At 35.7% G+C, this 288,358-nt stretch overlaps 2 protein-coding genes and 3 pseudogenes across 3 annotated transcripts; 4 read left to right on the top strand and 1 right to left on the bottom strand.

Annotated features, from left to right (window-relative positions):
- The first annotated feature begins 64,595 nt into the window (after positions 1–64,595).
- LOC149576084 (polyadenylate-binding protein-interacting protein 7-like) lies at positions 64,596–71,603 on the top strand (annotated as a pseudogene).
- A 730-nt stretch (positions 71,604–72,333) lies between these two features.
- LOC149576083 (uncharacterized) lies at positions 72,334–74,535 on the top strand (annotated as a pseudogene).
- Positions 74,536–77,015: 2,480 nt separating this feature from the next.
- LOC149576081 (peroxisome biogenesis protein 19-1-like) lies at positions 77,016–181,071 on the bottom strand. Of its 2 annotated transcripts, none has more exons than XM_089816270.1 (5): positions 180,715–181,061; positions 180,530–180,575; positions 180,154–180,424; positions 178,573–178,892; positions 77,016–77,481 (listed from the first exon to the last, which is right to left on the bottom strand). In XM_089816270.1, exons 1-5 carry the CDS (start codon positions 180,752–180,754, stop codon positions 77,382–77,384), a joined length of 777 nt encoding a protein of 258 aa, XP_089672396.1. In that variant the 5' UTR covers positions 180,755–181,061; the 3' UTR covers positions 77,016–77,381. The 2 variants fall into 2 exon arrangements, with proteins under 2 accessions (XP_089672396.1, XP_089672398.1); XM_089816272.1 differs by lacking the exon at positions 77,016–77,481 and adding an exon at positions 80,376–80,817 and having other exon boundaries at positions 180,715–181,071.
- On the top strand, positions 168,408–175,403 carry LOC149576082 (uncharacterized). Its single transcript, XM_089814769.1, has 6 exons — positions 168,408–168,552; positions 172,760–172,912; positions 172,972–173,340; positions 173,676–173,882; positions 174,018–174,507; positions 175,334–175,403. Exons 1-6 carry the CDS (start codon positions 168,408–168,410, stop codon positions 175,401–175,403), a joined length of 1,434 nt encoding a protein of 477 aa, XP_089670895.1.
- An 87,933-nt stretch (positions 181,072–269,004) lies between the features above and the next one.
- Positions 269,005–270,847, top strand: LOC149576080 (uncharacterized; annotated as a pseudogene).
- Positions 270,848–288,358: the final 17,511 nt, after the last annotated feature.

Raw genomic sequence — 288,358 nt, 5'->3', positions numbered from 1 at the left:
GAAAAATAGCAATATCATGCTTTGAATGTAAAGAAAGTTATCCCTTATCTATATTCCTAAATCCCTATTTAAAGGAGAGAGAAAATTAAACAACAAAAACATAATGAATTGCAAAATCATTTTTTTCTTATAAGCCTTAAGAAAATTTTAAGATAGTTAATTTTCTTCATAAACCACCTCAAAAGGCTTGAAAAAAGGTGGTTGTGTAGTGTGAAAAATGATCAATTAGTAATTTACTTCACTAGTTAATAATATAAGTTGACAGTTATTTTTCTAGTGGATGTATCCCATATTGGGTGAAAGATGTTAATTTTTTACCTTCTCATTTATACATTATCTTAATACTGGTTATTGCTTAAATCTATTTAAAAGCTAAAAAAAATTCACAAGACGGACACATTCTAAATGCATAGTGAGTGGTTTAGTAAGAGGATGAAGGAGACACTCCATGGTTTGACAAAAAAAGAGTGAACCTCCTAAGCTCATAACTTGCTTGACACCAAATCTTAATTATTAGAAGAAACAAGAAACAATAAAAAAACCTTGGCACAATAGAAAATCTCAATGTTACCAGAAAATAGGAACCTCAAAGAATCCATCACCAATTGATGAAGATCTAGTAGAGAAGGCCATAGACTAGTAAATCTATACACCAACCCACAATATGTGTAGAAATCCACATTATGGACACAAACTACAATATGGGAGGTCTTGGCACAAGCAAGAGGTCAGGGTATCCCCTTAGAAGAAAGAGTTACAACAAATCTAGAAACAAGAGAAAAGATACATCGCCAAGATCAAGAGGCTTTGTAGGAGGGGACCTCGACATTCACGATATTAGTAAACCTTAGTAAAAGCTTTCCTAGAAGAGTGCCCATTGAGAATAGGTGTAGAAGCACTAGAAATAGAAATCATCACCTCAACAAAAATCATTTTCCAAATAGTAGCACCAATGGAAAATTTTGGAACATGAACACCTTCAAAAGCCCCACTCCTGCACCAAGAGGTGGAATAGACAACCCAATTGATCCAACATAGTTTACAAGTGACACCCACATGAGTGTTAGCACCCAACAAAAAAGTCCTAGACCAAGAACAAAAAACCCATCAGGCTTGGAAAGCTTTGTTCAGGTAGATGATTTCAAATTAGAAGAACAAGAGATGAAAATAGCCATTAAGTGCTATGATACAAAAGATTTCATAAATGATTTATTGTTAAACTTGTTATTAAATTTAGATAGTTAAAATGTAAAATCTAAGATAAATGTGTATATTATTATCCGTTGTGAACTCCTGAACTATTGTTTGTTATATATCTAAAAAAATTATTAAAGATAAAAATGGTTTTTGAAGGGACTTGAAACCTTTTACAAAATGGTCACATAATATATAACATAAAAGCTCTCAACAAGGAACAAAACTAGACTAAGACGATGGTTTTTCCAACAAGCTCCATAACCTAAAACAATTGTTGCATAAAAAACCAACATGTAACCAAGAGCTTCAAGAAACAAACAAGAAAAAATCTAGCCCCAACACCCACAAATAGAAACCATTAAATATTCACCTTTATCCCTACCCTTGTGGTAACAAAGGGTCATATCAATTTAGCGAGTAGACATCTTGGATTTTTCTTTTTCACAATAGGCCCTCCCTCTTCCATCTTAGCAGTGCATCCTCCAAGGCAACAAATCTAGCATCTAAATCCCAACACCTTGAGAACAACTAGCAACACCCACCAAAAAACAAAAAAGGGCTAACAACAACCTGAGTGATAGGGCTTTCAATATTCGAAGAGATAGCAACAATATTGATCTCAACAATACAACCCCCAACAATGACCCTATCACAAGAAACATCATAGTCCAATGTTTAAACCCTACTTCCCTTCGAAGACTTGATAAGGGTTTGAGGAGGCAATTCCTTTAAAACATCCATGTCAACCAAGTTACAAGAAATTCCGATGTGATAAATGTCATAAGAATCATTATCAACCATAAGAAAAACCCCTAAAGCTTCACCCACTTCCTTAAGAAGATAGTCCACCCATAGATGAAGGAAGGAGATAAGGAAGATGAACTCAAACATGCATCTTATTAAACTTTTGAAAGGATAGGTTGAAATCTAAGTGTCATGGCATAATCATTAATAAAAAAACTTTCTCTCCAACTTAGAAAATAATGATGATATAGAATATTATTTTTGTCATCAACAATATTAAATTTTGCACTTTAAAACCCATAGGGAATATATGATTTGTATAAGAGAGAAGAGTCTCATTGATGAGAAATTCAACCATGTAACCAAGAGAGGCTAGGCTAGAAACCCCTAAACTGACAAATTAAAGCATGAGATGATGAAATAGAAACATTGTGGTCTTATCTCCTCCATCTCTCCATCCAGATTACTGACAATATGCTTAGAAACTAGAATAGTATCAGCCACCCTCCTAGGCCTCCTAGAAACCTTACCAAGAGGTGTAGGACAAGAAACATCTAGAGCAGCTGAACCAACAATAGCTTGCCACCATTGTGAGACAAAAGTTGAGCAAGAGAAGAGTAATGATAGCCATAGGGGAAGATACATTGTCTCGACTCAAAGGAGTAGAAGGAACATGCATACCCAAAGATATAGTCACAGAAGCCTAACACCCAACACTAGAACCTTCTTCAGTAGGCAAGGAGGATACACCAATACCAAGAGGGGAGGAAACTGATGTAGGAGCATCCAGAGGTATAAGGGCACTCCTGTGTCACCCAAAAAATGTACTTAGACTTAGTTTTTTTTTCATGTGTTTTCATTTTTGGATACCCATTTGGGTCAAATAAAGGTTCCAACTCTCACAATTCCACTATCAGTGTGTTAGAAAATTCTGAAAAAATAGGAGCATGTAGTTGGGCCATTATTTTGGTAAACTAGAAGGTGTGAATTGGCCAGATTAATGTAATCGTGATTTAGAGCATTCCAGAAAAAGAATCAGGTCAATAGGCCCCATGGTTTGAAATTTATTGCAGTTTTTCGAGTTTTGGAGACCTCCTAAGAATGCTTCAAAGTCAGGTTAGGGGCATTAAATGACCTCAAAAAGGGCTAAAAAATGGGGGATGAGTGAAGCTGGTCCATAGGGCTATAGAGCACTTCGAGAGCTTTCCAAAAATGTAAACGATTCATCAATCGGATCTACGGTTCAAAAGTTATGCCTCTCAGAAGTTTGGTTACCATTTTTGGATTCTTCTAGATTTGCACCGACATCTACCGCAGCTTCCAGAACCTTCTATTTGGTCAGTGGATGCCTACTAGCACTTTCAAGAATGTACTCCTAGTCCTTAACCCTCCGGGGTCTATTTAAGGAGATTTCTGGCATTGTAAAAGGCAGTTCGGAGTGGAGTTTGAGAGGAGGTACTAAAAGGAGAAATTATCTCCAAATTTATGCTATTGTAAGCCCTTAGGGCATGTTTTGAATTTTATTTTCTCTGTACTATTGTACTAGCTTATTTTTAAGTTAATACAATTTCCCCTTTTTTGTTGTATCCATTTTGTGCTTCTGTTGTGTCCCCATCAAGTGGTATCAGAGCTGGTTTTCTTGAGTGTCTAGACAGAGCGCCGACTGTGAGGTAGTTTGCACCAGGACTGTGTGGTTGTGGGTTCGAGTTAGAAAATGCCTCCATGAAGAGAGCATGGCAGAAGGGCCAAAGCTATTAATCTTGAGGAGGTTAGAGCCCTCCAAAGGCAGGTACAAGCATTGCAAGAGGAGCTCCGTAGAGGAGCAAATGTTGCCGTTGGTGACGACAGTGAGGATGACAATGAAGAAGAAGTTATGGGACCAAAAGGGGAATTTGACAGGGAAGTTCTAAATCATGCAGAGGAAAGGCTTTTTAGGGCCATTACTAAGTTTGGGAAAAGACCCACAATTGAAGTGGGTGTATTTTCAAGAAATCTGAAACCAGATGAGTTGATCGATTGGATAAATGAACTGGAAGAATACTTTGAGTATGAGGATATTAGGAACCCAGATAGGTTTAAGTTTGCAAAGGCCAAACTGAAAGGCCATGCCAAAATCTAGTGGCAAGAGGTTCAATTGGAAAGAAACAGAAGAGGAAAAGAGAAGATCACAACATGGGATCGCATGGTGGACAAATTGAAGAAGCAGTTCATTCCTATGGACTATGAGCCTGATTTGTTTAAGAAGATGCATGGGTTAAAGCATGCAGGAAGATCAGTCCAAGAATATACAGAGGAATTTTACCGACTCTTGATTAGAGCGAGGAATGCAAAAGCAAATAAGGAGAAGGTTGTTTGTTATATCAGTGGGTTGCGACCTAGCATCCAGGAGGAATTAAGCTTGGTAAGAATGACCAACGTTGAAGAGGCATACCAATTTTCCCTATGAGTTGAAGAGAAGTTGAATAAAAGGTTTGAAGGAAGACAAAGCGGGCACGGTCAAAGAGGAAGGGGAAGCGGTAGATCATCTGGAGGCTGCAATGAAACCCAAAAGAAAAATGAAGATGTGGGTACTAGCAGGAACTAGAGGAATGAGGGTTTCAACCGTTCCCATGATCAAGACTTTGGAAATCAAAGAGGAAGAGGTAGAGGACATGGACAAGGAAGAGGAGGCTTCCGTGGTACCTATTTCCATTGCAATGAACAAGGTCATCATGCCTTTGAATGCCCTCAATGACAAGGAAGGACAAATAGGAGAGCTGAGGGCCAAGCTAGGGTTATTCATGTGGATGAGGATGTGCAATCATCACATTCAGAGGATGCAGAAAGAGGAGAGACCTTGGTAAATGAAAGAGTCCTACTAAGTGGTGAGATTGAACTAGGACAATAGAGGAGTTTGTTTCATACCAGATGCAAGTGTGAGGATAAATATTGTGACGTGATCATTGATGGTGGTAGCACTGATAACTTGGTATCAAAAGAGATGGTCTCTAAGCTGAAACTTGGGAGGGAGAAACATCCCCAGCCCTATTGGATTGCTTGGGTAAAAGATGATCATAAAGTCTGGGTAAGTGAACAATGTTTAGTGAAATTCAAAATTGGGAGTTACCATGATGAAGTTCTTTGTGATGTTATTTCGATGGATGTTTTCCATCTATTGTTGGGTAGACCATGGCAGTTTGATAAACATGCAGTACATGATGGACATGCAAACACATACTCTCTGACAAAGGATGGAGTTTGCCACAAATTGAAGCCCATGAAAAAGGAAGGTGAAAAGGTATGTAGCAGTGCTAGAATTTATCTTGTTGATGAAATGAAGTTTTTAGATGGCATGAAACATCAGCATATGTGCTATGCTTTGATTCCTAGGAAAGATAAAGAAGGTAGTAGTGAAATGCCACTTGAAGTTTTAGATTTACTAGGGGAGTTTGGAGATATTATCTCTGATAATGTTCCAGATAGATTGCCACCAGTAAGGCAAATCAGTCATCAGATAGATTTGATTCGAGGAGCTAGTTTTCCTAACAAGGCTACTCACAGGATGACTCCTACTGAAATAAAGGAGCTAAATAGATAGGTTCAGGAGCTTTTGAGGAAGGGCTTGATTCGAGAGAGCCTGAGTCCATTTGCAGTACCTGTAGTACTCACACCAAAGAAGGCTGGAGAGTGGAGGATGTGTACAGATTCTTGAGCTATAAATAGGATAACCATCAAGTACCGGTTTCCTTTGCCAAGGATGGATGATCTTATGGACTGCTTGAGTGGAGCTTAGTACTTCACAAAGATAGATCTTAAGAGTGGTTATCATCAAATATGGATTCGAGAAGGAGATGAGTGGAAAATAGCCTTCAAGACCAAGGAGGGTCTTTATGAGTGGTTAGTCATGCCCTTTGGATTGACGAATGCCCCAATCACCTTCATGCGGCTCATGAATGAGGTACTTAAGAAGTTCTTGAAGAAAAAATTATTGTCTATTTGGATGATATTTTAATTTATAGAAAGACTTTGGAAGAATATTTATTACATATTTGTAGTGTCCTTGAAAGGCTAAGGGAAGAGAAACTATTAATTAATCTAAAGAAGTGTATCTTTGCAAAAAGGGAGTTAGTCTATTTGGGGTTTGTTATATCACCTGAAGGTCTCAAAATGGATCCAGAGAAGGTAAAAGCCATCTTGGAATGGCCTACTTCAAGGACTGCTACTGAGGTAAGATCATTTCATGGTCTGGTTAGTTTTTACAGGAAGTTTATTAAGAATTTCAGTGGCATATGTGCACCCCTAATTGATACAATAAGAGGGGATAGAAAAGAGTTCAAATGGACTGCGGCAGCTGCGAGAAGTTTTGAATTGCTGAAGAAGAAGGTAACAAAACAACCTATGTTGGCACTTCTAGATTTTAGAAAGGTTTTCCAGGTGGATTATGATGCCATTGGCAGCGCTATTGGGGCTGTATTAAGCCAAGAAGGTAAGCCTATTGCATATTTTAGTGAAAAATTGAATGATGCAAAGAAGAATTATTCTGTTTATGATCAAGAGTTATATGCAATAGTTCAGGCCTTAAAGAAATGGAGGCATTATCTATTGCCAAAGGAATTTGTTTTGTATACTGATCATCAGGCATTACAGTACCTAAATAGCCAAGGTAAATTGAATCAGAGGCATATGAAGTGCGTAGAGTTCTTGCAGAGCTATACATTTGTGTTGAAGCATAGAAGTGGAAAATCTAACAGGGTTGCAGATGCACTAAGTAGGAGATAGTTGTTGCTTAAAGTAATGCAAGTTGAAGTAGTTGGGTTTGATGAACTCAAGAAATTGTACCCCGAGGATCCTGATTTTGCTGAAGCATGGAAAGCTTGTAAAGAGCCTATTGCTGTAGCTAGAACCAAGTGGTTAGACTATTTGATTCAGGATGGCATGTTGTTCAAGGGTAGTCAATTGTGCATTCCAAGGAGTTCCATGAGGGAAAATCTGATTAAGGAGAAACACAGTGGAGGGATGGCAAGACATTTTGGTCGAGATAAGACCATTGCCATTATTAGAGAACATTATTTTTGGCCTCAAATTTCACAAGATGTGAAGAAGTTTGTACAGAGTTGCCAGGTTTGTCAAGTTGCCAAGGGGTTTAGTCACAATACTGGCCTATATCAGCCATTGCCTATTCTATCAAGGCCATGGGAGGACATAAGTATGGATTTTGTTCTTGGATTGCCAAGGACACAAAGGGGTAACGACTCAGTATTCGTGGTGGTTGATAGGTTCTCCAAAATGGCACATTTCATTCCATGCCACAAAACTCATGATGTTGTTCATATTGTAGACTTGTTTTTCAAAGAGGTGGTAAGACTACATGGTCTTCCAAGGAGTATAGTTTCTGATAGAGATACTAAATTTGTGGGATATTTCTAGAGGACATTGTGGAAAAAGTTGAGAACAGACTTGAAATTCAGTTCCACGCATCACCCACAAACTGACGACCAAACAGAAGTGGTAAACAGAAGTCTGGGCAATTTGCTGAGATGTTTAGTTCGGGATAAGCCCAAGGGATGGGATTTGATTCTACCACAGGAAGAGTTTTCTTATAATAACTCTGTAAATAGGAGTACTGGAAAATCACCATTCCAAATTGTATATGGGAGTAGCCCAAGGACTGCACTAGAGCTAAGAAAGATAGAACAAGGGGAGAGGACAAGTGCTAAAGCTAAGGAATTTGCTGAACATATCAAGCATCTACATGAGGAGGTTTAGGCACACATTACCAAGATGAATCAAGAGTATAAAGCTAGGGCTGATCAAAGGAGAAGACATAAGGAATTCCAAGTAGGGGATCTAGTCATGGTGCACTTACGAAAAGAAAGATTTCCAGCCAGTACTTACAACAAGCTGAAAATGAAGAAATTTGGCCCCTGCAAAATTTTGAAGAAACATGGCTCAAGAAATGCATATGAGGTGGAGCTGCCAGATGATATTCACATTTCTCCCATTTTCAACATTGTAGATTTAACAGAGTATCATGATGATGGTGCAAATGAGGAGCTGGTGTTGGAGCCATATCCAATTCCTGTTTCTAAGAAGGAGGAGATAGAAGACATTCTAGATCATCGTGTGGGTAGGAGTACCAAAAACAGGCAGTATGAAGAGTATTTGGTCAAATGGAAAGGATGACCGATCGAGGACTCAACTTGGATTTCAGCAGCTGAGGTTTTCCATTTGAGATTTCCTCTACCATTCATAAAGTGATAGGGTCACTTTTCAATCTACCCTGGGTGTCTAATGCAGGAGCATCTAGAGATATAAGGGCAATCCTGTGTCACCGAAAAAAATGTACTTAGACTTAGTTTCTGTTTTATGTGTTTTCATTTTTGGATACCCATTTGGGTCAAATAAAGGTTCCAACTCTCACAGTTTCACTATCAGTGTGTTAGAAAATCCCAAAAAAATAGGAGCATGTAATTGGGCCATCATTTTGGTAAACTAGAAGGTGTGAATTGGCCAAATGAATGTAATCATGATTTAGAGCATTACAGAAAAAGAATCAGGTCAATTGGTCCCACGGTTTGAAAGTTATTGCAATTTTTTGAGTTTTGGAGACCTCCTAAGAATGCTTCAAAGTCAGGTTAGGGGCATTAAATGACCTCAAAAAGGGCCAAAAATGGGGGACAAGCAAAGCTGGTCCACAGGGCTAAAGAGTGCTTGGAGAGCTTTCCAAAAATGTAAATGATTCGTCAATCAGAGCTACGGTTCAAAAGTTATGTCTCCCGAAAGTTCGGTTACCATTTCTAGATTCTTCTAGATTTGCGCCGATTTCTACCGTAGCTTCCGAAACCTTCTATTTGGTCAGTGGATGCCTACTAGCACTTTCTAGAATGTACTCCTAGTCCTTAACCCTTCGGGGTCTATTTAAGGAGATTTATGGCATTGTAAAAGGCAATTCAAAGTGGAGTTGGAGAGGAGGTACTGAAAGGAGAAATTATCTCTAGATTTATGCTATTGTAAGCCCTTAGGGCATGCTTTGAAGTTTATTTTCTTTGTGCTATTGTACTAGCTTATATTTTAGTTAATACAATTTCCCCTTTTTTGTTGTGTCCCAATCAAGTGGTATCAGAGCTAGTTTTCCTGAGTGTGTAGACAGAGCGTCGACTGTGAGGCAGTTTGCACCAGGACTGTGTGGTTGTGGCTTCGAGTTAGAAGATGCCTCCACGAAGAGAGCATGGCAGAAGGGCCAAAGCTATTAATCCTGAGGAGGTTAGAGCCCTCCAAAGGCAGGTACAAGAATTCCAAGAGGAGCTCCATAGAGGAGCAAATGTTGCCGTTGGTGACGACAATGACGATGACAATGAAGAAGTTATGGGACTAGAAGGGGAATTTGACAGGGAAGTTCTAAATCATGTAGAGGAAAGGCTTTTTAGGGCCATTACTAAGTTTGGGAAAAGACCCACAATTGAAGTGGGTGTATTTTCAAGAAATCTGAAACCAGATGAGTTGATCGATTGGATAAATGAACTGGAAGAACACTTTGAGTATGAGGATATCAGGGACCTAGATAGGGTTAAGTTTGCAAAGGCCAAACTGAAAGCCCATGCCAAAATCTAGTGGCAAGAGGTTCAATTGGAAAGAAATAGAAGAGGAAAGGAGAAGATCACAAGATGGGATCACATGGTTGACAAATTGAAGAAGCAGTTCATTCCTGTAGACTATGAGCTTGATTTGTTTAAGAAGATGCATGGGTTAAAGCATGCAGGAAGATCAGTCCAAGAATATACAGAGGAATTTTATCGACTCTTGATTACAGCGGGGCATGCAGAAGCAAATAAGGAGAAGGTTGCTTGTTATATCAGTGAGTTGCGACCTAGCATCCAGGAGGAATTAAGTCTAGTAAGAATGACCAGTGTTGAAGAGGCATACCAATTTTCCCTACGAGTTGAAGAGAAGCTGAATAAAAGGTTTGAAGGAAGACAAAGAGGGCACAGTCAAGGAGGAAGGGGAAGCGGTAGATCATCTAGAGGCCGCAATGAAACCCAAAAGAAAAATGAAGATGTCGGTACTAGCAGGAACCAGAGGAATGAGGGTTTCAATCGTTCCCATGATCAAGACTTTAGAAATCAAAGTGGAAGAGGTAGAGGACATGGACAAGGAAGAGGAGGCTTCCGTGGTACCTATTTCCATTGCAATGAAGAAGGTCATCGTGCCTTTGAATGCCCTCAACGACAAGGAAGGACAGATACGAGAGCTGAGGGCCAAGCTAGGGTTGCTCATGTGGATGAGGATGTGCAATCATCACATTCAGAGGATGCAGAAAGAGGAGAGACCTTGGTAAATGAAAGAGTCCTACTAAGTGGTGAGATTGAACCAGGACAATGGAGGAGTTTGTTTTGTACCAGATGCAAGTGTGAGAATAAATGTTGTGACGTGATCATTGATAGTGGTAGCACTGATAACTTGGTATTAGAAGAGATGGTCTCTAACCTTAAACTCAAGAGGGAGAAACATCCCCAACCCTATCCAATTTCTTGGGTAAAAGATGATCATAAGGTCCTGGTAAGTGAACAATGTTTAGTGAAATTCAAAATTGGGAGCTACCATGATGAAGTTCTTTGTGATGTTATTTTGATGGATGTTTGCCATCTATTGTTGGGTAGACCATGGCAGTTTGATAGACATGCAGTACATGATGGACATGCAAAAACATACTCTCTAACAAAGGATGGAGTTCGCCAAAAATTGAAGCCCATGAAAAGGGAAGGTGAAAAGGTATGTAGCAGTGCTAGGATTTTTCTTGTTGATGAAAGGACATTTTTAGATGGCATGAAACATCAGCATATGTGCTATGCTTTGATTCCTAGGAAAGATAAAGAAGGTAGTAGTGAAATGCCACTTGAAGTTTCAGATTTACTAGGGGAGTTTGGAGATATTATCTCTGATAATGTTCCAGATGGATTGCCACCAGTAAGGCAAATCAGTCATCAGATAGATCTAATTTCAGGAGCTAGTTTGCCTAACAAGGCTGCTCACAAGATGACTCCTACTGAAACAAAGGAGCTAAATAGACAGGTTCAGGAGCTATTGAGGAAGGGCTTGATTTGAGAGAGCCTAAGTCCATGTGTAGTACCTGCAGTACTCGCACCAAAGAAGGATGGAGACTGGAGGATGTGTAAAAATTCTTGATCTATAAATAGGATAACCATCAAGTACCAATTTCCTTTGCCAAGGATAGATGATCTTATGGACTGCTTGAGTGGAGCTCAGCACTTCACAAAGATAGATCTTAAGAGTGGCTATCATCAGATATGGATTCGAGAAGGAGATGAGTGGAAAATAGCCTTCAATACCAAGGAGGGTCTTTATGAGTGGTTAGTCATGCCCTTTGGATTGACGAACGCCCCAAGCACCTTCATGCGGCTCATGAATGAGGTACTTAAGAAGTTCTTGAGAAAATTTGTTATTGTCTATTTGGATGATATTTTAATTTTCAGCAAGACTTTGGAAGAACATTTATTACATATTCGTAGTGTCCTCGAAAGGCTAAGGGAAGAGAAACTGTTAATTAATCTAAAGAAGTGTATCTTTGCAAAAAGGGAGTTAGTCTATATGGGGTTTGTTATATCACCCGAAGGTCTCAAAATGGATCCAGAGAAGGTAAAAGCCATCTTGGAATGGCCTACTCCAAGGACTGCTACTGAGGTAAGATCATTTCATGGTCTGGTTAGTTTTTATAGGAAGTTTATTAAGAATTTCAGTGGCATATGTGCATCCCTAACTAATACAATAAGAGGGGATAGAAAAGAGTTCAAATGGACTGTCGCAGCTACAAGAAGTTTTGAATTGCTGAAGAAGAAGGTAACAGAACAACCTGTGAGTGCACTTCCAGATTTTAGAAAGGTTTTCCAGGTGGATTGTGATGCCAGTGGCAGCACTATTGGGGTTGTATTAAGCCAAGAAGGTAAGCCTATTGCATATTTTAGTGAAAAATTGAATGATGCAAAGAAGTATTCTGTTTATGATCAAGAGTTCTATGCAATAGTTCAAGCCTTAAAGAAATGGAGGCATTATTTATTGCCAAAGGAATTTTTTTTGTATACTGATCATCAGGCATTACAGTACCTAAATAGCCAAGGTAAATTGAATCAGAGGCATATGAAGTGGGTAGAGTTCTTGTAGAGCTATACATTTGTGTTGAAGCATAGAAGTGGAAAATCTAACAAGGTTGCAGATGCACTAAGTAGGAGACACTTGTTGCTTACAGTAATGCAGGTTGAAGTAGTTGGGTTTGATGAACTCAAGAAATTGTACCCCGAGGATCCTGATTTATCTAAAGCATGGAAAGCTTGTAAAGAGCCTGTTGTTGTAGATAGAACCAAGTGCTTAGACTATTTGATTCAGGATGGCATGTTGTTCAAGGGTAGTTAATTGTGCATTCCAAGGAGTTCCATGAGGGAAAATCTAATTAAGGAGAAACATAGTGGAGGGATGGTAGGACATTTTGGTCGAGATAAGACCATTTCCATTCTTAGAGAACATTATTTTTGGCCTCAAATTTCACAAGATGTGAAGAAGTTTGTACAGAGTTGCCAGGTTTGTCAAGTTGCCAAGGGGTTTAGTCACAATACTGGTTTATATCAGCCATTGCCTGTTCCATCAAGGCCATGGGAGGACATAAGTATGGATTTTGTTCTTGGATTGCCAAGGACACAAAGGGGTAACGACTCAGTATTCATGGTGGTTGATAGGTTCTCCAAAATGGCACATTTCATTTCATGCCACAAAACTCATGATGTTGTTCATATTGCAGACTTTTTTTTCAAAGAGGTGGTAAGACTACATGGTCTTCCAAGGAGTATAGTTTCTGACAGAGATACTAAATTTGTGGGGTATTTCTAGAGGACATTGTGGAAAAAGTTGAGAATAGACTTGAAATTCAATTCCACGCATCACCCACAAACTGACGACCAAACAAAAGTGGTAAACAGAAGTCTGGGCAATTTGTTGAGATGTTTAGTTGGGGATAAGCCCAAGGGATGGGATTTGATTCTACCACAGGTAGAGTTTGCTTATAATAAATCTGTAAATAGGAGTACTGGAAAATCACCATTCCAAATTGTATATGGGAGTAGCCCAAGGATTGCACCAGAGCTGAGGAAGATAGAACAAGGGGAGAGGACAAGTGCTGAAGCTGAGGAATTTTTTGAACATATCAAGCATCTACATGAGGAGGTTCAGGCACACATTACCAAGGTGAATCAAGAGTATAAAGCAAGGGCTGATCAAAGGAGAAGACATAAGGAATTCCAAGTAGGGGATCTAGTCATGGTGCACTTACAAAAAGAAAGATTTCTAGCCGGTACTTACAATAAGCTGAAAATGAAGAAATTTGGCCCCTGCAAAATTTTGAAGAAACATGACTCAGGAAATGTATATGAGGTGGAGCTGCCAGATGGTATTCACATTTCTCCCATTTTCAACATTGCAGATTTAACAGAGTATCATGATGATGGTGCAAATGAGGAACTGGTGTTAGAGCCATGTCCAATTCCTGTTTCTAAGAAGGAGGAGATAGAAGACATTCTAGATCATCGTGTGGGTAGGAGTACCAGAAACAGGCAGTATGAAGAGTATTTGGTCAAATGGAAAGGACGATCGGTCGAGGACTCAACTTGGATTTCAGCAGCTAAGGTTTCCCATTTTGGATTTCCTCTACCATTCATAAAGTGAGAGGGTCACTTTTCAATCTACCCTGGGTGTCTGATGCAGGAGCATCTAGAGGTATAAGGGCAATCCTGTGTCACCCAAAAAAATGTACTTAGACTTAGTTTCTGTTTTATGTGTTTTCATTTTTGGATACCCATTTGGGTCAAATAAAGGTTACAACTCTCACAGTTCCACTATTAGTGTGTTAGAAAATCCCAAAAAAATAGGAGCATGTAATTGGGCCATCATTTTGGTAAACTAGAAGGTGTGAATTGGCCAAATGAATGTAATCGTGATTTAGAGCATTCCAGAAAAAGAATCAGGTCAATAGGCCCCACGGTTTGAAAGTTATTGCAATTTTTTGAGTTTTGGAGACCTCCTGAGAATGTTTCAAAGTCACGTTAGGGGCATTAAATGACCTCAAAAAGGGCCAAAAAATGGGGGATGAGCAAAGCTGGTCCATAGGGCTATAGAGAACTTTGAGAGCTTTAAAAAAATGTAAATGGTTCATCAATCGGAGCTACGGTTCAAAAGTTATGCCTCTCGAAAGTTTGGTTATGATTTCTAGATTCTTCTATATTTGTGCCGACTTCTACTGCAGCTTTTGGAACCTTCTATTTGGTCGGTGGATGCCTACTAGCACTTTCTAGAATGTACTCCTAGTCCTTAACCCTTTGAGGCCTATTTAAGGAGATTTATGGCATTGTAAAAGGCAGTTCAGAGTGGAGTTTGAGAGGAGGTACTAAAAGGAGAAATTATCTCTAGATTTATGCTATTGTAAGGCCTTAGGGCATGTTTTGAAGTTTATTTTCTCTATACTATTGTACTAGCTTATTTTTCAGTTAATACAATTTCCCCTTTTCTATTGTGTCCCCATCAGAAAGCCTAGTGGTGGCAGCAATAGGAAAATTGGTAGAGACGTGAACCCTAATGAAAACCTTAAGGCCAGGTGACAGACCAACTGGTGACAATGTGGGAGAGGGGAGATAAACCAAAGGAGGAACAATGCCCTTAGTTGAAGCTACAAAAAATGGAGATAGGAGAAGATAATAGGAGAATTTAGAGTAAGCCCTAGAGGTTATTTGTTGTGAAGAAGCATTTTCTTAATATATATCTACATTATCAAGCAAGTACTTTTTTAATTCTCATATAAGCCAACCTATATGGGAAACATTTAGAATCTTTTTTTAAAGTGTATTTTTAGAATTTTTGTGGGGTTGCAAATAAAAACATAAAAAATATCTTTCCAAATTAATATCAAACTTAATAGATCATTATTTTATATAATTAATGATTATTGTCAATATTTAAATATCTATTACTTTTAATAAATGAGATTTACATTAGTGTGACTACAATGAAGGAGGGGAATGGTAATCAGTATGATCAATACATTTGAATGGTAGGTGTTGGCTCCTAATTTAAAAAATTTTAAAATAACCAAGAAACTAGACCAATGCATCTAAGGCTAGAAAATTCCTATGAGGGACACACTCAACTATAGTCTTGGGCCAACTATAAGGCATAACTCCTCCTTCACTTCAGGCTATGTAAGACCTAGGTAGGTTAACCTTGAGGTTCTGATATATGGTACCAGTGCAATTAAAACATAAATTGACACCTAATAACAGTAGATGCAACCCTTTTATCTTTTGATACTTATGAAGTGACATAGAAATGAGATAGCTACAATTCATAACCTATGAATCCATAAGCTAAGTGAGGGTTATTTATTTTCAGCCTACTAGAAAATGTGAAATACTAAATTGATTTGATTAAAAAGATTTGAATTCAGAAAAAACCCCTAATATGCAGCAGTAAAAACTAATGATCCTGTAGCTAATCAATGCCTTTTCCATTGGGCAATTCTATGAATCAAATGCATACATATGGATACGTGATACCTATTCATATATTCAGATATTTGATCTATCCATTCACCTTGTAAATAGACATCTGTGTTCAATCTAAATCTCATTCTTACCTGATATCCTCCTCAATAAACTTGCAACCTTATTGATTTCCTTGAATCATTTACATAACTCCTTGAATTATAAGCAACAATGAAACAATATACAGCCTTAAGGGACTACAACTATGACCTAGACTCTTTGTTCAAAGATTATAAAACATTACAACTCACTAAGAAAGGAGACAAGATTTAAAATGAAACTCAATCATCTACTATTCTTTGTATTAATTTCCTTGAAATAATACATTCATATGCATGCAATCAAAACATAGAAACACCTAAAATATATGAACTATCTATGTTGTCTTCATTACTGTTGTTCATACAAGAGAAATTGCTAAAGGAAATGTGGTGTCACAATGATGGGAACACCTCAAAATCGAAACCAAAACATGATATCACAGCAGTGAGTGGTTTTTCTCCAAAAACTAGAACCAACCCTTACAAAAAATAAGAAAGAGAAAGATATAGGAGGAGATAATTCCTGGATCTTATCTATAACTAACATGTGTCCACTTGGAATTCCATCTCCTAGTAGTGTAAGACATCTCTCTAATCTCTCTCCATAACTGGTAAATCAAATCTTTAATCATTTTGGCCTCCAAAAGCACAAAATATCTAAGATATTTGATTGAACAAATAATTGATTTTAATGCCAGATCTAAACCCAAGGCAACAACAAATATCTATTAAAATTAAATTCTAAAGGGATGAAAACTTTTTTAGAATTTATTTTATGCTTCAACAAACATCAATATTTGCATCCTAACTAATCCTAATGCTCCATGATACATTATGCCCATTCCACTAAGAATACCCCAGAAAACACAAAATTGCTTATAACTGAAACTAGTGAAGACCTGCTCAAAAACTGACCCCAAAAATGGATAGTTCATCTCTTCCTGCTTCCAACGGTTTATTGAAGTGCCTATTTTGGTCAAAAATTGCCCCTCTAGTAGCAATTTTAAAAATAGGCTCCCAAGCCATCAACGGTCATTAAAAAATGGAAAAATTTAAAAATTCATATAGTTTGAACTATAAAAACTTTTAAATTCATTTAAATCTTTTCATCTTTGAAAATCTCTACATTTGAAATAATCTTTGAATTTTGATTTTTATATTAATATTGATCTCCCATTGATGCCAAGTGTCTAAATCTGATTAGCTCTCAACCTGGGCGAGTCCCACATCTCCTATGCATTTGAAACATTTTAATATTAATATTTTATTAATATTTCAAACCTTATTCTCCCGTAATGTTTGCAAGTATAGTTACAACCAATGTTAGAGAAAAAAAATGGATTTATCAGAAGATGATGAGAAAAGCATGATAGATGCAAATGAGTTAAAATTTTCATAACAACAACTAGAAACATGACCTTCCAAGTATCAATAATCAAATGAGAATCATTATATGCAATATCATATGCATAAAGTATGAGCAATGTATCATTGAGAGAACAGATGTAGCAATAAAATTCTTAGAGAACAATGACCGAGATCATGGAGCAGCTTTAAAGACATTAGAGTAAATAGTTATACTGTGTTGTCCTTCATTTTGTCGTCACAAAATAGAGGCAACACTACAAAAAAAAATCTAATTAAGTTTCAAATTTCTCTAAGGTAACTCACTATTTGATTTGTAAGAATTGATCAAACAATTATCACCAATTCATATAATGATTCTTTTTACTGAAGGCTCTCGTCAAGTCTTGTTTTTTTTTTTAGTTTGTTAGGCTATACTTGATTTTTTAGGCCTTGAAAGTCTTTTTCTTCCATTTTTAAGTGTTTGTTTGGATTGTTCAAGTCTTTTTGTTTCCTTTAATCTCCTAGTAGTGTAAGACATCTCTCTAATCTCTCTCCATAACTGGTGAATCAAATCTTTAATCATTTTGGCCTCCAAAAGCACAAAATATCTGAGATATTTGATTGAACAAATAATTGATTTTAATGCCAGTTCTAAACCCAAGGCAACAAAAAATATCAATTAAAATTAAATTCTAAAGGGATGAAAACTTTTTTAGAATTTATTTTATGCTTCAACAAACATCAATGTTTGCATCCTAACTAATACTAATGCTCCATGATGCATTATGCCCATTCCACTAAGAATACCCCAAAAAGCACAAAATTGCTTATAACTCAAACTAGTGAAGACCTACTCAAAAACTGACCCCAAAAATGGATAGTTCATCTCTTCCTGGTTCCAACGGTTTATTGAAGTGCCTATTTTGGTCAAAAATTGCCCCTCTAGTAGCAATTTTAAAAATAGGCTCCCAAGCCATCAACAGTCATTAAAAAATGGAAAAATTTAAAAATTCATATAGTTTGAACTATAAAAACTTTTAAATTCATTTAAATCTTTTCATCTTTGAAAATCTCTACATTTGAAATAATCTTTGAATTTTGATTTTTATATTAATATTGATCTCCCATTGATGCCAAGTGTCTAAATCTGATTGGCTCTCAACCTGGGTGAGTCCCACATCTCCTATGCATTTGAAACATTTTAATATTAATATTTTATTAATATTTCAAACCTTATTCTCCCGTAGCATTGGGCCCCTTCAACCCCTTCAATTTTTCCTTTACATTCATACGTTCGAACCACTAGAGGCTTTTGAATTTTCCTTTACGTGCTTATGGGCCCCTTCAATGTTAATGTTTTATTATATTAATATTTATATTGATATTTCAAACCTGTAGTGTCAAGACCCTTTTATTTTACCTTTACGTGTATATAGGCTTCCCTTTATGTTTTACGCTCATATGGGGCTGAGAAACTCATATCATCAGAGGTCGTTAAAATTTTGTTTATGTCCATATGCGCTAGGCCTCCTTGTAAGAGTGTAAACCTTTGAAATCTGCCTCCCAACCATACAGTGGTTGTAACCCCATAGAGCCCTAAATTTTGCTTTCCACTCTTATGGGTCAAGATATGTTGACTTTGCGTACCACTAGCCTAGCCGAGCATGTCCCATCATGCGAGGCTTGCCTTTGAAAAGGTTGATTTTAAAGACAACACTCATATTATGTGTTGTTCTATTTAAACATTTAAAAACATCAACCCATAGAAAATGTGGGATATTACCTTGCATCTCATCCCTGTGTTTTCCTCTGACTTGCATGAAGGTAGGGCTCTCTTAGCACCATCTCCCCAAACCTCCTTTACATGTGGGAATTCTGATGCCTCTGGTTTATGTGGGGATTCATTTGCTCATGGCTTCCATGCCTCTATTCGTTGGCTTTCACATATGCTGCCCTTTGTTGCAGACTGCAACTTCTATTTCTTTGTTTAGCGTGGACTTTCTTGCAAAGTGGGTTCCATGTCTTTTTTAACTAGTGGATTCCTCTCTCCACATGTCGCTTCATCATTAAATCAACTCCTCTTCAAATCTACACTTGTCTTTCTTTACCTGTGAGTTTCATTTTTGTGGATAGCTCCCACCCTTTATTATGCTACGCTGGGTGTAATTGCCTCCCCTGCATCTAGCTTGGATGGTTTGCTCCTTTCTTGGCATCATGGGCTTCCCTAATGTGATCTTTCTTGCCTCTTTTTATGTTGTGGCTTGTCTTTTAATCAATTTTTTCTTTTTGCATGTTGGTCCTTCATTGGCTATGGTGGGATGCCCTCTTTCTCCCTTTATGTTGCAAGTTATCCTAGTTGGCTCCCTATGTTGCATTACATGGATCTTCCCCTTTTTCCTTAGCTTCTATGGTTTCTTGTGTAGCAGATTGAAACTCTGCAGCAGCAGATACAACACATGTGGCTGGATCAATAACAAATCAACTCTATTTGTGCCTTATTCTTTCACTCAAATTAGCCCCCATCTCCCAAATTTGCAATGGAAAAGGATTGTAAGGCTCGTATAACAAAAGATACTCAATGGTACGTTGTCTAGTTGCAATTAATTTTGATACCCTAGAATCTATCCACCAATCAAAGAGTTTTTTTCATCTTCATCTTGTATACAAACTATAATATATTGAAATCTAACTTGGCCAACTCTAAAATCTTCTTATCCTTTACCCTAAGAAAACTAGAAAAATGGTTTTACAAATGAAAGTTAAAATCACTTAATGATTCAAATTTATTTGACAAGTTTTTGTACAATGCATTTGCATTCTTCCCTTGAAGTTTATCTCCAAGTGAAAAGGCCTGTGCCAAATGTGCCAATTATTTTTTTGGATCTTTAATTGCTAGAAGACTCTTTATTATTCGTACTTATTTTGGTACTTGTTTCTAAAGTTCTCACCTCACATCCATATAAAAATGGAACATAACACCTTTGTACTCCTCCTCCATCATTGTTAATTCTTTGATAACTGCCCATGCCATAGAGACAATCAACATGAATATTGAATCTAGTTGGTTGTTCTTGGACAAATTATTTATTTTGTTGTGTACAACTTCCAAAGATGGTGAATTGAGGACATCATCAAATTTGAGGTGTTCCTTCCTAATTGCTTCATGCTTCTAATGTGGTAGACATGTCAATGAATCAATTTAATGGTACCATTCCTACTGAGATTGGTGCACATGTCGCAAGTATTCAGTTGGGCCCCAAGTGGGTCCAGCTAAAAAAAAATCATTTTCAAACAACTAAACTCTCAAACTGATCCATTTATCATCTGGAACTAATTAGAATAGAGTTTGATCATTGAACCATCAATTAAAGCTCATTTTATCACGTATCTAAAAACTCAACTTTCTGCTAGGAGGTCCTTTTAGCTAGCTCTAAAAATTGACCCAAACATCTGACCGAGCTCTAAAATCTAACACACTGATTCTCTATTCCACATTCTTGCATCTTATTAAATCTCATCTCATGACGAATTCTCAAACAAAAGATATCGACCTCCAAAGTTGCTTACTTAAAATCACCTGTAAGAAAACATGTCAAAAAACCATAAATCATGTTTGGATTTAGCTTTGAAAACTATGTAAACTGACAGTTGGGAGAACAAAAACTAGGGAGTTGGTTCACTGTCATGAGGAGAATATGAATCTGTGATATGAGCTCATGAAGAATAATTTGGCGCAAATGGTAAGCGGTCAAAGTGGGCTACTCAAATTTGATGACTGGAAAAAATAGCAGAAAAGTAGTTTTTTGCAAATGGAATTGACCTGGGAAAATGTGTAGACGAATTCATCAAGACTTGAAAATTTGCACACTTAAATTATTTTCAAAGTAGAATGCAGGGGTACAATCCATTAGATCTCATCTATCATAGATTTTGAAATATGACATCACAAACAAGGGTTCTGACAAATCTGCATTTCTTGACACCAAGAAAACTTTATAAATTGCACACAGAATCACGTTTGAAAACTAATCAAACGGATTCGTCATAAGCTCAAAATTGAAACATAGAAAGTCTCTGACCCCTAGAATATGATGCAAAAGGAAATTTATCATTTGGTTCAACCAAGTCAAAATTATAACAAGTCAAACAAGGCCTTCTAGAATTTTGCATAATTTGCAAATGTGTGAAAATAGTAAATTACCAAATTTGAGGGGTTCGAAACCTAATCAAACAGATTCAAAATCACTTGAAACTTGGAACATAGGTTCTTTGATAAACATATTAAATATCCCCAAAGTTTCGGGTCATGAAACATAAGTGGGTTAAAGATATTCAAAGGCAAACTAGGCTTCCTGTCATTGTTTGACACTTGAGCAAAAATGCAAATTTGAAAATTACACAAAACAGGACTTCACGAAATGGCTTGGAATGTCAGTTTATCAATACAAAAAATATGCATATGTCAAATAAAGGGTGTTAAACAACTGAAACACCACCTAAACCTTGAAATGACAACCAGTTACATGCACACAAAAAGCATTCATGGGGGGCTCAAAGTGATTCAAAATTTGAAATAGACGCTCAAAATGGGAATGCAATTTTGAGTGCCAACAGTAGGCTTATGAAAAAAATTGAAAATATGTAAATTGATCGGCTAATGTCTATTATTTTTAATAAATGAGATTTTCATTAGGGTGATTATGGTGAAGGAGAGGAGAGGAAGTGGTGAAGGAGAGGATAGGAAGCTAATACAATCAGTAGATCTAAATGGTAGGCTTATGAACATTATTATAATTATGTACAATTAATCACCTAATACCTTCTTCTTTTTAATGTCAAAATGTAATGCTACTTTTCTCCTATTTTAGACCCTATTTTTTTATCTTGAAGTTCATGCAAATCTAGATTTAAAACAAAATAGTTTTTTCAAATATGTTTTTAATTGAAAAAAAAAAATCTTTCAATTTGTCTCCCTTGATAATATGAAAAATCTAAACTTTGTAATCTTTACCTCTAGTAAATTCTTTTCATGTAGTTTATTGTTATGCCTTTCTTTTTGGTCAAATCATATTGTGAAAACTACAATTTTATCACAAAGGAAACCCTCATAATGTAGGAAAATCAAATAATATTTGCCCCAACTATGGGTACATTTACCACTGCATGAATGATAAATTCTCTTTATCAACATCTAAATCTAATTTGAGTCAAAATAATGGGTGGTCACCAATCTTGTGAAGGCTAATTGGGAAGAATTACACCATTCCCTAATGGTCACAAATCTTCTAAAGGTTCAATACGAAGAAATACACCTTTTCCTAAAATACTTTGGTCTTTTTTTCCTAGAAATCATTTTAGTGCAGAGCCTTCTCAATTCATTTCCATTTTTTCTTTAAGGGAGAACTTTGAGGCGTACCTATTCTTTTATTCAATGATTTTTAGACCTCAATATCAAACACTAGTACATTTTGGCAAATATGTGACTAAAACTTTTAGTCACACCACTAAAAAATTTAGTCATGTGACTAAAACTAATCACATTCCAACATTTCTTTGCAATTTATAAGTATAAATGACTAAATAAGTGACTAATATGATCACCAGGTGAAATCATAAGGTCAACCAAATATAAATTACCAAATAAACTACCAAATAAATGACTTAAATAGGTGATTGGATAAATAGTCACTAGTAATTAGTCACCTAAACACAAGTGATTAAATAAACTACCAAATAAATGACCAAATAAGTGATATTATAGTTAGTCATTTACTACTTTCTTTTTATCAATAGATTAGGTTAATTTTATTTTCAATAAGTCATTTATGGTCCTTGGACCTTCTCTTTCTCATACTAATCATGGTTTCACTTAGTATCTTTGGACACAAGATGCTTTATTAAAATATGCGTAAACAAAGTATTATCATTTACAATGATTATAGGATATGTAAGAAAAATATTTTTTTTTTTATTGTTTAAATATATGTTTTAATCCCAACTAAATTCATAAGCTTGTTATCTCATAAAAAGCTAAGACTAACACAAAATGGATATTTCTATTTATATAAAAATTATAATATTTTTCTAAGGGGAATAAATATAGTTTTAGAATTTTTTAAATGACCATTATATCTAGTATTTTTTTTTTTTTTCAAAAGTCTTAGCTTTTTCCTAATATAAATACCCACTAATCACTTTGGAACTTCACAAAGCCAATTATACTATCAATATTGGACCTTACGATTAATATTATAATAGTATTTTTTATGTTCTAATGTTGACTTTAAATATTAGTATAAATTAATGATATTATATTACTTAACCACTTTCATGAGGGGACTCATACTATAAATTATGTGTACTATTGCTATAATGAAAATTATCGTACTCTAGTGTCAAGTTGTATTCTATTCTGCAGACTCAAATGCTTGTGTGTGAGGTAATGCTTTATGGACTAGACTATAAGTTATGTTTTCTTGATAAATATTAATGATAAGATTTTAATTCTCTTTATGAAATATGTTTATTTGACCCTGCTTTAAAATCATTATAATATTATCATTTAGTTAAAAAACTTAACTTATATTTATTATTTTATTATATTCCTTTCTTTCTTTACATCATTGTATTTAACAATAAAAAAAATCAAATTACCAATTTATATTTTTTGTGAAACTATTAGTTTAATTATCTTAGAGTTAAAAAATAAAATTATTTTAATTTTCAAATTAATCCAAAAAAAACAAAAAAAAATGGAACATATTCTTTTACTTCAAAATAATGTGCAAAAGAAAGGAAATCATTTCCTTTCAGACCCTTCATTTCTTCACAAACTACACCACAACATGACTTTGATGTGGAGGGAAATCTGATTTTTTTATTTAGGTATCAGACCAAGGATGTGGATTCATTAAAATTGAGACCTCGTACATGAATGGTTTCTTCTCCCTCTAATCCTATCAGCCTTTAGTATCACTCACAAAGAAAATCCAAGCATAGAAAACCTACACCAAATTCCCTAGCTAACAATAATTATAAATATAGGCGAAAGAAAACCCTTCATCCTTTAAGATAATTATTGTCAAAGAAATAGTTTGTCCAGCTTATAGACCTATCTTTGCAGTTGCATCTCTATTCATCGATATCACCAATCACATAATTAATTGGCATTTCAAACCATTCTTCTACTTAGATATTGATTTGCAAACCTTATAAGGTTAGGGCTATAATTTATATCAAATAAATTTATATAGTTTTAATTTTATTTTTTATTGTGAAGCATGTATGGTATTGAGTTATTATTCCATGTGCTTAGTTCCTTTGTGATTTGGAATTTGAAAAGTTATGTTCAATTTGTCAATTCTTTTTGGGGTTTCCTTTGGCATAGATGTAGTTATTTCATTAATTTACTCATGGCTTACATCTATCTTGTATATTGTAGTATTGTGATACATCTATCTTTCATAAATTTACCCATGGCAACTAATGTCAAAATTATTGTACAATTTCGTTCTCTATAATATTGCATCTTATTTGGATGACATGTATACTTCTTCAAAGAACTCCCTCTAAGTGTCATCTCCTATTCTTAGAAGAAACTAATCACAAAGTAGTCTATGTCTTCATTCTTCAGCCTATAACTCTTAGAAGAAAGTGATGAGAAGACTATCTGCCCATGTTTGTTTCTTGATCTATCCTTAATTATGTCTTTTTCATTTTGATCTCCATGCTTAAGATCTAAGATTTGATAGATAAATGGATGTAATGAACAAAGGTCTTATTTAAAAACTCCAACATTAGCATTGTGTTCTGATTTAGTTGATCTGGTAATGGTAGGTTAAGTCTACCTCCTAGCATCTTGAACATGGTTCAATCTCATTTGATAGATTTGAGGTCGAACCACTAACTTGGGAGAAATGTTCATCCTTTCCATAGAATAAATTTTTGGAGGAGGTACAAAAATGCTCACCACAAGGCTTAGTTTCTAAGAATAAAATGTACTTTAAAGCATACTACAAGAGAATTGTACCCTAGAAGGATTTGCAAGAGTAGGAAGTGTTAGAAACAATAGTCCGCCAAGATAACCAAGAGGGGGGTGAATTATTTATCCAATTAAAACAATTATCAACCTTAATTAATCTTAACCATTCAATCAAAGTAAACAAAAACCATAACAATATGCACATACACAATTACACCATATTTATTAACTAGGGAAACCCTTGATCAGAGGGAAAACCCTAGTGGGAATGATGCCCACAAAGATATACTGATATATATATATATATATATATATATTCCTTGTTAGAGGATGGACCTTGTTAGGAGGCTATAAAAACATTCAGTACATAAGAGTCCTTGCTAGGAGACTCTAAATCCCTATTTTTAGTTGTCGAAGACAAAAGGACTCGATGTCCAAATAGCTTCTGGGGCAAGACCATTGAACTCATTGTCCAACTGATCTCTCAACTATTCCTTGTAGAATAATTTTTCATATTGTGCTTTAACCTCTTTCCTATGTTCTATCAATTGGACCAATCATTGTTAGACCTTGTTTACCTTGAATCCAAAAATCAAACCTTAGCTCTCACAATAAAACCTTTGCAATGAAGTTCTCTCCCACTTTGCTCTATTCTGCTTATCCTCGCATATCAACTTGTTTCTCTTCTATTCCACTCTTTGTGTTTCTTTCAATCATTCATACATTCCTCCATAAAAAAGGAAAATGTCCTTCCTTTATACCAGATCCATAAAACAATTCCTTGAGTTAGCTATTACACCTTCTTAATTAATTATTATAGGACCTCATTAAGAACATGTTATACTTAGGGATAACATTAATCTATCACCTTGTGACGTGAATAACTATATGTATGTGTAATATCATGACGATCGAGCTTAGCCACATCATCTCCAACATGTCTTCTATAAGTCTTTAACCTTGCTTCTCAAAAAAACAACTTTGCTAAAAGATATAACAAGTTTACTAGAACATGCTCCTATAAACTCTATCTCAAAATAGTCTTCACCAAAACATGCATAACTTCTTCTAAACTTAATATCCTATGCTTCTAAGGTTAGTTACATATACTAGACACTTAGTAGTATCTCCCTTTAACCTCACTTAGTGAAAATTTGCAATGATATGTTTGTACCAACTTGATCTTTATCGGTGTTCTTTTGTCAGATACCATAGAAAACTATTATGTTGACATCAATGACAAATACAGTCATGAATGTAACATATCATCATGATAATGATCTGATCATGTTTCTACAGTACTCCCCCTTTGGCATTGATGGCAACATAGATGAAAAACATCTAGTTCCAAGAATACCAATGTAAAAGATTGTTATCCTTTCTTTTCAAGTCCTCTTCATCAATCATTCTCCCCTATTGATATAATCTCTCCCTTCAATGTACTCTATAACAAATTGTTTTTCATGTTATAATCTCTCCTCCATTAACATCAATGTCAAAGGTTTTAGCAACCATCTATCTCTAAAAAACTATCCCTAAACTTGTCCAAAGAAACTATTCAAAACAACATCTATCAAGAGTCCTAGATGACTCTATCTATCATAGATACTCCCCCATATAGGAAGCATCAACATTCAGTCTAGACAAACAATAGTGCTCTGTAACATTGGACTAATGCACTCTTGCATCATCTACTTTGATGTGGGTAGGGGCATAACCTTTAGCATACCTTGCAAAAACTCAAAAGTATCTTTGGGAAGAGGCTTGGTGAAAATATCTACAATCTACTCTTTGGTGCTTACGTACTCAAATTTAATTTCCTTTTCTGTAACTTTCTTTCTCAACATTTGATATTTTATAAAAATGTGCTTAATCTTAAAATGCAATACTGGATTCTTAGATTTATTCATTGTGCTTGTGTTATCACAATGTATGACAACAAGTTCACTGAATTTTATCCTTATATCCTTCAACATCTACTTCATTCAAACAACTTGATTACAATTGTTTGTTGCTATAACATATTCTACCTCTGTTGTACCTTGTGACGTATAGTTCTACTTCTTTCTTAAGCAAGAACCAATTTTCCTCCAAGAAAGAAGGCTCCACCACTGGTGCTCTTTTTGTCATCCATACTGCCTGCCCAATTAGCATCAGTATAAGCATATAAAGTGAAATCATTAGATATGTCATACCACAATCTGAACTATGGTGTTCCCTTCAGATATCTAAATATCCTTTTAACTACTACATAATGTGCTTCTCTAGGATCAGCTTGAACTATGGTGTTCCCTTCAGATATCTAAATATCCTTTTAACTACTACATAATGTGCTTCTCTAGGATTAGCTTGGAATTTTGCAACAATTCCAACTACATTTGTTATATATGACCTTGTGTGAGTCAAAAATTGCAATCCTCCAATCATAGATCTATACTTCTGCTCAACAATAGGTGTCTCATCCTTTGTAGATAACTTGTGTCCAGTTATCATAGGTGTTCTAATTGGTTTATATTTTTCCAAACCAAACCTTTTCAATAATCTTTCAAATACTTTGTCTGAGAAATAAAGATTCCTTCTTTATCCTGCACAATCTGTAATCCTAGGAAGTATTTCATCTCTCCTATCATACTCATTTCAAATTCCTTCATCATTTCTTCTACAAACTTTTCACTTTCATCATCATCTCCTCCAAATATAATATCATCAATGAATATTACCAAAATCATCAATCCATCATCTATTTCCTTCAAGTATAGATTATTATCTTCCATACCTTTGCTAAATCCAAGCTTTTTCAAATACTTATCCAACCTTGCATACCAAGTTATGGTGCTTGTTTTAATCCATACAATGCTTTTTTCAATCTGCATACCATGTCCTTATCATTTTTTAAAGGAAAACCTTTAGGTTGTTCTATGTATACTCTTCTTTAAGTTCTCCATTTAGAAATTTTGACTTGACATCCATCTAGTATACTTTGAATTTTGTATGTGTTGCATAGTCTAAGAATAACCTTACTACTTCTATTCTTGTCATAGGAGCATAGATTTCATCATAGTCTATTTCTTCTTGTTTTGAGTAACCTTTACATACCAATCTTGCTTTGTTCCTTACAACTTCACCTTGTTCATTCATCTTGTTCCTAAATACCCATTTTGTTCCTATCACATTTTTATTTGTTGGTCTAGGGACCAATTCCTGTGTCTAATTCTTCACTATCTGATCCAATTCTTATTTCATAGCTTTCTTCTAATAGTCATATTTACATGCCTCGTATACATTCTTTGGTTCTACTTGATATATCAAACATAATTTTTCATTGATTCTACTTCTTGTCATCACCCCTCTATCTCTGTTGCTGATGATCTGCAATAGTGGATGATTTTTTGTCATATTTTTACCAGAAGTAGAAGTTGTTATCTCAACTCTTAGCTCTATTCTAGGCTCTAAAATTTGTTCCTACCTTATCTCTCCTTCATTTAGTCTCAAAGAATACTTCATAATTATTTGTTTTAGTAACAACAATATTCTCATCATTAGAATTGTAGCCAACTATCTTTCTTGTATCTTGAATTTCTCATCAACACTTACATTTACAATTTCAACAATAGTCTTAGTTATCAGATTGTAACATCTATAAGCTCTACTTTTCAATACCTAACCAAGAAACATACCTTCATCACTTCTAGCATCAAATTTACCAACATTGTCATCTCTTTTGCTATAACATTTGCTGCCAAAAATTCTAAAATATTTAACTGTAGGTGAGTGACCAAACCACAGTTTGTAAGGGGTATTGTGTGTGTCTTTCCTAACTTGCACTTATTCATGGTGTAGACTGATGTATTCATAGCTTCTCTCCAACACATATTGGATACATCATTCTTAGCTAACATAGCTCTTGTTACTTCTATTATTGACCTGTTTCTTCTCACTACAATGCTATTTTTTTTCAAGGATTCTTGGAGTTAATAACTATCTTTTGATTCCATTAGCTTCACAAAAGATATTAAACTCATTTGAATTAAACTCTCCTTCTCTATCTAATCTTAAACATTTAATCTTCATACTTGATTCATTCTCAACTCTATTCTTGAATATCTTGAACTTATCAAATGCCTTATATTCTTCTTTAAGAAATGCAACCCACATCATTTTAGAAAATTCATCAACAATAATCATGAAATACCTTTCACCGTAGAATCCTTTAGTCTTTGCAAGACCAATAAGATCTATGTGTACAATCTCCAACTTTTCTATAGTAGTAAACTTCTTGCTGGGAAAAGAAGTTTTGGTATGTTTTTCCAATACACACTCCTTGCAAATAGTGTTAGTAGGTTTTACAATCTTAGGTAAATCTCTAACTACAAACATACTACTAGTTTTCATAGTGTTGTCAAAGTTTATATGACAAAATCTATTATGTCATAACCAACTATCATGTACTTTTGCAACCTAACATGTCATTTCAATGGGATTCTGCTGAAATACATTACCTCTATATCTGGTTCCTATTCCAATTACCTTCCCATTTTTGTCTCTAATCATGCATGTTTTTTGTATGAATTGTAACTGATAACTTTTATCCACTAGTTGTCCAACACTCAAAAGATTGTGTTTCAAACCATCAACAAAATATACATCCTCAGTGTTAGTCTTACCATCAAGAGTTATAGATCCAATGCCTTTCACATAGCAAGATGTATTGTTTTCAACTCTAACAATGCCTCCATCATAACTTTTGAAGTCAACAAACTTGTTCATATCACTAATCATATGATGTGAACAACAACTATAAACTATCCAATCAGATTTATTTTCAACTTGTGATACCAAAGCCATTTTCTCTAGAATTTTTTCTTTAATAGCTACAAACCCTATTGCATCGTCACTAGCACTTACTAATTGTTCCTTAGAATCATCTTTTTCATTTTCATATAAACAATCTCTATCTCTTGTAGGTTTGAACTTTCATTTATATTTTTCTCTCTTTTAGGACACTTAGATGCATTATGACCAAACTCATTACAAGTCCAACATTTAAAGATTTTCTTACCATCTTTTTCTCTTCTTACCAGAAGGGCTACTCCTTCTTCTTTCTTTCTATCCTCATTAGATTTTCTACTACTAGCAAAATCTCCTCTATCACTTCTGCTCCTTGATAAACTAGGCCGAATATTTAGGGCACTAAAAGTTGTCTCTATTATAGAAAATTCTTCGAACTATCAAAGCTCATTCTCAACTACTTCTAATCTCCCAAGTAATGTTTCCTTTGTGAGATATTTGGTACAAGAGATCAACAACTATATCATTTGAACTACTTGCTTAAATTGTGGTCTTAAGCTATTCAATATCTTCTAGATCACCTCATCATATTCCTTGGTTCCTCTTTGAGATCTGATACCTGTAGTAATTTCTAATATTATGTCTACATATGTTCTTATAGATTCATCTTCCATCATTTTAGCATCTTGAAATGCACAAATCCAGCTTTGTAGCCTCAATTTCTTTGAATTTTCATCACCTTCAAAACTATTTTCCAAAGCTTTCCATATCTTATAAGAAGTATCAAGTGTCTTTACCTGGTTGTACTTAATTTCAGGAAGTGCAAACAATAGTGCTTCTCTAGCTCTCATGTCACACATGAAAAATTCTCTCTCATCCTCAATACAAGTTTCCAAAGCACTTTTAGCAATAATTATCTTTTTTTATTTTGTCAAGATCCAATATCTTGGACCCCTATACAACAAATGTGTCTTCATCTTTTCCTTCTAGCTATCATAATTTTTTCCATAAAACTTTGGACTATCTTTTCTGACTATGTTTGCCATGGATCTCCCAAAGTTTTTAAACTTTATCTTCAAAGACCTAATGCTCTAATACTAGTTGTTAGAAACAATAGTCCACCAAGATAACTGAGGGGGGGGTGAATCAATTATTGAATTAAAATAACTATCAACCTTGATTAATCTTAACCATTCAATTAAAGAAAATAGCAACCATGACAAGATGCACATACAAAATTACACCAGATTTGTTAACTAGAGAAACCCTTGATCAGAGGGAAAATCCCAGTGGGAATGATACCCACAAAGATATATTGATATATATCCCTTGTTAGAGGATGGACCCTGTTATGAATCTATAAATACATTCAGTACATAATGGTCCCTGTTAGAAGACTTTGAATCCATGGTAGGAGATTCTAACCCTGTTAGGAGTTGTAGAAGATAGAAGGACCCATTGTCCAAATAGCTTCGGGGGCAAGACCACTGAACTCACTATCCAATGGATCTCTCAACTATTCCTTGCAGAATAATTGTTCATATTGTGCTTTAACCTCTTTCCTATGTCCTATCAATGGGACCAATCACTATTAGACCTTGTAGACTAGGTCATGAACCTCATATCCAAATTTCAAACCTTGGATCTCACAATAAAACCTCGACAACAAAGTTCTCTCCAACTTCACTCTGTTCTGCTTATCCTCGCATATCAACATGTTTCTCTTATATTCCACTCTTTGTGCTTCTTTCAATCATTCATAAGTTCCTCCATAACAAAGGAATATTTCCTTCCTTTATACCAAATCCATAAAATAATTCCCTAAGTCGGCTATTACACCTTCTCAATTAATTATTATAGGACCTCATTAAGAACATGTTATACTTCGCGATAACATTAATCTATCACCTTGTAACTTTAATAACTTTATGTACATGTAATATCATGATAAGAAAGCTTAGCCACATCATTTTCAACATGTCTTCTAAACACCTTTAACATTGCTTCTCTGAATAACAACTTTGCTAAGAGATATAACAAGTTTACAAGAACATGCTTCTATAAACTCTATCTCATAATAGTCTTCACCAAAACTTGCATAACTTCTTCTAGACTTAATATCTTATTCTTTTTAGGTTAACTACATATACTAGACACTTAGTAGTATCTTTATTTAACCTTCCTTAGTGAAAATGCTCAATGATCTGTCCATACCAACTTGATCTTTACCATTGTTCTTCTGTCAGATACCATAGAAAACTGTTATGTTGACATCAATGAAAAACACAATCATTAATGTAACATATCATCATGATAATGATCTAATCATGTTTCTACAATAATCCCCCATTAGAGTATCATTAGCATTCATGCTTCCAACAGGAAGAGCTTTCTCAAGAAGCTTCATAGTAAGCATCTCAAAAATAATTCCTAAGGTATGAGCAGCTGAATTTTTGTTGTGAGGATAAAATTAACAACTCCAATAAAAGTCATGACTATTTTGTTTATAAATATTTCACTAGTTTTAAAACTCTAGAAGAAAATGACATCATTAGTGAAAATCCTAGTAATGACAATTCTATATATTTTTAGGCTTCTAAACAACTAAATGAGGAGGTTGTTGTTACTAGAATTATTAATTTTGATGACCTATCATTGCTCATAATCATGAACAAGCTATTTTACATATATATAAACAAGAAAATGATGGTAACTTTACACAATATGATAATATGTTGCATGTTGTAGACATAATATTTGTATCTTCTAACATGATTGCAAAATATAACAATGAGATTGCTAATGAAGAAATTAGAGGAGCCAAACCATCTTGTTCATTCACAAAGGAATGAATTCCAGTGTGAAGCATTTCTTGGTGAAACATCTTTGAAGGATGAGACACAAGTACTGGAAGACAATGATAGAGTTGTGTTTGAAAGATAAATTAATGCTCTAATGCAGTGACATAAACTGGAATAGCTAAACTAGTAAAACATTATTTTAGAGAAGTGGGAAGAACAAATAGGATCTCATTGGAAGTTGAGGAGAAGAATGTGGTTTCCAAAGGAGCTGGGAATAAAATGACATTTGGCCACAAACCTCTATTACTAAGTGGAGCAATAGAAGTAGGGATGTCTAAATCAAAAGAACATGATATTCAAGAAATAGAAAGAAGTGTTGGGGGCTTGGAAGAAATAGAGGAGAGAAAGGTAGATTTTTTACATGCTAATATAGTTTTAAGAAACTAAAATAGTCAAAAGAGTATATTCTCAAGGTAAGGTCAATGCATCTGTAGACCATTACTTAATGAATTTTATGTATATTCATGAATATAGGTGTCATGTGTATAAAATTGTACGCTTTATTTTATTGCCTAATTTTTAGGAGTTTGTTGTTTCTTGCGGGATGAAGATAAAAAAGGACCATTAACCACATTCTTCAATGGAGGAGGTGTTGATCAATTCATGTCAAATATAAAAAAGTCAATTTTGGGGGTGGGGGGGTTTAGGCCAACTGGAAATTCTACACCTTGGGTGTCAAAAATCCAAATTGCAATTGGGTTTATCTTAGGCAATTTTGCATCTCAAATATCATAAAGTCAAATTTCATCTTGAGTGACCTTAGGAAATTTCACACCTCAAAATTCACAAACTAGGTTGTTATTTGGATCAACAACCTCAGGAAAGGATATCCCAAAGACTTTTCCAAAAAGAGAGGTTGTTATTGTGTAGAATAATAACACGATTAGAGAAGATAATCTAGAAGGAGATAGATCTTCTAATTGTGTGAATAAGCTGCTAAATATGAGAGCATCACAATCAAATTTTGTAGTTCCTATATCATTTTCATGCAATTTCATCTGCACTTATCATTTTTGTGCTTGGTATTTTTCTTTCCATTGCTAGAAACCCTAAGATTCTAAGGGAGTTGAAATTATGCCCATCCAAGCCTCACTTGATAAAAATCTCAAGACATGAGTGGAGAACGAGATTTTTCAGGGCTGCAATACCCCAAATTCCTCTCTTTGTTCTCAACTCTGTTATTGTTGTCTGTAAATTATCCACATATTTGTTACCCAACTTGGGTGTCTTTGAGTGTTGAGCTGATGAATTTGGTGGGGTGTTGGTTTTGGGCCATGCTTGTCTGTCATGGAGTAGGTGGTCTTGTAGGGCAATACAAATTTGGGGGTAGAAGTGGGGCATATGTGGCATTTCTAGGGTTTGAAAAACTCATATTGAGTCTTCTTGTGGGGAATTTTCTAGTTAAAATATTGACTGAATTACGCATTTCTTTTTTGGATGTGTTGTTGTTCTTTTCTAGTATTGAGCTCGTCACAGCCTATAGAGACATGAATTATAAGAAGGATTCATTTGTCATTGTCATGTGCATAGTTGTTTCACTCGCTGGTTCAAGTGTTGCCCTAGGATTTGGTCTTGGAATTATTCTCTATGTGATTCTCAAATTGAGAGAGATGGGATTTTTGGACTACAAGACCATTTTTTAGGTCATTGTTCAGCAAAAGAAAATTCTTGCACAATAGTAGCTGAGAAAGATGGCAGATACAAGGCATGCATCAGTTAGTAATATTATTGTTTACATGTGTTATGGAGAGATTGTTAGCCCATAAATGGGATGGTCAACTACTTTCTCACTTGCTAAAATAGCAAACTTAGCAAAGGTGGATGGGGAAATGATGTAGAACTTATAAGAAAACTCTTTTGGGTTGACTGGAACTTGTATATTTTTAATAAAAATAATAAATAGTTCACTCATTCAAATGTGTTTGTGAATCGTTAGTTCTAGCTTTTTATATGTTTAGTTAGTAATTTCTTTATGATATGGTGAAATTGAGTTCTTCTATAATCTATGTAATAATTTTTTTAATATTGCATTCATTTCTTAGTATCTTGATTTGTTGTATTAGAACAATATATCCTTTCATATGTCTTGTTATCCTTCTTTTCTATTCGTCTTTGCCTATTATTTGAGTTTGTGCTTGAACCCATTTTTAATTTGTTGCCTGTTGTGAAATCCTATTTGATATTCATAAGTCTATCATTGGGGTTTCATTTTGTTTTAATTCTAGGTTCTCTCCTTTATGTACTTTCATGTTAAAAGTATACAAAAATACAAAAATATTTATTATAAGAGTAGTTGCCTCTCCTCTTTTAAATATAGAGAAAGATTGTAGTCCTATAGTAATTGGAAGAGAATTTCCTTCCTTCATTATCTTTGGTTTAAATGCCAATCATGGAAGAGGCATTTGTTGTTACATTAACTCACTAGCTCAAGGTTTCTCTTTCCTAACTCAACCTTTAACATCCAATCTCTTTCAACAACACTTATAGTATTTCAATGCTTGCACTCTCACCAAACTAATTGATTCAAGATTCCAAATTGTAAAAGGGATTATTATTAACAAGCTTCAAGAATAGTAGGAGAAGAAGGAGGCTAGGTCACTCAGTAGTAGTGGTGGTAGTAGTAGTATTAATAATACTAACTATACCATACTATACTATGTAGCAGGAAGACTATACTATGATCATAGATAATAACTAGGCCTAGGCTTGTTCATTCCTATCATTGGTAGTTTTGAATTATTCTATAGAACCCAAAAAATGGTGTCATAAATGAGTGGACAGCTAAGTTAAAATAGTTGGAACAAATAGTTGCATTTTACTAAACAATGCACCATCTTAATGTGATCAATGCTCTACTTTAAAAATACAAGAAAATCATCATCATTTCAAATGACCTTTTAAGGTATTTTTTATTGCAATCATTTTCACAAGAAGATAAAATTCATTTGGAGATGATAAGTTGGATTTACTATAAACTTTTAAAAGTATATTTACCTCAAGATTTACATTGGGCTTGCACCAAACCCATTGAAAAATATCAAGTGTTCAAACAAAGCTGGAAAGGAACATAGGTCCATAGTGCCAGAGCTCTTCCCCATGAGGTTTACGATTGCAAGTTTGACTGGAAGAATGGCAAAGCTCTTTCCCATGAGATTTACTATGGGAAGTTTGACTAGGACCTCTAAAATTTGACCTTAATCATATTGAAATTATTGTTCCATTGATTGCTTCAGAACCATTGAGCAAAATTAGGGAAAATATTATGAAAGAACTTAAAAATGTGTTGCATTTAGTCTGTGTTGTGTATGTTGGTTGATGATACTTCAACAATAAATAGGAAAACATAGTAATCTAGTCAAATGCCCAATATGGATTAATGTGGAGACTTGGCGTATGTTAAGTGACCAAGAACCAAATACATATTACACATGAAAGCACTATAAAGGATCACTAGTTTGTGGAAGCTATGAAGGATAACTTGTTTAGTAGTTGGCAAGTAAGTATATTTAGATCTTGTTGAACATCAAACAATCAATTGACTTGATCACTATAAGCTGAGGTTGTATTGACCTCAACATTTTTTACTTGACCTCATAAATCCATAAGTAGCAATTATTATAATTGTAGATGCAAAGCCAAGGAAATGCTCAACCAAATAAATTATGCACTGAGTCATTTCATCCACACTAAATTTATAGAAAGCAACTTAGATAGGTGAAATTATACAAATCCAACAAAATTTTAACCAACCAACACTACTAAAAAGTAATGATCATCAATCAACAATTTACAAATCAAGCAAGCTAGCATGCCAAGAGCACTGAGAGTAGATAAAATTCAAATTTATAGAGTTGTGCCTATGGCATAGATGGTGAGGAAATCACATAAAAGTGTTAGCCTATAGCCTATAAGTAGAAATACAAATACCAAATAGAAATTTTGCATTCCATAGCCATCAATACAAGACATAACACCTCAATAATAAAAAATTTATTTTACATGGAATGTAGTTCTTTGAAGCATACTTTGGGTGTAGAAAATTCTACATTCATGAAAACTCAAAAGTTAATACTAGGAAGCAGCAGGATTGATGTTTAAGAAGCCACTTATCTATTCATGTTGTTCTATCAGTCAAGTTGCCAATATAATAGATGTGCATGCTGCAAATCATGGATGGAAGAGCAACATAATAACTTATAGTTTTTCATATATACCCAACTATCATTTCATTTTAGTTTCATACATTTAGGCTTCTAAAAGTATTACAACTTCTCTTTATTGTAATGATAAAAGAATAATTTCTAGTGCATGAACTGCAGAAAGGTAAATCTATCATTTCATCTTAATCTCATTTTCTCATTTAATACTTTCTTGAAAAATACTATTGTTTCAAAATAAACACATTAATTCATTAGAGTATATGAGTTGCATGGAAAAGCCTTTAAAGCACTATCATGGTCCAATATTATCTTGATTGTCTATATTCAGTTGCAATCTTATCCTTATGTACTATTAACCATCATAACTGAATTCTAGTTTTCTATATTTAAAGATGCCAAAAAGATTTCTTTTTTAATCTTAGCATTCAAATTTAATTTATTCTTGTTTATATCATGATGTCAAAAGGGACGATGCTTTCATGGAATATCTAGCTTGTCCCAAAATTGATAGGAGAATTAATCACAACACATTTTGATGTAAGTATCTGATGAATAACAAAAAAATATAGAGTAATCATTTCAAGTAGATGAAATCTCATAGCTACAAACTTTTAACAATTCTTTCAAATATCATCCTTTTTCTTCTTCTTTCTTGTCCAAGAGTGTGACAATGAACCCATAGATTGTCTTGTCATGATTCACAAATTTATAGTCTCTTTATTGTCATTGTATGCTACAAGAAACCTACATCTCATCTCTCACAATTAAAGTGAAATAATTCTATTTTTTTTCAACTAGGCATGAAATAAGTTCAAAATTCCAGTTTTCCAATATCTTGTCATCTAAATGGTTATCATTTGGAAGAACCTTCTCAAAGTTTCCAACAACTTTCAATGTTGGGGATTAAGTTTTGCATATACTACACTCAATCTTAGTTTAGATAAGATTCATCATATAGTATACTTAACCTTATCCAATAATAATTATTAAGATCCATCATTATCTAAATTATGATTTGATGTAGGAGCATCCTAGGTGTAAGAGAAATCTTGCATCACCCAAAAAAATATTTTCCTTTCAGCCTTTTCTATTTTAATGAGGACTAGTAGACAGAGTGTTTACTATTTATGGGAGCTTGCTATTTTTAGTAAGTTTATCATACGAGCTCAATATGTTCTCATTTTCTATAAGAAGGTTCATTTTAGAGTTATAAGCCTACCATAAAAATCTCATTACTCCAACTTGAGTATCAAAGAATTTATTGCAAATTTTTGGTGGAAATATTTGCAGAAAAATCTTTAGGCTCATTGTTGGAGGCCTTAGAGTGCCTGGATGAGACCTAAAAACTCAACAAAAGGGTGCTATCAGGAGCTGGCATTTCTAAAAACTAGTTATAATAGCCAATCAAAGTAATAGTTCATGAGTTATGGCCTTTTAAAGTTGGGCTACCTAAAATATCTAAAATAATTATCAAAGATGTATATGGCCAACTCTATATGTATTGTTAGGGTCTATCAGCCCTAGGTATTAAGTTTCAATATCTAGAACCTTCCCGAGTAGCATAAAATTGCATATTTAAGAAAAGGCTTGAACATTGTTTAGAACAACTCTAGGTGGTAGTTTGCAACTTAGTCTTTGAGATTACTACAATGAAGGCACCTATGTGGGTTAGCATATTGTACTTGTGAATTCTATAATTTTGCATTTACAGCACAAATAAGAAATCCATATTTTGTTCTCATATTTTGTTCTCACATTTTCTATTGTTTCTTTGTTTCTGTTATGAGTTTCTGGTTTTAAGGGGAGCACCCTTCATCAAGTCGTATCAAAGCCAAGTTCTTGAGTGTGTGGATTGATCACTGACTATGAAGTAGTTCGCACTATGGGCTAAGTCTGTAGATAGATCGTCAATTGTGAGGCAATTCGCACTAGAGTTTCAGTGGAAGCACAAAAATGCCTCCACAAAGAGAGCGTGGACGAAGAACTATAGGTGTTACACCTGAGGGTTTCCTAGCCCTCCAAAGACAAATGCAAGCATTGGAAAAACAATTTATGTAGAGGAATAAATCTTCCTGTAAGAGATGAAAGCGAGGATGAGGACAATGCACAAAAAAATGCTGAAGCAGAGGCAGTTCTAAACACAAGGGAAGAAAGGCTTTTTAGGGCCATCTCCAAGATTGGAAAAAGACCTAAGTTTGAAGTTCCCACATTTTTAGGAAATCTTAACCTAGAAGAGTTGATTGATTGGATCAATGAACTGGAGGAGTACTTTGAGTATGAAGATATTGATGATCTTGATAGAGTCAAGTTTGCTAAGGAAAAACTAAAGGGACATGCAAAGATCTAGTGGCAGGAGGTTCAATTGGAGCAAAATATAAAAGGAAAGGACAAAATCACCAGATGGCAATAGACGATATCTAAACTGAAGTGATAGTTCATTCCTATGAACTATGTGCTTGATCTGTTGAAGAAAATGCAAGGGTTAAAGCAAGTAAGAAAATTTATTCAAGAGTGTATCAAAGACTTCTACCGAGTTCTCATTAGAACCAACCATACAAAAGCTAATAAGGAGAAAGAGGCATGTTTTCTTTATGGGTTAAGGCCAAGAATTCAAGATGAGTTGATTCTAGTTTGAATGAACAATATTGAGGAGGCATACCAATTTTCCCTAAAAGTTGAGGAGAAACTGAGCAAGAAGTTTGACAACAAGAATAGCAGAAGAGGTCACAGTAGAAGATCTAGCAAACAATCTTATATATGGAGGTCATAATGATGATCAAAAGAACAAGGATGAGGTTGGAAGTAGAAATCAAAACCGAAGGGAAAACAATTCTAATCATTTCCATGATTAGAACAATAGAGATCAGAGAGGAAGAGGCAGAGAACAAGGATCTGGAAGAGGAAGCTTCCATGGGAAATATTTTCACTACAGAGAAGAAGGGCATATTGAATGTACCCAGGGCCAAGGAAGGACGGATCAAAGAATGAAAGGTTAGGTAAGAGTTGCACATGTTGATGAAGATGTTAGATCATTGCATTCAGAAGATGTTGAATGAGGAGAGGTCCTAGTTAATAGAAGAGTCCTACTGAGTGGTGAGAATGAACCTAATCAAAGAAGGAGTTTTTTTTGCACAAGGTGTAGATGTGAAGATAAGTGTTATGATGTGATCATTGATGATGGAAGTACTAAAAATTTGGTGTCTAAAATGATGGTCATGAAGTTGAAGCTGAAGAGATAGAAACACCCATGTCCATATTGTATTGCTTGGGTGCAAGATGAGCACAAGGTCATGGTCAATGAGCAGTACTTAGTAAAGTTCAAGATTGGAGGCTACCAAGATGAGGTACTATGTGATATCATACCTATGGACATATGTCATATGTTGTTGGGTAGGCCATGGCAGTTTGACAAGCATGTTGTACATAATGGATGAGCAAATACCTACACTCTGACCAAGGATGGAGTAAAACATAAGTTGAAGCTATTGAAGGACAAAGAAGAAAAGGTATGTAGTGCTGCCAAGATATGTTTTGTTAAAGGAAAAGAGTTTCTCAAAGGTATGAAGTATGAGCATATGTATTTTGTTATAATTCCTAAAGATAGTAAAGAAGAAGTAGAGGAGGTACCTACAAAAGTTGTAGATATGTTGAGAGAGTTTTTTGATATTGTATCAAATAATGTACCTAATGGATGAGAAAGATTAGTCACTAGATGGATTTGGTTCTAAGAGCCAATTTTTCAAACAAGGTAGTGCATAGAATGACACCAACAGAAAGTGAAGAGTTGAATAGAGAAGTTCATGTGTTATTGCAGAAGGGGTTGATTTGAGAGAGTCTGAGTCCATGTGTTGTACTAGTTGTATTAGCACCAAAGAAGAATGGAGAATGGTGGATGTGCATAGATTCTTGTGCTATCAACAAGATTACAATCAAGTACAAATTTTCATTACCAAGGATGGATGATATTATGGACTATTTGAGTGGAGCTGAGTATTTCACAAAGATAGATCTGAAGAGTGGATATCATCAGATTCACGTCAAAGAAGGTGATGAGTGGAAAACTACTTTAAAGACAAAAGAAGGATTGTACGAACGGTTAGTCATACCTTTTGGGCTAACCAATGCACCAAGCACTTTCATGAGGCTCATGAATGAGGTACTGGAGGATTTTATGGGTAAGTTTGTCATTGTTTACCTAGATGATATTTTGATCTTTAGTAAGACATTGGAGGAGCATTTGATCCATATTGGCAAGGTGTTTGATAAGCTGAGAGAAGAAAAGTTGTTGATAAACCTAAAGAAATGTAGTTTTGTAAAGGAGTTGGTAGACTTGGGATTCGTAGTCTCAACAGAAGGTCTTAAAATGGACCCAGAGAAAGTGAAGGCTATCCTTAAATAGCCTACTCCAAAGAGTGCAATAGAGGTAAGATCATTTCATGGACTAGCTAGTTTTTACAAAAAGTCCATAAGAGGTTTTAGTAGTATTTTTGGACCCCTAACTAAAATAATGAGAGGGGATAGGAAAGAATTTAAGTGGACTGTAGGAGTAGATAAGAGTTTTAACTTATTGAAACAAAATATTACTGAGCAGCCTATTTTAGCACTTCCTAATTTTAACAAGGTGTTTCAAGTAGACTATGATGCTAGTGGAACTGTAATAGGAGTTTTCGTGAGCCAAGAAGGTAGAGTTGTTGCTTACTTTAGTGAGAAATTGAATGATGCCAAAATAAAATATTTTGTTTATGATTAGGAATTTTATGTTATAGTTCAAGCATTGAAGAAGTGGAGACACTATCTTGTTCCTAAGGAGTTTGTTTTGTATACTGATCATCAAGCTTAGCAATATTTAAATAGTCAAGGAAAATTAAACCAAAAGCATTTGAAGTGGGTTGAGTTTTTGTAGAGTTATACATATGTTTTGAAATATAGGATGAGAAGTCTAACAGAGTTGCAAATGCTCTTAGTAGAAGACAACTTTTGCTAACAAAAATGCTGATAGAGGTGGTTGGATTCAAAGAACTCAGTACTTTGTATCCAGATGATCCTGATTTTGGTGAAGCATGCAAGGCTTATATATAACCTGTTACACTTGATAGGACAAAGTGGTTAGATTTCATGATCTAGGATAGTACATTGTTCAAAGGAAGCCAATTTTGCTTTCCTAGAAGTTCAATGAGAGAGAATCTCATCAAGGAGAAGCATAGTGGAGGATTGGTTGGACATTTTGGTAGAGATAAAATCATAGCTTTGGTTGCTAAGAATTATTACTAGCCATAGTTGTAGAAAGATGCGAAAAAGTTAGTACAAAGTTGCAGAGTATGTCAAATAGCGAAAGGAGTGAAGCAAAATATAGGGTTGTATCAACCATTCCCTATACCAGGGAAGCCATGGCAGAATGGCAGCATGGATTTTGTTCATGGATTACCAAGGACTCAGCATGGACATGATTTTATTTTTGTGGTGGTTGACAGGTTTTCAAAGATGGCACATTTTATTCCTTGCAAGAAGACTAGTGATGTTGTTCATGTAGCAGAGTTCTTTTTCAGAGAAGTGGTGAGACTACATGGTCTTCCAAAGAGTATAGTTTTAGATCAAGATACAAACTTTGTTAGGTATTTTTGGCATACATTGTGGAAGAAGTTGAAGACATATCTAAAGTTCAGTTCATCACATCATCCACAGACTGATGGACAGATAGATAGTTGTGAATCTCAGTTTGGGAAACTTGCTGAGATGTTTGGTTGGAGACAAGCCAAAAGGATGGGATATGATTTTACCACAAGTGGAATTTGCATATAATAATTATGTCAACGGGAGTACTACAGACACTTAAAATCATCCCTAAACACTATATTAATTAATTTTAATATTGCCCGTGACATTATAATTAATTATTAATTAATTAATTATATTGCTCACATTCTTCTACTTATTTAATTAAATTAATTAATTAAATAAGTTCATTCTCCTAAGTATTTAAATTTAATTTAAATACTCTTAGATTTAATGTGTTAAATTAATTTAACACATGATCCTCCATGTCTGCCTCTTTTTTAAATAAATTTTATTTATTTAAACCCCCACATCTCATTAATTCCTCTAAACCTATGATTAAATTAAATCTCATTTAATTTAATCTTAAGCCTAGCCTATACCCATCATTTTTATCCTCTTAAGCCTATTTCTTCTCTAATCCCAGGTAATCATTCTTAATCATCTCCTTAATCCCCTTCATTAGCCTAAGAGTGTGCTCACACATGTGTGAGATGGCATGCCTACACACTCTTGTCTCCCACTCTTCTTCTCAAGTTTGCTCACACATGTGTGAGAAAACTTTTAATTCTTGACCATTTCCATGGCTTGCATGTCACCTTATGTGAGTTCTCATGCTAAGAGTTTGCAGTGTAGTTTGATTTTCATAGAGATTTCTAGGATCATACCAATCATTTGGTAGCTGATTTAGTTTGCATCTTGCATTGTTCATTTAGTTTTCTTCATGCATTTGCATTTCCATTCCATAGCTTACATTCTTATTTAGTTTCTTTTATTTCATATCATCTTCATTATTGAATACTTTCAAGAATGGCTTTCTCCATAGCCATTTCTTGAAGTGTTCTTCATCCCACATAGCTTAGGATCTTAGTGCATTTTCATTGACATTTGCATTCACACACTCAAGAGATTCATTTATTGTTGTGTTTAGGAGAGCATACCAAACATACCCCCCCATCTTAACACACCAACAAGGCCTCTTATGGGTGCCTTTGTTGAGCTCTAGAGGTGGCTAGAAGATTGGGTTTGTTAGCTGCTTGGGGTTGCAAAACTCAAGCAAGCATTAGTTAGTGTTTTTTCTTTGCATTTTGATGAATCTTTGCTATACTTTCAAGGTTTTTAACTAATGTTTGTTTGTTAACTCATGATCTTAACAGGTCACATTTTCTAGCACACATTTTGGCACGCTTGGTGGAATCCATGTCTTTGGTTTCATTTCAAAAATTTGCAAATAACCCTGGTTCAGTCATAAAACTGTGCTTTGTCGTCTGCACCGAATGTAGTGTCATCTGCATTTTGTCGTCTCTATAGATCAGCGTCTTTGCATACTGGCATCTACGCATATTGGCGTCTCTGCATATTCTCTATTTTTTTTTTTAAAAATTCTATTCTGTCATCTCCGAATTTTTGTCGTCTCCATATTACAGGTTGTCGTCTGCATTGTGGACGCACTAAATTGTCGTCTCTACCTCTAAAACTGTCGTCTGTACATTTTGTGACCTATTCTGTCGTCTGCACTTTTTTGGATAACCTGTTTTGTCGTCTACATTTTTTCAACAACTAGCTACTTTGTCATCTTCAATTTTTCGGTGACCTATTCTGTTGTCTGCAATTTTTCAGCAACCTTCTATTCTGTCGTCTGCGCTATTTTGTCATCTACGTGGTTTGTCATTTGCGCATTTTGTCATCTCTGCCTGCATTCTGTCGTCTGTAATTTTTTTAATTTTTTTTAAGTATAAATCAAATTTTGACTTTTGGTAGTTTCATGAAATTGAGGTCTTTCTAAATCTATTCATTTATAGAAAAAATAACAAAAAAAGTTAAAATAAAATTTTTCCATAGTTAGCCTTCATTTTTGAGATTTTGTTAAAGCTAATTAACTTGTTTATTGCAACATTGTAGATGGGAGCACTTTAAACACTTAACCATATTTTCTTACAAGTTTTTCTTAATATTTTATTGCTCTTGAAAATTAAGCTTGAAAGATTTAAAACAAACAATAGTGATTTTCATCACTAAGGAAGTTTGTAGTGATTCTTATCACTTTAAACTTAGGGGTTAATGAACTTGTATGTTTAATCACTTTCATTTGAATGTATGATGCAAATTAATAAGTAAACCATAAACACACTCTTGAATGCCTAAAGAAAAAATTTTGTGAATGCTCACACTTTTGTTAGAATGCATGTTTAGGGTAGCAAACATTTAGATTTAGTGCATAAAAAGAATTCACACCATCTTGAATTCTTTAAAGGATAATGGACATGTATGCCTAGGCTAGACAATATTTGGAATTGGTGCTTAAAATGGACATGTATGCCTAGGCTAGATCACATTTGAAATTGGTGTTTAAAATGAAGTCATACACGCTTGAATGCCCTAAAGTAAACTGACTTAATTTTTTGCATTTTTATTTTCAGCATTTTATTTTCACGCACTCGCTTTACTTTCTTGTTGACAAGTCCACATTTTCATTTATGTTGGTGCCATTTCAAGTTGAAAAAAACATTGTATGCTTTAAACACGTGTGTCTTCAAAGTAGATAGAAAACTTAAAGCTTCATTGGAAAAGAACGCGTGTCTTTTAAACCCCAAGGCCACTTACGTATTCTCTCCCCTCGCGCCTTTGAGTGATCTTGGGTGCACAAGAAATAAGTGATCTTTTTTTTCATTTTCTTTTAGGAAGCCTACTTGGGGATTTCATCACCCCTTGGGACGATCTCAACTCTAGTCTTCTGGTAGATTATAAATAGTGGGAGGTGAATCGAAAGACAGCTCTCTTGGAAGTAAAATATTGTCACTCTTAGCTAAGCCCCTGTTGGTGTTTGAAAGCGTTATCCATTTCCAATTACCTTGATGAGAACAAAACACATCTAGGGGCAGCTAACTCCCATTTTCAACATGCCCATTCAGACACCAGGCCAACTATAAGGCTAGACTCTTCTTCTTCTTCAAGCTCTACAAAACCTAGGCGGGTGGACCTATAGATTCTTTATATGGTACCAGTTATCAAAGCATACATTGAATCTATTATGAAATAGATAAAACCCTTATTTTTCCTGATAACTCATGAAATAACATCAATCTACAATAGCTAAATGCAGATCTAGGAACCTCATAAGCTGAGTGAGGGTTCAACCTTTATAGCTCTTCAACATGAAAGGGGAAAAGCGTTTGATTAATGATGTTGATATTCAACAAATCCTCAAACATGCAGCAATGAGAACAAATTGATCCTACACATGATCAATGCCTAATCCATTGGGTAATTCTATGAATTGAAAACATACATCTGTGACATCAGGACATATTCTGTATACCCAGACATCAGATCTATCTAATCACCTTGTGATTCAGACATCAGTGTTCATTCAGATCTCATTCTTATGAAATATCCTTCTCAAGATAACCAGCAATCCTGTCAAACACATCAAGCATTTACTTGGCACTTTGTTCCAACAGCAAGATATATCAGACATACAACCTGAAGGGGAAGCAAATGGATCTCAACTCTTTGTTCTAAGACCACATAAGACTACAAATTACTGAGACAGGAGACAAGAACCAGAATGAAACTAGTGAAAATATTGTTCATATGTATTTATTTCCTTGAAATAATACAACCAAATGCATGAAATCAAAACATGAAACAACCTAACATATCAGAATTATCTGTATTATCTTTACACTTACTATTCACATGAGAGAAAATTGTTGAAGAAAATGGTGTCACAGTCATGGGAATACAGCCAAAACTAGATCCAAAACCTTGGTATCACAGTAATGTGCAGATTTTTCACCAAAAGACTAGAACCTCTTGGTTTCTCAGTCACCAAAACTGGAACCAAAAATTGGAACCCCTGGAAAGAATGAAAGATAGAAAGATATAGAAGAGAAAGAATTCTTGGATCTGTTCTGAAGACAACAAGTGTCCACTTAAAATTCAATCCTGTGCAACTGAGTAACCTCTTTCTTCTTTCATCCCATCTGATCTGATTTTGTTTCATCATTGTCTGCAACTGATTTGCAAAATACCTCCGTTCAAATGATGAAAGCCTATTGATTTACTAAAATATCTGATTTGCCTCAATGAAATACTAATGAAATTGAGATTCAACTGATTTGAAAATGGTTAAAATCACCTCAAACTTCATTTTCACTGCCTTTTAATCGTATTCAGGTCATTTCCATGCTAGAAATCAAATCTGAACTTCCATACCTGAATATTGTTGCAATTCAAGTACCTGAGACAAATCCCCCTGTACCTTGAACCAGCTGCTTCTTGTGCAAAAACTAACCTTGGAATCAGAAAATTTAGACTTCCACGATTCTGGCGATATATGATAAGGCATACCTAGCCTCCCGAAAATGCCCAAAAGGTTGATTTGAAAAAAGCTCCTCAGTTAAAAAACCTTGGTCTATCTGCAACTTCTTTTGATTTTAAAATTTTCAAAAATTTTAAATCTTCTTAAAGTTCAAACTTTACATTTAAGCCCTTTTAAATTTAAAATGAACTTGCACGTATCCTTTTGAAAGCAATTTTAAAATAAAATTTTTAAAACCATTTTATTTTTCCCTTTATGTCTCCATCCAGGTCAAACTTTTGTAGACCAAGCATTTTTGCCACGTGGCAATTCGAGATTCGTCCACCTCTGCTTTGGTCACCACATCACCATCTTTCAAGCCCAGTGACACATGTCACTTGCTCGCATTTTTGCATGATTTATCGGCCTTGCAACTTCTTTTTGTGAGCTTGCACCGTCTGTCAGATCATGACACATGTCACGATCTAGCGCATCCTCTCAAGTTGCTCCTGATCTTCGCCATGTCATCGCCTACTATGACCCATCGCCACGTGGCGACAGCTTGCTTTCTCGCATTTTTTATCTACCCTACAACTTCATTTTGCGGGTATGCAGGATTTGTTCGATCCGCCACATGGTGCGATCGTGTTCATCTCTTGCCACATTAGCTTTAATGCACTTTCGTGTAAAATTTTGTCTTTGGCAACCCCAGCTATCGTCATTGGTGAGACCCACGCACATAGATTTTGCTTTCACAAAAGCCTTTGTCTTTGTAGACATTAAGTATTCTATGTAGAATTCTATTTAAATAACTTATTACTCCCCCGCTCCGTGAATGTGGGACGAATTGGTTTGAAGTGTTTTCACTAGCGTTGCCTCATTTCTTGCCCAAGTCGTGGACTGTGGGCTTCTTGCAATGCATGAGTCTTCAAGTCTTAGCTACTCTTTCCACCAGCAAAAATGAAAAGAAATCTACTTACCTGTGCAGGTTTCACATTATTTTTCTTGCAGCTTTCTTTGTTAATGGCATCTTCAACCCAGATCTGCACTGCTCATTCTTTAAATCTGCAAGTTTGATCATGCATTTTGGTGTTCTATTACTTGTTGACTGTAGCTTCTTCACCTTTTATCTTTGTCGGATGCTTACATGGCTTTGACTGCATTTCTTAATGTTTGGAGGCATGGTTTTATTTGGATTTGTTTGTAGGTTTGAACTCCTGTCATAGCATCTCTTCCATTTACTACCACCTTAGCATGGGCATTTTCTTTGGCTTGGGTGTTTCTTGCTATGTTGACGGCACCTTTGATTGACTACGGCTCCTTTTAAATTGGCATCTTTCATTTTTGTGAACCTTCACAGACCTTTGATGGTTCGAGCTTGGACAGAGTTCCCTTATTTGAAGTGGCGCCTCCATTGTCTTCAATGGCTTGGGATCTTCAAGCAAGCTCCTTTATCCACATTTTTATGATCGGAGTGCTCTTGATTTTAATGTGTGGCTTGGTCTTTTGATGACATGGAGTGCTACTTCCTTTTAACGTAAGATGTTTTATTCCAAAATGCATGGACTTCTTGACTTTAAAATTCTGCAACTTAGAATCTACGTATATCACTCCCTTCCCTATTTTCATTTCCAATCAGAGCATCGTCATGTACATTATTCTCATTTATTGGATAACAGTTGTGGCACTATGTCATTCACATGAAAATTACTCATTGTCTTGTTTAAACACAAACTCAAAACATCATTAAGACCTTCCACCATCTTTTGCTTCTGAGATTGGTCTCCCTTCACACGTTAACCTCCTGCTACAAAAAAATGCCCCTTTATATCCCTGCAGCTTCTTGCAATTTTGCATTACCTTGGGCTTTCATGCCATAACTTAGATGTGAGTACCTAGCTGTTGAGCTTCCCTGCACATGGCCTTTAGCTTGACAATTTTTTTAACCTTCTACGTCTACTCTGCTTCTTTTCCCAGCAACAGTATATTTTAAACATGAGTACTTCAACACATATTCCTTGGGCCATCACCGGTTCTCAATGTTGGACAATAGTTTTAGTTCTATATCCTTATGTTTGATGTGGGTGTTCTATCAATAATTTTAAATCTATGCTTCCCGGTTACTTGAAAATGCCTTGCCTTTATTTTGATGTGGCTTCCTTTGACTGGCCATCTCCCCTGGGGCTTTTTATTTGGCAATGAGCTGCCTTCTTTATCTTCATTCAAATGCCTCATACACCCCCCTCAAGCACTCAATTAGTTCTTCCATGAGAGTATAATTAGTGTGAAGGCAACCAGAGATATCACAGAGAACCACATCAAGGCTTTCCTCCAATTCATTTTTGATATTTAAACTCCAGTTGTGAAAACTATAATAGCCACATTGTGTACAAAATCACATTCCAGATTTGATTTATATGGAAACATCCCATTCTTCAGAGTTACCTCCTGCACAATAACCATATATTGAAAGTTAAAAACATCTTGAATCCTTGACAGCTGTCCCAACCCTGATGATTTAGTTGGGCCCCAAAGTGGGCCTGGCTAAAAAAAAATTTGTTTTCAAACAACTGATCATGGAAAACTGATCCGTCAACCTCCTGGAACTGATTGAGAACCAAATAGGTCACTGATTGATCGCTGAAAACACACTTTAATCATTTTTGCACCACTGTGAAATCTCTGTCAGGAAGCCTGCTACCAAGCTTTGAAAACTGATCAAAAAACTTAACCAAGCTCCGAAAATAAGGATCTATGTTCTCTCTGACATGTTCAACAAGTCTGCAAAAACTTGTTGCATGATGACATCAAGGTCAAAAGATATCGACCACCAAAGTTGCCAACTTAAATTCACCTGCAAATAAAAATGTTAGAAAATTGGAAAGTGTGTTTGGAACTGGCCTGGAAAACTGGACATATAGGCACTTGGGGAAATGAAAACTGGGGCATTGGTTCTCTGTCATGAGGATATTATGAATCTGCAATTTGGGCTCATGACAAATAATTGGGCACAAATGGCAAGCGTTCAAATTGGGCTACTTGGATGTTGCAAATTTAAAACAATGTCAGAAAGTGATTTTTTAGAAATGGAATGACCCTAGTAAAGTGTGAAGACGGATTCGTCAAGTTCTAAAAACTTGCACACTTGTAGTATTTTTAGTGGAAAATACAAGGGAATAAACCATTCGATCTTACCTATCATGGATCAAGAGATATGAAATCTCGAACGGGGGTTCCAATCAATCTGCAAATACTTGACACCAGTAAAACTTTAGAAATTCCATTTGGAATCGCATTTGAAAACTGATCAAACAGATTCGTTAAGAGGTGAAACTTGAAACGTAACAAGTCTATGATGTCTACAATATAACGTAAAAGGAATTTTATCATTTGGGTCAACTGGGTCAAAGTTATAGCACGTCAAACAAGGCTTCCCAGAAATGTGTGCAAAGTGCAAAAGTTTGAAAATAGTAACTAACCAACTTTGAGGGACTCAAAATCTGAAACATAGGTTTTCAGGTATAGACACTTGATACTTCCAAAGTGGCAAGTCATGAAACATTTCTCGGTGCGAGATATTCAAGTGCAAACACAGCCTCCTATCGTTGTCTGACACTTGGGTAAAAATGCAGATTTAACACTAGCTCAAAACAGGACTTCGCCAAACAGCTCGAAATGATGTTTTAACTTTATGGAACAGGTAGACATGCTAAATGGAGGGTGTTAGAAACATTGAACACCACTTAGGCCTCATACTAACAGTCGGGTACAACCAAGTACATATGCATTTATAGGTCTTAATTTCTCTATGGTGCTCAAAAATTGACCATGCAATTTTTAGCGCCAGCAGCCCCAAAGAACTTTATACCTTTGGGAAGTGAAGGAGGAGATTTGGGTTACCATCTCCCCCCAGCTGTGTGGCAGTATTTTCTTTCATCTACAGATTTGGGCCTCACATATCTTGCGTATATCGAGGATGCTCTCTAGTTGATCCTTGTACATCCTAGTTGTAACCTTCTAGTTTGTTGGTGTGTTCTACGTGCTTGAATGTTCAAAAACCTCCCCATTCAAAGGGGAAAAACACCATCTAAACTTGTCTTGTACATATTTCCTTGTTTGATTTTGCATCTTAAACCATAAAATCCAAAAACATCATAAAACTTCAAAAATCCAAAAAAATCAAGAAAATTTTCAAAAACAACAAAGAGAAGCTCATGTTTTCTCCATCACTCCTTCAAAAAATGGTCCTTGGCTCCACATTTTCTGCTATCATATCATTTGGGCCACTCATACCCTTTCACCATTTCTTTCATCCACCAACTCACGTTGCTTTTCCTCCATTTACCATCCATTGGTTATCCCTTGTCATTGGTTCTAATCCATTCCACCTTCCATCAATTTTTTAAGTCTTCCAATCCATTCAATCAATTCATTTCTCCTCTAATCTAATCATATTCCCTTCTTCTAATCATTTCATTCAAATCATTTTCATAATCAATTCCTTCATTTTTCCATCTATTTGCATATACCTTGAGCAAATTTTTAGTCTTCCATTCAACACGCTTTCCTCTATAGAACATTTATCACTTGCTCTCTCTTTCATTCCAATTCAATTCATCCCTTATCTTATCATATCTTATCCACATTCTTCTATTTATCTCATGACACTGAGCTTCAACCCATCAAACTGAGCTTATCACATAGTGATTGCAAACAAACTTACACAAATTCACACTTAGACTAAATGATTTAAGAACATTGTTCCTTTCACACTATTGCCAGTGAACAATCACAAACAGTTCAATACAATTCAATCAAACAATCAAATTTTTGCCTTACAGGATGAATCCTTCCTACATAGGCTTAACAAATTTCACTATCAGAATCAAGTTCATGGCAAGAACTATGGACTGAATGACTACTTGGTCATAAGGTCTTTTGGTGATTTTATCTTTGTGTGTCAGTGATAGCCTCCCCATGTGTGCTTCGATCTTCAATATCTTGGTATCATTTGAATGGCTTAACCTGATTACACGTGTCATTTTGCAATATGATCTATTTTTTAGCACATCTTTGTTAGTTTTCAAATTATGATTATGCATTGCTCACTGGGGGCAACGGGTTAGCACACTTTCCACCAAGATCCCTAACAAGACTTTGGGTGTGCCCAAACCTCTCCAGTGTGTATATGTCATTTGTTCCATCATGACTCTGAAACTTATATCTATTGTGTTGAGAGTCTAGTCCACACAAAGGAATCTTGTCATCTATGCTACTATAGCATTTGATGCATAACTCCCTTTGCAAAATCAAAACAAGGTGTGCTCTCCATATGAACACAACTGAATCTCATGCATTCATGTAGTTAAGTTTCATTTAGATTAATCATTATCCACTTCACCCCGCTTCATGTCAAGCTTACCAAAAAGTCATGCAAGGTCATCTTTTAAGCCTTTTCTCTTTCTCTTCTCCTTCCCGTGTCTATTTTTGAAAAAATGGGGCAAAATATATTCATTTTCACCCCATTTCCTCGAGGGGCCACCCTCCTCCCTTGTCATCACTTTAGCACAACTCTTAGGACTCCTATCCTTCTCTAGGGCAACCTATATTTTCTTTTCTTTGATATGATGTCATTCTGACATCACATCAAAGAGGGGCAAAATGTAGACACTTAAAATCATCCCTAAACACTATATTAATTAATTTTAATATTGCCCGTGATATTGTAATTAATTATTAATTAATTAATTATATTGCTCACATTCTTCTACTTATTTAATTAAAGTAATTAATTAAATAAGTTCATTCTCTTAAGTATTTAAATTTAATTTAAATACTCTTAGCTTTAATGTGTTAAATTAATTTAACACGTGATCCTCCATGTCTACCTCTTTTTTAAATAAATTTTATTTATTTAAACCTCCACATCCCATTAATTCCTCTAAACCCATAATTAAATTAAATCTCATTTAATTTAATCTTAAGCCTAGCCTATACCCATCATTTCATCCTCTTAAGCCTATTTCTTCTCTAATCCCACTTAATCATTCCTAATCATCTCCCTAATCCCCTTCATTAGCCTAAGAGTGTGCTCACACATGTGTGAGATGGCATGCCTACACACTCTTGTCTCCCACTCTTCTTCTCAAGTTTGCTCACACATGTGTGAGCAAAATTTAAATTTTTGACCATTTGCATGGCTTGCATGTCACCTTATGTGACACCTACTTGGATGCCACCTCATCAAGCCCTCTCTTGAGCCTATAAATAGAGGGCTTGTCTCAAGCATTTGCATCTCCCATTTTTGCATTGTTACCATGCCATTTTGAGTTTTGAGTTCTCATGCTAAGAGTTTGCATTGTAGTTTGATTTTCATAGAGATTTCTAGGATCATACCAATCATTTGGTAGCTGATTTAGTTTGCATCTTGCATTGTTCATTTAGTTTTCTTCATGCATTTGCATTTCCATTCCATAGCTTACATTCTTAGTTAGTTTCCTTTATTGCATATCATCTTCATTATTGAATGCTTCCAAGAATGGCTTTTTCCATAGCCATTTCTTGAAGTGTTCTTCATCTCACATAGCTTAGGATCTTAATGCATTTTCATTCACATTTGCATTCACACACTCAAGAGATTCATTTATTGTTGTGTTTGGGAGAGCACACCAAACATACCCCCGCTCTCCCCCCCCCCCCCCCCCATCTTAACACACCAACAAGGCCTCTTATGGGTGCCCTTGTTGAGCTATAGAGGTGGCTGAAAGATTGGGTTTGTTAGCTGGTTGGGGTTGCAAAACCCAAGAAAGCATTAGTTAGTGTTTGTTCCTTGCATTTTGATGAATCTTTGCTATACTTTCAAGGTTTTTAACTAATGTTTGTTTGTTAACCCATGCTCTTAATAGGTCACATTTTTTAGCACACAAGTACTAGCAAATCACCACTCTAGATTGTATATGAGAGTAGTCCCAAAAATGCTTTTGAATTGAGATAGTTGGATAAAAGAGAGATAAGTAGTGCTAAAGTCAAAAAAATTATTGAACATTTGAAGAACATCCATGAGGAGGTGAGGAAACACATCATAAAGATGAATACACAATATAAGGATAAGGCAAATGTGAAAAGGAGTTATAAGGAATTTCATATTGGAGATGAATGCATTGTTCATTTGAGAAATGAGCATTTTCCAGTGGGTACATATAATAAGTTGAAGATGAAGAAGTTTGGACCATGTAAGATAGTGAAAATGCGTGATTCTAGAAATACTTATGAAGTGGAGTTGCCTGCTGGATTGAATATTTCACTAATGTTTAACATTTGACAGAGTATTATGTAGGAGGTGATGGAGATGAAGTTTCAAAAGCACGATAGAGTATTCTAGCAGCTAGTTTGATTATAAAGGAGATTGAGAAGATACTGGATAGTCATGTTGACAAAAGTACCAGGAACAAAACTTATGAGGAATGCATGTTCAAATGGAAAGGGAGGTTAGTAGAGGATTCATCATGGCTAGCAAGGGAGGAGATTAACTGTCTTGGTTTTCCTCTTAACACCTAAGATGTGACAAAGTCACTTCTCAAATTACCCCAGGTGTCTGATGTAAGAGCATCCTAGGTGTAAGACCAATCTCACATCACCCAAAAAAATATTTTCTTTTCATTCTTTTCTATTTTAATAAGGACTAGTAGATAGGGTGGTTACTATTTATGGTAGCTTGTTATTTTTAGTAAGTTTTTCATACGAGCTCGTAATGTTCTCATTTTCTATAGAAAGGTTCACTTTAGAGTTATAAGCCTACCATAAAAATCTCATTGCTCTAGCTTAAGTATCAAAGAAGTTATTGTGGATTTTTGGGGAAAATATTTGCAGATAAATCTTTTGGCTCACCGTTGGAGGCCTTAGAGTGCCCGGATGAGGTCCAAAAACTTGATGGAAGGGTGCTTGCACAGTTCCAAGCTTCTAGATCAAGATCTGGTATTTCTGAAAAGTGGTTATAATAGCCAATGGAGCAACGGTTCATGAGTTATGGCCTTTCAAAGTTGGGCTACCCAAAATATCTAAAATAATTGTCAAGGATATATATAGATGACTCTATATGTATTGTTAGGGTCCATTGACCCTTAGTATTAAGTTTCAATGTCTAGAACCTTCGCAAGTAGCATAAAATTCCATATTTAAGAAAGGCCCGAACATTGTCTAAAACAGCTTTGGGTGGTAGTTTGCAACTTAGTCTTGCAAATTACTATAATGAAGGTGCCCATGTGGGTTAGCATATTGCACTCTTAAATTTTGTAACTTCGCATTTGCGGTGCAAATAAGAAATCCATATTTTGTTCTTGCATTTGTTGTTGTTTCTTTTTTTATGTTATGAATTTATAGTTTTAAGGGGAGCACCTTTCATCATGATTGATGTATCTTTGTGCCTAAGTTGAAGCATGAAATTGATGTATATTCCTACCCCATCTTTAAGCCACAAATTTAGGGATAACTTTAAAAAGCCCCCCTTTAGAAAAAAGTATAAAATTATGGCGAATCAAACATTAGTTCAAGGGGAAAATTTTAATTTCTATTGGCAAAATTTATTTATTTTTGTAGGAAATTTTTTTATTTTAGTGGCGATTATTTTTCAATCATATGAAAATTCTATAAAATCTTGGTGAACCTTTCATTATTGGTGAAAATGTGGAAAAAAGTACACATACCTAGAAACAATGATTTTATTATTATTATATAGAGCCTAAGTAATTATAAAACTTTAAGGTTAAATTTAGACCACTTCTATCATAACAGTTTCCCTCCAAATTATTGAATGGTGCTTTGGGGAAGCACCCCTATTATTTTTAACCATCAGATCATCCTAAATCAATGGCCTAAATCCTATTTCAAGCTAAACTTTTAAAAGGATACCAAGTTTTAATGAAAGTTCACAAAGTAAAGACGCATGTCCCCAATCAAATCTATTTCACAGAAAAGTGAGAAAGGATAAAATGTTTCATGAAAATTCTTCGCAATAGAGACACATGTAAAATCTACATACTTAATTTGTAGTGTAACTTAATTTTTTTACCAAATATTGGTGAAGATGACCATCAATTAGGACAAGCCTTGAAAATTGTAGGCGAAAAAATTTAATTTACTACATAGAAAAATTATATTCTATTTGCGAAGTCATCACTAAATTATAAATACTTATGTATTATTATTGATGATTAGCCTAAGCATGGATCCAATTTTGGTAAAGTGCAGGTGACATGGACACCCCAAAAGTGAAAAACAATTAGCCAAATCTAGGGTCCCCAATGAGTGAGATTAGCCAATTGGCAAATATTAGCCAAAAAATTTATCCTTGGGGCCCACAATTTCATTAAATTATGCTCAACAGATTTCTTCATATCAACAAAGTGACATCTTCCATGAGGAGTGTCACACTACCCCAAACATTTATTTCAAGATATACTAGATATTAAGACTTGAAATAATATTTTTTTATGAATAGGTGTTTCATAATTTCAACATGTCCATTTTTTGAAGGCCAAAAATTCATCAAAACAATCTCACTGCATTCTCACTCGCCTATTGGACACTTACACAAAAAAAACTGAACCTAATCAAAGACAAAATAAGAAGAATTTTGTTATGGATAAAAAAACATTTATAACAATCTAGTTATTTTCTTGTTGGCTTGCCAAAAATTAGCAAAAAATATTGAGCCTATTCCAAAGGATTGTGGTGAAACAATCTTGTACTTTCCATTTAATAAAGTGCATGGGACGGACCCTTATATCTACCCAAATTTGTAGAGAGGAGCTTCAAGAATATAATTCTTGTAAGTTATGATGTAGATTAGTAAATATTTGTGTGCTATGAACTAGCATCTCCCATTGAATCCTAGAGGATATATGCTTTTTATGTTATTTTTTCTAGGCACATTTGTTCATTTCTTGAAAAGGATTTGTATTTACTTGATTCTCAATTTGAAAATGGGTTGTGGCTATGCATGAAGCAATGCCATTGAGATGCTAGATTGTGTTGAATTTATTTTCTACTCCTGATTTTAATTTTTTTCGCTCATGATATATTGCCTTTCATATGACAAAAAACCCTACTCTTAGGAGGAAAATATTGGAACATATTCTCAAGTAAACCTCTCACCCAGAAGAGATCAGCAGAAGTAGCAATTAGCCAAGGAAGTGTCAGCCTCCTTATCAAACAAAGTATCCATCAAATTGTTATACTTCAATATGCCCTAAATTCAAAATCAAGGTTTGTGATTCAAAATGATGCAGATTGTAATTAAAGAACTAGGGTTTATGGGTTTATGAAAATCGATGCAATCCGAGTGTCCACAAACTGTGAAAAATGTTAACCCTACTCCACAGTGATCGAATACTCAGATTAGAGTGAATTAACTATTCCACAAATTTAAAAACAATAGTTCTGTGAATTTCTCAAACTCACATAACATAAGTTGAAGCACATAGAACTCTAACAAATTAAAGAAATATGTTGGCAGAAGTAAACAGTTGGTATAAAGGTTGTATAAAATGTGGCATCAAAGGTCCTTTAGCTTTAGTAGCCACCAAAATTAGTGTTTCCAACCCATTGAGGTTCAATATGGGTGTTTCAAGAGCACTACAAAGAGTAACAATCACATAACTAGGTGTGGAACATGCAATTGTACCATCTCAGTTTGTTTCATCAATAATAAAACCTTTATTCAATTCAAAATCACATTTTATACTTGAGATGTTGAGCTCACAAACTCCCTTTGCAGCAATCACAATTTTTATTGCAATCTATTCAATCCCATCTAATTCACTTTCTTGGATGTTGTATATTGTAGAGTGTTCAATTTGTTGCTCTTCTTGTGAAATCAATGTCAAGGTGATAGTTGTATTAGTTGTGGCCCTTGTTGAGTGATTAGAAATCTCAAACTCTTTGTTGGAAGTCTCTCCTTGATTTTCATGGTTGTCCAAGCTTGAATCTATTCTTGCATTTATCTCTATAACTTTCATATAAACAACAACTGAAATGTGATTTGTCTCCTCTACTTCTCTACCACCTACAATTCCTACATTTTTTCAACCTTTATGATTTCCTCCTTTTCTATTATAGGTGCCTGATTACCATCTGCAAATGCAATGTTCTTATGCTATAAAGGTGTTTCTCATCAACATCCATGTTCTTATCTTCATACACTATAAATTCCTATACTTATTTGGCATCCATAAGTTCAATATCTTGTGTATGTTTATTTTCTAGACTAAAAGGAAAATTGGCACCCTTATTATCCAAATATGCAATTGATTTATCATCTCTATCTACTTCTTATTCAACCTTTTCTACAATTGGGTGGTCATACTCAGATGTTCCTTTATGAGCATCTAGAACACCAGTACTTACCTATAGTGGAATTAGATGTTCCCCTATGATTCCTTCCATGGAGAACCCAAGTTGCCTATAGTGGATTTAGATGAGCCTCAGGTCATCTCAAACCTGGACAAGGTCCTCAGCTGACCCAGACAATTATAGCAAAGGAGGGAGAAAGATGGGGAGATGCAAGAAACATGGATGATCAATAATTAAGATTTGAGTTTATTGTGAGTATATTTCCATTCCAATATGGAAAGTAATAAGTTATAGAGTATCTTGGAAATTCACACAAGGCCTTCTCAATAAGGGATATCGTGTATTCATATTACATAAAATTACTTATGGAGACTATATATGTAGCAAAAATTGCACATATACAAGATTTGACAAATTTATGGAGTTCTAAGTCCAATTGATCAAATTCTTCACACAAAAAACCATGGTCACTAGGACATGGGGGCACTTGGAGATGTTGGAGACTTGTACTGGTACCAGTATGGCTAATTTTGAAAAGTAGTAGATGGGGTACTTGGAAACAACATTTCAATTCTTTCAATATAATTTAATAATTTCCAAGAAATACAAAGACAGAACTTTGAAAATAAGAATAATAAAACACTCCTTTACGAAAAGTGAATAGTAAAGGCAATTTATCTTTGCACCATTACAAAGATAGGAAATCAAACATACAACTATTTATGTCATTCTCAAAAAGCCTACATCGTTGTCAATCTGGTCACTATAACTTCACATAGATTTTTGTATCTTCCAAAATATAAAAATGAAACTTATGCAAGATTATTTTATTTATTTTCCTTTTTCTTTTTCCTTTTAACAAATTTTGTTACAATTTTTCTGGCAAGAGACATCAATTTTTGGTCAGAGACATGGAAGACGGCAGCCAAAAGAAGCCTATGCATTGGGAAGTTTTATACTTATTCTCTATGCACTCTTAGACTATGAGGAGCTTGGCAATTTTGAGAGAAGTGAACAAGAGGATATGCCTTTCTCTTTTGTCAACACTATGGTTAGCAACATCACAATTTTCAACAAAGATGTATGTCCTTTCTCTCTAAAACACTAGTTTTTCCACTGTTTTTATTGAAATATAAAATGCAAATGACACTTTTTTTTACTATAAATGTTCTTCTAGTATTACAGTATTTCACTTAGATAAGGAGATAGAATCCACTTTCAGTCAGTTCCAAAGTGGGATCAATCTTGTGCACAGAGATGGATTGAATTCATCTTCTCATTTTTCCAGCTAAAGGTTAGGTCATAATAATTTTAATGCAAGGGACATCTCCATGTGCTCCACTTTCCCTATTTCTATCTTAGTAAAAGAATGAGTTCATCTACAAAAGATGTGTCAAACACCAACAAAACAACTTAAAATCCAAATGAAGTAAAATTTATTCCCTCATCATTTGGATCTGCTTCTAGCAATTCAAGGACTTTTTATGTATCCAAGTCAAAAACTAAATCTGCAACTTCAAACAAATTTGATGATGAGACTCACCAATATTGGCATCATCAACTTCTTGATTACATTAAACCTAATTTTATGGATGACTTATAGCAAGACTCAGAGTCTTCTTTAGCAGGAAGTCATGTGGTCTAGATTATTCATCAGGATCTTATGCATGTTTTGGTTTTTGCCCCTAACTTGCCATGGTTTTTTAAAAGGTGAAGGGGCACTAGATTTGAGAATCATTAGCATTTAGGCCTATGTTAGTGCATTGTGCGTACTAGCACATTCATAAATTCCTGAGCAGGGAAACACTAAATCGCTACAACTAGATCCACAATAGTTTTAAACTCAAGATTATGGAACAAGTGGTGTAGATTCACAAATAATATATGAATAGTGCCTAAAAAACACATGCATGGTCACCATGCAAAGTTCACACACTTTGATTAGAACCTAGAAATAATCGTGCAAATTCAAAGGTGTTCCTAGGTCAGGCAAAGTTATATCTCATTCTCCTAGCATTCTCTTACATGCATGCTTTTGGTTTTTTCCCCTTCCTTGCCATGGTTTTCTAAAAGGTGAAGAGGCACTATATTTGAGAATCACTTGCATCTAGTCCTATGTCAATACACCATACATACCATCACATTCATATATTCCTGAGCAAGGAAACACTGAATCACTACAATTGGATCCACAATAGTTTTAACTCAATATTATGGATTTTTGGAACAAGTGTAGATTTTCAAACAATATATAAACAGTGCCTACAAAACACATGCATGATCACCATTTTCAAGTACATTGATTAGAACATTAAATAAATGTGCATGCGCAAAGGTGTTCCTAGGTTGGGAAAAGCTATATCTCCTTCTCCTAGCATTTTCCCACTTCTATGAGAAACAACTACCAAGCACTATTTTTCTTAACATCGTAGTAGATCACTTTGTGTGGTATATGTCAACAAGACTTTAGCATACTTGACCTAATAACTGGATCAGAAAACTAGCAAAGGTTTACAAGAATCAAAGACAAATTCATCAACATATTGTTAAAATTCTATGAATCCTCTAACATCCAATTTCTTCTTGTTTTAAATAGTCAAGTTTCACAACTTAGGATCCCTTATATTCACATATCCTAGGACAATGTATATTTTATTTAGAAGCATATGATTAAGTCTATATGTCAAAAGACAAATCTAATCCCAGAGACTCCTATGAGCCAAAAAGAAACACTCATGGTAAATAAAGCAAAACATCACACGAAGGAAGAAAAGGTCAACATTAAACTTAAATCATAGTATGTTTCATTTGTATTTAATTATGTTTAAAAAGGTTGAAAATATCAATCATTAACCTTAAGGTATTCTACATTTCATTTGTTCTCAACTTTTTTTTCAATTTTCCATTTGGATTTCTGTTGATAATGATTAAAAAACCATAGAGTATGAGAATAAGGTAGGACCAAAAATTATTAAAGAAGGATTAAATTAATTGGTTGAGAAGAAATTAATAGCCCTACAGTAAAAACCCTGTCAAGAGGATAATTAGCAAATCAGTGGTGTAGAGTAGTCAATATTGGAAGAGATGGCCTACGAGCTTCTTAAAAACTTGATTTGGGTGGTGATTTTATAGGTAATGTTTCGTTGGCAAAGGTTGGTTGCATTCTCTAAAATGTAGGTCTTTTGGTGAAGGGAGGCTACATTTATTGGGTTCTATGACTACGAATGAAGTCAAGTGGATGGTTGTTGTAAAAGGTAACAAGTTGGCACTTTGTGTGTTGCAAGAAGCTAAATGTGGAAGGTGAGGGTGATTGCTTGGTTTCCCAAGATGTTTTCTTAGTGCTTGAAATTCAAAAGTTTATTGGACATGGTGCTAGAGCCCTATAAGTATTTTATGGTATTCTTTTTCCTCATTGTTTTTGAGAGTGTAAAATAGAAAGCAAAGTCTCTAGCAAGCTTAGAAGTGAGTTGAATCCTATAACAAAAATTAGTGATTGATTGGAGGTCTAAGAGCAGTTCAATTCTTTGGTCTTCTCTAATTTTCCAGTTCATATGGGAGAAGTAGGACCCATTTGAAGGATGTAGGCCTTTAATATTTCTTTTTAAAATTGTTTGGCTAAGAATTTAATTGGTTGAGGAGCACTTTCACAATGAGTATGTAGCCCTAAACATGAAAATGGCTTTCTTGACACATCTAGAAGCATTGTTATGTTTTAAGAAAGCTTTCTTGGCTTTTTTGGGTATTTGTATATAGGTCTCTCTCTATCATCACTGCATTGTGAGTCTGATAGACACCTTCAATATAGCTAGGTAATGGATGTAGAGGAGGAATAGACACATGTTCTATCATGGTGTTGTCTATGCTCAAAGGTTGAAAGTAGTGTTTACATGTCCAAATGTAGAAACCCTAAAGGATGGGGCTTGAGGGCATAACGAATACCATAGATAGAGGAGTACTGAGTAGCATTGTTGTTGATTTCATTCTAAATTTGGAAGACATTATGCAAAAGCAAGCTATTAAGGAATGGATTATTGGGTTAGTGCTCCCAATTTTTGCAGCACAGACTACAGCAATGGTGTTGTCTTCCTGAGCGGTGAAGCAAATTTACTTGAGACTTATGGTCTGTGTGTATGAGGAAATTAGTATATTAAGGGATTGAATTCAGTTGTATCAACTAGAAGAGGAGCTATTGGATTTCTGTAGAGATCTAGCCTTGGTGATTAATTCCTTTTGATCATGAACAAGGGGGGCAATTGGAGCTTCCTTATTAGTTTTATCTTCCTTTTTCGACTAGTGGTTGCTAAGAAAATTTGTATAATTATTCCAATCAAGCATCATGATGGCAATGGGGATAAGCTTGCTCGAAGCTATGGCAGGGGTGCTAATAGTCATAGATGCTAAGGTTGAAAGGTTGAAAAGAGTGAGGACCACAAAGTAGTGAGCATGGATCTTTTGCATAGGGTTAACAACGCCACAATATGATCATTTTAGTTGCCATTTGGGTTGGGAGTGTTTTTTAAATTCTTATTATTTTGTAATTGATTGACTTATTAGATTTAGCACTAAAGTTGCTTTTGTTCTTTTATTTACAAATTCTTGTATGTATTTTGTGGTGATATTTGTTAGTGTAAATAATTAATTATTATTACACTTTACTTAAGTTTACTTAGGAATATGCATAGTCATATGAGTTGTCTTGTTGACAACATAGGAGTTAGCAACTTATTAGAACATGTGGTGTCTACAATATCTCTTTATGAGATACACCTATATAAACTTATCCTCTCATCATCACACAAACTCTTGTGCTCAATGGAGGGTAATCCACCTTTGGTGAACATGTGTTGAGTTGTAATCCTTATCTCTTTGCTAACTCCTAGTCATTCTAATTGCCTTTATATACAGGAACTTCTAGTGTGTATTAATATGATATCCACTATCATCTTGATCATTATTGAGATTCTCATTTGATCATTATTTGTCTTTCTTGTGCTATCTACTGAGCTTCTTGATCTTTCTGTTGAATTATTGCCTTAGGAAAATTCTTACATGGTATCCAAGCTATACCAAATTCTTACATGGTATCAGAGCCATAGGAGTTTCATTGCCATTGGAAAGATTTTTTTTGCAGGTCAAGATTGGAGCTTGCTGGTATAAATCAGATATTGGTATCACATTTAGAAGGTCAAAAAAACCCCAAATTGACTTTTGTTTCATCAAAATCGGACATCTAAGGTGAAATCTAGAGTCATTTGATTTTTGGAGGTGCGATGGTGGTGATTTAGGAAAAATAATTACAGAGGTGATTTTCAAACAACAATATCTCCCTTATACGAACTCCTTTTTTCGAGCATTTTTTTTTGTTTTGGGGTAAAATTTCATGATCTACACATTGTTCAAGGTTGTTTATGATCTTTGTTCTTGAATTTTTCTAAAAATTGTCAATCCTAATTTTTAAAACTTCAAAGGCTTCGTTCGAGCTCATATGGACACATATTCAGGTGCTATTTTTTTTTAAGTGCATAATTTTCTATTTACTTTCCAAATTTGGTATTAGTTTGGAGTAATTTTGAGTAGACATAGTGCTTTCAAGATTTGGTCATTTTTTGGCCTTTTTTGGCACTTGTAATTAATTAGATCCTTAAGAGATCTTGTGCCTTATCTTATTGAGTCTTATATAGCTTCATATTTTCAGTTGTAAATCTCAAAAATCAGAGTTCCACTTTGGCCCAAAATTGGCAAGTGGCTGTTGTAATCGCACTAAGTATAAAGTATGTAAAGCATTCATTTAGGGGGGTTCTTTGATTGAGTGAAAAAGGGGGGGGAGGGGGAGGGTCTCTTGGTGTTGTGTTCATTTCTTCTTCTTGTTATCTTTCTTTCCTTGTATTATGGGAAACATTAAGGTTCCAAAATTAACACCACATAATTATACCACATGGTCAGTTAAAAATGGTGTGAATTAATGAATGAAGAAGTTTCTCACTATGTAGATGGATCTCTTCCTAAACCCACAGGTGATAAAGTAACTCAGAGTGATATCTGTGCTTGGGAATTAGCAGATAGAAAAGCCCTAGGAATCCTTAGGTTAAGGGTTGATGACAAGATCCTTTATTAGATCATAAAATATGATACATCCAAGGAAACTTAGGATGCCCTTAAAAAGCTATATGGGAAAGTGACTAAGGAGGATGTCTACAAGATTGAAGATGAACTTATCTCCCTAGATCCTAAGAACTTTGATTACATCCAAGATTTTATCATTAAGGTGAATGAGTTGAGAACAAAACTTGATGATTGTGGTAGTCCCATTAAGGATTACAGGTTGATTTATCTAATTCAGAATAAGCTGCCATCAGACTACTCCACATTTGTCTCTACTTTCAACACCTCAAAGGAAACCTTAGGGGCTTCTTATCAGAAACTCACTTTTGATGAATATGCCTAGTTGTTAGAAAATGAACAAGCTATGTTGATAACAATGGGGATTCTCAAGTCCTCAAAGTCTAAGGCATTAGTGGCTAATAATGAGAGCTCCAAAAATCCAAACAGTGGAAGTTCAAACAAAGGCAAGGGTAAAAAGAAGAAGAGGAAAGATAACACACAAGGGGACACAGAAAATTCACCACCTAAATCAAATCAACAACAAGGCAAGTTTTCTCCTAATATCAACAAAAAGGAAAACAATAATCAAGAAAAGAAGTGTGCCTACTGTAAAAGAATTGGTCATGATGAACATGATTGTTATCACAAGCAGAATGATGAATTCAAAAACATTGTGAAGAAGCACAATGTTCCATTGCCTAATTCTTATAAGGAAAAGGGGTCTTCATCTTTAGATTCTAAGAGCAAAGGGCAAGCTTTACTCACACACATTGTCAATCAAGGGGAATGGATTATTGACTCAAGTGCCACACATCACATGGGTTCAAAGAGAGATTTTTCTTCAATGAAACCTTCAGAGGTACCTCACATCTTTGTAGGGGATGATACTAAAGTAGAAGTTGAACAAAAAGGTGAAGTTGAGATGGAAAGTGCAGCATTCAAGGATGTTCTCTATGTTCCTAATCTTACCTCCAACCTTCTTTCAGTCTACCAAATCACTCACTATGGAGGTGGAAACAAGGTTGAATTTCTTCTAGATTTAGTTGTTGTGAAAAGCATCAAAGATGATTCTATGGTTGCAATAAGTGAAGCTAAACATGATTCAAGGCTTTACACTTTCTCTTCCTTTGTGCCTAAATCTAATGCACAAGCCTTGTTAATTCATTCAAATATAGAAAGCAAATTGTGGCATGAGAGGTTTGGACATCTCAACTACAGGTATCTTCAACAGCTTAGCAGCAAGAACATGGTTCATGATCTACCTCAAGTCCAGTTCTCAGATGGTGTTTGTTCAAATTGCACACTTGGGAAGCATCCAGACAAAATATTTGACAAGGGGAAGTCTTGGAGAGCACAAAGTGTTCTTGATCTAGTTCATAGTGATGTGGCGGCCCATTTCTAGTGTCGTCATTTGGAAAGTCTCACTATGCACTCACCTTCATTGATGACTATTCTCGCTATACTGGTTATTCTTCATGGCTCATAGGAGTGAAGTGTTTGAACGATTTCTCATCTTCAAGGCTCAAGTAGAAAAGTAGTCAGAGAAAGCCATCAAAGTTCTTCGAACAGCTAATGGAAGGGAGTATGTGAACTCAAGACTTATAGATTTTTGTACTCAAGAGGGAATTGACCTTCAGTATTCAGTACCATACACTCCACAGTAGAATGGTGTTGCAAAAAGGAAGAACAAAACCCTCGAGGAGATGACCACTTGCATGCTACTACATAAGTCTCTTGATCAAGTTTTTTGGGCTAAAGCAATGAATTGTGCAAACTACATCCAAAATAGGAATCCTCATAAAGCTTTGGATGGTTTAACTCCTTTTGAAGCTTGGAATGGAAGGAAGCATATTGTAAAGCATTTTAGAGTCTTTGGTTGTCCAGCATGGTCATGAGTACCTCCACAGAAACACAAGGCATTAGAACCTCAAAGTAAACCTTGCATCTTTGTTGGTTATGCAGACTCTCATAAAGCCTACAAATTGATGGATCCAAAGACACGTGAAATTTTCTATGAGAGGAGTGTACACTTTGAAGAAATTTGTCCAAGCTTTACTTCTTCAACTCCTCCTTCTTCCTCCATTGAAGAGAGTGACAGTGATGACAGTGACTTGGAAGATGTTCGTCCACGACCCAAACAGAGGCAACAGACAAATGAGGTTGAAGAAATGCCTTCTAATTCTACATCTTCTTCCACTAGACCAAAATGGGCACAGCAGACATTAGATGCAGCAGGATCATTGGTAGGGAATCCTTCAAATACTAGGAGGACAAGATCACACACAACTCACTCCCTCATGCTTATATTGCAGTTGCTTCTGAACCTCAATCATTCAAAGAAGCTTTAGGAATTCCAGAATGGGATACAACAACGGAGGAAGAATACAATTCTCTTATGATAAACGACACGTGGGACTTAGTCTCTCTTCCTAAGGGAAGAAAATTGGTTCAATGTAAGTGGATCTATCGGACCAAGTTTGCAGCGGATGGAAGTATTGATAAGTATAAGGCAAGACTTGTTGCAAAAGGTTTCTCTCAAGTGTCTGGTATTGACTACACTGAGACCTTTGCCCCAGCTGTGAAAATGAACTCCATTTGTTTGACACTAGCTATACCTACAACTTAGAGATGGGTTGCTCATCAGATGGATGTGAAGAGTGCATTCTTGAATGGTGATCTTTATGAGGAGATTTATATGGAGCAGCCACAGGGTTTCATTCAAGATTCTACTTTGGTTTGCAAGTTGAAAAAGTCTATCTATGGACTAAAACAAGCTCCAAGAGCTTGGTATTCCAAGATGGATTCTTTCTTTCTCTCAACAGGGTTCACAAGATGTCATTCAAATTCGAATGTCTACATTCTTCACCAGGATGATTCTCACTTGATACTTGTGCTTTATGTAAAACATGTAATCATTACATGTAGTACAACATCCATCATTGATAGTGTCAAGTCTACTTTGTAGGATAGATTTTCCATGATAGACTTCGATCTACTTCATTATTTCCTTGGTATTGAGATACAACAATCTTCATCAGGGATAACATTATCTCAACCCAAATATGCTCTTGATCTACTTGCTTGATTTCACATGAGTGACTGCAAGTCTGCATCTACTCCATTTCTTTCACGTGTTAAGTTAGAAGCAAAGTGTTCCACTCCACTTGTTGATGCTACTTTGTATAGACAATTGGTTGAAAGTCTCATCTACTTGAAACATACATGCCCTAACATATCATTTATAGTTGGCATGGTTTCTAGCTTCATGCAAGAGCCACATGAACTTCACTGGAAGGCAGCCAAATGCATCTTACACTATATCCAGGGTACACATACATATGGGATATGTTATGCAGATAGTACTGGACTACAATTAGTGGGTTATACAAACTCAGACTATGCAAGGGATCTTGATTCTCGTAAAAGCACTTTAGGATACATGTTTCATCTTGGTTTCAGCCCCATTTGTTGGCAGAGTAAAAAGTAGAATACTGTTGCTCTTTCATCTACTGAGGCTGAGTATCGAGGAACTGTCACTGTGGCTACAGAAGCTATTTGGTTACAGCATATTCTGAAGGAGTTTGGTTTTGACATACGTAGACCCATAGTCATAAATTGTGATAATCAGAGCGCCATTGAAATCTCAAAACATCAAGTGTAGCATCAATGCACAAAACACATTGAGGTTCATATGCACTACATCAAAGAGTTGATTCATGTGCAAGTCATTGCATTGCAGTATTGTCCTATAGAACAACAGATTGCAGATATGTTCACCAAGCCCTTCACTGAAGTCAAGTATCTTCATTTGCGAGATCTCTTAGGGGTGCGAGATTTTTCACCAGGGGGAGTCACATGACTCTTCTCTTCTTTATTATACTTAACTCTCTTTTTGGAGGAGGTTTTTCCCATGAGGTTTTCCCTCTTTCCCCATTTTCAAAGAGATTGCATTGCATCGCATTATATGTAGAACATTGCATTTGTACATGGGTACATAACATGTCCTAGTAGTCGGGACCCATCTTGCATTATCATCTAGCTTCTGTGAGCTTAAGTGCATTCCCCTAAATTGCACATATGAGGGGGTGTTAGTGTAAATAATTAATTATTATTACACTTAAATTTACTTAAGAATATGCATAGTCATATGAGTTGTCTTCTTGAGAACACGGGAGTTAACAACTTATTAGAGCACATGGTGTCTACAACATCTCTTTAAGAGATACACCTATGGAAACTTATCCTTTCATCATCACACAAACTCATGTGCTCAATGGAGGATAATCCACCTTTGGTGGACATGTGTTGAGTTATAATCCTTATCTCTTTGTTGACTCCTAGTCATTCTAGTTGTCTTTATATACAAGCACTTCTAGTGTGTATTTATTTGATATCCACTATCATCTTGATCATTATTGAGATTCTCATTTGATCACTATTTGTCTCTCTGGTGATATCTACTAAGCTCTTGATCTTGGCATTGAATTATTGCCCTAGGCAAATTCTTACAATATTTAATAGGTGAGGGCCCCAATAAAACTCTCATTACTACTATTGAAAATTGTTTCAACGGCATTTATAGGTTCTTTTTGCCTGTTAGTGATTTATTTTTTCCATTTTTTATGATAAATAAGAAAGGGGCATTGTACTGTTTACCCCTTTTTATTGCATATTCAAGAAGACACCCTTCCACATAGCTCCTTTTTCGCAAAGTCCTCTTCTTTCCTGAAACTTACTAGCACAGACTTTCCTATACTATCCAATGTTGAAATGTTGAATAATTTGACATAGTTTATAGAAGACGACATCCAACAAGTAGTGAGTACATACAAAAGAGAGGAGGGGAATAAGTTATTCTTAAGTGGGTTTAATACTAATGGTAATTCTATATCTGCCACCAATTTTGCTACAATAGTCAGAAAAAATACATCTAATCATTTGGGATAGTGGAAATCTAATAGAAATAGTGCAATGGATGTAAATATGGAAATAGGTAGAAACTCTCAGGCCTCTATGGGATCATTCGTAGAAAATAGCATAGTAGTTAATGGAGATAGGATGCGATATTCTATTAAGGAAAACTCCACAACTATGGCTTGAAACTGGAGATGCAGTGGGTAATATTTTGACCCTACTTGTCTTCAAATTTGAAAATTTTGCATTCCTCTTCATGAATCAGCCTTTTGGCATATATGGATGCTTATTGTTGAGATTGTTCTTTTACTGATGCATGGTTGTGGCATATTTTGATATGGTAACAAACATATATTCAAATCTTAGAAAGGAGGCTCAAGACCATGCCCATGCTCAAATGCATACTTTGAGCAAGTATTACACTCCCAAATTTTTTTACCATTAAGTAGAACTACAACTCCATATTGCTTGTTTGTAAGAATAATATTATTGTTGTCCAAATGCTTCATTTTACTTAAAAGATAACCACATCAATTTTTTAATGTCCAAAAATTAAATTGCTTTTTTATATAACTTTTTTAGTGCAAAATAATAGAGAACCTTTCTATTCTTCTAATACTAACCAAATAGTATTTAGTGCTTAATTTGGAGTTAGTATTGTTGTTCCTTTGAAATATGAAGTCTCTAATTCTTTTTATATTCTATCCATATGATTTATATAAAAGTAGTAGAACCTTTCTTTGATTGTAACTTTAGCCTAGTTGTTTTTTATTATTCTAGAGAAAACTATTTGATGTGAAATCAATGGATCTTTTCAATCACCCTTCTTAGCTTCTTGTCAAGTCTATTAGACTCCCTTAGCCATGACCAAACCCTAAGAATGCACTCTTTTCATACTTAAGATGAGGCCCTCTAACAAAATCAAATTGATTTCTTTCCCATTCCTCTAGTTTTCCATGACTCGCTTACCAAGTCTCGATCTTCTACTTACCTACCATTATAGGGAGGTACTCATGCCATTAACTAATCAATCTTGACCTAGAATAACATATCAAAGCATTTCCAAGCTCCTTTTCTCTATTGTTTTCCTCACTGGTTGTATACTCCCTTGTAGCCCTTTTTGAGCAATTAGCCCTCCCTCTAAGGTTGTTGGACATTAACTTGCAAATTTTCTTAATAACGTATCAAACTAACTTCCATTCATGACACCCATTTGGATTTTGCATAAGATTTTTGTGGTTTGGACTCTTGACCTTATCCGTACATCACAGTTTCCAAAAATTGAGGGTTTTGAGGGTTTTAAGGCTTATCGAGGTTGTCGACAAGAAATGATCTTATAACTCCCTTAAACTGATTTGTGAAAATACCTAGTGCTATGCAAGGACCTCCACTCAATGCTCATTCACATTCAAAATAAATTAGGACTTGATCTTCTTTCCCATGCATTTACTGGGCTCATTTTGTGTCCTCTTTGTAGTCGGATTCACACTTGACCCGCCTAGGGCTTGCTAGGAAAATTCACCAATTGCAAGTTTTGAGCTCCAACCTTTTTCATAGTATGGTACTAGGGGTCTACTTCCATTTCTCCAACCCTTGAAATCTTAAAACCTAGAATAATACAAGTGCCTAATCTCCTAACTAAAATAATCATGTCAAAGAGCACACTATTTTTTGAACTGTCATTACATGGAAAAGAGCTTCTTGCCACATTTCATCTAAGGGTTGAAGCTAGTCAATTCTTTCTTTTTGAGCATCACTAATATTCAATCCTAATGGTAGCATAGGAAGTAGAGTTTTTATCTGAATTCAATATAATTTTTATCTCAAAATTTGACCAAACAATAAGTTGAAACTTCCTTACAAACTAGTAGAGACCAATTTTGACCAAGTACAACCTCACAAAAGTTGTAATTTAGATTTGAAATTGTACAATTGTGCTGCAGGTTAGTATGACAAGTTAATGGCTAAGTAAAAAATGACAAAATCTGCTTCAACATCATTCTAGTTTTTGTGATTTAAATTTTTTTTTAAATCCTCAAATAACAAGTATGGCCAGCACATTGTATAGCCTAACAATCACAAATATTCACCAGCTATACAGCCTTTATCAAAGATAGTACAACCTCCAAATCATGTGAATAGGGGCTGGAAAAAAAATGAAGCTCATCCACCTACAATGAAGAATAGTGCAACTTCCAACAATTATCAATAGTATGGCCTATAGACTGACAAGTCTCTCCAAAAAAAGCTAAATATTATGATACTAATTATGTGCAAAATGGAATACTTTGGCAATCATATAAACCTTTTGAATGGAGTACATTGGCTATTCTTTTTTAGAATTGTAGTAAAGGCTAGGAGGGCTTTTGTCTTGAAACTAGCAATACCAAGGATTTTCTATCCTTGGGAAAGAAAGAAGAATGCACATTTGTTCTCTTTTGAATGGAGTAGATTGGCTATTCTTGATTAGAATTGCAGTAAAGGCTAGGAGGGTTTTTGTCTTGAAACTAGCAATACCGAGGGTTTTCTATCCTTGGGAAAGAAAGAAGAATGCACATTTGTTCTTTGGAAACTAAATTGTTTAAATGAGCAAAAATACCTATGCTCCACGGAGTTTCTGGGATGAAGACGTGTTTTTCAATACGGGTGCAGGTTGAAGCCAAAATTTTGGGGACAAGACTTCAGGGGACGGCAATTAAAAACATAAGGGCTTTTTTTATATATAGAGATAGAATTCAAATATGCATATCATAACATTGATAAACCATTCACCATAAACATTTTAGAAGATCAATACATGGAATATTATCAAATGACAAATACCAAGTACTTCCATTATAACAATATCACATACATATATAGCAAAAATAAAAATGCCTAAAGGCTCCAAGTATCATGTTGAAATTAGAATGAAGTAAAGAGAAGTCCAACTAAAACATTTAGTAAATACTAAAGCAAGCTTTCCTCACTAAACACAATATTTCCTCACTGTTGCTATTGCTCTTATGTTTTTTTTCTTTCTCTTAGCAAGTATGCCAAATCTAAAATTAATTAGAAGAGTTAGTGTTTTAATGGACCAAATATGGGTTGCATATTTTATTTGTCTTTAAGATGACTAGGGGTCGTGCGGACAGCAAAAATTAGAAAAAAAAAAAAAAAATTTGGGGGTCATTTTGCCTTTACTGGATTGGCTGGAAAAAATGGGATGGCTAGCAATTTCGAGGACAGATAGGGGACGGCAAAACTATCCTCGATATTGTTGGTCGTCCCCAAGTTTCCTGGCAAAAATATTGGTCATTTTGGAGACGTTTTCGAATTTGCCAAAAAGGGAACGACTCGAGACGGCCAAAATCCGTCACAATTTCATCGCCGGTACAGGTACAACCCTAAATCCATAGGGGACACGTCCCTGTGGAACACTAAAAAATACCCATTTTGAAACCATTCCTCTCTTTTTTGTGAGAATAATATTCTTTTTTTTCGTTGTCGCAAAAGTTCAAAAATAAAATAGTGTCCTTTTTCAGTCACCTTTTGTACCTTGGATCTAGTAACACTTTATTCATTCACTTATTATTAATATATTATAGATTTTATATATAATTAAATATCAGTAATCTTTTAATTTAGAACTCAATTACTATTAAACAACAAATTTTTTTAATTTAATTGGCTTCCCTTTAGCATCCAATGCTTTTTTGAAAAACAGGCTAATGGCCATTAGAGAAGGGGACACAACATACTCTTATGTTAGGGAAACCTTATCTTGAATCAAACAATTATTTCTTAATCATGTAGATACTCTCAGCAATTCACCCGGTTTTCTCTTAGACATTGTGTTAGATGGCTGATTTGAAATTTGAATACTTGCATCCATCTCTAAGGTGCTTTCTCTTTAAAGCACAAATAAAATAAATATACTAGTGTAACAGCTTTGCCATCAATAGTTTTCTATTTTGGTGCAAGCAACTTGATTATTATTGCTCTTTTTGGGCTCCTGTAAAATATTTTTCATTTATCTTTCACTAAATATTTTAATTTTTTATTTAAGCCTTATCACAAGCATGTCAAAGTTTTGTTGAAGTTTCATGCCAAAAAAACAGCCTCTTACACCTTTATTTTCAATGTCATTGATCAGTAACATGTATAACTAGATATTAAATATTAATTCTTGTTTGATGATTGGAGAAAAATGAGAGTGAACAAAATGCTCTGCAAAATACATTATTTTCTCATATTTGGTCTTTTTTTTTGTCCCCTAAGCAAATAATCAATTTATTTCTTTCAAATAATTTTACAAATTTGTCAAAAATTATGTTGTGAGTTTTGCTTCAAATACTAATAAAGTTAGGTGTTTGCAGGTTTCTAATTGCTTCAACCTAATTTATTGGGGAAAATTTTCAAGCTTTAGTGCTCTCAACGCAAGCCATACTTGTGTGGGGTAGAACAAAAACTTGGTGTTGTATGAAAACATCCTTATAAACAGTGTTCTCTTTAAATGCTTCTAATTTCTTCTAGACTTAAAGTAGGTTTTTATGGGGCACAAACTTGGAAAGGGTTTTCTATATTAGCCCAAAATACTGGCACAACTTGTTAGGCTCAATCTACATGGACAAGATTTTCATTGACATATGGCATTAGTTGACCTATACTCATTCTGTGAGGTTTACATGTTGTAGATCAAATATCGCTTCTTGAGTTTTAGCTATTATTATTGGATAGGCCTCCTTTGCACAAAGTGTGTTAGCTGAATCAAACACGATGCAGACATTTAATTCTTGTTGCAGCCTTGCAAATAACAAATATAACATTTTAATCTCATTTATCTAGGCCATCATGGAAAAATTAATGTTACTTCTACAGATACTTTACTACTTGATGACTTAATTTGCTCTAGTTGTTGCAATGGCTCCCTTTGTAGATGCTTTTGGAGGAAATTATGGATGCACATTTTACATTGCTCATTGGAAAGAGCTGGTTCATCTTTCATTAAGTGGGGTCAATGGGCAGTAACACACCAAGACTTGTTTCCAAAAGATATTTGTGATCACATGGCAAAACTGCATTCAAAGGCTCTAGCACATGGATTTTCCCATACTAAAAAGACTGTTGAAGGTGCCTTTGGTCACAGGCTTCAAGATATATTTGAGGATTTTGAAATTAAGCCTATGGCTTTTGGTGATATTGCTAATGTACACAGGGTTGTGCTAAGATTTCTAAGTCCAGGTCATGAAGTAAAGTCTATGATAGTGTCTGTGAAAGTAAGACATCCAGGAGTAAGGGAAGCAATTAGTAGAGAATTTACAATAATAAATTGGGTTGCAAAGTGTTCCAGTTTTCTGCCTACATTACAATGATTAAGACTTGATGAAAGTGTTCAACAATTTGTCGTCACTTTACCTTAGCAATGAATAACTAAATTTATAGTGTAGAAATCATCTAAATCTCACATTTTTGGAATGAAATTGTCATATGTTAAGTATTTTATTTTTTATTTTTCTTTATGATGCGTGTATCTATATATGTAGAAACTTGGTGTTTTATTTGCAATGTTACAACATTTTGCAATTTAGAAGTTTGCTATACACTTAAAATTTACTATCTTTAAAAATGATTATGTAAAACCTTGTTGCAAAAAAATATAACTCTGGATTGCTTCTATATTTATTGTAGGTGACTGAGGCTCTTGCACAAGCTGGCCTCGAATTGTCCAACTTGATTATGGGTATTGATTTCACAAAAAGCAATGAGTGAACAGGTTTCCTCTACCCTGTCAATGATTTAATTTTTCTTGGAGATAATACAAATCCTTATGAACAAGCAATTTCAGTTATTGGATGGACCTTGCCTACTTTTAATGAGGACAACTTAATCCAATGTTTTGGTTTTGGGGATGGTAAGTTTCAAACTTCTTTGATATTATCTTGCCAATTCATTTTCATATGACACTTTACAGAGTTCACATGAGACAAAGTGAAATGTATGTCACTAACAATACATTCGTGTTGTATTGTACAACTTCAACTCATGACCAGCAAGTGTTCAGTTTTGTAAGAATTTGCCTAAGGGCAAAATCCACCCAGGAACTAAGAACTCAAACACAAGCACACAGTAGACCAAAGAGAGAGAGAGAGAGAGAGAGAGAGAGAGAGAGAGAGAATATGATTAGAATAACAATGTATTCAATAACTTGTTCATCCATGAGTACACTAGGAGTGCCTGAATATAAAGGCCTCAGGAGAGCTTCTAGAATGCATAGAAGTTAGCACCATGATGTGTCATACAACCAAGCACATGTCCACCAGATATGGGTTATCCTCCATTAAGCATGGAAGTAAGTGCAATGATGTAAGGATAAACCTACAAGGGTGTGACACGCAAAACAGTGTTGTAAACACCATGTGCTTAAATAGAGTTGCGTACTCCTGTGTTGTCTACATGACAACTGAAAAGGTGTGCAAACTCCTAAGTGTCTCACAAATAAAAATAATAAAATAATGCATTAACCTAAGTAAACTTAAGTAAGTGTAAATAGTAAAGTATGTATTTACACCAAAAAGTTTCTATCCAAATGGTAATTTATGCAATGGATTTGAAGAAGCACTAAGATAATACAAGGAAATAGTCCCCAACTGCAACTTGTTGATTAGTAAGGATTTGTATTTGATTAAGCTTTGATGTTTACGATAAAATCTAAATGTAGAATCGCTTGTGTATTGAAGTCTTGGGCTCAGAAAGTATGTCTTTCTAGAATGATTCATTGGGTTCATATTTATATTGTTCACATATGCAGTAGGTATTGAATATAGTTATGTCATTTACTAATGTATTTCATGTATTTCTTTTTCTATTAGGGCCAACATCTTTTGCACCAATCCTCAAAGCAGCAATTTGTATTGTCGAGCAAAGTTAGGGGAAATACATGTTCTTTAGATAATTACAGATGCATAGGTTGTATATCATTTATTTATGCTGCTTTTCAAATGTACTATTAATTTAACAAATTGAAACTTCTTTCATCTTGTTGGATAAAAAGCATTTACTTACCAGAATTCTTGAATTATATGTAACATCAGTGTAACCTGGAGACTCGCACCCCCCTCCCAAACCTTGAAGTACCCGTCCCTAAGATATTCCCGCACTAGGTACTTGAGTACCCAAGCACCCCCACCTCTGCCATTTTGGGATGTGTACTTGAATTTCTATTTAATTTTTGATTTTTTAATGTTACTATTGGGTATGTAATATGTTACTATGTTGAATGGCAATGGTTCTAATTCATGTTGCAATTTTATTATGTTCAAATATTTTAATTTGGTATGTTCTAGTGAAATACGAAAACATCATTCCATAACTAGCATTTCAAGTTCTATATGTATACTATACAACACCCCTCTATGGCTCCTCCTCCCCTTGTTGTCATCCCCCCACCGTCCCGAAAATGAGGCCCATTTTCTCTGCGTCCCAGAAACTCGCCCCGGCATCCTATAGTCCCAAAGTACCCATGTACTGGTGTAATACTATATAACATACACTTACATTGCACACACTGTCCTTATTGTTTATGCGTGTACCCATCCTCAAACTCTCTTTAGATCATTGATTTCCTGAATTTTTATCTTTCTATAAGTCTTCCTTATTTTTGTGTGGGCATATTGATGATGTTTTTCTCATCTTTTGCTCGTATTTATCTTGCCTATCAATTGATTGGGCAAGTTAAATATTTATAGGTAACAAGAAGTGTTGATACTGAAAATAGTAACCTAAGCCCACAAGAACATAATGCAGTCAATGCAATAGTGCAAGCAATCATATTTTCAATGCTAATAAGTATTTTGTAAACTTGTAGTTGTAATGAAAGAATTGTTACAACTCATGCAGTGAATATCTGCAATTCTATCCTGATTTATACCATAAAATTTTATTCCAAATAAAGTTGAAGTTAAACCCCTTCCTGCCAACACCCATAAACATCCTTTTCATCATTTGTATCCATGTTGTCACCTCAAATACTATTTTCTTCATGTTTATCCATGCAAGCACACAAAATTGTAGCCCAATATAGTGCAAATACTAATGGTCTTACAATGTTCTCCCAACTTCACAATATCTATCATTGACTGCCATATAGTAACCGATCTAATATTTACATTCATACATCCTTTATGTAGTTTGTATATACAAAGTTCTCATCTTGTCTATGTGCTTTCCATTACATCTATGGGTGTTAAGCCTTTCTTTTGGCCTCCAATCATAGCAACATGATGCTGAGCAATTTTTTTTTTTGTGCAACTCCTTCCATTTTCGGCAGTGGAGGCTCATTCAAAAATGCCCAGTTGCTTCTTGTCCACCTAAATATATGAAACAGAAAAGCTCAACTATAAGTAATTAGACGGTATATTAAATAACAAGAACTCAAAAGATAAGAACCAAGACAATGTAGAAAATTACACATTGTATGATCGATTTTTAAAGGGTGCTAGCTCAATAGAAGAGCACCTACTTTACAAGAAGATGGATGGTGGTTCAATTCCATCATGCCCTATATGACCAAATACACTATTAAATATGCTAATAAATATTTGATCAAATATACTACTAGAAATGCTACGAAATATACCGCTAAACATTAAATATACTAAAAATGTGACCAAATATATGATTAAATATGTTACTAAATATGTGAGTAAATCAACTCTCAGATATACAACTAAATATGTGATTAAATATACTACTAAGCTAAATCACAAAGTTCGAGATTGAGTTCAAGTTCATCAACTACAAAATTCGGATGAAGTTCGACAAGGCAAAAAAGTCAAAAAAAAATCCGAAATTAAATTCACCTTATATAAATTTAATATTTTAAAAATATAAATAATATATCTATAAAAATATCAAAATAGATTAACATTTAAAAATACAAACCATAGGAAATCATTCTATATAAAGAAACATTATTTATGACTCTTAAAAACTTTATAAATTATTTATTTAATTTAAATGAATTGAAATAAACTTGAAAATATTCATAACTTTTACTAGTTAAAAAACTAATTATTTATATTTTTTAATTTAATATACTCTTAATTCACTATGGTAAAACTAAAAATTAATAATATTTGATATTTAATTCACTGTCATAAAATTTAAAATTACTAAGTTTTTATAGACTGTGATTTAATCTCTTAAAGAAGACTCAAAAAAAATCAATGCTACTATGCAGGATGAAGCAGTGGTAGATTTTATGAGAAAAGTCGCTGATGGGTTGTTGAATGTGATGCTCATCTATTGAACTCGCTCATTTCACGATGCAAAAGGAAAAACATACCGAAAAAAGAACAATCGCTGCAACTATATATATATATATAGCCCTAGCTACTAGTTTTGGCAACTGAACAAGCTATGGTTTCAGGCTCTTTTTATTCGTAGGTTAATCCTCTATTGAACCAATAGATTAAAAAACCTAAGGATATGCTTTAGAAAAATACTTCATGGAAAAACTGCCCGACTGCCATGCGAATTTGATACGCTTTTTTAACGAATTTTGTACCGCTTTAAGATGTTCGCCAAATTTTGAACTTCAAGCCAAAAATTTGGCAAACCTTGTGACATAGCTACTAAGTATGTAACTAGCCACATGATTAAATATACTACTAAATCAATTACTAAATACAGTACTAAATATACCACTAAATCAATGATCAAATACGTTGACTAAAATTGCTTAGTAGTAAATTTAGTAGTGTTATAAATGATTGGATATTAACTAATATTAGTCACGTGACTAAGTTTAATCACATATACACAAATTCTAGTGGTTTTTTGTCACATGTTTCTGTACTAGTGAGATAACATTTCTATCCATCTTCAATTGTCAATGCTTGCCCCTATGTTACATTGTGTATTAATATAGTATATTGTATGTTCCACACAAATTCTTGTTATATTCACGAGTTATAAAACTCCCAATCCAAACAACTGCATTGAATTGGGTGGTTGTATCTCATTCAAAATCTCTAGATCCCAATATTATTCAGGAAGATTCTATAATCCCATGCAAACCAAAGTTTCCATTTTTGCATGTATAAGTTCAGGATCGAAGTTCAGTGACCGTGTCAATATTTATAATCTCTCCCATCCATTTTATATTTCCACCATTGGCAATGTTTTCTCAATCTACTGAATTCTAAAATTGAAGATTTTCCTTTTGGGAATTATTTGGTTGGTAGATTGTCTCCCCAATTTTCCTTTATCAATTTCTGTTTTTCCTTAGCTAATCATATTCCATGAAATTTTCCAATCAGCACCTTATTTACAAATTCTTTGCTTCTAGCATAGCAAATTGTTTCACTCTTTTAAACACCCATATCCGGTTAGATCAATTCCCTATGCGGATCTGTTGTGTTTTTGTTTTCTTCTTGTCCTCATTCAAGTCCGTCCTTTCATTTCTTCACTGAAAATTCCTTAGGTTTTTCAATTGATTTCCCATGCTGCACTGTTTGTGGACACCATATTATCTCACTTTTTTAATCCTTAAGACCTTTCCTCGACTGATTTGGTTGATCATGACATAGATCCCTCCAAAACTTCATGAGCCCTAAATTTGCCACGCATATTACTTCTTTTCTGTTGGTTTACACAAGACTCTAAAAATTGGTAAAATATAATGTGGTACACAAGCATACTTTATATATATATATATATATATATATATATATATATATATATATATATATATATATATATATATATATATATATATATATATATCAAATAAAAAAATATAACCAATATTGAGACCAAGATGGGTTCTTTTCCTGTGCAATTAGTAATTAAACAAGATACATACACTAGAAATAGTAAAGCCATACTTCTGTCAACTATGGATAGAGAATTAATAGTTTTTAAAAATCACGTATGACATTTAAGACTCCTTAAAAGTATAATGCTGTATTGAGCTAACAGGAGCCTTAACAGACAATCTATCAGAAAATGTCACGGAAGAGATTGAACTCCTAACCAAAGCCAATGTTCTTTTGTTTTTTCCTTGGAGAAAAAACAACTCTTATTAGTATATTAAAGTGACTGAACAAGTAAAAAGCATTCCAAGATACTAAGTCTGTGACAACAAGAGACTGAAACAGGTGAAAATCATTCCAAGATACAAAATTTGTGTTAACAAGTGACTGAAGTAGCCACACACAACACACCAGAAAAATAATTTGCAAGAATAGAGGCTCACTACTTGAGAAAAAATTTCTTGAAAAAATTTGTCAAAAAATAAATTCACTTACATGAAATTAATGATCATTTATCCTCTAGGCACTAAAAATGTGGAAGTGTGTCCTTTATTATCAACAGAAACTGAATGGGAAAGCAGAGGTTAAACCAAATTGCCTTCTAGCTAAAGATAGAAATTTAGAATGAAGTGAAGAAAGAAAAAAAACGTAGAATAGTGTCAAGGTTTTTCCCACAAAGTACAATAATATCATGTGATAATATCTGTTTTCCATAAGAAGAGATATTGAGAAAAAAAATTCCCACAAGAAACTACCAACGTTGTTATGCAAAGACTGATGAATGTAGCCCCGTAAAGATATGTGTTTCATACAGACAGCAATCACAAAGTGCCACTTTACATGACACTACAATTTGATCCAGAATTGTCAGCAAGAATCTCAGAGAGCCTGACAAAGGAGACAACAATGAACAAAAAATATCAATAAGCTATCCATAATGATAAAAACTGCCACCAAACAGTTCAGAAGTCTATTATGTACATTAGGTGACTGTTCAACTTTCTACAATCAAATAAATGCCCAACTATCAAAAAGAAGCTTGGGAAATTCAAAAGTCATATAACATTATAATATGAAAATTATGATGTCCAAATATCTAAACTCGGATTTGAAATTGTTATTAAACCTTCTGACGACTATGATAACACTCTCCATAGGGATAGGATTACAAAGAAACTATTTGAAACTTAAGGAAGTTCTTGACACTAGAACAAATGTGCTATAGTTTAAACTAGTAGAAGAAAGGTGAAATATAAATATTACCATAATTATATAGAATAACATCAAACCTGAAATTGCAGGAAAGATAACACTCCACAATTTAAACAGGACATTATAAGCTACAAAATAAGATTGATCTGATTTCACAGAAAAAGCAAAATTGTTAGAGATGCTCTTCATCAAGGCCAAGGCTTGATACGGTTCTAACTACTGTTCATGGGAACAAATTTAAAATACATAGACAAAGCCTTCAAAATATTCTAAAAGCCATTTTAGAAATTTGCCATGATTAACAACTTCTGCCAAAGTGTAGAACCACCTACAGGATAAGTCATGGAGTGAATTCAATCTGTCTTATATAATTGCTACCTTCCATTTCCTGGATTCAATACTGACATGGAATTTCAAAATGATTGCAAACAGCATTTGTTTTTTAAACTTAGCTCCAGGCTGATAACATAGAGGATGCACAACCCATTTTCTTTAGGAAAAACTTGTAAAAGAGTTGTGTACAGGTTACAGTGCTACCAAAATCTCCATGGTACAAGAAACGGCTTCAATTGCCCTTAAAAGTGTTCAGTTATGACAGAATGTTTCAAAATCTTACTTATTCCTTGACAGGGAAATGACCGTATGAGCCGCTTTACTAGATCTGAGTTGTGTTGTTAACTAAAGTTACGTGCATGTGCTTGACCAAGAACTAGTTGGAAAGCCATCAAAATAGGCAATGATTCTTAGGGAAAACAATTATCAATTAAAGCTTCTCACGTTCTGAGATTTTTTCTTTTAGCTGCTCTTTCAAAACGTGATGCAGAGGAAGGTCATGGCAATGGTAAATTAACACAATCTCAGAGGAAAAACAAATGACTTGATTCCATAAGGGAGATCTCTCCCAGCTCAACTATTAAATATGAGCCAATTAGGGGGGTTACAAATGACAAGACAACATTACAAGGATGACTCTTGGACATATCATAACAGTAGAAACAATTTAATCATGACACATTGGTCTTCCACCAAATTTCTCCTTCGACACTTTACAATGCGTCTATGCCTTAAGGCCTACAAACATCAAAAGTTGATTCACTGACTCACAGGACTCCCCCACCCCTGGGAATGTCTTAAACAAGGCTTTTACAACTCATCGACATCTTTGACAAACCCCCAAAGCTCTGGTCATTCAAACTGATACACCATCCACACAAACTGGCTTAATGGCTAGTAGCCCTGATTAGGGACAAAGTTTATCATAACGCTTGAAATAAAAAGGACCTCCACAAAAGGGTTAGGGTTCTAGACACCAATTTCAGAGTTGCACAACATATTTAAAACAAGGTGGGACTGTTTTGTAACAGACTTCAAATTTGGACTGATTTTAAAGTTAAACAGATTAGACCTAATTAGGCCTGTTTTTCAAAGCAACCCTTCTTAAATCTTGCACAATTAAATGGCCGACTATTCCAATGGTTTGTATTCATCACAAAACCCCCAACTCCACTTGTTCTAGGCGCCCAAACACATACAATTGCTTCAGACTTTCATATTTCTTATAACAGTCCAGCTTTGACAGTCAAAACTCATAGATTCATAGGCTAGGGCATCAATGTAGCATGTTCCATCACCATTGTTTGGATTTGCAAATTCCAAAGTCTTATTCTACATTCAAGCTTTCAAACAACTATTTTTATAAAGAATTCCAACAGTACAAAATGCCCCTAAGATCAATTTCTTATCAAAGCCCTTGTTGAGGGAGGGTTTCAGACCTGTATTCGCAAAAATGGTCATAATATCTGATAAACCTCATAAAAACATATGAAACTTGATTCAAAATGAAGCTAACAGAGTCATCTAATCATTCCCATGCTTTAAATACCAAGAAACTACCGTATAACATCAGGGCACGCATAGTAACAGAGGAAAACCAGTAAATTTCATATAAAAGTCAAGTTTTTCATTAAAGATCTCATCCAAAAATTGCTCCACCCCACGCCAACCAGCTATTTGACCTTTCAAGGGTCTTTTACGACATCTCTCGACAGTTGCAACTGATTTCAACTGATTTTGAAAACCTTATGACTGTTAATTCCTTCCTTATTGCACTTTTGCAATTTTATCAAATGACAACTTTTCAAATTTTGATGACGACAAAACTTTGCGAATGGAAAAAATATGTCTTCCCAATCATCAAAACATGTCTAATGAGGTCCAAATGAACCTTGGAACATGATCACACACAATATAGCCATCTTTTGACACGTTATTACAATATGCTAGGACAATGACACCATTTGACCTATGATGACAACTTTTTGACAAAATATGCATGACTTGACACTTTGAACAAAATGACACACAAAACTTAAATCACACTCAAAATGGTCGAAATTGACCTTATTTGCAAAACAAACTCGAAAACTCTGAAGGCCTAACCCATGACCATATTAGACCTTAAGGTGATTTGGTGCCCCTGCACCAAAACATGTCCAATGCATTTGGCAAATTCAGCATAAGTCTTCAAGTCCATAATCATTTTTGGGAATTTTTCACCATCATCTCGAATTTGATGTTTCAACATTGAGTACCTATTCTTTAGTCTCTAATTTTGTCAATGGCAACGGTAAGTTCTTCCTCAAGATCTGCTACTGTATCATCCTTGCTTTCAGTCTTTTCAGTTTCTTTATCTTCACTCCTTAGAGCTTCTTTCATTTCCATGGCCATGAAAAGAATTTCTCCTCTTTCACTCTCTGAAAAGCTTTCATCACTTGCAAGTGGGCTATTACTTCCTCAAACAAATTGGCTCCTATTGTCTTTGAAAATTCTTCTTCATGGATTTTCCTTGAGTGCACTTCTTCTTGCTATGATGGTGTTTCTCGTCTTTTCTCGTCGTAACATACTTCTTTTTCACTACTCACTTCCAACCAATAGACATTTGGCAGCATGCTGACCTATATCACCACAATTAGAACATTTAAGTATATACTTTCCTTTGATCTTGCTAGATCATTTATTGAATTTCTTTACAAAGTTAGCTTTTTCCTGATCACTTGACTTCATGTTGGAACTTGTTCTTTATGCTTCTTGGTGCATTGAAGGTTGCTTCTCGTGTTTATGTTGTTTCATTCTTAGTCCTCATTTTGTATGTCTTCAGAACGCCATGCAGTTCATCCATGGTCAAAAACATTGCAATGAAACTCACGGAGATAGATGTCAATACTTTTTCATAATAACCTCATCCTCAATTTTTTCCTTCAAGACCATGAATTATGTTTACAATTTCATCCATGCAAAGAAAGTAGGTGGCAACATTTTCTTCATCTTTCAAAGTTTAAAATTGTCTCATGTGGATTTGGAGCTTAGCCTTTTTCACTTTGTCATCTCCTTCATAAGTCTTTTGACACTTGTTGATGTGAGTTTTTGTACCACTACATAACATATTAGTAATTGGATATCCGATACGGAGTATCAAACATACAATTCCTTTCTTGAAAAGTTATTGCTCATGGGATATGAGAATAACCCCAATGTTCCTTACACTTGTGGATACTCGCTCAATTTTATCGATGTGATTTGATGGTAATCACGTAGGTGGCCTTACGCTATTCATTCGAGGATGACTTGGGCTTTTGGTTAAATGGTGATGATTTTGTATGAGTGTCAGGTGATGTTGATGGTGACAGTGATGGTGGAGGATATAGCGCCACATAATGTTGATTACGCGAGGAGGAGGCGATAATGGTTCTAATGACTTCTACCTTCCTAACTTTCTTAGAGTGAAATTCGACTACCCAACTACTCACTATTCTACTCCTACTTCAACAACTCACTATTCTACTCCTACTCCCATGAATGGAAAGGTTAGCAAATGGACAAGGATCGAATCTAATGAAAGCTAACCAACGGCCCCACCTTCTCAGATGCAATGATTCAAAAGAAAAATAAACTAGTTTGCCACACAAGGCTTCCCAACAAGTTGTTAGGATGCTAGTGGTCTAGTATTGATCCCTATCAAACATTCACTAACATCACCATACAATTAGCCAGCTACTTCTACTCTAACAACATGAAATGAAATCCTACTTTAATTTGAGAGATGAGAACCATGCAATACACCAAAATGATAATGTATATCCACCATGCAAGTCACAACAATGAATAGAGAACAATTTTGATAGTATCTTGGCAACAATCCTCCAACATAACTCTCTCACAAATCAGAGCAAAATGACCTTATATAGAGGCCAAAATTACAACCAACAGTAGAGATCAAAGGCAAAACCGACGATCCAAATTGAATCCTAGAAACCCTAATTAGGGTTTCCACCCCATCGGCCAATGAGAAGATGCCACCTCGTCAATGGACCAATGAAGAAAGTGTAAAAGTGGCAACCAATGAGAAGGCACCAAAATGGCAGCCAATCAGAATTAGACACTTGTCCTATCCTAGAAGAAAGAGAAATTGCCACTTGGGCTTACATCAAATGATCTTCTAATATAACTCTCCCCTTTTCTTTCATTCTTTTAGCTAAGGCAATGAACCTAGCTAGCCTTTCGTTGACTTCTTCCATGGGAGGACAAGGTGTGTGTTTTATCTTAAGCTCCGCCGATTTCATCACGTTGCTTGCTGCCTGTAGTGTCTTCTCATGATCCTTCTCATATTCTTTCACAAATCCACTGAAAGCATTTAGGGAGGAAAAGGTGTTCAAATGTTTCTTCTTGATAGCAACCCTTCCTAGCTCATCCAATCTCGATCCAAGTCTTGTCTCATTGATATCCTCTTCTTTGATGTCTTCAAAATCAAGTGCCACCCCAACGTCGCTTAACATGGTTGAAATGGAAGTGTCAACGCTTGGGCTATGTTGTACTCTCTACTACTCTAATGTAGGTGAATTGCGAAAATTGGATGAACCAACTTCCAAACTTCTTTATCTTTGCCTCTGCTTCTGATGAAAGTCTCTTAGTAGGTGTCCCTTGTAGTAACCTTATTGTCTTCATAGCAAAGGCATCACAAAATATCTTGTAATCCTTCTTGTTGTGTAAATGAAGCTGTGGATAGCATTCATGCACCAAATATTGCCCCAGCCCCTTGCCAACTTCTCCTAAAGCCTTAAGTCTCGAACTCTTGTACAATCTAGCAATTAGGTAAAACAGATAGGATCCCATGTAGAATTGGTTTTGGTTTTGGACGATTCTGAGTTGCAATTCTAGATTCTCACTTATGATCCTAGCCCAATCAAATCTTTTTTTCCCTTTTTCAATTTCATCAATGAAGAAGTACATCCAGTTTTCAAATTGTGTACCTTGAGCTAGGCCCATGATCCGACTGAGAAGCACTATGAGATTTCTGTATTCTGATTTGAAGTCCGCCACTGTAAGCTTTGATGACTTAGTTACACCCTTCTTTCCCTCGTGTAGCCAATTTTGCTTTAGATGTGTGAAATAGGCCTCCTGGTTATCCTGAAATGATTTAGCTGCTTGATCCATCATCACTACTATCATGCTCTTGTATTGGGGAATGTTAAATGTTTCTTCGATTGCTTGTCCGCCAATATTGGCCAACACCCTCTTCCCTTCACCAAAGATGATGGATTTACTGATCAGATCGAACCGGGATGCACATTCCATAACCAATTCCGAACAAGGCAATGTAGGAGGAAAAGTCGTTGCATGTACAATTCTACTTTTGTATGTCTTCTTTGCCAAGGGGGATTGTCCTTTTAGTCTATCCTTGACTTTTATCATGTTTACTGTACCGACGTTGGTATCAATTATTCGTTTCATTTTCGAGGAGAAAGTTGTTTTGGGCATCATATCCTCTTTGTCTTTCTTAGTATTTGTTTCCTTAGGATTCTTGCTTGCACTACCATCCTCCATCTCATCGCCCTATTACTGGATGGTAAAGTGGTGGACAATGAATGCAATAAGAACCAAAGGAGACAATATCTAGACAAAAACAAAAGAAGGAAGTCAGCTTAAGGACCCTTTTCAACTCTAAATGATTAAAAGTCACCTCTACCAATAGCCGGATCTGTTAATCGCCTCATTTTTTAGAAGAAAGTTGTTTTGGGCATCATATCCTCTTTGTCTTTCTTAGTATTTGTTCCCTTTGGATTCTTGCTTGCACTACCATCCTCCATCTCGTCACCCTATTACGGGATGGTAAAGTGGTGGACAATGAATGCAAGAAGAACTAAGGAAGACAATATCTGGACAAGAACGAAAGAAGGAAATCAGCTTAAGGACCCCTTTCAACTCTAAATGATTTGAAATTACTTTTACCAATAGCCGGATCTTCTTTTTGGAATTTAGGATCAGACTTCGAGAATTTCAAACCCCTTGCAAATCTTGAGGCCCTAGCTCTAAGAGAAAATTGCAGCCCCTCTTGAAAATCAGAATTTTATCTTCCACAAATTTTGGCTTTCTCAAAATTCGGCTCCCACAAAATTCGCCAAGCAAAAAGAGTGCAGATCTGCCTTCTAAAAAAATCGCCAAACATGGGGAAGCAACTCTATCATGAAGAAAAATCACCAAAAAGAATGTCAATCTGCCCTCTCAAAATCGCTTAAGGAAAAAAAATCTGCTCTTGCTCAAAAATCACCTAAGCAAAAAAGAGGAGTGAGGAATGAAGAAATGAGGGGAAAGAGTTTCCTCTTATACCCTACTTGCTCATCCTCCTTAGTTGGCCGACTGGGACCCTGGGAGCAAAAATAAATTAATTAGAACACAAGACATAGCCCTCGATTAAATCCTTAGCACAAAATTAATTTTGTCAAGATGAAATTTACTTTTTTAAATTGCTAATTAGACCAAAACTACAAAAAAAAATTAAATAATGCCTCGGAGATGCTAAATGTTTCCATTTAATGATGATTTAGTAATTAATACGTCATTAAAATCGGATTTTGGCTAGCCAAAAGCCATTTTTCAATATTAAATTACCAATTTCATTAAAGGCTTAAAAATTTTCAAGACAATTTAATCCATTTAATGCCAACTTTTGCAATTCAATTCAAATCGATTTTGCTAAGTAATTTAAATTTTTTTGACGAAAATAAAATCATCTCTAGAGTCTAAAATCGATTTTGCAATTTGATTTCATCTTCACAAAAGAAATTTTTTTTACCAAAGAAATTCAAGATTTTCCAAAAAATTCAAATCTAACAAAATTTCATTTTTTGAAAATTATTTAAATTTACACAATTATATCCAAATTTTCAAAAGAAATCGTCTAAGTCCAAAATTTACAATTTTATCCTGCCAAGTGTGGTTCTTTGAAATTTTTGTCCAGCCTAAGGATGAAATTGATTGTTCTGGAAAATCCAGTTGGAACCGGGTGAAAATAAGCTAAACCTTCTCCCCTCTGGCCCTAAAGGTGTCCTATTACTTAAAATTTTCAAAAAATCAAATCAAAATCGTTGGACAACTTCAAAAATTCGCCAAGGCGACTAAAAAAAGGGGGTCTCCAAAGTTTTGGGGCAATGGTGTCAAAACCTCACAACAACACTTAACTCATATTTCTTTCACCAAAGTGCACTGCACAAAATTGAATTCGATTAGCCCACTTAGGAGTGTATTCATAGCTTTAGCATTGTTCTCGCTTGCCCTTTTACCGCATTGGTTGGTAGGTGGAATAAATGATGTCACATAGCCATACACAACTAATTGCCATATATCAAATGCATAAGCCATCAAATAAGTGCACATTCTTACACTTTAAAATGCATAGTTGTTCTTGTGAGCTTGATTTGAGGAAAATCCTTCTCGACTCACCATGTGAGTTCTTAAGATATTTCCTTCAAGAGGTTATGCTTCTTTTTAAGGATCCCACTCTAATGCTGATTGAAGAAACACCCACGCTCACACTAATACTAAGAGAAGGGTGAATTAGTTCCTTTCTCCAATACCTGAGTTCTACTTGAGGTATTTAAGCTTCCCAATCAACCTAAACATTTTATCCTTGTAAGGAGGGAGAGCCTCAATCTATCACTTCTCCACATTTTGCTTGAATCTAGAGGTGAGATTGCATCTACTAAGTCTGAATTGTGGGCTCTGCTTTCATAGCAAGTTCAACCATAATTTAAAAAAGATAGGAACATTATCACAAGCTTGGAATCATGGTTGTAAAACTCTACGATATCTTCGCCAAAATGGCGATATATCGCAGGTTGCTGTGGAAGACAAATAAAATGCAGGGTATCTCGACAATGTTATTTTCCTAAACTCGTGGTGGTATATTTTACATTATATCGCACCAAATGTAAAGTTCGACAAGTTAATATTGTTGACTGCTTTGTCAATAGGAAAAGACAAAAAAAAAAAAGGTTGCACTTTATAGTTTATATTCCATCGTTTTAAGTTTTAACCGGGTCTGAGAAAAGCAATGCTGCAGGTCTGAGGGAAATTGGGCCTGAGAAAAGCGACGCCACGGTCAGAGAAAATCGGGTTTAAGGAAACAGGCGTAGGAAGACAAAATGATGCAACAGCCAGAGAAAGAGCCAAGAAGAATGTAAAAAATGCCAAAACAAATGCTGCCCGTTCCAACAGTGGAATAGATTGGGTTTCCAATTTCCTATAATATTTTTCTATTTGCATATACTTTCAGTTTCATTTTTATTGGCCAAGTATGTAGTGATTTAATTAAATATTGTAGCTAATTTTTTATTATAATCAGTTTGTAGCTATTATTTATTATACTTATTTAAATATAAATCATTACTGTGAAATTGTTAATAATCAGTAACAGTAACTGTAACTGTTATATATATTATAAATTACATAATATATATAAGATAAAGAATTTTCTTGCAACAATTTAACAGTAACACTCTAAAAAGAATATATAAATTGTTAACTTGTTACTGTTAAATTGTTAATAATCTTAGTCTTTATCAGTAGCAGTAACAGTTATAAATATAATTGCAATTAAATTTTAATATAATCTTTGATCTCAACGTATCTAATAATTCTTTATCTTTGGGTTTGCAGACTTGTAGTGTCAGTTTGTAACTATAGGAAATGTCTAGTGGCAGAGCGAGGGATGCTTTTAGGAAACATGGGATCCCAGGAGAAAAACAACAAGATGTCCAATGTATCCATTGCTTTAAGCATATGACTTCGGGCATAAGTCAATTGATATACCATCTTGCAAAGATTCTATGCAATGATATTACACCATGTGATAAATGTCTGGAAGAGGCTACAAGAGAGACTTTGACAAGCCTTCAAACATATGCACAAAATAAGTAAGCAAAAAAGAGGACATTCGAGGCCATGGCAGCCCCAATGGAGAGTTTTAGTTCTATAGGATCACAAACAGGTGAAGCGGCTTCTTCTTCTATTGGGCCATGGATACAAGGATCGGAAGTGTTGGAAAGTCTATATCAGACTTTTGGGTTCCACGTCACGCTCCCAGTGGTCAACTTGCTAGGCACTACATAGAACAAAGAGATGCATGAGAAGACAAGGGTGGCAGTTGCAAAATTTTGGTTCTTCGATGATAATCCCTTCAATGCTTTATGTAGTCCATATTGAATCAAGCGGTCACTTTGATTTCTTTGCTTGGTAAGGGGTTCAAGCCCCCAACTCGTTGTGATGTGAGTGGACCATTGTTAGACGATGGGGTAAAAACCATCCATCAACTTGTGAAAGAGCAAAGAAAGTTTGGGAACAAAGAGTTTCACTATTATATCCAATGGGTAGTTGCTTCATCAATTTTAATAGGATGCTCATCAACTTCGTAGTTGCTTTAGGGGGACAATCAGTATTTCTAAAATCAGTTGATGTCTCCGATCATGTAAAAAATGCAAAAAATTTGTGCAACATGTTGGATGAGGTGGTAATGGAAGTGGGAGTAGCTAATGTCATCTAGATTATGATTGATAATGCAGTTGTGCATGCAGCAGCCGATAGACTTTGTATGGAGAGTCATTTTGCATTATTTTGGAGCCCTTGTGTTGCCCATTGTCTTGGCTTGCTCCTAGAGGACCTAGGGAAACTAGACGGGTGAAGAAGGTGGTTGAAGATGGAAAGAATATTGCAAAGTACATCTACAATCATACATGGGTCTTGAGTCTTATGAGAGAGCACACGAGTGGTAAGGATTGTGTACGAGCAAGGGTCACATGCTTTGCTACTAATTTTCTAAACTTACAAAGCATATTCGAAACATTGAACGTCACGAGGCATATGTTTCTAGGTGTGAAATGGCTAGAGAGTCCTTGTGCCAAGAAGCTTGATGCAGAGAAGATTCTGAAGCTTCTGTTTGATGCTAGATTTAGCAAGCTAATAGAGGAGATCATCCACGTAAGTTTTCAAGTCTTGATTGATGATTTATTAGTTAATTTTGAAATATTGCAATTCGCTGATTTTTGTATACTTTTTTATGTCCAGGTGTCAACACTATTGGTGGAGATTCTACGAATTGTGGATGGGGATTAAAAACCCATGGGGTTTCTATATGAAGCCATTAATAGGGCCAAAGAGGCCAATCAACACTTGTATAGGTCAAATGAGACCAAATATAGACCCATATGGAACATAATCCATCGTCAACAACTCCACCAACATATTCATGTAGCTGCCTACCACTTGAACCCCAAGTTTTATGTCTCCAACAATTTTAGAGCAAATGCAGAGTGTTAATGTTTGGTAGCTTCAGTTGGATAACTATATCACTGTACATGTAATTATATATGAGATATAATATTATGTGAGATATAAACTTATTATATGAGAGAAATATATTTATATTCATATATATATATATATATATAACAATAGTTAAGTTTAAATTAAAATAATTGTTTAATTATTGAATAGACATGTCCTATGAAGGGACATGTCTATTCATGACCTATGTTCAATATAAAAAGAGGATGTTGCATATGGAAAACATATACCTGATTACAAAGCAATGCTATCACATATTGCAGCAATTCCTTAAACTTAACACGGTATCAGAGCAGGACGTTTATTGGAAAAAGTTAGAATCACTAATGTAATAATGTTGGATAGATTTTTTTTGGTGGAGAAAAGCCTCCAAGTGCAAGCTTCTACTATAAGTACTTCTAAAATGCTTGCATTTATTACAAAACAAGTGGAAATTACAAGTTCAACAGTTTAGAAATGATATCGTTGAGCTTCTCAACAATGGGAGATTCGACACAAGAATCTTTCTTCTGGTTTGAATAAAGCAGTTTCAAGCTTAATATTTGCTTCTGCAAGGTGTGCTGATATGCCCAAGTTGCAAAGCTTGCGAGATCTTTTTTTGCACACAGATGTGGAGTTGAATTTGCCTTTGCTGCATTGGATGAGAATTCTGATTCTTCCTAAATCAACAAATTATTGCTAAGTTTTCTAATAAATTGGCAACACTTGAATTGAAGTTGAAATTAGTGGAGGAAATAGCAATCAATGGGATTCATCAGTTATTTGTAAAGAGCTTGGCAAGCAGTAGCAGAATTGACAAGAGTTTGACATGATCAATTTGTGTTGATCTAAAACGATGTTTACACCTGCACAAACTACAACAACAATGTTGAGCAGTATGAAGGAGGAATCAATAAAGAGATCAACGTAGGGATTGAGTTTAATTATTAAAACATTATTGAGTTAATACAAACTGAAACATATTTATCCCTGGGATGAGCAGTGTAGTGATTAAATCAATAGACTTTTATTGTCAAGTGTGGTTTTCTTTGTGTAAAATAATTTTGTATGGAATGAACTCCATCACAAGTCTACGCCAAACAAAAATAATATTGGTTGAAGAAAACTTTGGAATTGACCCAAAGAAATTAGTCTCAACAGGTATGTAGATTAAAACATTGAGAAGATTGAGATCGCAGACAAACTCATAGCTCGTCAAGCTTCCCATGACCTAAGATCCCGTTGAGCCCTCAACTCATCGTGCTCCAGTAATCTTCCTCAGCTATGAAACAATGTCTCTTATTTGCTGCGATTTTAATGGCTCCATTGTGGTAGGTAACAATGAGGAGGTTTAATAGTTGACAAAGTAAGGTGTATGAAAAGCTTAACCAATCTTAAGTAAAGGAATCTAAGGTATGATGCACTTCAATATTTTAATTAATAATAATGAGTTATAATTATGTGCATCACATAAGGTATGTAATGATTATTTCTTTATTTATATTACATTGAGATGACTAATTATGAAATAAGTTTCTTTATTCTAATGAGATAATGAACATAGGCAAAAAAGCTATAAAATATAATGTGATATAAATATTGTGATTTTTATAAAAGCTATGTGCCTTCATCTTTTCCTTCAAGAATGTTCTTGCAGGAAAAAGAGGGAGATTAAGATTTAGAGGGAGAAGACTGAGGATACTATTTAGTTAACCATCAGTGAACCTGATCTTATTGATTAAGAGGGAGTAAACCATGCTGAGACAGTTTCTATAATGATCTATAAGTTGTCACAATCAAGAGGACTATGACCATGTGACTTTTATATGGGCCTACCCCCTATGTACATCATGAGGAAGTGACGACTTTCAAATGATGTCACTTGTATTTGGGAGAAGTTGTTGTAAGGTGACGATCTTACAATCAACTTGTATTATGAGATCTAATAAATTGAGTAAATGGTGAATGTCTTGTATCTCAACATTCTGGGAGGCCATTACTCTTAGAGTACTTGGTGAATATAATTGATATTCTAGGAGGCCAATACTCTTGATATCAAATGTAATATCTAAAACGTTTTGAGTAAGTGGTGAATATCATTGATATTCTGGGAGGCCAATACTCTTGATATCAATTGTGATATCCAAACGTTTAAGTGGCGAATATCATTTATATTCTGGGAGGCCAATACTCTTGATATCAAATGTGATATCTAAACCTTGTTTTGAGTACTTGATGAATATCGGATGTCGATATTCTAGGAGATCAAGACTCTTGATATCAAATGTGATATCTAAACTTTGTTTTGAATGTGATATCTAAACTTTGTTTTGAGTACTTGATGAATATCACATGTCAATATTCTGGGAGATCAAGACTCTTGATATCAAATGTGATATCATAACCTAGTTTGAGTAATTGATAAATATCATATGTTGATATTTTGGAGATCAATACTCTTGATATCGTATGCGATATTAATGGTAGAAAACTTCTGAGTTTTTCCTAAATTTCTAATAGTACCAATGGTGTAATATTTGTCTTGTGTTTATCCTCCCTTGCTAAGAGGGAGTGTTAATGTTTGGTAGCTTCAGTCGAATAACTATATGACTGTACATGTAATTATATATGAGATATAATATTATGTGAGATATAAACTTATTATATGAGATATATATATATATATATATATATATATATATATATATATATATATATATATATATATATATATATATATATATATATATATATATATATATATATATATATATATATATATATATATATATAAAAGAATAGTTAAGTTTATATAAAATAATTGTTTAATTATTGAATAGACATGTCCTATGAAGGGAGATGTCTATTCATGACCTATGTTCAATATAAAAAGAGGATGTTGCATATGGAAAACATATACTTGATTACAAGGCAATGCTATTACATATTGCAGCAATTCCTTAAACTTAACACAGAGGTTCAAATTGTCTTGGACACATGTATTTGAAGATTGGTTTATGATTTGGACCTCTGAGACCTCACACTTGATGAGTTGCAAAGGTACAAGAGGGAAGAGAGGTCATCGTTTTTTTCTCTTGATTGCAAACATAAGAGATAAACCCTACAGCCATGTAAAAAAGAACATGTGTTTAGTTTTATTATACCATTTACTCCGCTCATGAAGTTTATTGGAAGCTTCACCACATTATAAATGGCTGTTTTTCAGTCCTTGTAGATCTGTGGTGGGAAGATTATGGTGCCACAATTCCTAATTTTCAAAAGCTTGCCATCCAAATTTCATCACAGCCTTATAGTGCTTTTGGTTGCGAGAGAAACTAGGGCACTTCTAAGAACATACACAAAAAGAAAAAAAAATAGGTTGACTCGGAAGCACTTGAATGACTTGGTTTATGTGCGTTACAACCTTCATCTACACAAAAATAGGGTAGAAGGGAAAGCTTCATATGGAGCACTTGACTTAGATGGCATTGATCCATATTCAGCAGATTGGATTGATCCTCTTGATGGTGAGGATGTAGAAGCACATGTGGGTGATCCTTTATTGACTGATGAGCAACTAGTTGAGTTTGAGATGGAGGCAGATGACTGGGATGCAGAAGTGGCAACACATAAGGGGGAACATGAGATTGGTCATCCATTAGAGGCTTTTGTTCAGCCTGAGGCACCTATTTGGGCACTTGTTGAGGATGTTGCGACTGCAACTACCTCAACACCACCCACGCAGTAAGAATGATCTCTTTTGAGCTTTTCTCGTAGATGCAATTTAAATTTCTTATTCTAGTTTTCAGTGTTACTGAAACTTGAACTTAATATGTATTCAGAAGTTGTGGTATCATGGAGTTTGAATTCTATATGTATTGAACTTATTTATATTCAGATGTTGTAGTTATTTTTTGGTATATAATTCTATCACTATGTTAATCTACTAAGTTTTAGTTGCTATGTGTTTACTGTACAAGGTAAACGGTTTATTAATCCATTCAAACAATAGAGAAGAACATGTAACATAGAAGTATTCCTTTTATTATTCGCATGTACACAGAAAATACTACAATATTCGATATGACTGATTACAATGATGATTCAAAGTCCATTCCGGATGGTGTACATATACCTTCCCGAAGAGGTGACTTAACCATCATGCGCCCGTTCGAATACTATTCTACCCGTCAGCTACAATATAGATTTTACCGACAACATCATCCCCCCCAAAAGAAAAGTCGTCTCCCGACGACAATTACAAAATATCCAAGACAAATTAACAAAACAGAATACATTAACTGAATAACTACAACAAGATAGATCTGTTTCCGTCACATCACATTCACATTCCTCCCATGCCTGCACCAAACTGGTCTCCAAGAACACGTTGCATTTGTAGCCTCTGCTAACACAATACTGTCACCTTAGCCAATCTGACCTTGATAGCCACTCGTGCCGCATTCTCCGCTTCCAACTCCTGGGTACACTGAGCTAAGTGTCGCTCTACTGCCTTCAACTGGATGATCAGCTCCTCCCGAGCTCTCTATGCATCCACCAAGACAGCCTCATGTCAAACACCTACTCCAAGTGCCTCAAAGCGTATCACCCCTCTCGAAAGGATTCCTCCAGTGCTCTCTCCACCTCTGGCATACAAACACTCCACGCCTGCAGTAGCTCCAGGTCTCGTCAACTGGTCACTTCCCATGACTGATAACTAAACTGAGTGGGGGTCTAGGGGGCATCACCCCTAGCAGGGTCGAGGGGCAGCGGCCCTGCGAGGTCCTAGGGCACACCATTTTTGTGATTTTCTTTCGATCCCACACTCTTTCTGCAAACTGCTTATGTTTTCTTCATTACCTGTTTATGTATGTCCCTCTTGTACCATATGTTTTCCATTCTCAACTGTTTTGGTTTATCATCTTTTTTTTTTTGTTTATTATTTTACAACCTCATATCACCCTTCTTCTATGTCTACTGGTGTACTACAATCTCCTTCCCATCAAGAGAGTTTGTACGGTGATCTCAGACTTCTATGTTATGTTATAACCTCGCTGCCAATATCATACAGTGTATGGCTACACAATGTACTGCCTCTACAAGTAGTTTGTACGGTCTCCACAAAGTATGCTAATCAAGGCCATACTGCAATGCTTGTCTTTTATAGTTGCTCATACTGTGCTCTTCCCAGGCCGTATGGAGTTTTGTACGGCAATTGTGTTACTCTCTTGTGTTGTACGATCGTACGGTCTGCTTCCTGTCACCACTTCTCTTGTTGTACGATGTCTCAACTCGATTTGTACTCCTCTGCCTGGCCTTACAGTCCACTATATTCCCCCTTCGCGCTCCTTAAACCCATACATCCATACGACCCCCATGTCTATGATTCGCTTGTCCGTACGGTAGTACTGTCTATCTGAGTCGCTGCTTTTTGCTTTGTATAGGGCCGTACGGTGTTCCCCCCTTCACAACAGTGTTTTTTATGTCTGTACGATCATGTATTTGATTTCCTTATTACCTTTTTGCTTGCCATACAGGATTGACTTTCCTCCAAATACTATTCTTATGCACCGTACAATGATTGTTTCAGTAATTTATCTTCTGATAGGCCGTACGGTCTTTATTAATGATCCCACTTGATCTTTGTCTTCTATGTACGCATTGAGTCTCTCCTAGTGACTTTCGTACGGGCCGTACGGCATGAAATTGTTGTTCCTTTGTGCATCATACGATCCTTTCTCCCTTCCAGTACGGCTGTATGGTATCTTTCACTTGTTCACTGTTCAATTTACTCTCTCTTCTCCGACGAATGTTATCTTTCTCTGTTCAACAATATTTATAGTCTTTTCTTTTTTTCTTTCTTCTTTTTTCTTTTTTCTTTCCTAGTGGTCGTACGGTATCTATCATACAGTAGTGGATTCCTTGGTTTTATAGTCGTACCATATGGAGATGATCCCTTTGACTAATATTCTCTTGTTTATATTTCCTTGTTACGTCTATCAAATAAAAAGATTTCATTTTACACTTAATTTACATATATACATTAATATTCATTTGATTAGACTCTCTAAGTTGCTCGTCCACAGAGGTGTGTTATTTCTTTCATGATAGACTCTCAGTTTTGACCCATTCACTACATCGGCTACTTCCTTCCCATTGAGCGTCAATAATTTTATTGCTCTCTTATCGCCCACTCTACGAATTTTATATTGCCCAATCCACTTTATTTTAAATTTGCCTAGTCTGATCTCGTTGCGCCCATTATATTTTAGCTCTAGTTGTCCCGATTGAAATTTGTTCAACTTCAAGTGCTTGTCGTGTCATGCCTTATGCCTATTCTATATAACCTTCATAGCCCATTGTGCCTGCAATCGTCGCTCATCTAGTTTATTTAAATTATACCATCCCTCCCTCAAACTTTCCATTCTTCCAAGCTTGTTTTTTATCATAATCCTCGAACTTGGTACCATGAATTCCGTCGGTTGCCACTACTTGCCATCAATAACTATATTCTTGATTCTAGAACCTTCACTCCGTACTACTGAAGTTTTTATTAAGCCCTTCCTCTTTGTTTCTTGTGCAAACCGTACGATGTGTTTTCCTTGTTGCCAGTACCATTCTACTAAATTCGTGGTGCAACGTAACATTTTCTTTTTGCGCGGTTCGTTCACCGTGTACCGTACAGTGGAATCTTTCCTTTTGTTGGGTTCATACGGTATGTTTTTCCCTTCAACTTCTGCCATAACTGCCTTTCCTTCTTCTGCTTCTCTATATTCCTTCAGATATTCATTTTCCTCTCCTTTCTCACCTTCATCAACCCTTAACATATTACAGCTTGAAAAGAGCTCATAATCCTCCATCTACCAGCGGAATAGACCACTTACCGAATCCAGATCGTTGTCCTTCGATCCACCTTCCAAATGCAAGGCTCCTTCCTCATCTGGTTCGATTTGCTTCTTACCTTTGTCCTCTCCTAAATCGGAGAGAATCCAGATTCTTCTCCCACCATTTGTGTGTGTAAATCAATAATAAAACTCCATCCTTTGCTCTCCATTGATAGTGTATTCTTCTTCCAGTCATGTTTAACCTTTTCTTGTACGAGCCATCCTCATCCAAGAATGGCGTCATATCCCCTTCTTTTTAGCGGGATGACTACAAAGTTGAGCAGGAATGGTTTTGTTCCAATCGTTACTGGTTGTGCCATCAGGATCCCTAGAGGCTTAATGCCATGTTGGCACATAGCTAGCAATTGGAACGTGGGTGGCCACAATGTCCGCTGTCCCAACTTCTTCTAGGTATCTTTTGGTAGGACATTTACCCCCAAACCTCCATCCACAATTGTGTCTAAGAGGATCATTCCCAATATACCCATTTCTACCACCGTCGGATGCCTTCCTGATGTGAGAGCTAGCAGCATTGGGTTTGCGACACTTGTTCCGCTTTCCTTCTCCTTCCTAGGTTGTGTTGTGAGGTTCTCACACCATCGCCCCAAATTCTTTGGGGACCTCCTTTTTGATTGCCTTGGCAAATTTTTGGATTGTCCAAAATTTTTGAGTTTTGAAAATTTCACGCCTTGGCAACTTTGGGCAAAATGTGGGGAGACTTCGCTTATTTTTATTAAAATAACCTTCATGTTTCTTTTTAATGCTCACTATTGTATCTTATTATATCTCTGTAAATATTAGAATGTTTCTAATTTTTAGGTGTAGTCTAGAATAGAATGTTTCTCTATTCGACTCTCCTCTTTGTATATATAGATCAGTTTGATCTTTGATTAATTCATTCAAGTATTCCGCCATTTACATTTGTAACATGTTATCAGAGCTAGGGTTTAAACCCTCTGTGCAAATCGACTGAAAAATTGTGTCTTCAGCTACTAGCGTTCTTGGAAAATTGTGGATTTGTTTTCTGCCAATTTTTTTCTTGGAAACCCGTGGCTTAGTCTGTAAATCACAAATCTGAAGGTTTTTTTTTCAAATCTGGAGGTCGTTTTTTCAAATCTATTCACACCCAGATCTCAAAAAGTGGAATTTTTTGGATTGTTTTTTTTCAAAAACGGGTCTGTCTATCCCTGTTGGATATTCTGCTCGCGTTTCTGCTGCTGGGTTTTGTGTTTTTTTACCTACAAACATCATTTTTCTACCTTTTTGACCTCTTTGGCCGCTGATTGTTATTCTGCTCAAAACCCTAGTTTTTTTGACTTCGAAAAAAATTTTTGATCACATATTCTTAGTGGGTTTTTTGAAATCTCAAATGGGTCTTCATCAAATTTTTATGGGTGCTTCATTTTTTGTGCCTCGATTTTCAAGCCAGCGGATCCGAATTCCGACAACATTTTATTTCTGGGTTTTTCAAGCTCATTTCCGAGTACTTCTCCAATTTTTCTGGGTCTTTCATTCTCTCACCTCGAAGTTTGTGCCATTTGAAATATTCACATATTATAAGCATCTGTATTAGCAACATTAGAAGTCAGACTCAATTAAACAGCAAGCCAATGCTTCCCAACACTCAAAACAAAAAGAATCTATCTACCATGCCTTTATGGCCAGCATACCTGCAAATCATGTGAAATCTTCTGCCTGGTACATCGATTCTAGTGCCTCCCGACATTTCACTCATTGGCGTGATTGGTTTGTTGAATTCACTCCCTATTCTGACTCAGTAATCTTTGGAGGCAGCGAAGAATACAATATTGTCGGCAAGGGCAATGTTTAGATTCAGTCTGGAGGAAGAAAACTCATGTTTCTCAATGTATGTTATGTTCCTGGCATGAAACATAATCTTTTGTCTGTTAGTCAAATTATGAAGCACTCTCCTCAGTTGGATGTCGTTTTCAGTGGAAATAAGTGTTCGATTATTGATCGTGCTTCTCGCACTACCCTTGCTTTCGGTCTTGAGGATCATGGTATTTATAGGCTTGTAGATTCAGGCAATTCCCTTGAGCATGCCTTCATCGCCGAATCATCCGCTCTCAGCAGTCTCTAGCATCAACGATACGGTCATCTTAACATTCAATATCTAGCACAACTTGCTCGGGATAATTTAGTCCATGGCCTACCTAATATTCAGACCCAGAACCATCGCGTTTGCAGAGCTTGCCAAGTAGGGAAGCAACATAGGACACCATTTAAGAATGGTGAATCATGGCGAGCATCCAGAGTACTCCAGCTGGTCCATGCTGATGTATGTGGTCCTATGAATACTCCTATTACTGGGAACAGGTTTTTTTTACTCTTTGTGGATGATTTCAATCCCAAAATGTGGGTATATTTTCTTAAGAAAAAATCAGATGCCTTTCTTGTATTTCAGCAGTTTAAAGCTCTAGTAGAAAAAGAGTCTGGTTACTCCATCCGTACTCTTAGAACCAATAATGGGGGGGAATTTTGTTCTGATTTCTCTGCCTTCTGTACTACTCATGGCATTAGACGTCAGTTCACCACACTTCACACCCCTCAGCAAAAGGTGTTGTAGAGCGTCGAAACCATACCATCACAGAAATGGCTAGGGCTATGCTAGAACATAGAAATGTTCCCAGAAAATATTGGGCAAAAGCAATATCCACGGCTATCTACCTTCTTAACCGGTCACCCACCCTTGCAGTTAATCATAAGACTCCTGAGGAAGCCTGGTCTGGTCACAAACCTAGGATCAACCATTTGAAATTTTTTGGCTCTCTGGCATATGTATGGATTCCTGATGCCAAACGCACTAAGTTGGATTCCAAAAGCCAAAAACTTATGTTTACAGGATACAGTCACACACATAAGGCCTACAGACTAATTGATGTAAATACTAATCATTTAATCTTCAGTTGTGATGTTGTGATGTTGTGTTTGATGAGGAACTCAGACCATTTCCGCTCTCTGACTCCCCACCACATTCCAAGATTCAGTCTTCAGCAATCTCTGACTTGGGTTCTTCTATTTTAAATGAGTCATCTAATGCTACTGATACACCACCTCAGTCACTTCCAGATAATACAACTCCTGCTCCTGCTTCTCATCCAGCTATTCCGACAGCACCTGATATTGGCTCCTCGACTCTTCGGCCAAAATGGTGGGCTCAAAAGATTAGTGATCTTCGTCCTGATGAACTCATTGAGGGTAGAACCTCCAGAACTAAGAGCCTTCAGCACAACACAGTTAATATAGCTCTTATGGCCAACATCCACAGTATCCATGAGCCCCATATATATGCAGAGGCCAAAGGAATTGCAGAATGGGAACAAGCAATGGATGCTGAGCTTCAGAGTCTTCAAAAGAACCACACCTGGGTTCTTTCAGATCTCCCTTTTGGGAAGAAACCCATTAACTATAAATGGGTCTATAAGGTCAAGTACCATGCAGATGGTACCTTGGACAAATACAAAGCCAGACTTGTTGCTCGAGGATTCACCCAACGCAAAGGCATTGATTATGAGGAGACATTTGTTCCAACAGCCACGATGAACACTATTCGCATTCTTCTTGCAATTGCAACTCAGTACGGTTGGAAAGTTCATGGATGTGAAGAGCGTCTTTCTCAATGGTGAATTACAGGAAAAAGTCTACATGACGCAGCCCCCAGGTTTTAAGGTTGCCGGTTCAGAACACAAAGTATGTAGACTCCAGAAGGCCCTCTATGGTTTTAAACAGGCCCCTAGGGCTTGGTACATAAAGATTGATCATTACTTGGTTGCTCAAGGATTTCAACGTAGTCCATCAAACAGTAATCTGTATATTAAACACTCTGGTAATGATATTCTTTTTCTTGTTCTCTATGTGGATGATTTGATCATTACTGAAAATTCAGAACATTTGATTTCAGAAATCAAACAGGATCTATGCAGAACTGTTGATATGACAAATCTCGAATTGCTTCATTATTGTTTAGGTATTGAGGTTTGGCACACTGACATCAATATTTTTTTGTCTTAGTCCAAGTATGCCAGAAGTTTGTTTGATAGGTTTCGAATGCAGGATTGCAAATCTGCCTCCACTCCTATGGAGACTAGTCTGAAATTGTCCACACAATCTGTTTCTCCTCCTGTAGATGAAACACTCTTCAGGCAGCTAGTAGGTAGTCTCATCTACCTTACTACTACTAGACCTGATCTCAGTTTTGCAGTCAGCTACATCTCACGGTTCATGACAAACCCCAAGACTGATCATTGGATTGCAGCGAAACGTGTGTTACGCTATGTACATGGTACTTCAAATTATGGTCTTCTTTACACAAGGAGTACTACTCCTCAGCTCAGTGGATTCACCGATTCCGATTGGGCCGGCTCAGTTGATGACAGGAAATCTACTTCTGGCTATGTGTTTAGTATCAGATTTGCAGTAGTTACTTGGACCAGTAAGAAGCAACAGGCACATGCGCTCTCCTCTAGAGAAGTAGAAAACAGAGGAGCTGTCAAGGCAGCTTGTCAAGCAGTTTGGCTCCGGCAGATGCTTGCAAATATGCATATTCCTCAAGAAGGTCCGACTTCTTTGTTTTCAGACAATCAGGGCATACTCACACTTGCCAAGAACACAATGTTTCATGAACGAACCAAGCACATAGGGCTTCATTGCCATTACATCCGACAATTAGTAGAAGATGGATATATTTAGTTACGCTATGTCCCTACCTCAGAGCAATCAGCAGATATTTTCACAAAACCCCTTGGTCCTGACAAGTTTGTTAAATTCAGGGGATCTATTGGTGTAGTAAATAGATTGAGCATTAAGGGGGGGTATTAAAATAACCTTCATGTTTCTTTTTAATGCTCACTATTGTATCTTATTATATCTCTGTAAATATTAGAATGTTTCTAATATTTAGGTGTAGTCTAGAATAGAATGTTTCTATTCTATTCGACTCTCCTCTTTGTATATATAGATCAATTTGATCTCTGATTAATTCATTCAAGTATTCCACCATTTACATTTGTAACAATTTTCACCCGGCTTCACTTGATTTTCCAAATCCACCAATTCTATCCTTAGGCCGGACAAAATTTTAAAGAGCAATATTTGGCAGGATAAATTTGTAAATTTGTACTTAGACGTTTTCTTTTGAAAATCCAGATATAATTGTGTAAATTTGAAAAATCTTTCAAAAAAAAAAATTTTGCTAGACTTAAGTTTTGGAAAATCTCAAATTTTTCTTTGGTGAAAATTTTAATTTTTGTGATGAGGCTAAAATTGCAAAAATCAATTTTGGGCTCTAAGAGCAATTTTATTTTATTTTTGTCAAAAATTTCTAATTGGCATAACAAAATCGATTTGGAGAAAAAATTGCAAAATTTGGCTTTAATTGGATTAAAATTTCCTTGAAAACTTGTCTTTAATGAAATTAGTAATTTAATATTGAGAAAATAGCTTTTGGTTAGCCAAAATCCAATTTTAATGACGTATTAATTACTAAATCCTCATTAAATCGAAATATTTAACTTCTCCAAGGCATCATTTAATTTCTTTTTGCAATTTGGAGCTAAATGACAATTTAAAAGTGCAATTTTCATTTTGGCAAAATTTATTTTTTGAGCTAAGTATTTAATTGTGGGCCTTAATTTTGTTTTAATTTTATTTTTTCTCTCCTCTAGGACCAAGTCAGCTGGCTTAGAGGGAGAGGGAAGTTGGGTATAAAAGGAGGCCTCTCTCCCATTTCTTCCTCACATTTCATTTCTTCCTCTCCATGCTTAGGCGAATTTTCATTGAGCAGATTTTTGGTGATTGGCGATTTAGTTTCAAGGCAGATTTCTCCACTCCTTGGCAATTTTTCTATTGGGACAGAATTCTCATTATTTGAAGACTTTGCAAAGGGGCAGATCTCTTCCATTATTTGGTGAGTTATGCTAGTGCAGACCTAGTTTGTGTGCCATGGGCAATTTGTATGAAGGCCTGATTTTCTCCATTTAAAGACTGCACTTTTCATATCAGACTTAGGCGATTTTGTTGGGAGAAAGGATACATGAGAAAGTCTGATTTTTGCTTTGTGGACAAGTGGAGGATAGCTTTAGATGTTTAAATTTCTGATTTGCAAAGGGTTTGAAGTTCTTAAGGTCTAGTCCTAATTCCGAAAAGTCACTGTAAGATTATTGGTTAAGGTGAATTTTCATCATCTAGAGTTGCAAGGGGTCCTTAAGCTGACATCCTTCTTCGGTTCTAGTCTAAGGATTGCTTCGCTCGGTTCTACTTGCCTTCTGGTCCACCACTCTACCATCCTGTAATAGGGCAACAAGTATGGAGGATGTTAGTGCAAGTAAGAATCCCAAGTGGACAAACACTAAAAAAGACAGAGGATATGATGCCCAAAATGCCCTTCTTCTCAAAAATGAAGAGAATAACCGACACCAATATCGGTACAATGGACATGATACGGATGAAGGAAAGACTGAAAGAAGGACAATCCCCCTTAGCAAAGAGGATATACAAAAGTGGAATCGTACATGCGGCAGCTTTTCCTCTTGCATTGCCGTGTCCGGTGTTGATCATGGAATGTGCATCCAGATTTGATCTAAACAGTAAATCCATCATTTTTGGTGAAGGGAAGAGAGTGTTGGCCAATATTGGCGAACAAGCAGTCGAAGAAACATTCAACATTCCCCAATACAAAGGCATGACGGTTGTGATGATGGATCAGGCAACCAAATCATTTCAAGATAACCAAGAGGCCTATTTCATGCACCTAAAGCAGAATTGGATTCATGAGGGAAAGAAAGGTGTTAGCAGATCATCAAGGTTCACAATGGCGGATTTCAAACCAAAATATGGTGATCTCGTTGTTCTTCTCAACCAAATCATGGGCCTAGCTGAAGGGATGCAATTTGAAAACTGGATGTACTTCTTCATTGATGAGATTGAAAAGGGAAAAAGAAGGTTTGATTGGGCCAAGATCATAAGCGAGAACTTAGAATTGCAACTCAGAACCGTGCAAAACCAAAGGCAATTCTACATGGGCTCCTATCTGTTCTACCTAATTGCTAGATTGTACAAGAGTTCGGGACTTAAGGCCTTAGGAGAAGTTGGTAGTGGACCGGGGCAATATTTGGTACATGAATACTATCCGCAGCTCCATTTGCACAACAACAAGGATTACAAGATATTTTGTGATGCCTTCACCATGAAGACAATAAGGGTATTACAAGGGACGCCTGCTAAGAGACTTTCACCCGGAAGCAGAAGCAAAAATTAAGAAGTATGGGAGCTGGTTCATCCAATTTCCTCAATTTAAATACATTAGAGTGGCAGGAAGTACAGTTTGTCCCAAGAGGCTTCCAAGATGCCCACTCAACAAGGTAGTTTTAATAGAATGGGCTAGGCAACTTGAGCACTATGATAGAATGATGAGAAATGAAGAGAAAACAAGCGTTACATTCTCAATCATAGTTGGCAATGATAGTTGCCCAAATTGGGCCTCCTTTGAGGCTGCGGAGAAGGAATTGGAATGCTATCATCTAGGATGGTACAGAGCAAGGCAAGGATTTGATCCTAAGGGTCTTATCAAGGTATCTCATGGAAATGAATTCAAGCATGTTCCCACCATAGAAGATTTTTGGGCAAACGCCAAAGATGACTTTCATGTGAGAAAGCTAGCTTTCTCAAGGCTGTTGGTGAACATGATGAGGGCTATCAGATGGAGAGGCCTTGATATTCCAGATCAACTGGAGGATGATGGAAATGTGCTAAGAGAAGATTACGATACAGCAGAAGGAACAAAGTTTAATCCAGTGGATAGGGATGACCATCAGATCCTTCCTTGGAGGCAATTACAAGGGTAGTAGATTTACATGTATAGTGGAAGACTGAGGAAGCTACAAAGGCAAAGGATTCCCCTTAGCTATGAGATGATGATGCCAAAAGAAAGACAAGCAGAATCAGTCGGACAGAGGAATGAAGGAAGTGGCTGGCAACGGGAAATGGTCAGAAACGGCAAGAAGAAAGTTTTGGAGGTAGAGAAGGGCAAAGATAGCATGCAGCGCCATCAAGAGAGTATAATTAAGGCTAGAAGCCAAGAGGTCAATTCAAGCGATAAAGGGGCCACGATGGAGGTGAGCTCTGATTCAAAATCAAGTGGCTATAGTGAGAGCACCGAGTACTCCCCTCTCTCGGAGAACCAACAAGAAAATGATATGGCAGAAACTAGTAGAGCAGAAGATGGGCCAATCGACATTGAAGCAACAAATCAAGCACCCGAGGCCACCGGTGATGCTTTGTTAGTTGAACCGAATCTAGATTTGGGGAGATGCACTACACCACTATGGTTAAGGCAAATGCTTACGCCAAAAGGCGAGGTGGTAACTACCCATACAGTTGAGAACATCCAAGGGTTAATGGAAAAGGGTGATAGCGAGAACCAAAAAACAAATGGCAAAAATGATGGCAAGGGTAATCAAAAGCGACAGTGATGGTCACTGAAAGGTTCAGATTGCTATTCCAACAGTCAACAAAGCAGTAGATGAGATTGTGGCCCAAGAATATGAGGTAGTGGAACATAACTTGGGAAGGAATACAGAGGATATGGTATGTGAGGAGGTCCAGGAAGGTATAGCATCAATCAAAGAAAGGTTGAGGAAGGCAAATGAAAGAATAGCAAAGTTGGAGGTCGAGAACAAGTATTGGAGAGATTGCCAGCCCATCCAACAGTTGCACTAGGCAGCCCTTCCTCAAGACAGTGGGAGCAATTCAGAAGAACTATCAGCTCAGCTACATGAAGTCAAGGATTCGATCTGTTGGTTCCCAAAACCGCAAATTGAAAATCCAAGACCTTGCCACTTCTTCGGTAGGATCTCTCAATCAAATTTTGGCCAATGAACGGAAATCACCCAGATTCCCCTACACTTCAGGCTTTGCTACACCCAGGCGGGTAAACCTTCACCTCAAACGCTGACTATCAAGTTCAAGGTTTTTCTATAGCGAATTTAAACTAGGAGTTCTTCGACTGGCAAGGTCCTCGAACTCGATGAAACTGAAACTGGATGCTGAATATTTGCTAATTGAATGTTTTGTATAAATTTTGTAAATAATGGAATTGATGCTTGTGGAAGAAATATGTAGATTTTCTGACTTCAATAAAAAGACCAGTGCCTTTGCTCATCTGGCCGATAGAGTCAACTTTGGTGAACTTTCACGTACAACCTCATAATGTTCAATGCACTTATACTACCAACAATTTTAATAATCCAAATGCGACAGACCAATTATAATGCAATCTTAAATTAGTCGAGATTGAATTTTAACTCTGTTGAGGAGACAAACTGGACAGAGGTATAGAAACACTTTAATATTTCACAACACCTATGTGATCAAATCTAAAATGCTAATTGGCCATGTCCACTTATTTGATATCAAAATCATATACAGAATTCTAAAATATAATTATGAAGGACAATTCGCCTGCAGTTTAAATCTCACACCATTTAAAAATAAACAAAAAAACATTTTATTTTATTTTTTTAAATCATAATGGAATTTTTATTACAAAATCATAATAAACTCCTTATTCCTCCATACAATAATAAAAATATAAAATACTCCTAAGAGAATATGGATGTTTGTATATTGAATTGTTCTATTTACAAGTCATATTTATATCTTAAATGTAGGACGTGATCTTTTACATTTGAAAATCACATCTCTTTGAAAATAAATCACACCTCTTAATATAATCGCACCTTTTGATTTATTTTTACTAATAATATTGTAGCTTTTACTATGACCCTAATCGGTGCTATGCACTTAAATATCTTCAAAGCGATATCATTATGTTATTGCTAATTTTTATTTCTTTTATTATTCTAAGTCTTAATATATCTCTCAGGACCCTTTTAATTATTGATGGTATCACCATAGTTATAACTTTGGAAAACAGGCGTTGATTTTTGCCATAGACTGAATTGCTTACGGAAATCAATATTTATTTCTCTTGCTATGAATGGATGACTTCAATTTGGACCTTCCTTCCTCCCGTTAATCTCCATCGCTCACTGAAAATGCATGCTCCAACATTCTAATTCGAGCATCTATTTTCCTTCTACGAGCAAGTTTTTAGCAACACTCCAGGCAGAAAGTGCAATTAATGGTGTTCCTTTCCACTTTACAATGATGGCATGGTCATCAGGTTCAAGAGTAAAAAACTTTCCGAAAACATATTCCTCTAACAATAATCTCACCTGATACAAAGCCTGAAAGCTGAAGTTCATTTCAATGAACCCCGCTTCATTGAAATAAACCCTCCATATATCAGTTGTAACATGCCTAAATCTCCTCACCTTCCCTTCGTTGATGATGATATTTCTTATCTGATTTGCTACGATCAATTCTTCATTCCTTACCCTCCTATTATCATTTCTTTCTAGAGTTGCAACATCTAACAAATCAAAACAGGCACTGTAATTGTAAATCGCCTTGCTCAATCTATTCACAAATGATGGAGAATTGTGCTTCCCTTCTACTTCGACAGTCACCATAATCCGAGGCCTCAGTTTCTTGATAACACATAGAACATTAATCAGGAGAACTGGGTCATATAGCAAACTTCCCAGAATGAGCGGAGCATAAACAGCAACCCCTTCATTTGGTTTTACCGTCAATAGACCTCGCTTGATTTCCTCTGTGTTTCGGATCTACAATATGTTGTAGAAGAAGGGAATACCCAATGATTTCGCCAGCTCCTGAAGTCTGTTCCCAATATTCCTAAGTGCCTCTCCATTCTTCCCCACTACTATAATCTTAAGAACCTGACACCTGTAGGTAGATATTCCACTGGCTTTGTGTGCAAGATATTCCATCAGTACTGTCCATTGCGATCCAGTTCGCATCCCGAGATCAATTACATGAATTATCTTCTCATTCCCCATGGCATCTATTATTGCCTGCACTGAAGAGAACTGCATCAGTCTGACATGCGGCAGAACACTAATATAGTAAGCAGCGAGACTAAGAAAGCACTTTCTATCATAGTGAGAGTCGACATCGAAGGCAAAACTTGAATCTGGCTGAGATGCATTGTTTGACATGCATTGGATTCTCTGGTGTAGCTTAATATGTTGCAGGTTGGTTATCCAATACATGTTCTTTTGTCCCTTCTTAGGTGCTGAAGATTCCCATCTTCGTTTTGTATATTATTGAAATGTATATATCATAATCAATAAACAATCTTCTCCACCATCATTTCTTAAATGGAGACTCTAAAAATTAGAGTTCCATCAGGATCCATGATACAATCCAAGATGGGCGAAATTTCCTGCCTTCCTTCATCTCGACATTCCAATCATTAGTGGTTGTTAGAGACAAGTTCAGATGATTCGAAGAGGAGTGAAAAGATTCCCTTCCCATCAAAGATTTGGTTATTCCTAAGCTACATGCACTCATTGGGCTACCTGAGGCATATTTGCAAAGGGCCAGGTTGGTTGATGAGAGAGGATTGAGTATAGTTGAATCTTGGTTTGTTACATTGACTACCAGATTTAGAACACTTGAACAAATACATAATGAGATTGCACGGCACAGCCCAAGCATCAACACTTCCATTTCAACCATGATGAGCGACATTGGGGTGGCACTTGATTTTGAGGATATCACAGAGGAGGATGTCAACGAGACAGATTTTGGATCAAGGTTAGATGAGTTAGGAAAGGTTGCTATCAAGAAAAGGCATTTGGGCACCCTTTCCTCTCTCAGTGCTTTTATTGGATTTGAGAAAGGAATATGAGAAGGATCACAAAAGGATACTACAAGCAGCAAGCGGCGAGATGAAATCAGCGGAACTCAAGGCGAAGCACGCACCTTGTCCTCCTATGGAAGAAGTTAACGAAAGGCTAGCTAAGTTCATTGCCTTAGCTAAGAAAATGAAAGAAAAGGAAAGATTTATATTAGAAGATCATTTGATGTAAGCCCAAGTGGCAATTTCCCTTTCTTCAAGAATAGGACAAGTATCTATTTCTGATTGGCCACCATTTTGGTGTCTTCTCATTGGTTGCAACTTTTGCACTTTTTTCATTAGTCCACGAATGAGGTGGCAGCTTCTCATTGGCCGATGGGGTGGCAACCCTAATTAGGGTTTTGAGGATCCAATCTGGATCATTGATCTTGTTTTGATATCCACCGTTCGTTGTATTTCTGGCCCCTAGAAAAGGCCATTTGCTCTCATTTGTAAAGTGTTGAAGAAATTGTAGCGAAGATAATACCAAAATTGCTCTCTTTTTCATTGTTGTGATTTGCATGTTGATTAAGAACATTGGGTATTATTGCATGTTTTATACTTCCACTTCGTTAGATTTCCTTTCAAGTTGTTGAAGCAAATTTTATTTGAAGTTGTTTAAGTGAGGTTAAAGTAAATGGATAATTGTATGGTAGCTTTGGTAAATGTTTGATAGGGATCAATACTAGACCACTAGCATCCTAGTGGCTAGTTGGGAAGCTTTGTGTGGTAAACTAGTTTATTATTCCTTTGAATCATTGCACCTGTCGAAGTGAGGCCGCTGATCAACTCTCATTAAGTTCGATCCCCGTCCATTTGCTAACCTTCTATTCATAGTAGGAGTAGAATAGTGAGTAGCTGGGTAGTCGAAGTTTAGAGAAGGAAGTTAGGGAAGTTAATCAAATATCAGAGCACATCCATTCACCTTCCACCACCATCACTTTCCCACCAACATCATCATCGGCAGACACACCCTCCATCATCACTACCATCAACATTATCTGCCTCCGCACATTTCACAAACCAAGCCACCATCACCTTCATCCCATCAAAGTCCAAGTCATCCTTAACAATTGCATAAGGCTGCCTACTTGATTACCAGCGAATCACATCAATAAAACTGAGCGAGTATCCAACGGTGTAAGGAACATTGGAGTTATTCTCATATCCCATGAGCAATAACTTTTCAAGAGAGGAATTGTATGTTTGATACTTCATATCAAATGTTCAATTGCTAATATGTTATGTAAGTGATACAAAACTCACATCAATAGGCTCTTCTGGTAGTTTAGCAGCCTGAGCCATGTTTGTGAGTGTCGTTTGTAGTTGGGGCATTGTGAGGATCAGATCATTTAATTTTACTGGTACTTCAATTTGTAATATCCGCCTTATCATATTTTGTTCTGCGCAGTTCCTCACTGAGGTACCCGCAATGTCCCCCTTCTCCGTTTGTGATTTCTCTGTTTGCATCCCCTTCTCAATTTTCGCCCGTGCTTCTTCCAGTCTCTTCTTTTCTTCCGTTAAGTCTGGATACAACTTTGTTTGTTTATGTGTAATTGTCAGGACTTCCTCCTCGTTCGTTCCTATTTCGTTACTAATCAAATTCACTCCTGATTTCGATTTCAAGCACTTGGCATCTTCATGGTCTCCAGGACCACACCATCTGCATAACTTTAGTGTGTTCGTCGTTGTACAGTTTCATGCAAAGTGGCCCCACAAGTTACATGCCTGACATTGAACCATCGGTCAGCCGTTCACATCATATTGAATTCGACTATGGCCTCCATTATTATTGTTATTATTGTTGTTATTGGTGTTGTTGTTTTGTCCCCTTTTGTTGTTTCTGTACCCACCCGAGGTGGCACCGTCATTGTTTGTGTTTCCGTTACCTCCTGACGTGGATGCTTCCTGTGTCAAGAGCACTTTTTGATGCCCTCTTGTTTTCATATTGAATGGGCATTTCTTTGTGGAATGTCCCGCAATTTGGCAACTATCATAGAACTAATTCTTCGGACAAGATCCCTTAGTGTGACCTTTTGTCTTGCATTTTGTGCACCATAGCTCATTTTCTTTGGTCTGGCTATTCCCTTTCTACATATTCTTAAACTCTTTCATCATCCCAATCATATCCTTCTGGAGGCCTCGGACCTTCTTACTGCTCTTTTCATCACTACTGCTCTCCTCAGAAGAGGATTTATCCAAGTCAAATGATCTACTTTTCTTCTTCTTTTTCTTTGTTTTCTGTTCACTCTCTAAGTCCGTCGCTCGATTGTACGCTTCAGTGTACGATGATGGTGGTACAATCTTCATTTTCCTTTTTAACTCCAGCCATAGTCCCTCGATGAACCATCTCTTTTTCAGCTCGTCTGCTAGCTTACTTTCCATTTTATTTACTAATTCTTTTAGTTTTCTAGCATATACACGAACTGTTTCATTCTTCCTTGTTTTGTGGTGTAGATTTCTGCTACTATCTCGTTGTCGTCTCGTAGCAGTTGAAACTCTGTAATAAATTCCTTCTTTATGTTTTCCCATGTGGTTAGCTTTGTTGGATCGGTGTTCAAAAACCAATCGATTGCTACACCTCGTAAGGTGGCTAGAAATTGCCTTGTCCATTTGTCATGGTCGCTTTCTCCATTCGCTATCCAAATCGTTTCGCAAGTTTTATAGTGTCTAATTGGGTCAGTCGTGCCATCCCGTCGAACTTTGGTTACTTTTCCTTTTGACCGACCATTGGTACCCTCTCTTTCTTTTGTTGTGCTCTACTTTCGATACCCTTGTTGTTTTGTATTTCCGTACCACTCTGAACACCTGTGTTACGGACACCTACATTCTCGAGTGGCATGAAGGCTTCCTCAAGGACTTGGTTGTTTCGACCAAACTGTATTTTCTCGTCAGGTGTATCAAGGACAAAGAGTTCACCCCACACTCGTGTTCCTTTGACACTCCAAGCCGTGCTGGTCCTTTCCCTTCCGTCGAGATTCCCCTTTGGCGTATACTAGTTTGCCAATTCTTCCTTTGTTCCTTCGATCACCCTTTGCCTTTCTCGGGCTTCTTCTATCAACCTTTCCCTTGATCAACTTGGCGACTACACTCCATTTGTCAGTGCTCCCGTGGTACTGTGGTCACCTCCTGTGACACCACTACTGTACCCTTCGGCAAGTTGTTGGAGTCTGTGCCTCCGATCGCTTTGCTATGTGCGGTTTAATACTTCCCGTGCCACCCTTATGTCGTCATCTTCTAGATTCTTATTTCTATCTTTATTCAATGTGTTTGGCATTCATAGCACCCAATCCTTATCGGCAATGGCGCCAAATATTTACCGTAAAGGGTAAACAGTTTATGAATGCATTCAGACAATAGACAAAAACATGTAACACAAAAGTATTCCTTTTATTATTTGCATGTATACAGAAGATACTACAATATTCGATATAATTGATTACAATGATGATTCAAAGTCCATTCCAGATGGTGTACATATACCTTTCCGAAGGGCTGACTCAACCGTCACACGCCCATTCGGATACTATTCTACCCATCGCCTACAATATAGATTTTACCAACAACACTATGAATTACTGTTTCACTCAAAACTTTGATTAATGTATGGTGGATATCTCAAGCCATTATACGTTCTACAAATTTGGTGTGTATGTGTGCATTTTAAGAATATTTTAACAAATTGCATACTTCCAAATGTTCGATAAAAGCGTCGACTTATTGTTCAATTTTTTGCCGAGTCTTGCCGATCACAAGATTTTGAGGGCACAACTTGAGACAAAAATGAACACAACCAGAAAAGGAACTTTATATTATCTTGAATAAGAAGCTATTACATGCATCACAACAAAAACAAACCCAACTACATGCCCTATGTACTACAATATTTTCAAATTCTGGAGAAAAACCCGTCTCTCTCAAATTCCACTAAAAACTGCCTTTACACCTCAAGAATGGATCTTAAGTAACCTAACTTAGGTTTACGGTTAGGAATACAATTTACATTGTTTCATTTGGCAGTCGGCACCACAACAAAAAGTTCTAGAATTTAATTAGAAGTCATTGCAAAAATAGAAGGTTCCAAAAAAAGTAGTCTAACTTTCAAGAGGCGTAACTTCTGATTTGGGATTCCGATTGACAAACCATTTACATTTCCAGAAAGCTCTCTAAGCACTCTATAGCCCTATGTGCTGCCTACAATTGGGCCCCATTTTCCGAGATTGTACGAGGTTGTTAGTGCCTCAAATTGGACTCTAAAGCATTTCTAGGAGGTCCCCAAGCAACTTGAAACTGCAATAACTTTCAAACCATGAAACCTTTTGACCTGATCCTTTTTCTGGAGCGCTTGAAATTTCAATTACAACAAATCACGCCTTCTAATTCTTCATAATTATGGTTCTATAGAAAAATAACCCATTTTCTGCATTTACACGTACCTAAGGTGCACAAAAACACTAACACAAAAAAAAAATAATGCAATTCTGAGAGTTGGAATCTCTATTTGCAAACCCATCAAAGAGAAACTATCTCTGAACATATTTTTGAGTGATACAGAATTGCCCTTACACCGCTGAATGCTCTTGCATCAGATTTCCAGAAAAATTGGGCCTGCCAAGATATTGACAAAACTGAGTTTTTCAACCATGCTTGGAATAACTAATTCTTGCATCAATTATTTACAAATAAAGATTGTATGCAACTTCTCCACTATGTAGATCCTTCCATTTCTTCAATTACTCCATGTAAATGCCTCATGGTCAAATTCAATGTCCACCATATGGATGTCCATTTCCAGCGGATTCTATGCTCTGCCATTATGTGATGGACCCAATAGGGTCTCCTTTTTTCAATTTTTGGATGGTGTTTATGATTATAAGAATGAGAGGATTAATGTTGTTAATCCATGATGTATGTCCTAGATTTTTTATTCTATTACTCCTATAAGGACAGTATATATATTGGATACATGGAAGCGTTCCTAAAATTCATAAACTAAGGTATTTACACTAAGTTGCCAATCTGGGTTTGGGGATGGATTCAGATTCAGGTTCATGGGTTCAGGCAAAATTGCTTTTTCCTATTTGGGTTTGTGGGTGGGTTCGTGAGATTATATGTGTGTGTGTGTGTGTGCAAAAAAAACAGAAACATGCATAATTGTAAAACTAAGTCATTTCATAGCATGAATATATCAATGTTACTTGATCATTGACCAATGCCAAATGTCAAAGATAAACATTAAATACTCACTCATTAATCTATGTTCATGATCGTAAAGAAAATCATACATTGAATTACAAAATTGCAAAATGAAATTTCAAAACATAAACAAGATCATCAAATTGACATATAATAAAGTCTAAAGCATAATGATATATGACAAATGTTTAATAGTTTATCAATGATCATAAACTCATGGTATCAAAGATGCATATGCCCTTCAACGGTCAAATGGGTCATCAAAAAATGTGGGATCAAAGGCTTCAACCCCAACTATATCTACATCCTCATCATTGGAACCCAAACCAGTTCCACTAGCCCCAAATGTTGTCACATCCTCCTCGTCCTCAACATCTAGAAAGGCAATTCTAGCTAGATCCTAGACGGTCATATCCAAGTCAGTAGTCTCGGGTAATACATCCCACAACTTATCTAACCCTTCTTGTAATTTGGATCCTTGCGTGACAAGAGGCGCCAGTTGTTGTGAATATATACCAAGTCCTCTGTGAACCCAATAGGTTACACTTCGCTAAGTGGATAAAGGAGTATGTACTTCAATTCCACTCAATAGTAGAAGATCGTGCAACCTAGAGGGATAACCAACAAAAATTTTAGAAATTATAAATTGTACATTATATAAATAGGAATTTAAGAGTGCTAATTCTACAAGCTAAGTGGCCATAAAATAAGATAAGATAATATTAATGTCCAACAAAAAACCAAAAGGGTTTATGGGACTGAGCATACAAATAGAAGAGCTGCCCAAAGTAGGAACAAACGGTGTCAGAGAAGAAGCAAAACAAGACACGAAGCCAGAGAAGCCAAGGTAAGGACTAAGGATCCTTCCTTGGTACAAAGAAACTAGTCACAAAAGGATATAACTGTGAACAATCCAAAGTTTTAGATTGTCGCCGAGAACCACTAGAAGAGTGTCGTTATCTGGAGAGACCGGTGCCGTGTCTAACTGATCTGGAATGAGTGACATTGGATGGCCTTTTCATGCCTCATGGGGGAGACAAGGGAGAGAAAAAGGCAATAATGAGCTGATCTGAGGTATGAGTGATTGTAAGGTATGTTCATTACGCTGGATGACCACACGAAGGTAGAGCGCAAGACACCGCTGGTCAATATAGCTAAAGAACGCTGAAAGAGAAAAACAATCTCTAAAAAGGCAATAGAATCTTCGTCTGATCTCGTAGTAAATGGGACAATGAAATATAAAGTGGCTCTCAGTCTCAACCTCTGCCAAAGTACATAATCGAAAAATTCAATCCTCCCTAACCATATGATGATCAATCCGAGCACAAAGATGGTGAGAGCCAACTCTGAAGGAGCCCAAAGAGAAGCGTAAGGTGTGACTCCAGCACCGATAAAGAAAGGTAGGGCTAACAATAATACTATTCTGAATCTCAAGAAAATGCCCAGCATAAAAGGCCATCTTAGGTCGTAGTCCACTAGGAGAATTACACCGAGTTGTAATAATGTACTATCTATAGCTATCCTATCTGACAAACTCATTCAACTCCTGTCGAGAGGGAAGTAGATGTGCAGGAGCATCCAGCAAGAACTGATAAGGGGGAAGTCGATCAATCTCAATCCCGATCGAACCCAACAGAGAGGTGGCCTGAGCATACCAATAGCGAGATCTAGTGCTAGTGTCGGATCTCATAATCACAGCAAAAGAACAATACGCCAAATGAGAGTACCTATGTCGGTTGACCTCCGAATCCATAAAACCACAAAGCCGATGGAGAAACCAGATGAAGTCAAAAATGGCTGCAAGTTTGAAAGGATGAGCTCCAAACTCGGCCAAGACCAGGCTATGGGGGATAAGTCTATGACATCTAATGATACGTCATAAAAGCAATGTTTGAACACGTCCTATAGAGGCCCAATTAGATGCAAGAAGAGAAGGTCCCCAAACTACCTAACCATAGAGAACGGTCGATCGAACCAAGGACTCCAAGAGGGACAACTTGGACGAAATTTCCTAAAAATGATGTTCAAAGCATTGTCCTTTGAGCATCGCCAAGGAACCCATACCCTTACTAACTCTGGACTGAATAGCTCATCTCAAGTTGAAGCGAGGTCCCGAAAACTTCACTTTGAGATACATCTAAGAAGCGATCTCAACCTCCTACCCCTGAAAGAAGAAATGAAGATGGGAGGTCTTTAAACAATTAAAGATCATAACCCGAGTCTTAGTCAGATTGACCACGAGCTGACGCTGACCACAAAAAGAAGCCAATCCATCAAGGAGTCTCTGTAAACTAACGAGAGAAGAGGCTAAGAGAACATCATCTGCAAAAAGAAGAATGGAGATCAAAACCTGATGTAAATAACACCCGTCACCATGTTGCGAGGAGTTCACAAGGAAATCCTTGAGCTCATCTATATACAACCGAACAATGTGGGAGAAAGAGGGCAACCCTGCTTCACCCCAGTGATCCTCTAAATCGGAATTGAAAAACCCTCCGGAGTCCTGAGTCTACCAATCACCTTCTCATATACTCTCATAATAGTAGTCAACAACATATCTAAGATCCCAATCTCTCTAAGTCTCTAAATAAGGCCACCTTGGGAACAGAATAAAAAGCCTTACGGAAGTCCACAAAACAGCAGTGCCTAGCCTCCTCTATAATAGCTCGCAATGTGAAGACATGATCCATAGTTTGATAATTCGCCCGAAAACAGGCCTGGCCTTTAGCACTGCATCCTCTCCTGTCAAGCTCTCTAAATAGCATGGTGTTTAAAGCAGTAGCATAAAGTTTAGCAAAAGTATGCCCAATCATGATAGTCCTATTTATTACCCAGATCAAAAGCCGGCCCAGACTTATGAATAGGATAAATCACATGTCGTGACCAAGAATCAGGAAACCCAATACAAATCACTCTATTGAAGAGTGTAGGAAGGTAGGATCCAAGGACCGAAGCACCAAGTTTGAAAAGTTCCGCTTGGAAACCTTCCTCATCTGACACTCTACTACACCTCATGGATCTAATGGCCTCAAAGATACTGGAGGGGGTGAACAGATGACAATATGGAGGTGGAATGGAATGAAGAGGTGGCTGCCCTAGAATGTCACAGTGTAATGGTGTGGGAGGTCAAAGAGTGGAGATAAGATAAACAGAGGTGGGTGAAGGCAAGAGAATGAGTCTCAAAAGCAGAGCGAACAAAGTGATGGAAAGCTTTACAATTAGCATCAAACCATTGATTCATAGGACAAGTATTCCGACGTTTAGATCTGACAGAGAGAGGGGAGCAATGGGGGATAGAGAGGAGAGCAGAAACCCAAATAGCAGAGGCAAGTAAATCAAACATGGTAGAGGCTGCCTCCAAATCACTGAAACTAGCTAGTGTCAAAAGTCTCCTAAGATGGTAGGAGAAGAGCTCACCATCACCCTTGGAATAGCAGAAGCGAGTAGAGGTGCAGGTAGTGTCAGCCAAAATGCAGGAGGGTTGGGGAGAAGGCGATAAACGAGAAGAGACATAGATATCAATGCTAAGAAGAGCATGGTCAACAAAGGGGAGACGAGAAATGGTGAAGCTATGAATGGAGGGAGTGAAGGAAGAAGAGGTGATGACATAGTCCACAACACTTGCACAACCATAGTGAGGTCAACAGGTAAAGAGGTCAGAGCCAGGAAAGAAGGATAGACCGTTCAGAATCAACACAGTTGAGGAGTCACAAAGCTGGAGGAGGTTGCGACTGTAACCAGAGAGCAGTCCAAGGGCATCCTCTTAGGTACGTTGAAGTCCCATACTAGTCGGATCTATCTCAGAAGTGCAGATCGAATCAAAGTCGCGGTCATGTATAGGAGTCTGAAGATTCCTAGTCTGTGCGTTGAAGTCCTCGAGAATAATGATATCAGCCAAAGCGGCAAACTGTATGATGCTCTCCTGAAGGTCGCTATAAGGATCCCCATCCTTGGCATCATGAATGGCATAAGGAGAAGAGGTTGGTGGAAGATAACATACTGCAATAAAGATGTCCCTCTATCGATGGTTCCAACAACCAATACAGGCCCACATGAATCTGGCAAAGGCATCGGAGTGGACCACACGCGTAGACCTGAAAATATCATCTCTGAGCAAACAAGAAACACCCCCGGACCCACGAACCCCACCAGAAGCATAGACCTCTTCTCTACAAACTGGCAGCCACTGGTATCCAAGGTATCCTGGAAGAGGATGCATGGGAGTCTCATGAGTCTCAGTGATGGCCAAAATACCAGCAAACCCCACCGCATCATGAAAGAGGCCAAGTAATTACCATAAACAGTCATTACCATTCCAGCAGTTGACAAGAAGAGAAGGGGACTTCCTCTTGTCAGACTGCTATCGAAACTGTCATGCGGTTTTGGAGGTCGGCTCACTTCCCATCTGCGAGGAGGAGAATCACGAACAACTGCTCTAAGATTCCTAATAATAGCCCATTTTCTAGCCTGCCTACCCTCTGCCACAATGTCCAACAAAAGACCACCAAAGGGTCTATGGGACTTAAAAGCATACAAGAAAGACAGCCAACTACAAAAGCACCAAACAGTGCAAGAAGAAGAGCAAACAAGATATAAAATAAGAAGCAAGTAGCCACCATACGGCGAGACAAGGACTAGGGGTCCTTCCTCGACCGAAAGAAGTCGAGCACCGAAGGGTATGGACTAGGGTGCAAGGGCCCCAAGCCGCCACCACCACCGAGAACTGTTGGGGGGGTGTCACTGACGACTGTAACCATTGCAAGGCCTCACAGATCTGGAAGGATTGGCAGTGATGGTACAGGATAGCCACTTCGTCCCTCGAACCAAAGACAAGGGAGAGAAGAAATCAATGATGAGTTGAACCGGGGCCTCACTTTGGGGGGATAAGAATTGTAAACTATGCTCACGGAACTGCATAGTCTCTCTGAGATACAGTGCAAGGCACCTATGGTCTGTGTAGCTGAAAAAGGCTGCAAGGGAACTGCACTCTCTGAATAAGCAATAGAATCTACCTCTAATCTCATAGTAGACGTGGCAGTGAAAAATGAAATAGATCTTCATCTCAACCGTGGCCATGGTGCACAAATGACAAGTCTGGTCCTCTCTAGCAATGTAATGGTTAGTATGGATCTGAAGTTGGTGGCAACCAACTTTGAAGGACCCAAGGGAGATGTATAAGGCATGACACCAACACCTAGATAGGTAGCTAGGGCGCACAATAATACCATCTTGAATATCAAGGAAGTGCTCAACATAAAAGGCCATCTTCGGATGTAACCCCCCAACCGAGTTGCACCACATCACGGTGATGTGTTGTCTATAAATGTCAAGCCCGACAAGCTCATTCAACTCCTGCCAAGATGGGAGGAGGTGTGTGGGTGCATCAAGTGAGAATTGAAAGGGAGGGAGGCGGTCAACATCGATATCGATCGAACCTAGAAGCCTGTGCAAACCAACAACGGGCACAGGAGGTCGGATCCGATTCAACGACTATGACATAGGAACAATAGGCCAAGTACAAGTATCTATGTCAGACATCCATCGAATCTACAAAGCCACGGAGACAGTGAATAAACCAAATCAGATCAAAGATGGCAGCCAACCTGAAGGGATGGGCCCCGAACTCTGCCAAAATAATGGTGTGTAGGGTAAGCCGATGACATTCGATAAAATCTCAGAGCAGCAGAGTCTAAATGCACTCGATGGAGGCCCAGTCAAAGTCAAGAAGAGAGGGACCTCAAACCACTGAGCCGTAAAGAACTGTCGTTCTGACTAAAGAACTTGACCCCGAGGTACACATAGGAAGTGGCAATCTCAATCTACTAACCCTAGAAATAGAAGTGTAAGTGTGAATTCTTCAAACAGTCAAAGACCATAACCTGAGTCTTACTCAGTTTAACGGAAAGTTGTCGAAGGTCACCAAAGGAAGCTAAGCCAACAAGAAGCCTCTGGAGGCCCTCGTGAGAGGAGGCCAGAAGAATCACATCATCAACAAATAGGAGAAGGGAGATCAAGACCTGATGCAGGTAGCAACCATCAATAGGGAGAGAGGAGTCCCTAAGGAAGGACTCAAGCTCATCAATATAGATGCCAAACAAGGTGGGGGAAAGAAGGCAGCCCTATTTCAGCTCAATAGTACTTTGAATGGGCATTGTGAAACCCTCCACTGTCTTGAATCTACCAGTCACTCTCATAAAGTCTCATAATAGTTGTCAATAGGATCTTTGAAATACCGATGTCTCTCAGAAATTGAAAAGGGCCACATGCGGGACGGTATCAAAGGCCTTACAAAAGTCTACGAAACAATATTAGACTTTCATAGAGCGTTGACAAGCCTCCTCGATGATAGCCCGAAGAGTCAAGATATGGTCCATGGCCTCGTAATCTGCCCAAAATCCATCTTGGCCTTTGGCTCTACATGCTCTCCTGTCAAGTTCACTAGAAAGAATAAGGTTTAGTGCTATAGCATAGAGCTTGGCAAAAGTGTGCCCAATCATGATAGTCTTGTAGTTGCTTGGGTCTAAAGCTAAGATAGCCTTGTGAATCGGATATATGATGTGTGTCGACCATGAGTCAAGAAAACTAGTGCAAACTGCTCTATTGAAGAGCTCAAGAAGAAAGGAAAGCAAGGTAGGGATACCGAACTTAACAAGCTCAGCCTGAAAACCCTCCTCATCAGTCGTCATGTTGGTGCTCATGAATCTGATGGTCACATGGATGATGGACGTGGTAAAAAGATGGCAACTGGGAGGTGGGGTGAGGTGGAGAGGAGGTGGCCAGGAATGTCATAGAGAGTGGAGGCATGGATAGTGAGGGAGGGGAGATCAAGGGTGGAGGGTGAGGGGGGTGAGGGAATAAAGTGCGTCAAAAGAGCTTCGGGTTATGGGATTATGTGTTGCAAAGGGGAACGACACTGGGAAGCAATGAATGACCGTTTCTTGTAGCAAAGGAAACGACTATAAGAGCGACGCATACTAGTGAAATCATCTGAGCGGAGCAAGAAGGCAAAGTGCAAGCGGCTATGGAAGGATTTGAGGTCATCATCGAATCAACAGTTCATAGGGAGAGTACTATGGCATAAGGAGCAGTAACGGGGTAATGGGGGATGGATAGGAGAGTAGACTCCCAGATCGTCAAGGCCAAAAGATCGAACATGGAGGAGACCTAGTTAGAAACATAGAAACCACCAGGGGGATGAGGAAAAGGTTAGCATCACTCTCAAGGAAGTGGAAGCGGACGGGGGTGTGAGTAGCCGCCGACGTGGGATGGGTGAGGGGGGGCGAGCAGTGGGGGGAGAAGTGAAGCACAAGGCTGAGGAGAGCTTGGTCGGCCAAGGGAAGGTGGCTAACAGTGAAACTACAGATGAAGGGAATGAAAAAAGCACAAGCAAGGGCATAGTCTTGATGGTACGCTAAAATTTGACAAATTTTAGAGTCCCTAATATCATGCCAAAGGGAAAAATTTCAGATCTTACCCACTACTTACATTCAAATAATATGCTTCAAAACATTAAAAGTTATGATTAGAAGAATGCGGAAAAGGAAGTTGGGGAATCTTCAACCAAGACTGAAAATTGAATCCTTTTGATTTGGGGAAAAGAGGGAATGTTAGTACATAGGTGGCAACAACAACTATCATTTGTATCTAGTCACTGATGGACTGTGCTTACCATTTTTCTGCCTCAAAGGAACCATCAGAATTGCCAGGCTTCGGAATTGGATATTTGGAATACTGTGAACAATGAGGCTTGACTAGCTGTTATATCTAGGCTTGTCCTGCTAATGAATAGTTTGAGTTTGTATATTCTTGTTCATTGTTTTAAGTGGTCTGCTGTAGTGACCATAGTTTGCAAACTCTCCAAGTACTCTCAGAGTTACCGAGTACTCTCAATTATTTTTGCTGGCCTCGAGTATTTATAGATGTAAAAAAAATGTGGCTAAAAAGTATCGATGTAGAGAAAACATTAGATTATATGCATTTTTCACATGATGATAATGCTATAAAACTATGCATTTTCTCTGTTGAGATGTCAATTACTAATTTAATACATTTTGTAATTGAATTCTACAAAAAATATATGTTTCTTTAAGAGATTTTAAATGTTGGTACTTCCTGAGTTGCCGAGTTTTTCCCGAGTCTTTGTCAAGTATATGGCGAGGTTTTGCCAACTTGAAAATTTTGGGCTTGCCAAGTACTCTCCGAGTCCAAGTCTGCAAACTATGGTAGTGACAACTAAATAACAGAGATGAAATGACAGCGACAACATCTGAAGATAATGTCTTACAGTTATGATGACAAACACAGATGTGAATCCACTTCAAGAACCCCTTAATGTACTTCACCAAAACTCCTCTATTTCTCCTTGTGCAATTCTTCAAACAATTGGTATGAAGGTACAGTTTGCAGTTTCAGCTTGTTCAGAATCAAAGATGATGGAATATCTTTGGTATCAAAGAGTACACGAAACATCAACTGACAGAAATGTGCTTATAATAAATATTTTTGAAACCTCTCCAGAGAATGCAAATACCAATACAGACAGCCCTGATCTCTTGCAGAATAACCAGATATCTTATCTGTATATAGATTACTGCCTGAGAAATATAACAGCAAGTGTGATATTGGGGGCATTCTGGTTTGGAATGTGATGAAGATTTGTGGCATCAGCACCAGAAAAATTGCTAAGTATGAGGAGAGGGACTACTTCACATTCCTTTTGCTTGTTCTTCACAGCCTATTATTTATCACAGGTTGGGTGATTGTAAGGCAGATCTCTTACCGGGATCACCATTGATTCAAATAATGCTTCCAGCCCTTTGTCCCACTGTTGAAAGCACCTCTAAATTCAGATCAGGTTGGCTATTTATCATCATATTCACTCCACATGCAACATCAGCGGTGACAAGGACCAGTTCAGTAGCAGCTATATGCAAGGAGTTTCGAATAGAAAAGGTATTTGACAGAGACTTCTCATTTGTCATAATTGAAAATTCCTGATGTGTTGATTCAATATGTTGGGCAACAAAGCATTAGGAAATGAGAACAAATATAATCGATGCTCCAAGACGATGACATGTAAAGACAAAGTGATACATATGGTTGCGAAGACAATACAGTGCCCCAAATTGAAGACATAGGCAATGGCCCTAAAGGAGTCAATTTTACTTCATAACTCCAACAGTTCGAGCATATGCAATAGCAGTAGCATCAGATATTAAAAAGATGACAGCCGCGAGATTGAAGTAGGAACAGTATATGCTCCATATACATTTATACAGAATATAAAATCCGATGGTGTGTATTGATGTGAACAATTCAATAGAACAATTACGAAAATAGCAGTATGAGGTCTCGTGTCAAATTGCTCCATTCCTATCAAAGGTCAACTGTAAATTGAACGCAGAGTAAGTGGTGCTGTCTGTCAAGATTTTCCCACTGAGTCACTACAAGACAAAAATCATCAAAGACTAACAATCAATGCATGTGTAAAGGAAATCAATGCATGTGTAAAGGAAGGAAGGAGCCTGCATGTATAGTTCTATATCCAGAATCCGCATGCGAGTGTAAAAGCTTGCCACACTGCATTCTCTCACCATCGTATTTCGTATTCCGTCCAGGCCCAAACATGGAGATTGCTCCAGATGCGATTGCAAATCAGTCAAATGTCAAAAAGCAATGTCTAAGTGAGCGTGGTGGAGTTTTGTATAATTTGGCATGCATCGCACATGTATTGCATTTGGTATAATGGAGCGATCAAAGCCAAAGACCATGTGTATGCATCAAAAGTATCTTGTGCGTGAACAATAAACTTTCATACCTATGCAAAGCAACGAATCCAAGATTCACGATGGGAGAAACAAATTATGAAATATTCATCTTCTACAAAGTTATAACTATGGAGATGCCGTCAATGATTAAAAGGGCCCGAGGAATATATTAAAGTGCTTATAATAATAAAAGATTAAAAGGTGCTATACTAAAGGTTTGTTTAATTAAGAAAATATTACTTGAAAGAAAAGTTGTATCCTTTCATAAATGGAGGGACACTTTTACTTCTATTTTCAATATATAAATAAGAGAAGTACTATAATCAAAAGAGGACAATATTCGAACATCTATATTCACAAGAAGAGAAAGTATTTTATTATTTGTGAGGAATAAGGAGCATAATATGACTTTGTAATATGAATTCAATTATTTTATCTTAATAATAAAATAAAAGGTTTGTTTATTTTTAAATGGCATGGAGATTTAAACTATAGATAATTCGTCCATTATAATTATTTTTCAGTTCTGTGTACAATTTAAATGTCAAATAAGCGGACACAGTCATTTAGCATATTAAACTCAATCATCACAAATATCATGAAATATCAAATTGTTTTTGTATCTATGTCTAGTTTGTCTCCCTACCAGAGGAGTTAAAGTTTTCAATATGGACTAATTTAAAATTGCATATATATTTGATATGTCACATCTTGATTATTTAATTGTTGGTAGTATAAGTGCGTAATATATTATAAAGTTGCACATAAAAATCTTCACTGAAGTTGACTCTATTGGCCAAATAAGCAGAGGCACTAGTCTTTTTATGATTGAAGTCAAAAAATCTATATCTTCCTCCCTCAAGCATCAAATCCATTATTGAGAAACATTATACAATTCATTCAATTATTTCAAACATTCAACATTCAATCCTATTTTGATGGAGTTCAAGGACTTTGCCAGCCGGAGAACTCCAAAGCTTAAATTTGCTATAGAAAAGCTCTAAACACAGTAATCAAGTTCGCGAAGAAGGTCTATAGTGAGAACTCCAAAGGGTATAGAGTCTATGTACTTGGACAGAGATCAGTTGAAATCAGCAAGATGTCAAATTTGAAGAAAACACTACTTTAAAACTATCAACAAGTACAAAAGATGAGCCCATCACAGAATTAGATGAAAATTTGCAAACTGAAAATCAAAGGGAGAACATATCAGAGGAGAATGAACCATTACCAGATATAGAAAATAGAGACATCTCTAATATCAAGAAAAGGCCATTATGGGAAAGGAAAATTATTGAAAAAAATAATGTTGAGCCAGATGAAATTTCTAGGGAAAGCAAGAAAACTAGAAATAAATCTTGTTACTTTGCACTAGTAACTGAACTTACTAAATCTGAACCATCAACTGTTGAAGAAGCCCTGACTTGTCAAGCTTGGAAAGATGCTATGGTCAAAGAATATCAATCCATATTACAAAATGATGTTTGGGATATTGTACCTAGGCCAAAAGACAAATCAGTTGTTTCATCAAAGTGGTTATACAAAATCAAATATGTTTCAAATGGCAGTATTGAAAAACATAAAGCAAGATTTGTTTCCCCAGGTTTTTCCTAGAAGGCAGGTATTGATTATGAGGAAACCTTCGCTCCAATTGCTCGATACACTTTGGTAAGAACAATTATTGCAATTGCAGCATCCAAAGGATGGAAGATACATCAAATGGATGTCAAGACCGCATTCTTGAATGCTGTCATTAATGAAGAAGTATATATTGAACAACTTGAAGGTTTTGTTAGAAAAGATAAGAATCTATATGTATGAAACTTAAGAAAGCTCTCTATGGCCTCAAACAAGCACCTCGAGCTTGGTATGAAAGGATAGATAGCTACCTCACCAAACTAAGATACTCAAAAAACGAAGCTAATCCTAACATTTATTTCAAAATATCTAATCATGACATGTTACTACTTGTTTTATATGTTGATGATCTATTAATAACAGGTGAAGATCACTTAATTGAAAGATGCAAACAAGATCTTATAGCTGAATTTGAGGTGAAGGATCTAGGCCTACTACACTTTTTTTTCCTGTCTTGAAGTATGTCAAAAGAAAGATCATATTTTTCTAAATCAAAGTTAGTACACTCATGACATCCTGGCTATAGATTTGGGATGATGGATAGCAAACCTCTAGCAACTCCAATGGAAACAAATCTACACAAGCTACTAGACCTAGTATCTGCTATGCCACCAATGTTCTAAGTCATTTCATGTGTGAACCAAAGAAGATTCACTTGATGGCTGCTAAACATATCTTGAGATATCTACATGAGACTATTGGTTTTGGTTTAAAATACAAAAATGTTGAAATTCAACTTGATGGATATACTGATTCTAATTGGGTCGGTTGTTCCATAAACCGCAAGAGTGCTCCAAGGTGTATTACAAGGTAATTGGTAAATACTTGTTTGATATTAACAGAGATCTAAAGGTCAATATATACAAAAGAATGAGACGATGTTTCCTCAAGAAACAATCATAAAGAATAGAAACATTCTATTCTAGAGAAAGCAAAAAAAGAAAACAAACTAAAGCTTAAGATATTTACAAGATAACCATTAACTAATAATAGACGACTTTATCTATTATTGTAATACCCTCCCTTAATGGTTAATCTATCTAACACACCAAGTTGTCCTCTGAATTTGACAAACTTATTAGGACCAAGAGGCTTGGTGAGAATGTCTGCAATCTGATCTATGGTAGGAACATACTGCAAATCTATAGTCCTGTCTTCAACCAGCTATCGTATGTAATGACAATGAACATCCACATGCTTGGTTCATTCATGGAAGACTGGATTTCATACTAACTTGATAATGCCTTCGTTATCAACAAAAGCAAGAGCCAAAAACCTTCAGGTGACTGATTTTGGGCTTGCAACCTAACCAAGCCTCTTCCAAAGTTTTACCTTTGACCACCACTTTGGGTAACCAATTCAACAGATAAACTACAATGTTAATTGCTTCTGTCCAAAATTGCTTCGAAACATGTCTGTGTTCGAGCATTGAATGAGCCATCTCAGTGATTGTCCTATTCCGACATTCAATTACATTGTTCTATTATGGGGTGTGGGGTGTGGTTAACTAGCATTTGATGCCATGTGTATCCAAGAAGCTGGAGAAAGCATTAGAACAAAATTCCCCCCGCCCCCCCCCCCCCCCCCCCCATTGTCTGATCTAAGAGTAATAATAGATTTCTCAAATTCTTTTTCAACTAAGGGTTTAAACTTTTGAAACACAATAAATGCATCTAATTTCTTTTTAACGAAATACACCCACATTTTTCTACTGAAATCATCAACAAACAACAAAAAATACCTTGACCCAAGAACAGGAGTGACCATAGGGCCACAGATATCGGCATGAACAAGTTGAAATACCTGAGAAGCTCGCCAAGAATCACCACTTGTGAAAGGTGTGTGATGTTGCTTCCAAGTCTGGCATGCATCACAAACTAAAAGGTGTTGAGTCTAAATCTCTGGCAAACCAAGAACAAGCTCATCTCGAGCAAGCTATGAGAGATAATGCACATTTAAGTGCCCATATCGCTGATGCCAAAGTGTGCTGACAAAAAATCGCCGAACAGCCATGGCTAAGTCCTCAGAATCACCAGAATTAGAGAGTCTGAAAAGACCATGATCCTCAAGACCTACTGTAACAATAGACTCAGTCACTCAATCAGTGATGGTGCACTAATATGAACTAAATGTGACTACCAAGTGTGGAGAATGTCGCAACAACTAACTGACTGAGAGTAGATTTAGTTCCATCCCTAGAACGTAGTACACATCAAGGAATATAAGATTCCTCCCAACAGACTGAATTTGAATGTTGCCTTTACCGACAACTGTGTACTCTTCTCCGACACCAAAAATAACAGAGTCTGAATAAAGCTGGTAGTCAGTAAACCAGCCTCGGCGGTGAGTGAAATGATGAGAGACACCTGAATCAATGTACTAGGCAGATGACTTCACATGATCTGCAAGTCTTTTAGCCATGAAGGCATAAAAGGCCGATGTCGCCTGCTCAATGTGCTCTGCACTGTTCACTTTGGACTACGAACCTAATTGCTTAGACTGGGTAGCTAAGCATTTCCGACATTCAACCTTCATGTGACCAAACTTGTGGCAGTAGTTGCATTGAATGTTCTTCTTTCTGGAACCATCTGATGCTGGAGCAAAAGACTTATGCTGAGATGGTTGTTGAAACTTGCCTTTATCCTTCTGAAAGGATTTCACAGCAAAAGCTTGCTCTGTGGAGGTGGAATCAGAGCTGCTACCAAACTGTTGTTTCCATCGATCTTGCTGAAGCAACAGGGTGCAGAGATTAGTGAACTTCAGATCAACACCAATAGATGTGATGTTGAGAGTCTCGATAAAATGGTCATAGGATTTTGGTAAACTTCGAAGAGTGATAACCACAATATCCTCTTCCTCCATCTTGTGATCGATGGCAAGTAGCTGATCACAGATTTCTTGAATCCGATTCAGGTGTGCCTGGAGCGTGGTACGCTCATCCATGACAATAGAAAACAAAGTGTTTTTCAAAAAGAAGGCTCTGCTCTTGTCAAAAGTCTCATGAAGACCTTTTAGATGTGTCCAAATTTTGGTAGCTGTCTTGCCGGATGGAATCTGAGAAAGTTGATCATTAGCCACGGATAATTTGAGAAGCATTACTGCCTCTTGATTATTCAAATCCCATGTATCTTGATCAGGACTCGAAGAAGTCGAACGCTTCATAACACCCAGAACAAGTTGATCGGTGTTTCGATATTCAAAAATTGCGATGATGCACTGCTTCCAAGTTCCATAATTGCAACCATTGAATTTGGAGTTATGCTCGAGCAAAATATTTGTCAGAGATGCCATGGCACATTTTTCAATGAAAAACTGTGAAAATCTATGAAGGCACGTTCTTCGAGGCAAAAATATGGACGACCTAGAAGAATTAGTGACCCAGAGGAGAGCTCGAAAAACCCAGAAGGAATCTCCTGTCAATTTTTGGATCTACTAGCTCAAAAATCGAGGCACAAATAATGAGGCACCTAGAAAAAACGGACAACCCAGTTGGGCTCTCCAAAAACCCACCAAGAATATGCAATCAAAAAAAAAAATTCGACCCCAAAATTTAAGGTTTCGGGAAAAACCCTAGCCGTTGGATTGGAGAGTCAAATTTTCAAAAAAGATGGCGGATTTGTTGAAAAAAATCTTGTAGAACTAGTCGGATTTAGGGCCCCAACACGAGTTTGAGAAAAAACGAGTCTGTTCCACGCAATTTGTAGAGAAAAACGAGTCTGCAACTTGCGTTTTTTCCCAAACAAACCCGGTAACGTGAGTAATCACGGTTTTGGAGCAAAGGAAACACGCGGTTTTTGCAAATGAATCGGCAGCTGAAATCATGATATGCAATTGTCTCCAAACAGTAAAAAACACGATTTGTAGAGGATGTCAGGCAAAACGAAATTGTGATTTTCAGATACCAATTGAGAATGGTAAAAAAAGACCCCAATTTTCATGCAATTTGCAGACCCGAGTTCGGAATTTCTCCAAACAGAAAACCCTAGGCGGGTTTTTGGAGAAAGTAGCAGAAAAAAATTTGGAAAAAATTTAAACAAATAATGTTTTCCGAAAAAATTTAAGTATTTAGCTCTGATACCATATTACGAGATAATTGGCAAATACTTGCTTGATATTAATAGAGAACGGAAGGTCAATATATACAAAAGAATGAGACGATGTTTCCTTAGGAAATGATCGTAAAGAATAGAAATATTCTATTCTACAGAAACCAAACTAAAGCTTAAGATATTTACAAGATAACCATTAACTAATTATAGACGACTTTATCCATTATTGTAATAAGGTGTTGCTTCAATCTTGGATCAGCAATGATATCCTAGTTCAATAGAAAACAACCTACAGTTGCCTTGAGTTCCACCGGAGCTAAATATATGGCAGCCTCCATGGGAGCTCACTAAGCAGTATGGCCGAGAAAGCTATTATTTGGACTTTTTTGAAAGAAACTAAGACCCACAATAATTCATTGTGATAATCAGAGTTGCATCAAACTTTCTGTTAATCCTGTCTTCCACAATCGATCAAAGCATATCGAGACTCCTTACCATTACATAAGAGACATGGTTGACAGAAATGAGATCAAGTTGATTTATATCAGCACTAATGAGCAAAATGCTGACATTTTCGCCAAGCCTCTTGCAAGGTTGAAAATAGAGTACTTCAGAGGTAAACTTGGTATGACAAATTTGTAAATACATTTGTAAATTATATATATTCATGAATAATTGAAAATTAGATTGTTTGCTAACTTGTGTTATGAAAGATGACGATCTTTCACATGTGTAAGGTCACTATTATAAGGTGACGACCTTATCAATAGTTGAACTATCTCCTAAGACCAAATGTGTTGGAGCAAAGTGTTATCATGGTTCTTTGAACCGAATTTTGCCAGACACCTTGATAACCATCATGGTTCTTCGGACCCGATTTTGCTGGACACCATAACTTAATAGACCACATGTAAAGTGGTGTTTATTCATGTATCATATCTGCTTAAAATTCCTTCTTGCTAAAGAGGGAATGTTAAGAATGTTAGCCTCATAGGATATTGAAGCAAAATATAATATATGATTGTTCATATTATGTAGATCTGGTTGTAATATATATTACTATGATCTTATTTTATTGCAATATCAAATGACAAATTATTTGTATCAGTTATAAACTGATTTCTGATTATCGAGCATCATGTAATGATATCGATCACATTTAATATGTATTGGTTTTGTTTGTAATTATCACTGATTGTATTCTGTGATAGAATATATGATCGGGCATTCCTTAAAATATATGATCGGCCATTCCTTAAAATATATGATCAGACATTCCTTACAATATATGATCGGGCATTATGGTCATACTGATCATTAGCTTTGTTATATTAATCACCGATAGTCTTCAAACGGTGTATTCTTGGAACTTAATGAATATGTGTTGAGGCATGACTACGTAGGGTCATGCCCCTACATAAGCATGTCTCAACACATATATAGTACACATCATTTACAACTGCAGATCATATCAATATAAGGCATAGAGATCTGTCTGTAGATTCCAAACAACACATATACTTGAATAAATAAATCTGCATCAGTACTATATAAGGAAGGTCTGCATACATAAGACAAGAATTATTATTAGCAGAAAGTTATACTCATGTTCAGAATTAGATTCTAAGATTGCTCAAGATCCTTCCTTCAAATTGAAAATATAATTAGTTAGTCTTCTCCAATAAACAATCAATAAAACTTTACAAATTGATCACCTGGGGATTCACACCTCGGGCCTGCAATCAATTCACAGGGGACTTATTACATCTTTTGGCACCATACACCACAAGTCTATCATAAACCCCTACATATTATCTGCTGTAAGCTCAAATCAGTTTCAGAAATTATTTTTAATAAATAGAATAAGCAGAATTCTCATGTAAATTTTGTTATACTTCATCTTATGAACAAGTTGCTGTAAAGATATGTTTATGCCTCTACACAGTTAAATATGCTGCATTCTTGTGTCAATTGTTGTGTTTTGTTGAAACTATGTATTAATGATCTAAAATTAGTAGTTAAAAACACAAACCCTAGGGTTATTTGAGGATATCATATTTATCTTTAAAACTGTGTGCCTAACCTAAAAGCCCTAGAACTCAAGGAAGGAGATATAACACAATCACAGTAAAGAATGTTTGACAGAAACAAACTGCATGCCTGAACAAAACTCAATAAGACATTGTCCTAATTTCTGACAGCATAACGTTTCTTGCTTCCCCAGATTCCTCAGCAATTGAGCATTTTCATATACCTTGATCTGGTGATGTATTTGAGACAAGTTATTTTCATATACATTCAGTTTTGACTCTGCCTTTAAGGAAACATTTGTTGGATATAACTAATCCTGTTGTATTCACTGAAAGGGTCAGGATTACAGAGACTGATTACCGTTGGGTGTGTTCAACTCCTAATCCTAAACTTAAAATCTTTTGTGTCTAGATCTACATCATTTTCTTGAGTGATTTATCCATATTAGAATCATCCCCAGATTCTAATGTGCCCCTTGGTAGAATTCCAATTCTTATTTGCCAACTTTATGGTTTCAGGGCCATAGATTCAGAGATTAACTAAAAATCTACTTTGGCTGATTTTGTTGTCATACTTCCTGATCCGAGTCACTGACTTAGATGTACTACCAATTAATGTAAAGCAAGAAGATCTCAAGCTTATCATTGTGGTTTTCTGTGCTTGTGGCAAGATGTGTAGAGATGTCCATAATGGGAGATATAGCATCTGCAATTCCTCGCATATCCTCAATGCCCCCTGCTTATTTGTCCACTAATGCTTCAGCCAAATTTGCTTAAGATATTTGAGTTTCTTGGCTGGGTGTTGTTAGGGATTTAAGGCAGGCTGAAGCAATTAACAATATTAAATATAATGCAGACTAAGAGAGGCAAAAATAGCAAAACCACAATAACACAAAGAATTAACATGATTTGCCCAATTTGAGCTAGATTCACTAGAGAAATAGTTGGCCACTTCTTCCTATTATCCAATGAAGAGCAAATAATAATATAATATCTTTTACATTATACAGTCACTTATTAATAGGTCTTTTAAGCAGTTTACAGAAGTCACTTTACATGCCAAAATCTTAGCCGGCTTCTTTAACAAATAATAGGCAATTTTGGCCCCTGCAAGGGGCGTGGCCGCTGGTAGCCCCCACTGGGAGTGTTTCCTCCAGACCCCTAATGTGGGCTCCATCGCTGGACCCCGACCAAGGAGATCATGCCCCTGGGCCCCACAAGAGACATTCCTCCATGTTCTTCCTTTAACCTGTAAATCCACTTGTTTGGCAATGCTCTCCTACCTTTAAGCAATTCAACTCAGTCCCAAGTTTGATTTTGTATTAAATAGTCCATCTCATTTTTCATTCCTTGCTCCCACTTATTTCTAGTTACAACATGCACTGCTTTTGCATAACTTTCTTGATCACCAAAATCAGTCAATAGTACATAATATAATGCAAAAGAGAATCATTCAAGGGGCCTACTTATCCCAGTAGATCTTCTTGCGGGAGTTTGGGGTACCTCATGTTGTTCTAGTTTGGCATTGATTGAAATATATTTTCTAGGATCTCATCAAGCACCATGTACTCTTTATTTTCATTTTCCTATTTCTTTCCCTGCAATTAATCTATAAATGACCTTATTGAATATGACAACTCTGCTACTAATGATTTTTTGATTCTCGTAATCCCATAAATAATAACCAGAATCATTAACTCCATACCCCATAAAAGTACACTTTTTGGATTGTGTTTCAATCTTTGTCTTATTCTCAATGTCAATGTGGACAAATGCTTCACAACCAAAAGTTTTCAAGAATGAGTAGTTTACCTTTTTATCTCTTCGATCTCAATCTACAAGAGCTTTCCCCCTCTGGTCTGCGTCCCATCACCAGCTTATTACTTCCTTCTTCACTGTGTTTACCTCTCCCAGAGGAACCAAGTGTGTTGGGGGCCCGTCTATTGTTACTCACACCAAATCGGTGAGGCCGCGCAGAGACCATATGCACATACACCATCAGTGAGAATGGTCCCCCTCTCTTAGGCAATGGGCTCAGACCTCTGTGCACACAAATTGTTAACCTTCAATTCTGGGCTAGTTGGTCAGCAGTCTCATTGTCTCTCTTTTGTAGTGTTGCTTCTCTTTGTTTTGTTCTTGCTTTGTTTGTTTCCTTTCTCTCGGACACTGTTTGGTGGTCCTGCTTCCTTCTAGCCTCTACTTGTATTTTCAGTCCCTTAGGCCCATTTGTGGTCTGTTGTTGGACATTAATATTTTATCTTATCTTATCTGCCCATGCCTCCTCTAGAATACCACCATTTAAGGAACTTGAAGGACCTCTTCTTATCAAGCAAATAGCAAACTCTACAGCATCTACCTAAAAATGCAATAGCAATTCTACATGCAATCTTATACTTCTTGCACACTCCATGATAGTTTTATTCATCCTTCCAAGCACATCATTTTCTTATGGTGTTCCTGAAACTGTCTTCTGTCTACGAATCTCGTGGTATGAACAAAAACTGTCAAATTCTTTGCTGCAGTATTCATCTCCATTATCTGATCTGAGAGGTATATATGTATTTGTATATATGTGTGTATGTATATATATATATTTATATACTTAGTGTATACATATATACAAATATATGTGTGTGTGCGTATGTGTGTGTATATATATATATTTACTCTATATATAGAGTAAATATATATATATATTCAATATATATAATAGCTTGTAGTTGTATATATTCATACTTCTGGTGTGTGTATTTATTCGTTTTCTTTTTAATTATTTTCTTTCTTGCTTTTATCTTCTTTCTTTCTTTCTTTTTTTTCCTTTTTCTTATTTCTTAATTTCCTTCCTCTTTATTTTACAGTTCGTTTTGCTAATAGTTGTTTTCTTTGCCTTTTCTTCACTTGTTTGTTTTTATACTTTTATTTCTCTCCTCTTTGGTTTCCCTTCCATTCTTTTGGTTTTATTTTGCTTTTCTTTTTACTTTTTATTTCTTTTATTATTATACTTTTGCACTTACTTATTTTCTTATGTTCTTTTCCTTCACTATCCCCTTATATATATATATATATATATATATATATTTTTTTTTTTTTTTTTTTTTTTTTTTTTTTTTTCTTCTTTTTTTTCTTTTTTTTTTTTTTGTTTACTTTTTTTCTCCTTATTTCGTTAGTGTCCTTTGTCTTACACACACACATATATATGTATAACTTTTATGAATTATTATTTTTATTTTCTATTTTATTAATTTTTATTCTTTTTTCAATTTTATTTTAATTTTGCAATTTTTGGTTCATTATTCTTTCTTTTCATTTTTCTCTTTTGTTCTTTGTGTATTTCTTGTTTCTTTCAATTTTTTTCGTGTTTTTGTCGTGTTGCATTTTATTGTTTATAAACTAAGTTACTAGTTCGGGTTTGGTTCCAAGTTTGAAGTTCAAGAACCGGTTTGCACGTTAGTCAAAATTTTGGAAAAGGGTTTGGGTTCATTAGTACAAAACATATAAAAATTATTAAAAATATATGTATATGTACACATTTACGAAGTATGAATTAAAATAAGAATAAACACATTTAAATAACAAAAACACAATAAACTTGTAATCATAGTGGTCTTACCATCATATAGTCATAGTGCTCATACCATCATATAGTTCAACATCAAAGATTCAAAACATTAAAAATAAATTGTAGCATCAAGTATCATTGTTTCAAAGTCATTGTTCAACTAATGGAATAAAAATCTATTAATATTTTAAGTTCAATCTTTATCTTCTTCTTCATATTCATCTTCTTCTCCTTCATTTTATTCTTCTCTAGCATTAGTTGACTCAGCAATAGAGTTAAGGCCAATGGGATCAGCAGCAACAACAATGTTGTTGGCATCAAATTCTTCAAAAAATGACAATGAGAGGCCATCAAAAGCATTTTGTAACAACCTTTTAGGATTGTGGATGCCGACAACTTAATAAATTTTGCAAAAAATGCACTTATTTGTCGTCTACGGGGCCCAGAAAGCATGTGGTTTGAACTAGGTTTGAACTCGGTTCAATTTTTTTGGCCTGGTCCACCCGGGTTCGAACTTGGTTTGAACCAGATCAAACCAGCAGGCAAAAAATGGAACCCTGGTCGAACCAAGTTTGAACGGGACCCAAACTTCGCACAAGTTTGGACTTCTGCAGGTCCGGGGGGGAGGGGGGGGGAGGTACTCGTGCAACTTAGTTTATAAACTTTACTTACCTCTTGATTTTCCTATGCCTTGGGTTTTATTTTTTGTTTTCATGTAGTGTTCTTTTATGAGTTCTTATTTTATCTTCTCTTTTTGGTTGTCTTCTTACTCTTGGTCAATGTGCCCCATTTTCCCTCTCTTCCAACCTTTTTATTTTGTCTTTGTCTGCAATGGTTATCATTTTACATCCTGGCATTTTTTCATCCTCACAATGGGTCATTGGGTGTGATCCGAAACGTTGATGGTAAAAATATTGCAACACAATCACACCTAGATAAACATTTTGCATATATTATGGATTGTGGAATTCTGCTTACTTTAACTTATTTCTTGTCGCATTCTCAACCAAAAGCTTTCCATTTCTCAAGGTATCCAACACATCACAATTAATTTAAATTTTATTTTATTTTAGTTCAGTTTTCTTTCTTTATGGCCAACCTCCTTTTGTTTGGCTTCCTGGCAGGTATATAGGTAAGCAACAAAACTTGTTTTGAATATTTGGATTATAATCTGTTCGTCTACTCTGGGGCGTAGCTACTAAGACAGGAATACTCAGCCTCGTGCATCCAGACCGAGTGAGTTTTGTCTTAAGCTTGTTCATTTAGTAGTGCACATCACTCCATTTGTTTTTTCACGGGTGACTTAGATTTGAAAATGTTTCCTGTTCTCAGAAACAATTTCCCGTTAATGATGATGCACCCAGTATTTGCAATTTTTATTTTAACTAATATCAAAGCCGTGTTCTAGTTTGTCGTAGACTCTTAATACATCCAGTGTTTGCTATTTTTTCCCTTTTATATAAGCATTGTGACCAGATCATTACAGTGGTATTGGAGCCTCGGACCTACCAGCCTGAGGATGCCTTATGCAATTAAGCTAAAGGGAGCAGCAAGCAATCAAGAGAGAAAGGAAGTAGGCAGTTGCTGGGTCTTTTGGTATATGAGGTGGAAGTAAGAAGATGGCAGAGAGAGATTAACAATTTGAGAACTCCTTGAAGCAAATGGCTCAGATGCTGGAGGTGATGGTCAAATGGCAAGAGCACAACCCAAATGATGCAATTAATAATGCAATCCATGCAAGACAAAAACAATAGTGGCATAATGGCCCCAAACAATGTTCTTGAGGGTAGTCACTCTGGATCTGAGACCCAAAGCAACAGAGTTTCATGCCCCACACAATCCACTTTTTTACCCAAGCATACATCAAAAAATGAGGGTGAAGGACCAAGGGCAGCAGGAGGAGAGATAACGCAAGTATGGACTCCTATAAGCAATTTGATACTGAGACAAGGAACCAAATCCCATTCATTCAATTTCACAACATATGAAAGGATCAAAAGGAGGTCAAGCAAATTACTTTCCAAATAAAGATCTGCAACGAGGGTGAGCAAGTTGTTACTTTCAACCTTTGATGGCTTTGGAGAGGTTACAGAAAAAGCAAGGTTACAAAAGATGGATACATATTTTTCTCTTAGACCCGTCAGCAAAAACGAAGCCATCAAATTTGCTATTTAGCCCATGAGTGGTGGCACTATGGCTTGGTGATCCAAGGGTTTGGCCGGCAACATATGTTGAAATCACACATAAACAGTAATATCCCTTTTCGGATATTTTACCCAAAACCCTTGATATTAAGTGCAGATTTAAAAACCGAATAGAAAACCAATATGCAATATAAATTCCAGAACTTCAACAAATTTGTAACCAGCAGATTTACATACAATAAGACTCATAAACTTGTTTATTCCTCCAATATTCAGAAAAGTACATATACTACATACATAAATCAAGAATTAACACAAATAGTTGCCAAGTAATGTTACTGTATTATAAAACAACAATACAATAACATACAACAATCCAAGTAATCCAATATTATACACAGAAAATTACAATCAGATTGGAAATATAAATAAACCTATAAGAAGGCTAGGCTTGCGTCCAACCTTCAAAGATTCTTCAAGGATTTGCGTTCTAGAAGAAATAACCAGCAACTGTTTCCAGCTCCTAAATTAATATTTGTTTCAAATATTCAATCTTCATATATCTTCTCATGTGGAGTCTGTTGTACCTTTATTACTTTTCCCAATGTGATGTACACTCTTTTGAGCAATATGGGATAAAGTACCTTTTTTGTCTTTTAGTCACTTAAGTGAACATAGTAACTTTTTAAAATAAAGTGACAAGTTAAATGACTTTAATAGTCACTTAGTCAGTAAACCATATAGTCATCAAGCATTAAAATAACTGACCAAATAAGTTCTGATAAACATGTGCAATAGCTCGTTGGAAAGCTCTCGGCGAGATGCTTCCAACCCAGCACTGAGGTACCGAAAATACTGAGCTCTGATTACTTACTAAAAATAGGAAGCATCTAGACAACCTGCCAAAATTGCTCTGATGGGTTTGGAACTAGAAATGTCTAGGCCAAATCTCAAACTGAACCCCGTAAAGAACCTTTTTGCCCCCAAAACCTAGGCGAAGTGAGCTGGCCGCATAGAATTATAATGTCCCAAAAAAAGGGGACATTACAAAGCCTCCCCTCTCAAAGACTGCTTGCCCTCAAGCAATCCACTCATACCTACAGAAATCAAATGCCAGGATCCCATACTCGCCTCGAGAATGAGGTTCTACTCCTCAGTCGATATACCCCGGCATACATCTTCCCAAACTCAGAATGGTGAAATAGTACAATAGGAATCAATGTGCCAAATAACTGAATGCCAAGATCCCAAGTCTCATCATAAAGGGACACCAACTGCCGTGTGTTGCTGCCCTATGTGCCAATACTCTCAGTCAGGATGAAAGCCTCCCTCCATGAATGACCCTGTGAGTCTCTACTGTCAAGAGAAGATGGGAGCTCAACAATATACCAATATCCACCCCAAGATGATAGCAACCAAACTCTCCAACAAGCTCCCTGATAAAAAACAATACATAGGGATGCTCCACCTGGATCTCAAGTGAGAACTCGTGCACTGTCCGAAATACCGCTTACCAGCTCCTGTAACATCTATACCATTGTACCACTGTACTACTATAATATCTGTACCGATGACAATGACAGATCCGGCCAATCTATCTCAATCACTATATCACCTAGATGAAAACGAAGTAGTCCCGATCTCTGGATCTCTGATATGTCAGAAGGCTGAAACACACAGATCATAACTCTATGATTGTGTAACAACATAGCATAAACCACCAGATGTAAGATACTATTAACACCTAGATTCTCAATCACCCAATCAACATGATCCTAGGTAAAGGAAAGAGTGGTTGGTGAATCACCAACATCATGAATGCTAACACTGTCTCCAGTATACTGCTGAGTAAAAAATGTAGACACCTCATGTGGTATGTAGGGTAATGTATGCTCTCCCCATTCATCTGCAAATAACTCATTAACTCCTGAAGGCCAAATAGAACCAGCGAATATACTACCATCATACACAGGCAACCCACTGATAGCTGGAATATACCAATAAGTAAAATCACCAATCAACAAGTGGCTCATGACCAACTCATAAGAGCTAGGTGATAAAACTCTGGGCAAGCTGAAAAATCCCTCATAGCATGCTAAGGATAAATTTGAGCTTCCTACTCCACCATAAGTACCTTTTCTTACATCAAGGTCTTCGTGAAAAGAAGGTTCACTATTAATAATAATCTCTGAATTATCCTCACTTGTTGTATCATTAACCATGTGCTCTTGTGAAAATGTACAGTTGTCATAAAAATCAGAATTTTTAGACTCGTCAACTTGCTGATCCATAGAATTTTTCTCACCATAAAAAGCCTCAAACGAAAAACACATGATTGAATCACATTGTTTGCCTTCACATCTACCCACTTTATAAATTCCTTCAATGATTTGACGTGATTTCTTGTGCCCTTGGACCACTGTCATCTTCTTCATAAGTGGTTGCCCCACTTGTTTGATTTTCAACTTTGTGGATGGAATAATGTGTTAAGCTCAATTGAAGACATAGCTCATCTACCGCACTCTCCTTGTCCCTTCCAAATTTTATTGCTAGATCTCTATCCATTAATAGCTGCAAGTACTCATATTTTATCATTTTCAGAATTTCAAAAATAGTATGTAAGAGAGAACTTGTGACACCACATACACTACCATGTCTCTCTTCTGTCACAATCTTCCACATCAGATCCTCAATCAAATTGGAAGAATCATCCAACCTCGTCAACACTTGGATAATCTTGTCCTCTTTGACCAAAAGCATATCCAATAAGTCAAGGAGTGATAATGGTTTTTGACCATCTCCTTCAAACACAAATGGGTTGTTCTCCATAGAGTTTTCTGATTTTTCATCATCTAGGGGAACAACATTTTCAGGCATATCATCTATCTCAATGCATGTTAAATCAGCTATCCTGCCAACATTGCGGTCCATTTGCTCCTCAAAACTTGACATAATCTTCAGCCTATTATCATCGTAAAATTCATCCAGGTTAATTTCCATGTCCCCAAATAAGATGCTGGAGTTGCCAACGTTGGTGGTTTGGTCAACTCTACTACCCAAGCCATTAACCTGCTCGTCAGAAGGACTAGTGCAAACAGTTCTATAAGATAATTCAGACCCCCAATTACCTATTAGTATACTTGTGCCATTATTAGTACTACTGTCAAGTTGATTGATATCTTCCCTATGCAATTCTCTATAACTGTCCTCTACAAGGAGATCTCGAGCCAATTCATAGTATTTGTTTCTTATCATATCCATCTTGTTTTTGCAGCTCTAGCTAAAAGTCCACATAATCAATGAAAGAAAATCCTTTTTGAAGCTTTGACGGCAATTTGTTATAATCATCGTACAATCTCCTCACTTCAGTTTTACATTCATCAGGATCCTTGACTTGCCCATCACGAGAGTACCTTGAATTGTTATTTTTTTGAAGGTTTGTTGTAGCCATGTTCTCGAGTTTTGCGTCTTCAAATGTTCCTATCTTTCTATGCTTGTATTAAAAGACTGATCAAGATCTATTGTACTGCTGCATATTAAATAGCTACTGAACGGTCACCTGCGTATGACCTGCACTGAGATATGACCCTGTACTGATCTCACCTAAACTGATCAGAAATTCCTTAATGATTTCAAATTTCTAACTTGGTGAGAGCATACAGCTGGAACAAGAACTGCTTCACCTAAGTGTTGCTCAAAAGACCATGGCTCCATAGAGAATTCCTCCTTCAGCTACTTCTTATGTTATTCATTCAAGAATATTGTTTGATCATGAATGAGATTTATTTTAGATTCAATACAACCAATTTGAGCCTCCAATGCAGCAAGTTTGTCTGACTACAGTAATCTTACTGTACTTCTTTAATACATACTGCTGATCTATGCATGTAGGAATTTGTCAAACTGTTCATATGCAAGTTTTAATAATGTTTCTATGTATATCCCTGTGATGAGTCTCAGAATTTCATATTGCAAGAACACTGGAATTTTGTCAAACAGTTCTTAGACAATTTGAAAATATTCTGATTTCAGTAAACTTCACCAGCTCTAATCACAAGTTCAGAATTTGTATTTGGTAATTTTATCAAAGGGACCACTAAAGTCATATATTTCTAACAATGAATGTGAGTTCAGAATACAACACCACTGCTCAGAATTTTTTTTTCTAACTCATAATCGATGACTGTAACTATTAATAGTTTAAGGAGTTAGACACACATATTCAGTCTGAGACCTTAAATAGGCAGTTTTTAAGATGTCATATACTCAATAAAATACTGCTCAGTGTCCACGGGAAGACATATCATAGTTGCTACGATTCCTGAGATGACCCCAACTGCAAGTCTGTTGGAGTTCGTGATTTCTTGCTTTCTAGGTATTTGTAACAACCAATTGCAGTACATCTCATATGTTACAAAGTTAATAGATTTAAAAGGGACCATACGAAAGAGATTCAAGGCATTTCCTTTCCAAAAGCTTGTAAACCCTTCAGACAACCAGATGAAATGAATTATTTTGAACCAATTATCCTTTGCCCCACGTACAATGTATTCCAGCTTAAGTCTTTCTAAAGGAGTGACAAAAGTCAATCAACTTAGAGGATGTCTCGACTGGTGAATTGATTCAATGTGATACAACCTGTACTGCCGGCTGCCTCAGTTTTGAATGTCATATTTGCTGGTATGGAGGTCGTGAGTTGGTCTTTCGCAGCTGGAAGTATTTGGCTTGCAGCGGATTTGTGTGTTACCTCGACTGCAACTTCCTCTCTTCCCCGCCCGACTGGACATGCCTCCCTACCCGCGTATTCCTACTGCTGTCGGTGTGGATTCCACGGCTCAAATGCCTGCAACTCTTCCAAAAAAATGGCATTTATTATGCTCGCGTCATTGGTTTCCAGCATTAGACGCTGCCTAATACCATTCACTTGACCGGTATTGGAGAAAACCCCTTCGCGACTGTTAGAAATCCTACCGTTAATGACTCCAATATAACTGCAGTGATAAATATTGCTTATTCAGAGACGTCTCACTCTCTTCTATGTATTACACCTAGAATATACTGAAAACAAACCCCTCACACGAACTCCCAACTTCCAACTGTAAGTGCTATAAAACTCAGAAAGCTAGAACTACGTCCATGCCAGAATTAGGAGTAGAAGACCACCTACGCTAAACTAATCTTGCTAAATACGTCCAGATTATTCCAGTCAATATCAATCGGATTTCTTCAAAATCATGGTAACTAGCAAAACGCCTGTGATAGTTTCATTTCCCGGTGACTTAGCAAGGGTTTCTCTATCTGACGCTCCTTAGACCCATTGGCAATCACACTACTGTCATATACTGCTCAACTCTCTGTATAGCACCGAATTCAATACTCCAAATGCAAAAAGAACAATGGAACTTACTTAGCTATTGAACTGGAAACTCACTCCTTGCCGATTCTTCCCAGAACCTTTCAACTGCAAATTTAAAAGAAGCATGGGGTAACGTCCAGCTCCTTAATGTTACAGACTTGAGGGTTTTCGTCCTCAAAGCCTCAGACTAGTCACATCAATGCAACTAGAACTTGAATATTTGATTTCATAAATTTCTTCCATACTTTATTTGCTAATATAATTTCACAAGCTCGTAGGAAAACCAACTTTGATACCATTGTAATATCCCTTTTCGGATATTTTACCCAAAACCCTTGATATTAAGTGCAGATTTAAAAACCGAACAGAAAACCAATATGCAGTATAAATTCCAGAACTTCAACAGATTTGTAACCAGCAAATTTACATACAATAAGACTCAGAAAACTTGTTTATTCCTCCAATATTCAGAAAAGTACATACATAAATTAGGAATTAACACAAATAGTTCCCAAGTAATGTTACTGTATTATACAACAACAATATAATAACGTGCAACAATCCAAGTAATCCAATCTTATACACAGAAAATAACAGTCAAATTGGAAATATAAATAAACTTGTAAGAAGGCTAGGTTTGTGTCCAACCTTCAAAGATTCTTCAAGGGTTTGCGTCCTAAAAGAAATAACTAGCAACTGTTTCCAACTCCCAGATTAATATTTGTTTTAAATATTTAATCTTCATATATCTTCTCATGTGGAGTCTGTTGTACCTTTATTACTTTTCCCAATGTGATGCACACTCTTTTGAGCAATGTGGGATAAAGTACCTTTTTTGTCCTTTAGTCACTTAAGTGAACATAGTAACTTTTTAAAATAAAGTGACAAATTGAATGACTTTAATAGTCACTTAGTCAGTAAACCATATAGTCATCAAGCATTAAAATAACTGACCAAATGAATTCTGATAAACATGTGTAGTAGCTTGTTGGAAAGCTCTCGGCGAGACACTTCCAACCCAGCATTGAAGTACCAAAAATACTAAGCTCTGATTACTTACTAAAAATAGTAAGCATCTGGACAACCTGCCAAAACTACTCTAATGGATCTAGAACTGGATGTGTCTAGGCCAAATCTCAAACTGAACCCCGTAAAGAACCTTTTGGCCCCCGAAACCTAGGCGAAGTGGGCTGGCCGCACAGAATTATACTGTCCCAGAAAAAGGGGACATTACATAAACACACAGAGAGATTTGATAAGAAAGATCCCAAGGCCTACTTCCAGGTGTACACTTGAGACTCAAGCAAACAAGCACCATGAAGAATTATGTTTCAGAATTCCAAAGGCTTGTAATGGTAACAGATGTTTTATACAAGAAGCTTATGCTCTTTCATTGAAGGCCTTCGGAATCTTTATGTGGCTTGATGAGAGCTTTGCAACCAGAAACACTAGAGGAAGCAATGTGAAAGGCCTAAAATCTCTTGAAGATTCCACCAAGAAGGGGAAAACGATCACCAAAAGCACACCAGCTACGCAGCAATGAAGGCCTTTCATCAAGGCAAATCCATCTCTAAAGGGTTCTACTCCAGGACCACATGACATGTATAGGAATGAGTTATGGAGACAAAACATGTGTTTCACATGTAAGGATCCATGGCAACAAAGACATCAATGCATTGGAAAGGGACAAATCCACTACATTGAAGTTGTTGCTGATGAGGATCCCAAGTTAGACACAAAACTGAAGCAGGAAGAGGAACAAATCTATCTTTAGGAAGAGCCAATAAGGGTGACACACGTAGCCCTTACCAGAGCACTATTTTAATGTTCTCTACTCGATTTGATCAGATAATTTGTACTCTGACTAGCGGGAATTTTGTCAAATAGTTGTCTTGCAAACAAAGAGCTTAACAAGGTCACTTTGGTCATACCACTACAATATTCTCCTTTATACTTCATTTGAGAAATGGATTCATTAACCATACATTTTAACAAACAGTTGATAGGCACCTGACTGCTGTAAGTTAAAGGCAATATTGTAGTACAGATTTAACTGATGTTTCACAAAATATAATGGCCGCTCAACAATGGGATTTAGTTATTTTGAAACTCACTTTTACTATTGCATACAAATACAACGATTGCAAATCAAACAAGCAGAGGGAAACTACCGAATGTTATATATATGCAAACAAGGGAACAACTACATATGTGTCTCCTGGTGGATGACGTGATTACATTCAGACTGAGTTCTCACTGGAGACTGCCGACAGTTGGAGAGGAGTTTGGTTTGGACATTGCCGTGAGAGACCACTGCTATCCCTTTGAACTTTCCTACACTCAACGCCAATTCACATAAAACGTTCCTGTTACTCTCTGCTGCTCGTTACCTCTGCTCTGAAGGAGTTCTATGCTGTGTATCTGTTATGGGACGTGGATATGATGCCCACTGCTGCTCCCAATCTCCATGTCAATCCCTGTTGTGGATAGTGCTAGGGGGAAACCGACTGTGATAGAATAACCCGTGAGAATGGAGAGCTAAGTTCACGCCAAGTTTACCTTGTTTCATCTATGAACTGATCATTCTCTTGTCTGCCAAAAAGTTCACGTCTACTGTTGCTATGCCCTGTACGTTACTATCACAGCTGCTCTCTTCAATAACCAATTTCCTTCTTCCTTCTTAGTAACTCCAATCTTTACTTCGAATGCAAAATGTAGCTATCCGAACACCTTAATCCAGAATGAAGTGTGAGTTACTGGGTTTGCATCCAGTCTCACTCTTTTCCCAAGGGGTTTCATCCTCAAGGAAAAGCCAAGTCACAATAAAGCAACCTTTTTGGAATTTTGAATAACATAATAACTCATGGTAACAATCCCTATGCAGCTACTCTCTTTTATGTAAAACTAAGCAATGTGGGATGAAAGACTATTTCGTCTTAGTCAATTAAGTCATAAAGTGACTTTAAATAATAAAGTACTTTATAAATTAACTTAATAAAGCAATGTGACTTCAACCTTAGAATTTCCCACTTAAATATCTCCTCTACTAAAACCAAAAGGCTTCTGTGACTAGCTGGCATCCTAAAACAAATGTCATTAGCCTATCCGGATGGAAAGATAGACCAACTAGGCGCCAACAGGTCTAATGCAAAGAAGGGAACATTACAACTATGGTATACTACCTTTCGTATTTGTCAAGTGTTGAAGGGACAAAGCGTCACCACCCTCATTGACAGGAGTTCTCCCTACAACTATGTTATCGATGAAACAATTATATGGTTGAAAGTTGAAACTTAACACTGTTCTAATCAAAGGATTCGATGTCAAAATAGTAGATGGCTTAGCTCTGTCATGTACCAAGAAGGTTCCAAAAATAGAAGTAGTATTGGGAGAATATCATATGAAAGATGACTTCTGCATGGTTGATATGGAAATGGAAGTTGTTTTTGGAGTTGAATGGTTGTACACAATTGACAAATATAAGGCCAACCATAGGACCATGGAGTTCTTTTAACAAAATGGGAGAAAAATAGCTCTCATAGGACCAAGTTGAGTAGGCAGCTAAATGTTTCATCACAAATACAAGACCAATCAAACTAAGAGAAGTCCCAAACATTGAGATTGAGAGCATCTTGAATAAACACGACAAGGTCTTTGAAACTATTCCACCGGGTTTGCCTCTAAATAGGGGTTTACAACACATCATTGAACAAAAAGAGGGAGCCAAACTGATAATGATCACCCCATGTCGCCATTCCAAAGTGTACAAAGATGAGATCAAGACAACAATCAAGGAATTACTTGGGATGGGGCACATCATACTAGCTCTAGCTCGTTTGCATCCTCACTAGTGTTGGTCAAAAAGAAAGATAGAACACTAATGATGTGCACTGATTATCGGATGTTGAACAATCAAACAATCAAAAATTGCTATCCAATTCCTAGGAACAATGAGTTGTTGGATGACCTCCATGGGGCAAGGTATTTTTCCAATATAGATTTGTGTTTTGATTATCATCAGGTCAAGGTTAGAGAAGATGTGCATAAAACAGCCCTATGGGCATTTTGAATTTTTGGACATGCCCTTTGGTCCGACCAATGCCCTGAACACATTCTAATCATGCATGAATTAGGCATTTATTGCTAAGTTAATGAAGTTTGTTTTCGTTATTTTTGATGATATCTTAATCTATAAAAGAATTTGAGAACTTGTGAAGAGCACTAAAAACACCCGGATGTAGTATTCGGCATTCTCAAACAACAATCTTTCCACACTAAAAGGTCCAAGTGTGAATTTGGATTATCTAAAATCTGGTATTGGGGGTTCAAGATCAACAAACAGGGTGTTAATGTTGATAAGGAAAAGATTAAGACTATTCAAAATTGAGCTAGACCTAGGAATTTGACATGATTGAATGGGTTTGTGGGTCTTTGAAGCTATTACAAAGGATTAGTAAAAGGTTTCTCTCAGGTTGCAGCACCTTTGACAAATCTGATGAACAAAGGAGCTTTCACATGGAACCCCACTACATGGTAAGCCTTTGATAAACTCAAGGATGTAATGAACTCATGTCCTGTTTTAGGTATCCTTGGTTTCTTGCTGCCATTTATCTTAGAGTATGATGCTTCGGGAAAGGTATTGGCATCGCATTGATGCAGAATAAGCACCTCGTTGCATATGAAAGTAGCAAGCTCGACATTTTAGAGAAGGCTCTCTCCATCTACAATAAATAGATGCTAGCTATCATGCATGCCCTTGTTAAGTTTAGGCAGTACTTAGTTGCTCTCTCCTGCGATAAAGAGATGTTAGCTATCATGCATGCACTTGTCCAACTCAGGCTACTTGGTCAGTGGGGAATATGTGGTGAAGACATAAATAACAGTCTGAAATACTTCCTTAATTTGCAACATAGGCAGCAGAAATGGGTAACCAAGCTCCAAGCCCATGACTTTGACATTGAATACGTGAAGGGTCAAGATCAATGTGGATGTTGATGAGCTATCGAGGAAGCCTGATCTTTGTGCTATCACTGATATATCTGCTGATTGTAAGGTAAGCATTACAACTAAATATGCTAAGGACTCCTATGTTTACGATATTTTTGAAGGAAAGACAGTTGATGACAGGTACAGGCTGATTGAAGAGTTCATTCTCTAAAAGGGAGAAATCTATCTTGTGCCTCACTCCAAGATGAAGGATAGAATCATTGGAGGATGCCCCGATACTCCCTTTGATTGGGTGAAATGGCTGCTACACCTGGGAGTGTTTTGCTACAGCGACACACATCACATGTCCATCAGAATGCCCACTTCCAAAGCACTTTCAAGTGCTAAGGATATGGTACAGCAGAATGTTGACATCGTGAACTCCTTGAAATAGAATCTACAGCGCTGCCAGAATCAACAATTTTTTTATGCAGATCAGCATAGGACTAAAAGGCCTTTGAAAATAATGAGTTGGTGTATTTAAGGTTGCAGCGATATAGACAGTCATCCTTCAAGGGGAATGGACTGGAAAAGTTGAAGCCAAGATTCCATGGCCTATTTTAGATCATTAGGAAGGTTGGAGAAGTCGCCTATGAACTCGAGTTGCCTCCAGAAAACAGAATTCACAATCTTCTTGGGAGCAGATATAAGCTTTGAACTTAACAATCTTTCAGCAAGCCCTGACATCAGTTCTTAACTTAAAAAAAATTCCATGACTTGGTGAGGAGGGATATTTCAACAGCAAGAAGACAACTCCACCTATGCATATTAAAAAGGGCTTCCAAGGAGCTCAATACCTCCAAAGGTACCTACAGCAAAAAACAAGCCAATAAATGTGAGTAGGAATGATTTGAGGAGAAGAAAGTTGGCATTTTATCTATTGTCATTTTAAGACCCCTTTGGTCCTTTCAAGAATCCACTGAAGGTACACTTGTTGCATTCTTCTTTAAAGGTGCCTTGAAAGGACAAAAGGTAATTATCCTTATCTATAGTTGAGCCACTTACATCCATGAGAAATGGTAAGGAAGTTGGAAGGATGTTGGAACTGAATACAGTTCCAATTTAAGGGTTTGACGTAAAGGTTGCCAACAAAACTGTTCTCCCTTGCACTTGAAAGTTACCCCAAATAGAATTGACAGTGTGCAATTATAAATTGTATGATGAATTCTATGTGATCGATATGGATGTGGAGGTGGTTTTTGGATGCCAATGGCTGCATAAAATTGACAAATATAAGACCAACCATCGAAAAATGTAATCTCTTTCCAACATAATGGAAAAAAAGTTGTATTACATGGATCGAACGGCAAAAAGACAATGGAGATATCAGCCAACCACCCATGTGCAGATCCAATCTATTTTAGACAAACATAGTGGTGTAATCAAAGACATACCACTGGGTTGCCTCCCACTAAAGGTATAAATGAGGCAATTGAAAAGGCAATCAAAGAACTATTGGATATAGGGTATATGAAACCTAGTTATAGCCCTTTTGCATCTCTTGTAGTGCTGGTAAAGAGGACCACTAAGAATTGCTAACCAGTTCCACAATTGATAAATGATTGATGAACTTCATGAAGTAAGGCATTTTTCCAAGATTGATGAACTTCATGAAATAAGGCATTTTTTCAAGATTGATTTACATTCATGATAGCATCAAATTGAAGTTAGGAATAAAGATGTACATAAGACGGCATTTCAATGTCATCATGGGCGCTATGAATTCTTCATAGTGCTATTTACTCTAACAAATGCTCCAGCAAATTTTAAATCATGTATGAATCAGGTTGTCATTTTACAATTGCAGAAGTTTGTTTTAGTTTTCTTCAATGATATCTTGGTTTATAGCAAGATTCTGGAAGACCATTTAAAGCACATGAATGGGGTGTTGAGTATTTAAAGCATAGTACTTTTATGCCAAGGCTTCTAAATGTGAGTTTGGGCAGCAAGAAATTTTGTACTTGGGCTTTAAAATTAGTGAGTAGGGACTGAGTGTAGTTTAAGAGAAGATCAAGGATATCCAATGTTTGCCTAGGCCAAGCAATCTAATGAAGCTAAGAGGATTTGTAGGAATATGCAGCTACTATAGAAGGCTTGTCAGTAGGTTTTCACAGCAAGCTGCCCTACTTCACAAACATAAACAAGAAAGGAGCATTTGTATGTACATCAGCTTAGCAAGCCTTCAATAAGCTCAAAGAGGTAATGAGTTCAACTCCAATTTTGGTGATTCCAGATTTCACTTACTTTTTTGTTTTGGAATGCGATGTTTTTTTGTGATGGGATGGAGGCTGTTTTGATGCAAAATAAACATCCTATAGCATATGAGAGTAGGAAGCTTAAAGAGGCTAAGCGTGAACCTTCAATTTATGAGAAGGGATGCCAGCCATAATGCACGTTTTGGTCAAGTTTAGACAATATTAGCTGAGCAAACAAATTCTTAGTTTACACTGAACATAATAGTCTGAAATTCTTTCTTAATTAGAGGGAATTGAATGATCAGGCAACAAAAGTGGTGTTTATGTGAGTTTTGTTCAACTACAACATACAAAATCAGACATTCAAAGCTTCAAGATGCAACACCAAATACATAATGCTCTCTTGAATAAGGTCATCTCTCATGCTAAGCTTGTGAAGTACGATCATGAAATGACTGAAAAAGTTGAAGCCAAGATTCAATGCCCCATTTAGGTTCACGAGGAAGGTCAGAGAAGTTGCCTATGAACTCGAGTTCCCTCTACAAAGCAGAATTCACAATCTTTTTGGGAGAACATTTGAGCTTTCAACTTAACAATCTTTAAGGAAGTCATGGCATCAATTCTTCCAAGTATCCATTGAAGGTACACTCGTTGCAAGGAGAAAAGTTAATTATCCTTATTTATAGTTGAGCCACTTATAACTACATCCATGAAAACTGGCGAGGTTGGGATTTCTGACAAAATTGTTCTCTCTTTTACTTGAAAGTTACCTCAAATGGAATTGACAATTGGCAATTACAAATTGTATGATGACTTCTATATGATTCATATGGATGTGGATGTGGTTTTGGATGCCAATGGCTGCATAAAATTGAGAAAGATGAGACCAATCATCAAAAGATGGAATCTCTTCCCAACACAATGGGAAAAAAGTTGTACTACATGGTTTAACCAGCAAAAGGACAATGTAGATGTCAACCTGTCATCGGTAAATATTGTGTAGCCGATGGGTTGACGTCATCAGTACATATTATGTAGCCGACGGGTTGACGTCGTCAGTAATTGTTAGGTAGCAGACGGACCCCTTCGGGAAGGTTCTTCGGAATGGTATATGTACAATTTTGGATCATCATTGTAATCATCATTCTAAACATTATGTAATCTCTTTGGCAAATATACGAATAAGAAAAGAAGTACTGTTGTTCTTTTCTATCGTCTGTGTGCATTAATTCATTTACCCCATATGGTAAACATTTGGCGTCGTTGCCCAATGGACCTGGAACGAAGATAGAGGAATGAAGACTATTGCCAAATTAGCTTAACAATGATAGAAATAAGATAAAGGGAAAAGATGGAATATGCATCGCATAAGAAAATTTAATTTTGGCACAACAGGCCGAGCGCAGACAGAGGTTTCAGCAGATCGCCAACGGACATCGAACCATGAAAGAATTGTTGGAAGAGACTCAACAACGGTTGGATTTGGTGGAAGAAGCAAAGGAGGAATTTTTGAACCTATATATGTTGAGGGAAGAGAATCCAGACGGAAGGGAATTAACTCACACGGCTCAGAGTGCCGACGGAGCACTAGCATGGAGTGAACTCTTCGTCCGCAATACACTTCCGAAATGAACAACTTCGCTTAACGAAGATCTTTCTTCACCAAAGAATGCAGCTATTGGATATAAGATGGCTGTCCGAAAAAGCGTCGGTGTGGGAGTGCAAAGCACCGATGTCGAAGTGCAAAACAGCACCAATGTTGCAGTGCCGAATAGCGCAAGTGTCACAGTACTAAACAACACCCATACACAAAATCAAGTAATAATGGCAGGACCAAAGGAGAAGTTGCTAAAGTTTGATGGGGATGGAACGGCCGATCCAATCAAACACTGTAAGACATGCGAAACAATTTGGACAGCGAATGGCATAATCGACACAAATGAACGGGTCCGACAATTTTCGGCAACCCTAAGAGGCGTAGCAATTGATTGGTTTGCTGACATGGATCCCCAAAAATTAACTAAAAAGGATTTTATCACTGAGTTTCAATTGTTGCGCAACGACAATGAGATCGTAGCAGAAATATACAACACAAAGCAAGAGAAAAATGAAGCACTCCATGTATATGCCAGAAAATTAAAAGAATTAATAAATAAAATGGAAAGTAAGCCAGCAGATGGGCTACAAAAGAGATGGTTCATTGAAGGACTACACCCAAAGCTAAGGAAGGAAATGAAGATTGTGCCGCCATCATCATACACCAAAGCATACAATCAGACGATGAACTCAGAGAGTGGGCAGAAAACAAAAAAGAAGAAAAGTAGCTCATCCGACTCAAATGACGACGCGTCTTCAGAAGAAGAGAGCAATGGGGACGAAAAGGGCAGCAAGAAGGTCCGACCTCTCCAAAAGGATATGCTTTGAATGAATGAATTTAAGAATATGCACAAAGAGACAAAGGGAAACGAGCTATGGTGCACAGAATGTAAGACAGAAGGTCACACGAAGGGATCCTGTCCGAAGAACCAGTTCTATGAGATCTGCCAGATTATGGGACATTCCTTAAAAGAATGCCCCTTCAATATGAAAACAAGAGGACATCAACAAGTGCTCCTGACACAGGCAGCTTCCACGTCAAGAGGGAATGGAAACACAAACAATGATGGTGCCACTTCGGGAGGGTACAGAAATAATAACAGAGGGCAAAACAACAATACAAACAATAATAATGGGGGCCGCAACCGAATTCAGTACGATGCAAACGACCACCCGATGGTTCAATGCCGAGCATGCAATTTGTGGGGCCACTTTGCGCAGAACTGTACAAACGCACCAAAGTTGTTATGCAAATGGTGCGGTCCTGGAGATCATGAAGATGCTAAGTGCCCGAAATCAAGAGTGAATCTGATCAGCATTGGCACCGACGAAAAAGTCTTGGCAATCACCCGTACAAAGCAAAACTGTACCCCGACCTGACGCAAGAAAAGAAGAGATTGCAAGAAGTGCGAGTGAAAATTGAGAAAGCAACGTAGGTAGAGAAATCACAATTGAAGGACACTAGTGGTACCTCAACGAGGAATTGCGCTGAGCAAAGCATAATAAGGCAGGTGATGCAAATGGAAGTCCCGATCAAATTAAGTGACCTTCTCACAATGCCCCAATTGCGGACGGCCATTCTGAATATGACACCATTAGCAATGGAGGAAATAGGAAAGGACGGTAGTGGAATGATGGCAACAGACCCAATGCTACTGGCACTTACGACGGGAAGACATCCGACAGTAGTCGAGATGGGTATTCTGGGAACCGTTCTAACAGACACAATTATAGATGGAGGATCAGACATGAATGTGTTACCAGAGGATGTATGGAAAAAATCAGGACAACCTACGTTGTGGCCACCAACATTCTAGTTGCTGATGACAGACCAACACAGGATCAAACCGTTGGGAACCTTGAAGGCGCAACCGGTAACTATTGGAATGCAACCATTTCTATTAGACTTCGTGGTCATCCCATTGAAAAGAAAAGGATATGATGCTATTTTGGGATGGAATTGGTTAGTGCAAGCAGAAGTAAAACATGACTGGAAACGAAATACCCTATCAATGGAGTACGGAGGCAAAAGATTCATAATTGACCTGCACACACAACTGGTAGGTGAGGAGGTAGCGTCGTCAGACTCAGAAGGTGAAAGCGAGAGTGACGATGACAGAAGGAAGAGAATGGAACCAGATGAAGGAGTATTGAGATTAGGAGGATCGAATGAGGACGACCTAGACTCGATGAATGGCCTTTTCCACTGGTAGATAGAGGACTACGAACTATTTTTGAGCTGTAATATGTTAAGGGTCCACGAAGGAGAGAAAGAAGAGGAAAATGAATGTCCGAAGGAATACAAAGAAGCGGAAGAAGGAAAGGCAATTACGGCTGAAGCTAAGGGGAAGAACATATAGTATGAACCCAGAAAAAGGAAAGATTCCACCGTACAGTACACAATAAATGGACCACGCAGAAAGAAAAGGTTACACTACACCACGAAATTAGTAGAAAAGTGTCGGCAGCAAGGAAAACACATCATACGGTCTGCACAGGAAACAAAGAGGAAGGGCTTAATAAAAACTTTAGCAATACAGAGTGAAGGTTCAACAATCAAGAATATAGCTATTGATGGCAAGGAATGGCAACCGACGAAATTCATGGTATGCGACATGAAAAGTCTGAGGGAAAGGTCGTATAATCTGAACAAACTCAAGGAGAAGCAGTTATCGGCACAATGGGCCATGGAGGTGACGCAGAACAGATGCAAAGCGTGGCATGATAAACACCTGAGACTGAACAAGTTCCAACCAGGACAACTGGTGTTGAGGTATGATGGACGGAACGAAATCAAACCGAGAAAGTTTAAAGTCAAATGGGTCGGGCCATACCAAATCTGGGGAGTAGGTGATAACGGAGCAATAAAGCTATGGACATTGGACGCACAAGAAATTACGAAAACGGTGAACAATTCGAAGTTAAAAATATATCATACGCAAACTATTCCGTCATCAACAAATAATGAAGAGCAATAGAGTTAGGAAAAAAAAATGAAAAAATAAAAAATTGACAAAAAGAAAAAATAATTGTTGCGAGAGTGTCCTGCGGACACCTGTTCCACGGACGCGGGGTGTCCTGCTAACATGTGGCTATGGACCACGTGCCCCATGGTTACATGTGCCCTGTGGGAGTTTGAGTTCCGTGGTGGGGAGTTCCGCAGATGTTTCCACGTTCGGATTTTGCATTTCCACAAGCTAGTTATAAACTTCATGTTTCCGCATTCGGATTTTGCATTTCCACGGACTAGGTTATATACATCTCGTGGACAGAGCAATTTCGCAGAGACAACATTCCCGTGGATTGTTTTTTTCCTATCCTCCGCGGCTCTACATTCCACGTCAAACAAATTCAAGGGGTGTTTTGTGTGAAGTTTAGCGGTGACGCAACAACGGCACTAATCTTCAGCTTGGAAGGCAAAAGCATCAGAGCAGTTAGGAGTGATAGAGAGGCAGAACAGATGAAAGAGGCACAACGAAAAACGAGCAGAGGAAGGAGCAAAAAGAAAAAGAAAAAAAATGATGACAGATCAAAACAATTCAGAATGAGCAACGTATGACACCGAAGGGAAGGGAAAGACATAAAAGGTAGTAAAACGTAAGCGCTTGGCTGAAAGAGTATGGAATCGGAAGAAAATCACAAAAATGGTGTGTTCCATGGAGTTTTGTGTGGATTTGAGAGTGCTAATTTGCTCTTGGCGGCAAGGGCGTTGCCCCTCAACTCCGCCCTGTATCACAACAGGAAGCGCACCTGGGGCACTACCCCAGGACCTCACAGAGGCGCTGCCCCTTGACCCCTAATCAATTCAATTCTTAGTCGTAGGAAGTGTGACCAGTTGATGAGACCTAGAGCTGCTACAGGCATAGGGTGTTGAGGTGGAAAGATCAATGGAACAAGCCTTTCGAGAGGGGTGATAAGCTTTGAGGCACTTGGAGTAGGTGTTGGACGTGAAGCTGTCTTGGTGGATGCATAGAGAGCTCGGGAGGAGCTGATCACCCAGTTGAAGGCAGTACAGTGACACTAGGCTCAGGGTACCCAGGAGTTGGAAGCAGAAAAAGCGGCACAGGTGGCTATCAAGGTCAACTAAGGAAACAGTATTGTGTTAGTAGAGGCTACAGATGCAACATGGTTTGGAGACCAGTTTGGTGCAGATACGAGACGAATGTGAAAGTGGTGTGACAGAAACAGATCTATCTTGTTGTAGTTAGTCAGTTAATGTACTCTCTTTTGTTAATCTATCTCAGATATTTTCTAATTGTTGTCTGGAGACGACTTTTTTCTTTTGGGGGGATGATGTCATCGGTAAATATTGTGTAGCCAACAAGATGATGTCGTCGGTAAATATTGTGTAGCCGACGGGTTGACGTCATCAGTAGATATTATGTAGCTGACGGGTTGATGTCGTTGGTAATTGTTATGTAGCCGACAGACCCCTTCAGAAAGGTTCTTCGGAATGGTATATGTACAACTTTGGATCATCATTGTAAGCATTATGTAATCTCTTTGGCATATATACGAATAAGAAAAGGAGTACTATTGTTCTTGTTTATCGTCTGTGTGCATTAATTCATTTACCCCATACGGTAAACACAGCCAGCCATAGTTACACCACCTTTGGGGATGGTGGAACAAGGGGACAAGTTTCTGAGACAGGGGGATAGAGGGACCTTAATTTGGGGACAGCAGGGGGGCAATGGCGAGGGATCGTGGGGGGTTGTATATACTATACATATGGTACTTAAAATGCTAGTTATGAAAAGATGTATGGCAATATAAGATATAAAGATGTAAAAGATTAAATACTTAAACAATGCATTGAATTGGAACATTGAACATAAATAGTCAAATCAGCAAATAGTCAACACTGTGAGGTCCCCCCATCCTCAATGGAGGCGGCGGAATCTAGTGGTGTCGTTGGGGATAGGGGAATGGAATCCCCAAGTCCCCAATACGTCCCTGTCTTCGAGATGTTGGGCAAAAAGCTAGGGGACACATCCCTATGTTACTATGTAGCCAAACATACATGGGAAAATCCAATCTATTTTAGACAAACCTAGTAGTGTGATCAAAACATACCACAAGGATTGCCTCCTAATAGATGTATATAAGGAGGAATTGAAAAGACAATCAAAGAATTAGTGGATATGGGTATACCAAACCTAGTTATGACCATTTTGCATCTTTGGTAGTTTTGGTTAAGAAGGAAGGGACAGTAAGGATATGTATAGATTATCAGGCTCTCAAGAAGAGGACCATTAAGAATTGCTTACCCAATTCCACAAATTGATGAATTGATTGATCAACTTCATAATGTAAGAAATCAGGAAATTAGGCATTTTTCCAAGATTGGTTTGCGTTCATGATAGAAACAAATTGAAGATAGGAATGAAGATGTACATAAGACAGCATTTCAATGTCATCATAGACACTATAAATTCTTTGTAGTGCCCTTTAGTCTAGCAAATTCTCCAGCAACTTTTCAATTATGTCTGAATCAGGTTTTCATTTTACAATTGAAAAAGTTTGTTTTAAGTTTTCTTTGATGACATATTGGTTTATAGAAAGACTTAGGAAGACCATTTAAAGCACTTGGTTGGGGTGTTGAGTATTTTTGAGCAGCAGAGATTTTATGCCAAAGCTTCTAAATGTGAGTTTGGGCAGCAAGAAATTTTGTACTTAGGCTTTAAAATTAGTGAGTAGGGACTGAGTGTAGTTGAAGAGGAGATCAAGGACATCCATAGGCCAAGCAATCTAATGCAACTAAGAGGATTTGTAGGAATATGCGGCTAATATAGAAGGCTTGTCAGTAGGTTTTCGCAGCAAGCTGCCCTCCTTCACAAAAGTAACCAAGAAAGGAGCATTTGTATGTACATCAGCTTAGCAAGCCTTCAATAAGCTAAGAGGTAATGAGTTCAACTCCAATTTGGCGATTCCAAATTCCACTTCCTTTTTGTTTTGGAATGCAATTTTTTTGGTGATGAGATAGAGGCTGTCTTGATGCAAAATAAACATCCTATAGCATAAGAGAGTAGGAAGCTCAAAGAGGCTGCACATGAACCTTTAATTTATCATAAGCGATGCCAGCCATATGCACATTTTGGTCAAGTTTAGACAATATTAGGTATGCAACAAATTCTTACTTAACATTGAGCATAATAGTTTAAAATACTTAGTTAACACAACATAAAAAATTAGACATTCAAAGCTTTGAGATGCAACACCAAATACTTAATCCTCTCTTGAATAAGGTCATCTCTCATGCTAAGCTTGTGAAGTAAGACCATGACAAGGTTCCTTCAATTGTAAACGCTTGCTCAGTGAAATAATATGATTTTTGGTGATCACTTAAAGGACATCCACTATTCCTTTAATGGATTTCAGTTGCTTCCAGTTATAAAGATTTGGCTTCACAATGTGCAACAAAAATATAGTTTTAATTTTCCAACTTCCACTTCAACTTAAGTTCTACTTCTTATACACAGAAGGGACAAAACAACTCACAACAACACCCGTCTCAAAAAAATCCACGAAGAAAGTAATACCCAATCAAAAGAAGTCTTGTATTGAAAAATACACACCAAAAATTGATGTAGAACACTGATAGAATAGGCTACTACAATAAGACAAAGCTTAAAAAGAATGAAGTAGAAGAGTCGCGCACAATAAGCAAGCAATGCCAATTACAATAGGTGACATCACAACTTCATTAATAAATTGAATAGACAAAGAGGAACTCACGGTCGAGTGAAGATAGTCGATGTCACTCAAACCACTGCAGCACTTATGAATGATAGCTGCCAGCCACAATGCCACATCATCAACTTTACGCTGTAGCTAAATTGTCATACATATATAACATACAAAATACTCCATCCACAAGCAGTCTACAAGCCAACACAACAATGAGATGCAACAAAGCAACCAATAGGGTAGATATGATGAAGAGGAACAAATACGTCATCTTAAGCTCTTGCAAAGAGAATTAGCAAAACAAAACCGAATCAAAAATCAATACTAAATAGGCATAATCCACAATTATCTGAGGTATCATGATCTCTATCGCAGCTACCACATTCAATACTCCCTCTTAGCAAGATAGAGATCTTTAATTTGTCATGACATGACAAGTGTACATAGCTACAATGAAAAATAATGTCAAAAAGAAATCAGAAATCTCATCTAGTTTTTCTCAAAGAAATAGAAAACATAAGTCCTAGACACACTACTTCCACCATGGCTACTTACAGAAGTTGGATACACCATACCTACTCCTTGAGGGTGCACAAAAAAAGAAAAAACACAAATCCTGGAGACACAACTTCCACCATGGCTACTTACAAAAGTTGGATCCACCATAGCTACTCTGAGAGGGTGGAACAAGAGATTTCACCTCGAACTTCTCTCACAAAGAACTCATTAACATGGTATTTCACCTTGAGTTTCTCTCATAGAGAAGAACTAATTAACAAGGGATTGCACCTCGAACTTCTCTCACAGAGAAAAATTCATTAATCATATGTTGAGGCTTTCTCTCAACTAAAGCATCATTCTTCATGATACCGAGCTTATCTCGGTAGTAAGGAAACTTCACACTTTCTTTTGAACCATATCTCTCGAATAATGGTATTTAATTCCCTCATGTTTGGTTTTGTCATAATAAATTGGATTAACTGAAAGCTTCACACAACTTTGTTTATCACAAAGACCTATTGTAGGTTCCAAAGAAACTTACAGGCAATTTTGAAAGCTACACAACTTGTATTGCAACCACATATGTTGCAACATATTCTCCTTCAGTTGTATTCTGAGCAACAAAAGATTGTTTTGTACTGCACTAGAAAATCAAAGCTTAACCTAGGCTAAAGCAACAACCTCAATGCTCTTCCTGTCAAGCACACAAATTCAGCTCCAAATATGAAGAATACTTTAAACCATATCCCACTGTACCACAGACATATCTCAATACGCTCTTGGTTGTCACAAGGTGAATTTGTCACAATTCATACATGAACTCACTCAAGGTATTTACAGCATAACAAATATTACGCCTTGTAATAACCAAATACATTAAGGAGCCAATTGACTGCATGTCCATAGTAGGATGAACTAAATCTGAAGTGGCTGCAACCTCGTGTAACTTTTTCAGATTTGCTTCCATTGGAGTCACCATATACTTACACTCAACATACCGAATCTCTTCAAAATATCAATAGCATATTTTCACTGACTCAATATGATTTCATTTGGTCTAGCCCAAGGAAGTAATGCAACAAACCAAGCTCTTTCATTTTAAATTCAAAAGTCAACTCCTTACATTTCATAATGAGATCGTCATCACCAAGGAGAAACAAATCATCAACATAAACCACAAGAATAAATTCTGATCAACATTATACCAAACTCAAAAGATAGTGGTCATCTCTTGTACTAGGCACAGGGAACTTGCTTAAGAGTTGAAGACGAAAGAATGCCTTTTTCAGCCTGCACACGTGTCTCCTCATCTTGAATCACAAAGTTCTCTGATTGCTTGATGTATACTTCCTGTTCAATTATCCCATTTAAGAAGATTGTTTTCACATCCATTTGATAAAGTTTCCAATTCTTCATTGTTGCAATAGCTGCATATTTAATCCTTCTATGAAAACGTCTACATACAAACCTGGCTTTATGTTTTTCTATACTTCCATTAGCTGCATATTTAATCTTAAACAACCATTTAGAAGAAACAATTGATTTACCTTTGGGTCTAGGAACAATCTCCCACACCATTTTTTATGATGAATTCATACTTCTCCATCATAGCATCCTTCTACACCTGCTGATTTGAGGCTTCTTCAAAATTTAAAGGCTCAGATGCAATAATATGACTCATCAAAGATACATAACCTGCAAATTTATGAGGCCTTTTACTTTCTCTAAAAGTGCCAGGCAGGGCTGCATATTTTTTGACCTCTTCCATAGTGTGTTTGGCCCACATTGGTCTTTTCTTTTTGGCTTAAGTATAGTTGGGACCCACAAAATTTTTTATGGGATCAGCTAGATTAACATTATCAACAGAGACCTCTAAATCTGTATTCTCCTTTTGAATCTCTAAAGGTGAATCTGAATCAGCCATATCTTTGTCTTGAGGAGGCGCAAAATCTTCTCTATCAGATTCGATGTTAAACTCTTTGGTTTTTTCGCAAGCTACATCTTCATCAAAAAAAAATCCCTGCTGATTCCAATTTGTTTTTGGCATGGAATTTAGATTCTATATGCTTTTGAAGATTCATTGTACCCAACAAAGATGCCTTTCTTTCTTGAAGGTTCTAGCTTAGTTTTTTCCTCTTTTGGAACATGAATATAGATAGGACATCCAACAATTCTGAGATGACTAATATCTGGTTTGATACTTGAAAATGCTTCTTCTAGAGTCATGTTATCTAGAATCTGATGAGGACTCTGATTTTCAATGTATAATGCTGTCCTGAAGCCTCTGCCCATAAATATGTCTGGAGACTTTGATCATGAATCATAGCTTTCATTGCCTCGACAATTGTCTTGCCTTTCTTTCATCTACACCATTTTATTAAGGATTATAGGGAATACAAAACTACCTCTTAATCCCAACTTCAACGCAAAAGTTATGAAAAATACTAGGAGCATTTTCTCCCCATTATCAGACCTTAGAATTTTAATCTTCTTGTTAGATAAATTTTCAACAAGAGCTTTGGATTCTTTACATCTGGACATCACTTCAACAGATTTCTTAGAATTAACTAATAGATCCAACACTTACGAAAAAAAACATCAATGAAATTAACATAATACCAAAAACCAGTGAGGGAAGTGGCTGACATAAGATCACATAAATCAGAAGAAATTAGTTCTAGAATATCTTTTGGTCTACTTTAACTAGAATGAAAAGTTCTGTTAAAATTCTTACCTAGAACACACCCTTTGCAAACACCTTCATGGTTTTGATTCAACTTTGGAAGACCAACAACCAATTTCTCAATTGAAGACAAGGTTTTGAATTTTAGGTAACCAAAACTTTTATGTCACAACTCACTAGAACTTGATGTATCATGAGCTAATGCAAGAACTTTCCATCATCAAAAGCAACATGATACCCCTTGCCTTCTAATGCTAAAATGGAAATCAGATTCCTCATAATGCTAGGAACAAAAAGAAAATCACTCAAGTGGAGTGGTCTGAGATGAATATCAAATGCCTTCAGAAATATAAAACTCCTCTCTTGATTGTAAGTGTATCTTGTTGTTTAGCTCATAATTGAAAGCACTATCTTCAATTGATATTCAGTCTTCCTTTCATTCCTAGTTAGAAGTAGAAGGGATGGTGGCATTGTCTCATCTGTTAAATATGTATATATCTGTTATTATTTTGTGCAGTTGAGTGTATGTCAATCAACATATGATCAACTTTTATACGGGATTCTTAGTATTTCTCTGCAATATAATCTCTGAGAATTGCTTTTGTTTGATTGACAAAGAAGAACATCTTTGTGTGTTTGAATTCAATCCGAATAAAGTCATTATTTTGGTGGGTTGGGTTGTTTTCCTTGGAGATGAGGGTTTATCTCAGGATAACTACTTGTGTTATCAGTTGTTTTATATTTCTATATTCATTTGTTGCGATTATATACTTTTGGTACCTAAATTTAACAATTTATCCTTTCAACTTATTGTCTTTAATTTCCTAGTGGTGACATTAGATAAATTGTTATGGCTGAAAATCAATTCCTCAAGCTTAGCCATTCAAATCTGTAAAGCTTCTTCCAAGTAGATGCTTTAGTTGTCCTTCAAAGGAAAATGTCAAATGTGGTGTTGTTATGAGTTGATTTCAAAGAGATTGCTATAAGCACCCAAGTATTGAGCCAAACAACTAGTTATCAAACAAAACTACTTATTGGGACTCTTAAGATTGGTAATCATTAATTGTATGCTTCATGTGAGACAATTGTTGTATAGATACAACCTTACAAGCTTTTTGTAATATCCCTTGCCCAAACTGACTGATTTTAGTTCAAGGTAAATTGTCAAACACTTGTATTGCTGCCTTTCAAAGCTAAGAAATTTAGAATGTTTGCAAATGATATTACAAAGCCTCTTACAATGAACTAATATGCAAGTGCAGTTCTTTTGATATTTTCAATGCATATACATGGAAACTAGATATGGAATGCATACCTACAGCCAACTAACATTTTGACAAACAATTGACATACAACTATTATGCTGATCATATATGCTATTAGATGGACATTTCGTCAAACAAATGGTATGCAACATGTATCTCCTTTATTGAATTCATTCTCATATAGAATGTTGCTATGAGTTTGCCAAGACAAATAGCTTACAATAATGACTACAGTAATGCCAAAATCTGATTCTGAATTATCACAGCACAATCGTAAAAAAATTACAATGTTAATTACTAATAGCTGTAAGAGGAACCTGATAATAGTGATGCCCAAAGATGGAGATGAATCAAGCATAAGTACTGTAGCGCAGCATTGTTCTTGCGTACTGTAGCAGACAACAATAAATGTATGCTCCAATTTAAGCACAAATAGAACTTCTGAATCGAAGCTCTCCTGAATACCAAATTCAGTGGATATTTCACCACCTCAAATAGTTGCAACACTGAAGAGTTGACGTTCTCTAATGGCTGACTGAAATCGGAAACCTTAGTTTCTTCTTCCAATTTTAAATCAAATGCAGTTCACAATAATCGGATGATTAACAATGAAGCTCTCACCTCTATTTATTTTTTTCCTTCACCCTTCTAGAAAGAAATAAAATATTATTTAATTGCATTCTCTAGAAGCTTCCCCCTTTCCAATACAATAATTAATTGTATTTCTAAAAAATGCACTCTCTAGAAGCTTCTCCCTTGCAATACAATAATTAATTGTGCTTCTAGAAAATTAAATCAATTAAATTTTGGATCAACTTATAATTTTATTTTTTTTAATGACTTTATTATAAATTAATTTAATCAATTTCTCCTTATTTCTTCACTTAGCCTTCGGAGAATGTAAAGGCTAAGAACTCCACTAAGTTGCTAAAAAGATGGGGACATTACAATTTTTGGCCTCAAAAAGCTACATAGGTATATTTCTCTCTTGTGAAAAGCTCACATAAATGCGTTATTATAGTTCTTGTATAATTTCTCATGATGTTGCTATCTAATGCTTTCCTTATACTTTAGCTAGCGTGTACTTATTGTGACTTTGTTTGGGGATCCTATATTTTCACCTTTTGTTTAATTGCATCATATTACATAATTTAGGGGCATTTATGTCTAAAAAAAATTGGATTGCCAAAAAACCTCTCTATTGTTCAAGCCACATGATAGGTTATGCTTTAATTAGATCTAGATATGGTGCTTCTTTTATGCTTAATGGCATATAGCTGTGTTTATCTTAATCATTTTCATAGTTGGATCCCAAATCAAATTCGCATCCAGTTTTCATATGTCATTGCCTTTATTCTGTCAATATTATTATATTTTAAATAAACATTTTAATTTCAAAGTTTTTATTTGGTTAAATTCTCCATTGTTATCTTTAGGTTGCCATAGGTACTATAATGTAACCACGAAGTTGACATGAACTTGCTTCTCCAAACGAATCCTTAAAACAGTACAAACCTTCGAAATGCTATCATGCTCTTTTAAGTAGTCTAAATAATCTAGTGTTTTCTCCTTAATGTCACACCAAGAGTATTCGGCAAGTAATATGTTCCAAAATACTAAACTTGGTTCAGACAATTTGACAAACACTTGTCGTGCTACCGCTAAAATTCCCATTTTATATCAAAAATTGCAAGCCTTATGTACATATAAATGAATTGGGCACCATAGAGATTCCCAAAAATAATTCACTTAAACTATGACAGGTGAATTACCTTACAATTGTGCAGATACTAATGAAAAGGATTTCCATGTGGTAGAAATTTTTTAATTCATGACTTCACATCATAGTAACGAGACTCGCCCCGAGTCAGGCAAGTTGTTTGGGTCAACGAGTCAAGTTACCTTGGCCGGGTCAAAATGACTCGTGACCCTGACTTGGTGAGTCAACTGGGGTGACTCGCCCGGCTCGGTTGACTCGGCTGACCTGGCTGATTTGTCTTTTTTTTCATGATTTTTTTCAATTTTTTCTTAATACATCTAAAATTTACCTTTGTATTTATCTAATCGATGTATGTTATGTATGTGATCAAATTACCTTCTATTTCATGATGTTATTGTGTCTTTAAGCTTTATTCAATAATGGGTGCATGGAATTTCTTTAAATCCTAAAAAATCTCTAAATTTCAAGGGTTTTGTCACTTTGCCAAGTCACAGGCAAGTCCAAGCCGGGTCACGAGTAGAGTTACCCTTGCCAAGTTTGGGCCGAGTCCAAGTCTCGTTACATTGCTTCACCTTCCACAAATGTCTAGCTCTTCAATGTACAGATGCAATGCATTATTTCAACACCTACGAGGAGGATATTAACATCACTCAGATCAAAGAATATACTCAATTTTGCATGTAAGTCTCAGTTTATTTACCAGAAAACACTATTATGGATCAAACACTATTATGGAAATGGATTGATCAGAAAACACTTTACATTGCCACTGATTTCTATAACATAAACTGGCATATGCCAAAAAGGTTCACTAATTATACTGTCCACACTACTGTTAACTTGTAAAATAAGTCTAATATACCACAGATCACTACTGATTTAAACCACAGATCACAAATACTTCAAGGACAATTCAGTTGTAGGAGTTGTGCTTTTAAAAGAGTAGTTACAGTACTTCTTTAGTAGATCTTATATATCCTGTTAGTGACACGCAAAATCATGCTTGATTTGCTCAATAGATGAGTGAAACATTTACAGGGGTTTGTAGGTTTGTAAAGCCAGGTTACCGTAGGTTTAATCTGTTGCTATTATGGGTAGTCTTTTAAAGGAACCCTAGGATTGGCATAGCATTTTCCTCAATTTCAAGCATTACTTTCCACAAGAGAAGGCTTCAGATGAAACTGAATGGATTTTTCTCTTGCAGGGTTTACATTCTGGACAAGTGAAACCATTTACCTGGGTTTGTAGGTTTGTAAAGCCAGGTTGTAGGTTTAATCTGTTGCCATTATGGGTAGGCTTTAAAAGGAACCCTAGGATTGGCATAGCAACCTCCTCGATTTCAAGCATTACTTTCCAGTAGAGAAGGCTTCAGATGAAACTGAAAGGATTTTTCTCTTGCAGGGTTTAATCCTACCTGTAGCCTTTCTCTTACAGAGGCTTTCGTCCCAATTGAGAAATGAATCTACACTCTGCAAACTTGGAATTTTATTAACTAATTACCAATTGAAGGGTGATTGTACTAACTTTTATCCACAAATGGTTGAGCCAAAAAACCACTATACAAGACAACCACCAGACAAATCAGCCATCAATAAACCTAAAACAAGATTCTTTTATTATTATTTATTATTTATTAAAGAAGAATTATTTTAGTTTTACCGTTTTTTTATTTAGATATTTATTTTAAATATGCATTGATTTATATATTTTAGAGACTTTCAAGATGCTATTGCAAGGATTGATAATATATGAAAATGTCCACTCGTTCATAGAGCTTAAAATGAGGAACATACAAGCAAAAGCAAAAGCTGGGGGAAGAAGAGGCAGAGCAGGCAAGAAGGGAAACAGTTACTACACTTGGTGTGGCAAATGATTTCAAAGAGCACACAACTGAGGCCGTAGTCAGTGTGTCAGAGAATGTAGCTAAGAGAGTGCTTTCCATCCATGGAGGCAATCACGGAATTGTGGCCTCAAACTCTAGGTTGCTTTCACAAGATGGACAAAAAATCAATTCTACCACCACTGAGAATGAAATTTAAGATTATAGTTTGATTGAGCACCTAACACTCGTCAATGAAAGAATACCTCTTTAGAAATATCTAAGGTTTCTACACCAACCCTGCTTAATATTGTTTGCCTGCTGCTAAAGTTTTGAATCAGGAACTACAGAAAAGCATTTAATCATTCATCAAATTTTTGCAATGCATATTTTACTATTTTTATTTCAATATATTAACTAATGTTTGTTTCCCTCCTTGTCTCTTCCTGCATCTCAAATATGGGGATCAAACTTTTAAAGAACTAATATCACTCGGAGATTGTAAATGAATATGGAATATTCACATAAAATATTGTTTTGTGATATTTCTTGTCAAGTATTAACTTGTTCTTCATATCCCTTACAATCATTTAATCGTAGAGTGTTTTTGCAGTTAAAGAAGAATAAATCTCAACATTCTTCTGTTATCTTAAAACTAAATTTACCTTCTAATATGATTATTAGGTAAAGGGACTGCGAACACCTGCCCCAAAAAATATGGCTGCAAAGAAATGGATCATTTTAATAGTGGTAATGGTGATCCTGCTATCTGAAGGGGTAAAAATGGATGCAGCACCCTGTGAAGGTGGGAAGTTATGTAAGAGACAGAGAGATTGTCCATCGGACAAGGTTTACTGCCAGAATGTCAGCTGCCCCAAACTTCAGAGCAACAATCAGGGTACTTGTATGAAAGACTGTTTCACTAAAATTTTGACATGATGAGCGGTTTTTTGAATATAATGAATATGATGGAAGAGAAGCTTTACTTGCTAATAACACCTTAATGAAGATTGTGTAAACCAAAGACAAGGATGTGTTTGGGAGAATTGTTTCATTGATAGTGTTTTACATATTCCAGATCTTGCAGGAAGTTTACTTTTAGCTTCCAAGTTTGGTAATTGATAAAGGATCCTGTATAGGGACTTTGTTTAAGCTTTATGCTTTGATTCTTGTAATTCAGCTTTTGTAAGTAGGACTGAAAATGCATTTATGCATGTATGTTGTGGCTAATAGCTATGTGTGTGGGAAACAAAATAGATCTTCAATTCCTTAAGGAGCTATTAAGGGCCTTTGGAGATTATACATTCAGCTTTATGTGGTCCAGTGTATGTTGATTCTTAAAATAGATCTCAGGATTATGTGTCTTTCATTGATAATGTCTAAAGATAGATATATTTTATGCATTCAAAATGTGATGTTTCCACTAAGCTTAAGGAATTGAAAGTGATGGTGCTTAGCTTCTGGATTAGATTGTGTTGAGATTTTTACCATCAACATTTCGAATCACACTACATGATCCATCATCAGGATGAGAGAGCAAGAGATGTAAAACAATGAATTGAAAGTGGTCAATGAAAATTAACTAGCGGCTAGCAATCAAGTAAACCCAATTTTTATTAACTGCATCAACAATAAAAGTAGCATAATAATAAGACCCAACAAGAGATGATTCCTAAGTTGGCCCCCATACATCAAAATGTACCAGCTCTAGCTTCTTACTCTTTTCCTTCCCAACTTTGAGAAATCTGACTCTCTTTTGTCTTCCACAAACACCATTTTCACATAAATCCCAATCAAGTTGCTTCAAACCAGGCAATAATTCTTGGAAGGAAAAGTTTTTATGCCTTTCTTATACACAAGTATTTGGTAAAATATTGAATGAATTGAATGATTGATCAAACGATCATTTATAGAGGTACAAGATCAATGTTTCTATTAAGAAACAATCGATAACTGAAGTAAATATTTGCAATGTTGACCATTAAATAATGAATAATAAAGATATTGTTCTAATACCCTCCCTTAATGGTCAATCTATCAACTACACTAAGTTGCACCCTCAATTTTACAAACTTGTCTGGGCTCAGAGAGTCGGGGAGAATATCTATTGTCTGATCTACAGACAAGACATACAGCAATTGCACCAATCCATCTTTAACCAGTTGTTGAATGAAATGAAGAGCAAAGTTGCTGAATAGTCTCCACCTCTTCCACAATGAAGGTCAAAATCCTTGGTTCTCTCATAGAAGACTGGATTTTTGGCTAGTTTGAGTACCACTTAATTATCACGGTAAAGAGGAGTAAGATCTGTTTGAGACATTTGCATGTCTAGAAGCATCCCCCAAAGTTAAAATGCCTCACAAGCTGCTTTAATTGTTCCTATACTCATCTTTTGTCCAAGAAAAAGCCATCGTCTATTGCTTCTTGCTAGTCCATGTGATTGCACCATATCCAAACCAAAAACATACCCAAATGCTGATTTTTTATCATCAATGGAACCTCCCCAACTGAGTCTATAAACCAAAAAGTCTATGATCTTGACTTCTGCTATACAAAAGACCAACATCAGAAATACCCTTCACATATCGCAGCACACGCTTTCGTTGCTACCTGCCTTGAGGGTTGTCATGAAGCGTGAAATGTAGGTCACTGCAAACCTAAGATCAGGACTGGTAGCAACATAGTAGATGAAACTACCCACCAATTGAATGTTGATTCATTCACCATAGGTGAATCTGATTTGACTATCGGCTTCAACCCTTTCTCCATCGGTGTGGATGCAATTTTGCAATCTTGCATACGAAACTTGTCCAACAAATTGTGGGCATACTTAGACTAAGATAAAAAGATACTACCTTCAATCTACCAAACTTCAACACCTAAACAATAGTGCAGAAGTTCCAACTCTCTCATGTCAAAAGATTGACACAAATTGTGTTTGATATGATCAATCAAAAAAGTTGAACTACCAGTGATAATCAAGTCATCAACAAAGACAACAAGAAGAACATCATCGCTAGTGATTTGGACATAGAGATAGTGATTAAACACCTTCTGTCCTACAATTCTATTAGAATTAGATGGACTCCTCTGAAAAACATTATCAAAAATGTACTTGTCAATTTTTATGTACCAAGCTCAAGAAGCCTATTTCAAACCATACAGTGCTTTCACCAATTTGCACACTTTATGTTTTTCTCCAACAATCGTGAAGCAAAGAGGTTGTATCATGTAGACTTCTTGCAACTCACCATTAAGGAAGGCACTCTTAACATCCACCTGATGGAATTTCCAACCAAACGAGTAGTACAGTACTCTTTTGGTTGTAGGAGAAAAAGTATCCACATAATCAATGCCTCCTTTCTATGAAGCAGAGTAACGAGAATCACCTGAATCGGCGATTCAGCGATTAGATTCAGCAATGGCGATTTTTTTGGAGTTGGAAATCGCCATTGCCGATTTCATCAAGTGAATCGCCTAAATCGCCGATTCAGGCGATTCATCCAAAAAATCGCATGAATCACCTGAAAAAATCGGCATGAATCGCCCGCAGCCAATAAAGTATTAACTTGTAAAATTTAAAAAAATTGCTTGTTTTTTTTACTTTGTTTTTGACCTATTCTCTTTGTTATAACCCTAAAGGGCCTTCTATTTGTTTAACATGAGTAAAAGAGAGGAAAAGTGAGAGAGAAGAAGAGAAAAGAAAAGCCATAGGTTTCTAACCGGCAAGAAGAAAGAGCACAAAAGAGATCAGCAATCCATTTGGGGAGGCCATCAATTGCATTGGGAGCATTAAGGAGCCAATCTCAACACTCCTCAACTCATTTGCAAGAGGTAAGTGCTCTTTTTTTTTTTTTCATGTTAGTGTATTATGCATTTTTTGTTAAATTTTTATAGTTTTCAAGATTTTTAGTTTAGATCTTGAATGTTCTTTATTTTTACTAAGTTGCAAACTAGGGTTTGTTGTTTTGTAGCTTTTATTAGCTTCAAACTTTGATATTTTACATATAAATTTTTATTGCAGCACCCTTTGCTTTCATTTTTCGCAAATTCGCAATGGGTAGAAAAGATGAATGTTGGAAATATAACGAAGAGTTTCCTGGAAGAACCAAATATCAAACAAAATGTATTTTTTGTAAAGAAAAAATAACTTCTGGGGGTATTTATAGATTGAAATACCACATTGCTGCCATACCTGGACACAATGTTACAATTTGCACTCACCAAACTCCTGAGGCAAAACGCACTTGCTTAATGGCATTAGAAAAAATTGAAAAAGACAAAGCCAATAGGAAAATGCAACTTGAAGGGTTAAGGGGTATTGGCTCCCATGTTCCCGCATCCGCATCCGCATCCGCAGCCGCATCCACATCTGCATCTGCATCAGCTTCTGCATCTGTAGGTTGTGTTGGAGAGGGTTCTTCTAGGCCACATACTGATACAGAGTCCCACACCAACCTATTGCAGCCTAGAGTGCGGAAAAACAGAATGGATAGTTACTTTGTGCCCCGCACTACTCCTGGTTCCCAACCCACGCTTGAGGGCATGGGTTTGAACAAGGAGATTCATGATGCTGCCAGAAAGGAGATATGCAAATTTTGGTACTTTTGCAACATTCCATTTATTGCAGTGAGGTAATTGATTCTTTTTTCGTTGTTTTCTTTAAAGTTAAAATTAAAAGTATAAGTAAAATTTTAATTATATTTACTTGTTTTATAATTTGAGTCTTTGACATCTAAATTTTTATTTGTGACAGGGCTCCTTATTGGCAGAACATGATAGATGCGGTTGCTAAATGTGGTCCGGGGTTTAAAGCCCCAACTGAGGCCGAGTTGAGCGGATACCTCTTGGATGAGATGGTAGAGGACATGAGGGCTGAGCTCGAGGAGAACCGAAAGGAGTGGATTGCAAAGGGTTGCACCATTATGACTGATGGTTGGACAAATAGGAGGAATAGAACACTCCTCAATTTTCTTGTATCCTGTGGAGGTAATTGATCATTCTACTTTCTACATACATAATTGTAAATTTTGATTTGTTGAATGCTAATTTGTTGATGATCCATTTAATTTTAATATTCTAATTCGTTGTTTTGTTACTTGTAGGATATACCATGTTCATCAAATCCATTGATGCTTCTGCACATGTAAAAAATGTCACATACTTATGTGAGGCTATTGAGGAAGTCATAGCAGAGGTGGGAGAACAAAATGTGATCCAGGTGGTGACGGATAATGCAACAAGTTATGTTGCTGCAGGTAAAATTTTAACTTTTCAAGTTTTGAAAATAAATTTATTTGAATTTTGAAATTTATAGGTAAACTTTTGATGGAGAGGCACCCCACCATATTTTGGTCCCCTTGTGCGGCACATTGCATTGACCTCATGTTGGAGGAAATTGGCAAACTTGAGTTTGTCAAGTCATGTGTGGAAAGGGCAAAAAACATATGCAAATTCATTTATAATCATTCATTTGTCCTTAACACAATGAGGAAGTACACAGAAGGCAAGGAGTTAGCTCGCCCAGGTATCACGAGGTTTGCCTCGAATTTCATCACCTTGCAGTCCTTGTTGACATCAAGGGATGAATTGAGGAGCATGTTTGTTGGGCGGGAGTGGATTTCCTCTTCCTATGCTACGACCACTGTAGGGATAGATGTGGCGGATTGCATATTTGCTGAGGATGGTTTTTGGAAACCCGCTAGAGAAATCCTGCAGGTAAATTTATTGCAATTTAACATTTAGTATTTTACTTTTACTTTAAGTTATATTATTTTATATTTAAGTTTTGACTCAAATTTTTTGTTTTACTTTATATATAGGTCACTGAGCCCCTTGTAGCTTTGCTACAAATTGCTGATGGGGAGAAGCCCTCTATGGGCTGCATTTATGAGGGCATGGATAGGGCCAAGGAGGCCATCAGAGCCCAATATGCAGGAGTGCAGGAGAGGTATGGTCCTATTTGGGACATCATCGATAGGAGATGGCAGAATTAGCTCCATTGACCCATCCATGCAGCAGCTTACTTTCTGAATCCGGCATATCGTTTCCGTCCTGAGTTCAAGGCGGATGCGGAGGTTCTCACTGGCTTATACACAGTGATTCAGAGGTTGAGTAGCAATGAAGATAGCGCTACTACGATTGTTGAGCTAGACCAGTTCAACAATAAAGAGGGGCCACTTTTCTCTGGCAGGATGGCCATAAATGCTCAGACAACACTACAGCCAGGTAAAAATTAAATAATATATTCAATGTGCATGAATCTAGATTCTAATCTTAAAGTTGATTATGTAATTTTAGAGTTAACTTGTAATTTGTAAATGAGACTAATTGTTTCTATTTTCAATTTTTCCTTTATTGCAGATAGATGGTGGCAAATGTTTGGGGCCACAACCCCAAAACTTCAAAAAATTGCCATTCGTATTCTGAGTCAGCCAAGCAGCGCTTCTGGATGTGAGCGCAATTGGTCCATGTTCGAGCACATCCATTCGAAGAGGAGAAACAGGTTGACAGTGCAGAAGTTGAATGATATTGTCTTTGTTCATTACAACCTCCGTCTTAGGATCAGACAGATTTTAGGCACTGACTCCTCTCCGATCATTCTGGAGGAGATTGATCCAAAATCAGAGTGGCTCACAGAGGTTGTGGATCTAGTCTTCACTGAGGAAGACCGTGTATGGGTTGACCAGGTGGATATAGAGGCTGAGGTAGCTAGAGCACGTTCTTCAGGCATTGGTAGACGCACACGTGCACGCACAGGCACAGGCCCTAGCGACGTTCATGAGCCCATCTTACATGCAGGAGATATGGCTCAGCAGTCCTCTAGGACCTACATTAGACGCCTTGCTACTAGGCAGACTGGATACTCAGAGGCTGAGGCTGAGGCTGCAGCCGAACTTCAGGATGATGTTGAGGATGATGATGATGACTATGAGTCTGAGGCTTGAGCTGGAGCCTTGTTTTTATATTTTGTTTACAGATATTGATACTGAATCATTGATAGACATATGTTTCAAACTTTCATGGATCTTCATCTTAGATTCTTACATACATTTATAATTTGATGTCTTATAGATCATCTTATATACATTCTATGATTTAAATCATTATGATCATTTGATTTCTATTTACTTCAGCTGGCCTACAATTTACATTTTAGATAACATAGTTACATATGTGATGGATTTTATGTTCCATGTTTATGTATGTTAAGTTTTAACTTCTATTTGATGATGTTATAGTGTGTTTAAGTTATATTCAATAAAGGGTGCATGAAATAAGTTTTAAATTGTTAAAATCTTTAAATTTAAAGAGTTTTTTCAAATTTGCCGATTCATCACCGATTCATTGCCGATTCACGATTCGATTCGGCCATGCCGATTCCGATCCGATTCCGATTCTTGTTACTTTGCTATGAAGTGAAGAGTCTTTAATTCTGAGCTATAGATCAATTATATCAGAATGAGAGCTCTTGTCTTGCCTTACCACCTTTATTTAACAAAAAGTCACCGCCACCTCTAGATGACTCAAATGGAAATAAGTTTGGTTGGTAGTGAGTTACTACATCTGGGAAAAAAAAATTATTATTTTTTTGGCATGGTGAACAGTTTGACATTAAGTGTATGGGTTGGCTGCAAGATCCCACTATTAGCAGATGTCTCTCATTATTGAAAGGATAGGTTTAAGCTTGACATACCTGGGAATGTTGCCACTGTGCTTGGAGTAGATATTCCAGTACTAGGCAGGTGATTAGTGACAGCTTGGCTTTGCGATCATGATCACTAACTTGCATTTCATTATTGCTGTTATATTTCATGCTCAATTTGCACCAGCAAATGAAGACCTTTAAATAAATATATGCAGAACTGAGAAGCATAATAGATTGCATTTTTAAGGAAAGAAGAATTTGATTATTGCTAGACTGAGTTAGTAGCTGGGGATGCTTCTTTAAAGGAGGGAGTCTAGAACACCCGATAGAACTAAATTTGAAAGACAAGAGGTTAATATTGAGTATGCTTTACAATCTATTGGATACTAGTTGCTCTCGGAGGCTCAATTCTCAAATCAACCATAGCTATTTTCTACCTACAAGTGTATCAAGTTGAACTTTCTGTGTTGAAGATGTCAATACAGTCCTATATCATATGTGATAAGGAGAAAACTTTAGAATCTCTGAATAAGACAAGTTGGGAGCATTATAGGAAGTCCAGCTTGTACAATCACGTGCAATAGAACCTTTATTTGTATTCTCCTTGACACATGCAAATATGAATATATGAATCTTACTTGACGTAGTGCTTCAAATAAACTATGATGTGATGATTCCAGAGATGCTGGAAGATACAAGATAGATAAAGAAAGCAACTACTAAAATTGTGCCCAAAGGCTAAGTCATTCTTGCAGATCCATACACCTGGTTAAAATGTTTTCTGGATGGTTATCAATTATCTGGAAGTAGACTCAAAATAACCACCGTATGGGGAGCTATGAAAAATTCAGACCAAGCTTGTGATGGTGTCACTCCAAATCGTCTAGAGGGAATTCCCTTCAAGATAAGTTTAGTTTTATCAACTATTTGGGATGTCTTCAGGATGGATCAAGAAGCATAAGAAATTGAATTCGAAGGAAAGAAAACCTGATACTTAAGTTATGAAGCTGTATTGAAGATGGACATCAGATTCAGAGGGAGCTTGATAATTTATTAGAGGAAATCTTGGACGAGGAGGTCAGAAGATTGATATCACATTCAAGCTCTAAGGCAACCTTGGACGAGAAGGTTGATGCATATACTTGGAGCTTCAGATAGAAGCCACATTATCATGAACGTTTGGTGTCACCAAGCTTGAGGACAAATCCATAGTTTATTACATTCACTCATGTTACTATGAAATCGGGCAAGTACGATTCTGTACAACAAACTACTCCTACGAATAATGTTGTGATCATAACATAGAGAGTTGCTAGAAGATCTGCCAAGTGGATCTTTGATCATAGTGATTTAGAGAGAGTAGATCATGAAGATGGTTTCTAGACAAGATACATTATCACTAAAGAATGAACAGCTGATATTCTCACCAAGTCTCACACCATCGTGAAGTTTGTGCATATGGAGACTAGCTTGGAGTTGTGAAGAATGAAGCCCTTGCTAAGAAAGAGTCTTAGCATCAGTGATTTATTGAAATGTACTTTATTCGATTCTTCTCTATGAGAGAGAGGGTTAAAGTGAAACTCTTGTTCCACCTTCTGAAAGTAGTTATGATGGATCCACCCTTTGATATGGCTCATGGTGGTTGTCATGTGTGTGATGACATGACAAAACCACGTGAGAGAATCTGTGGTAACTCTATGTAAAATATTTTATTGTCATGTGTGTGACGCCATGACTTTATGGGCCCCCTAAGTACATTAGTGAAAGGTGGCAATCTCTCTGATAATGTACACTTGTATTCAACATTTTAAGGTGACGACTTTACAATGTCTACTATCACGACGAACATCATGTTGACTTGATATTCATGGAAATGTGTTGATAGTTAATATCCCATGGACTTATTGATAGATATCATGCTGACTTGATATAGTTTGTGTATCAATATCTTCTTTATGAGATAATCTTCGTGGATATTATGTGAAATAATATCTATGGATATGCCATGATGAGTTATGGTAGACATCATGCAACATGATGACAGTGCACATACCATAACCAGGATATATGAATATCATGCTGACTTGATGTTCAATATACTCCTTGGTATCATGAGTGAGGTGATATCTAAATATGTCATACTTAGTTTCTCTTGAGCATTTTGATGGATATCATGAGACATGAAACCTATTGCAGATCATTATGTTCTTTATGAGATAATCATGGTGAGACGCCACGATGTGTTATGGTAGACATCATGAGACTTGATGTTAGTACGCATACAATAACTTAGATACACATACCATGAGTGAGGTGATATCTAAATATGTCATACTCCGTATCTCTTGAGCATTTTGATGGATATCATGAGACGTGATACCTATTGCAGATCATTATGTTCTTTATGAGATAATCATGGTGAGATGCCACGATGTGTTATGGTAGACATCATGAGACTTGATGTCAGTACACATACCATAACTTAGATATACATATAAGAAGAATATCATGTGACTTGATGTTCTTAAGCATATTATATTTTTGATGTCACAAGATAGGTGATATCACTCTTACAAATAAGAAAACTTATTGAAATATATATTTCGTCTTCCCTAGCTAAGAGGGAGTGTTGAAGTATGTAGCTTCGGTCAGACAAACACTATGAATAACAAATCTGGGCTGTATGCATATATACATAACGATATGACTTACATATTGATATTTATATATACATATTGTCAATACATAAGTTCGAGGCTATTCTGATATTGTTTTCTATATATATTTCATTGATAAAAGTTCACATGTTCATATGATTATTGGCATGGCTGTAAATGCCGACCGTTGTTTATCTCATATGATTATCGGTTTGACTGGAAATGTTGATCCTTATTTGGCATTATCGTTCGTACAAGTATTATGTGTGAGTTATACACAATAATGAATTGGTGTGATGTTAACCAATCTACATTAGCAATTGTTATTGTTAATTAATCTATGTTAAGACACGACCATTCACCCGCATACCCTATCATAGATTATTTGTATCAAATGAATTCATTTTTGCAAGTATCGAAATCGATAAATACAAAGCAAGATGTTGAGAATTCTGAATAATAAAAGATTTGTGATTGAAACATTCCTTATCTTTAGCAGTTGAAATACATTTGCAACGATCTTTCACATTTTAACACAGATAAAGGAAAATAACCGGAAATTGAAGTGTAATTAAATTAGAAGCACAGGAAACACATCAGTTGGAAAACATACGCTTGAGCTCCTTCATTTCCTATATCAAGGCCAGGAGCAAGCTCTTGTACAATATCACTTGGAGGTTGACCACATTCTTGCATCTTCTGCATAAGTTCAACTATTTTCTCAAAATTATCTGGCTGTGTCTCATATACTTGACAAAGTTGCTTTATAAGTTCATATTGATTAGAATAGCGTTCATAGTCCTCATTGCTAATTGTAGCCTTTTTTGCTTCTAACCATTTTGGATACCGCTCGCCTATTTCCTTCATTGGCTCATGCAGAATCTCTTTAGACAATAACTGATGCATCATCGTGGCAACCATAGACTGCATATCCTGTAAATCGGCCAGCATTTGTTAAAACATAAGATAGATGAGTGGATAACTGTGTGTTACATATGACAGTAAATTTCATGGCAGTAAAACAGCAATCTTGATCAAAGGAAACATAGTTGATTTCAAAAATATTCATCAGGAAACCTATCTACATCAAATCATATAGGTCTCCTGAGCCAAAAATTAAATGATGTCCTTTTGATGAAGCATATCAGAGGAATGGTATTCATAAGACTAATAATAAAAAAAGGCATCTTGCCTAGAGGATCTGTAAAAGCATCATTCAGGACATTGTAAATACAGTTCCAAACAATCATTCAGTTGATTTATTCCTTGACTCAGAAGAAGAATATTTAAACAATCAACAAGTCTGCTTGACACTTTGCATTACCCGCACCACAGGTACAGTCACAAACAAGCAAAGAGGTTTTGGTGTTCACATGGAAGCAAACTTATGCCCTATAGGTGTGTAATGATTATAAAGCCAACATTGTCTACAAAGGAGCAGTCATTAGAAATGTTGGAAAACTTGGTTAATTGTGACTAGTGTTAAGAAACTGAGCTCTCAAACCTCATAAATTCATAAATATCATAAATCCCATATAATTGAAAACATCTTAATCTTTTAGCTTGCTCAGTTTTTTAAGAGAAACTATGGTTTTGCGGGAATCAAAAGACAAAAAGATGGGGTTCCCTATGCCATCAGTGGCTTCCTCAAGAGTGAGAAATATTTCCATAAATTTTGTATGAGAATCGCCCATGTCAACTATCGAGCGTGACTACTGTGTGTTATTGTAAAACCAGTTTAATAATATATGCAGAATAATTCAATGCGAAAAAATCTGAAGGGCCTAGGGAAACCGATTAGTTCTTTACCACTGTTTGGGATATTGTTGACCTCTTCAAAACTATGTAAGAAATTGTTAAAAGAACATGAGCCCCTACAAAGCCATGAACATCTTTCTTTCGGAAGAATAATATAAGCAAATTAAAAAACATAAAAGAGACGCTGTTGTACACCCTAATGGAAATAAGACGGATTCCTAACAGCAAGAACCAGGTTTAAATCCCGCAACTGTAATAAGGCAGCTCATAACACCAGTGGGAATGTGGCAAGGTTGTCCTGTGGTAATATATATCCAAGCTTGACCTGTGTTTACAAATACGAAGAATAAACCCAAACTTTATTCACGCCATGTTACTAACTCCACGCTTAAAAAGAGAACACAAACAAGCATTCTTACGAGGGGAAATTCTTGACCTGTGATCCACCGAGATCCTCAAATTGTTTAAAAAGATCTTCGACCATCTTTTCACCGGCAGCTTCATTTTGGGAATGTTGCAAGTCATGTAATGTATCTCTGGTTTGCTGGGCAAGCTTTTCAAGAGTCTCGGCATGGGCATCTGTTGAAGTGGGTTTTGAGGCAGAAGATGCCCCACTCTTCTGCTTTCCCTTCTTCTTGCTGGGAGGAAGATTTGGCAATCCTGTGCCCAGCCCTTGGACTGAACAGCTATTTTCATCTGTTACTGCTCTGTAAAAACACAAAAAAACATCATCTGAAGAAATTGCATATACATAATTGGACGTGCAATATCGAAGAAAATCAACAGCTTATTAAATCGAAATCGACCCCTACTTTGGAGCAGACCCCAGTTCAAGCTTCCCAAAATCATCCAAGGCACCTGGTAGGTATCATAGAACCCAAATTAGAATTTTAAGTATCATAGAACCCAAATTAGAATTTTAAGGTAAACCAGCTCGCGAGATACGTCGTAGAATTTGATGGAAATTTGTAATTAAATAAGAATGGAATAATCTTACTGTCAAGAAGATCGTCGAATTCAGCGTGGGAGTCAGCCATGGCTTTGAAATGCCCGGCTACGGTGCTTGTTCTGCGGTACAGATTTCTCAACTGTAATATCTATACAATTTCTTCAACAGGATTTTTCTTCCAAATTCAATGCTCAGTCCTATATAAATAATCAGATAACTAGCTATGCTCCTGAATCTTGTGTCCCTGCAGCAGAATCGTCGACTTATAATTTACTGTTATCCTTTCTTGTATACGTCACAAATTCTCGAGGTATATTGGTTTTTGGTTTCAATCATCGTTAAACCGCCAAGCAATACTACATTTTTAGGGGGGATCTCCTAAAGTTACAAGCTACTCGAACCTTATTAACAATTTTTTAGGATATGTTTGTAGCATACACTTGTTTAAAATGAATCGAAGAATCTGTTAGAATATTTGTATGGTAAAAAATAACATTTCTCAATTTTCTTTCTTATCTTAAATAAAGATTATAACGATTTTTCCTTTTTATTTTTTTTAAATAAAATTGTGTTATGCATTTATTTATTATCAATTAAAGAAATATTTGTTATGTTAAATATGTCTATTATAAATTATTTCTATTTTTTTAAGTTCTTGCATATTAAATTAATCATAGAAGTATGTTTGCTCTTATTTTTAAGGTATAGATTATAAAAATAGAGACTAAAAGATAGCATATTAGTAATGTGGATGATCTTTTTGATTCATTGGCATACAATTGTTAAGCATCTACTTGATTTCAAGTTAAACATCATATTTGAGTACCATAATAAACTTTCATTTGATCTCAAAAATCATCATGTCCAATTGAATCAATTATACAAATCACATTTGCAAATTACATGTATTGTGACACTACTACAATAAAATTTAATTATCAAAATGTGAAAGTGGAGCTTCAAAAAATGCTTGAATTACTAGAAGATGTAGAGAGCTTACACTTCACAAGCTTTGACCATGACAAATTTGTAACTTCTTTTATCATTTGTGGTGCAAGAGGACTTAAATAATAAGATATTTGTTGCCCCACTTTTCAGCATATACAAGTTTTGCAAAGTGGAAAGTAAACTGAAGTCACGATTTGTCAATGAATCTATATAACAACATCTGAGTGAATCTATATCAGTGAACAGCTTTCTAGGGCTCTCAGTGCAGCTAAGTTTTATAATTCTTTTTATATGTCCTCATTCTTGATATACATGTTGGCTTCTCTTCAATTGTGGTCGGGACTTCCTAGAATTGAGGATTTCCCTGACAATGTAAAAAGTTATGATTTTTATCCATGCTTGCAATTATAGAATAGTTATGCGGAATACATCCGGGTAAATGATGCATTCACCATGAGGATTTGCAGGGACGCCCGGAGCAGAGATTCAGTCCAGAGGCGATGGCGATCATCAACCAATTTGGCAGTCACTTCATCCAGTTCTCATCATTTTCTTATTTGCGTCTTGCAGCGTTCGATGGATTCCCACTGAAGCTGCCCAGGTATCCAAATGATATGATCATGCTCGTAGAGATCGTGAGGCAAGCGGTACAAGTGAACGTGTTGAGCGCTAGTCTGAAGAAGAAAGGGTATGAATTCCCTATAAAATTTGGAGCATACAGTTGTGAAACCAGATCAGATGCAAAGAATATACTCAAAGCATTTGAGAGTAAATACAAATTGGAAGAGTATGAAGCAGTAAGGCCCCTGTTTGATCCTAATGGATATGCTAGGGATGTGCTCCAGATTGGGAGCGTGATCAAACATGTAACAACCATGGAAGATTATTGGGCAGATTGTAAGGATGAGCTGGAAAGCTGAGACCACGCCTTCGCCAAATTTACAATTGATCAAATAAAGACATATGGAATAAATTTAGATGTAGAAGGGTTGGAGGATGATGGTCAGAATATGTACAGTAACACATATTTGACAAAATTGAGGAATACTTTCGTTAGCTCTAAACCATATGTTGACATAGAAGAAAGTTTCGATGTCATGATGGCAAGAATTGTCAAAAGAACTAGGAAGTGGGTTGAATGGACAGCTAAGAAAGGCCGAAGCAAGAGCAAAGCTACTCAAGCCTCTCCAGCTACAGCTACTCCTACTTCATCTCAAAGTGTCACTCCTAGTGCTACTACCACGGCTGCTCAAAGACTAGCCCAATCTGCAGGAGGAGGTGATCAGCCCCCAGAGAAGCATGTTCCAATATCCCCAACCTATCAAGGTGGATCACTACCAGTCATTGGAGCTCAAGTTGAAGTTGAGAAGGAAACGAAAGAGCAGAAAGATGGATCCCCTGCTCTGGTCTCACCTCCACACGCCGCTTAACCCCTTTCTCCTCAAGCTTCTCCAACTCCGTCTCCTCATGTCGTCCCTATCTTATCCCCTCATCGTAGCCCTACACCATATGTAAGTGCTCCCCTTCTAAAGCCCACTGGTCCTCCTATTCAAATAGTAGAGGTCGGAGATGATAAAAGTAGTAGTAGCGAATCTACTGATTTCGATGAAGTTGCAAAGAAAGCTCAAAAAGAAGAGAAAGCACCTGGTTCATCTCGACTTCTTTCTTGAGATCCAAAGACCCCCCTTTTTTGCAACTACAGCAACAACGACTCCAGTGAAGAAGATGTTTAGCATTGAGTCACTTGGAACAGCCTCCAAAGTGATTAGTATAGAATCTTGGCTCGAGGATACTTTGGAAAAGAAGAGAAAAAGAAAAGATGAAGGTGTTCCTTCGAGAGATGTTGTATCCCAAGAGGTTCGCTCAGGATCTACCATGGCAAAAGCTAAGAAGCAGAAGACTTTGTCAATTCTAGGACAAGATCCAAAAATAGGACATTTAACTCTGGAGGTAGCGAAACCAAACAAGGCAGGGCGAATTGAAGATATGACACCAGAAGACTTCACTCTGCATTCAATTGATCTCGAGGAAGCTAGCCATGATACAAAAGTAGGCCTATGGAGATCAACTAACGAGGTGATAGAGGAACAACTGGAAGATCTCAAATTGTTAAAAATCAGAATGAAAGCAGAAATTGAGGAATTAAAAAGATTCATCAGGCAACTAGTTGTTCCATTGGCAACCATTACTGGTGTGCTTGCTACTGAGAACCCTACTGCAGAGGAAGTGCAAGCCTTCATCTCACAACTCCAAAAGGATAGACATTATGGCCAGATCAGAAAAGAATGGATTGAGAAGCTCAGTACAGATGGATCTGTTCTGATTGATCAGATTGGAAATGTTATCCTTCGGTTAGAAATTGAAAAGGATAATATCACTTCTAATCATAACACTTTAGCTGTAGAAAAGGCAAGGTGTGAAGAATGTGTTTCTCTCCTAAATATGATCATTCAAATGAAGGCAAAAGAAGCGATCGAAGCAAATATTTTGAAAAAGGGGACTGAGCCTTTGTTCGAATGGCTTCAGAACATGCAGTTTAAGCAAGAAATGATTCAAGAGGCAGAGGAAGGACTCAAAGAAACAAAGGAAAAGGTGAAGAAGATCAAAAACAGAGCATTTGAGCTCATGCAAGGGTTACACAGAGATCCACAAAGTAGCAGGCAAGGAAAGGCTCTCATTGGGATAGAGGTAATGAAGGATAACTTCTCTGCATACTTGAATAATCTATCTAGGATGATTTCAAGCACTCAAAACAGAGTGATAGAATTGCAAACACTCGGCGGATGCATACATGTGGCTGTTGGAGAGTTGACAAGTCAACTGAGTGCAGTAAAGGAATGGGCTCGGGAGCATTCAAAGTGGCTCTTAAGATTCACCAATGTACATGTGCCTAGTCACGAGGAGATGATCCCAATTATAGTGGCTACCAGAACATATAGGGCAAAAACTAAAAAGGGAAAGAAGTCTAAATGACTTATTCAATATTCCTTTTCTGTTTTCTGATGTAAATGTTATAAATTTTTGTAAATTTTGAAATTCGACAAACTGGCATCTTGCCATTTGTCATCCGAGAAGATGAACCGATTGATATTCCTATTGTAACGATCATCCCTCAAATCCTATATGTATGAAATTTAATGATTAATCAAGAGTCGGCAAATTTTGGTGTGAAGTACTATCTGTTGTAGAGACAATTGAATGGCACTTCGTTTCAATCATTCTTTGTTCCAGTAGGTACTGTAATTAGTTAGTATTTCCTTTCCGCGTTACAGAGAACTAACAAAGAACAGAGTTTCATTTCTCCTATTTTCTGGAACTCAAATGGATGCGATAAGTATATTTGTATTTCATTTGACGAAAGGATTTTGTTAGTTTTTTTCGATTCATCAGTTGTAATTCAGTTTCAAATTTCAAGCTTTTTTTTTAGTCTTGTGCGGATGGACTTATGAATTCATAAGAAGTGTGGATACATAAATCTATTTCGATCTTGAGGAGTTTTTCCTGCTTGAATTAAGTTTTAGATAGGCTTAATTTGGTTTACCTCTCCTGTTCTTCAATCAAGAGCATACCCCGAATTAGATAAGTAGAAGCAAACATCATTCATTGAAGATTATTCATACAGGGAGTTGTACTTACCAATTCAGAGAAAAGCCAGTAACCATGAAATGGCTTTTCAACTATTGTAAATAGATATTGTTCATGTTTTGGTCATTAAGAGTCATAATTTCATGGAAGATAAAAAGAACAAATCTGTTTACCAACAGATTTTTGGCGACTCTGCTGGGGAAACGAACAGTCGCTTGATCAAAAAAGCCTATGTCATGAGGAAAAATGGTACTGCCTCATGAAAACATAATCCCAGTGCTCCAACCTAACCTTTGTTTTCAAGACGATCAAGAGGATATAATTTCATCCCTTAACACATTTGTTTGGAGGCACAGAAGGAACACTAAACATTACCAGAATGCTAGCCAAATATTAGAGGAAGAAGAGAGAAGAGTTGTTCAAAGAAGAGATATTCAGAGAGCAGAAAGACAACTAAGACAGTAAGCTTAGACCTAGCATCCTGGAACAATTTAGGTTCCTTAGAAGTACCAAAAAATAGGGAGGGCGAGATCCCACTTTTGACAAATTAACAGAGCTCGATTTTCCTATCTTAGAAGTTCCAAGGCGAAAAGTTGAAGGTAAAAGTCAGAGTAGACCACCTTCCCCTGTTAGAAATCAAGACACCAGCACTTCACATTCCACTTGCCAGGTGCTAGCACTTCATAGAGTTACCACACCTCCAGTTGTTAACTTTCCACCCTATACTGCTAGAACAATCATGGCTACTCCATGGGCCACGGAGACAGGGCCGCTAGTACTAAATGCTTATCATCCACTTCCAGCTGGTTCAAGGAAGAACTTCCCTAAATTCTCAGGTGATGGGAAAGTCACAATAGATGAACACATTAAAGCATTCTTTGCGGCTACCCATATATTGGGGGTGGGACATGAAGATATCGTTGTAAGATTGTTTGTAGAGACCCTTACAGACAATGCAGCAGACTGGTTTTATCATTTAGTTGATGGTTCCATAATAGATTGGGACACGATGAGAACTGAATTTGAAGCCAGATTCAAGACTGTGGAAGATGAACATGCATTGCTAACTCAGTTGACTTCAATTAAGAAGCAACCAACTATGAGCATGTGAGATTTCGTTGCCAACTTCAATAAGATTAATAGCAGGATTCCTACTGCTGATAGACCCACGCCTGGTAATTTGAAAACTTTCTTTGTTAGTGCTATGCCTCCAGACATCAATTATGATCTAAGAAGAGCACGCCCTACTGATCTAGCTGATGCACAAAAGAAATCTATTGAATGCGAAGATGATCTAATTTTTGCAAGAAAATGGAAACAGGAACTTCAAACTAAAGGGAGTTCTAGTAACACCACGTCATCAAAAGAAATGATTTAGAAGTTGTCTAACGAGTTGGTGGCAATGAAAAAGCAATTACCCAGATTCAATAACTCTTATCAACAGAATTACCAAAACTCACCAGGTAGAAACAGTGAAAGTAGATTCCCGCAGCTTACAGGTTCACAACCTAGGCCGCAAATCGAAGTAGCACCAAAAAAGGGAAATATGTGCATCTTCCATTTAACCACAGATCATGATAGTGAGAATTGTCTGGAGACTGTTCGTATGATGCAATTGCTATCTACTAATGAATTGAATATTGCAGCTCCGTGTTCAGAACTTTCCTATTCAAACGGCGACTCTGGAATTTTATTTTTGGAATATGAATCGGATTCTGAATCAAAAGGTGAATGTTACGCAACTATTGATGGAACCTCATACAAAGTACTTACCCGTGGACAAAGAATGAAGAATTAAACCTCTAGTCATACTCACAAAGATGACTCTGGTCCTTCTACGAGTAAGATACATACTGATCAAGGAACATCCACTTCACAAATAGGTAAGGACAATACATCTTTTAATTTCATTCAATTTTGTGAAGAGTCAAAGGTTCAAATCTCTACTATTGATTATTTAAAGTCACATCCTTCTGAACTAAAGAGGTTAGTAGATAAATGTAAAGGAGGTATCTCAGACTTGAATCATAATGTGACTATTGAAATTGAAGATGAAACCTTAATGTCTGGCTTGTTTAATCAAGAAGATGCTACTATTTTAGCAACCTCCCCTAGACAGAAGCCTGAACATTTTTATGTCTCATTGTATATTAATGGATGTAAACTTAGCAATTGCATAATAGATTCAGGCGCATCAGATAATGTTATGCCATACTCCGTAGCCAAAGCCTTGGGATTGAATCTTACTAAAGTGCATGGGAGATGTTATTCTATGGATGCCAAACAAGTCCCTTTACTTGGACAAATTAAAGATACGCAAGTAGCTCTGGCTTCATATCCAGAAAAGAAAAAAGTGAAAGCTTAAAAGGAAAATTGGAAATCTGTTTCTCCGCTGTAGGTTTTCTACCCTCGAAGGCCATTTTCTGCATTTCAAGAAAATCAATTTCTGCAAGCATGGTAAGTATGTGTTTTAGTTGCAGATTATTTTGGGCGAGTAAATAAAAACAAATCAGTGGATTGATTAGGTTTTTGCAAGCAGAATTGACCTAAGCGGATTTTGCCCAAAGGAGTACTCCATTCTTGTTCTTCCAAAAGATGAATGAAATGGGAAGTAAATAGGTAATTAATGAGAGTTACCATTGAGCCAACGGAAACAGTGAAAAGACAAAAATAAACCCGTTGGAATTTTCGCATCCACCAATCCAACAGATTTATCCTTAATTTCTCTCGTGTGGCGCAAGTTATGAAATTCAACGAGAAAATCTAGGTTGTTCTATAAAGACGGAAGTAACAGATTTTCAAACTCCCATCTTACTGTTATACTATTGTACTAAATAGTGCTTTCAAGTAATTGTCAAATTATAGAGTTTGCTCCTTGTATCAATTGCAATTGTTCAAGCTGTTGCTATCATACATCATAGAAAATGGCAACAAGATTCGCGAGTTTTGATAGTTTGGGTGGAATTAAGTCGGAGTGGTCGACTTTCACAGATACTTCACTCCGTTTCTATGATATGCAGGACTTTCAAAGGAGGTTAAGATCAGAGCCAATTCATCCCATAATGGAAAAACTTCGGGGAAGCAGATTAGTTGAAGCAGCTGGGTTCCCTGTAGCAGTACAAGCCCCTAAGTTGATTCTAGAATGTATCAATCGTTACAACCCAGATACAAGGCAGATTCTATTGCTTGATCAGACATTGTTAATTTTAATCAATTGACAATCAGTAGTGAATTGCTTGCGGATTCCAAAACGGGAGGAGTTCTCTGATTTGACAGTGAGTGAAGCCATGTCTGGGTACTCTTTGAAGAAGATGGTTTGGATGAAGGAGATCATGCAGTCTTGGTTTTAGAAACCAAGGGGAGCTAAGAGTAAAGTCCCTAAAACTCTTTTTGGCACAGACCTCAAACTAGAAATTGTTGACATTTTGGTTCTATTGCATCGATTCAAAGGTGAGGTAGAAGCTTTTAATTTCGTAGAACAATACTTTTTTCTGGTGCAAGTTATTTGCTCAGACACGCAGTGTATTGACTGGGTGCATGAGGTCAGTGAACAGCTTTCTAGGGCTCTCAGTGCAGCTAAGTTTTATAATTCTTTTTATATGTCCTCATTCTTGATATACATGTTTGCTTCTCTTCAATTGTGGTTGGGACTTCCTAGAATTGAGGATTTCCCTAACAATGTAAAAAGTTATGAGTTTTATCCATGCTTGCAATTATAGAATAGTTATGCGGAATACATCTGGGTAAATGATGCATTCACCATGAGGATTTGCAGGGATGCCGGGAGCAGAGATTCAGTCCAGAGGTGATGGCGATCATCAGCCAATTTGGCAGTCACTTCATCTAGTTCTCATCATTTTCTTATTTGCGTCTTGCAGGTTGTTCCAAAGTATCCTCGAGCCAAGATTCTATACTAATCACTTTGGAGGTTGTTCCAAGTGACTCAATGCTAAACATCTTCTTCACTGGAGTCGTTGTTGCTGTAGTTGCAAAAAAGGGGGGTCTTTGGATCTCGAGAAAGAAGTCGAGATGAACTAGGTGCTTTCTCTTCTTTTTGAGCTTTCTTTGCAACTTCATCAGAATCAGTAGATTCGCTACTACTACTTTTATCATCTCTGACCTCTACTATTTGAATAGGAGGACTAGTGGGCTTTAGAAGGGGAGCACTTACAGATGGTGTAGGGCTACGATGAGGGGATAAGATAGGGGCGACATGAGGAGACGGGGTTGGAGAAGCTTGAGGATATGGGGGTAAAGCAGCGTGTGGAGGTGAGACCAGAGCAGGGGATCCATCTTTCTGCTCTTTCGTTTCCTTCTCAGCTTCAACTTGAGCTCCAATGACTGGTAGTGATCCACCTTGATAGGTTGGGGATATTGGAACATGCTTCTCTGTGGGCTGATCACCTCCTCCTGCAGATTGGGCTAGTCTTTGAGCAGTCGTGGCAGTAGCACTAGGAGTGACACTTTGAGATGAAGTAGGAGTAGCTGCAGCTGGAGAGGCTTGAGTAGCTTTGCTCTTGCTTTGGCCTTTCTTAGCTATCCATTCAACCCACTTCCCAGTTCTTTTGACAATTCTTGCCATCATGACATCGAAACTTTCTTCTATGTCAACATATGGTTCAGAGCTAACGGGAGTATTCCTCAATTTTTTCAAATATGTGTTACTGTACATATTCTGACCATCATCCTCCAGCCCTTCTACATCTAAATTTATTCCATATGTCTTTATTTGATCAATCGTAAATCTGGCGAAGGCATGGTCTCGGCTTTCCAGCTCATCCTTACAATCTGCCTAATAATCTTCCATGGTTGTTACATGTTTGATCACGCTCCCAATCTGGAGCACATCCCTAGTATATCCATTAGGATCAAACATGGGCCTTACTGCTTCATACTCTTCCAATTTGTATTTACTCTCAAATGCTTTGAGTATATTCTTTGCATCTGATCTGGTTTCACAACTGTATGCTCCAACTTTTATAGGGAATTCATACCCTTTCTTCTTCAGACTGGCGCTCAACACGTTCACTTGTACCGCTTGCCTCACGATCTCTACGAGCACAATCATATCATTTGGATACCTAGGCAGCTTCAGTGGGAATCCATCGAACGCTGCAAGACGCAAATAAGAAAATGATGAGAACTAGATGAAGTGACTGCCAAATTGGCTAATGATCGCCATCACCTCTGGACTGAATCTCTGCTCCCGACATCCTAGCAGTCCCCTACAAATCCTCATGGTGAATGCATCATTTACCCGGATGTATTCCGCATAACTATTCTGTAATTGCAAGCATGGATAAAACTCATAACTTTTTACATTGTCAGGGAAATCCTCAATTCTAGGAAGTCCCAGCCACAATTGAAGAGAAGCCAACATGTATATCAAGAATGAGGACATATAAAAAGAATTATAAAACTTAGCTGCATTGAGAGCCCTAGAAAGTTGTTCACTAACCTCATGCGCCCAGTCAATGCACTGCGTGTCTGAGCAAATAACTTGCACCAGAAAAAAGTATTGTTCTACGAAATTAAAAGCTTCTACCTCACCTTTGAGTCGATGCAATAGAACCAAAATGCCAACAATTTTTGGTTTGAGGTCTATGCAAAAAAGAGTTTTAGGGACTTTACTCTTAGCTCCCTTGGTTTCTAAAACCAAGACTGCATGATCTCCTTCCTCCAAACCATCTTCTTCAAAGAGTACTCAGACATGGCTCCACTCACTGTCAAATCAGAGAACTCCTCCCATTCTGGAATTCGCAAGCAATTCACTACTGATTGTCGATTGATTGAAATTAACACTGTCTGATCAGGCAATAGAATCTGCCTTGTATCCGGGTTGTAACGATTGATACATTCTAGAATCAACTCAGGGGCTTGTACTGCTACAGGGAACCCAGCTACTTCAACTAATCTACTTCCCTAAAGTTTTTCCATTATGGGATGAATTGGCTTTGATCTTAACCTCCTTTGAAAGTCCTGCATATCATAGAAACGGAGTGAAGTATCCGTGAAAGTCGACCACTCCAACTTAATTCCACCCAAACTATCAAAACCCGTGAATCTTGTTGCCATTTTCTATGATGTATGATAGCAACAGCTTGAACAATTGCAATTGATACAAGGAGCAAACTCTGTAATTTGACAATTACTTGAAAGCACTATTTAGTACAACAGTATAACAATAAGACGGGAGTTTGAAAATATGTTACTTCCCTCTTTATAGAACAACCTAGATTTGCCCTTTGAATTTCATAACTCATGCCACACGAGCGAAATTAAGGATAAATCTGTTGGATTGGTGGATGCAAAAATTCCAACGGGTTTATTTTTTTCTTTTCACTATTTTCGTTGGCTCAACGGTAACTCTCATTAATTACCTATTTACTTCTCATTTCATTCATCTTTCAGAAGAACAAGAACAGAGTACTCCTTTGGGAAAAATTTGCTTAGGTCAATTTTGCTTGCAAAAACCTAATCAATCCACTGATTTTTTTTTATTTACTCGCCCAAAATAATCTACAACTAAAACACATACTTACCATGCTTGCAGAAATTGATTTTCTTGAAATGCAGAAAATGGCCTTCGAGGGTAGAAAACCCGCAGCGGAGAAACTGATTTCCAATTTTCCTTTTAAGCTTTCACTTTTACCTTGATAACAACATCTGAGACAATTGAATGGCACTTCGTTTCAATCATTTTCCATTCCAGTAGGTACTATAATTAGTCAGTATTTCCTTTTCGTGTTACGGAGAACTAAGAAAGAACATAGTTTCATTTCCCCTGTTTTCTGGAACTCAAATGGATGCGATAAGTATATTTGTATTTCATTTGATGAAAGAATTTTGTTAGTTTTTTTTTCGATTCATCAGTTGTAATTCAGTTTCAAATTTCAACCTCTTTTTTTAGTCTTCTGCGGATGGACTTATGAATTCATAAGAAGTGTGGATACATAAATCTGTTTCGATCTTGAGGAGTTTTTCTTGCTTGAATTAAGTTTTAGATAGGCTTAATTTGGTTTACCTCTCCTGCTCTTCGGTCAAGAGCATACCCTGAATTCGATAAGTAGAAGCAAACATCATTCATTGAAGATTATTCATACAGGGAGTTGTACCTACCAATTCAGAGAAAAGCCAGTAACCATGAAATGACTTTTCAATTGTTGTAAATAGACATTGTTCATGTTTTGGTCATTAAGAGTCATAATTTCATGGAAGATAAAAAGAACAAATCTGTTTACCAACAATATTATGCAATCTTTCGAGGATTGTTGCTTCTAGGTGAACATCCTAGTTATCTTTGAACTCCTACCTCCTCCATCAATCAATGATCATTTAGTGGCCTTGGTGATTTAGACTATTGTGATATTGTTATATGTATTCAATTGTGTAGTTCTTGAGTCAAGCTCATTGATCCATGTTTTATGAGTGGCGATTCACACGAATCCATCTCTCATGAGAACAAATGGAACACTTAGCACTCATTTGACTTATTGTGGAAAATATCTCCTACTTATCAATTTAAATTATGTTTTCTCTCACTGGTAATTGTTATCTCCTATCATTTTATTGGCTAAGCCTTGTTTATCTCAAAAATTCAATGTTTGTCTATTTGGTACCTGTTGTCACAAAAGTTTGCACCCTTGTCCAAAGTTTTTACCTAAGGACAACCTTGTGAAACATGGAAACAACCTCCAAGCTACGGGACTTGAACTGTGAGGTTGAGTCTCCAAAGAAGGTCGACTTCCTTTACTATTAGGGTGCACCTAACTACTCTTAGAGAGGAAAAGGGAGAAGGAATGCATAGAAGAAAATCTACCTATTCTAACCTAAGGTGGGTGATGCACCAAAAATAGAGTGTTCAAACCAATCTCTGCCCATACATGCACTATTGAACCATCATGACACCAAAAGATATACACATCTAGACTTGCTTTAATCTAACAATCACATGCAGATCAGAAAAACCCAAATGAATGACACAAGGTAAGAGAGGATTCACTTATATACCATTCATAGGCCAAAAGAGATACAATCATGCAAGATTGCAGATATCTACAATACACCAATGAGAGGCAAATAGTTCTTGCACTTCACATCAATGGCTAAAGGAGATAAGAATGTCATACAATTCAGAGGCAAAGGGGATTTATAGTGAAATTGCAAAGCAATATTAGAGAAAACAGAGAAGAGTCGACCAGGGAAGACAAAATCTACAAAAATTGCCTTTATAGCTTAGGCATAACTGAAATGTTCTCTAATTGAAGTTACTCCACAACCACTTCCATTAAGTCTTGATAAAGATGTGGAGAAAATCTGATTTGGGCACAAATTCAGATACAATGAAATATGATATTTTGTTGAAACAGGGCCCTGACAAAAATGACACTATTAAACCATTCTGACCAAGTAGATGGATAAACTGGGGTGGTGGAGTGTTCTCCTGGGTTCAACATTCATTCGATTATAGTTGGAATTGATCATGAGGATCAAATCGTGCAAGAAAACTTGATTTCCTTTATTTTTGGCTCATCAGTCAACAAAGTCAACAGGTCAACTGAATCCTGCAACCAAAATGGGCCACGTGGGCCAATAGTCTCATTTCATTTTGCCACCCCGCAAGGCCTTCCCAAGTTTAACCACCAAACCAACTAACCACGCCACCTCCTCAAAACCCTGACCATGGCGGTCACATAACTGCCAGCCTTAATTGTGCTGCCTTTCTGTTAATTTCCTTAGCCGATCCTACTGGGACATGTGTCCTTTAGGTGCTTCCCTGCATTGTTTAATTTCCTCACATTTTCATAATGTGAGAAAGCATCAATCGTTGATCTCTGTAAGATCGTTGAGATCAATGATCATGAAAGATCCTCATTACATTGCGCCTACCTTTAATACTTCTAGGCCCACAAACCATTCAGCATACACTTCAGCATGACCTGGCATCACCTTATGGCTTCATAATAACCTGACCCTGCGGCAACAAGGCTCTTGCCCGCATTCCTTAATCTCCTTGCATATTCATAATGCAGGGAAGCGCCAACCCTCGATCTCATTGCATCAGACAGTGTACATAACTTGTACCCTTTGAACCTACATGAATATCCTCTATGACATTGTTAGGACATGTTTCACTAGGGTGCTTGCCCGCATTATTAAGAAGTCTGACAAAAGACAGAATGCGAGAAAGTGGGCGCCAGTCAAAATGCCAGTTGGATTGACATTTCTCCTTTCTACAGCCCACACAAGAACATTTTCCTCACCTGCCACATGTCACAAAGGGGCTTCCCCACATTATGTAAAGGTAGTGCATTTTGAGGATGTGGGAAAGCACTCACCGTAGATCACAAAAGATCTGACGGCGTGGAAAGTTGAGGTCCAGTGGAAACAAATTAGGAAATAAAAGAAATACCATAAAGTTTTAATCATTTTATTTTTTGTATTTCCAAGGCATTTAAATAATATTAAAGATGGGAAGCGGCTGTTGGGTGGGCTCAAGTGTTTAAATTTCAAATTTTTGGCGGGGGGCAAAAATAGGTAACAGTACCCTCCACATAGCTCACACCAAAACTTATCAAATATAAATTCTATCAACTCCAAATAATTGGATGGACCCTTATCTCTTTTGTGTTTTTTTATGGTGTGAGTGTTATGTACTTTCAATTACGAGATAGCATTCCATGGATACATTGTGTTGTGCTTTCATGACACAACATCCCTTCTCCTTAAAATAATTTGTGCTCCCCTCTTGTATTGCATATCATATTAAGGGTGTGACTATCATATTCATAGATATTTTTTCAGATTTATCTTGTTTCGTACTTATTTTCAAAATATGTATGCATATAGACTATATTGTGTTGTCTAGTGTGGGGGCAATCCACCAAACTTGTCTTTATGCCTCTATGTCTTTCTTTAGTTTCCCTACAACATAGTCTATAGTAGTCAAAGTCTAGTCAGATCATCATATGATAACATGATTATGCATACATATCTTATGTGTTCTCATTATGATGATATGGAAATTATATGAAGAGTATGTTTAGTTGTGATTCATGGTAGCTATGGTAACTAAGTCAAAACAAGCTCAGAATCATGACCAATGAAGGCATAATACATAAGATGTGATTGATGAACATAAGAATATGATCAATGACTATAGAAAAATGGTTGACAACATACATAGCACCTTTACAACGGTCAAGGTAGAAATGAAATCACAAGAGTCAATCATGTGTACAGTATATGCATGATTATCCTATATCATTGTTACAAACACAAGCTAATTGGTTGACTAGTGAAAGGAGATTGGATCAATACAATTATCAAGGAAAGATAAAAAAACTTGAGTTCTTGGAGATAGTTAAAGGATTTGAGATTATCAAAAGGTATAGAATAAGCGATCATATTGGATAATGTGATAATAAAGATTAAAGGTAATGAGATGTTGAGTTGGCATCAGTTGAATCAGTAGATCAGTATAAGGTAGTATTAAAGTAGTGCTTTAGGAAAGATAATACGTTTTAACTATCCTAAGTAATTGAGAGGAAAATAAAGTTGAAGCCCAATGTGGTTAAGATAAAAAATAAATTAAAACATAAAGATATGTGAAATGCTTAAGAGATTGAGTGGGAAGCTTAAGGTTTGAATGATTGGTCTAGATTAAGAGGCAAAAAGTTATGCCTAATGGAACATTTCTTATGAAGGTTTGTAATAAAGAAAAGAGAGAGAAGATTATGAATTGTTAAGGTTGTCATCAAGATACAAAGCAAAGGAGAGAAAAGAACAATTGTAGAAGAGCATAATATCAATTGGATCTAACTAGGAAGTAGTGCCATAACTAGATTAATGATTTAGTTATTTTCCTAATAATTACAATAGATAAATCCCTGAATCGGGTGAACTCTAATAGGTTCTAGTTGTAAATCCCTTAACTAGGTATTCTCTTAAAAGAGTATTTGAAATCCTCTGACAAGGTAGATCTTAGCATATCTATTGTACTTCTAACAAGGTACAAATTACTTCTAATAGGGTGAGCCCTCGAAAAGAGCATTTGTGAGCTCCTAAAAGGGCAACTCATTTACTCCAGTAGTGAGCTTGTGGATGTTATTACCACCATGGTTTTCACCCTCTAACAAGGTTTTTGTGATACCAAATTCAATGAGTTATGTGTGATGATTTGGTGGTTTGATGTTGTTATCTTTTATTTACTTGCATCAATTGCATGCTTTCCTATTTGGATGTTAATATTTCAATTTAGAAAATCAGCGATTAAATTTTTACATTACATGTTTGTACTAATTCACACCCCACCTCCCCCTTCTCAGCACTTAAGAATCTCAATAATTGGTATCTAAGTGTTGGTTCTCTAGATAATAAGCCTAGCAACTTGAGAGAAAGATCCATAATCGTGGAGAATTACATGTATGAAAAGCAACTTGAAAGTGCAACTCAAATGATTCAAGAGCTATAGGAAAAACTAAGAAAGTCCATAGTTAGAAGGAGAGAGCTCACTATAAAGTTGAATGAAAGTTAGGACTGCATTTATCAATTATCTAAAGGAGCCATGCCCAAGAATCTAAGGAAGGAATTGCATAATTGATGGAAAAGAATCAAAAGCTCAAAGATAAAGTAGAAATATGAAAAGAGAAGTTAAAAGTTATTCTATCAAGACATGTGGAGATGTTGAGGAAAAAGAGCAATTGAGGAAGCAAAAAAATTTGTTGAAGATGCAAAGAGAACTATTAAAAATGCATTGAAGGAAAAGGATGAACAACTTTTTTAGCATATCCTAAGAGGATGCAATTATGAATAAACATCTTCATGCAAAGACTATGGATAATCAACATATTGTGACCAAAAATCAAAGGCTAAAAGAAAAGAATGAGAAGTTGAAGAAGGAACTACAAACTAAGAAAGACACAAATGCAAAACTGAAGCAATATAGTGATAGCTTGCAAAATTTTGATAAGAATTTGATGAACCAAAGAAGACACAATGATATGTAACTAGTCTTGGTAACACATGCCAAGGAACATTCATGATCAATGAGTCATCCAAAGGTGAATCCAATAAAATAACACAATTATAAGGGAGTCACAAACAAACCAGGTAGGAGGTCTAACAAACGTACTTGCTTTAACTATGGAAGATCGGTCATACTACAAATGTATGTAGAAGCAAGCCATGGAATAAGTCATATTCATTTGAAGGTTGTTGCTATAGTTGTCATAAATATAGTCATGTTGCATATGAGTGTATATCTAGACTTAAAGTTAGATCCAGTAATAGTAGTTTGAATGGATGTTGCTACACATGCAACAAATACAATACAAAGTTGAGGAATGTAGGTCTATGATAAAACCCCCTAGGTCACATGTCCAACCAGTGAACTCTTGTAGAAGAGAGAAATAATTCAATCCTACATGATTAGTATGTGGCAAGTTTGTGAATTTAATAGATGTAGATTTAGAGCACAAAGAGGTAATATTGGAAATCATCATCCAATACTTTATTTCCAGTGCAACAAGATTGGTCAAATTTTAAGGGAGTGCATATTTAGGAACCAATCTCCTAATTAGTCACAAGAAGGAAAAATGAATGATCATGTAAGACTTGATGAGATAAAAAATGAGATGAAGAAGACTTGGGTGAAGAAAGAAGAGAACCAAGAACATGTTAAGTCATTAGAAGGGAAAACACCATCCTCTAGTGTAGAGGATTCTTCTTCAACCTAAGAATAGTATTTGCTTGGGGGGGAACATAAAGGAAATTATTTACCGGTCCCATATAGTCACGAGTGGTATGATAAATTTGTGAATTATGGTGTAAGATTGTATTATAATGGTCTCTACAAATATTTTGAGAAATGGGAATAACTTGGTAATGATAGCTATAGAGATTTCATGATATGCATCTAGTTGTTATGGGTCATAACCTTTAGAGAGCACTAACTGGTGAATATTCATTAGTTGTGATAAGACATTATTCCTATTGTTGGTATGGGACTATTTAATTCATTAATGACCAAAACATCTATTTTTCAATGATAAATAGAGAAAATTCATTTCATTTTGTACCTTTATTTTTATTTTAATATTGAGAACTACCTTAAGTACTATCAAGTGATTATAGTGAAAGATTTGAAATTTGTGAAGTGAATTGTGATCAACTTGTCATGAACCCTAATTGGTGCATTATAAGTCATAACAATAGCGTGTTATCTGAGAAGTGAATTATTCCAATCAAATAAAATGACACAAAATGTTCTATTGCTTTCGTAGTCAAGAATGCAAAAGAGCCACAACCAAAATAAGAATGTCAACCCATCAAATGGTCAAAGTAGATATGTTTGGTGCTTTATCTACTATCACATTAGGATTACTAGTATTAGAAGATGTTCAAGCACATATTCATTACAAAATTGAAGAGATAGGAGCTGAAGCAATCAAGAAATAATACAAATACTTGTGTGTAGATTGTATACAAAAAGATGAACACAAACATCTATAGACCAAAGGTTTATCTTACGTAGTGGATATTCCTACAAAATTTCATCCAGATTGGACATTTTGTGTGTTAATAAAATTATATAATCCATATATGTGGTTGGATAAAATACACATGATATCAAATACAATAATCCATAGGGTCATAGGCTTTTGAGTGCAAGGAGAAGACTGTACATTGAGGAAAATACCAATAAGTTTGGTTACTAACTTAACCAAATCCATAAATGACAAGAGAGTTGTGACAATTAAGGAATACAAAGACTATGAAGTTTATTTCACTTCAATAGTGATAGGTTACAAAGTATACTATTATAGATGAACAAATAACATACCAAGCAGTAATGTTCATGTAACCTATCAGATTGCAAAAGAAGATTTGGTGTATGATTTATGTGAAATGATTAGGACCCAACTACTAGAAAATGTGAGAAGATAAAGAGAGATGAGAAACAATCACTCAAATATGGAACCTTAATGGTATATATCTTTTTCTACATCCAAAATTATTTTCTAGGAAGAGGTCAAGTTACATGGTCTAAGGATAGATTGGTGATCGCATAGATAGGTGAATTCATAAAGGAGTTGATAATTTTAATACTATTATGTGGGATTACTTTAAAGATTTTTGATCTAAGATGCATAAACATGAAAGAATCCCTAATAGCATTGTGAAAAAATATAAGAATGACATTTGTTTCCTGGTGGATATATATTCATGTATAATTTAGGTTGTAGAACTTAGAACCCATTGGCATACACCTATGAAGTACAAGGTTGAAGATGATTATGTAAGATGACATGTCGATGAATGCTTTTCCAAACCTATGGACAAGAAGGCAAAGAAATTTGGAACATTTGATGAATCTCATATTGAAGCTCAAAAATAATTGAAGACCTTGGTGACTAAGAGGAAAATAAGGAGGATTTCATCGAGTCAAGAATCAAAAATTAGTTGTGAGTAAGCATGCACATTAGGTAATACTGCAGTGGTAATGAAAGACCTGTTAACAAACATTCCTTCAACACACAAAAGAGAGAAAAGAAATTTCATTAGATCAATGTCCAAAGAAATAAAGATTGAACTTGTGAAAAGGAGAGTTCAGCTATTCCTACATAAATGAGATCCCTAGAAAGAAAAAGAGTGATAAAAGACAAGTTGAAGAGGAAGAAGAGGAAAGAACAAAATCAAATAAAGAAGCATCAAAATTGGAGAATAAAGGTATAAAAAGTAAATCATGTATCATTGATGAGATTGAAAAAGGTGTTATAGAAATTGATGGAATAGCAATAGTCAAGAGATATACACCTTTGGAAGTGACAAGGATAAGAAGAAGATTGAAGATGTAATTGTACAACATATTTACAAGTTAAGTAGAACACCTCTAGAATTGCATTAACTTGTTCCCGATGAATCACAACAACTAATTAGATGTCAAGTGGACCTCAACACTAAAAATAAATAAGGTAATCATAGAGAAAGAATCAATGGAGGTACAACCTAAGATAAGTTATGAGAATGCTAAAGCAATATATGAAGCTCACAAGAAGCAGTTTGGTGTGAAAAAAAAAGAAACAAGAACTCTTATTAATGACGCACAAAACCTATACAATAAAATAGTTGAAATATGGAAGAACATTCTAAATTATAAGGAAGCTATATCACAAATGGTCCACACCTATTCAAGTGGCTGATATGTTTACTATTGAACAAATCATTGGTGATGTTTTTCAAGATATTCCCAAGAAAGTACAAGAAATTTATGGTCAAAGGAGATTCCACCAACCAATGAAGTTGAAGCTAAAGTTATTGACATAAACAATTAGCAAGAATTACCTAAGATGCAAGAAGAAGCATTGTTTCCTAAGAAGATGAAATAAAAGATTGAAAAAGGTCAACAAGAAGAAAGATAAGAAACATTTGAAGAAGAATACCATGTGAAAAATAAATTTGAGTCATGAGACAAGTTTACAAAAAAGGCCTATTTAGTGATGTCTTCTTCTCCCTCTTCTATTTTTCTCAAGGCCTCAAGAAGACATCAACATGGTGCGACATGTTATGGATGTTTTACCATGAAGTCATCATGTTCTTGGGGCACAATAGAAAAGTCAACCTAACATTTTTAGAAATGGTTCACCAAATGATGTTCAGATCTGTGATTGCAATTCTATTAGCATATTCTTGTACATAGAAATTTTTTTTTGTTCTTTTGGGTGTATTAGGGTTTGTATTGGTCAAGCCCTATATTGGGAATCAACCTTGCAATTGAAATGTAAATATGTAAAGGAAATCAAGACAAATTTAAATATTCACCTTGCTTATAGAAAACCTTGTGAATAAGGGTTTGAAATGCTTGCATGTTGTACATGTTAAATTTGTAATGAAGGATGTAGGAAATATGCACAAATGTAATGGATATACCAAAAAAAACATCATGGATTCATGGATGTAAATGTGCATCAATGAAGAAGATGAAAAATACCTCAATGTAGATTTCCTCCCTTAATGCCCAACAAAATGCTAGATATTGAAGAGGAAAATTCTCACGAAGGATCCTTGAATCTTTGAATGCCTCTAATGCTTGATAGAAATTTGCTTGCTTGAATACTTGAGCTTTATGTATGATTGTTATCATGAATGTGGACGTGAAAATTATGTTCCTATGCCTCCTTTTATACTAGTCTTTAGGTGCAAAAATAAAGCAAACCAGCATGACTATCTGATTATTAAATTTAAAGTCCTAAGACAAAATTGTCCTTGGGATTTAAAATCCTTGGGGAATAGGTTAACTTGGGTTGACCTATTCTAGAATAGATTTACCTAGATCAACCTATTCTAGATGAGGTTGACTTAGGTCAACCTATTCTAGGATTGGCCTACAGGGATCCAACCCTAAGGCCTTGGAAATTGCATTGATGAAAGTGGAAGATGTGGGGCAGAATAGGAGAAAGAGGTGATCAAGCATGAATCCATCCATGGTCCATAAGGTTTCTAGAGGAAATTAGCTAAAATGAATTAAATAATGGGTGTGTCCATTTGAAGATGGTACATTCATCTCCCACTTAAGTGGGAGTATGAGTTATCTAAGACTCATGGTAAATTAGATAAAAAAGAAAGAGTTTATCTTATTGTGACTAAGGAGATGAAGAAAACATGAAGCCTATAATAGACTTGAGTCCTTATCATATCCATAGCCAAATTAAGAGAGATTACAATAACAAGAAAGTGTGTGCAAATCATCTAACAAGGTTTATTTTCCTTATCATGGACTACACAGGAAAAATAAAGGTGCACCACAATAAAATATGGTGTTGAATAGTCTAGCAAGTGTGTGTGGCATACTAGTAAACCCATTGAAGATGAATTAAATAGTCTAGAAAGTGTGTGTGGAATACTAGTCAATTCATCAAGAGTGTTCATCCTCAAGGCAACTCCATGTCTCAAAAAAGAAGATCAAAAGATTACCCATGCATAAGGATGTGTACTGTCCTCAATGGACCAAGAATTTGATCAGGTTTCCCAAAATTTTAATAGTCCAAAGAAGGATCAAATAATGATCAGACCTCCTAGATTATTAATGATCCAAAGAGGGGTCAAGAGAAAGTATCATGCCTCCTAGAATAACAATAATCCAACGAGAGGTCCAAAAGAAAAAAGATCAAGCCCCTATGAACTGTTAATAGTCCAATAGAAGAAACTAAACTACCAATGTGCATTTGTGAAAAAGTGAGTGGAGTATATACCTCCACTTTAAAGCATTGAAAATGCCTTAACAGGAGCAATAGATTTAACAAAAGAATACATGCATCCACTAAGAACATTTCCAATATGAAATGCCTCCAAGAGATAATAATTCAAGGGAAATAAAAACATGATAAAGAGAGAGCACAAAGGGACCTATTTAATTTGGGGTCAATATGATCGTATAATAATATGTAATATTATATAAGAATGAAATTTCATTATTCCTCAAAGGAAATAGAACTACAAAACAATGGAAGAAGTAGAACTACATAAGATATATGAAGAAGAATCTTTTTGGGTTGACAACATGGAGACCAAAATGAATTGACACTACCATGCCGCAAGCACCTAAGTAGACTACACAAGAGAACATGTACGAATAATAACAAATATATAACATAACATTCAATAAGATATAGAAGAGGAGAGGTACAAATAGAATATGTATGGCATGTTTGATTACTTTATCATATTGTGTCAATGGAGCAATAAGAATCGTATAAAGCAATCTACAAAAAAATATATAACAAAGAGAGTACAACACGGGGAAAACACAACTTGAACACACAAAGACTATTATGCTAGACAAGTTTCACTTCAAGCATGTTGTGTGCCTACCCCATCTTGGCTTATAATGTTAGGAAAAGGTGGGCGGCTTGCAAGAGGAACAACATCCAACATATTAGGAACCATTACTAGATCCAAGCAAGGACTCTAGTGAGAGTCATTTTACTCTTCAGTAGGAGTGAGTGTTAGCTATGTAGAAAGAATATTAGGCAAATCATAATCCTTATCAATATTTTCATATTCATCATCACTAACATGTGCATTAGAATCATCATCAAGAGTATATTCTATATCAAGATTAATAGAATCTAAAATAAAAACATAATCATCATGTTGTCCATTTTAGTGTTACTATGATTAACTTCCTCCAAAGGTTTAAGGAAGGAAAAGGTTGAGATGAAGATGCAGTTTTAAAAGCGAGAGTGCAATATTTGAACTTACCTTAATAGTTCTTACAATGTTGAAAAACATGTTGGTAGTGAATGATTTTATGGGTTAATCTTGAAGGCTTAGGCTCAATGGTCATAGATTCTAAGGAGGGAACATTTGTAGGTTGAGGAATGATAGGTAGGTCAGGATAGGTGGGGTAGGTGAGATAGCTATAGGGGGATTGACCTTACGAAGGCTAAGCTCAACAATATTTTCTACCTTTCATTTCTAATAGGATTGATAAAGATGGTCAATATGTTTAGGTGGTGTTGTAGGAAGAGATGACCAATAGATATCTATCTCAACACAAACTCAAGGATAATGGGGTTTATAAAAAGAATGATTAATGGTAAAAATTTCTCCTTTATAAGGAAATTTTATGCACTTATGAATATTAGAGGCTACAAATTGCATAGAAGAGAACCACATAATACCAATCTTAACTTAAAAATTATCATAATTAGGAATAACAACAAATGTGGTATAAACAACCTTATCGAAGAGGGTCATATGAAGATTTATATAAACTTGAGGATGATAATGAAAACCATTATAATTTTGAATCCAAACATTATATGTATTATAGTCATCCTTATGCAGTCTTTAATTAAAAAGGTTCTCTTTAGTGATAACATTATGGAGGAAGAAGGACCAAACCCTAAAGGTAATGTAAAAATGACCATTAGGTTATTTTAAACATATTTAAATGACCAAAGTTGATGGGAGTTGTAGGTTTAGGTTCAAGTGAAGGTAAGATTGAGGGTTGAGATTGAGACTCAATATGATTAACCAAATGATTAAATTATTCTACCTTGTCATGGTAACTAATGTTAGTAACAGGATAAAAATGTTGACTAATGACAATTATTAAATATGAAGGTAAGGTATTGGTGTAGATTTGAAAATTTTGATTAGGAGGTGCTACGGATTTATTTGTGCTATTAACCTCAAGATCAATGAATATAGCATTGGAGTCAATAAGACCTTGAATAACATTTTTCAAAGCATACCACTTTTGAGTATCATGACCCGGTTGATGATGGTATTGAATTTTTTTTATTGTGATCAAATGATGTAGACATTGGTTTTCTAGTGTCAATAGGATGGATAGGAGGAAGTTTTAGAATTTTAGCATTAATCAACTTCGTTATTACTATAGGTAAAGGTTCATATAAATGAGCATATTATGATTAGGATGTTGCACAGAGGAAAAAGTAGTTGTACCTTTGGATGTAGTAGATCATCAATTATGTTGATTTATTTGTGAATATTGATGTGGTTTTAGGCTTAGAGATCTTATTCACTCTTATCAATAGTAATAGGAGCCATTGGAGTGAGCTCTCAATTTGGCTCACTCGTAATTGATAATGTTGAAGCACTACACAAAGATGTGAAAAGAAAGTATACCCAATAAGAAAAATCCTATCTCTAATATCTTTTTACAAATTAGGAAAAAACAATTATACTATGATCAGACACAAGATAAGAAATTTGAGCACACAAGTGTTTGAATCTACCAATAAAGTCATTAATGTTTTCTTTATAATTTTTCTTACAATGCATTAAATCAATTAAATAAACTTGAGGACCAATGTTATTTTCAAATTGTTGAATGAAAGCATTGGCAAACATTTGAAATGAATTAATAGAATAAGGGGGTAATGAGAAATACCATTGCAAAGCTTTGTCCCTTAAAATGTGTTTGAACAACTTAGCCATGAGCCTATAGTTATGATCAAAATCACTACATATAGTTTGGAAATTCCTAACATGAATCACATGATCACCTTTACCATTATAAGTCTCAAGATGAGGTATCTTAAAAACATCATGGAATCCATGGAATAGATTAATCTAAAGAAGTCTTTCTAGAGGCTTGAAGACTCGAAGAAGGACACTATGATATTCTCAAGTAACTTATCTATTTGGGTATGTGTTGTTTAGTTTTTCGATCTATGTGTTGGGTTTATTTTGTCTCTATCAAGGGTTATTGCATGTTCTCTTTGTAGGTTGTTTTGTTAGCTGGTGCTAATTTGTGTATCTATTTTCTATGAGGTTATAAAGGGTTTTGGGGTCCCTTCAAAACCTATTTTTGCCTTAATTGTAAACATGTTGTGGACTACTAGCATGAAGGATATCTAAGGAAAGGAGATTAACAATGTCACATGTAGGGATTTTTTACTTAGATTGATGAATTAGGCCACGTATTATTGCAAATAAGTGATGGTTGAATAGAGATACTAATAGTAGGACTAGAAAATGCAATAGAAGGCTTAGAAACATTGGGTGTACTAGCAAAGTACCAAGAAGCATAAGGAAAATGTAGGGACATTTGTGGATGATTGGAAGGAATGGGAAGAGGATCAGAATATGTGGAAGGAACTAATTGTATGAGGGTAATGAAGAAGGTATAGAGGTAGGAGGAACACTCAAGGGAAATGAAGGGTTAGCAAGTTGTCATGACAGGTGGTGAATAGGTAAGAATGCTGGGAATAATATGTTCAAAGATTGTGGAATGAGAAGTCCGTCTAACTCTTGAAAACATTCCATTAAAGTATTACCATGAGTATTAATAAGGTGTTGAATACCACGTAAGATAGAGATGTTTTTACCATCTTGATTAATAATCTTCTTAATAGCCTCAATAGTGACAATAGTATTGAGATTTTGGTTCTCTTTCACAAGCCAATTTTCTAGTTTATCAAACTCATAAGAGAGCTTAGCAAATTGGGAAGGAAAAGCTCTTAAGGCTTCATATTCATCATGGGAAGAGTAAGAAGGGTTATGTTCCATGATAGGATTGAGATCTTGATGAAAAATATTAGTATCATTATGGGTCCTAGGAAGGAAAAAGGAATCATTATCAAAAGAGCCCATGAATCTATGACTTATTCCAATGAGAATGGTACAGGTTGGACTTAATGTATGACCACAAAAGGAAACTCTAATGAGATCTAAACACACAATTATCAATGTAACAAAGAGCATGAAAATAAAGATATAACCACAAAAATATAGCTAGATCTTACTTCAAAAAAAGAAAAAAGTGCCAAGTTCAATAAAAAATACCTAATGCAAAAGCAAAATCCAAGAGAGACCAAAAGGGAGAAAGGTTTATCTCCAAGAAAGAGGCATAGGGACATCAGGTTTACCAATATGTTTTGATGAAAACATGGAAGCACTCAATAAGATATGTAAATATTGGGCCACCACTTACCATTAACATTCAATACAAGAGAAAGAGAACCTTCCAAACATAACTCTCAATATAACTTAAGTTATATTAGAAAAACCCAAGGAAATAAAGGGATGACAATACTAAACCTAAATGATATCAAGGAAGTACACACACACAAGTACTTTTTCATGAAAAGCAAGATTAGAATAAAGATGTAAGAATGTAAATGTGTAATTGAGATAATTTTAGTGAGAAGTGTAAGATTGGCTTAGGTGCTAAATGTGAGAAATCAACCCAATTAAGACATGAAAATAGGTCTAGACTAAAAAGTGAAATGAATCATAAAGAACTCAATTTGAAATGTAGAGGAATATGTTTTTTTTCTTTGAAATTTTGGATATGAAATAATGAGGGAATGCCCAACTGTGGATTCACAGTCACAACATAAAACCCTTATAATGTTGTTTTTCTCAAGGCCTCAAGAAGATGTCAACTTGGTTCCGCATGTTTCAAATGCTTTACCTCAAAGACTATTGATCTCTAAGCCTAAGTTCCCTATTATTGTAAAACATTTAGTCATTTCCAAGGTATCTTTGGATGGTCATCATTGCAACTGATTCATCCAGAGAAGGTCGAGCTACAAAGGACTTGTTTATATTTTATCATAGGTCAAGCAAGTCAAAGGTTGCCAAGCACCCCAGTAGAGACTGAGTTAGCATACGAGCTAAGTAACATAGAAGAGACCGAGCATTTGGAAAGTTAGTTAATGTCGAGTGAGTTAGTAAATGTCAAGCATCTAGAAGTTGAGTGACAACATGAATGTTAGTTATGACTGAGTGTTAGAACATTCAAGTGTTGAGTAAACCATTTTTGACATATGAGTTTGTAATTACACAACCATTTATGTAAAACATTTTAGCTGACTTCTACATGATATTTAAATATTGTGGAGATATTTAAGGAGAATTTTATGTATTTTATCAGAAGGCATTAATCCCAATAAAAGTAGATTAACCAATTAGAAAATTAGAAGGGTAAAATGACAAAAGGATGAATTATGGATCGTTGATCCTAATCTAGAAATTTATACGATTGCATAACTAAGAAGGGTTAGACCTAAGATCATAATGAATTGTGAGATAGTGAGAAAAAAATGAAGCGTAAAGGAGCGAACAAGTTAAGTGCAAAGCGAAGGGAGGCTAAGTCTGAAAGGAGATTAGACAGAGGAACCAGAGCAATGATGGACATACTAGAGCATATTAGGTAAGGAGATTAGATTAATGCTTTGAAGAGAAGAGATTTGTAAATATCTTTCAAAGAAAACTAAAGGATTTGGTACTAAATCAATTCTAACAGATTAAGTCAAGGAAAATCTCTTAACATAGTAGTTCTAACAGACCTTATTTAAATCTCCTAACAGATTCCTTACTTTATTGTAAGTGTAAAATCCTTTAACAAGGTAAGACCTAACAATCTTATATGCTTTTAACAGAGAAGACCCCTCATAGGGAAGATCATCATATATGAGATGGATTAGGAGTGAATACAGTTGATTGTTTTATCAGTGAAAAGTTTTATAGATCCTGCTTCACACCCCCCCACCAGTATCTTGTTTCCCATTAAGATTTCCAAAAATTGCTATCAGATCTTAGTTCTCTTAAATGAATTCTAACAGCTTGAGAGCACAAGATATTCAAATGGAGGAATACAAAATGGGAAAAATAATTGAGAATCATATGACTGAAATCCATATTATACTGCAACAACTTGAAGGAGAAAAAGATGTGTTGAGGAAATCCTTAAAGAAAAGGAAAGATATGTCCATTTAGCGGAATGCCAAACTTTACAATAAAGTTGATACATAAGGATTGCTTAATAGTGGAAATACTAATGACAATGATGCAACTATAGCAGATCTATTGGAGAAGAACAACATTCAAAACAAAGAACTCAAAGAACTCAAGAAAGAATAAGAAATTCATTTAGTGAGACTATGTGAAGTGACTTGAGAAAAGAAGAAAGTTGAAGAAGACAAAACCATGGATGAAGAAGAGAAAAGAAAAATGGCTACCAGACTTGAAGAAAGAGCATTTGGTGTGCAAAATCTTACAAATAATCTATTGGACATGATAAACTAGTTGTTGCTTACAAATCAAGAGTTGAATAGAAAGGACATGGAGATAAAAAAAATTGAGATTACAGAGTCACAAACTAAGGAATGAGTTGAGATCTAAGAAAGAACTACTAGAAATAATCAAATCAAGTGATCTTTTTGGATCAAATTATTTACTGATCTGTTGAACAAATTCACCATTAAAAAAAAAAAGAAACACAGATTGATTATATCCAAAAATTATGCTATTGCCAATCCTGAAATGTTGTGAACGATTGTTGGATTGACATTATATTAAGATGAAAAATGATTAGGAATATGAAGAAAAAAATTGTTAGAAATGGTAGTAAAGTAAAAAAAAGAGAGCACAAATTTATATTGAATTGAATTAGGCTCTTCATAAGAATAGCTATTGATGCGAGGCTATGCTTGGCCACATGTCTAATTATTAGTTATCGACAGGCGGGGAATATAGGAGTATGGTTGTTCGATGTTAGTCTCGAGGCCCAGAGGTTGCCCCAATAATATAATAGTAGGGGCCCACCCCCTAGCTTCCAAGTGAAGCTATTAGATACTTTCAAGAACTGATGAGATCACCAAGGTCATGCAGTGATACTTTTGGTCTAGGACATATCAATCACTCTTCATATACTAAGGAAGGAGAGTCATCAAAGAATGGTGAGCAAAGAAATTGAAAATCCAAAGGAAAACCTACTTGTCATCATTATGATAAAATTGGACATATTGCTAACATATGAAGAAGCAAAAATGGTATACAAAACCTTAAACAAGGACACCAAGCACATGAATGTAGGTCAAAGAAATGTGATGCACCTACTACACCTAGATTTAAAGGACATTGTTACAATTGTAAAAAATATGGACATACAAATCATGAATGTAGATCCAAGGCAAAATCTAATTGGACATCTAAAAAGAAAACACATACACCTAAGCAAGGTAACTCTTACAATTGAGATTACAACACATAGCATAATTGTCATTGTTATGGAGAGTATGGGCACATTCTAGATAATTACATTAAGACACATTTAAGAGGAAATTACAAGAAGTGGTTGAATGGAAACCTAGTTTGTTTCAGTTGTCTTAATATTGGACATGTTAGTAAGAACTGCAGGACCTGAGCACCAACACCAAACAATGAAAGCAACAAAGAAAAAGGGAAGTTGACATGCACAAAATATGGAAAGGGATAGTAGAAGCTAGAAGTAGTGGATAAAGTAAAGATGAGATCACCCAATCCAATAGATTAGGTGATCACACCACATCCAACTAAGCAAGGAAGGTATGTGAGGGACTGTTTATTTAATGTAATATTATACATCAGTTCCTAACAAGTAAAGTGATTAAAAGTCCATATCAACATAAATCAAGATGCATTAGGGAAAATCTAAGAGAAGTATTTGGCAATGAAGTAAGCTAAAATATCAAGTGTCAAGCATCAGTAATACAGTTTGTATTGACCAAGCATTACAATATAGATTAAGAGCTTACATCAACCAAGATGATGTATTGGCCGGGTGAATTGGTATTGACTAAGAAAGGTGATAGTAACTGAGTATTTGAATGAAAAGAACTGTAAACACAACTTGTAAAGGCTAAGACAATTGTTGTGCAACCACCAGAGTACAAACACATTTATTTGTAGACCTAAATTGAACATATTGAAGGTATATATCAAATTTTGGTATTCATTTACATATTACCAAGCAATTTTTAGTGGACAAGTGATTCAAAGGTGATTTCAGTGATGTAGCAAGTGAATCATTGCATGCATTTGGCAAATTGAAGGATCACAGTAAACCAAGTTTTTAGTGTTGAATAAGTTGTTTTCAAATTTATTTGAACCCTAGTTCAAAGATGACATCATCTGCATCTACGATTGCAAAATAAATGTTGAAGGAGAGAAATGCACATATTGTGAGGAATGATCAATGTCTGCCACCAAATTTCAAGGAACACTCAAATATTGTATTAACTGGTGATGAATTTGGTTCCCTATCATCAATTCCACCAAGGGTATTGATGGTTCATGATGTATGATCATGTTGTATGTTTAAAGTGGGAGATATTGGAGACTACAAACTTTGTGCAACATATAACAAATTGTATGATAATGCAGTGTTAAGAGATGAGCACAAGATTATTGTCGAGAAAGGGATGACCCATGCCCTAGATTTTTTGAAGGTTCTCATAGTCAAGTGGATACAAATTGTTTTGAGCCATGTACATGACATGTAGATTTGGTTAGAGGGTGGACCGATTAAGATTAACAAGTCTATCGTACGTTGAGTTACTAGTTATCCTACTTTAGATAGACCTAATTCAATAAGAAGTACTGCAAGGAATGTTGTTGAGTAGCAAATGAAGGCAAAGTGAAATGGTCGTGACATGTTTATCAACGAGATAGATGACCCTATTATTGAGTTTTTTGTACATGTGATTGCACATAAATTTTATCAGTCAAGCCAACTAAATATTGTGCCTTGCATTGCTGTGGACTTGGGACACAAAATTGTGAATAAAGATCAAAGTTATGATCTTGTTGAGCTGCAACTACAATAGTTGTCAGAGAATCTTGGAGCGATAAGGAAAGCCAATAATACATCATGTAAGTTTAGTTCCATACTTTTTTGTATATTTTTCTATGTACAAAATTCATTCCCTATAGTAAGAACAATTTCATGAGGTAGAAGCAGAACAACTATTGAGTAGATAAGCTACTTGACAAGTCAATTAGGAGATAATTTTGAAGTTGTAATGGATAATTATTTTGAGGAATACAAGAACAAGATAAAGAACTAAATGAGAATACCTAAGTCAATTGTAGATAACTATTTTGATGATAAATGCTTCATGGTAGATACAAATTTTATATATCCATAGACAATACTACCAAGGGTTGTATGGTTGAGGTTGATGCAATATGAAGTGAATGTTGATGAAGTGACAATAGTAGTAACCAAACTACTATTTGAAGAGATTGATGTGAATGTCAAGTCATTTAACACATATGACACAACCTAGGATAGAATGACATTAGAAACAAAAGATCTTAAGATAGATAAGAAAAGGAAGAAGGATCTTGAGGGAAAACTTGGCAAAGGTCAACTTTAGATCACTGAAGGAAAAGGAGAGGACGATGAATCTAAAAATGAAGCTAAAGCTGAGTCATCTAAGAGCAAAGTGCTAGCTATTTCCAAGCACAAGACAACTAAGCAAAAGACAATAGTAATTATGGATCCAAAAGTAAAAGAGGGTCTAAAGAAGGTTGTGAAGAAAGCTATCACAACAACTGAGCCAGAGTTGAAAAGAAGAGTAATTACAAGGTCAAAGGAAGCTCAACCCCTAGCTAAGAAAGAGAAAGGTAGTCCAATAAAGAGGAAGTCAACCAAGACACCAAAGAAGAGTCTACCTAAGAGGCTGAGGAGAAAACTAGTCATGACACAAGAAGAGGAAGATGATGAAGAAACAAAGTCTTATGATCTAAGAAAACTCCAGATTGTACTAAGACCACCTATAATGACTGTTGACCAAGTATGTAATATAATGAAAGAATCAACTAGTATAGAAGCATTAAAGATAATCAATTTTGATTCTTTAAATAAAGAAGACCAAGAGAAGTTTGAAAAATCTATGATTAATATGATGATACAATTCAAATCTACACCTATAGAGTTAGGTCAAGGTATTCCTGAGAATTTGTATAATAAAGTTGATGCTAAGTGGAAGTTGGGCATTATCCACTGAAAGACAGACCCGAGAGACCACTTTAGCATAGATAATGGTAGATTTAGGGAAGACACATATGTCTATAGGCCTAAAAGATTTTGCAAATAAATTAATGCCTAAGGAGAGGGTTTACAAAATTTTGATGAATAAAGCTCATGAACTTGAGAAAGAGGGCATAAGTATATGGAAGGAAGCATTTGGATTGCTTATTCCATCGGCTGATAAAGAAGATGGAGAAGAAGAAGAAAGAGGAAAAGATGTAAATTAAGAGGAGGATGATACAAATAATTGGCTAATCTTGTAGAAGAAATAAGACAATTGGTAGAAGGATGTAAACAACAAGATGCTGTCACAATTGTTGACATTCTTGATTCATCCCCATACAATCAAAATGTGTTGACTGAGGAAGATTTGAAAAATGCTGCACTAGATGCCTCAAACCCCTCTCTACCATGCACCAATCTACTGTTACTACAAATTCAGGATTATCCAAGGATTGAGAGTGCAAGTAATGAAGGCTTCAATGTCACTTCAGTTACAATGGTTTCTAACATAGTGTTGAGCAATAGGGCAAGGTAACAATTGTATTTCCATAATTCACCCATGTCACAGATGCCAAACCAGATGAGAGTAAGGTAGAAGAAGATAAAGAAATGGTAGAGAAACCCAAAGAATAAGAGGCTATCCAAGCTCTTATATATTAGTTGAGTGCCATACCTATAGTGACATTAATTGTTACACCTCTACAATAGGTTAAATCAACTCAATAGGAGAAGACACCTTAATCAAGTGCAAAGGGAAAACAACTGCAGATATCACTACCTAGTGATATCACCCCTCAATCTTAGATGATGGTAGATGAAGATGATACAAAAAATGAGTCAATGAGTTCAGAAAAAGTCATCACATTTCCTATGTATGACTTGAACAACATGACATTGGAACACATGGAAGAATTGCAAACCTTGCTAAATTGCAAGACAAAGCAAGAACACTTGAGAAGAGAACACATAAATAAATAGGTATTGCATAATACCAAAGATATTTTTATTGATGTATTTAAGATTTATGATGTTAATGAGCAACATCAAATTTTGGATCTGTGTGTGTATATAGTTGATAAGGTTCAGACTAAAGACATATAGACCAATGATAAATTAATGAGATATTTTGAGAAGAAGTTTGAGCACAAATGTTTGCAAAAAGTTTCAACATAACTTACAATTAGGTAGGTTGAACTCTCTAACCTTGCCACTTACTTGGAATGAATTTTGAAGACTAGTCATTCTTGTACATGAAACTTTGTGATGTTGAGTTCTTCACATTCGAGAATCAACGATCTATTAATTTGATACATGTAGATATGAAGGAAAGTATACTTTCATTGGGTAAGAATGCAAGTTCAAGCTCACCTTCATATAATAAGCTGCCATTCAATCAACCTAGATTGACTGAGTTGATGGCTAGAGACATTGGCATACATGAAAAATTGATTTCAATTCAATTTATGCTAATACCCAATTTGGAGATAGTTCAAAGGTAATTATCTATAACTCATAATTTAAAAAATAAAGATACACATCTTTCTAGAATAGAGAGCTTAATTGATCTAGCTGCTCAGCTAGAGATTTATATTCAAGTCATAGAATCAACAAGAGACAAATGGAACAAAGGATTTGAAGAATTTTTTGTTGGAAATAAAAATGGTAAAGTAAACTCTAAGAGGGGTGGTGGGTTAATCAATACTTCAAAACTTTAACCATAAAACATTCACCACACATCCATCTCACAATTTAACATGTAAACTGAAATAGCTAACTACACATGTTCATCCATAACATGAAACAAATAACACATGACACAATAAATTTGTTACCCATAAACCCTCCAATGAGAAGGTAAAATTGGGGTGGGGATGACACCCACAAATCTGTAGCTATAAATTGTAGCCAATTAAGGTTACAATAAGTTTGACCATAAACTATGATCTACCCTATGAGGGTTTTGTCCTATTAAAGGCTTACAAAGACTATTAGGTCTCACCCTGTTAAAGGATTTCAACACCTTACTAAAAGTGTGTCTTGTTAGAGGAATTAAACTTACAATAAAGCAAGCACTCGGTTAAGAGATTTACACAAGTTTGTTAGGAGATTTATTCTGTATCACCTATTAAAATCATTCAACACCATAATCCTTTGGTTAACACTCTATTTCTGGATGTCATATCTTCTATTTCCTAATGAATCCTTGATCTTTCTGATCAGATATATCTCCTATGTCCTCTCTATGCTTTCTTATGTTCTCTCTAACTGATTCTGCAATTTAGATCATTGTCACAACCTCCATAGCCACCATGAATGTTCTCTCCACACTTAACATTTATCTCCTTCTTCACATTGCAAAATCCTTTAGGGTTTGCCTCCTTAACTAACCATAGGTGGACTAGGGTTAGGTAGGAATCAATGACTGAGGTTGATCCATATTTTCGCTTAAAGAATCCCTTAATTTGATTGGTCACATGTACTGCATAGGGATTCATAATATACTTTCCAGAATCATAAAAAAATTGTTATGTCAGCCCAAAAATGGTTTACATAGAAGTTTGTGCCATTACAAACAACTATGTCAAAAACTATTCACTTAGCATCTGGAGGCTCTAATGCTCGACCATCACTGCATTCTCAATGTTGTAACTTAGCTTCTGAATGGCTTGGCATACACTATTTACTTAGCTCTTGAATCACTTGGCATGTATAGTCTGCTCGGTTCATGAGTGACTCAGCACATACTATTTGTTTGACATGTATTGTCTGACAACTGATGCTCAACATGCTTTTATTACTTGGCTTGCACTGATTGCTCAGCTCAGTCTGATTACTCGGCTTGCACTGAAATACTGATAGATAATGACTAAGTATTTTATCACTACCTTGTCAAAACCAATATGAGATTTACAATTTTGGCATGTCATCAATTTTTTTTGGATAAATACAAGCTAACCACTACAAACCCCAAGCCATAAGTGACAAAAATAATGGGGAAATGAGATAAGTGAAAGAGGGAACTATTAGAGTAAAATGGAATCAAAGGGAAGATGACACATAGACAAAGACATAAATAAAAAAACAACATTATCAAATGAATCAACATCAAAGTTACATTATACAATAGAGGTAAAGTTTTGAAGACTGGGTTACAGTCTCAAGGGGAGCTTTATTTTGCATGGAAAGTTATGTCATGACAAAGTATTTTTGCCATTGATGTCAAAGGGGGAGATTTTTGATCCCTAAGCTAAAGTTTCCTACTAGTGTCTAACACTTAGTCATTCCCTAGGTAGTGTTGGATGGTCATCACTATGACCAAACCATCCAGAGAAGGCCGAGCTACAAAGGACTTGTTTATATTTTATCATAGGTTGAGCAAGTCAAAGGTTATCAAGCACCCTAGTAGAGATTGAGTCAGCATATGAGCCAAGTAACATAGAAGAGATTGAGCATTTGGAAAGTTAGTTAATACCAACGTTAGTTAATATTGAGAAAGTCAGTATATTTCAAGCATATAGGAGTTGAGGGACAACATGAATGTTAATTATGATCGAGTGTCACAATATTCAAGTGTTGAGTAAACTTGTTTGACATATGAGTTTGTAATTGCAAAAACACTTATGAAAATCATTTTAGCTGAATTCTACACAATATTTAAAGATTGTAGAGACATTTAAGGATAAGTTTATGCATATTATCAGAAGGCATTAATCCCAAGAAAAGCATATTAACCAATCAGAAAATCAAAAGGATAAAATGAAAAAAGGATGAATTATGGATCATTGATCACTTTTTATGATTACCTAGTCAAGAAGGGTTAGACCTAAGATCATAATGGATTATGAGATAGTGAGAAAAAAATTGAAGGGTGAAGGAGAAAATGAGCTAAGTGCAGAGCGAAGGAAGGTTAAGTCTGAAATGAGATCAGATAAAGAAACGAGAGTAGTGAAGGAAAAAATAGAGCATATCAGATAAGGAGACCAGATTGAGATTTTGAAGAGAGGAGATTCATAAATAGCTTTTAGAGAAAACCAAAGGATCAAGTACTAAATTAGTTATAATAGATTGATTCAGGGAAAATCTCTTAATAGAGTGGTTCTAACATACCTTATTTAAATCTCCTAACAAAGTCCTTACTTTATTGTAAGTGTAAAATCCTTTAACAGGGTAAGACCTAATAGTCTTATAAGATGTTAATAGATCAAACCCCTCACAAGTTAGATCATCATATATGATAAAATTGTATCCCTAACAGGCAAACTTTTTTGTTATAGTAGTAAAGATTGGCCACCCCAATTTTACCTTCAACTTGAAGTGTTTATGGGTTACCAAAATCATTGTGTTATGAGTTTATATTTTCATGGATGTTATGCTTAGATAGAATTCATTTCAACATTAAAAGTTTATGTTTATATGGTATGAGATATGAGATTGATTAGGTTTGAATACAATTAATTGGACCAGTGAAAAGTTTTATAGATCTTGATTCACCCCCCCTATTAGTATCTTGTTTCCCATTAATATTTCCAACAAAACTCGCCATATTTTTGAGTTATGGTAGTGAAGTCAACCCAATGTTTTTAGAAATGGTTTACTGAATGATTTTTGAATTTATGGTTGTAATTCTATTATCTTGTTCCTGCACATAGAAAAACATGTTTTTTGTTTTGGGTGGATGAGGGCTTGCCTTGTTCAAGCCATAGATTGAGAATCAACCTTGAAATTGAAATGTAAATATGTAAAGGAAAGCAATAAAAATGTAAATATTAACCTTTCTTGTAGAAACCCTTGTCAATAAGTATTTGCAATGCTTGTATGTTGTAAATGTTGAATTTGCAATAAATGATGAAGGAAATGTCAACAAACACAATGGATCTACCAAAGATACATCATGGAGCCATGGAAGTAAATGTGCATCAATAAAGAATATGATAAATGGCTCAATGTAAGTCTCCTCCATTGATGACCAAAAAAATGCTAGGCGTTGAAGAGGAAAATGTTCACAAAGGATCCTAAAATCTTTGAATATTTGATTGAAATATGCTTGTTTGAATGATTAAATGATTGACATTTCACGTGTGATTGCTATAATAAATTTTGATGTGAAAATGAGGTTCCTAGGCATCCCTTTATAAAAAAAATTAATCATAAAAATAAAGCAAGCCAACATGGCTACTTGATTATTAAATTTAAAACCCCAAGAAAAAACTACCCCCGGGATTTAAATAACCTGAGAATAGGTTAACTTGGGTTGACATGTTTTGGAATAGGTCAACCTAGGTTAAACTAATCTATTTATTTATTTTTGCCTTGGTTGACCTATTCTAGGGTTGGCCCAAAAGGAGCTAGCCCTAAGGTCTTCCAATTTGCATTGGTCAAAGTGGAAGATATTAGGTAGAACAAGAGAAAGAAGTGATCGATCATGAATCCATCCATGATCCATAAGTTGTTCGCCCCAACTAATAATACTAAATATAAGGGAGGTAATGTATGTGAAGGATTCATGTTAGTTTGTATGTTATCATTAATGTCAAACCTAGATAGGTAAGACATGCTAATTCAGTAAGTGTTAAATCATCTAAAGGATGTAGTGTTGATTGATGAAGAGGATTTGTAAAGATAACAATGAAGAAGAGAATGGAATGGAAGAAAGTATTGATAAGTATAAAGATTTCAATGGGAACTTGATGATTAGACTTTGATAGTATAATGTTGATTTGACTATTTGACATGTTTTGATTAAGTGTTGAGATCATGTATAAGCAAGATATGTTGGTTGATAAAGAAGTAAAGAATTCATGAAGTGGAAAGACAAAGAAATAATGAGTTGCATTGTGCTAGACAATGAGGTTAGTAAATAAAGGACTAATGGTCATTGAGCTATTATAGTAGTCACCGAGCATATGTAAAGTGAATGAAGAATAAACAACATTAACTGACCAAGAAGAATGTAAACTTAGCTTAGTATTGACCAAGTGAGTGTAGTGTTAAACAAGCAAGGGAAAGATGAACAATTTTGAGAAGAATCAATTGGAGGCCAATATTTGATGAAAATATTGATTGTTCAAGAAGTTTCCAAGATAAGGACAAAGATTTTCATGTGATGTGTGACTGGAGAAATTCCAAAAAGATCTAATGATGGAGATTTAATAATTTGAAATGAAGCTCAAAGTTCAAAGAGAAAATGTGATACCCAAGTGCTGAGATTCAATGTATCCAAGTTGGATAATGATCAGATGGTTGTGATTAAGTGGGAAAAATTGGAGAATCTAATTAAGTGGCAATAACCTATCTATTTAAGGGATGAACAAGATGCTCATTGTCATTAATCAAGTCATTTGTGAAGGTGAAGATAGAAGGTAAAATTGAGCATAATAGCATTGTGAAATCTAGCAAGTGAAGTATGAAATTGATGTGTATGTGATTGGATTATCCTAAAGGAATAAAGATGAAGAAAAGAGGATAAAGAATGAGAAAAATAGAGATTTTAAACAACACAGGTAGTTGCATAACTTATCAGATCATTTCACTATTACTCTCTAGCAATTGTAGCATAAAATCTCTTAACTGAGTGGACTTAACAATCTTATTTGTAAATTCAAATCTAGAGATAGGCGGGAAGTCATAGGGAAGCGGATCTCAAACACCAGGCACACAGGAGGGGATCTAGGTAGGCAACAAAGAGGAGTCAGGGGATGGGGACCCACGTGCAGACATACCAGGGAATCTCCCAACAAAATGGGCCTTAATCTTTGGTGTCAAGCCATCTGGTAAGTCCTCTTTCCCTCCAGTTAAGGTTGTGTCAGGACTGGAAAATGGTTCTTGCATGATTGCTATTCCAAACAAGATTTTTGACCACAGTATTGCCTCTATGGCCTCTATGCTCGTCGGGAAGTTTATTGGCCTGAGACCAAATATTGATGTGGTTCAGGCCTACTCTTTGAAAAAATGAAGCTTGAAAGGTGAAGTCAGTGTCACTGCAATGACTAATGGTTTTCTCTCTTTTGAGTTCACTTGTTAAGAGGACATGGTTGACATTCTATGTGAAGGCCCCTGGAGCTTTGGGAGGGCCACCCTAGTGCTTCAAAAATGGTCGTCTAAACTGGACTTAAACGAATCCTTCTTTCAGCAAGCTCTAGTTTGGGTTAGACTCCCTGAGCTGCCATTGGAGTTCTGGAATGAGGATGTCTTTAAGGGAGTGGCCAGCTCTTTCAAAGAGCTTCTCTCCATTGACCCTATTATAGCTTCTAAAAGTAGGCTGATCTATGCAAGGATCTGCATAGGTGTAAGGGAAGGGGATGATATGCCTGAAGTGGTATGTTTTCAGTCCAAACTTGGCACTCATATCCAGCAGATGGACTATGAGAGTGTCCCTTTTGGTTGTTTTCATTGTCTTAAAATAGGTCATAAGGCTTTTCAATGCTTGAAAGTTGAGACTACTAAAAAGAAGAATCCTCCTTCTTCTTCTCAAACGAGGGTGAAGAAAGTTTGGAAAAAGAAGCCTACTAAACAGGGCCAGAAGGGCCTTTCTCCGATGACCCAGAAAGTAGCAGATGCTCCAAAGATGACTAACCAAGAGCCTCAGGGCATGGCAAGAAAAGCAGGGGAGTTACTCAAGTCAAGTCCGAGTTCCTCTTTACCTTTAGATGCCTCTCAACAGATTGAGGATGACGAGGTTGAGGAAAGGATCCTCATGCCTGGAGAAGTGAAAGGTAAGGCTACCTCACAGAAAGGTTTTCAGGAGTCTAGGATGGACAATTTCCCCAGAAAGGAAGAGCCTGAACTAGGTTCCACAAAGGAGGAAAAGGAAAGAGAAAATAAGGAAATTATCGTCTTTTAGGACCTAGAGGAAAACTTGGTTTCCACTAGAAAAGGAGCGACTAGAACAGGAAAAAGGGAGGACTTGGTGAAAGATCTAGACCAAAGGGTAGATCTTCTCAACACCCTAAAGAATGGTGACAAGGCTTCTAGATCTTTGAAGTTTGAAAAGAAGGGAGAGTCACCCAAGAAGAAACAAATTAGAGACCTGTCTACGGCCTCTCCTACGGTGACCAGGAGCAGCTGCAAACCAGATGTGGGCTCTACTACCAAATTAGGTAGAAAATCAAAGAGGGAGTCGAGAGAGGAGGAGACCATAAGAAGCTTGGCAAATGGGCACCAAAGCACTCTGAAGGATTTTACTAAGAATAAAAAATGAAGATCATCTCATGGAACATTAGGGGCCTAAATGGTGCCCATAAAATAAGAAATTATTAGCAATCTAATTAGAGACTAGAGACTAGATATTTTGATGATCCAAGAAACAAAAATGAAAAAGGATTCATTGAGAAATATTAAGTTTAGTAACCTAATGAGCAGGGAGGCATCAGACTCTAATGGAGCCTCTGGGGGTTTGTTGACCTTATTCAAGACCAAACTTTTCAGGGTGGAATCAGTCTTCAATAAAGGTAACATTCTTTTTTGTAAAGTGTTCCATATCCATTCCAATGAATTTTGGTTTTTGCTCAATATATATTCTCCTAATAACAAGAGAGATAGAAATTCCTACTAGTCTAAAGCAGAAGGGCTGGTACAGAATATCAATATGAAAAAAGGAATCATTATGGGAGACTTACAATACCCCTCTTCTGGACAAGGAGAAGAAGGGTGGTCTGCCTCAGGATTGGGATAGCAAGCATGACCTTTCTAACTTCATCAATGGATTGGCTTTTCTGGATCTGGACCTAATGGGAGGTGACTTCACTTGGTCCAATAAATTCTTAGGCAAGGATTGTATTTAGGTTAGATTGGATTGAGCTCTCATTTCTCCTGACTAGCTACAGTCTTCCTCTTGCAAGTTAGCTCTTTTGCCTAGAGTTAGGTCTGACCACTCCCCTATTTCCCTCTCAATTGTTCCTTCTGATCCCTTTAGACCTCCTCCCTTTCATTTTGAGAAAATGTGGATTTCCCACCCTAACATTTTAGAAAGAATTAAGGTCTAGTGGAGTATAGAAGTGGAAGGCACTGCAATGTATAGGGTTGCTAGAAAACTCAATAATGTTAAAAGGATGGTAAAAGCTTGGAATAAGTCAAATTTTGGTCACATATTCTCTCTTAAAGAGGATCTCTCTATTAATCTCTCTGCTATCCAAGCCTCCATTTAGGAAAATGGGTATGATGCCTCGAATAGGAAAGAAGAGTTGTCCATCCTGACTGATTTACATGACATTATCAGCGAAGAGGAAAAGTTCTGGAGGCAAAGATCTAGGATCAACTAGCTCAAGGAAGGAGACCAGAACACAAAGTTTTCCCATTTAACTAATCTTAAGCATAGAGCTAATAACAAGATTTTAGGCTTGAAGAAAGACTAGTGTGTGTTGACAAAGGAAGAAGATATATCAAATGAAGTTGTTTCTTTTTTCTCCTCGCTACTGTCTTGGGATCCTTTTCTCTCTAAAGTGGATCAGGATGATATTGTTTCTTGTATTCCTCAGATCCTCCAACCACACCATAATAATTTTCTCTGGGCCATTCCTTCTAATTCTAAAGTAAGAGAAGCTCTTTTTTCTCTTTCGATGGATAAATTTCCTAGCCCTGATGGTTTTCCCACCTTCTTTTTCCAAATGTACTAGCTTGTCATTATGAAGGATGTTGTGAAGATGGTTCAGGAATTCTTTGGAGCCAAAAGTATTCTGAAGGAGATAAACTCTACATTCTTAGTTCTTATTCCCAAAGTGCCAGGAGATGACACTTTGGATAAGTTCATGTTAGATTGTGGTGACTGATCAGGAAAGTACTGTACATACTAAATTTTTTTTTTTGGAAGTAGCCGACATATTATGGCCGACATATGGCCGACATGTTATAACCCTAAAGCAGTTTAATACTTGTATAAAAAGGGCTTAGGGTTGGGTATTTTTTATGTGTGGTGATACGAAATTGGTTCTTGCGGCGGTATTGAGCTGTAAGGGATTACGGATTGTAATCAGGTTGTAATCCCTGGATTGTAATAAGATCGGACTTGCTGTTTGGTGGACGTAGCCCAGGGATTTGGTGAACCACGTTAAATCTTGGTGCCTTGTGTTCATTTCTGTGTGTTCTATTATTTTTGTTATTGGTTATATTTGCATGTAGTTTTTATTTCTGTCCATGGTTTATCCTAACAAGTGGTATCAGAGCCTAGTTGTTTCTCAGTTATCCTCTGCAGGAAAGTCTCACGGTTAAGTGGGAGTCTCACGGTTGAGTGGGAGCAATGGCAGATGATGGTAAGCTAAGGGTTGATAGGTTTAATGGGCAGAACTTCCAGTTATGGAAGATGCAAATGGAAGACTATTTATATCAGAAGGATTTATGGAAGCCATTGGAAGGAAAAGCCAAGAATCAGGGAACTATGTCAGAAGCTGAATGGGTTCTTTTGGATAGAAGGGCACTCGAAAGCATTCGGTTATGCTTGGCACCATCGGTGGCATTTAATATTACAAAAGCAAAGACGACAGAATATTTGATGAAAACCCTAGCGACACTGTATGAAAAGCCCTTCGCTTCAAATAAGGTATTTCTCATGAAGCGTTTATTTAATATGAAAATGGCAGAAGGTGGATCTGTTGCAGATCATTTAAATGAGTTTAATACTATTACTAGTCAATTATCTTCTGTGGGTATCAATTTTGATGAAGAAATTAGGGCTCTCTTGATTTTGTGTTCTTTGCCTGAAAGCTGGAATGGCTTGGTAATGGCGGTGAGTAATTCTGTTCCTGGATCAAGTACCCTAAAATATGATGATGTGATCGGTGTTATTTTAAGTGAGGAAACTCGTAGAAAATCCTCAGGTGGATCTACATCAGGAAGTGCTTTAAATGCACAAAGCAGGGGCAGAACGACTGAAAGAGGAAGTAACTCTGGAAATCGTGAGAAATCAAGAGGAAAGTCAAAGGGGAGGAGGTCTCAATCGAGAGGACCAAATGATTGCTGGTACTGTGGGAAACCAGGGCACAAAAAGAAAGATTGCTGGACTCGAAAGAAAAATGAAGGAGATAAATCAGATGGAGACAAAGAGGCAAATGTGGTAAGTAATAAATCCAAAGAGGATGCTTTGCTTCTGTCTTTAGAGAGTGTTGATGATTCATGGGTTTTAGATTCTAGTGCTTCTTTTCATGCTACACCTCATAGAGGTTATTTCATTGATTATGTCCAAGGGGATTTTGGGCTTGTTTATTTGGGGGATAATGAACCCTGTCAGATTGTTGGAAAGGGAAAAATTAAGATTAAGTTGCAGAATGGGAATCATTGGCTACTACATGAGGTAAGACATGTTCCAAAGCTGAGTAGGAATTTAATTTCAGCAAGGCAACTCAGTGATGAGGGTTGTGTAATTACTTTTAATGATAAAAATTGGAAGGTTTCAAAAGGTTCCCTTGTAGTAGCAAAAGGTGTGAAAGTAGGCACCTTATATCTTTGTACAGGTCATATTGTTCCTTCTACTTTGATTGTTTCAGAGAAAAATGAATATTCAGGAACAATTACTGCAGTTGAGCAGGGAGAACAAATAGCTGCTGTAGATTCTGATACAACACTGTGGCACAATAGACTTGGGCACATGAGTGAGAAAGGTATGAAAGTACTTCATTCAAGGAAAGTTTTACCAGGTCTAAAATGTGTGAATATGGATTTCTGTGAAAGTTGTGTATGGAAAAGAAAAGAGAGTGAGTTTTGTAAAGACAGGGAAGGAAAACAAAAAGGAGAAATTAGAGCTTGTGCATACAGATGTATGGGGACCGGCTCAGGTATCTTCCCTTGGTGGCTCTCATTATTATGTTACATTTATTGATGACGCAACTAGAAAAGTATGGGTTTATTTCCTTAGACAAAAATATGATGTATTTCAAACTTTTAAGAAATGGAAATGCTTGGTTGAAAATGAGACTGGTAAGAAATTAAAATGTCTCAGATCTGATAATGGTGGTGAGTATTGCAGTCATGAATTTGAAGATTATTGCTCCACTAATGGTATTCGTAGACAAAAAAACTGTTCCAAGGACTCCACAGGAAAATGGAGTGGCTGAACGCATGAACAGGACTATAATGGAGCGCGCAAGGAGCATGAGGTTGCATGCTGGGTTGCCCTTACACATGTGGGCGGAGGCTGTCAATACTGCAGTATATTTGATTAATAGAGGTCCCTCTACTCCTTTGGGCTGTGGTATTCTAGAGGAAGCATGGACTGGTAAGAAGGTGAGTTATTCTTTTCTCAAGACCTTCGGTTGTGAAGCTTTTGCTCATATAGACTCTGAAAATAGAATCAAGCTAGAAGCGAAATCAAAGAAATGTGTCTTTGTTGGATATGGCATTAATGAATTTGGCTATAGGCTTTGGGATTTTGAAAATCATAAAATTATAAGAAGCCGAGATGTCATATTCAATGAAAAAGTGTTGTACAAAGATCTGTTGCAGCAACATGAGAAGAAAGAAGATGATTATGTAGTGCTGGATGATACTCCAAAAGTTGATGTTCCAGCCATTCCTCATGATGTGCAACAACTGCAGCAACAAATACCACACACACCAGTGAATGTTAGATGGTCAACAAGGCCAATTAGTCCTCCACAAAGGTTTTCTCCCTCTTTGTATTCTATTTTACTTACTGATGCTGGTGAACCTGAAAGTTATGATGAAGCTGTGCAGGTGGATACTAAGATTCAGTGGGAGTCTGCAATGAAAGATGAAATGGACTCTTTGCTGAAAAATAAGACATGGGATTTGTGCAAGTTGCCTGCAGGTAAAAAGGCTTTACAGAATAAATGGGTTTACAGGTTGAAAGAAGAGGAAGGAGGTAAGAAAAGATTTAAGGCCAGGTTAGTTGTAAAAGGATTTGCATAGAAAAAGGGAATTGATTTTGATGAGATATTTTCTCCTGTTGTTAAAATGACTTCTATTCGTACTGTTTTAAGTCTTGTGGCTACTGAAGATTTGCATTTAGAGCAGATGGATGTTAAAACAACCTTTCTTCATGGTGATTTGGATGAAGAAATATATATGGCTTAGCCACAGGGGTTTGAGGTCAAACGTAAGGAGAACTTAGTGTGCAAATTGAAGAAAAGTTTATATGGCCTAAAGCAAGCACCTCGGCAATGGTATCTAAAATTTGACAGTTTTATGCATGAGCATGGATATAACAGGTGTCATTCAGATTACTGTGTTTATTTTAAGAGGTTGGATGATGATAGCTACATTATTTTATGTCTATATGTTGATGATATGCTTATAGCTGGGTCTAACATGCATCATATTAAGGGGCTAAAATGCCAGTTAGCACATGCATTTGCTATGAAGGATTTGGGGGCAGCAAAACAAATCCTTGGTATGAAGATTTGCAGAGATAGGAAGAACAGAACATTGACGCTATCTCAAGCTGATTATGTTGAGAAGGTGTTGCAACGTTTCTCTATGGAGAATGCTAAAGCTGTCAGCACACCTTTACCTGGTCATTTGAAATTGACTAAGGAGATGTGTCCCAAGACACAGGAAGAGGAGGATAAGATGTCCAAGGTACCCTATGCTTTAGCTGTAGGAAGTTTGATGTATGCTATGGTATGCACTAGGCCAGATATTGCACATGCAGTGGGAGTTGTTAGCAGGTATATGAGTCATCCAGGTTTTGAGCATTGGAATGCTGTCAAGTGGATTCTCAGATATTTGAGAGGAACATCCAATAAGTGTTTACACTTTGGGGGCTCTACTACTGATTTACAAGACTATGTTGACTCAGATTTGGTTGGGGATATTGATACCAGGCGAAGTACTACAGGTTATGTCTTTACTGTTGGTGGGGCAGCCGTGAGCTAGGTTTCTAGGCTATAGAAGATTAATGCTCTCTCCACTACAGAGGCAGAGTATGTTGCTGCTACAGAGGCAGCCAAAGAGATGATATGGCTTCAGTTCTTCTTGGAAGAATTGGGACATCCTCAGAAGGATAATTATTTGTTCACAGATAGTCAGAGTGCCATTCATCTTGCTAAGAATTCAGCTCTGCATTCTAAGACCAAACACATACAGTTGCGGTACCATTTCATTCGGTCAGTTTTGGAGGATGGACAGTTAAAGCTGGAGAAGATACATACCAATGAAAATCCAGCAGATATGTTGACAAAGGTTGTCACAAGGGAGAAGCTGAACTCCTCTTCAGCTTCAGTTGGTCTTTTAGACTAAATGTGAATAAAAGAACGGCAGAGTCCAGGGTGGTTTGATCCAGTGGGAGCCCCATGCGGTAGTTGTATTGCTACAGGATCAGTCTCCAAGTGGGAGATTGTTGTTTAGTGTGGAGCCTGATCAGTCCCCAAGTGGGAGATTGTTAGATTGTGGTGACTGATCAGGAAAGTACTATACATACTTCATAAATAGTGGGGTTCGAGGCATCGCCCCAAATTTTTTTTTTTTTTGGAAGTAGCCGACATGGTAGCCGACATATTATGGTCGACATATGGCCGACATGTTATAACCCTAAAGTGGTTTAATACTTGTATAAAAAGGGCTTAGGGTTGGGTATTTTTTATGTGTGGCGATACGAAATTGGTTCTTGCAGCGGTATTGAGCTGTAAGGGATTACATATTGTAATCAGGTTGTAATCACTGGATTGTAATAAGATCAGACTTGCTGTTTGGTGGACGTAGTCCAGGGATTAGGTGAACCACGTTAAATCTTGATGCCTTGTGTTCATTTCTATATGTTCTATTATTTTTGTTATTGGTTATATTTGCATGTAGTTTTTATTTCTGTCTGTGGTTTATCCTAACAGTTCAGACCTATCAGTTTATGCAACTCCTTTTATAAAATCATCTCGAAGGTGCTCACTTGGAGGCTGCTCAAGCTTCTCCCCCTGGTTTTGTTTCGGGAAAATTTTTTTTAGATTTGATTATTATGGTGCATGAAGTGATTCACTCTATGGAAGCTGGAAAGAGAGAAGGGATGTTACTCAAACTAGACATGTCTAAAGCTTACGATCAGGTAGATTGGTCTGTTTTGGATTTGGTGTTGAAGGCTTTTGGCTTTGATGTCAAATCATGTAAGCTAATCTCCCAGCTGGTCACCACTCCCTCTCTAGCTATTTTAGTTAATAGATCCCCCTCTGATTTCTTCAAACCTACCAGAGGCCTACGTTAGGGGGATCCTCTATCCCCTATTCTCTTTATTATCCTGGCAGAATGCATTGGCAGACTCATGGAGAAGAAAAAGAAAGAAGGGAGGATCAAAAGTTTTAAACCTTCTTCCAAATGCACCCCCTTTACGCATCAACAATTTGTTGATGACACTATTATGGGTGGAGAGGCCTCGGTCAAGGAGGAAAAGGCTATGAAAGAGACCTTGGACACTTATTCTAGACGGTTAGGGTAGCTCATCAATTGGGACAAAAGTTTTATTTTCTTTATCAATACTCCGGAGGATAGACAGAAGAGAATCTCTAGAATCCTGGGATGTCAGGTGGGGAAGCTTCCTTCTACCTACCTTGGTCTCCCCTTGGGAACGACCCCTTCAAATTCCTTCTAGAATGGCATCATGGAAAGGTTCAGTAAGAAATTGGCAGGCTGGAAAGGAGCCATTATTAGCCAAGTTGGAAAATGTCAACTAGTTAAATCCATCCTTCAAAACTTGCCGATATATGCTCTAAGCCTTTTTACCATACCAGTGAAATATGCTGAGAGGATGGAGAAAATCCAGAGAGATTTTTTATGGACAAGAGCTGAAAAGAATAAAAGGTACCCCCTTTTTGCTTGGGACAAAGTTTGCCTCCCCAAGAAGAATGGAGGTCTGGGAACCAGGAAGCTCATTCACCTCAATAAGGCCCTCTTGGAAAAGCAAATCTGGCACATCTTTAGTAGCATGGGGGAATGGAGAGAAACTATAGTAAATAAGTATATAAAGAGGCCCTCTATTTAGTTCACCCTCTTCAGTGAAGATATCCCAAGAGGTTTTGCTGTTTGGAATGGTTTCGTCAAAGCCAGGGACTTGGCTAACTCAAAAGTCTCCTAGAAGCTGGGTAATGGGGAGGACATTTTGTTCTGGTCTGACAATTGGCTTTCTTAGGGCCCCCTTATGAACAACCCTAGCTATGGGTTTTGGGCTAATGATTGCATCTACCTTTATGGGCACAAAGTCAGCAATTACAGGACCGAATAGGGTTGGAGGGACCTTTCTATTATCTAAGATGACCTCAAACCAATCATGATCATGCTTAATTCCTTATCCCTTAGCAACAATAAGGATGAACTGGTTTGGAGGGATAATGCTAATGGGCTCTATTTGGTTGCCTCTGGGTACTCTACTTTATGGAGCTTAAAAGAGACTCCCCTTTGGTCGAGGGCTTGGATCCTTGGCCTCATGCCAAAAGTCAACATGTTTTTCTGGTTGGCTCTTTAGGAAAAACTCTAACCTAGGAAAATCTTATCAAAAGAGGTCATATCTTGCCTAGTAGATGTGTTTTGTGTAAAGAAGAGTCGGAGATAGGAAACCATATGTTCATCCACTATTCTTTCTCCTAGATAGTTTGGGGCATCCTCACCCAGGACTTAGGCCATAGCTGGTTCATTCCTTCTAACCTTCTAGATTTTTTCTATCAATGGCATGGCTTGTTCAATGGTAATGTCTTACAAGCAATTAGCTCCTGGATCCTGTCCCATTTTTATTGGAGCATATGGAAGGAGAGAAACAATTGAATTTTCAGAGATAGGGAGGAACCGACTTTAGTTGTTGGGAGGAAGATTTTTAGTAACATAAAGGAAAAATTTTCTATAAGGAAGGGAGGAGAATTTGAGATAGGAGGTAGGAAAAAGGAGAAGGTAAAAGACAGATTGAGGAAAGATAAGAAGCCAAGTGGTTTCTCCCCCCTGAAGGCTGCCACAAAGCCAACTTCGACAGAGCCTCCAAGGGCAACCCTGGCTCCTCGAGTAGTGGAGGTGTGATAAGGAATGAAAATGGAGATAGTATTATGACTTTTTCTCTCCTGCTAGGATTTCAAACTAATCATTTTGCAGAAGCGAACGCTGCGTGCAATGTTGTAAAATTGGTGTTACCAATTTATGGCTTGAAGGGAACTCAAATAACATTATGAAGTGCATCATAGGCAACTCACATCCATCATGGACAATTGCAAATATAATTGATGAGACACGTGAGACCCTCGCCAAATTTAATAGAATTCATGTCACTCATATCTTCCAGGAAGCAAACCCGATTGCCGACAGGTTTGCGAACATTGGGGTTGGCACAAACCAAAAAATGACTTGGCATCCCGAAATTTGTTTGCTGACAGACTTTAAAAGTTTGATCAACTTGGACAAGATCCAAGGAAGTATGGAGAAGATCAAGATATAATTATGATTATGAAGGTTTTAAGAAATAAGGGTACTTTTCAAAATGGAAGCATGAGAAATCGTAATTGTAGTGATTCATTATTGATTAATCGACACGCTTTGTGGGTAGTTTTTCGCACTCACTTCTAGAGCAATAGCAGGGCTATTTTTCTCTATTTATTGCTTACTCTTAGAGGTCCCTTTCAGTCATAGAGTGAGGAGCACATGAGTAAAGAGGGTGTGTAGTGTGCAGAAATGGTGGGCGAAAGGTGCAGAAAGGAGCCAGTGGGAGATTTTGAGAAATGGAAAAGTAGGGAGAAAGTATGGGAAAAGCTAGAAGAGGGTGGGGTTACCAATTATATCATGAAGCTACATGGATTCGATTAGGAGGTGACCAAAAGTATGGTGGGGTCCTAGAAGGATGGCAAGGTGAAGGTGAACTGGGTCTACTTCTGGATAACGGAGGAGGTGATTGCAACAATCACCGAAATCCCTATTGAGGGTTTTAAATTCTTCAAGGATAAGAAGCTCTCAGCCAATGCGGTTAGGGACTTTGTGGAGAGTGAGAAGGAACTGAATACGCTGACAAAGATTGACACCTACTATGTCCCCGACTCCATGAAGAAGCGGTGGAGGTATGTTCTGAGAGCTATTATCGAGTACATCACGTTGGACCCTAGGTTTGATAGAGATCGTGCCCACCACTTTGTTATATTGAATCATTTTTGGCATAATGTTAATATTTCCTTTCCATATTATCTGTTAACCTCTATGAGCAAGGCGATGGATAGCTTCAAAAAGAAGCCCACCACAAATCTAGCTTTGTACGAGGGGTTACTACTGCTTATCCACGAGCACTTCAAGGCTTAGACTATAAGCATTGCTCCCCCTCAAGCAGAGAATGTGGAGTCTGGTAGTTCTAGTTACTCCTCTGATTCAGAAGATATACAGAGCCTCAACTCTGAGGAAGGATGGATCTCTTCTTTGGGGAAATTAGTGACCCACCAAGCTAAAAAATTGCCCTCCCCCATAACCCCTAGCAGAAAAAGCCTTAGGGATCATGGGCAGAAGCCTCTTAAGAAGGATGAGGAGGGAGACAACGATGATGAGGAGGATCCAGAGTTTAAAGAGGTGGTTAAGGAGATGCAAGAGGAAATTAAGGATGAAAGTGGAAGGAAGAAACACAAGAGGGAGAATTTGGAGGAAGTGCGCTCTCAATTTTAGGAGGTGTCAGTGTTGCCCATATCTCTTGTCCACCTCCAAGCCCAACCTAAGGAGCAGAAAGAGGAGAATGTAGGGAATGTGGAAGGGGAAGTGTAGGTCAATGATAGGAGTAAAGCTTGGAAAAACTTTAATGTTAGGACTTTGAAGATGGGCATCTTCAAGGAGGCCATGAATCCCCAAATCTCGTGGAAAATCAAGATGAACCGTGGCTTGAAGAACTCATTGACCCAACAATAGTGGCTATTTTGGACAAAGCCAGGGAGACAGGGATGAACCTCTTGAATAATTCTTGTAACAGTATGATTGACAATTTTAGATCAATCAAATGGATTTTCCACGAGCTGGAGGAGGTCAAGGAATAGGTGAGACATATTGAGGCAACAAGGAATGGGATGGATGCTAACAGGAGGATGGATTTGGCTGACAGGCCTAGTTTGGTGGAAAGAAGGATACACAACCTAGAGAATTACAATCACAACCTTACAAATCAAATGTTCTCTTTGTTAAGCTCCATTAACAACAACATCATCTCTCTTACGGGCTGGATCAAAGACAAAGAAATGCAGGATTGTAAGGAAGGAAAAGACAGGGAAGAAGCCAGAATGGATGACGACTTTGCAAAGGACAACACCATTCTTGATTAGGACCAAGGGGACCAAAGGGTGCAATAGCTGGAAGTGAAGGAGAATCAACTAGCCTTTGAGGCTGCTCAGGTTATGCAAGAGCTAGAGCGAAAGAACAAGGAATAACTCTCACATGTTCTTTTGTTTTTCTATGTCTTTTGGCTTTTGTTCTAGCTTTAGGACGTGGTAATACTTGTCTTTTCTCAGATATTTACTTTTTGGCTGGGTTTTATGCTAATTATCAGCCTCTAAACTTATACTTTTTTGGCTAGGCTTTCACGCTTATTATCAGCCTTATATGTTTTAACTATTGGGTTTCAAGATCCCTATAAAACCTGTTTATCTAATAAAAAACAATCTTATTTGTAAATCCTTTTTAAGGTGACATTTCTTTGAATGTTTGTAATCTCTATAGATAAAGCCACTCAATTTAGGAGTGATAATGTCTATATGATATTTGTTGCAAATCCCCTAACACGGTCACATTAACGATGTGCATGTAATCTCTAACTAGGTTGGCTCCTAACTGAGCTCACTTCAAAAGACTGAAAATTTTGGGTTGTTGGTCCTTAGGTGGTTTTTCCCTTTACAAGTTTTCCATGTTAAAAATATTTGTGTCAAATTATGTGAATGATGATTATGTTGCATGTTTATTTCATGCTTTATAATTTCATGTTGTAGCTCGGTATGTAAGTTAATAATTTACTAGCAAATATATGAACTAATTATTATTGTGAAGTTTGATCTGTTATTGAGCTTGTTAATTGAGAGTTTAAATTATAAAGTTGTTGAAAAGTGTATTGAGTACCTAAGGCTACCTAATTCACCCCCCAACTCCCCCTATTTAGTTATTTAATAATTGGTATTAGAGACAAGTGCTTGAAGGAGAAAGTTTAAAGGGACTTAAGCTAAAGATCTAAAGATGCATAAGAGAGAGGTTCCTAAATTGAACAAGGAGAGCTTTGCATCATGGAAAAGTAGAATGAGATTTTACCCATTAGGAATTGGAGACTATGAATTGTATTATTTGGATAACTAGTACACAATCCTCACTACTTGGACCAATGGAAGTTGAGTAGATGAAAGAAAAGAAAGAACTCAATACCCTGATGATAGAAATTACTTCCTCTCTAAATGATGCTAAATTTGATAAAGTCAAGGACAATGCTACTGCTAAAGAGATGTGGGATAAGCTTTTACTTATTCATAGAGGAGATTAGAATCTACTAAGGGAAAGAGCTAAGAGCCTAAGAGGAAAGCTTGATGACACGAGGATGAAAGAATGAGAGAACAATGCACAATATAGTAACATAATCATGGAAGTGGTTAGTACCATAAAATTTTTTAGAGGAATCATAAGTGATGAATATTTTTTAAGTATATTACTAAGAGCTTTCTTGCCTAATTATTCTATTAGAGTTTCAACTATTCAATACTTAAGAATTATTCCTAGCAATGTCCTTACTCTTGATGCTTTGGTTGGTAGATTGAATTCTTTTGAGTTTAGTAACTTTGATAAGATTTTACCTAAGGTAGAAAGTGTTTTCAAGTCATCTCTAACTATTGGAAGTTCAAATAAAGTTAAGAGTAGCAAAGATGATAGCGAAGTTGATGTTGGAAATTTCTTCAGCATTCCCCTTGAGATTCGTGACAAGGGCTTAATTGCCTCCTTTGTACTATAACTTGAGTGGTTGTGTTGAACATTGAAGAATCAGTCTTTTGGTGCAATAACAACCCCATTCTAACAAGTGGTATCTGATCTTGGTCACAGGTTTGAATCCTTAGATCCTCAGATAATGCTAAGGGGGGGATTTCTAGAAATTTGTTCAGCACTCCCCTCGTGATTCATGACAAGGGTTTTACTGCCTCCTGTGTACTATAAGTTGAGTGGTTGTATAAAATATTGATAGATTGATCTTTAGGTGCAACAAAAACCCCATTCTAACATATGAGTGTGATGAGAAAGAACAAGATGAGATAGAAGCACCACTAGCTAGGAGGCTACCAAGAGGAAAATGAAAGTTCAAAGGTAAATTAACCCTAATTTGTTTCAAGTGTAATAAAGTTGGTCATATTGCATCTAGATGGTCTAACATGAGTAGGGGTGACAAGAATGAAAAATGAGAGAAAAAATATCAAAGAAACAAAGATTATAAAGACAAGGGGAAGAAGTCATGTTACCTATCATAGGAAGAACACACCAAGTCAAAATCTGATGGTGAAAATGAAGGTGGGGGGGTGGGGTGTTGTGTATGTTGTTGCAAAAGAAGTTTTAGAGGAGGAAGCATATAAAGAAGAAAAATCCCTTATATCCCATGTTCATAAGAATGATACTTGGATTATTGATAGTGGTTTTTTACATCATACGACTGGTGATATTGATAAGTTTGATGAACTAGAAGAGTATGATGGTGGATTTGTTAATCTTCGAAATGATGTTCCATGTCCTATGAAAGGAAGAGGTTAACTAATGTTGAATGGAAATATTATATGTAATTATTCTTATTAGGTTCAAGGTTTGAAATAAAATATGCTGAGTGTTGTGCAACTGAAGAACACAAGTCAGCGAGTGAAGTTTCTAAAGAGAAAGGTGAAAATCTTTGATGTTGATGGAGACTTGATTGGGACTGGTGAACAAACAAGAGGTAACCTATTTTACAAGGATTACACTATAAGTACATGTTTTTTTGTTAAAGTTGAAGATGTTTGGTTATGCCATTAGATACTCTATCACACAAACTTTGATAATATGGTTAAAGTTAGTAGGAAGAAGAGTGAGAAGTTTACCAAAATTGCATAAGCTTGATAATGCCATGTCTAAAGAATGTCAACTTAATGAGATGACTAAGTAAATTTTCTCAAGAATATCACATTAATCTAATGACATATTGGCATTGGTTCATACTGATCTTTGTGATCTTATGAAATTTAAAAGTTGTTATGGTGATAGATACTTCATTCTATTTGTTGATGGTTATCCAAGAATGATAACTGTGATGTTTCTAAAGCTAAAATATAATGCATTTCAAATGTTCATATGGTACATGGCAAGAGTTGAAAGTGAATTTGGTAAGTAGTTGAAATGTTTAAGATCTAATAAAGGAGGTGATTTCATGTCAGATGAGTTTACTAACTTTTGTATTGAGCATGGAATTAAAAGACGAGTATCTACACCTAGAACACCCCGACATAATGATATTACAAAAGGGAGAAACATATACATTTTTGATTGCAATAGAATAATATTAATTGAGAATGGATTTGCACCAATTTTCTAGAGAGAACCATTCAATACTATTGTTTACATCCTTAACCAAGTAAAATTGAAGAAAGGTACCAATAAAATGCTCGATAAAAGCTCTTATGGGCACATGCCAAATGAAGTTATTTCAAACTATTTGGAAGTAGGTGTTATATTCATAAGGGTACTAGAAGAAGATGAAGGAATATTCATAGGATACTCTAGTAGGAGAAAAGCATATAAGTATTTGAATAAAGTGACTAACACTATGGTTGAAAGTGCAAATGTAAGAATTGATGAGTTTGCAGATAAGAATGATGAGGAAAGAAAAAATGAACCTTAAGATTATGATAGATTTTTCTATGTTTAGGAAGGAGCACCTAATAGTTTACCTAAGTAGCAAAGTGGGTCACAATAGAGTATTACCAAACAAAAATAGAGAGTAAGTTAAGAGATAACACATGCTTGATTTTTTAGTTTGAGCCTAGAACTGTAAAATATACACTTGAAGATGAGGATTGGATAAATGCAACAAATGAAGAGAAATATCAGATTGAGAATAATAACACATGGACTCTTATACCAAGACCCAAGGACAAGAATGTTAGAGAATATAGTCCACCAATATAACTGGGGGGGGGGGTGGGCACTAAATCAGTTATCCAACTAATATCACAATTATCAACCTTAAACAAAATTAACCATATGAGAAATATAATCAAAAACCACAACAAGATACTAATGCACAATAATACCAGATATGTTAACTAGGGAAACCCTTGATCAGAGGAAAAACCTTGATGAGGATGGTACCCACAAAATGATGTACTAATATAAAAGTTCCTCGTTAGAGGATGAACCTTGTTATGATTTTATAAATACATTCAATACATATTAGTCCCTGTTAGAAGACTTTGAATCCCTGTTAGGAGTTGTGCCAACCTTGTAAGGAGTTGTGGAAGACAGATGGACCCTCTATCCAAATAGATTTAGGGCAAGACTAATGAACCCACTATTCAAATGATCTTTGTATTATTCCTTTCAAAATAATAGAATTGAATAGTACCTCCTTCCTCTTTCTCTATCCTTTCAACCATACTTTTGCTCCTTAAGATCTTGTAACGAGATCACAAATCTTGCATCCAATAATCCCTTGGATCACTTACTCACATTTAGTAAACACTCTGCTCCTTTTTGCACTTCGCATACACTTCAATCATACAATCATCACAAATAAGGAAAACATCTTTCCTTTATACTGTATCTTCTAAATAATTCCTTGAGTCAGCCTTGAGGCTTTCCTAATTAATTATAATAAGATAATTAATTAATTTACAATTACATTAACACTGTCGGCTCACAATCTATACAAATTCTCACACTAGGGCTTGTGCATCCACTGACATCATCATTAGACTATCATAAGTCATTAAGTGACCATGCATTGCCATATTATATCCCTATTAGAAGATATAATGCAAACATCAAAAACTGCTTCTCAGGTACTCTATATTTATACTACTCTCTGTAAGTCAAGTACAACTTCCATACATCTTTGACTTATGTGTTGCACATTGAACCTTAAAATCAAGACATTATACTGAACATGTTCATGAACATGCATCACTAGACAATCAAAACATTGTCCATACAACTAAAATCTATGTATGCTACTCTGTTAGTCCTCATAAACTTATTGCTATGTTGTCATCAATGACAAACACAATCATGAATGCAATATGTCAATACTCTCCAATGCTTAGGATACTCCCTTAATGTAGTATCATCAATATTCATGCTAACAATATCTCCCTTTGGCATTGATGGAAATATAGATGAAAAATATCTAAGTTCCAAGAATACCAAATAATACTCTATTGTTGCTATTGCTATTCCCATCTTCTCAAATCCTCTTCATCAATCAAATTTCAAATCCTCTAGAACACTAATTTCTTCTTCTTCTTCTTCTTCTTTAGGATCGACAATAGTTGTTCACAGTAAACAACTCACTATATATCAGGATTCCCCATGCTACATATCTCCCACATAGAGAAACTAAGTGAAGCCAAGAAGAAGTATTATTATAATGACCTAGAGATGTATACTCTAGTACAAGCACTAAGAAAGTGGAGGCATTACTTGATTCCAAAGGAGTTCATAGTCTATTAAAACAATCAAGCATTAAGTTTCTTGAACTCTCAAGACAAACTTAGTCACAAGCATATGAAATGGGTGGAATATCTATAGGCATACATCTTCAACATCAAACATAAGAAGGGATTGAAAAATAAGGTACATGATGCCTTAAGTAGAAGAGCCCTAACCATCTAAGAGATACAACTATAGAGCATGGGGATAAACAACTTCAAAAACCTCTATGATGAAGATGAAGACTTTTCAGACATCTATACAGTATGCCAAGAATAAAAGAATCACTTTAGTAGTCAATACTCTGAGTATACTTTGCATAGTAGTCTATTATTTAAAGGAAGTCAATTATGTGTCCCTAGAGGGTCTATAAGGGAGAATTTGATTTAGAAAAAACACAATGGTGCACTTAGTGATCATTTTGGGCACAATAAGACACAAGAATTAGTTTAGATATTTTACTTTTGGCCCAAGAGAATTTTGATATTAGGAAGTATGTAGAAAGTCGTGTTGTGTGTCAAAATGCCAAGGGAACATCATCCAATGAAGGCCTCTAACAACCACTTCCTATTCCAACTAGACCATGGGAATGTCCCAGCATGGATTTTATAGTTAGGTCACCAAAGGCAAAATAGGGAATGGATAGTGTTTATGTTATAATGGACAGATTCAGTAAGATGTCACACTTTTTACCCTACAAGACAACTATGATGTAAGTCAAATATCTTCCCAATTATTCAAGGAGGCATTTATAATACATGATTTTCCATTGATCATAGTATCAGATAAAGACATTGAGTTTATGAGTCATTTTTGGAAGACTTTATGGAAGAAGCTAGGAACCAACTTGTCTTTTGGATCTACATACTATGCTTAGACTAATGGTAAAACTAAGGTAGCAAGAGTCTTGGAAATCTCCTAAGGTGTTTAATAAAAGAGTATGGTAAAACATGGGGAAAAATCATTGGACAAGCTGAATATGCCTATAGTGACACTATGAATATGACTACTGGTATGAGTCCTTTTGAATTTTTTTATGGCCTTCATCCTTGAGGCATTTATGAGCTTAGAAATCTAAAAGATGGAGTGAAAGGGAGTGGATATATAGAGGACTTTTCCTATGCTATGCAAGAAGTCCATGACATAGTAAGGAAGACACTAATTGAAAAAATAGAGAAGATAAAGAGTAAAGTGGATGAGGGAAATGTAGGGCCCATTTTCCATTGCACCAAAAGCCATGACTGTTAGTGAACATGGAACACCACATAATTAACCACCTGTGGGTAGGGGAGCGCGTCGCATCACCCAAAAATCTCCCCCTCAACGCGCATACCAGGTGCTTACATGGGTCGGGAAGGCACCGGGGAGATTTGAACCCATGACCAAGCCAAAACCAGGCTCTGATACCAATTGTAGGGCCCATTTTCTATTGCACCAAAAGCCATGACTATTAGTGAACATGGAACACCACATAATTAACCACCTGTGGGCAGGGGAGCTCGTCGCATCACCCAACAGGAAAAAGAGATGTCCAATTCAAAGTTGGGGATCTAGTAATGCCACTCCTCAATAAATCTAGACTATATAAAAGAATCCCTCATAAGCTATAGATGAGAAGGATTGGTCCATGTACCATACTAGCCAAAAATAGAGCAAATGCCTAAAAAGTTGAGTTACCAAAGAATAGTGGTTTATTTCCTAGTTTTAATGTAGCAAACTTGGTCTTATATAAAGAACCAATACTGGACCTTGATCAAAGTCTGACTAAAGTCATATAGGAGGTGTAAGAACTCAATTTTCTATTTGCATCAGTCAAGAAGGCAATACACATACTAGATTCTAAAGTTTACAAGAAGACAAGAAAGAAGGAATACAAAGAACACTTGTTGAAGTGGCATGGACAATTGGATGTTGATGCAACTTGAATAAAGGAGACAGAGTTCACAAAGTTGGGTATTTATTCTAACTTACTGAATCCAAGGGTGGATTGGATTCTATTCACTTGGAGAGGATGGTGCAGGAGCACCAAGGCTATCCTAAAAAACTTAGTCAATTTTGGCTTGTAACTAACTCTAGCCAAGTGAGCATATTTTTTCTTTGGTTTTAGAAGGTCTTGTTGTGTGTATGTGACTAGATGGGTTAGTAACTAATACTAATCTAATCTGGTTTAGCTTAGTTTTTTTTCAAGTTGTTAGTCCTTAGAATAGGCCTAAAATTGGGAAATGTTATCTAAATGTGTTCTAGACTTAAGAAAAGTATGGAAAGTGCCTAAAAGGCCTTAATGATGTTAGATAATCAAGTTCTATGACTTAGATGTCCTAAAAGTTAGTTGTCATCTTAAATGCAAAAGATGCTCAATAGTTGTCATGATAATTTTTGCAAATGTTGCATACAACTTGACAACTTTGGATTCCCTTCATTCTTGGAGTGGGAAATCAATGCTCAAGGCCTAAAAACATGGGAGAGGTTCCTTAAGATGATTTTAGGAATTTTTTTGAATGTGAATAGAGCAAGTGTTTTGGTTTTGTGAGTATAGTCAACTTGTTTTGAGTGTTAATAGTGTTCTAATGAATTGAAAGGATTAATATAGTGTTGTATTCATGAAGTAAAGGTAGGGATAAGAATTTTTCAATCATTAATAAATTATATTAAAGTTAATTTGTTTGGCTTACAAAATTGTTTAGGATTTAGGGAGTTTATTGGCCCAGTTCATAGTAGTTTTTAGTTTCTTGGATCCTCCATGAAATCCAACCCTAGGAAACTCCAAAATTTGGATGAATGTGTTAGGGGAGCCCCTATATAGTGAAAATATTTAAGTAGGAGGTCAGAGGAGTCAATTCTCTATTTTTAAGACCATGCCCTAGGGGAGCTTAGACTGTCCAACTAAGTGTATGGAAGTGAGAATCTAAATGTAGAAGCAAGGGTGAGTGTGAAATAACTAAACCAAGAGTGGTTATAGATACATTAGGATCCTATAGAGACCTAGGTGTGAGCTAAGAGCTTGACCAATCCATTTGAATAGATTTATAGGTAGAAATTTGTCCCCTACTTCCTAAGAACCCAAATAGCCCTATTAGCCCTACATTTTAGGACATTAATGTATGGATGAATTGGGAACCTTAGAGATTGAAAATATTATAGGGCTTACAAAATGGTATTAGGATATTGGGTTAGATTTTGGGGTTGTTTGTAATTTTTGGGAGAAAATCTAGAAAAACCCTCTAGATAGGGCTAATTAGTCAATTAGGCCTAATAGGTTCCTAACACTAGTGAAGTTGGAACTTGATTGAACTAGGATTGGAGACCTATTCAAATGGGATTGAAAGAATGTAAAATTAGTATACAAATAGTGGATATTTCCCTTGCAACATTAGTGGAGTTGATTTGAAGGATTTAATTCTAGAACCCTTTAAGTAAGAGCAAAGCATTGAGACAAAACTAGTGATAATTGTCCTTCAAGGTTAAACACAAGAAGAATAACTCTTGGAGTGAAGTTAGGGTCATCTTAGGCTTGGATTCTTGAGGCTATTAGGGTCCTAGGAGGGATATTGGGATCCGAAGAAGATTGGACAAGTAGATTCCTTTTGTAACTTGTGTGACCACCTCTTGGAGTACTTCCATAAATTTGCATAAACCATCAAGACATGTCAAAAGGAATATCTAATAACCTTTTACATGGTTATTTCCCTTTTAAGGGTTATTTTACAACTTTTCACATATTAAACCGATTAGGACCTTAACTATGACAATATGGAAAACATTACATTTTGGTTACAACTTTTCTTTTCAATTAGATTCCATTACATGGAATGAAACTGCAACATATAAGAATGCACATAAATCATTACAATATCCATTATGATTTCTTTTAGTTATATGATGGTGTTAGTAACTACATGGATACAGTTTTTCAAAATTTTAATTTGTGTTTTTGAACTACTTTGAACCTTAGTTCAAAGTAGTTCAAAGTGGTTTAGTGGTTCAAATGGCCCATCTTGTAGGTTTAGTTACAAGAAAAGTTTAGACTCAGGGTTCAAAGTGTAGATTGGTTGACTCAAAAAAGTTTAGAATCCACTTTTAGTTCATCACTAGAATCCAATTCAGACTTTGAAGTTCCCTTCAAAAGTCCAAAAGTTCAAAGCTCTAGGTGGTTCAACAGTTTCAAAGGTTTATTCTACATTTCAAGCTCAAGATTCAATATTTTCCCAAAGGGTGTCCGTGATTAAAGTTCCAATTCAAATTGTCAAAGAGGGATCTTCTGGTTTGGAGTTCAATATGCATTTCTAGAAAACCTGCATTCATTCTTCAGATTTAAAGGTGGTTGTAAATGTCCAAATGCAAATTTGGTATTTTGATGGCTTTAAAGTAGATGACTCACATGCCAACAATTGAAGAAGGAATGAGCAATAGCAATAGATATCAAACTCATTTCAAGGAAAGTGTCAATATACACTGCATGCAATCTATTTCATGGGATGCCGACATGATAGAACTTGGGTTGCAAGGAGGAATTCCTCATTTCATATAAAACTCATTTTTTTCAAATCAACCCATCAATCTATAAAGTGAGAAAGTATACCATGGATCAGTGAGCATCAGTCTACGTAGTGATAAATGCTTTACACATGCATAGATGGAATCTACATGGCTCAGTGTCATCAATTGGAAAAAGAGGAAACTTCAAAAAGATTACTATTGCTGACTTTTGAGGTTACATATAATACATCAAGACTCCAATGTTTCATAGATTATTCAAATAAAATTCTTGCATCATCAAACTCATGGATGAGTGCGCATACTAATTCTAGGGTATTAGATCAGAGCTTTCTGTTGCAATACATTGATTAGTTCAAAATATAAGTATGAACTGATTGGTACCATTCAGAGGAAAATATGGACATACATGCAAGAATACAACTTGCAAGCACAGATTCTCTAATGATAGAAAAATAGTCATATTTTGGGGGTCACATCTAACAATCCAAGCATTGGATTGCACTAAATTTCAGATATGTATAGCCAAACCTAGTTCTCTAAATCCTCTCAAATTTTTTTTGTCAAATTAATTATGGATCAAAAGTTATGTAGGGCCCATTTGCCGTTGCACCAAAAGCCATGACTATTAGTGAACATGGAACACCACATAATTAACCACCTATGGGCAGGGGAGCGCGTCGCATCACCCAAAAATCTCCCCCTTGACACACATACCAGGTGCTTACACGGGTCGGGAAGGCACTGGGGAGATTTGAACCCACGACCAGGCCAAAACCAGGCTCTGATACCAATTGTAGGGCCCATTTGCCGTTGCACCAAAAGCCATGACTGTTAGTGAACATGGAACACCACATAATTAACCACCTGTGGGTAGGGGAGCGCATCGCATCACCCAACAAGTTATAGGTTTTTGAGTGCAACACTATTGGATCAGCAATGACAGTCACAAATGTAGATGCTAGGAAAATAAGTCTTCTTGTGGGGGTTGTATCTCCTAATCCAGCCATTGGATCAAGATAAAATTTGGATATGTTTTAAAAAACCTAATTCTATAAAACATCTCAAAGTGGATTTTCCTGATTATCTATGGATGAAAAGTTACAATTATCTGACTGATACACTATCAAAACTATCTATGACAGTTATAAAATGCTAACAACAGTTTACCAACAAAAAAATTGCCTCTCGTTCATAATAGAATTTTGATTTTCCAATGGCCCATGTGTGGATATTATGACATGGAAGATGATTCTTAAATTATTATTAATCCTAATGTTTTTAAAACATTAAGGAGAAGAACTCAATAACTTGGTAGCTTTTAATACAAGCTAGGTATTGAAAGCATACAGAAATGCCTGAGTTGGAAATCATCACTTTGGGGGTTCTACTAGCTATGGCCACAATGAGGGAGATTAATTATGCAATGGCATGCTCTATGGGGTGTTTGATAGATTGCAGCTAATTCTCTAACAAATAATCTACAAAATTGGGAATTTGTTAATTAAGATCTGAAGAGTCATTTGACAAGTGTTAGTTAAGAGAAATGGACAATGTTTAAACATTGCAAAATTTTATATCTACCTTTGACATCTATCACAAGAGATGTGTTGTTGGTAAATAATAACATATGTAGGTTATTATTTGAGCCTAAAGATGTTACATAAAGAAACATGGGCTACAGGGCACCTATCTTTTATAAAATTTATTTTCCTTTTCAAACTTTGAAGATGCCACTTGTCCATGCATATATCATAGGGGCCTCATATTTACAAAGATATAAGATAATGTTTATAATGATATAAATACATGGAAAAGGGGAAATCATAAGGTTTTTCAAGGTTCAGTTATGGAAACTGAAAAGTTTTCATAGGAAATGAGAACATAATAAATAAGCCAACAACATAAAGAGTTGGGGTTTCCATCTTTTATCTCTTAGACTATAGACTGTGGGCTACAACAAGAGGAGAGGTTTTTATATTTATTCCATTTTTCTTGTGAAGGTTATGGGAAGTAGAGTCAGTGTTTATTTTCTCTTTTCTGAACTATGTGTTAGAAAATAGGAGAGTTTTAATTTGTTTATGTAATATAGAGAATGAGCTTTAGCTTTCTTTAATGGTGACTGTAATTGCAAATGTGTAATAAGGTCCTTGTATCTTTTATGCTTTAGGGAAGGGAGACTTGGAAGTTGATTGCATATCAAAACCTAGAGTTTGAGCAATCCTCTTTTCACTAATTGTGATCTTTGTGTCACTTTAGCTTTCTCTAAATGCGCTTTTACTATCATTGTTTCTTGTATACATTCTAATTGTAAGATATCTTCATAACTTTATTTTTGCACTTTCTCAAGAAGATGGAAAATGTGTTTTTATTAATTTTTTCATTTGTAATATGTCAAGGTAAATGGACTTTGTGTCATTTGCTGTGTATTTTCTTGCAGTCATTTAGTTTTTTCGCATCTACTTTATATCTACAGGTAGATGTTTGTAATCCTTTTGTGCTTTCTGGTTAAAAGCATCCATATTTAATTCATTGTAAATCATATATGGGGAGTTGTACCCAGATAAATTTAGAGGGTGCTTACACTCTTCAATAGTGAAGTGATCTAACTACTAGTGCTAATTAGTCTTCTTACTTGGGCATTTAGAACAATTTTGTATGTATTTCTTCGAAGGACTATCTATTCATTCACAGATTTTTGGCAACTCTACTAGGAATGAAATGAAGATCATTGCCTAACATTTGTTTCCTCAATTTTATGGTTATCTTTGTGTATAGGAGATTAGCAACTCTACATTACAAACGTATTGAACCTTTGATTTTTGTAGTTTCACTTTGTATTATGGTTGCGGTTGCAACTCAGCCATGGGGGGCTCAGATTGGACCATTTTCCTTGGCCCAATATTCAACCTTACCTAAAAGATCATGGGAATACCTTCCCAAGTTTCTTGGAAATAAAAGACAAGATCCAGATGACCACATCAAAGTAGTTATAGTCACATGTGGGACTCTTGGTGTGCAAGAAGAGGATGTCTTTGTCAGATTGATTGTTGGGAGTCTCATTGAAAATGTTGATGATTAGTTTCAAAACTTGTAGGAGAGTTGTATCACTTGTTGGGATGACTTGAAAGTGAAGTTTGTTGAAAGATTCAAGCCTCCAGTTGATGTTGGTAAGATGTTATCAAATTTCTTGCAAATTTGAATAAAGGAAGATGAATCTATAAGAGATTTTATTGATAGATTTAATAGATGTGTTGGAAAGATCCCTCTAGCATGACAACCAATTGAAAATAATTATTTATGTATTTTTGTTGTTGCAATGGAAACTGAAATTAAATTCCAATTAGAATATCAAAATATGCAAAATCTAAGAGATGCTCAAAAAGAAGCAATTAAAATAGATGATGCTATGCTATTATGTGGAATGAAATGTACTAGTAGGAGCCATTCCCCCACTAAAAAAGAGATTGGTGATGATAAGATTAATAAAAATCTACCAATGGCTTCTTCATTACAAGCATTTGATTCCTTTGCATTTGGAGTTTTTCTAGCCATTGATGTTGATCTAGTAAACTTGATATTTCAACAACATCAAGAAAGAATTCATGGTGAAGAAATACAAGACATCGCTCATCTTGATGAATAGGTAAATATTGAGGATAATTCATCTTTTGGTACTCAAGAAAACAACGAGAGTTAGTATGCTCATCTATAGAAGTCATGGAAGATTTTACCAATGAACTATGTCCAAAGAATGACAGCCCTTCAAAGTCTTCTCCTATAAATGATTCTTGGTTATTCGAGGAAACTCAAGGAGAAATGGTTGGTAATTTTTAAGAGAATGCAAATATACATGATGAAAATCATATAAGTGTGGCTGAGGTAAAACATAGTTTCAACTTGGTATCTTTGATTTTTGCAACTAATGATGTAGATATCTACCTTTTTATCCTAAAGTTTGTCATTATGTGTTGATTAATGAGTTAGAAGAAAAGCCTCATACATTATATGAGAAAGATGATATAAAAAATCCATTTGAAGATGAAGAATGCTACAATGAGCTTTGGTTGTTCAGTATGGAATGTCAGGTTGCCAAAATTTTGCATACTATGAGATTGAGTTTCAACATTAAAGAAGTTTCCATTAAGTAGTGGTATGGAGCTTCTCTATTAAGACATGGCTTGCTAATGAAAAAAGCTCCTACTTCTCCAAGCTGGTAAATGGATTCACATGATTCTTTTCATTCTGTAGCTTTAAGGTAGGTTCTCTTCCTACCTTTGTAAATATTTTGCAAATATGTTTTTGGTATGCGTAGTGTTTGTTTGAATAATGGGCAAGCTTCACACTTGCTGGTAGTTTAGGTGTTTTGGTTAGTTTTTTTTGCCCTGCTCCCCTCTACCCTCTCTGCAAGTAGCTCCTAGTTTTCTTGCTGACTCTGTGGCCCAATGGTTAAGGCACTCATCTTTGGCCAGAGATTGTTGGAGTTCTCTATTTTTTGCAGTAAAAAATAGTCCCATAGTTAGAGCCCCTATTAGTAACTACATGGATAAAATTTTTCAAATTTTTAATTTGTGTTTTTGAACCACTTTGAACCTTAGTTCAAAGTAGTTCAAAGTGGTTCAGCGGTTCAAATGACCCATCTTGTAGGTTTAGTTACAAGAAAAGTTCAGACTCAGGGTTCAAAGTGCAGATTGGTTGACTCAGAAAAGTTTAGAATCCACTTTTAGTTCATCACTAGAATCCAATTCAAACTTTGAAGTTACCTTCAAAAGTCCAAAAGTTCAAAGCTCTAGGTGGTTTGATAGTTTCAAAGGTTTATTCTACATTTCAAGCTCAAGATTCAACATTTTCCCAAAGGGTGTCCATGATTAAAGTTCCAATTCAAATTGTCAAAGAGGGATCTTCTAGTTTGGAGTTCAATATGCATTTCTAGAAAACCTACATTCGTTCTTTAGATTTAAAGGTGGTTGTAAATGTCCAAATGAAAATTTGGTATTTTGATGGCTTTAAAGTAGATGACTCTCACATGCCAATAATTGAAGAAGAAATGAGCAGTAGTAATAGATATCCAACTCATTTCAAGGAAAGTGTCAATATACACCACATGTGATCTATTTCATAGGATTTCGACATGATAGAACTTAGGTTACAAGGAGGAATTCCTCATTTCAAATAAAACTCCTCATCTTTTCAAATCAACCCCTCAATCTATAAAGTGAGAAAGTAGACCATGGATCAATGAGCATCAGTCTAGGTAGTGATAAATTCTTTACATATGCATCGATGGAATCTACATGGCTTAGTGTCATCAATTGGAAAAAGAGGAAATTTCAAAAAGATTACTATTGGTGGTTTTTGAGCTTACATATAATACATCAAGACTCCAATGTTTCATAGATTATTCAAATAAAATTTAGGCATCATCAAACTCATGGATGAGTGGGCATACTAATTCAAGGGTATTAGATCAAAGCTTCCTATTGCAATAAATTAATTAGTTCAAAATATAAGTATGAACTAATGGACACCATTCAAAGGAAAATATGGACATACATGCAAGAATACAACCTGCAAGCACGGATTCTCTGATGATAGAAAAATAGTCATATTTTGGGGGTCATATCTAACAATTCAACCTTTGGGTTGGGCTGAATTTCAGATATGTATAGCCAAACCTATTTCTCTAAATCCTCTACAAATTATTTTGTTATATTAATTATGGATCAAAATTTATAGGTTTTTGAGTGCAACACTATCGGATCAGCAATGACAGTCACAAATACAGATGATAGGAAAACAAGTCTTCTTGCAGGTGCTATAGCTCCTAATCCAACTATTGGATCAAGATAAATTTTGGATATGTTTTAAAAAATCTAATTCTATAAAACCTCTTCAAGCAATTTTTCCTGATTATCTATAGATCAAAAGTTATAGTTATTTGAGTGATACACTAGCAAAACTATCTATGATAGTTATAAAATGCTAACAATAGTTTACCAACAAAAAAATTGCCTCCTATTCATAACACAATTTTGATTTTCCAATGGCCCACATGTGGATATTATGACATGGAAGATGAGTCTTAAGTTATTATTAATCCTAATGTTTTTAAAACATTAAGGAAAATAAGTCGATAACTTGGTAGCTTTTAATACAAGCCAAGCATTGAAAGCATACAGAAATGCCTGAGTTGGAAATCATTACTTTGGGGGTTCTACTAGCTATGGCCACAATGAGGGAGTATAATTATGCAATGGTGTTCTTTGTGGGGTGTTTAATAGAGTGTAGATAATTCTCTAACAAATAATCTACAAATTTAGGAATTTGTTAATTAAGATCTGAAGAGTCATTTGATAGGTGTCAGTTAAGAGAAATGGACAATGTTTAAACATTGGAAACTTTTATATCTACGTTTGAAATCTATCACGAGAGATGTGTTGTTGGTAAATAATAACATATGGAGGTTATTATTTGAGCCTAAATATGTTACATAAAGAAACATGGGCTACGAGGAACCTATCTTTTATAAAATTCATTTTCCTTTTTAATCTTTGAAGATGCCAGCTATCCATGCATATATCATAGGGGCCTTGTATTTGCAAAGATATAAGATAATGTTTATAATGATATAAATACATGAAAAAGGGGAAATCATAAGGTTTTTCAAGATTCAGTCAAGGAAACTAAATTTTTTTCACGAGAAATGAGAATATAACAAATAAGCTAGCAGCAGAAAGAGTCGAGGGTTCCATCTTTTCACTCCAAGACTGCAAACTGTGGGCTATAGTAAGAGGAGGGGTTTTTAGATTTATTTTATTTTTCTTGCGAAGGTTATGGGAAGCAAAGTTGGTGTTTATTTTCTCTTTTCTAAATTGTGTGTTAGAAAATAGGAGAGTTTTGATTTGTTTATGTAATATAGAGAAGGAGCTTCAGCTTTCTTTAATGGTGATTATAATTGAAAATGTGTTATGAGGTCCTTTTATCTTTTATGCTTTAGGGAAAGGAGACTTGGAAGTTGATTGCATATCAAAACCTAGAGTTTGAGCAATCCTCTTTCCACTAATTGTGATCTTTGTGTCACTTTAGCTTTCTCTAAATGTGCTTTTACTATCATTGTTTCTTGTATACATTCTGATTGCAAGATATCTTCATAACTTTGTTTCTGCACTTTCTCAAGAAGATGGAAAATGTGTTTCTTAAATTTTTCCTTTGTAATATGTCGAGGTAAATGGAATTTGTGTCATTTAACATTTATTTTCTTACAGTCATTTAGTTTTTCTGCATCTACTTTGTGTCTATAGGTAGATGTTTGTAATCCTTTTGTGCTTTCTGGTTAAAAGCATGCATATTTAATTCATTGTAAATCATACATGGGGAGCTACACCTGAATAAATTCAGAGGGTGCTTACACTCTTCAATAGTGAAGTGACCCAACTGTTTTTCTGATTAGTCTTCTTACTTGGGCATTTGGAGAAATTTTCTATGTATTTCTTTAAAGGACAATCTGTTCATTAATAAATGGCTAGGAGCTCTTGCACCATACTACCAAGCTTGAAAATCTCTATGTCCCATGGAAATGTGGTGGTGATAACTTGCATAATATTTTTTTCGTATTTTCCTCCATCTAGCTTTGATGCCTTTGTTGATCTTTCTATCCAAGAACTATGATTCTCATCAATGGAATTTAAGTGGATTCCTACAAGGTGTTATAACTATAAGAAGTTCACTCCTCCATGATGCATCACACACAAAAAACTTACCTCACCCAGGAGTCTTCTCCCGCCTCTCTCCCCAGGTCTTTTGTAAACCAAATGGACCTCCTTCTAAGGCCATTGGACCATATCTTATGGTCCTCTTGGTAAAAATCCATTTCCACCCCTTTGAAGTGAGTGGACATACACCTAAAATTGTTAGAAGTAGTAGATCACCAATATAACTGAGAGGAAGGGGGGTTGAATCAATTATGTATCAATCTTAAACAATTCTTAATTAGTCAACCAAAGTAAATAGTAATCATAAAGAAATGTACATGGACAAGTACACCATATATGTTGACTAGGGAAACCTTTGATCAGAGGGAAAACTATGGTGGTAATGATGCCCACAAAAATAGTGTACTAATTTGAATATTCCTTATTAGAGGATAGGCCCTATTAGGAGTTTGTTACAATACTTAGTACAAAGAGTCCCTATTAGGAGACTTTGAATCCTTGCTAGGAGTTGTAGAAGGTAGCTAAACCCACTGCCCAAACAACTTTAGGATCAAAACAATGAACCCACTATCTAATTGATCTTAGTACTATTCCATTTAGAATAATAGATGTGAAACAATCTCTTTCCTCTTTCATTGTTTAGTATGTAAAACTTCTTCACCTTTAGATCATGCAAACAGATCTGCAACTCATTAGTAACCCTTAAGGTCACTTACATGCTTTAGTAGATTAATATTCTCTTCTACTTCACAAGTCTTCTCTACTTCTCAATCTCAATCATGATAATCTTCAAAACTCAAAAAATATCTTTCCTTTATACCATACTCAATCATTAATCCCTTGAGTTGGCTCCATACATTTAACATTAATTTGAGTCGGCTCCATATTTAATTAAATGAAATACACATTTAATTAGTGTTGTTGGCTCATAGTTATACACAAAATTCCATGTGTATGACTTCCATTCTTGCACACTTCCTGACATCATCAATTGTCAGTGTACTTCCTCCAGTTAATTGCACAAGCCTTTATTCCAAACACAATGTGCTATATTGATCATACAACAGAGACTATTTTTCCTATACTTTGTTTCCCTATGGTTCTCTGTAAATCATTAATATCTTCCACACACTATCGATTCAAGTTCTGTGTAGTTTCCCACATGTCAAATACATGCCATAGTATATGCTAGTAACTGTGCATAGGCAAATATGCAATGTGATGTCCTCAATACATAAATCTCAGTCTATTGCTCTGTCAATCTTTTGTAATCTTATTGCTATGTTGTCATCAATGAAAAAAAAAGTCATAACACTATTCTATGATGTTTTCTCATAGCATGAGCATTCATGCCAATAATCTCCCCCTTTGGCATTGATGGCAACATAGATGAAAAACATCTAGTTCCAAGAATACCAACAATTTTTCTTCATCAATCAAATCTTGCTTCATGCAACACTTCTCCCCATAGTGTAAATTCTCTCCAATTTTTTTCATGTCATTCTCTCCCCCATTGACATCAATGTCAAAGATAGTACAAAAATTGAACATATAAAAATCTATTAGCATGACCACAAGTTGGTCTATTGCTTTACAACTTTTGCATATAGTTCTTATAAACAATACAAGTGTCAAAAGACATTGTTGCATACCAATTACCTATTGCCAAGAGTCCATGAATGACTCTGTTCATCATAGATACTCCCCCATTAAGGAAGTATTAGCATTCAATCCAGTCTAACAATGGTGTTGAGTACCCTAGACTAATGCATTTTTGCATCTTTCACTCTAAGCTAGGTAGGGGCATAACCCCAAGCATACCTCTCAAGTACTCAAATGTATCCTTTGGTAAGGCCTTTATGAATATGTCTACAATTTGTTCTTTAGTGATGATGTACTCTAATCTAATTTCTTTCTCTACAAATTTTTCTTTCAGCATATAATATTTTATAGCAATGTCCTTAGTCTTAGAATGCAAAACAAGATTCTTAGAAATGTTGAACTGTACTTGTGTTATCACAGTAAATGATAATAGGTTCTGTGAATGTTATTCCAATATCCTTCATCATCTGCTTTATCCATATAACTTGATTGCAATTTTTTGCTGCTACAACAGAGTTTGCTTTTGTAGTATTCTGTGAGTTACAATCTTGCTTCTTGCTAAGCCAAGAAACTAGTCTTCATCCAAGGAAAAATGCTCCTCCACTAGTTCTTTTTCTATCATCCTTATCTCCTGCCTAATCAACATCTGTATAAGTACAAAGAGTAAAGTCATTATTTCTATCATACCAAATACCATAATCTGATGTTCCTTTTAGATATCTAAATATCCTTTTTACTACTACATAGTGATATTCTTTAGGATCAGCTTAATATCTTGCCACAATTCTAACTACATTAGCTATATCTGGTTTGCTATGAGTTAGATATTGTAATCCTCCAATCATACATCTGTACTTCTTTTGTTCAATAGTAGGTGTCTCATCTTTGCTTGATAACTTATGACAAGTTACCATAGGAGTCCCAACAAGTTTACAATTTTCTAGACCAAATCTTTATAGAAAATCTTTTAAGTACTTGGTCTAAGAGATTAAAATACCCTTTTTGTTCTAAACAATCTACAATCCTAAGAAGAATTTCATTTCACCTATCATGCTCATTTCAAACTCATTCTTCATGTCTTCTGAGAATTTGTCTTTGGCTTCATCATTTCCTCCAAAAATGATATCATCAACAAATAAAATGATTATTAGCAAGCCATCTTCTATTTTCTTCAAGTATAAGTTACCATATGTTGTTCCTTTAGCAAATCCAAGCTTTGCTAAGTATTTGTCCAACCTTGCATACCAAGTTCTTGGTGCTTATTTTAATCCATACAATGCTTTCCTTCGTCTAAAAACCATATCCTTTTTTTTTTGTTAAAGGAAAAGCCTCTGGTTGTTCAATGTAAACTTCTTCTTCAAGTTCTCCATTTAAGCAGGTTGAGTTAACATCCATTTGATATACCTTAAAATTATCGTTTGTTGCATATGCTAGGAACACTTTGACTGCTTCCACTCTTGCTACAAGTGCTTATGTCTCTTTATAATCAACTCCTTCTTGCTGAGAGTAGCCTTTGCATACAAGTCTTGCTTTCTTTCTTATCACTTCTCCTTGATCATTCATTTTATTTATGAATACCGCATTTTGTGCTAATCACATTTTTGTCCTTTGGTCTAGGAACCAATTCCCATGTGTCATTCTTGATTATCTGCTAGAGTTCTTCCTCCATTGCTTTTATCCAGTTATTATCTTTGATTGCTTCATCTACACTTCTTGGTTCTACTTGAGATATTAGACATAGTTCTTCATTAATTCTGCTCCTTGTCATCACTCCTTTCTTTACTTCTTATTATTTGATCAATAGGATGATTTCTTATCATGTTTCTATTTGGGGTAGAAGTTGTTTCTTCAATTCTTATTTTAGGTACTGTGCTCTGTTCTTCTCTCACATCTTCAATTTTCACATTATTCTACAAGTCATTGCTAGTCTTGAAAAGTACCTCATTACTTTTGTTAGTCATTCTAGAGTAATCATCTCCTTCAGAGTTATAATCCATTATCTTTTCCTTAGTACCAAACTTTTCAACAATTTTAACATTTGCGCACCCTACTATAGTTTTTGTTCTATAGTTGAAACATTTGTAGGCTTTACTTTTTAATGAATAGCCAAGAAACATACCTTCATCACTTTTTGGATCAAACTTATCAATATCATCATCTCTTTTGATGTAACATTTGTTTCTAGATATCTTGAAGTACTTGATTGATGGTGAATGACCAAACCATAAATCATAGGGATTTTTGTCCATACCTTTCCTAATCTACACTCTATTCAGTGTGTATACTACTATATTGACTACTTCTCTCCAAAAGGTCTTTGGTACATCATTCTCAAATAACATAGCTCTTACTTGTTTAACAATTGATTTGTTTCTTCCTTTAGCAATCCCATTCTGCTAAGGTGTATGGGGTGAGGATAGTTGTCTCCTGATGCCATGTTCTTCAGAATAGATATTAAATTCTCTAGAGGTGAATTCTCCTCCTCTATCTAATCTTAAGCTTCTAATTTTAACTCCAGATTCATTCTCAACTTTGTTTTTAAATATCTTGAATTTCTCAAATACTTCTGATTTTTCTTTAAGAAAAGCTACCCACATCATTCTAGTGAAGTCATCAAAAAAAATCATAAAGTACCTTTCTCCATAAAATCCTCTTGTTCTTGCAGGACCATTCAAATCTTTATGAACCAATTCCAGCTTTTGTGCAGTACAAAACTGCTTGCTAGGAAATGAGACTCTCTTTTTCTTAGCTAAAATACATTCCTTACAAATAGTGTTATTGGGCTTAGTGATCTTGGGTAAATCTCTTATATCGAGTGTATTACTAGCCTTTACAATGTTATCAAAGTTAATGTGACAAAATCTTCTGTGCCATAACCAACTATTGTCAATCTTTGCTACTAAACATGTTATTTTAGTGGAGTTTAACTAAAATACATTACCTCTGATTTTTGTGCCAGTACCAAGTAGTTTCCCTTCCTTGTTCTTGAAAATGCATGTGTTATTACCAAACTATAGTTGATAGCCTTTGTCCATAAGTTTTCCAACACTCAACTATTTATGCTTTAGTCCATCAACAAAATAAACATCATCAGTGTATGTTTTACCATCAAGTGTTATAGATCCAATTCCTAAAATATAACGGGCTACATTGTTTCCCACTTTGATAATTCCTCCATCATGGCTTCTGAATTTGATTAACTTGCTCATATCACTAGTCATGTGATGTGAGCAAGCACTATCAATGATCCAATCTTTCTTTTCAACTTGTGAGATCAACATACTTTCTTCTCTGATTTCTCTATTAGGATCATTGTCTTTTATAGCTAAAAATCCTAATTCATCTTCACTCATATTTTGATTAGATTCCTCTTCTTCTTCTTCATTAGCATATAAAAAATTTCTAGCTCTTCTAGATTTGAACTTTCCCTTAAACTTTCATTCTCTTTTAGGAAACTTAGATGCATAATGACCATACTCATTACAAGTCCAACATTTAAAGATATTCTTACCATCTTTTTCTCTTTCCACAAGAAGAGTCACTCCTTCCTCAATCTTTTCTTCAATGGACTTGCTACTACTAGCAATTTCTTCATACGCTTTTGTGCTCCTTGCTAAACCAAGTTTGATGATTAATGCATTGAATGTTGTCTTGACTCTTGCCAATTCTCTAGACTATTTTAGATCATATTCTGCAGCTTCCAATCTACCAAGAAATTTCTCTTTGGTAAAATTAGTAGTAGAGGGTATCATCAATTGAATCATTTGAGCTACTGACTTGAAAGGTGGTGTCAAATTTTTTAGGATCTTCCATATCACTTCATCATCAAATTTCTTTCCATCATGAGATGTAATTCCTGCATCAATTTTAGATATTCTCCCAACATGGCTTCTTACATATTCATCTTCCATCATTCTAGCATCTTGAAATGTGAAATACAAATTTTGCAATCTAACCCTTTTTGCATTTGTATTACCTTCATAATTAGCTTCTAGAGTTTTCCAAATTTTATGAGATTTTATGAGTAGTTTTACCTGAATGTACTCACTTTTAGGTAATGCTGACAGTATTGCTTCTCTTGCCCTTATGTTGCACATAAACACTTCTCTCTATTCCTTAGTGTAGGTTTCAAGATTGTCTTCTTCTACAATTTTCTTAGAAGTCTTGATCACAAGCCAATATCCTAGACCCATGCACAAGAGATGAGTCTTCATTTTATCCTACCAATTGTCATAGTTTGTGCCATTGAATCTAGGACTTTCCTTCCTGAATAGATTCGCCATGGATCTCCCAAAGTTGTTAAACTTTCCTTCAAGGACCTGATGCTTTGATATCAACTGTTAGAAGTAGTAGAGGGATGGGTAAATTAGTTATGTATTAATCTTAAACAATTCTTAATTAGTCAACCAAAGTAAACAGTAATCACAAATAAATGTGCATGCACAAGTACACCAAATATGTTGACTAGGGAAACCCTTGATCACAGCGAAAACCCTAGTGGGAATGATGCCCACAAAAATAATGTACTAATTTGAATATTCCTTATTAGAGGATAGACCTTGTTAGGAGTTTGTTACAATACTTAGTACAAACAGTCCTTGTTAGGAGTTGTCAAAGGTAACTGAACCCACTATCCAAACAACTTCAGGATCAGATCAACGAATCTACTATCTAATTGATCTTGATACTATTCCAATCAGAATAATAGATGTAAAACAATATTTTTCCTCTTTCTTTGTCTAGTACATCAGACTTCTTCACCTTTAGATCATGCAAATAGATTTGGAACTCATTAGTAACCCTTAAGGTCACTTACACATATTAGCAAATTACTCTGCTCTTTTACTTTACAATTCACAAGTCTTATCTACTTCTCAATCTCAATCATGATAATCTTCAAAACTCAAAAAATATCTTTCCTTTATACCATACTCAATCATTAATCCCTTGAGTTGGCTCCATACATTTAACATTAATTTGAGTCGGCTCCATATTTAATTAAATGAAATACACATTTAATTAGTGTTTTTGGCTCATAGTTATACATGAAGTTCCACACTTGTGACTTATGTTCTTGAGAACTTGCTGATGTCATCAGTTGTCAGTGTACTTCCTCTAGTTAGTTGTACAACCCTTCATTCCAAACACAATGTGCTATATTGATCATACAATAGAGACTATTTTCCTTATGCTTCATTTTCCTATGGTTCTCTGTAAATTATTAATATCTTCCACACACTATCGATTTAGGTTCTACACACTTTCTCACATGTTAAATACATGTTGTAGTATATTCTAGTAACTATGCATAGGTAGATACTCAATGTCATGTCCTCAATACATAATTTTCAATCTATTTCTCTCTTAGTCTTTTGCAATCTTATTGCTATGTTGTCATCAATGACAAACAAAGTCATAACACTATTCTGTGATGTTTTCTCATAGCATCAACATTCATGCTAACAAAAACCAAAAACTTCACAAACAAAAATTAAATAACCACTACTTAACCTAGATCTTTTGTTGAGCTTTGATACAAATAATAATGTAGAGCATCTTCTTAACCCTTCAAGAATTCCCAAATTAGTCATGGAATTCCACCATCCATAAAATTTATTCAATGCTTTATATGTATTAATAATTTTTTCTCAATACAATCATCAATACAATCATCTTTATCAAATAACAAATCAATCTTAAAAACATAATCTTCAATTCTAACATTCTAGATAGACCTACATACAAAGATTCATAACTTTTTAAAAAAAAATTATTTCTTCAATCCAAATGGAAAATTTAGGAAAAAAAAAATTTCCCAACAAAATATCCAAAAATCATAATCATCCAATGCTAGAATCCAAATTTATGGTTTCTACACTGAGACCCATTTTTTTGTGACTCCATTGAAGAGGGTTAAAAATCAATTTTCACTAAAACTCTTGTAATGTTTTAAAAAAATTAACAAAAACATACCAAACCAATTGCATTAGAAATATAATTCATCCCTCTTTCCATAAATATAAGGTTAGTCCCTTAAAAAATCTATTAAATAGTCATACACATTGCTTCAGTATGATTATAATATAAAAATCTGAAAAAACTATCATTCATAGAATGCTCATAACTTTATCAAATATGCATGAAATAAACTCAAACCAAAATAAATGGATGGATTATTAATTCTAAAAATATAAAATATTAATAATACATTATTTTTAGGTTGTACATAGATGTACAAATCTTGGAAATAGTGAAAGAAATAGAAAACCCAATACAAGTACAAAGTGCTCCAAAAGATCTTAGCTATTAAATTTTCTTCCCTTCATTTCTTTGTTCTAACTTAAAATTAATTTTATAATTTCTTGGTCAATTTGTACCTTAAAAATACCAACCATGACCTTTGGACTTCCTTTTACAAATGCAATTTTACATTGCTACATTTTTTCGCAACTCTTCATCTTCTTGACAACTTTTGAGACTTTTAAAAATGTGATGCCATGAATTTTCATAAACCTTAAAGACATATCCAAATTATTTAAATAACATTTTACATGGATGTTACCCTTTTAAAGGTTATTTTACATCTTTTGACATTTAAAAACAATTGGGACCTTAACTATGACAATGTGGACATCATTACATTTTTGTTACAACTTTTATTTTCAATTGGACTCCATTAATACATGGAATGACATTGAAACATATAAGAATGAATATAAATCATTAAAATATCCATTATGATCTATTGTAGTTATATGATGACTAGGTTCTCTTGGATCACTATTTATACTGAACCCAATATATGAAACAACATGATTATACAAATTCAAGTTCAAGTTAATATGATGGATTTGGAGGTGGCTCTCCTTTAGGAGATATTTTAGCATTGGGGAAATGATTCATGTATGATTGTCAGAGTTCTATTAGACTCTACTTCTATTAATTGAAATCCACCCCATACATACTATTAAGATTAACCTCAAATAGAAATAAAAATTACATGCAAATATAACCAATAAAAAAAAATATTAGATCACATAAAAGAGAACACAAGACACCAAGATTTAACATGGTTCGCCCAATCCCCGGGCTATGTCCACCAATAACAAGTCTAATATTATTATTATCCAGTTATTACAACTTGATAACAATCTGTAATTCCTTAGAACTCAATACCACTGCAAGAACCAATTTTTGCATCACACATTATGAAAATCGCTAACCTTAAGCCTTTTATAAAAGCTTCTTGCCACTTACAAAATTAGGGCTAGAATAATAGAAAAATAGTATCCAACACCTTTTACAATTACAAGGTCATTTTTTGCTTTAGGGGTGTTGCCACCAAAAACCCCCATGGGAGCATTGCCCCTTGACCCCACCTTGTACTACCAGAGGGATTGCACTTGGGGTAATATCCTAGGACCCTGCAAGGATGCTGCCCCCAAACCCTGGTAGAAATAATTTGTAGGGAAAATTTGTTGAATAAACCTCTAAGTTTGGTTAGGCTCCACATCACAACAATCTCCCACTTGGAGACTGATTAGACTCCATAATAATAACCTCCCACTTGGTGACTAATCATAGCACTACTAAACCTATAGCTCCCACTGGAATATCAAACCACCTAGACTCTATTTTTATTATTATTGTTGTTTAGTCTAGAAGATCAACCAAAGTTGAAGAGGAATTCAACTTCTCCCTTGTCACAACCTTTGTAAACATATCTACTGGATTATTATTTTTATGTATCTTTTCTAGCTTTAACCATCCATCATCCAAAAATGGTTGAATGAAAGCAATTGTATGTGTTTTGTCTTTGAATGTAGAGCTGAATTCTTTGCAAGATGAATGACACTTTGAGTATCTGTAAAAAATAATTATCCTTCTGAGGGTGTCCCAATTCTTCTAAGAAGAATTGAATCCATATAATCTCCTTGGCTGCCTCTATAGCAGAAATATACTATGCCTCTGTAGTAGATAGAACATTAACCTATTGTAACCTAGAAACCCAATTCACTATTGCCTCACTAATAGTAAATTAACCAATAGTACTTCACTTGGTGATGGGGACACAACCCAAGAATAGAATGGACACAACAGAAAAGGGAAATTATATTAACTGAGAAAATAAGCTAGTACAAATAGTACAAAGAAAATAAACTTCAGAACATGCCCTAAGGGCTTACAATAGCATAAATCTAGAGAATATTTCTCCTTTTAGCACCTCCTCTCAAACTCCACTCCGAACTGCCTTTTACAATGCCAGAAATCTCCTTAAATAGACCTCGAAGGGTTAAGGACTAGGAGTACATTCTAGAAAGTGCTAGTAGGCATCCACCGACGAAATAGAAGGTTCTGGAAGCTGCGTTAGAAGTCAGTGCAAATCTAGAAGAATCCAGAAACGGTAACCAAACTTTCGGGAGGCATAACTTTTGAACCGTAGCTCCGATTGACGAACCGTTTACATTTTTGAAAAGCTCTCAAAGCGCTCTATAGCCCTATGGACAAGACTTGCTTGTCCCCCATTTTTTGACCCTTTTAGAGGTCATTTAATGCCCCAAACTTGACTTTGAAGCATTCTTAAGAGGTCTCCAAAACCTGAAAAATTGCAATAACTTTCAAACCGTGGGGCTTGTTGACCTGATTCTTTTTTTGGAATCCTCTAAATCATGATTACATTCATCTGGCCAATTCAAACCTTCTAGTTTACCGAAATGATGGCCCAAATACATGCTCCTATTTTTTTGGGATTTTCAAACACACTGATAGTTGAAATATGAGAGTTGGAACCTTTATTTGAGCCAAATGGGTATCCAAAAATGTAAAGACATGAAATAGAAACTAAGTCTAAGTACATTTTTTTGGGTGACACAGGATTGCCCTTATACCTTTGGATGCTCCTGCATCACTTGGTATTAATATCTCATACCAAATCTAAGTCAACATAGCCTTGTAAATTAGTAGTAGAGTCCCCAAAGTGTAATCACTTACTAGATGTTCCTCTCGAATATATGAGAATCCATTTAATTTCATTCCAATGCTCAAGCCCTAGATGACTCATATACCTGCTAACGACTCCCACTGCATGTGCAATATCTAGCCTAGTACATACCATAGAATACATCAAGCTTCCTACAACTGAAGCATAAGGTACCTTGGACATCTTATCCTCCTATTCTTGTGTCTTGGGACACATCTCCTTAGTCAACTTCAAATGACCAAGCAAATGTGTGTTGACAGCTTTATAATTCTCCATAGAAAAACATTGCAACACTTTCTCAATATAATCAGCCTAAAATAATGTTACTTTCCTATTCTTACTATCTCTACAAATCTTCATACTAAGGATTTGTTTTGCTACCCCCAAATCCCTAATAGCAAATGCATGTGCTAACTGGCATTTCAACCCCTTAATATGATCCATGGTAGACCCAACTACAAGCATATCGTCAATATATAAACATAAAATAATGTAGCTATCATCATCAAACCTCTTAAAATAAACACAATGATCTGAATGACACCTACTATATCCATGCTCATGCATAAAATTGTCAAATTTTATATACCATTGTCGAGGTACTTGCTTCAAGCCATATAAATTTTTCTTTATTTTGTACACTAAGTTCTCCTTACCTTTGACCTCAAATCCCTGTGGCTATGCCATATATCTCTTCATCCAAATCACCATGAAGGAAGGTTGTTTTAACATCAAGCTACTTCAAATGCAAATCTTGAGAAGCCACAATACTTAAAACAATGTGAATAGAAGTCATCTTAACAAAAAAAGAGAATATCTCATCAAAATCAATGCCCTTTTCTTTGAAAATTCTTTTACAACTAACCTAGCTTTAAATATTTTCTTACCTCCATCCTCTCCTCTTAACTTATAAACCTATTTATTCTACAAAGCCTTTTTACCTGCAAGAAACTTGCATAAATCCCAAGTCTTATTTTTTAGCAAAGAGTCTGTTTCTTCTTTCATTACACACTCCTACTGAATCTTAGTTTCCACCTGCACAACTTCATCATAACATTCAAGTTCACCAACATAAGTAAGTAAAATGGAATACAAAGAAGGAGAGAATCTTTTTGGAGGTCTACTTATCCTTGTTGACCAGCTAACATTCAATGGTGTGTGTGTTATTTGTTGTTGTTGTTGTTGTTGTTGCACATCATGAGGAATTCCTAGAATATTAGCTTTTTGAGTATCATCCAACACTACATAATCATTTTCTTTCTTCTCATGTTTATGCAATAGATCTTTGTACAATACTTTCTCATTGAATATGACATCCCTGCTTCTTCTATTTTTACGATTTTCAAAATCCCAAAGCCTATAACCAAATTCATTAATGCCATATCCAACAAATACACATTTCTTTGACTTAGCTTCCAGCTTGGTTCTATTTTTAGAATCTATATGAGAAAATGCTTCACAATCAAAGGTTTTCAGAAAAGAATAAATCACCTTCTTACCAGTCTATGCTTCCTCTGGAATACCACAACCCAAAAGAGTAGAATTAATCAAATATAAAGTAGTATTAATAGCCTCTTCCCACATGTTTAAGGTCAACCTAGCATGAAACCTCATGCTCCATTATAATCTTGTTCATGCATTAAACCACTCCATTTTCCTATGGAGTCCTTGGAACAGTTTTTTGTCTATGAATAGCATTAGTAGAGCAATGATCTTCAAATTCATGACTGCAATATTCACCACCATTATCAAATCTGAGACATTTTAATTTCTTACCAATCTCATTTTCAACCAAGCTTTTCCATTTCTTTAAAGTTTGAAATACATAAGAATTCTATCTAAGGAAATAAACCCATACTTTTCTAGTTGCATCATCAATAAATGTAACATAATAATGAGAGCCACCAAGAAAAGATACCTAAGCTGGTCCCCATACATCTGTATGCACAAGCTCTAATTTTTCACTTTTATTTTCCTTCCTAGACTTCACTAAACTCACTCTCTTTTGTTTTCCATACACACAACTTTCATAGAAATCCGTATTGATAAATTTTAGACCTAGTAAAACTTACTTTGAATGAAGTACTTTCATACATTTCTCACTCATGTGCCTAAGTCTATTGTGCCACAACACTACATCAGAATATACATCAGCTATTTGTTCTCCCTACTCAACTGTAGCAATTGTTCCTGAATATTCATTTTTCTCTGACAAAATCAAAGTAGAAAGAAGAATATAACCTATACAAAGATATAAGGTGACTAATTTCACACCTTTTGCTGCTACAAGGGAACCTTTTGAAACCTTCCAATTTTTATCATTAAAAGTAACTATGCAACCCTCATCATTGAGTTGCTCTGCTAAAATTAAATTTCTACTCTACCTTGGAACATGTCTTACCTCACATAGTAGCCAATGATTCTCATTCTGCAACTTAATGTTAACTTTTCCTTTCCAACAATCTGACAGGGTTCATTACCCCCTAAATAAAAAAGTCCAAAATCCCCTTGGACATTATCAATAAAATAACCTCTATGAGGTGTAGTATGAAATGAAGCACCAAAATCTAAAACCCATGAATCATCAACACTTTCTAAAGATAGAAGCAAAGCATCCTCTTCAGATTTGTTACTTACCACATTTTCTCCTTGTTCCCTTCTGGTTTATCTCCTTCATTGTTCTTTCAAGTCTAGCAATCTTTCTTCTTATGCCTATTTTCCATAGTACCAACAATCTCTCAGTACTTTGGATTGAAACCTCTTCCCCTTTGACTTTCCTCTTGATTTCCCACAATTTCTAGAATTATTTCCTCTCTCAGTTGTTCTACCTCTACTTTGTGCATTCAAAGCACTTCCAAATGTAGATCCACTTGAGGATTTCTTACAAGTTTCCTCACTCAAAATAACACTGATCACATCATCAAATTTTAGGGTATAAGATCCAGAAACAAAATCACTCACAACCATTACCAAGCCATTCCAACTTTCAGGCAAAGAACATAAAATCAAGAGAGCCCTAATTTCTTCATCAAAATTAATACCCACAGAAGATAACTGACTAGTAATAGTATTAAACTCATTTAAATGATCTACAATAGATCTACCTTTTTCCATTTTCATTTTAAATAAATGCTTCATGAGAAATACCTTATTTGAAGCTGAGGTGTTTTCATACAGTTTCACTAAGGTTTCCATCAAATCTTCTGTTGTCTTTGCTTTTGTAATGTTAAATGTCACTGATGGTGCCAAGCATAATCAAATGCTTCCAAGTGTCTTTCTGTCTAAAATTTCCTAGTCCTCATCTAACATAGTTCCTTGTTTCTTGGATTTTCCTTCCAACAACTTCCATAAATTCTTTTGATAAAGATATTTCTCCATTTGTTTCTTCCATAACTGAAAGTTTAGCCCATTAAACTTCTCTACCTTTAGCTTACCCTCATTTGCCATTACTTCCACTCAACTGTGAGATTCACACTCAACCGTGAGACCTTCCAGTAGAGGATTGCTAAAAAAATGATAACAGTCTGGCTAAAAAAATGACTATTGTCTGGATCTGATACCACTTATTAGGATTAACCTTAGACAAAAATAATAGTTACATGCAAATATAACCAATACTAGAAAATAGTAGATCACATAAAAGAAAACACAATACACCAATACTTAACATGGTTCACCCAATCCTTGGGCTATGTACACCAACAAGAAGTCCAATATTATTATTATCTAGTGATTACAACCTAATTATAATCCATAATCCCTTACAATTCAATACCACTACAAGAACTAATTTTCTCATCGCACATTATTAAAATCCCTAACCCAAAGCCTTTTATATAGGCATTTTTGCCACTTACAAAATTAGGGCTAGAATAATAGAAAAATAGTAGCCGATGCCTTTTAAAATATAAGGTCATTTTTGGCTTCGAGGGCACTGCCCTCAAAACCCCTTGCGGGGGCATTGCCCCTTGACCCCACCCCAAGACCCCACAAGGGGGCACTTCCCCTTGATCCCATCTTGGGGGCACTGCCCCCAAACCCCCATAGAAATAATATGGAGGGAAATTGGGCCGAATAAACATCTAAGTCTGATTAGGCTCCACATCACAATAGATACCTCCATGGACACAACTCTTTTTCTCATCACTCATAGACCCCAAGGTCCTAGACACCTCACCTCTCCTCTAGTAGTGGTGATGATGACTAGCATTGCCACTTGGGTTCCCTACTATATTGAAGCTTTGGTTGGTCCCCTACCACTCTAGTTATGCCTCATCTTGTTATTGTTTTTCAACTCCTATTGATGCTTTGAGGCCTCCTACCACTTCTTCCAAAAGGTTTCCTTGCTCAACCTTGGTCATTTTTCCTCTTAGAGCTAAGAAGGATTAAGATAAAAAAGAAGATGGGTGATTTGTTCATGACTCCCTTGCTAGCCTCAATTTTGAATGGGGAAAAAAATGATCAAAATAAACCTCCCCCTTGGTTGGGACTTCTTTGGCCACATAAGGTGGTTTATATTTTTTTAATGAATAGTTTCTTTTCCTTTTAGTCGTAGTCTATGTGACTTTTGTAGGGTAATCTTGTATCCCTCAACCTATTTGTTTGTGAATATGTTTTTTAATATTATTAATTGATAAAGAAGGCCTTATTCATCAAAAAATTATTAAAAATATCTTAGGGCATATAATTAGATATTATAGATTCAATGGATTTGTCACTAATACAATAACACTTAATGTTAGAAGGAATAATGGAAAAAGAAAAAGATGGATAGATAACCAAAAAAAGTATACATTTGTAAGAGAAGAAATGAATAAGGAAACAAAAAGTTATTGAAAGAAAAAAACCATAATGGATATGCAGGCAAGTATGAACCATTCAGCTTGACTTTTCCAATATTGGGTATTGAACCCTCAATATCATTATCATTAGCCAAATGTGACCTTAGAGGGAGAAATTATGCAATGAAATATATTTCATCTAAATTCCAAAGTTATGATATGAGAAGAAGGATTAAGGATAATCAAGGTTGGGATACTTGATATCTCTAATAAAAAACTTTGGTGAGATTTTTTGTATCATCACTAACAAATACATGGTTATTTGTTTAGTAACAGTTTTTCTAGATTGTGACCTAACACATTAATTACATAATTAATTGAGTTGATAAAATGGTTGAATTGGTTTCATTATTCACCATTATTTCATACAAAGATTGAGAAAAAAAGAGTTGATAGTATTTTCATTGTGTTTGAGCAAAAAAATTATGGATTGAAGTGAAAACCCTGAGTCAACGGTAAAAAGGCATTTAGATATATCTTGCAAGCTTCATTTCTAGTTAATAATAGCTTGTTTGAGATAGATACACCACAAATATTTGATATTAAGGAGAGAAACATCTATAAATGTAAGAAATGTCCTTTTAAGTTGTTGGAGGATGATCCAAAGGACACATTTTTTAAACCCCCATCAGAATCTTACATATAGAAGATATAAGAGCATATATACCACTAGTAGAATTTTAGCAAATAAATGACTATGTGACTAAAGTTTTTAGTCACAAGACTAAAATGCTTAGTCACATGACTAAATGTTATCAAATTCTAGTAATATTTTATAATTTATAAGAATAAGAGATTAAATAAATGACTAATTTGGTCATTGGATAAAATCAGAAGTTTAGACAAAGATATAACTAAATAAATGATCAAATAAATTACTAAACAATTGGTCACTAATAATTAGTCACCCAAACAAATGACTAAATGAAATTTATATCATATTAATACATTCTTTAACTTTTTTATAACTTTATTACTCACTAATTGATTTTTTGTCCTATCAATACATCATAATGAGTTAGCTTCCTTGAATGTCCTCTCAACTAATATTGAACTAAAAATTAACTCAAAATCCCCCCAATCTACACTCAAATTCCTCAAAATCTATCTATAAACTTGTGAAGAAATAAAAACTAGCCATGCACTCAAAAGAAAACTCAAAGTCTATCTCTACATATCAAAAATATTAATTATCAATTAAATATTTTTTAATTTCAACATATTATATAATTTTTATTAATCATATTAATGCCATGCAATAACCATCTTTATACAATAGAACATTATTTTATTATCATTACATTTAAATATTTTAGCATTAAGTAAATAGCAAGAACCACATTTTAATAAATATTAAACTTTGAAAATAATAATAATCAAAATAACAAATTAGGGCTTGTGTTCACCATCATGTATATTCTATTACTGAAGCATCTTGTGATAGTAGAAAATGTCAAAAGAAACTTTATATGTTCTTTGTTATTATTTTCTTAGTGAGTGTAATAGATATTTTTTGAAAGCTCTAGTCCTTCATTTTGAAAATATTATGTTGTAAAAATATTTAAGTAAAAATTACGAAGTTATATTTGTTTTAATGTTACATAATATTTTAAGTTAAATTTGATGTAATTGGGTATTTTCTAAGAAATAAACTTCCTTTTATAGTCTAAATTTTCAAATTTGCTTCATTCAACACAAACTTGTGTGATATTGTTGGTGGGTTAAAAGTTAAGATTATCAATTATACACTACTATATATTTTTTCTGTTACTAATTATTAAATGTAATTAAAAAAATTAAAATTATATTTTTACATTTTTTATAAAAAATGGTGAGATGTATATTATATTATAGAAAAAAATTGATTACAAATTTTGAAAATGGAGTAGCTATCACCCAAAGTCTTAAATGCTTCCATGAAGAGAGACATCCCCTACATCTACTAGCTAAAAGTAATAAAGGACATCATCCTCATGACCTTGTGATGAAAAAGAAAAAGAAAGCCATATATCATACATTATCCTATAAATGCTCCTCATAGTCTAACGTGACTACTTTGTATCACTATAAATCACTATGATTCTTATGTACCTAGTCCCACAAAATAGGAATTGTATAACCTGATGAACTAGGATGATTTTGAATTAGAGTTGATTGATGAAGCTAGAATTGGTTGCCATTTTTAATCTCTGAAATAAGTTTTTAAAAAATAGTGAACAACACATTAAAAACTTTAACCAAATTAAAAGTTTAAAAAAGAAGAATGGCTCATTTAGAATGGCTTTCATAATAGGGACAACCTCCTCTCTATATTGTACACATACACCACTACCAAATAGGAATAAGACCCATGTAATTATATTTTCTAAAGTTTGGTGTAAATTGTATGGTTGGTTTGTAACTCTTTCTAGGGGGAACGTCCTAGTAAGTTTCTCTATAGTTGCTACCCAATTGAGAATCTTATAAAGAAATATTTGAGATGGTTCCTTTCTTGTTTACCTAATTCTATCTATGTCCTATTCCTATAATTATTTCACCCTTAAATTAAGGATTAAAACATTTCATTGGAAGAGATTTTGAATAATTACTTCCATCCACTTGCCTATTGAAGGATTACAATATGTCAGCTCTTTAGAGTTTCTAACCATTATGTGGAGAATCCACCTCCCCAAAGTTTTACTAGCATGCCACATATCCCACCAAACACTCTCACTTCAATAGGGACCACCAATCCTTTTCCGAGGAATGTTATTTCTAGTAATGTACTCCACAACTAATAGATTTTATAGGAAGTTATTCAATTTTCAATGTTTGGATTAACACATGCAATCGCGACATCTCTACTAAGGTTTCCATGGATTTTTTGTTGAGCCTAGCTAGTAGGTCACATGTAACATGCCAATCAATTTTAGAATTTTCATGCACAAAAGGAACTCAATGATCCATGTTAGATTCGACATGTCAATCAATTGTAGCAAAATTGTAATAATTATGATATCATCTTGACTAAGGGTTATTTTATAAATTATATCATTTGTAGCTATTCTATTTTTACGAGAACAAGACCATATGTCTTGTAGTTTAGGGGAATATTTTGTAGCATATACTTTATGGAGGATTATCTCTTGCCTCAGCATGTTTCTCTTAATAAATCATGGGGACTGCGTACTCAATTTCTTTTACTTTTTATTAATCATTGTGTCATCTATTGAGCTCTTATAAGTTTAGTTCAATTTGCTTATGTTTTCTATAGTGTGCTCCTTGAGCAAGACAAATTTTAGGAAGTGAGGTCTTCTCTTTTGACCCTTGTAAGAACTATTTATGTTTTTAAGTGAATAGGGTCTTATACGATGTCCTTTGTTAAGGATACTTGAACTTAAGAAGTGACGTGTCTTAATTCGAACCATTGTAGATGCTTCTTAGGACAAGATATTAATGTGTGAGCCCTACGTCTAGAAATTTTGGATTCTTATACTCCTAACAACAATGAAAGGAACATTATGCATCATATTATGGAATAAATAAAGGCACAAATCTCTGACCATGAGGCTTGACCCTTGTAGATACCACTTGACAAATTTTGAGCCTATCCAATAATAGATTTAAATTTATAATAAAATAAATCTTATTTATACTAAAATGTCTTATTTCAAATTTAAAAAGATCTCATTTGAATGGTGTTGATGTTTCTAACTCCCTCTAACTTCCAACAATTGCCTTTATTAATCTAATTCTAGCTTAAAATTGTCAAAAGTAAATGACGAATAATAAATTTAACATAAGGATAAATTATTTATGTATATTAAATTATGCAAATATTTTAAAATTAAATTCTGACTTTGAACAAAAAGTCCCAAAAATTGAAGGTTGAAGCCTAACCTTCATGGAAGAAAAGCCTTTTGTGTTAAGGAGATTTAGAGTCTTTGTTGTGGGGTCTGGGAAAAATTAAGCTAGGTCCAAGTTGTGCACATACATTGAAAGGATTGAGGAATACTGACATCAATATCAAACAATTGAAGCAACACTATTGGCACCATGAATCGATCATGCAACCTCTTAGAATTGTCTTACAATTGACAGAAACTCAAAACTTTTTTAATGTTACTCATCATCTCTTTTGTTTATGATGAATTTTTTTACAAATTAAATATTAACCATTTAGTTGTGCTAACCCTACAATAATGCCCACTTTTATTTTAGGTTGGAGGTGAACAAAATCCACACTAAGAAGGCATACTCAACAAAATTTTTTCAAGCCTGGATTGATTAGATGCAAACAAAATGAGGTATTTTTGTGCATATTTTTCTTCTCTTTTTAGTCTTTTCATTTTGTTGTTCCTGACTCTTGCGCTTGTTCTTAACTCCATATAAGTTGAAATAATGAAAACCCTAATTGCTTATTCATCTGTCTGGATAATGAATGCTTCAAATCAATACCCATGTTAGTGGGTTGGTGTAAACTATAGTGAAGATAAGGGTGATGTTGTAGAACTCCACTTGCATAGTCTTGTGTTTAATTCTAGTGTTTGGGATGATGTGTGCAAATCGCAAGCCCTTTGAGTTCTTGACCTTTCAAATATTTATGTGTCAACCCCACCTGAAGATGATATCAGGTCTTGTAACTACTTGGTTTCCCTAAATCTAAGCTCCAATGCCATGTCAGGTTTCCTCCCTTTCCTTACCCTTCTTCACAAATTGCAATCCCTACATGTGTCTCATAATAATTTGATAGGATATAAGACAGACCCAATCAAAAACCTTATAGTACTCAAGACATTCATTGTGACATACAATGATTTTGATGGATTAGTTGTTTTTGGGACTGTAAAGTTGGAAAAGTAGGTGTCTCCCACAATCATTTGGGAGGGGTATTCTCCAGAAGCTTACTAAATGTCCCAATTTGACTTATCTTAACCTCAGTGGAAAAAATTTTATTGGCTCAATTCCTCATAGTATTAGGAGCCTGCTCCAGCTAGAAACACTGGTCCTCTCTTCCAATAACTTCTCTAAAAATATTCCAAGCTCATTCAATTCCCTCACCAAGCTGTCACAAAAGTTAATTAGAACAAACTGAATGGAAGCATACCCAATGATCTATCAGCCATCGCAGGTCTAGAATCTCTTGATCTCAACAGCAACAAGTTATTGGGGTCTATTCTTGTATAATTTTTCTCTAAGAAATCTCAAGTCTTTGAACCTTGCCTCCAATTTTCTCTCTAGAGAGATACCTTAGAATTTTTCCAAAAGTTTATACAAGTTGTGCATAGCTAACAAAAAATTGACTGGAAGTATCCCTCTGACAATTTCAAATGCCCCAAATTTGACATACCCATAAATGAATAACAACTATTTAAATAGATCAATTCTAAAGATGTCAGCTAGTTTCACATAACTCCATGTACTTGATCTTGGACACAATGCCTTGGGGGTCTCATTGATTGAAGTACTGCCCAAACTTGTGCATTTACAACATATAAAACTGTCAAATAATAAATTTGAGGGAAATATTCTAGATGGGCTATCAAATTTTCCAGCACTGACCTATATGGATTTGACTTACAATCTCTTATCAGGATCCATTTCCCCAAAATTATTTAAGCTTTAACAACTTTAGAATCCGTGTTTACAAAATAATTGTCTACCACAAATTATACTAGGGAATATACAGGACAACAAGTCTTTGATAGAGATTTATTTTGGCAGTTATAAACTTAAAGGAACAATTCCATGAGGAGTTAGCAATCTTTATGCTATAGCTTGCTTTGAATATTAGCCACAATTTTCTGAAAGACAAAATTCCAAGCTCTCTATCCAACCTGATTACTCTAGAAATCTTTGATATTTCCAATAACAAGTTGATAGAAGATATTCCAAGATCATTATCAAACTTGAAGAGTCTCATAGTATTGAACCTAAAATAAAATAAATTAATAGACATCATTTCCCCTACTGTACTGCACAACACAAACATATATTTTAATTATACAGGGAATTCTTTGCTTAGTTTCTACAAGGATTGCTAGTTGGAGTTGTTGTTGTTAGTGCTATTTTTGCCTTTGGGGCATTTGTATTGATATTGTTCACATGCAAATACTTACATAGAGATAGATTCAATCTATCATAAGTAATTCACAAAATCCTTAAAAAGTTGGAGCATCCGATTATCCTTGTAGAAACTAATAGATTCCAAAAGTCCAATCTGCTAGCAACAAACAATTTTGGATCAGTGTATAAAGGATTTTTTGCTGATGGGATCCATGTTGTTGTGAAGATTCTCAGTTTAGTAGATGAAGAATCAGACAAGACTTTCAAAGTGGAATGTAAGTTATTATAGAATGTTCGACACCAAAATTCCAACATTGACTTCAAATCTTTGATCTTTGAGTTTTTCTCAAATGAAAGCTTGGAGAATTTTTTGTATCAAGGTAGTGGTAGATTGAGACTAGCAAAATTTTTGAACATAGCCAGAGATATAGCCAATGCTCTAGAATATCTTCACTATCATTATTTCAGCAAGCAATATTCTTCTAGATGAAAGCATGACAACTCATCTACCAGATTTTGGAATATCTTGATTAATGGGAAGAATCATGATAAATTCAACAACTTCTATAATAGATTAGTGTTGACACATGGTGCCTTGGAGCATGGAGGAAAAGCCTTTTTTTTCTAACAATATTTAGGAAGCCAGAGGAAAAGTGTGTTAAAAATATTATAAAGACAAGTTTGGAAAATTTATCAAAGTGTCATCTCTAATCCCCCCTAGCCACCCAAAAAAGCTCAAACAATTTTTTGGTAACCACATAGTGATAATGAGAGCCCAAAAACTACAGAAATTTAACATATTTAACATTATTCATGACACTCATGACCTACAATAGCCAATCTCCTCCCAATCCCTATCAACAATTTAAATTGGAAATTTTACAATTTCATTTGTTTGCAATAAATTATTCCTTGCACATGAGACTCAAGAACATAAAGCAACTCATTACCTTAAAAAGAACCAAAATGTCATTTTAGATTAAGTATTTCTTTGATTCCACATTTATTGCACACCCATTATTATTTTCCAATCTACACATTTCTATTTTTTAAGAAGTCACTGGAGGCTACAGAAATAGGAAGCACATCAAACCATGAACATGTTATGGGCATGTTTGACATTTAGATATTGTACAAACTAATCTATGTGCTCGTAGGAGAAATGAGCACTAACCTAACAATTCCTTGTTGTGTTCAAAAAATATTACCTGAAACAATGCATTTGTTGTTTGCCATAACAAAGGGCAGGTTTGAGGAGTCACATCAAAAAAATTTAAAGTAGATGGCACATGTACCTAGGATATCATATCACTTGATTATTCATATCATCATATGATAGTCATGTTGATTACAAAGTATCTTGTAGAGTAGAGAGAGATAATGCATGTTTGTTTACAGATGAAATGGATGCTCTAGTTGATTTGATAGAATTTTAGCATTGATATTTAAAAATCTCTAGTCAAAGATATGTTAAGGTTCAAGCCAAATATTTTAGGGCCTTCAGGGTAGAATATGCTTCATAATTTAAATATCAATCATTTTCATCTAGTTAGAAGTGAAATAGCAGATTTTATGCTAAAAAAAACTCTTATAACTTTTGTGTAAGGAAGACTTGAAGGAGGAATCATCATCATCATTAGATTGAAATATATGACATAAAAGGATAACCAAGAAATTTTCTTAATTTTACTACCAAGTTCCTCAATCCAAGAAAAACCAAAACCTAAAATATTATAAACTAAACAATTTCCTCAATATGTGATCATCGGTAAACATGAGTAAATGAACAAAGTCATCATATCTGCCTGGTGCAATGTGGATAAAGAGTGATGTATCAAAAGCTTGTTCTAATATAATACAACATTTAAATTCCGATTCAAGAAAAAATTAATAGAGGGTAAGAAAATTACATCTGGAATTGTTGAATTCCCTGTGTCTTGTGATTGTACTCATCTCCAAAGCAAGCTTTATTGTCAATCCAATTAACTATGTGACCACAAACACCAATAGGGACCTCCAATTTGATATCTAGTATTTTGCTAAATCCTGCTACAAGTAAAGCTTCTTCTGGTTGCAATGGTATCTCTAATTTATGTATCCTTCTCCTTAACAAATGCTCATACCTTCAAATTAAACATTATAGAACCCAGCCAAAATATCATTGAAATGATAATTATTAAATGACTAGAGGGGGATTATTTTGTAAGAAAAAAAGTCATTAATTATGTCTCCACAATATGAGTCGGTGGCAATGCAAGTTTCAGTGGTTGCATTCATTGCAAATTTCTAGAAACCTCTAATTGTGAAAGAAAAATCTATCAACATCTTTTATTTTTAAAAACATCAGTACATTCTGGAACATTCAGAATCCATTTTTTATCCAAGATCTTGGAAAATAGTTGGAAAGAATGGATTGGTGCATATGCATGAGATTTCATAAAATCAATACAAATCTAATGTTGTTTGACTAATTCTTCACATTTTTCATTTTAATGTAGTTTTAGAGTTTTAGATTCTATTTATTTCTAGATGCAACTGTCTATACAAGTTTTTTTCCATTAGAGATGATGATCTCAATTGGAATAGATTTAACTCTATTCCAGACCTTTAAAGGGAAATGCAAGGTTTGATCTGTGTATTGGCTTATTTTAAATTTAAGCTGTGTATTGTGATGGAATTATTTCTTTAGTTATAGAATCTTCATAATTGAGAAAGTCTGCTTGGAACACCTCTGAATGGGTAGCCTTGCTATCATTTACCAAAAATCCTAGTCTAATCCAACCACTTTGTCATTATATGTCATTGATCTGGTAGGTAATACCAAGAGAGGTGGATGTTTTAAGCCTTGCAGTATGATGAGTTCTACTGGAGTTTTGTATGTCCTCTAACAATTGGAAGTTTTTTTGTTTTGAAGAAGCAAGATTATTTGTTTATGTCAAATTGAACAAGTAATTTTATATAAACAAAACCATTGAACATATAGTAGCAGTAGTTTGTAGGTCAAGGACCATTCTTTTGTCTACACTAGTGTGGCTCTAGTTTTTTATGGACTTATCATGAGGCAGACAACATATAAAAGTAATGACCATGGAAAACTCTCTTCTTGTTTCAAAGCTCAAAACCTCTATCAATTTGCTGATAGACACATGTATTGAATGTGAATTCTTATTCATGTACTAGTATGTATTAATTATCCTTCACTCTTCAGAAGTTTAATATTCTATTTCCTTTTGATTCCTTTGGCCTTTTTTCCAAAGGTTCTCAACTGTTCTGTTGGGCACCATAGTCTTAATAAATATGAGGAAACCCTTGAAGCCACTGAATTTGACATTATATAAATTGTAATAAGTGTAACTCTTGCACCTGACTGGTGCAAGTGTTAGTGTTATGACTTTAGCAAGGCAGTCTTGTGATTGATTGATTTATGTAGAAGGCTCTGTAGTTCTATGTTAGTGAGTTGACTAAGTCAAGGCATTAAAACTTGAGTGTGGTGCAAGTATACCACAGATGATTGTCTCAAAGTTAATGTTTTTCTAATTGTATTTCCTTGAGTTTGAGGATGGGAGGATAGATTTGAGATAGGACAATTTTCTTTTCTAGATTTTGGATATGGCCGTCAAAATAAAATTTGAAAATTAATATTTGATAAATTAGGTACAAATTTTCTTAAGAAGTTGCATTTCTCATTTTTGTAAAGAATGAATAAAAGATTTCTGCTGCTTTATGGCATTTTTTATCAAAGACAATAAATCTATATAGGTCTATCAAAAATTGTACACATTTAGAAGCATGTTATAATTTTCATGGTGAATACTCCATTGCAATATTGATCATGCCACCTTTTGCTACTTTTTTTCCTATCTTGTGGTAGATTTCTGCCAACTCTCCAACCTATATAGAGGTATGTAACATAGTCTCAAATGCATGTAATTGGGAAATCCATTTTCATTTTCTGTTATCTAACAGTTTTTAAAATTTTGACAAACATGATAAATTCAAATTACATTTTATGACTTGTTTATGTCCTACCATCAAGTTGTATACACAATCTCTCAACAGTCATACATGCACAAAAATAAACAGCTAAATTTGAAAATAGACATATTAATTCAAAAGGACATGAAACAAAGAAATTGTTTAAATGACAGTACCCAGAAACAAGATTTGTAGTACTTCACTGTGGCTTATGTAGAGCTTTGGAAAATATCTACCTGCAAAAGTGATTGATCTAAAATCCTTGTAATTAGTAATGAAATTCCTACCTTAGAATGAATCTATAATCATGCTAGCTTCAAGATTTTGTATCACATTTCACCTTCTCAATTAAAATAAAAACAAAATTAAAAAGAGCTCTGAGAGAGCTTGAGTCCCTACCTTGTGGAAGGGTTGGAAAGTACTTGAAGTAGTTGTCACTGCACAAAACATGTGGTTAGGTGTTGATAATTCAATTTACGAAATTATCAGTGATTTATTATATACAAAAATCACCATTGCAAAGATAATTTTATATATTTTTCATAGTTAAAATGTAAAATAGGAAGCATAAGAAAGGCAAGAGATAGAAATAATTCTTATTATTATAATTAACTTTGTTCTCTATTTTTTTTATAATATCAGTCATATTCTTTAAAAAAATGACTTTAGCTTATAATAAACATTAAAAACAACTATTAAATTAAATAACTAAATGACAGAAACACGTATCTAATTTAAAAATAATAATTTGAAATTATTATCAAAATTTTACCAATTCCATATATAAATTCAAACTTTATTTATTTACAAAAAAAATATTTGAAGACATTAATTTCTATAAAATAAAAACTTATTAGATAAGTATTAAAATACAAAATAGTTAATGTAATTTGAACACATCACATCTAAGAATAGCTTAGATCTCTAGAGCAACAATAAAATATTTAATAATTAAAAATACTATTTACAATTTTCCTAGCTAGTGTTTTTTAGATATAAAAATAATAAAATGTTGTTTTTAGTATGGCTGAAGAAAATTTCCCTTTATCAATAGTAAAAAATATTAGACTAAACTTGTTTTTGACAAATGAGCTCAAAAATGAAATGAAAAATGATCTTTTACTCTAAATAGAACCTTGCAGGGCTAATGCAATATAGGGAAGGATCAGTCATGTCATAAGAGCCGTTGACCTACCATAAATCCCTATGTTCATCCAAACTTGATTTTTTATTAGTCCATTTTTTTCATCTTAAAAAAAATAAAATTTTTATGGTTGTGGTCATCTCGACAATATACTCAGAAATAGTTTGCAATGTGAAAGATATCCATTTAGATCTTGGAGGGCCATATTTTAGGTTTTCTATATTTTCTTGTCAATTAAATTATAAATTGCTATTAATGATGTGAAATTTGTTAAATTTTGGAAAAATAAGTAGCCTAATAGTAAAATTGTGATCGTTGTGTATTTTAGCCATGAATAGGAATTTAAATATTTGTTAACACTACCATTAATATTTCAAACCCCAAGAATAACATTAGTCATATTGCATTAAACTAGCTTTGTGACATTGAGTTGCCCATAATAAATTATAACTGGTGATGCCTGACAACACAATAAATTATTTATTTTTTCTTGTTTTTTGGATATAAAAATAATAAAAAGCCTAGCAAAAATATCGTCAGCCAATCAGAAAAAAAAATTATGTTTCATAAATTGATTTTATAAGTATTATCATTCAAACATTAGAATTTTGAATTTTGTTTGTCATGCTAATTAATAGAGGGGGGTCAAATGAAAACATTAGTTCCCTACCTATAAATAGGCAGGGACTAAAATGTGTACTACTGAGATTATCTCCAAAAAATCCCTAAGATTGTACTTATGCTATAGGCAGGGACTAAAAAGTGTACTACTGAGATTATCTCCAAAAAATCCCTAAGATTGTACTCATGTTAAATTCTGCCATGTTACATGCAAATTGTAGAAAAATAATTAGAAATAGTATTAAGAATATTTACAAATCCCTTAGAAACATTTGAAATATTATGTTATTCCAACTCCAAACATCCAGTGCATAGATGGCAAATGCTTGAAATTTTTCTCAATAGTCTTAGAGGAAAACTTTGCAACCCTATAAATCTATTTTTCATGGGGAGGAATGCTCTTTAAAAGATAATGATAATTGAAAGAATATAGAAAAATCTGTAGTGTTATTTAGATGTTTGGCTCTATAGAGTAACTGATTAGGAAACTTGTGTCTTCAATGTTTCTATATTCTAATTGAAAATCTTGAACATGGAATCAAATTTGGCAACATCTCTTCTTGCCTTCGACAAAATTCAGCTTGCACCAGTCTTGCTTCAATGTATATTTTGTTATCTTTAATGCTTTTTGTTTTGATAAGATACCATTACTATTTTCCACAACCAACACCTCACTAATTATCTACAACATACCCGATTAAAGCTAAAGATCCTCTGTAGACAATTGATTGTTAGTCACCATATGCAGAATACCGAAACTGAATTAATTACAAAAACTAAGAGGCTTGAAGATTGTATCTATTGCACATCTATACAAAATACATATTGAAAAAACTTAATCCATCAAAATTAATATTAAATCATTATTATTACTAGTTTCTTATTCTAATTTGTTTTTCCTTTTTCTGTTGTCCTTGCCTCCAACTTTTGGTAGTTCTACCAAAATTTGGCTATCCAAGCCTGTCAAAATTTCCCTAAGCTGTTGTTGTATTGGGTTTGTTGGATTCATAGCTTCAAATGTAGGAAAGCATGATATTTTGTTTAATTTCTATCTTTTTTGATAAATCAAATCATGTTATTGTTACAATTATATTTGCATTAATACAATGAAGTCATGGACAAACAATTTTCATTACAAAAATATTTTTAGTCAATAATACATTTTGGGTAAAATATTTGAACATTATTATATTACTAATACTTATCCTCACATTACTATTGACATGAATTAGACACTTTGTGTCCTTGTTTTAATCAAATTCCTATGTTTATGTTGTTTGTAAACTAAGGTTCAATAAATGTCAACATCATGTGTAATGAACACTTTTAGCACCCACCTGAGCATAAGGAAGAGGAAATATTTGATCCTTTGGCACCTCCATATGTTAAAAAGTGAGTATTTCAATTAATTATGTTTCATAGTTTTTAATAGATGTAATTTTTTAATGGGGTTTGATGTTTTTATTTAATGCAAAGGTCTTTTTTCTTGACATAAATTGCATAATCATTTGTATCTTTTTTCCTGATAAGTTAGCACAAGAAACAATAGTTGTGTGTGACCAAAGTGCTCGAAATTATATTTTATAATAGTCTATCACTACAATAATTTAGAGAAGTGCGATTGACATGAAATATAATTTTAAAATGCTTGAACATAAGAATTTAAAATTGTTGAATTGTTATTGATAATGATTTAGATTATTATTTTTCATAATAACTAAAATTTGTGTTCTTTGAGAAGAGTATATCATGTTACAGTGACCATGATCATGTTAGATCTAATGTTGGGAAGACAAATTTGTCAATTTTTTGCATTATTCTTTAAAGGGTACTAGCTCAATGGAAGAACACCTACCTTATAAGTAGGAGAATGATGGTTCAATTCCATCATGCCCTAATATGACTAAATTAATTATTAAATTAACTACCAAATATATTTCCAAATAAACTACCAAATATACTACCCCATATACTACCCAAAAAACTACCGAATATACTACCATATATACTACCCAAAAAACTACCAAACAAACTACCAAATATACTACCAAAATTACTAAATAAACTACCATATAAACTACCAAGTAACAACAATAAACGACTAAATCAATGACCTAATCAATGATTAAAATAGTTTAGTCATAAATTTGGTTGGGAGATAAATGTCTGGAATTAAGCTACCACTGGTCACGTAATCAAAATTAGTCACATATCTACAATTTTTAGTAGTTTATTTAGTAATATATTTTTATTTTTGTACTAGTGTACACTACAAGTATGATACCATTGGAGAAACAAACATTTGGAGTGACCTTAAGAAAATGTTGTATAAAGATAGAACCTTAAAATATGAATTTAAATATGTTGAAATCCTTAATATGGTTTAGATTGTGGATTTTTAAGAATTTGATGAGTTGGAGTGGATCAAGATTATATTAGGTCATATACATGATTAAATTTTATGGTTGGGAGATTAAAAAGTAAATATTTTCAAGGATCTTATCTATTTGGTATCTGGATTCAATAATGCAAGTATTATACCCATTGTAGTAAAGAGAGTAAAGAAAGAAGTGGGAAAGAGCACATGTTCCAAGTGAGTTGAACAAGCCATGATGTATGTATGTATGTATGTATGTAAGGTAGAAAGATGTAAGGCCAATTTCCAAAATTATGGGTTATAAGGTGCATTATATTAGTAGATTCAACTTAGTTTCAATAGGTATCATCCATAGAATATATAATATGATTGTGGAACATGAACATTATGGATTTTGTGAGATTATCATATGGTAATTACTTGAAAATATCAAAAGGACAAAACATGATAAGTCACAAACTTTTAGGTTTAGTTATCTCATTGTACACATGTTCTTTCACATAATTAATAGGTTTCCTAGTATGCATTTGAGTGCTTGGAAGAATGATGTATAAGATGGAGGACAATAATCAAATAGACAGTAATATTTTTGGATTGTTCAAGGAATTTCAAAGGGAAATAAAATAAAGAATGGGGATACCAGAAGAAATAGTTGATAATGTTGGATAATGTTGTCCTTAATGTCACACAAATTTCATATCAGTTATTAGTCTCAGCTAACCGAGCTCACTCGATCATCGAAGAAAATGAAGTAGCCAGTATCAACCGAGCTCACTTAGTCATCGAAGAAAATGAGGCAGATAGTGTCAACCGAGCTCACTCAGTCATTAAAGAAGATGAAGCAGTCAGTATTAACCGAACTTACTCAGTCATCAAAGAAAATAAGGCAGACAAGTGTTAACCAAGCTCACTTGATTATCGAAGAGGCAGACAGTGTTAACCGAGATCACTCAGTCAACAAAGGAATTTGGCAAAGACAGTTTCCACCGAGCTCACTCGGTCATCTATGAAAACTCAGTACTTACCGAGTTCTCCTGGTGATTGAAGGGTTGTCACAGAGTTCGCTGTATTAACTGAGCTCAGTCAATTAACACAGGAATTATGTTATGAATAGTATTAACCGAGAAGGGTCGGTCAGTAAAGGGATTTGTTAGTTTGTAATTTTAATTATTTCTAGCCGACTATCATATTTGTTTGATTATTGGTCAGTGATTTGAGCCGACTAAGATAATCTGAAAGGTATATATGGTCACTCAAGTTGTAAATCAAGACGAAGTGTGAAAAAGTTATGAAGATTATAGTGTGAAATGAAAAGGCGAATAGTGAGAAAAGTTTGATGAAGGATCAGATGCGTTGAAGGAGCTAAAAAGTTGTATTTGATTAATAAGGATTCGATCAAGAATAACAGAGATCTGTAATTAGCAAAGATAAGTTGCATATTGTATTAGATCACTTCATTTTTTCTTTCTAACCATTGTAACAGTGAACTCAAAATCTCTTAATAGAGTTGGTTTAACAGCCATTCTATAAATCCTCTAACAAGGTGACAGTTCAGTTGAATTGTTCTAAAGACCTCTAGCAAGGCCACTCCTAACAGGGTGATTAAATCCTCTAATAGGGTCACACCTAACAGTGTGTTTTGTAACCTTTAACAGGGTTGGCTCCTAACAGGGCTCACTTCAAAAGAGTGAAAAATAGTAACTAGTTACATTGGTGGTTTTTCCCATATTGGGTTTCCACGTTAAATCTAGTGTCTCTAGTGTTCATGATTGCTGAATTGTTTTTGGTTATCAGTTCTTAACAATAATTATTATTTGCTGCATTATCAAGTTTCAGTAATTTGTAACTAAGAACAAGCTTTTAGACATCTAAGGGACTGTGAAATGTTTTTGTGGTAACTGATTCACCCCCTTCCCCTCTCAGTTACTCCATTCTCATTTCCAATAATTGGTATCAGAGCTTTTGGTGCTTGCAAGAAAAGATTTCAAGGTTCTAAGCCAAAGATCAAGATGTCTTACAAAAGAGAAATTCCAAAACTTAACAGAGATAACTTCTCAGCATGGAAAGGATTGATGAAACTTCATCTGGCTACTGTTGGTGATACTGGACTGAAATATCTTGAAGAAGAATATGAAGAACCTTCTGGCACATTGTCAATTAATGATATTGCTGAAAAGAAGACTTACAACAATATGATGATACACATAGCATCTGCTCTCAGCTATGAAGAATTTGATGACATTAAGGACTGCAAAACTACCTTTGACATGTGGAACAAGATAAAAGAGATCTATGGAGGAGATGATAATGTGAGAAGAGAAAAAGCAAAAAGTCTAAGAGGACAATTTGATCAAATGAGGATGAGAGAGGATGAAAACATTGCAAAGTATGTTGAAAGAGTTAAAGCATGTGTAAGTGCAATCAGGGCAGCTGGAGGTGACATCAAAGGAGAAACAGTTGTAAGCAAAGTTCTCAGAACCTTGCTTCCCGTTTATGCAATCAGAGTCTCTGCAATTCAGGAAAGAAGGTGTGAAGCAAATCATAAGATAAATTTTGAGGCCATAGTCAGAAGACTAATTGCATTTGAACTAGATAACTTTGACAACTATGTTCCAACCTCCAAAAACATTGAATCAACATTTCAAGCCAAGCTCTCACTCAAAGAGAAAAACAAAAAGAATATAGAATCAAAGTTAGAAAGTGAAAATGAATCAAGCCAAAGTTTAGACAGTGATCTCAAAGTGATTGAAGCTCTACTAGAAAGGAAATATTCTAGAGGCAGAGGAAAATACAAAGGTAAAGTTCCTCTAATCTATTTTTCTTGTGATGAAATTGGTCATATTGCAGCAAGGTGAACAAACAAGCAAAAAAATGATGAAAAGAAAGATCACAAATGGAATGGCAAGAAAGACTTTAAGAACAAAGGTAAGAAATCATGTTTCATGGCTGAAAATTCTAAGGATTCTGATAATAGTGAGGATGAAATTGTTTATATTGCTATTAAAGATGACCCTAACAGTGATAACAAAGATAAAATGGCTCTTATCTCTCATGTAAGTAAGAATGATACATAGATTATAGACAACGGTTGCTCACATCATATGACTGGTGATAAAACTAAGTTTGATCAGTTTGAAGACTATGATGGTGGCAGTGTAAGGTTTGGTAATAATGAACCTCGTTTCATAAAAGGAAGAGGAAGAATCTGTCTATCCAAAGAACTTATATGTAATAATGCTTATTGGGTTGAAGGTCTCAAATATAATTTGCTAAGTGTTGCACAATTACTAAATACTGGATTCAAGGTCGAATTCATGCATGGAAAGGCAAGACTGTTGAATGAGCAAGGAAAATTGATAGGATCTGGCACCCAAACTAAAGGTAACTTGTTCTATCTAGAACTTGGTAAATGCTCATGTTTTATTGCTCAAATTGAAAAGAGTTGGTTATGGCATAAAAGGTTGTGCCATGTCAATTTTGATAATTTGGTAAAAATAAGCAAATTCAAGAAAGTGAGAGGCATTCCTAACATTAAGAAACCCGAGGTTGGTCTATGCAAGAATTGTCAGATTGGTAAAATGGGAAAGAGTAGTTTTAAAGGTAAAAACTATTAGTCTGAAGATATATTAGAAATTGTGCAAACTGATTTATGTGAACCCATTGGGATAGAAAGCTATACTGGAGAAAAGTTTTTCATTCTTTTTGTTGATGACTATTCAAGAATGATGATTGTCATGTATCTAAGGAATAAATCTGAAGCATTTGAGAAATTCAAATGGTATTTGGCAAGAGTAGAAAAAGAAATAGGGAAAAGGCTGAAATGTTTAAGGTCAGACAGAGGTGGTGAATTCATTTCACATGAATTCAATACCTTCTGCATTGAAAGAGGTATTAAAAGACAGGTTTCAGCACCAGGAACTCCAGAACAAAATGGAATAGCTAAAAGAAGAAACATATCCATTATGGATTGTGCAAGAACCCTGATGATAGAAAAAAATTTTCTATCAAATACTGGAAGGAAGCCATCAGCACTGCAGTTCATACCTTCAATCGAGTACAATTGAAAAAGGACTCATTCAAGACTCCCTATGAATTATGGTATGGCTACAAACCCAATGTAAGTTATCTGAAAGTATTTGGAAGCAAATGTTATATTTTGAAAGAATCTAGAAAAGGAAAATTTGATGTAAAAGGTGATGAAGGAATATTTTTGGGATATTCTTGCAAAAGAAAAGCATATAGATGTTTAAATCTATCCACTCACAAAGTCATAGAAAGTGCACATGTAAAAGTTGATGAGTTTGTAGACAAATCAGAAGAAGAAAGCAAAAAGGTACCTAAAGATTACAAGAGATTTTCTTACATTGAACCAGATACTATACCAAGTATACCGTTCACTCAAGAATCCTCAACTCCCGAGTCTTTAGCAACCAAGTTGCAAATAGTTTAAATCGAGCCACAGCAATATTCAGACACTACCGAGCAAGTATCTACCAAGTCTGAAGCAACCAAGCCAGAACAGCCTGAACATGAAATTGAAGCACAAGAAGATATCAATGAAACTCATTCAAGAGGTAAAGAACCTGTATTAGCCAAATATGTTAGAAGACATCATACACCAGATCAGATCATTGGAGGCAAATATGAAGGAACCTTGACAAGAAGTAAGTTGAAAAATACTTGTTTACTTGCTGATTTTGAACCTAGAAGTATTAAAGATGCATTTGCAAATGATAGTTGGATTGAGGCAATGAATGAGGAAATAGAACAAATAGAGAAGAACAAGACATGGACTCTTGTACCCAGACCTAAAGATAAGAATATAATTGGAACCAAGTGGATATTCAGAAACAAGTTGACTGAAGATGGTTAGGTATCCAGAAACAAAGCTAGATTGGTATGCAAAGGATACTCTCAAGAAGAAGGCATAGATTATGGGGAAACTTTTGCTCCTATTGCAAGATTGGAAGGAGTTAGAACCTTACTTGCATATGCTTCTCACAAAGAATTCAAAATTTATCAGATGGATGTCAAGTTAGCATTCCTCAATGGAATACTGGATGAAGAGGTTTACATTGAACAACCTAAAGGTTTTGTTGATCCAGATAAAAGGAACATGGTCTGCAAATTACACAAGGTATTGTATGGTCTGAAACAAGCCCCTAGAGCATGGTATGAAAGATTGCATAATTATCTTATTCAGGTTGGTTTTCAAAGAACTAATAATAATAGTAGCTTGTATATAAATGAAGGACCAGATAATAAGATTGTCTTGGCAGAAATATTTGTAGATGATACTATTTTCATAGGGAATGATGATCTTTGCAAAGAATTTTCAGAACAAATGAACAAGGAATTTGAAATGTCTATGTTTGGTGAAATAAAATTCTTTGTTGGTCTTCAAATTCAACAAAATAAGAATGGCATCTTCATTACTCAATCAAAATACATCAAGGAGATATTGAAAAAGTTTGGTATGGAGGACTGTAAACCTGTTGGAACTCCTATGTGTACTGGATTGAAACTTACCAAAGATGATGAATCCAAAGAAGTAGATCAAACATTGTATAGATCTATGATTGGAAAGTTGCAGTATGTAGTTCATACCAGGCCAGATATTGCTCTTGCAGTTGGTATTGTTGCAAGATTTTCGGCAAAACCAAGAGAAACTCACCTAATGGAAATCAAGAGAATAATGAGATATTTGAAAGGAACTGAAGATTATGGACTATGGTACAAATTTGGAGGTAATTTGGATTTGAAAATTTTTACTGATGCTGATTGGGCAGGGAATCTTGATGACAGAAAAAGCACAAGTGGAGGAGCATTCTTTCTTGGAAAGAGATTGGTTTCTTGGACAAGGAAAAAGCAAAATTGTACATCCCAATCTACAGCAGAGGCAGAGTATGTTGCTACAGCAGTAAACTATTCCAACATTGTTTGGTTTAAGCAGTTATTACAAGGAATGAAGATGGAAATCAAAGAACCAGTTGTTATGTTCTATGACAATACTAGTGCAATCAACATATCCAAGAATCCAGTGATGCATTCCAAGACCAAGTATATTGTAATCAAATATCATTTTGTTAGAGAATTGGTGCAAGAGAAGGAGATCAGATTGGAATATGTTCACACAAAGGAACAAATTGTCGATATATTCACAAAGCCCTTATCTAAGGATACATCTTTGTATCTTAGAGGTAAATTAGGGGTCATTCCCCTATCTGAAGTTCACTAAAATAAGTTTTAGTGATGCATCAACGCATATAAGATTGAAGATCTATCTGTTGATGCAGTTTAATCAGAAATCATTGCATATGAATCAGTACTAAAAGCACATTGAAATTCACTTTACTTCTGTTATCTTTGGCATGTGTTGTCAAAGAGGGAGATATCTACTGTCATATCCTTCTGAAATTTGTGAAATTTGAAAAATCTTCTATGAGGATCCTTAAAAGAGGGAGACTATTAAAAGAGGGAGAAGTTTGTTATCTTGTTGGACTTATTTCAAAATTTAATTCTTTTATGACATGTTGTGTTTCCATCAATGACAAAGAGGGAGATTGTTGGATAATGTTGTCCTTAATGTCACACAAATGTCATATCGGTTATTAGTCTTAGCTAACCGAGCTCACTCAATCATCGAAGAAAATGAAGTAGTCAGTATCAACCGAGCTCACTCGGTCATCAAAGAAAATGAGACAGATAGTGTCAACCGAGCTCACTCGATCATCAAAGAAAATGAAGCAGTCAGTATTAACCGAACTTACTCGGTCATCAAAGAAAATAAGGCAGACAAGTGTTAACCGAGCTCACTTGGTTATTGAAGAGGCAGACAGTGTTAACCGAGATCACTCGGTCAACTAAGGAATTTGGCAAAGATAGTTTCCACCGAGCTCACTCGGTCATCTATGAAAACTCAGTACTTACCGAGTTCTCCCAGTTATTGAAGGGTTGTCACAGAGTTCGCTGTATTAACTGAGCTCAGTCGGTTAACACAAGAATTATTTTTTGAACAGTATTAACTGAGTAGGGTCGGCCAGTAAAGGGATTTGTTAGTTTGTAATTTTAATTATTTCTAGCCGACTATCGTATTTTTTTGATTATTGGTCAGTGATTTGAGCTGACTAAGATAATCTGAAAGGTATATATGGTCACTCAAGTTGTAAATCAAGACGAAGTGTGAAAAAGTTATGAAGGTGCATTATAGTGTGAAATGAAAAGGCAAATATTGAGAAAAGTTTGATGAAGGATCAAATGCGTTGAAGGAGCTGAAAAGTTGTATTTGATCAATAAGGATTCAGTTAAGAATAACAAAGATCTGTAATCAGAAAAGATAAGTTGCATATTGTATTAGATCACTTCATTGTTGCTTTCTAACCATTGTAACAGTGAACTCAAAATCTCTTAACAGAGTTGGTTTAATAGCCATTCTATAAATCCTCTAACAAGGTGATAGTTCAGTTGAATTGTTCTAAAGACCTCTAGCAAGGCCACTCCTAACAGGGTGATTAAATCCTCTAATAGGGTCACACCTAACAGTGTGTTTTGTAACCTTTAATAGAGTTGGCTCCTAACAGGGCTCACTTCAGAAGAGTGAAAAACAGTAACTAGTTACATTGGTGGTTTTTCCCATATTGGGTTTCCACGTTAAATCTGGTGTCTCTAGTGTTCATGATTGCTGAATTTTTTTTGGTTATCAGTTCTTAATAATAATAATTATTTGCTGCATTATCAAGTTTCAGTAATTTGTAACTAAGAACAAGCTTTTAGACATCTAAGGGACTGTGAAATGTTTTTGTGGTAACTGATTCACCCCCTCCCCCTCTCAGTTACTCCATTCTCATTTCCAACAGATAAGTATGTAGAAATAATGTATTTTTATAGTTGACATTAAATGAACTTGCATAAATCTTGTTGATAAGAGAGTAAATGGATCACTCCCATGGATTATAAAGTTGAACCTTTTAGTTTAGCATAACATGTTGAGGTAATATTGGAATTAGAAAAGGACCCTAGTGGAGAGTGACTTGGCAATTACAAATAGAAATATTCTAAGGTACATGAAGAACTCACAAAGAGGAAATCTCATAAAATTGTAGATAATATTCATAAAAAAGAAGGAAAACAAAGGAAAAAAAAAAGAGATAAGGAAGATCATTGAGATAACTATACAAGCTCAAATTAAGGCGTCTAATCCAACTAACATAGTTGATGAAGAAAGAGTTGAAATTTATGAATTAGATGTGTTAGATTCACCTATGGAAATGGTCAATAAACCTAATGTAACCTATGCACCTTAGAGAGCTACAAGAAGATCTACTACGAAAATGCCTTTTGCAAAGCAAGAGGAAAAGAATAAGGAAGAGGCAACCCTAATTAATGTAGCATCACTGAGATCTTCTAGGAATCTTTGACCCAAATATATGGCTAAGAGACTAGGATCCAAGAAGAGTAAGGTGATTAAATCACCACCTAAGGAGCTTGTAGATAATTAATCAAGAATAGAGGTGAAATGAGAGGATGAGAACATACTAGATATGAATAAGATCATTGACAAAATTGATAATTAGGTTCTAATCAATCAATTGAACATGTATTATGAAAAGTATAATCTTGAGAAATAAAATATTTTAGAATATATAGTTGTCACTTATCTCTTGAAATTTTGAAGAAATATTATAAATATTCAAGGTAGTATAGTGTATGACTTATGTAAGAGATTTGATCTTACAAGAAAAAGATATTTGTAGGTAGACTAAAGAATAAGAGAAAATAATCTACATGATTTTTTTACTTTGAGAGGAAATGAACAAAATTCTCAAGAGGGCTAAGGATAAATAAGATGATTATTAAGATCATGATATGAAAGTATGAAGAGTTTGGAGAGGAAACTAAGAGAGTTATATGTCAAGTGTTAATAGAAATTGATTAGAAGGGCACACTCATACCTCAAGAAAAAGAAATCACCATAAAAGAGTAGAAAACAACACATATTGATCAAACTTCAACAATCAAATTTCTTTGTAACTAGAGTACCAATTATATTATATGTATCCAAGTAATAAAGATATGATTAATTTAATGGGTAACTTCATTTCCATTTAATATATCTAAGAAATAATCATTGTTATAAAAATAATAATATATGACTAAATAAACTACTAAAAATGATAGATAAATGACTATTTTATCACATAATCATTAGTAGTTTATTTCTAGTCATTTATCTTGCAACCAAATTTATAACTAAACTATTTAAGTCATTGATTTGGTGATGCAGTGCAAGGCAAGAGTATCCCCAAAGGAGATTTCATAGGCCCCAGCTATAAAACCACACAATGGAAATAAAATAATGAGGAAAAATGTAAGATCTGATACCAAATTAGAATACTTGATTTATAAATAGATAATTGATTACATGCAATATGCTTGGCTGTAAGGCCTTCTAGGTTAGGGCCAAATACAAATAG

The sequence above is a fragment of the Cupressus sempervirens genome, chromosome 1 (assembly GCF_028749045.1).
Source record: "Cupressus sempervirens isolate cs-2001-9-10 chromosome 1, ASM2874904v1, whole genome shotgun sequence".
Classification (NCBI taxonomy): Eukaryota; Viridiplantae; Streptophyta; class Pinopsida; order Cupressales; family Cupressaceae; genus Cupressus; species Cupressus sempervirens.
This window is presented reverse-complemented; position numbering and strand designations above follow the sequence as displayed.

Excerpts from the sequence above, each read along its gene's own strand:
- LOC149576081 (XM_089816270.1), bottom strand. The coding sequence starts at position 180,754 with ATGGCTGACTCCCACGCTGAATTCGACGATCTTCTTGACA. Across the intron at positions 178,893-180,153 it reads AGGATCTCGGTGGATCACAG|GATATGCAGTCTATGGTTGC; the intron begins GTCAAGAATTTC and ends GCCGATTTACAG. Across the intron at positions 77,482-178,572 it reads GGAAATGAAGGAGCTCAAGC|GTGGACAAGAAGCAACTGGG; the intron begins GTATGTTTTCCA and ends TCATATATTTAG.
- LOC149576082 (XM_089814769.1), top strand. The coding sequence starts at position 168,408 with ATGGTGATCCTGCTATCTGAAGGGGTAAAAATGGATGCAGCACCCTGT. Across the intron at positions 172,913-172,971 it reads AACAAGTTATGTTGCTGCAG|GTAAACTTTTGATGGAGAGG; the intron begins GTAAAATTTTAA and ends TGAAATTTATAG. Across the intron at positions 174,508-175,333 it reads ATTAGACGCCTTGCTACTAG|GTTTAAGCTTGACATACCTG; the intron begins GCAGACTGGATA and ends TTGAAAGGATAG.